The sequence below is a fragment of the Lissotriton vulgaris genome, chromosome 1_2 (assembly GCF_964263255.1).
Source record: "Lissotriton vulgaris chromosome 1_2, aLisVul1.2, whole genome shotgun sequence".
Lineage (NCBI taxonomy): Eukaryota > Metazoa > Chordata > Amphibia > Caudata > Salamandridae > Lissotriton > Lissotriton vulgaris.
Genome location: NC_141686.1, coordinates 237,262,003 through 237,550,360, shown reverse-complemented (window position 1 = coordinate 237,550,360; position 288,358 = coordinate 237,262,003). Strand labels below are relative to the sequence as shown.

The window sequence follows — 288,358 nt, the reverse complement described above, 5'->3', positions numbered from 1 at the left end:
GGTGCGTGTGTGTATGCAGTGTGTGTGTGCCTGTGTATGCGTGTGGCTGTGTATGTGCGCATGCGTGAGTGTGGCTGTGTGAGTGTGTTTGCGCACGGGAATATGAGAGGGGCACGACGAGGTGAAATCTGCGCTCGTGCCCCTCTCGTGTCTACATTCCCAAATACGGGCAACAATAGGTCTTGAGCAGACTCTGCTCGACCTAAAAAGTGGTATAAGTACCACGTCACGAACAATGAACAGGCCTAGGGCCTTGGGAATCGCTGGGCCTACACTGGAATAATGAAGGTTAGGTCATAGGAGGCCCACAGGATGCGGGTGCAGTGTCTATAGGCAACCCCGTTTACCAAACAAGTCAATGGTGCGTAAAAATCAGAAAGTTATAGATTTAGGAGACTTCCGACTGGACTACAACTTAGCCACTAAAAATTAGGACACTAGGGATGTAAATCACTACAGGGGCACTTGAGTACCCTCGTTACCTCACCCACAGGAAGCGGGTGCATAGGTGCCACAGTGCGTCGGGTTTCTTCGTGAAGTTCTATGGAGCCTGGAGGAAAAGATGCTGCAGGCTGCCAGGAGAGAAGAGTCCGGTTGGATCCAAGGGTGGATTGAAGATGTAGAGTACCTGAAAGCAGAGGGGACAGAGTCTAGGTCACTAGCCAGTGACCAGGATGGAACCAGGACGGACCCAGGCAATGTTGGGTTGCGATCAGGTGCTGTCAAATAGTTTGTCTCCGCAGCCACGTAGACCAGGAAGGATCGAGGATAACCAGCTGGTGAACACGAGCTGTCCTGAAAAGGCTCTTGCTGTCGGCGGTGTTGGTTCTTGAATCGGAGTCACCAAGCCTTGGCAAATGCAACCCGCGCAGGGCTCAAAGACGTCTTCTGGATCGGACCGGGAAGGTCAGATCGGTGGCTCCTTTTCAGGGGAGCTGGGGCCAGTCTGGAGCAATCAGACCAGCAGTGTAAATTTGAAGGTTCGTCGTCTCAGAGGCCACTAGCCAGCATGCAAGTGACCAGACAACGCGTCAAGCAGGAATAGTGCAAAAGGGCCCCATGCAGCACTCGGTGAGTGTGGAGAGGTGATCTTCGGTGCACAGGCTGCTCGGGGCTGGGGCTTCTCAAACCCCAATGCACAACTTTGAGGGTGCCTCGGGAGCTGCACGGGAAGCACTTTGCTGGTTTTCCAAGATGGCCGGTCCCACGTCTCACGTCGCCTCCATGGGTCTCAGCTTTGCTGGAACTGTGGATCGGGCTGTTGGAAGTCTGGGAGTCCAGGTCTTGTTGGTCTCTGTTGTTCGAGCTCCGGCGAGAGCAACGGCAAATAAAACCTTAGAGCGCTGATGGTGCCTGCTTGCACAGGGTGGCCACTCCTTGACCACAAGGGAGATTCTTCAGTCTTCTACGTTGAGTAGGATGTCGAAGGGTCCAGAGTTTTGTTTCAAAGTTTCAGTCAGGATGATCTGATGTGCATTGGCACAGCTCCTACCTTTATTCCAAATCAAGGGGCTGGATCACCTGCTAGGTCCCTCCTATGGGTGGGACCCAGGAAGGAGGTGATTATACCCCTTTCCCTTTGTCCAGTTTCGTGCCAGAGCTGGGGCTGGAGTGCCTCAGCACCGGTTTGAACAGGACTTTGCATGGGACACCTTGTGTGCCCCAGGCAGTGTCTAGTTTCATTCAGCCCTCCCTGCCCCAATCCACTATCTCCTGTCTGGGGTGGTGTAACATTTCCCTGTGACAGGAAACCTATTGTCCAGGCCGCCCCTGCTGGAGTTTGGGTCAGCAGCAGGAGGCCAGACTCGTGTCTGTGGCAGCAGCATCCATTTTGTGATGCTGAGGCTCTGCTTAGATTTAACCACATTTAAGGAAAGTAACATGTCTTCTCCCTCTAGAAGGGTGGAATGCTACCCCCGTCGCCAGTACTGGCGAGGGGGTAGTATTCCAAAGCATATGACACCTTACACAAAATATTTTGATAAAGCCAAACCATAGTTAGCAGTGAACCGCGAGGTTCATAATGCACTTAAGAGTATATGGTTAGGCAATATCCCAGAACAGCTATACGGACATGGTTCCAAAAGCTGCAGACAGGCTCAGTTCATGCTAGAGCACCATATCACATAAAATCAAGCACTCTGCCTCCAGGATTGTTAAAGCCTGCCATAGGAGTGACTTATAGGTGTATATGTGTCCAGATATAGGTTTAGACATAGGTATACTATATCTAAGCAAGGGGTGATTATACCACCTTGCCCCAGCTGAGTGATCAGCCAGTTGTGTCATTTTGGATAGGGAGCCAGGGGTGGCAAAAGATATGCTGCAGCCTCTGGTAGGCTTTGGATACAGCTATGCCCTGGGTACCTATAGTACACTGTACAGGGGCTGATAAGGTGACCCAAGATCCAATTGGAGATGTACCTAGGGTACATGGAGTCCTTTTTAAAGACAGAGCAGATAGCCTGGGGCCCTGATTAGCAGGATCCCAGGCCAACTAAGTCGAAAACCAGCTAAACACTAGGAAAAAACATCTGGGGTAACCATAGTCAGGTATCCACCTTCCTACATAACGCCCTCCCAAAACAAAAGGAGATAAGGTTATCCTTGACCAGGTAAGCCTATATTGCCTAAGTGGCCATATAAGGAGGTACCTGCACTAGCATGGTTACCCCCTGTCTCTTGGTCCACTAAGCAGTCCCTCACCCTAAGGGTATCAGAGGGTCTCCACCATAGGGAATCTCTACCTGTGGTGTGTTTTGGCAAAGTGAAAGGCTGGCGTGGGAATGGAGTATTGAAGTTAGGCTCCACTAATGTAGAGCTAAGCTTCCTCCAATCACTATCCACCATGAGTGCCTTTCTTTCCAGGACTGAGTTGAGCTGTGCTCTAAGGGTCAACCTCTGGCTGCCTACAGCTGGAGGCTGGGCCCCTTTTGTTGGCTTACTGGAGGGACAAGTCAGGTTTGGGGCCTTTGGGTCCCAGGTTTGGCTGTGCCCAACAGAATCCATCTGGGGGAGGATCCTAACTAAGTATAAGGGAGATCCCTCAGGAGATTTTGACTTTTTCACCTAGGTAGGGCTGCTAGCTGTGGTGCTCCTAATCTGCTGATGGGGAGGTTTTTGTAGACAGGGGCCATTTGGGGTCTACCACTGGCCTCCCTGACCTCCACAGCCCTGGGCTGACTGAGGCACGATAGAGAGGGGCAGGTTACCTGCTCCTGACTGGGTCCCACCTTGGAAGGGTCCACTGACATCAGGGGCTCTGCCAGGCTGGGCCCGACTACCTCTGGGGCAGTTTCTTCACAAGGGGTAAGATCAGTTCCCTGAGGAGGCTGATCCTTTCCTAAAGTCTGGTGGGGGGGGGGGATTTCTCTTCCTCCTCAATGCTCTTGGTTTGTGTGGAGTGATCCATAGTTTCAGGCTTTACAACACATGAATCTGTTTGAGTTTGGGCTCTGGCCATCCCAGCTCCACCAACCTTTTCAGGAAGGGACTCAGTTTGGGTTTGGGCTGTTACCATCACAGCCCTGTCTGCCTGTTCAGGGAAGGAATCTGCTTGAGATTGGGCTGAGACTGGCACAGCCCTCCTGGCCTGTTCAGGGGGGACATCTTGGATTGGGGCTGTGGCTATCACAGCCCCACTAACCTTTCCATGGAGATTTACCATTTTAGAATGGGTTTCTTGTTCCACCTCAGCCCAGGCTGAGATTTCTAGATCATTCCCCAGTAGACAATCTACAGGCAAGTTTGATGACACTGCCACTCTCTTGGGGCCAGTGACACCTCCCCAGCTGAGATTTACCACTGCCATGGGATGATCTTTCTGCACTCCATCAATGTTGGTCACCTGGTATGTGGCTCCAGGTAAAAGTTGCCTTGAGGGGACTAGACTCTCAGTCACCATAGTGATGCTAGCCCCTTTGTCTCTATAGGCCTCAACTTTTAGACCATTGATGAGGGGCTCCTGTCTGTACTTGCCCAAAGTGTTGGGACAAGCAGTGAAGTTGGCAAACCCCTTGCCATTTTCACAGACAAGAGTAGCTGTGGTAGGGGACCTGGTTAGGCCAGAGTCCACCTGAGTTCCCCAAGTAAACCCAGCCAAATTATTTGGGTCACTCCCACCACCTGGGGGATTACTACCAGTAGTAACAGGAGGTGTTGGAGTATTACTTGGAGGAATATGCTCCTTATTGCTGACCTTAGGGCAACTGCTGTCAGTCTTCCAGTGGCCAGGCTTTTTACAAGCATGGCAATAAGGTTTCTTTAGGGTAGAGGAAGTGCCTTGGGACCCACCCACATCCTTGGAGTTTTGGGGCCCTGGGGAAGTCTTATTTTTAGGTTTATCGCCACCTTTCTCTTGAGGCTTGGTAGACTCCTTCTGGTCATTGCCCTGATTTCTAGGCCTAATACTGGTTCTGACCCATTTGTCTACCCTCTTACCCAATTCTTGTAGAGAGGTCAGATCTGAGTCCACCAGGTGCTGGTGTAAAAGCTGGTTTGGATAATTACAAAGGTTCTGCTCCCTCATAATCAAATTATACAATCCTGTATAGTCATGTACTTTGCTGCCAAGCAATCAACCTTCCAGAGCCTTAGTAGCACAATCTACAAAATCAGTCCAGTCCTGAGTCTGTGTCTTCTGGGTATCTCTGAATATTAACCTGTACTGTTCAGTGGTTAAGCCCAACCCATCAATCAGAGCACTCTTCAGGACAGAGTAGTTCTTTGCATCCTCATGTCTAACAGTGAGGAGCTTGTCTTTCCCTTTTCCTGACAAGGAGAGACACAAGATTGCTGCCCACTGATCTTGGGGAACCTGCTGTACCATGCAGGCTCTCTCCAGAGCAGTCATCCATTTGTGGATGTCATCCCCATCTTTGTGGGGGGCACAATCTTACTCAGGTTTCTATGATCATAGGACCTGTCTTTATCCTTACGGATACTGCTGCCACCAGTGGAATCTAATCCACTTAATTTTTGCTCCCTTGCTAAAGCAAGTTTAGCTTGGGCCAGGGCTATCTCTTCTTTCTCAATCTGAAGTTGGACAGCTCTCATCCTAGCCTCATGTTCTCTTCTCTGGGGGGAAGTCATTCCCCTTTGAGATCCCCTGGAGGCATTAGAGTGGTCGGATTCCCTTGAAGGAGATCTGTCCCTTCTAGTGCCAGGGTAAAGTCTACTGTTAGGTCTGGAAAGGTTCAGCACCTCACCATCCCCATGTAGGCTTAAATTGTCTTCTGACTTGAACCTAGCCACCCCCCTGATTATCTGCGTCTTCATCTTCCTCTACCTCAACTTCTGGGGTATTGGACTCATCATCAGTGGGGGCTCCCTCTCCTGCCTTACCTGAAGGACCTGTCTCAGGATCCTTCTCAAGATCAGCTTTCTCTAGGATAGCTATTAGGATAGGGATGGTGGGGTTGTGACTCCTTTTCAGCCCCCTTGCAGTGCATAGGGCACTCAATTCTTTGAAGCTGAGTTTTTCATAACTGGATGGTGCCTTGGGAGGGTCACCCACAGGTAGAGAACTGGATGGTTCACCTGTGCCAGCCATGACTAGTGAGGTGAAGGTGGTGCACCTCCCTACATTATGTGTTTGCCTACTTGAACCTCTCTAGAGGTTGTAGTGAGGGTGTGCTAAGCCCTTTGGTCTACAACCAATAAGTTCAGTAGAACTTAAGTATGTTAAGCTTTGTTTTATATGTACCTAAGGTACTTGATATGATCTTTCAAATTATATTGTCAAAGATTACAATTGGTAAAACAAACAGCAAGCTCAAATTCCAACCGCTGCAAGCAATGTGAGAAGTTGGCCTGGTATATGATGATCACTAATTCCAGTGAGCACTTTGCACCAGTCCAAGCGACCCTTATGATGATTGGTTGTAAGTCAACCTTATAGACCAGCTATCCTAGGGCTAGCATGGATAAAAGCAGTCTTAGGCTAAACTCCAGAGGGCATGTGAAGCCAGCTGTTTTACCATATGCAATCCTTTAAATACCAAAGGAAAGGACAACACACAAGTTATATATTACAAAATTTATGTATTTATTTCTAGAATAATCCCCTATACTCTTTATGAGCACAGAAGCACAAGCGTTAAACAAAGAACTCAGTATAACATACAATAAGCTGCACAATTATGGATAGGCCGGGTGGCCATATATTAAAAAAGTGGCATAAGTACCACGTCACAAACAATGAACAGGCCTAGGGCCTTGGGAATCGCTGGGCCTACACTGGACTACCGAAGGTTAGGTCATAGGAGGCCCACAGGATGCGGGTGCAGTGTCTATAGGCAACCGCGTTTACCATACAAGTCAATGGTGCGTAAAAATCTGAAAGTTATAGGTTTAGGAGACTTTCGACTGGACTAGAACTTTGCCACTTGAAACTAGGACACTAGGGATGTAAATCACTACAGGGGCACAGGAGTACCCATGTTACCTCACCCACAGGAAGCGGGTGCAATGGTGCCAAAGTGCGTTGGGGTTCTTCGTGAAGTTCTATGAAGCCTAGAGGAAAAGATGCTGCAGGCGGCCAGGAGAGAAGAGCCTGGCCGGATTCAAAGGATGGATCGAAGATCTAGAGTACCTGAAAGCAGAGGGGACAGAGTCTAGGTCACTAGCCAGTGACCAGGATGGAACCAGGACAGAACAAGGCAATGTCGGGTTGCGATCAGGTGCTGTCAAGTAGTTTGTCTCCGCTGCCACATGGACCAGGAAGAATCGAGGATGACTAGGTGGTGAACACGAGCTTTCCCACAAAGGCTCTTGTTGTCGGCGGTGTTGGTTCTCGAATCGGAGTCACCAAGCCTTGGCAAACGCAACCCACACAGGACTCGAAGATGTCTTCTGGATCGGACCGGGAAGGTCAGATCGGAGGCTCCTTTTCAGGGGAGCTGGGGCCAGTCTGAAGCAACCAGAACAGCAGTGTAAATTTGAAGGTTCGTCGTCTCAGAGGCCACTAGCCAACAGGCAAGTGACTGGACAACGCGTCGAGCAGGAAAAGTGCAAAGGGCCCCACGCAGTACTCGATGAGGGTGGAGAGGTGATCTTCAGTGCACAGGCTGCTCAGGGCTGGGGCTTCTCAAACCCCAATGCACAGCTTCAAGGGTGCCTCGGGAGCTGCACGGGAAGCACTTTGCTGGCTTTCCAAGATGGCCCGTCCCACGTCTCACGTCGCCTCCACAGATCTCAGCTTTGCTGGGACTGTGGATCGGGCTGTTGGAACTCTGGGAGTCCAGGTCCTGTTGGTCTCTGTCATTTGAGCTCCGGCAGGAGCAACGGCAAAGAAAACCTTAGAGCGCTGATGGTGCCTGCTTGCACAGGGTGGCCACTCCATGACCAAAAGGGAGATTCTTCAGTCTTCTACGTTGAGTAGGATGTCGAAGGGTCCAGAGTTTCATTTCAACGTTTCAGTCGGGATGACCTGATGTGCATTGACACAGCTCCTACCTTTATTCCAAATCAAGGGGCTGGATCACCTGCTAGGTCCCTCCTATGGGTGGGACCCAGGAAGGCGGTGGTTACACCCCTTTCCCTTTGTCCAGTTTTGCACCAGAGCTGGGGCTGGGGTTCCCCAGCACGGGTTACAACTGGAATTTGCATGGGACACCTTGTGTGCCCCAGGCAGTGTCTAGTTTCATTCAGCCCTCCCTGCCCCAATCCACTATCTCCTGTCTGGGGGGTGTAACACCTCCCTGTGACAGGAAACCTATTGTCCAGGCCTCCCCTGCCGGAGTTTCGGTCAGCAGCAGGAGGCCAGACTCGTGTCTCTGGCAGCAGCATCCATTTTGTGATGCTGAGGCTCTGGTTAGATTTAACCGCATTTAAGGAAAGTAACTTGTCTTCTCCCTCTAGAAGGGTGGAATGCTACCCCCGTCGCCAGGACTGTCTCTTTTAACTGGTGGCTGTCGGACCCCTAAAGGAATGAGCGGACATGGGGATAAAAAAAGAACGATGAGCCCTAGGAAGAAGATCAATTTTCCAAAATGCAGCTTTTGTGGAGGATAAGACCTCCCCGACTCAGCCTTTATCACACACTGTGAGGAGAATGTTAGCAAATCTCAAATTGTCCACCAAGAGCCTCTAGAGCCGTAATGTTAAAAACAACTGAGAAAGAAATTGCGTTAAGCAAGAAACAAAAAAAGAAGAAGCTTAGTGTTCGAGGCATGTGGGCTGCTGAATTCATATTTGTGCATAGATCGCCGCCTACTGTTGGGTCCGGATGATTGCACATTGTTGTCCTGGAAGTGTCTTCGAAGTATCACTAGATAGGTGGCTCCTCCCTTAGACTACAGTGCGCATGGGCATCCTCTCCATGCTCAGATTGTTTTTTTCCGCCATTGGGTTCGGATGCACTTTCAAGCACTCCAAGTTCGGAAAACTTTTCAAAAGGCCAAAAGGCCTTCGGTTTCGTCTGTATTGTTTGCTATTTGAGCGTGGAGTGTGGGTAAAGCGTCCTGAGGCGGAAAGCCGAGACTTTTAAACTAAGCTATTTGCACGTTCTACTAGCGCTTTTTAAAACATTGTTTAAATCGTTGTATTGTTCCTTAATTTGTTTGCTGATTTTAATAGTTGAACAAATCCGAGTGCCCAAATTAGCGTTTGGTACTTACTGCCTGATGTGCCCCTGATCATTCCCATTGCAGCCGAGTAAGCGCTGCCGGGGTCTCCGCCATCTTGGGTGAGGGCAGGAGCAGGGCGAGCAGGCGAGTGCTCAGCCCCTCCCACCCTCCCGCCCTTCGCCATTACAAAAGACCCAGCAAGCACTCCCTCATTGATTGCTATTTGAGCGTGGAGTGTGGGTAAAGCGTCCTGAGGTGGATCTTTTAAACTAAGCTATTTGCACGTTCTACTAGCGCTTTTTTAAAACATTGTTTAAATCGTTGTATTGTACCTAAATTTGTTTGCTGATTTTAATAGTTGAACAAATCCGAGTGCCCAAATTAGCGTTTGGTACTTACTGCCTGATGTGCCCCTGATCAACCCCATTGCAGCCGAGTAAGCGCTGCCGGGGTCTCCGCCATCTTGGGTGAGGGCAGGAGCAGGGCGAGCAGGCGAGTGCTCAGCCCCTCCCACCCTCCCGCCCCTCGCCATTATAAAAGACCCAGCAAGCACTACCTCATTGATTGCTATTTGAGCGTGGAGTGTGGGTAAAGCGTCCTGAGGCGGAAAGCCGGGACTTTTAAACTAAGCTATTTGCACGTTCTACTAGCGCTTTTTAAAACATTATTTAAATCGTTGTATTGTACCTAAATTTGTTTGCTGATTTTAATAGTTGAACAAATCCGAGTGCCCAAATTAGCGTTTGGTACTTACTGCCTGATGTGTCCCTGATCATCCCCATTGCAGCCGAGTAAGCGCTGCCGGGGTCTCCGCCATCTTGGTTGAGGGCAGGAGCAGGGCGAGCAGGCGAGTGCTCAGCCCCTCCCACCCTCCCGCCCCTCGCCATTACAAAATGGAGCCACCACGCCGGAAGCGCATCGGACGGGCGCAGCGGGCGCGCCTAAGGCAAGCCTGTCTGCGCCCGTCCGCGACAGGCCGGGACCCGGGGCCATAATCCCTGTCCCACCCTCCAGCCATCCACGGCCATTGAGCAAACGCTCCATCTCTTATTCAGGGAACGAGCTAAGAAAACTAAACACCGCTGACTCTCAGACCCAAACATCATGTGCACAACTGGAACCCCTAAGCACCTTGGGACCAGTCAGCTGTTGGAACTGCCACTGGCTGAGCAACCCCTGGCACTGCCCCACCAACCTCTCTACCCTCGAAGTAACTCTAAAATGTATCTATCTTAACGTAAGGTCCCTCCCCAAACATGCAATTGAAGTATGGGACATTCTAGAAAATGATCAAACAGACCTAGCCTTCATTACGGAGACTTGGCTAGATAACCACAATACCCCGGATATTGCCACGGGCCACGGCCCTCCCAGACAACTACAAACTTCTCAACTTGAATAGGAAGAAAAAGAAGGGAGGGGGGGTAGCACTGCTGTTTAAAGATTCATTTTCTTGTAGACAAGAAGTGATCACTCAGGCCAGTACCCACGAGGTTATGGCATTTTCTTTATCCTCTAACACCACCATCCTATTTGGTGGAGCCGTCATCTACAACCCCCCGGGCTGTACCTCTGAATTCAACACTAATCTCTTGGCACAAGTTATGCCAATCTGCCTTCAGAACAAAAATATATTACTCCTAGGGGGCTTTAATATCCACTACGATGACAGTAATAACCCCCTCACTAAACAACTAACTGAAAATATGGAGATACTGCAGCTGTCCCAACCAACCCATCAGGCCGGACACACCCTCGACCTGATTTTCTCCAACATTAACCCTATCTCCATCTCAGGGATAAGACCACTACCATGGACAGACCACTCTTTGCTTGAATTTGATATTCAATTACCGGCTAAAAACACTAGGCCCTCCTATCAGACAGCAACCCACAAAAGAAGTTATGCTAACTTCAAGGTTGAAACTTTCAAGAAACACTTTGTACATCCCCCTACAGGAGAATTAAGTGTTGATGAAGCAACAGATAGACTGCAGGACCACATCGCAATGGCTCTCGAGCACTGCACTCGACAGTGTCGGAATCCCAAACCCAGGCGCACCATGTCAGAAAAGTGGTACGGCCAGGAACTGAAATCACTAAAAAGGAAATGGACCATGCTAGAACACAAATGGAGGTTAACAAAATCCCAAGAGACTAGTTCATTCTACAAAAAAGAACTGTCGCAATATACTAAAGCCATCAGGAAGGCAAAAAAGGACTACTTTTCTCATAGAATTCTAGAGAATAAAGACTCCTCTAAAGAGCTCTTTAAAATAGTTAATGAGCTATGTAGCCCGCCCAGTTTATCATCTAACCTGATTCCCTCGCAAATCAGTTGCGACAAAATGAACAACTTCTTTGGTGAAAAGATAGACAAGATCTACTCTTCCTTCCCCAACCCTGAGGCGAGCTCCCCGGTGGACCACGAGCCACCCACCTCCCAAGCCCACTGTACTAGCTTCGGCCCATTCTCTGAAGAGGAAGTGGGCAAAGCAATGCTCAAAATTAAATCTGGCTCCCCCTTGGACCCTTGCCCCCATCATATTTTCCGACAACTCATTCCTTTAATTTGCCCTGCAGTAACCCAAGTGCTGAATCACTCGCTAGAAGCGGCAGAATTTCCATCCAGCTGGAAGAACGCCACAGTCACCCCCCCTTCTAAAAAAAGCAGGCCTAGATATCAACAACCCGGCCAACTATAGACCCATTTCCCAACTTCCCTACTTGTCGAAAGTCCTGGAGAAACTGGTCAACAGGCAACTGGTCAGTTTTCTCGAAACGAATAACCTACTGGACATCACGCAAACAGGTTTTAGGGCAAACAACAGCACGGAAACAACTCTCCTGGCCGTGCTTGACAACATCAGAATGCATGTGGACCAGGGGAAAACAGTTGCCCTAATCCTGTTGGACCTCTCGGCGGCATTCGACACCGTCCCACACAAACTGCTCCTGGAGACCTTAGCATCTAGAGGCATTAGGGACAGAGCACTAGGATGGCTGCGGTCTTTCCTATCGGAAAGATCACAATCGGTGCACCTGGGCAAGTTCTCATCCCCTCGCCAGATCATCAAATAGGGGGTCCCGCAGGGGGCCTCGCTAAGCCCTACTCTGTTCAACGTTTTCGTGTCTTCCCTGGCTGGAATCGGCAGAAAATGGGGTGTTGAAATCTGTTCCTATGCGGATGACACCCAACTCACTGTAATCTTGGACGAGAAGAACAACCCCAAGGACAGGCTTCTAAACTGTCTCTCTGATTTGGCTGAATGGATGCACAAGCACTACCTTAAGCTAAATGCAGACAAATCAGAGATACTGCTGTTCGGAGGCCACACTCAACTGTGGAACGACACCTGGTGGCCCGAAGCCCTGGGTATCCCTCCTGCCCCGACATCAACAGCAAGGAATCTTGGAATAACTATTGACACCTCCCTCTCCATGAAAACTCATGTAGCCGCTATATGCGGTAAAGGCTTTGCAACTCTGAAGATGCTTAAAAGAGTCTTTCCATGGATTCCAATAGAGTGCAGAAGGATCCTAGTTCAGTCTCTCCTGATGAGTAGGCTGGACTATGGAAACTCCCTGTTCGTAGGCATGGCAGAGTACCTATTCACCAAACTCCAAATGGTGCAGAACGCAGCAGCCAAGGCTATCTGCATGAAAAGAAAATTCGACTCAGCCACAAATTGTCTGCGTGATCTACACTGGTTGCCAATGAAGCAAAGAGCAACTTTTAAAATGTTGTGCATCACTCATAGAGCACTGCACAAGACAGGCCCTCTCATCCTTAGAAACAGGATTCAGTTCTACACTCCCACCAGAAACCTCCGCTCACAAATCTCGGCACAAGCCAGTATTCCCGGGTAAAGAGAGCCAGGATGGGTGAACGAGCCTTTTCCCACATCGCTGCAAGGAAGTGGAACAAACTTCCCGTGGCCCTCCGACTCACAGAATGCCACTTGGCATTTAGGAAACAACTAAAAACCTTCCTTTTCCCCGATTCCGACTAAACCACCCAACTATGCCCACTGCAACCACACTTTAGCAATCTCAGCGCCGTGATATCCCTTTGGGATGATTGTTAGCGCTCTATAAGAAACCTAAATAAAAATAAATAAATAAATCTGTACCGATAACATTCTTTAGCTTTACTTTGCACTCCGGTCGTCGAATCGGGCCGCTAGGCCTTCTCGACGCCACATGGACCGACAGGGCAGGGCCGGACTGGCATTTGCGGGCACCGGGCATTTCCCCGGTGGGCTGGAGGGGTGGGGCCGGTTTTGTGGCCGCAGGGGGCCGCTTTTCTTACAGAGTGCCGGTTTTCTAGCGCCGCTGTAAAATCGTCCCTCTGTAAGAAAAGCGGTAGCAGTGCTTTGCGGGTAACAACCCCCTCCCCTCCCGTTACCAGGGCCGGTGGAGAAGCAACCTGCCAGGGCTGGCTGCTGGTCACAGGCCGGCCCTGTTGACCGACGGTCGATGGAACGAAGTCCATTCAAGTACTGCCCGCAGTGCAACTCGAAGTTCCCGCACACCGATAAACACCCAGTGTGCAACAAATGCTTGTCTCCAGATCACAATGAAGACAGTTGCCTAGCTTGTACCCAGTTCCGATCCAAAAAGACTATCCAGAATCGACGGGCGCAAAGGCAAGAAATGCAGAGGTCGCACCAGAGCACGAGAATATCTTCGATGACGAAGAAGAACAGGTTGACGCCGAAGTCTCGGATCAAGAGGAATATCAATTCTCCAAGCACGACTCTGACTATTACATCGATGACGAAGAAATCGTCGAGGTCGAAGAATACGACCTAGATATCGTAGCTGTCGAGGACGACTCCAATGGCGATGAGGGGCGAACCGTGAGTACACCGCCTCATATAGACACTACACCAATATCAGAGACTCAGGTCAAGGCATCGCCAACAGGCCTTAGCCAAGACCAATATACTGGTTCTACAGCCCCGCCATACCGCCCAGCTAAGAACATACAAAAAGAGCCATCTAAGACACGTTTTCCAAGGCCAGGCCCATCAAAACTGAAACTCATCGACACGACAGTCTTCGGACCGAACGTCGTTGAACCAAAGGTGATAAAGCCAAAGGGCGTCGAGCCGAAGGCTACCGATTCATCAACACCTTCGAAGCCAAAGGCCGTTGAATCGATATCGAAGTCAAAGGCCGTTGAATCGACCCCGAAGCCAAAGGCCGTCGAATCGACCTCGAAGCCAAAGCACGTCGACTCAAGCAAATCGGGTTCGACGGTCAAAAAAGGAAAAAAGGGCGTCGACGAACAAAAAAGGCCTACACCCAAGGCGGTCATCGAACCGAAACAGAAACCAAAATACCACACCAGATCGGTCGAGCCAAAGCCCATCGATCCGAAAAGGGGCATCGAGCCAAAACAGCCAACTCCAGACGCAACTCTAAAACCTAAACAGGTTACCGAACCAACGAAACTGCTCGGTCCGAAAGCCGTGGGGAAGCCAGTAAAACACGGCGGACCGACAAAACCTGTCGGCAAACCTCAAAAACCAATTACCGCACCGAAAGCGGTCAAACCGAGTAAAGGTATCGAACCGAAAAAGGACACCCCAAATTCCTATTCTTTTCCAACTTATCTGTCCTGCTATGCCTGCTACTCCATACACGCCACACTCACCTGCACACGCTGACTACAACCTAGACGAAGATCAGGACACAGAGGGGGGTTTTGGAGATATACAAACCTCATATGTAGACCCCAATACACAACCATGGGGGCATGGAGGTGAGCCAGACAATGAGGGGGCTCTACCCATTACAGACCCTACTGTATACCCAGCTAAGCCATCACCCACAGAAGACACAGTGGCTTTTAACTCATTAATAGACAGAGCTGAAACCTACCATAATGTAGACATGCATTCTGATGCTATAGAAGAGGACTTTCTATTTGACACACTGGCAACATCAGAAAGAAGTGTCAAAACACTCCCCATGTTAAAGGGCGTCCTAAAGCACACAAATGACATTTTCAAAGACACTGCTAGGGCACGTGTCATCAACCCTAGAATAGAAAAGAAGTATAGGGCTGCACCAGTAGACCCTACATACATTAGGGGACAACTGCCTTTGGACTCATTGGTAGTATCCAACGCACGAAAGCGTGCAAATTCACAAACAACTGGTGAGGCTCCTCCTCCTGACAAGGAGTCTAAGATTTTAGAAGCATCAGGCAAAAGGGTAGCAGCGCAAGCAGGAAACTCATGGAGAATAGCCAATACACAGGCCTTGCTGGCCAGGTATGACAGGGCACACTATGACACTTTAGAAGGACTTCTCCAACATTTACCCGAGGCTTATAAAGAGCAGGCAGATGAACTTATACAGGAGGGAAAGCTCATCACCAATGCCTCCATTAAGTGCGCTCTAGACGCGGCAGATACAGCTGCCAGATCTATTAACACAAGTGTGCTGCTTCGAAGGCACGCATGGCTTCACATATCTGGATTCAAAAACGAAGTACAGGCCACAATTCTTAACCAGCCTATAAATCCAGATTTTTTGTTTGGTCCAGCAGTTGACTCAATTCTGGACAAAATGAAAAAGGACAACGAAACAGCAAAGTCCATGGGAGCCCTTCAATCACAACAACACAGAGGCTCCTTTTGTTGCTCCAGTCATAGAGGAATGGCGCGGGGTAACACATCGCAGCAATCCTCCACTTACAAAACTAATACGCAATCCACATACAATAAAAACACGAACAGGGGTGGATACAGAGGAAATAACACAAAGGGCAGGGATCATGGAGGCAATGCTAATAGATCCTCCACTAACACCAAACAGTGACTCCTTGGCACTACCCCCAGACCATATAACAGCGGTCGGGGGAAGACTACAACAATTCCTGCCAGTCTGGTTAGACATCACTACAGACAGGTGGGTAAGGCAAATTATCCAACATGGCTATTGCCTAGAACTCATGACAACACCACCCAACATACCACCCGTACACCGTCCAATGACGCAGGAACATATAACATTACTGCAGCAAGAGGTCATCAGTATGCTACAAAAGGGGGCCATATAACCAGTCCCAATACAACATCAGGGAACAGGAGTATACTCACTATACTTCCTCATTCAATCAATCAATCAATCACGGCATTTGTAAAGCGCGCTACTCACCCGGGAGGGTCTCAAGGCGCTGGGGGGAGAGGGGTATGCTACTGCTCGAACAGCCAGGTCTTGAGCTGCTTCCTGAAGGAGAGATGGTCTTGGGTTCGTCGAAGGTGGGTGGGGAGGGAGTTCCAAGTCTTGGCTGCCAGGTAGGAGAAGGATCTTCCTCCGGCAGTGGCTCTGCGGATGCGTGGTACGGTGGCGAGGGCGTGGCTGGTCGATCGTAGCTGTCGGGTGGGCATGTAGAAGGTCATGCGGCCGTTGAGGTACTTGGGGCCCAGTTCGTGGAGAGCCTTGTGTGCGTGGGTGAGGAGTCTAAACATGATTCTCTTGCTGACGGGGAGCCAGTGCAGGTCTCTCAGGTGTCCGGTGATGTGGCTGTGTCGGGGGATGTCCAGGATGAGTCGTGCTGAGGCGTTCTGGATGCGTTGGAGTCTTTTTTGAAGTTTGGCTGTGGTTCCGGCGTAGAGGGTGTTCCCGTAGTCCAGTCGTCTGGTGACGAGTGCCTGGGTGACAGTCTTCCTGGTTTCAGTGGGGATCCATCTGAAGATCTTGCGGAGCATGCGCAGGGTGTTGAAGCACGAAGATGAGACGGCGTTGACTTGTCTGGTCATCGACAGGGAGGAGTCCAGGATGAAGCCCAGGTTGCGTGCGTGGTCTGTAGGTTTGGGAGCGGTGCCAAGGGCCGGGGGCCACCAGGAGTCGTCCCAGGCGGAGGGTGATGATCCCAGGATGAGGACTTCCGTCTTGTCTGAGCTCAGTTTAAGGCGGCTGTTCCTCATCCAGTCGGCGACGTCTTTCATCCCTTCGTGTAGGTTGGCTCTGGCGGTGGTGGGGTCATTGGTGAGGGAGAGGATCAGCTGGGTGTCGTCGGCGTAGGAGATGATGTTGAGGTTGTGTTGGCGTGCGATGGCTGCGAGGGGGCTCATGTAGACGTTGAAGAGGGTTGGACTGAGTGAAGATCCTTGTGGTACGCCGCAGATGACTTCGGTGGCCTCGGATCTGAATGGAGGGAGGCGGACTCTCTGGGTTCTTCCGGCGAGGAACGAGATGATTCACTCCAGTACTTTCTCTCGGATTCCGATGTTGCTGAGGCGCTTCACTAGGGTGCGGTGGCAGACAGTGTCGAACGCGGCAGAGAGGCCCGTTGTCGATCAGGGTTCTGATGTCGTCGGTGGCTGCGATTAGGGCGGTCTCGGTGCTGTGGTTGGCCCGAAACCCGGACAGCGAGGGGTCGAGGGATCCGTTCGTCTCGAGGAAGGCGGCAAGCTGCCTGTTGATGGTCTTTTCGATGACTTTGGCCGGAAAAGGAAGGAGCGAGATGGGACGGTAGTTCTTGAGGTCGGTGGGGTCCGCTGTTGGTTTCTTCAGGAGGGCGGTCAGCTTGGCGTGTTTCCAGCTCTCCGGGAAGGTGGCGGTGTGGAAGGAGGAGTTGATGATGTCTCGGAGATGGGGTGCGATGATGGCGTCAGCTTTGTTGAAGACGTGGTGTGGGCATGGCTCAGTTGGTGATTCGGAGTGGATGGAGTTCATCGTGCGGGTGGTGTCTTCGGTGCTGATCGGGGTCCAGTTGCAGAGGGTGGTGGTGGCGGGCGTTGGTTCGGTGGTAGGGTGCGTGGTCTGTGTGTCGAAGCTGTTGTGTATGTCGGCGATCTTGCGGTGGAAGAACGAGGCGAGTGAGTTGCAGAGGTCTTGCGAGGGAGTGATGTCGTTGTTTCCGGCACTGGGGTTGGAGAACTCTTTGACGATGCTGAAGAGTTCCTTGCTGTCGTGGACGTTGTTGTCTAGTCGTTCTTTGAGTGCCGTCTTCTTGGTGGTGCGGATCAGCTGATGGTGTTTGCGAGTGGCGCGCTTGAGGGCGGTCCTGTTGTCTGTGGTCTGGTCGAGCCGCCAGGCTTTCTCGAGGGTGCAGCAGTTCTTCTTGGATTCCTTGAGTTTGTTGGTGAACCAGGGGGTTTTCTTGCTGCCGGGTCTGCTGGTAGGGTTCTTTAGTGGTGCGAGGTCATCGGCGCAGGCGGTCAGCCACTTGGTGAGGTTGCTGGCTGCTTCATTGGGGTCCGTTGTGCTGGTGGGAGTGTTCTGGCTGACGGAGGCGGTGAGCTGCTCGGTGGTGATCTTGCTCCATCTTCGGCGGGGAACCTGTTGTGGGTGGTGGTGGGTCGTAGTTCTTCTGAAGCTGCTCCGAAAAAGGATGTTTCGCTCAGACCAATATTAGACCTCAGGCCCCTCAACATGTACATTTTGTCAGAGCATTTTCATATGCTCACTCTCCAACAAGTCTTACCGCTTCTTCAACAGGGAGACTTCCTAGCAACTATAGACCTCAAGGACGCATACTTTCATATACCAATACACCCTGCTCACAGAAAGTATCTAAGGTTTACAATTCAAGGACAACACTACCAGATCAAAGTCCTACCATTCGGTGTAACAACAGCTCCACGGGTGTTCACCAAATGCCTGGCAACAGTGGCAATCATTACAAATTCAAGAGCAATTTTAATTCATTGCCTACATCACTATCTCTATATAAGAGAATATATAGCTTGCCCAAAGCAAGCGTGCATAAGATAAAGAGTGTAAAGTGCTTAGTGAAAGGGATAGAAAATAGAAAAACATACAAATATATTTACAAATTTTTCAAAATACATCAGTTGTCACAATACAATTTTGTTTGTGTGGCCTGGTCTGTGTAATGAGTTCTATACACAATTTTCATTAAGTGGAGGCATTGCTTCCAAAAATTATATTGCACCAGAAAATCGTGTGACACAATCCAGGTAATCAGAAAGAGCGTCGACGTTTCGACTCTTCTTAGAGCCTAGAGGTAAGTTGAACCGTGGCTATGCGAGTCTTCATCAGGACTAGAACATTGGACAACCAAGAGAATAGTGTGAGCCCTGAAATGAAGTAAATATATACATCAGGCTGTTGCAATGGACTTGCGACCAATGATGATGTCGCAAACTGCTAGGGCAAGAACAATTATGGCTTACCCAATAGAGATGGTGAACCAAGTGGAATTCTTCACTCTGAGTCCCATGGTAACTGAATGATACCTAAAAACATAATAGGGTGGTCAATAGGAGATAGCGATGTTAGCGACCGTTTCCAGTCACTAACATCTTGGCACGCCCACTTTGCATGACAAACTAAATTAAGACAGACTTAAAACAGACTTAAGACAGAATCCTAACTTAAGTCTGTCTTAAGACAAAATCCTAACTACTGTGAATACCAAAAGTAGTAAGTTTAGGATTTTGTCTTAAGTTAGTTCTGTGAATCGACCCATGTGATTACTACAAGACAATGGCAGACTCTACCACTAATGGATGAAGCAAATAAAGCTCTAATTCAGTGACTACGAAAAACTCTACAGCAATATTATTAGGAATGTAATCAGTAGAGCTTCCCAGCCTCTTGCTTACTCTTGTTGTCAGTAGTTATAATGGTCTCCTTGTACCCCATTGGCAACTCTGGTGGCCTATAGCAGCAACATTCTCCACCCGACCTAGGTGATTGGTCAGTGCGTGCATATTTATATTGTATTAGCAGCCCGTCCCGACGTTGTCCGGGTATGAATTGCTGCCGGCCAGTAGTATATTGTTTCGCAGGATTTCATTCTGATAGCATTTCTTATCTGTGAAAACGCTCCGATTCACAGTGCACTGCTGATGCACTTAAGAGTGCGCGTTCAGTAGTGTGTGAACTCGAGTTTCCCTACTTTATTTTCCTTGCAATATTGTATAGCGCGAACTCGACAACATGGCATGAGCACAATTTACATTACAGGAGAACACATTGATTTGTGGTAGGCACGGGGAGACAAAGCGATTTGCCTGGAATCACAGGATGTTGAGCAGATGCCGAGATTCTAACGTAGCTCCCCATCTCTAAAGTTCGCAATTCTAGAACTTGTGGTGGGAGGTGTGTCTAAAAGTGTATGTGGGTGCTGGGCATCAATGAGAGAGACCTGTGCATTTTTCAAATTGGTGGTGAAAAAATATGAGTATGTTGCTGGAGATGTGAGCCGCCGTGCCACCAATGTACTTACGGGGGAGGGTAAACACCCATTATTCCGCAACTTTCTTTCCGCATACTGTGGTAAATAAATATTTACCGTCTGAATTTCTATGCAGTAAAGTTCAATAAAATAACTCAGTCGAAAATAAGAGGCAAAATCCGTGATATCTGAGTTTCAAAATGGGTTTTATTCCATAAAATGGAATGGTTCGAACCAGGGTATCATGTTCCTTTCACCATAAAGGATCAGGAAGGGATAGAGCATACTTTATTGACAGAATACAACTTTTATAGTTAATGCATATAATGGTGATGGATACAGAAGGCGTAACAGCTGAGAGAAACGAGATAAGAACACATGTGCGTAACAGAAAGGCGTGCACGAGGGCGTACACAGAGGTGTGTGCTAGAAACGTCACATGAAAGTGTCACAAGTGGGTGGATACATAGTGGAATCTTGCAGTGTCAGCAGAAATCTGTAGCAAGCATGACGTGTAACTGACGTAAGGCTGGAGGGTGCAGGGGACTTGACATTTAGCACTAGAGGAAAGAGACAGAAGTCTGGCATGTCAGATCGACTCGTTCCTAAATCATATCTAATATCTTGTGTTTGGGGAACTATATTATCTAGAAGGAAAAGGTCTCTCGGGCAGAGGCTACTCTATACTGACTATTAATGCGTGCATATGTGACTACGTGTCTGCGTGTAATGCGAGGGGCCATGGGCCTACCATGGTAACAGGAGCAATGAATTACTTGCATGGAGACAGAGAGGCCGGGCCCTTTGCTCTGCAGCCGGGGAAATGTTTATCTATTCTGCTAGACTGGAATGTGTTTTCGAGGAGCTGAGCTCGGCTATACTGATAACTTGAAGGCAAAATACTGTCTTTGGCAGGCAAGCAGGCCGAGCCGGGCACCGCTCGCCGCGCAGGGAGTAGGACAGAGGTCAGGGAGGCATCCCACGTTGCAGCTTTCAGGAGGCAGAGAACAGAAAGGGCTCGATGGCAGAAATCAGGGCCTAGCTCTGCAGGACTAGGAAAAACGTGAAAGTGCTCCATGAAAAGACGGTGGCAAGGCATACTTAGGAACTGAATTATCGATCCATTCATGGTGGATCTGAAAGAGGACATGTTAACGTTGGACGCAAATGTATTTGCTCCTTCATAGCAGGTCGAGGAGGGAAGTTACATGCACATTAAGCTCGTACATGGAGACGGTGGGGTTCACGTTAGGGGACACAATTGACTATAAAAATTTATATTACCCCATTCCCTCCTTGTCCCCTACGGACCCTTCATGATATATCAATCCTCATTAGTCCATCTACTTGTTCATATAACATCATTTGCTCTTCCTTTTTCAGGCGGGATTTAGAACGTGGACTGGGATGAGGAAAACATGATGTGGCGCACAAGCCGCAAATCGCCGGCCCACATTGTATACATAGGCAACAACTGAATACTATGAGAAGGGCTATTCCGAGGAAGGATAGGACTTTCCAACCCCAGGCTGATAACACACTCCAGAACCAACCGGACCAAGTCCAGGTACCTGGATTCTGGTGTATCTGACTTGCAATCTTATGGAGACGTGTTATGGCTTTATATACTGACGGTGCATTATTTGGAATGAAAACACAGCAGCTCGATCCGAGGACTTTACAGGCCCCGCCCCTATCGGCCAGGATGACGTCAAGGACGAGACGATTTTGAAGAACGACAAGTCTCATAGCAGACTGTTCCTCGGTCAAGTTACCTAGGGCGGAAGTAGTTTCATTCACTACTGCTTCGAGGGTTCTGGTTAAGTGACGTATAGATTTACTATTAAAGACAGCACCTAAATAGGGAAAGAAACCTTTGTTGAAATCTGTGTATCGTTCCCATGCCGTTTCAGTATAGTCGACAAGCGGGAGATCTCTTTTGGGTCTATGAACTAGATGGGAGTTTCTATGATAATCAGGTGGAGCTAGAAAAACAGGTGGCAGAAGGAATGCAATGTAACATGTCCCATCCCAATCTAGTGGCAAACGTATATAGGCTGTATGACCACAAATGAAATAGGAATGGCGGGTAGCTTTGAATGTAGACTTGCCTTTATCACTGAATTCGATCACAGTAGTACATTTACTATGACCTAGAGGTACTGAACCATTCTTTCTGACACATATTTCGCCTTTGACGGGTAATACTGACATAGAGGGTAAGTCTGGTCCTGTATCAGACTGGACATTCAGAATCATGAGGTTAAGTGTATAATTACCTAATCCATATACTTCATTTTCTAGATCGGTCCCTGTCCTTTGTGGAAGGCCCTCCTTGTTAGGGTAACATGCTTTATGCAGAACTGTGTTCAGATTTCCCCATATCCAACTGCCTTTGTAGACTATGGACGCAGAGTCTAAAGAATTTATTAAACTAAACCAGGCACCACAGGAACCATTATGTGTGAATGGATACGGGAAGAGAGGCAAGACTCCCTTGTATTTCTGATAGGGAGGAAGTCGGCCACATATCCAACAATTGGTAGCATTGCTGGTCTGATGAGAATGATGTAACATACTGATAAAAGTATTGTTGCGCAGCGCAAGCCGGTAAGACAACTCATGCGGGGGTAGTTCGCTGAAAGTATGCTCGACAGTGCTGTTTGGAAAGAAATGTGCATGTATGGAAATAGGGAAATACATGTGTAGCAGAAAACTTGCAGCAATAATCGTAAGACTCAGAAAAAACATAATCAATAATGTCACAATACAATGACTACGAAGAGATTTACAATATTCTCGTTTCTTGAGCTGTTTCTGTCTATCTCTCTCTCTATTGGGGTCTAACGGGTACATGTCAGAAACTGTCTAACCGATTCACCTATGGGAGGACTTAAACAATTAAACTGTCTGACTTGCTAGACCTCAACTTTGAACGATACTCCTGTTGAGGAGTTTTCTCTGCCAGTGGGAGTGTTGAATCAGTCTTTAGGATGGGGCCGGGCTGGGAGTCTAACGCTGGCTGCAGTCCATTATATTTTTTTATATGACTCGAGTGGAGCCAGCCTTTGCGGCCCTCCACCTTAACGGCTGTCCTTGTAGTCAGTAAAACAAGCTTCGCCTCTTGCCAGCGGGGCTCCAGCGGACTCTTCCTGTCGAAATTTTGCACAAAAACGAGGTCCCCCGGTGTAATCTCGTGCGGCTTCACCTCGGTATTGTCGGGAAAGGCTGCAGCTACCTGTGAACGACAAGATTGTAGTGCAGACATCAAGGAGGCAAGGCAATCTGTCAACATGTTACTATCAACATCTGTAATTTTTCGAGGCAGAGGCGTCCCCCACATATTCGGTGGCCTACCAAAGACCACCTCATACGGGGATAGCCCTGTTCTAGAGTGTGCAACCATTCTCATGTAAAACAATGCAACTGGCAAAGCGACTATCCAGTCTACCCCTTTCTCGGCACAGATCTTGGCAAGGCGTGTTTTCAGTGTCTGATTGTGGCGTTCCACGAGACCTGCTGCCTCGGGATGTCGGACGCAGTGGAATTTCCACTGATATCCTAGCAGGAGTGAAACCTGCTTCATTAATTCGGACGAGAATGGTTGGCCGTTATCTGAATACACGACACGAGGCAAACCGTACCGTGGGAAGAATTCACGAACCAACTGTTTGGCAGTGGTCGGAGCAGTGTAATCTGGGACTGGATATGCTTCTGTCCAACGGGAAAGCGCACAAACAACTACGAGGACATATTTGAATCCTCGACATCGTTCCATCTGGATATAATCCATCTGGAGGACTTCAAAAGGGTAATCGGGAGGATTGAATCCACCTTGCTCTACAGGGATGCTTTTACCTGGGTTGAACTGACAACAGATCATGCAAGTACGCACTTTCTGTTTTGCTGCTGCTCGTAAATGTTTATTGTACCAGAGATTCTGTAAACTGTCTAACGTGGCTTTTTCTCCCAGGTGTGCTGGGCTGTGTACAGTGTTGATCATAACTTGAACCATAGAGTCGGGGAGAAACCATGTGGCTTTTCCCTTCGTCATCCATCCCTGATCTGTCTGGATCCCTCCTAGTTCAGTCCATTTCTTTATTTCGTCTGGAGTAGCATGTGTCTGTATGTCAATTACCTCTAGTGCGGGATCCTTAACTGTCATGCAATGTGTCGGTGTCGGAACTATTGTCTTTGTCATGTCAGCTGCGTGTGTATGAGTCATAGCTGTGTGTTTTGCGGTTTGATCGGCCAGATCATTACCCTGGGAAATGGTATCTGTAACTTTAGTATGTGCCTTGCACTTCATGATAGCTATGGCTGATGGCAAATGTATTGCTTCCAATAATTCCTGAATGAGGGGACCATGTTGGATTTTGGCTCCGTGAGAGGTCAAGAAACCTCTTTCCTGCCAGAGTACACCGAAGTTGTGTACGACTCCAAATGCATAACGTGAATCTGTGTATATGTTAACATTCCTGTTTTTGGCTATTATACAGGCTCGGGTCAGAGCAATAAGCTCGGCAGCTTGAGCAGACAGTGTATCAATGCGGTGTGTTTCTTTGACTTCAGTTTCAGTGGTCACTGCATATGCGCCCACTAATTCGCCTGTGCTTGTTCTCATACATGAACCATCCACGTAAAGTGTCAGGTCTGGGTTAGTCAGTGCAACATCTGTCAAGTCTCGTCGGGGCTTTGTTACTGCATTAATGATCTCTATACAGTCATGTGGAGCTGGATCTGTAATGTTCGAAGGTAACAATGTGGCAGGATTGAGTATGTTACAGCGTCTGATTTCTATGTGTGGTTGGAACAATGTCGATTCATAACCTGTCAGTCGTGCTATAGTCAAGTGTTGAGTCTGTGTTCTGTTTAAAAGAACCTCCACAGAGTGCGGAACTTGTACTGTCAGAGGATGTCCTAACACTATGGAATCACTTTGTCGGATTGCTAAGGCTGTTGCTGCAACTGATTTTAAGCACGCAGGCAGAGCCTGGGCTACTGGGTCTAATGTACTCGAAAAATAAGCACACGGCTTATGAGAACCTGCTTGGTCTTGTGTGAGGACAGATAGAGCTGTACCATCACGTTCTGTAACAAAGAGTGTAAAAGGTTTGCTGTAACATGGTGTTGCTAAAACTGGTGCTTGACATAATGCTTTCTTTAATTCATCAAAAGCCTGTGTGTGTTCCTGAGTCCAAGGGAGGACAGTCGAAGTCGCTGCCTCCTGTGTTGTCAACTGTATAAGTGGCTTGGCTAGAAATGCGTACTGGGGAATCCATTGCCTGCAGTAAGAGGTGAGGCCAATGAAGGCCCGCACTTCCTTTTGTGTCGTGGGTTGCGGTAAGTGTGCAATTAACTCGATGCGGTCAGGTGTTAGCTGTCTCCCCCTCTTGGACAGCAAGTGCCCAAGGTACACCACTTGCTGAACACAGAATTGTAACTTTGAAGGGGACACCTTGTGTCCTTTGTCAGCTAAGAAATGCAAAACCGTCAGTGATGCATGTTCACATTCAGGTTCGCTACGAGCGGTGATCAGCAGATCATCGACGTACTGCAGCAGGGCAGTGTTAACTGGCATCTGAATACTGTCAAGTTGTCTTTTCAATGCTTGGCTGTAGATGCTGGGGCTTTCTGTGAATCCTTGAGGTGCGCGTGCAAATTTGAAGCTTCGGCCATTTAAACAGAAACCGAAAAGATATTGGCTCTCCGGATCAATGGGGACACTGAAGAAGGCGTTCTTGAGGTCAATTACAGTAAAGAACGTCGCCTCGGAATCAATAGCAGTCAATAAGGATGAGATGTCAGGGACCACAGGGTACTGTGGCACAATGCATTTATTTAATTCTCGCAGATCAATCACCAACCGATAAACTGGTGGTGCATTTGGGTCAGTACGTTTAAGAATCGGAATGATAGGGGAATTACATAGATTGGAGTCGGTTTCTACAACCACTCCCTGTGCAATGAGCTCTTCAATGATTTCCAGTAAAGCCACTACAGCATCGGGTGGTAACTTGTATTGTCGGATTCGGGGCAGTACAACTCCTGGCTTGAGTGTAACACGGTATGGTGTAATGTGCATACAACCTACATCAGTTGGGCCTTTCGCCCACAAATGTTCTGGTACATTTTTCAATCTGACATCAAAATCTCGTAACACATAGTGACCTTTGAAGTCACGTAAAAACAGTCTAACTCCTTCCGGAGAACAACATATTACAGCTCCTAGAGCCTTCAGTGTCTTGATACCTAACAAGTTTTCTGGACATGACTTCGTGAGTAGTAAGTCTGTAGTGCGTGACAATGGACCAACTGCTAGGGGAACAGGTTTCGATACTTCATTAACAATAGGCTGTCCTGAAAAACCAAGGGAAACATTCTGTGAGCCTGAGAGGGGTGCCCCTGGGACCTCATCGTGACTTATTGTTGTTCGACTTGCCCCTGTGTCAATCAGAAACTTTCTATCCTTTCCTAATACTTGACTATGTACATAAGGACCCTCTTGATCTACAGGTATTTCAATAAGAGGCAAGCCAACCTCCCTCTCTAGGCTGTTTCATGTGTATCGCTGATAATCGGGATAATCAGATTGTGCATACTGGTACATCTGTTGTGAAACTTGCTGTGTCGCGGCAATGGGCTGTGGACGTGGTACCGCTACTGTCTGTCCTGTCTGTTGTGGAGCAGGCATTGGCTGAACGTTCTGTGTCTGCTGAACTTGGTGTTGGACCTGGTCCTGTCTAGGCTGACGTGGTCTCTCTTTAGTTTTACCTGTGGCTATGTTGTGTTTCAGGACTGTACATTCATTTACATAGTGACCTGGCTGTTTACAATAGTTGCATGTCCCTTTAACGGGAGCTGCCGAATTATTAGACTGTGTCATGCCCCTTTTCTGACCGTCAGCTGGGACTGACTGAGCGACTAACATTTTCATTTTCGTATCTTTCATACGCCTCTGTTCATGGTCCTGTTCTTCTCTAATTCTTTTCTGGTGGTACTGTAACATTTGTAACATTTGGGATGGCGTATTTGCTTGCCATGTGCTTTCGACTTTATATACACGGTTCTTAACCTGTGGTAGGGAATTCTCGACTAATTTGGTTACAAAAAGGTGAGGGTATGACTCGCTACTTGGTTTCAGGCCACTATTAATAATAAAACATTTCTCGAATCTAGAATAAAAATCACTAGTGTCTTCATCGTGTTTCTGTTTACAGGCTGAGATTGCATCCCAGTTTTCCTTTTTCGTTGTCAATAATATTGGCAAAACTTGTACAATTAATCCTGGTAATGCTTTAGCTTTTGGCCCAAGGCCTAACCCTGGAGTACGTCCATTTTCCTCGTCTTCTACTTCGGTCCAATTAATCTTTTTATCTCCCACCTCCCATTCTTTCTCTTTGAGTTTCTCGTAAATGCCAGCAGGCAACAGTACTTTTAACATTTTCATAATATCTGAGTACGTGTAATCACCCATGAGTAGCATATCTTTAATTTCTCGGTGAAAACCTGCGGGGTCTTTATCGTGACAGGGTACTAGTTTCTTCATTTCTAGCAATTCTATTTTAGTTAAGGGGGTGTATACGAATACACGTTCTAAGGTCTGATCGTCTTTTCTGACCGGATGCACTTCCCGTAAGGGATTCTGTCTATCAAAGTAAAACATTTTTCTTTCTGAGGGTGGTGGAGCTGACATAAACTGTGGGTTCAGAAAAGTACTATACTTGTGTCTATGTTCTAGAATTTCTTTAATTAAATCAGTACCTAGGCCTCTCCATCTATTAGAGAGCAGTTCTATTAATATATCTGGTAAGGGACCTGGATCAGAATGTTGGCCTTTAAACAACGTAATGAGATGCTGAATCATGTATACACTAGCTAATTTTTGTTCATCAGGGGAAAGGTTCAAAAACGTCTGAGCTACTGCATCATCATTATATGTACTGGAATTATCAGCCCATTGTACGGCGGACCGGGCTAGTTCTTGTTCATCCATGGAATCGAGTACATGGTACCCCATTCGTTCCTGAAGTATTTTATCGGTGGCCTGAAACAAATGTTCAGGAGTCCTCGGATTTGACATGGCAGCGTGAAAAAGTCTCTTGCTTTCTGGACGTATCGGACGTATTGTATTATTAAAGGGTCTTCCCTTACCTACATATGCTACCATTTCTCTAGCTGGTAATTGCAATGTTTCTGCTGTGGTCTCTGGTTGTTCGTCCTCCTCCGAGGATTTATTTGCATCCAATTCTGCTTCCCTTTCAGCTTTCTCTTTTGCATGGAATATTACTATTTCTTTACGAATTTTCCTGTACATGCTCTCTATACTATTTTGTTTATCATGTTTTCCGTCTGAAATATTCTGACTCCATGTAGTTAGTACCTTCATCTCTTCTTTATTTACACCAGGCCGATCTCGTTCTCTTATGAAACAGTTTATGAGGAATCTTAATAGTAGACTTTGAATGTCTACTTTCTGATGCGCCATGGCCTCCTGAATACATTCCTGACCTTCCCCCGTCTGAACAAAATGATATATCCTGTCTAGGTTATCTGTCATTCCTGGAAACAGAACTAAAAAGTCTGCAGCACGTCTTATACGTATTGAAGCTAATAACATGCAACCATCTTTGCCTGGTATGGGGTCATATCTACAGGTTACAATAAGTTCTCTAAGCTTATCAGTTGTAATCGGTTTTGGAGTACGTTGCATTGCTAGTTCTCTAGTATTTAATCGATGTACTGGTGGCGGGGTATGGTAACCTCCTGATGCACCTCCTGAAGCAGAGGCTTGAGCATGATCTGTCGGTAGGGCCGTGTCAGGCCCAAAAGGATTAAGCGGATTAATAGGGAGTGCAGGAAGTGGTGGAGGATTATCAGGGGGTTGACGATCAGCGGGTGGTATACGTGCAGGCGGAACATTAGTATATTCGGGAGCTACGTCGTCTAAATAGGAAGAAAGGAATATGTCTTTTGCGGTCTTGTGACGTAATTTAGTCGGAACCAATGGAGGGGGCAGATCTTTTGGTATTTCCGGAGTGGCCTTAGGTAAACCCTCGGCCAAAAGAGGATACATACCATTCACAAGGGTGTTTCGTTGTCTGTCTACTTGCTCTGCTTTAACTCGTATTCCTTCTTCAACTAGCGCATTTTCTCGGGCTTTATCTGAATCTTCTCTATGTTTCTCTGCTTTTCTGAGTTCTTTCTCGGTACGTCTATGAGATTCTTTACGCCATAATTCTATAGCGTCTATCTGAGATTGTCTGGCCTTCTTTTTCCATAACGCTTCTTCTACTCTAATGATGCAATCTGCATCCCATGTCCCTGTAACGGGCCATCTGTATCTCTCGTCTAGGTTCTTAGTATAATCGGCCAATAAATCTAGATATAAGATGGCATCTAAGCCCAAACCCGTCTTGACCGGATGCATAGTAATGCACCCGTCTAGATGCGTCCCCAGCAACGGTACTCACCGGGAAGCACGGAACGGAAGGCCTCGGAAAACTCGTCTGGACTGGACCGGCCTGGACTCGACTCGGCTCGTGACGTCACAGGCACGTCGCAACTGGTGGGCCTCTAAACACCTCGGATCTTGCTCTCTTGGCTAGGCTTTGATCGGGATCCTCCGCACTCCTTACCGCCATGTCTGGGTGTCGATCGCAGTCTCAGTCACCTCCGTTGGCCAGAGGGAGATACAGGAAATCCTGCGGGTACGCGTAATTGTCCGTCTTGGCTGTGGCAGGGGGCTAGGTTTGCAACGCACCGCCGGCGCGTAAGGTGGGGGAGGGGTCCCTATTCGGGCGCCAAATTAATGTGGTAAATAAATATTTACCGTCTGAATTTCTATGCAGTAAAGTTCAATAAAATAACTCAGTCGAAAATAAGAGGCAAAATCCGTGATATCTGAGTTTCAAAATGGGTTTTATTCCATAAAATGGAATGGTTTGAACCAGGGTATCATGTTCCTTTCACCATAAAGGATCAGGAAGGGATAGAGCATACTTTATTGACAGAATACAACTTTTATAGTTAATGCATATAATGGTGATGGATACAGAAGGCGTAACAGCTGAGAGAAACGAGATAAGAACACATGTGCGTAACAGAAAGGCGTGCACGAGGGCGTACACAGAGGTGTGTGCTAGAAACGTCACATGAAAGTGTCACAAGTGGGTGGATACATAGTGGAATCTTGCAGTGTCAGCAGAAATCTGTAGCAAGGATGCGCGCGCAGCAGCATGACGTGTAACTGACGTGAGGCTGGAGGGTGCAGGGGACTTGACATTTAGCACTAGAGGAAAGAGACAGAAGTCTGGCATGTCAGATCGACTCGTTCCTAAATCATATCTAATATCTTGTGTTTGGGGAACTATATTATCTAGAAGGAAAAGGTCTCTCGGGCAGAGGCTACTCTATACTGACTATTAATGCGTGCATATGTGACTACGTGTCTGCGTGTAATGCGAGGGGCCATGGGCCTACCATGGTAACAGGAGCAATGAATTACTTGCATGGAGACAGAGAGGCCGGGCCCTTTGCTCTGCAGCCGGGGAAATGTTTATCTATTCTGCTAGACTGGAATGTGTTTTTGAGGAGCTGAGCTCGGCTATACTGATAACTTGAAGGCAAAATACTGTCTTTGGCAGGCAAGCAGGCCGAGCCGGGCACCGCTCGCCGCGCAGGGAGTAGGACAGAGGTCAGGGAGGCATCCCACGTTGCAGCTTTCAGGAGGCAGAGAACAGAAAGGGCTCGATGGCAGAAATCAGGGCCTAGCTCTGCAGGACTAGGAAAAACGTGAAAGTGCTCCATGAAAAGACGTTGGCAAGGCATACTTAGGAACTGAATTATCGATCCATTCATGGTGGATCTGAAAGAGGACATGTTAACGTTGGACACAAATGTATTTGCGTCTTCATAGCAGGTCGAGGAGGGAAGTTACATGCACATTAAGCTCGTACATGGAGACGGTGGGGTTCACGTTAGGGGACACAATTGACTATAAAAATTTATATTACCTCAATACCATCACTCCGCATACTTTCATTACGAAAGTACCATGACTCCGCAATGCCATTATAACGCGTGGCATTACATTTTATATGCTTTTACCACGCATACATTTACAACGAAATTCGTTGTAAATGCATGAATGATAAATCATGGTTTTTTTTTAAATGTTTGGATAAGGCAAGTATGGGTATAGGGGTATATGTTTTGGGGTACTGAGGTATATGTTTTGGGGTGTTTGGGTATTTTAAGGGTTCAGATATAGTTTTGGGTTCTGGGGTACAGGGGTATTTTTAGGGTTCAGGGCTGGGTTTGGGTTTTGGGGTATAGGGGTATTTTTAGGGTTCAGGGGTAGGTTTGGGTTTTGGGGTACAGGGGTATTTTAAGGGTTCATGGCTAGGTTTGGATTTTGGGGTACAGGGGTATTTTTAGGGTTCAGGGCTAGGTTTGGGTTTTGGGATACAGGGGTATTTTAGGGTTCTGGGCTAGGTTTGGGTTTTCGGGTACAGGGGTATTTTTAGGGTTCAGGGGTAGGTTTGGGTTTTGGGGTACAGGGGTATTTTAAGGGTTATGGGCTAGGTTTGGGTTTTGAGGTACAGTGGTATTTTAGGGTTCAGGGGTAGGTTTGGGTTTTGGGGTACAGGGGTATTTTTAGGGTTCAGGGGTAGGTTTGGGTTTTGAGGTACAGGGGTATTTATAGGGTTTAGGGATAGGTTTGGGTTTTGGGGTACAGGGTATATTTATAGGGTTAAGATGGGTTAGTGTTTAAGGGTGTTGGGGTATTTTATAGAGTAAGGGTGGGTTATGATTATGGGGTGCAGGGGTATTTAAAGTAGGGGTGGGCGGAATTGGCGCGAACTTGGTACAATCAATCCGCAATATTTCGTTCCGTCAGATTTCCGATTATTAAAACAGAAACCTCATATATTCAAGGTAAAATAACAAGTATTTCTACATGCTAAAATGCATATAGTCATTTCACAAAAGTGAAATTAGCTTCCAGCAAGCAGTGAGAGAGGTGATGATTTTGAGATCAAGCCCCTGCAAAGCATTATGGGACGAGATTAGCAGTGGGAAGTGAATATTATAGTATCCAAATAATCCTACAAAGAGCTGCAGTTCACCTCGTCGTCCCTAGTTGTCCCTGATGAGGCAAATGCAATAGCATTTAAAATATTATACATCAAGCTGCAGTTCACCTCGTGGTCCCTAGATGTCCCTGATGAGGCAAATGCAATAGCATTTAAAATATTACACATCAAGCTGCAGTTCACCTCGTCGTCCCTAGATGTCCCTGATGAGGCAAATGCAATAAGCATTTAAACTATTATACATCAAGCTGCAGTTCACCTCGCCGTCCCTAGATGTCCCTGATGACACAAATGCAATAGCATTTAAAATATTACACATCAAGCTGCAGTTCACCTCGCTGTCCCTAGATGTCCCTGATGAGGCAAATGCAATCGCATTTAAAATATTATACATCAAGCTGCAGTTCACCTCGTCGTCCCAAGATGTCCCTGATGAGTAAAAATCAAAAACATTGAAACCCTTTCATGAATGCTAAAAATTATGCTAATCTTATCCCATAATGCTTTGCAGGGCCTTTTAGTTGTATTTTTGCCCATAACTGTGCTTGGGGTGGTTCTAAGAGAATGGGACCACCACTGAATTACTATTTAAAGGGAGCAGGAATGTATAGAACCTGGGAAGAAAAAACAACACTCGTGAAGGAATGCCCCCAGCGATTGTCACGCCCCCAGCACACACCCACAGCACAATGCAGACACACCCACAAGGGACTACTTTGCTGGCACGGTTCTTTTACCTTTTAAATGTATATGGTGGGCGTCTGCATAGCCTATGTCCTTCTGCTGCAACTGCCCTTTCCAACGCTGTATTGGGTGTGTGGATTGGCGCTGTAGTTCCTGAGTTTACCTTGCCAAAAGGTGTCTGTTCTCTCTTTAGAATAGTAGTATAGACTAGCAGCCCGTCCCGACGTTGTCCGGGTATGAATTGCTGTCGGCCAGTAGTATATTGTTTTGTAGGACTTCGTTTTGATAGCATTTCTTATCTGTGACAGGCCTGTGAAACGCTCCGATTCACAGTGCACTGCTGATGCACTTAAGAGTGCGCGTTCAGTAGTGTGTGAACTCGAGTTTCCTTACTTTATTTTTCCTTGCAATATTACATAGCGCGAACTCGACAATGTGGCATGAGCACAATTTACATTACAGAAGAACACATTAATTTGTGGTAGGCACGGGGAGACAAAGCAATTTGCCTGGAATCACAGGATGTTGACCTGATGCCGAGATTCAAACGTTGCTCCCCAGCTCTAAAGTTCGCAATTTTAGAAATTGTGGCGGGAGGTGTGTCTAAAAGTGTATGTCGGTGCTGGCCATCAATGAGAGAGACCTGTGCATTTTTCAAATCGGTGTTGAAAAAATATGAGTATGTTGCTGGAGATGTGGGCCGCCGTGCCACCAATACACTTACCGGGGGAGGGTAAACACCCATTATTCTGCAACTTTCTTTCCGCAAACCATCACTCCGCATACTTTCATTATGAAAGTACCATGACTCCGCAAGGCCATTATAACGCATGGCATTACATGTTATCTGCTTTTACCATGCATACATTTACAATGAAATACGTTGTAAATGCATGAATGGTAAAAGCATGTTTTTTTTTCAAATGTTCGGATAAGATAAGTATAGGTATAGGGGTATATGTTTTGGGGTACTGAGGTATATGTTTTGGGGTGTTTGGGTATTTTAAGGGTTCAGATATAGTTTTGGGTTATGGGGTACAGGGTTAGTTTTAGCGTTTAGGGATAGGTATGGGTTTTAGGGTACAGGCGTATTTTTAAGGTTCAGGGCTAGGTTTGGGTTTTGGGGTATAGGGGTATTTTTAAGGTTCAGGGGTAGTTTTGGGCTTTGGGGTACAGGGGTATTTTAAGGGCTCAGGGCTAGGTTTGAGTTTGGGGTACAGGGGTATTTTTAGGGTTCAGGGCTAGGTTTGGGTTTTGGGGTACAGGGGTATTTTAGGGTTCAGGGGTAGGTTTGCGTTTTGGGGTACAGGGTTATTTTTATGGTTCAGGGCTAGTTTTGGGTTTTGGGGTGCAGGGGTATTTTTAGGGTTCAGGGGTAGGTTTGGGTTTTGGGGTACAGGGGTATTTTAAGGGTTCGGGCTAGGTTTGGGTTTTGGGGTACAGATGTATTTTTGGGTTAAGGGGTAGGTTTGGTTTTTGGGGTACAGGGGTATTTTTAGGATTTAGGTATAGGTTTGGGTTTTGGGGTACAGGGTATATTCATAGGGTTAGGATGGGTTAGTGTTTAAGGGTGTTTGGGTATTTAAAGGAGTAAGGGTGGGTTTTGATTATGGGGTGCAGAGGTATTTAAAGGGAGCAGGGTGAACACCCGGAGCTGGAATGTGCAGAACCTGGGAAAAAAACCAATGAAATATTTGACACGACGCGGGCCCCGCAGCCGCCCACACCCCCAGCACAGTATATGAGACATGGCATGAAGTGCAGATTGTATAAACAACAGATGATGGACAGAATGCAGAACAATCTCATACGTTCACCCCAATACAGAGATCTGGGCCAAAATCCATAATTATTTTGCACTCCACTCCTCCTCAGCCATGACCCTGTGCCTAAGAGAAACATTCTAGGCCCTTTAAACTGCTAAGCCATGTCTTTCCTGGATCTGACTCACACATGCAAGGACCAATTTCTGGCTATCAACCGTTTTAAATTAGGATAGCTTGACTCTAGTGGCGTGGAGAGCATGGCACTCACGTCTGAGCATACCCATCCCACTCGGGGTGACAAATGCAAAAACAACAGTTGATGGACAGAATGCAGAACAATGTCATACATTCACCCCAGTACAGAGATCTGGCCCTAAATCCATCGTTGTTTTGCACTCCACACCACCCCAGTTCAGACATGGCCATATGCAAATCAGCCTTGACCCTGTGCCTCATGGGAACAGACCAGCCCAAAGGGTGGAACATACCACATGCCCCCAGCATTTGTCACGCCCCCACAGCACAACGCAGACACGCCCACAAGGGACTACTTTGCTGTCACGGTTCTTTAACTTTTTAAATGTATATGGTGGGCGTCTGCATAGCCTATGTCCCTCTGCTGCAACTGCCCTTTCCAACGCTGTATTGGGTGTTGTGATTGGTATGTGGTTCCTGAGATTACCCGCCTCAAAGGTTTGGGCTCTCTCTTTATTATATTAGTATGGACTAGCAGCCCGTCCCGACGTTGTCCGGGTATGAATTGCTGCCGGCCAGTAGTATATTGTTTTGTAGGATTTCGTTTTGATAGCATTTCTTATCTGTGACAGGCCTGTGAAACGCTCCGATGCACAGTGCACTGCTGATGCACTTAAAAGTGGGCATTCAGTAGTGTATGAACTTGAGTTTCCTTACTTTATTTTTCCTTGCAATATTATTAGGCTGTTCGGAATTCGGTTAAAACCGAGTCTGCCCGATACTACCCTACTGACTGCAAATCAGCTGACCCGGTTTAAACCGAGTATCGCTGAATTTTTCACATTTGATTCACCACTTGGCCATTTACACCTTTTGGCCACTTGAGGGAGCCAAAGCGCATCTCATGAATTCTTCTCAGCGTGTCTGTTTTCCTTTCAGCATGTCTCATGGATTCTGCTCTGCCGGTCTATTTATTTGAAGTGCGCCAGCTCGTTAACTCAGGTGCTGTCCTAGGGCTTTTGTTCCTGTGCGAAAGCGCTTGCTTCGCAATACTTCTACATCACACAGCGCTGTTCCAGAAGTATGCCACAGTCTTCATACACTCAGGAATACGTCGCGCAGGGGTTCTAGATATGTTCTAGACACTATCTCTCTGATTATTTATGTGAGCAAGTACAGCGCTTTGGGGTGAACACACAAACTCCCTTACCCCAAAAGTGTTTCAACTCTCTTGAAGCTCCTTCACGTTTGAGTCACTAAATTTAGACTTTCACCCCTCAGCTGCGTCATGCTGCAGAGGCAGATCCATTTTAACTGCCTCTGCACACGCATGTACTTTGCCACTGACTCTGTGCTGTTCTGACTGAGGCTCCTCATCGCCAAGGCATTGGTAATTCCATGAAACATTTACCCCTCCTCCCGCTGTTCATGGCCTTCAAACACACTTACTTTCAGCGCCGTGCTCTTGAAACGGGCACTGCGCTTTGCATTCGGCGATAGTTCTGTGTAGTGGCAGTTTCTATAGTTGGGCGCCCTTAGTAATTTCACAGCTTTATGAATGGTAATTGCAAAAAGCAATTACCATCCATTTTGCTTTAAAAACAAAGCATACTGTGCAGATCGCCTCGTCAAAAAACAGACATCAGGCACCCGGGCATATTTCATAGGGGCGCATGCGCTTTTACGTCATGTTTTTGGCTGAAAATGAATTTAACTTAAGCAGTCTAGTATGGCCTGAAATTCTGCCAGCCCAGGCCAGCAGCACTTCGGAGTCCCCGGGACTGCCGAGTAATGACGTGTTAAAGCGTCACATTTTTTAAGCAGCCCTGGGCATGTACAGTGTCAGCCCTGTACTCCAGAGGCTGCCTTTCAGTCAATTAGAGCTGCCTCGTACAACCCCTCCCGTTCCCAAGTTCCACACAGTGATGACTTGGGAAAGGGAAGGGTTACAGCCTTTGCAAGAGGCCCTCCAAGCCGTGATACCCGTGAGGGCAGGTCAGAAGCGGTTTGTGGCACTCATTGGTGCATTAGGACACCACTCCCCTTAGCGTCTGCACCTCCATGGTGACGTGCTGCATGCCCGACCCCCACACCTTTAACAGAGTCCTTCCAATCCGCTCTGCAGGAAGTATGAACTTGTACTTTGACCAAGAACAGCTCTACCAAATATATTTACATTTAAACTACTGCACCACTTGTATATACATCTTTTTGCCAGTTCACCTCAGGCCTGACTAGCCGCAGCCTCTGCTATCCCAGGATTGTGACCCCATAAACAGCTCCTCAAGTCCATTTTAATTACGAGCATCTGCTCTTCCGGTATCCCGGCAGAAGAGACTTTCTTAAGAGAGTGTCTGTATCAGCCCACCCCCCACCCCCGTCGTGTGTGTCACCTCGGGCTGGCACAGCTTTGATGCCTTGCGTCTGTCTCATTGCAGCCACACCCGAATAGTTAACAGGTCTTTAAAAGACCATTTACTTGTAATTTAGGCTTTTGTTTTCACCCCTTGTTACAGCCACTGTCAGACTGGATGTACAGCGCCCCTTGCAATTCCAGCAGTGAAGCCCCCCTCCTCCCCTTCCTGAGCTCTCTTGCCACTGCCTGCAGTTCCGAGTGCTACGCCATGGCCGGGAGCCAAGAACCGAGCTCTAATAAATAAATATAAATGAATCTCGCTTGGGACCTAGGGGCATATTATCAACGGGGTTTATCTCCGCTTTTTTGGCTTTAAAAGCCAAGAAAGCGGAGATAAAATTATCTCCCTATTACCAAGCTGTCGCTAACACCAGTTAGTGACAGCTAATAGGAGATAGCGACCATCTTGGGCCCCGCTTTGCATGTCAGTGATATTTATCACTAATGACATGCAAAGTGGGCGTGCCAAGATGTTAGCGACTGGAAACAGTCGCTAACATCGCTATCTCCTATCACCAACTTATGGAGATATTCGCGCTAAGCGTGAATATCTCCAAAAGCTAACACCTGCCCTGAGCAGTTCTTAGCCATGTTATCCAATGGGAGGTGGATAACATGGCTAAGAGCATTTGCTCGATAATGCATGAATATCGCTGACTTTTCAGCGATATTCATGCATTGCGGCCGTTTTTTATCGCATTTGCGATAAACCTTGATAATAGCAAGGTTTATCTGCGATAAAAATCGCCGATGTGCGGCGATAATTTTTGTCTCTAAACAAGTTAGAGACAAAAATTATCGCTAGTTGTTGGTAATATGCCCCCTAGTGCTCTCCGTCGTGCTTCTGCTCGTGGTGGGGGCACAAACTACGAGGGATGTATCACCCTTCAACCAGATTTTTGAGTGGGGAGTTTAGGGGCAATTCCCACCACCAGATTTTTTAAGTGGCAAATGAAGAATAAACAAATCTTCTTCAGATCTTTGGGGACTGCACGACATCTTTGTTTAATTTTTTTTCTTCTTTTAATTGTGGTACTTAAGGTATTAAACTTCTACCAATATCGTTCAGTTATGTAAGCCAAGGGACCTAGCAATTTATTTATGCGATTTTATATAGCGCAGACTTTACCCGAAGGTGTCAGAGCGCTTCACAATAGGAACAGTAATGATACATGAGGAGAAAATTACTAGTGAACAAATTAGAAAAGCAAACGTTAAGTTACATGAATCAAAAGTGACAATAGTGAGCAACCAAAATACATGAGGTAGCAATCGGTACATTACAGGAGGAAATAGTGATATGTGTGCAGGTTACAAAAGCGAACAAAGTACAAGTAGAGGTATAATACTGCAATAAGCGATGGGGAATAAAGGTGCTATTTTATGTTAAAGCTAAAGCTGGAACGCCTGTTTTGAAAACAAAGTGTTTTTAGGAAAGTTTAGCTCCTGATCGCATATAGCTACAAGCATTGGCAAAGCCTCGTGCCATGTGTTGCAGTGTAACGGAAGGCCCATTGTAAAGGTTGAATGGTCACCTTTCTGTTGCTTATGGCTATGTTTGACTGTTAAACTTGGTACTAATGAGGTACAATCTATTCCCAGACAGTGTTAACAAGTGTTGAAATAGTGAAGCAATACTATCAGCAAATGTGCCGCATTATGCAGCATAGTTTACATTTTCTTGCTGCATAACTGTCAACCCTGCCACGTAATTTGGCACTCTTCTGCAGCATAATTGGCCCTCTCCTGCAGCATAATTGGCCCTCTTCTGCAGCATAATTGTTCCTCTTGTGCCGCATAATTCCAGTGCCCCATAACTACGTATCATTTTCCTTAGCTATTCACTTTGCGAGCACATTGAAATAATTTGGTGAAGGATCTGTGTTCTAAAAACCGAACTTCTCTGTGTGTAACATAAAACAATCTTGCTTTACATTTAATAGTAATATAGGCTGTATAAACAATTAGAGAAAGTAAACCGGTATTTTGGGTAACTCGTGGGAAGGTAGTCAGTGCATGGGAGTATGTATGTGTTCTTGAATATTTCATGTTTAAAAAAGTAAAACTTAACTGTAGAGCAGTATACAATTTCTGAATAAAAATTGAAAAAGCAATGATAAAAGCAAAGTTTTCCATAAACCCCGGTAAAACACGTTTCAGTTGTTTTTTATGGCGCGAAAATGAGTTAACACTGAAAAGCACTGTTTTTTTGAGGTATGGAAATCACTGGAAAACACTGAAAAAACACCACCAGAATTTACCAAAAATAGAAACTGAAAACAGGAAAGCCTAAATATTATATAGCGCAAACTCGACAACATGTCATGAGCACAATTTACATTACAGAAGAACACATTCATTTGTGGTAGGCACGGGGAGACAGAGCAATTTGCCTAGAATCACAGGATGTTGACCTGATGGCGAGATTCAAATGTAGCTCCCCAGGTCTAAAGTTCGCAATTCTAGAACTTGTGGCGGGAAGTGTGTCTAAAAGTGTATGTCGGTGCTGGCCATCAATGAGAGAGACCTGTGCATTTTTCAAATCGGTGGTGAAAAAATATGAGTATGTTGCTGGAGATGTGGTCCGCCGTGCCACCAATGTACTTACCGGGGGAGGGTAAACACCCATTATTCCGCAACTTTCTTTCCGCAGACCATCACTCCGCATACTTTCATTATGAAAGTACGATGACTCCGCAATGCTATTATAACGCAGGTCATTACATTTTATATGCTTTTACCACGCATACATTTACAACGAAAATTGTTGTAAATGCATGAATGGTAAAAGCATGTTTTTTAAAAATGTTTGGATAAGGCAAGTATGGGTATAGGTGTATATGTTTTGGGGGTACTGAGGTATATGTTTTGGGGTGTTTGGGTATTTTAATGGTTCAGATATAGTTTTGGGTTATGGGATACAGGGGTTTTTTTAGGGTTCAGGGCTAGGTTTGGGTTTTGGGGTATAGGGGTATTTTTAGGGTTCAGGGGTAGGTTTGGGTTTTGGGGTACAGGGGTATTTTAAGGGTTCAGGGCTAGGTTTGGGTTTTGGGGTACAGGGGTATTTTTAGGGTTCAGGGCTAGGTTTGGGTTTTGGGATACAGGGGTATTTTAGGGTTCTGGGCTAGGTTTGGGTTTTGGGGTACAGGGGTATTTATAGGGTTCAGGGGTAGGTTTGGTTTTTGGGGTACAGGGGTATTTTAGGGTTCAGGGGTAGGTTTGGGTTTTGGGGTACAGGGTTTTTAGGGTTCAGGGGTATGTTTAGGTTTTGAGGTAAAGGGGTATTTATAGGGTTCAGGGCTAGGTTTTGGTTTTGGGCTACAGGGGTATTTTTAGGGTTTAGGGATAGGTTTGGGTTTTGGGGTACATGGTATATATATAGGGTTAAGATGGGTTAGTGTTTAAGGGTGTTGGGGTATTTTATAGAGTAAGGGTGGGTTATGATTATGGGGTGCAGGGGTATTTAAAGTAGGGGTGGGCGGAATTGGCGCGAACTTGGTACAATAAATCCGCAATATTTCGTTCCGTCAGATTTCCAATTATTAAAACAGAAACCTCATATATTCAAGGTAAAATAACAAGTATTTCTACATGCTAAAATGCATATGGTCATTTCACAAAAGTGAAATTAGCTTCCAGCAAGCAGTGAGAGAGGTGATGATTTTGAGATCAAGCCCCTGCAAACCATTATGGGACGAGATTAGCAGTGGGAAGTGAATATTATAGTATCCAAATAATTCTACAAAGAGCTGCAGTTAACCTCGTTCTCCCCAGTTGTCCCCAAGAGGCAAATGCAATAGCATTTAAAATATTACACATCAAGCTGCAGTTCACCTCATGGTCCCTAGATGTCCCTGATGAGGCAAATGCAATAGCATTTAAAATATTACACATCAAGCTGCAGTTCACCTCATGTCCCTAGATGTCCCTGATGATGCAAATGCAATAGCATTTAAAATATTATACATCAAGCTGCAGTTTACCTCATGGCCCCTAGATGTCCCTGATGAGGCAAATGCAATAGCATTTAAAATATTACACATCAAGCTGCAGTTCACCTCATGTCCCTAGATGTCCCTGATGATGCAAATGCAATAGCATTTAAAATATATATCAAGCTGCAGTTCACCTCATGTCCCTAGATGTCCCTGATGATGCAAATGCAATAGCATTTAAAATATTATACATCAAGCTGCAGTTCACCTCGTCGTCCCAAGATGTCCCTGATGAGTAAAATTCAAAAACATTGAAACCCTTTCATGAATGCTAAAAATTATGCTAAGCTTATCCCATAATGCTTTGCAGGGCCATTTAGTTGTATTTTTGCCCATAACTATGCTTGGGGTGGTTCTAAGAGAATGGGACCTCCACTGAATTACTATTTAAAGGGAGCAGGAATGTATAGAACCTGGGAAGAAAAAACAACACTCGTGACGGAATGCCCCCAGCGATTGTCATGCCCCCAGTACACACCCACAGCACAATGCAGACACGCCCACAAGGGACTACTTTGCTGGCACGGTTCTTTTACATTTTAAATGTATATGGTGGGCGTCTGCATAGCCTATGTCCTTCTGCTGCAACTGCCCTTTCCAACGCTGTTTTGGGTGTTGTGATTGGTGCTGTGGTTCCCGAGTTTACCTGGCCAAAAGGTGCAAGTTCTCTCTTTATAATAGTACTAGCATCCCGTCCCGACGTTGTCCGGGTATGAATTGCTGCCGGGCAGAAGTATATTGTTTTGTAGGATTTCATTTTGATAGCATTTCTTATCTGTGACAGGCCTGTGAAATGCTCCAATTCACAGTGCACTGCTGATGCACTTAAGAGTGCGCGTTCCGTAGTGTGTGAACTCGAGTTTCCCTACTTTATTTTTCCTTGCAATATTATATAGCGCGAACTCGACAACATGGCAAGAGCACAATTTACATTACAGAAGAACACATTCATTTGTGGTAGGCACGGGGAGACAAAGCCATTTGCCTGGAATCACAGGATGTTGAGCTGATGCCGAGATTCGAACGTAGCTCCCCAGCTCTAAAGTTCGCAATTCTAGAACTTGTGGCTGGAGGTGTGTCTAAAAGTGTATGTCGGTGCTGCCCATCAATGAGAGAGACCTGTGCATTTTTCAAGTCGGTGGTGAAAAAATACGAGTATGTTGCTGGAGATGTGGGCCGCTGTGCCACCAATGTACATACCGGGGGAGGATAAACACCCATTATTCCGCAACTTTCTTTCCGCATACCATCACTCCGCATACTTTCATTCCGAAAGTACCATGACTGCGCAATGCCATTATAACGCATAGCATTACATTTCATATGCTTTCACCACGTAAATGCTTAAATGGTTAAAGCATGTTTTTTTAAATGTTTGGTTAAGATAAGTATAGGTACAGAAGTATATGTTTTGATGTGTTTGGGTATTATAAGGGTTCAGATGCTTTAAGTAGTAGTACTTAACTTGCAAAATAACTGCATAAAACTTCCTGTACACGACCAGATATGATAAACTAAGCTTCTCTATCTGTATATGCTAAAGTGCATATGGTTTAACAATGGTGAAACTAAAATATTGGCAAGCAGTGGGAGATGTGATGATTTTGGGATCCTCCTTAACCTAGGGAGAGTACCAAACAGATGCCTTGAAAACAAAAAAGCACATCTTATTGAACAATTTAGTTGTGGTCCCATCCTCTTAGGACAAACCCAAACACAGTTATTGGCAAAAAAACATTCCCAACCAAAGGCCCTGCAAAGCATTATGGAATGAAATTATCAGTGGGCAGTGAATATTATCTATACTACTATTATAAAGGAAGAACTTTGAACCTTTGAGGCGGGTAAACTCAGGAACCACAGCACCAATCACAACACCCAATACAGCGTTGGAAAGGGCAGTTGCAGCAGAAGGACATAGGCTATGCAGACGCACACCATATACATTTAAAAGGTAAAAGAACCGTGCCAGCAAAGTAGTCCCTTGTGGGCGTGTCTGCGTTGTGCTGTGGGGGCGTGACAAATGGGGGGGGGGCATGTGGTATGTTCCACCCTTTGGGCTGGTCTGTTCCCATGAGGCACAGGGTCAAGGCTGATTTGCATATGGCCATGTCTGAACTGGGGTGGTGTGGAGTGCAAAACAACGATGGATTTAGGGCCAGATCTCTGTACTGGGGTGAATGTATGACATTGTTCTGCATTCTGTCCATCAACTGTTGTTTTTGCATTTGTCACCCCGAGTGGTATGGGTATGCTCAGACGTGAGTGCCATGCTCTTCTCGCCAGTAGAGTCAAGCTATTCTAAGTGAAAACGGTTGATAGCCAGAAATTGGTTCTAGCATGTGTGAGTCAGCTCCAGGAAAGACATGGCTTAGCAGTTCAAAGGGCCTAGAATGTTTCTCTTAGGCACAGGGTCATGGCTGAGGAGGAGTGGAGTGCAAAAAAAAATGATGGATTTTGGCCCAGATCTCTGTATTGGGGTGAACGTATGAGATTGTTCTGCATTCTGTCCATCATCTGTTGTTTAAACAATCTGCAGTTCATGCCATGTCTCATATACCGTGCTGGGGGTGTGGGCGGCTGCGGGGCGCGCGTCGTGTCAAATATTTCATTGTTTTTTCTTCCCAGGTTCTGCACATTCCAGCTCCGGGTGTTCACCCTGCTCCCTTTAAATACCTCTGCACCCCATAATCAAAACCCACCCTTACTCCTTTAAATACCTCAACACCCTTAAACACTAACCCATCGTAACCCTATAAATATACCCTGTACCCCAAAACCCAAACCTATACCTAAATCCTAAAAATACCCCTGAACCCCAAAAACCAAACCTACCCCTGAACCCAAAAATACCTCTGTACTCCAAAACCCAAACCTAGCCCGAACCCTTAAAATACCCCTGTACCCCAAAACCCAAACCTACCCCTGAACCCTAAAAATACCCCTGCACCCCAAAACCCAAACCTAGCCCTGAACCATAAAAATAACCCTGTACCCCAAAACGCAAACCTACCCCTGAACCCTAAAATACCCCTGTACCCCAAAACCCAAACCTAGCCCTGAACCCTAAAAATACCCCTGTACCCCAAAACTCAAACCTAGCACTGAACCCTTAAAATACCCCTGTACCCCAAAGCCCAAAACTACCTCTGAACCTTAAAAATACCCCTATACCCCAAAACCCAAACCTAGCCCTGAACCCTAAAAATACGCCTGTACCCCAAAACCCATACCTATCCCTAAACGCTAAAACTACCCCTGTACCCCATAACCCAAAACTATATCTGAACCCTTAAAATACCCAAACACCCCAAAACATATACCTCAGTACCCCAAAACATATACCCCTATACCTATACTTACCTTATCCGAACATTTAAAAAAAACATGCTTTTACCATTCATGCATATACAACATATTTCATTGTAAATGTATGCATGGTAAAAGCATATAACATGTAATGCCATGCGTTATAATGGCCTTGCGGAGTCATGGTACTTTCATAATGAAAGTATGCGGAGTGATGGTCTGCGGAAAGAAAGTTGCAGAATAATGGGTGTTTACCCTCCCCCGGTAAGTGCATTGGTGGCACGGCGGCCCACATCTCCAGCAACATACTCATATTTTTTCAACACCGTTTGGAAAAATGCACAGGTCTCTCTCATTGATGGCCAGCACCGACATACACTTTTAGACAGACCTCCCGCCACAAGTTCTAAAATTGCGAACTTTAGAGCTGGGGAGCTAGGTTTGAATCTCGGCATCAGGTCAACATCCTGTGATTCCAGGCAAATTGCTTTGTCTCCCCGTGCCTACCACAAATTAATGTGTTCTTCTGTAATGTAAATTGTGCTCATGCCACATTGTCGAGTTCGCGCTATATAATATTGCAAGGAAAAATAAAGTAAGGAAACTCGAGTTCACACACTACTGAACGCGCACTCTTAAGTGCATCAGCAGTGCACTGTGAATCGGAGCGTTTCACAGGCCTGTCACAGATAAGAAATGCTATCAAAACGAAGTCCTACAAAACAATATACTACTGGCCGACAGCAATTCATACCCGGACAACGTCGGGACGGGCTGCTAGTATAGTATACAATAGCAAAAGAATTCTACAAAGAGCTGCAGTTCCACTGGTCGTCCCTAGATGTCCCTCACGAGTCAAATGCAAATGCTTGATGAAAGGGTTTCAATGGTTTTGCATTTGACTCGTGAGGGACATCTAGGGACGACCAGTGGAATTGCAGCTTAATGTAAGAATAATTTCAATGCTTTGCATTTGACTTGTGAGGGACATCTAGGGACGACCAGTGGAACTGCAGCTCTATGTAGAATTATTTTGATATTGGATACTATAATATTCACTGCCACGGCTAATCTTGTCCCATAATGCTTTGCAGGGCCTTTGGTTGGGATTGTTTTTTGCCAATAACTGTGCTTGGGGTGGTCCTAAAATGATGGGATCACCACTGAAGTTCAACAAAATGTGCTTTTTGTTTATGCTCTTTGTGTTCAAGGCATCTGCTTGCTGCTCCCCCTAGGTTAGGGGGGACCCCAAAATCATCAGCTCTCTCATTACCTAATATTTTCAATGTAATAGTTCTTTCTTGTGAATTGAGTATATGCTGTTAATCATGTAAAATTGCTTTTTCAAAACGTCTGAGAGTAATTTTCATCTAGATGCTATGCTATGCTACGTGACATGAGTTAAAAGCCCAGGGTTAGTTCAGATATAGTTTTGTGTTAGAGTTACAGGGATACCTTTAGAGTTTAGGGATAGTTATGGGTTTTGGGGTACTGGGGTATTTTTAGGGTTCTGGGCTAGGTTTGGGTTTTGGGGTATAGGGGTATTTTAAGGGTACAGGGGTATTTTAAGGGTTCAGGGCTAGGTTTGGGTTTTGGGGTACCAGGGTATTTTAAGGTTCAGGGGTAGGTTACGGTTTTGGGGTACAGGGTTATTTTTATGGTTCAGGGCTAGGTTTGGGTTTTCGGGTATAGGGGTATTTATAGGGTTCAGGGCTAGGTTTCAGTTTTGGGGTACAGGGGTATTTTAGGGTTCAGGGCTAGGTTTGGGTTTTGGGGTACAGGGGTATTTTTAGGGTTCAGGGCTAAGTTTGGGTTTTGGGGTATTTTTAGGGTTCAGGGCTAGGTTTGGGTTTTGGGGTACAGGGTATTTTTAGGGTTCAGGGGTAGGTTTGGGTTTTGAGGTACAGGGGTATTTATAGGGTTCAGGGCTAGGTTTGGGTTTTGGGGTACAGGGGTATTTTTAGGGTTTAGGGATAGGTTTGGCTTTTGGGGTACAGGGTATATTTATAGGGTTAAGATGGGTTAGTGTTTAAGGGTGTTGGGGTATTTTAAGGAGTAAGGGTGGCTTATGAATATGGGGTGCGGGGGTATTTAAAGGGAGCAGGGTGGACACCCGGAGGCATGAAGGACAAAACGTAAAAACAACAGTTGATGGACAGAATGCAAAACAATGTCATACATTTACCCCAGTACAGAGATCTGGGCCTAAATCCATTGGATTTTTGCACTCCACACCACCACAGTTCAGACATGACCATATTCAAATTAGCCTTGATCCTGAGCACAAGCTGCTAAGCCATGTCTTTCCTAGACCAGAATCAATCATCCTATAACTGATTACTGAATCCGCTGTCTTCCTCAGGATAACTTGACTCCAGTGGTGTGGAGAGCATGGAACTCACGTCTGAGCATCCCCATCCAAATCGGGGTGACAAATGCAAAAACAACAGTTGATGGACAGAATGCAGAACAATGTCATACATTCACCCCAGTACATAGATCTGGGCCTAAATCCATCGTTTTTTTGCACTCCACACCACCCCAGTTCAGACATGGTCATATGCAAATCAGCCTTGACCCTGTGCATCATGGGAACAGTCCAGCCCGAAGGGCGGAACGTACCACACGCCCCCAGCGTTTGTCACGCCCCCAGCACACGCCCACAGCACAATGCAGACATGCCCACAAGGGACTACTTTGCTGGCACGGTTCTTTTACCTTTTAAATGTATATGGTGGGAGTCTGCATAGCCTATGTCCTTCTGCTGCAACTGCCCTTTCCAACGCTGTATTGGGTGTGTGGATTGGCGCTGTAGTTCCCGAGTTTACCTTGCCAAAAGGTGTCTGTTCTCTCTTTATAATAGTAGTATAGACTAGCAGCCCGTCCTGACGTTGTCTGGGTATGAATTGCTGCCGGCCAGTAGTATATTGTTTCATAGGATTTCATTTTGATTGCATTTCTTATCTGTGACAGGCCTGTGAAACGCTGCGATTCACAGTGCACTGCTGATGCTCTTAAGAGTGCGCGTTCAGTAGTGTGTGAACTCGAGTTTCCCTACTTTATTTTCCTTGCAATATTATATAGCGCGAACTTGACAACATGGCATGAGCACAATTTACATTACAGAAGAACACATTGATTTGTGGTAGGCACGGGGAGACAAAGCGATTTGCCTGGAATCACAGGATGTTGAGCTGATGCCGAGATTCTAACGTAGCTGCCCATCTCTTAAGTTCGCATTTCTAGAACTTGTGGTGGGAGGTGTGTCTAAAAGTGAATGTCGGTGCTGGGCATCAATGTGAGAGACCTGTGCATTTTTCCAATTGGTGGTGAAAAAATATGAGTATGTTGCTGGAGATGTGGGCTGCCGTGCCACCAATGTACTTACGGGGGAGGGTAAACACCCATTATTCCGTAAATTTCTTTCCGCATACCATCACTCTGCATACTTTCATTACGAAAGTACCATGACTCCGCAATGCCATTATAACGCATGGCATTACATTTTATATGCTTTTACCACGCATACATTTACAACGAAATTCGTTGTAAATGCATGAATGGTAAAAGCATGTTTTTTAAAAATGTTTGGATAAGGCAAGTATGGGTATAGGGGTATATGTTTTGGGGTACTGAGGTATATGTTTTTGGGTGTTTGGGTGTTTTAATGGTTCAGATATAGTTTTGGGTTATGGGGTACAGGGGTATTTTTAGGGTTCAGGGCTAGGTTTGGGTGTTGGTGTATAGGGGTATTTTTAGGGTTCAGGGGTAGGTTTGGGTTTTGGGGTACAGGGGTATTTTAAGGGTTCAGGGCTAGGTTTGGGTTTTGGGGTACAGGGGTATTTTTAGGGTTCAGGGCTAGGTTTGGGTTTTGGGATACAGGGGATTTTTTCGGTTTCTGGGCTAGGTTTAGGTTTTGGGGTACAGGGGTATTTTTAGGGTTCAGGGGTAGGTTTGGGTTTTGGGGTACAGGGGTATTTTAAGGGTTATGGGCTAGGTTTGGGTTTTGGGGTACAGGGGTATTTTAGGGTTCAGGGGTAGGTTTGGGTTTTGGGGTACAGGGGTATTTTTAGGGTTCAGGGGTATGTTTGGGTTTCGAGGTACAGGGGTATTTATAGGGTTCAGGGCTAGGTTTTGGTTTTGGGGTACAGGGGTATTTTTAGGGTTTAGGGATAGGTTTGGGCTTTGTGGTACGGGGTATATTTATAGGGTTAAGATGGGTTAGTGTTTAAGGGTGTTGGGGTATTTTATAGAGTAAGGGTGGGTTACGATTATGGGGTGCAGGTGTATTTAAAGTAGGGGTGGGCGGAATTGGCTCAAACTTGGTACAATAAATCTGCAATATTTCGTTCCGTCAGACTTCCAATTATTAAAACAGAAACCTCATATATTCAAGGTAAAATAACAAGTATTTCTACATGCTAAAATGCATATAGTCATTTCACAAAAGTGAAATTAGCTTCCAGCAAGCAGTGAGAGAGGTGATGATTTTGAGATCAAGCCCCTGCAAACCATTATGGGACGAGATTAGCAGTGGGAAGTGAATATTATAGTATCCAAATAATTCTACAAAGAGCTGCAGTTCACCTCGTTCTCCCCAGTTGTCCCCAAGAGGCAAATGCAATCTCATTTAAAATATTATACATCAAGCTGCAGTTCACCTCATGGTCCCTAGATGTCCCCGATGAGGCAAATGCAATAGCATTTAAAATATTACACATCAAGCTGCAGTTCACCTCATTTCCCTAGATGTCCCTGATGATGCAAATGCAATAGCATTTAAAATATTATATATCAAGCTGCAGTTCACCTCGCCGTCCCTAGATGTCCCTGATGAGGCAAATGCAATCGCATTTAAAATGTTATACATCAAGCTGCAGTTCACCTCGTCGTCCCAAGATGTCCCTGATGAGTAAAATTCAAAAACATTGAAACCCTTTCATGAATGCTAAAACTTATGCTAAGCTTATCCCATAATGCTTTGCAGGGCCTTTTAGTTGTATTTTTGCCCATAACTGTGCTTGGGGTGGGGGGCGCTAGAGGGCGCCGGACAAGATGGCCGCACTTACGTGAGGCTCTGTTGAGACCTATTAACATTTGCCAATTTATCCTAACATTTCTTGTGCCTGCACCCTGAAAAGACGCCGAGTGAACCCCACTGCCAGCTGGGGTCGGATGCGATGCTTTTTTCCGGCGCCTGCGGCGACTTGGTGAGCCCCTGAGGATCGGGACGCTCTGAACCGCGTTCCCGCTGGTGCGGTCTGGCGACCTCGTGGAGGAGACGCTTTGCTGCCGTCTGACCTGAGAACGCTGTTGCCTCCTGCGTGAGCCGTCCCGGAGGTGTGGAGTCGGCGGACTGCGGAGGAGAGTCGGTGGCGCAGCACAACAGCGGAGAAGCACCGACGTAGCAGCGGAGCGGACTGAGACCGGCCTGCTGGCGCTGGTGAGTGGGGCGGGGCACTACGCAAGCCCGGGGCTGCGGAGGTGGCGCCGGGCATGGTTAGGCCGCGCCGCGCGAGCTAGGGCTAGCGGGGGAAGGGCGGATGAGCTGCGGTACGCGGAGATGGCGGAGCTGTGACCCAGTGGGGTGTCCTTATCGCCCTGGGCTGTAGCGGTGGAGCGTCCCATATACAGCGGAACGGCTGGGGCCCTGAGCTGCGCTGAGAGGCTGGAGACTTGAGCGGCAACCGCCATTTCCAGGGACTACTAACAGATCGGGAGACCTTGGCCTTATAGGGGACTCTTGCATAACGAAGCCCCAGTCTGCACGAACTATACACGCGGCAGTGGAGCTGTGCTGCGCTCCATTGGGCACTGTGCTGGCTGTAACGCATGTGGCTGCGAAGGGCCTGACATTGTGACGAGGTGCGCTTCGGCTTCCTCTAACGAAAGGCAGTTGGCCTGCCAGAGCCAGGCTGTGGTGCACGGAAAGCGGCTGGAAATAGCACTGGGCAGTGTACTGGGCCTGGCCTGTGAGCATAGCCTGAAATAGCCTCGGCTCTGCTTGGCATCTCTTCCTGGGCTGAATTAACCGCCACCATGGGCAGGACAGACAGGACTCAGCCGAAAATAACATTTGAAGCAAACAAAAAGACTGCGCACACATCTTCCCAGGCGCCTGCTGACCCGGATCAGGGGGGGGCTGTAGGGGGCGCCCCGAACTTGGAAACCACCCTGGTAGCCATGCAAAAGACCTTACAATCGATCGAAGGTACCATGGAGTCTGTCAACCACCGCCTCGATCAAATGGCGACGCAATTCGACCGCCAAAACGAGCGCATGGGGGAGGTGGAACAGAGAGTCTCTGCCACGGAAGATGGTCTGGCCACAGTCTCCTCTAAGGTGTTCAGCATGGAGAGAGTGTTGGCGGTCATACAGGCCAAGAACGAGGAGTTGGAAGGGAGGTCCAGAAGGAACAATGTAAGGGTCACGGGCCTGCCGGAATCCACAAATGTGGGTCGTATGGAAGACTTCATGGAACGTATGATTATTGATATATTCGGGGCTGATCACCTGTCCAAACTCTTTATAGTGGAGCGGGCCCATCGCTCTCTAGCCAAACGGCCTCCGCCTGGGGCAACACCGCGCCCGATAGTAGCCAGGATACTAAACTATAGGGACCGAGATACCATTCTTCGGCTTGCGAGGGAAAAAGGGACTATAGAATACCAAGGAAACAAACTTGAGTTTTACCCCGACTTCACCATGGCGGTGCAAACGGCTCGGAAAGAATTTGCCGCGGTGAAGCAGTTGCTGCGATCTGAGGACGTAGCATATGCCATGCTTTATCCGGCACGCCTGCGGATTGGGCCCCCTGCGGACAATAAGATCTTTTCCTCCCCAAAGTCGGCCATGGACTACGCCAAACAACTGAAAAGAAGAGCTAAAGGGCTGAGGGACCGTCGGGAAGACGACGATGGCGGGCAGGAAGAAGCCGCCTGAGCTGTAGATGTGCAATTGCCTGTGGAGGGGGACTTGCCGCTGGTCACTGCGATATGCCGCCTTCATTGTAGCTTGGGCTGTTATTGCTGCTGGGGCTCGGGGTCCAGTGGGATCTGCTTTGCCCTGCTCAGCGACTGAATATGTTGTAGGCTACGGAGCATACTAACTGATGGGGACACTGTGGATTGTGCAGCACTGACCCTTTATAGATCATTTCACCGGTGTGAGCATTGCTAGGCCGGGCCGAGGGCCACTAGCGTTGTGCGTTATGTGCATGGTTCGGCGGTGCGCATGCGGCGCCCACTTGCCTATGAGCTCTGGCCTATTTGCTGAGGGCCCGAGCTGGAGCAAATCTAAAAATGTGCTGGAGTTTACTCGATTATATGTTCCTTTTTTATTCACGAAATAGGATTGCAGGTATGGGGATGTACTTCTAAATGTTGGGTCTACGCTCTCGTCAATACCTGGCGTGAGTGGAGTGCCACTACGCCCCCCATGACGGGAGATCCCCACAAGCAGTTGTTGATATTGTTGGGGTTTGGGGTTGGGAGGACAAAGGGATTGCTTTGGCATTTTGGGCACGCTGAAGTGGGTGGTGGGATGGGGGTTGAGTTACTGGGGGATGTTGGGGGACTGTTCTTTTACCTGGTCAAGGAAGTGAGACCTATGTTGCTGTTCGACTATGATTGGAACTTCTGGTACTGGATTAGCCTTCGTAGTGGAGGGTATTACGTACTTTATGTGCTGATGGTGGCTGAGGATGGGCCTCTGAGATGTAAGCCGGGGAAAGCCTACTGCATTAGGGGTGGATTGCGGGACTGGTGTTATGGAGAGGGGGGGTAAGATTACATGCATTACTTGGAATGTGCGGGGACTCAATAGGCCGCAAAAAACTAGACAAATGCTTGCTTTTCTGAATAGACATGGCGTACAGGTTGCACTCCTTCAGGAAACGCACCTTCAGGGTAAGGCGGCCGAACAGGTGGGCAAACAATGGGCGGGGGTGAGACTGGCTACGAAATACTCTTCCTATGCTAGAGGGGTGATGATACTGATCAAGAGAAATGTTCCCTTTGAAATTGTGCATGAAGACATTGACCTGCATGGTAGATACATAATAGTACAGGGTAAATTGTGTGGCACACTGATAACTCTGCTCAATGTTTATGGACCAAATGTGGATGACCCTGAATTTTATGTGACTCTCTGGAACAAGCTATATTCACTTGCACCTTCGGCTATCATCTGTGGGGGGGATTGGAACGTCACTCTGGATTCAGACCTAGATAGGAAGCAAGATAGAGCTCCTGTGCGTAAGAAGGCAGTGGACGCGGTGTGCGAGGGCATGGATGGGTTGCGACTGCTGGATGTGTGGAGACTACGTAACCCGACTAAACGGGAAGGCACCTGCTACACCTCAGCGCATGATACATGGTCGCGACTAGACTACTGGCTAATGACGAGAGATGTCAGTGGTTGGGTGGTGAGTGTTGACCATCTGCCTCGTACCATCTCTGATCATGCGCCCGTCACACTGGTGCTGCAGCTCCCATCTCAGGTTCCCGCTCCTTTCACCTGGCGGCTTTCCTCTGGGGTGTTGACGGATCAGGTGTTGTCTGAGAGACTGAGGCAGATAATTGAGGAGTTTTTTACTAACAACGTGGGATCTGTAGACAAAATGGGTACGGTATGGGAGGCCTTCAAGGTGACGGTGAGGGGTGCGTGCATTGGGCTGAAGTCTGGGGTGCTCACGTCCATTAGGGGCTCCATGGCCAGGTTAGAAAGAGAGTTACTGATACTGGAGCGGCAACTAGAGGAGGGAGTGAATGGCACGGTTCTTGCTGACATACGAACGAAAGTGGACGAATATAACGATCTGGCTGAGCAGGAGGTTAAATTCCTCTCCAAGAAAGCCACAGCTAGGTATTATGGCGAAGGGGGCAGACCAGGCAAGGGTCTGGCGGATCGGATCAGGGAGCCATGGGCACGACACTGCACAGTGCAGGAAATTGTGGATCAGGGGAATGTGGTTACTAGCACAGAGGGTATACTGACCTGCTTCTCCAAACATTATGAGCAACTCTATGCGCATAGGGATACAGCAGATGAGGAAGAAGTGAATAGATATTTGGAAGATGTAGCCTTGGTGTGGCTATCTAGGGGGCAGCAGGAATTCCTTATGCATCACGTAACTGAGGCCGAATTCAGGGATGCGATAGCGGCCCTTCCTAGCGGTAAGGCGGCTGGTACGGATGGCTTACCCTCCGAATTCTATAAAACATATGCAGATTTACTGATCCCACAGCTGGCTCAGGTATTGGAGGAAGCGTTTGACTGTGGGCAATTGCCGGCAACCATGAGGGAGGCACTGCTGGTGGCACTACCTAAACCGGGGAAACCGCCTGACAAATGTGACTCATATCGCCCCCTTTCACTTATGAACACTGATGTGAAGATCATTGCAAAAGTCCTGGCAACACGCTTACGGTTGCTGCTGCCTGTCATGGTATTACCGGACCAATCAGGCTTCATCCCACTCAGATCCACTACACATAATTTAAGGACACTCTTTGCCGTACTGCACCTGCTTAAACCAGAACTGCCTGCAGCCGCGGTCATGCTGGACGCGGCTAAGGCCTTCGATTCGGTGGCATGGAAATACATGATGGCGGTCCTGCACCGGATGGGGGTACCGTTCTTTTTCACGTCACTAATCGCCCTCTTATATACTGCACCCACGGCAAGAGTCAGAGTCAACGGCCACGTATCCTCATCGTTCCCGATACAGAGGGGAACGAGACAGGGGTGCCCTCTGTCTCCGTTACTGTTTGCCATCATGATGGAACCCCTAGCCTGTATTTTGCGTCAACGATATGCTGAGGCTGCATTGAAATTCCCGCTCCGTGCTCTGGCGGTGTCAATGTACGCGGATGACATGGTCCTGTATGTGAGGGATCCGGCTCTCCACCTGGAGAACATCCTACGCGAATTCATTAAGTTTGGTCGACACTCTGGTCTCACTATAAATTGGGACAAATCTGTGATCATGCCGCTCACGGAGGCGACCCGACGGACCCAGTTGGAGTTCCCCCTGGAGTGGGCAACTGAGTTGGTTCGGTATCTGGGGGTCTGGGTGCACAGGGACTGCCAGGAGGTTATCCGGGCCAACTATGGTGTTGCCGTATCTAAACTAGAAGACCAAGTAGCGCGCTGGACTCGACTCCCGTTGACTCTAGCGGACCGAGTATCCTTAATTAAAATGGTGGTGTTGCCAAAATTTCTCTACCTTTTCACTAATATCCCTATCCTGTTGAAGTCGCATTTCTTTGCAAGGGTCAGATCGCTCCTGATAACTCTCACATGGGCTGGCAAGAAACCAAGAGTGACTTGGGAGGTGCTGACCAAACCGTATGCACTGGGAGGGTTCGCCCTGCCGGACATGAGGCTGTATTATCTCTGCGCGCAGGCGCATTTTGCGAGTTATTGGTTGAATGCTCCACCGTACACCCCACATGTGGCACTTGAGGCGAGTGCGGTTCTGCCGTATCCGCTGAGGGCCATGGTAGTTAATGAACACTCGGTTTTTGAGAAGGGAGAGATAGACACAGTGCGGATTACAGCGACAGCTTGGGAACACCTCGGTCGAAGAGCGGCCCGCCTGCCGTTATATGCACCGGCTATGCCGCTACTCTACCACTCTGATATTTCAGTAACCGGCGAGATAGGAGGGTTGCAAGTTCTGAGAGAAGCCGGATTGCAAACCATGGGGGACCTTTTTCCCGGGGCGTCGTTTCTCTCTTTGCAGGCCATGACGGCTGGATCGACTAACACGTGCATGCCTACTTTTATTTATGCCCGACTGCGGGCTGCGATAAAGGATCTGTATCCAACATACCCAGAGGAGCCTCCAACTCTCAGTGCATTGCAGTTACTTTATACAGCTAAGGACAGGGCTAAATTGGTCTCTAAACTGTACAAGGCTGCGCAGGAGGATGAGGGAGGGGGGGCGGAACTGGCAAGAGCGCGGTGGGATGGAAGTCTTCCTGACCCTCTTACTGATGACGAATGGAATGAGTGTTGCAACATGACGGGGGGATACGTGATAAATGGAAATTTCCGGCTCTTACATTATAAATTTCTGCATCAGTGGTACTACACACCGATTCAACTAGTGAGGTATGGGCTTCGCACTACTGCGAGTTGCGTGAGATGCGGTGCGGATGATGCTGACTTTATACATCTTGCCTGGGGCTGCCCGCGAGTGTATGACTTTTGGAAGGCGGTAACAGAGGGTCTGACGGTTATGACTTCAGTTGAGGTTCCACTTGATGTGCGGCTCTGCCTGTTGGGAATAGCCTCTGGGGTGGCAACACAATCGCGAAGACTAGTGGTACTGGCGCTCCAATTAGCCAAGAGAAGAGTTGCTATGGGATGGGGGGGAAGGAGGGCACCAGACGTGCAACTATGGCTGAAGGATATGGCTTACTGCAGAGACCAACTGCACTGTTATTATGAGGGTCTGCCGGAGAGGTCTCGCCCGCGAGACATATGGGCTCCATTTACGCTGTATGTAATGTCTCTGGAAGATTCAGATAGTGAAAGGAATACGATTGCTGAACTACTGGAACATGATCTTGTGTCGGATTGAATGTTGTTCGAAAGCGAAGAAGGTGGCTGCGCTGTGCAATGTGCTAGTGCTGTTGTGCTTCATGTGTACTGGACATTAGCTGTGATAGATTGCCCAGGCCAGATTGTCTTCTGATGCCCAACTGCGATCCAAGTGTACGCTGTGAGAATAGCGATAGGTTACCCGAGATGGCCTTGCACCCTGGGCCGTTTCCTGCAACAACTAAAACTTGAGCGTTGTGTATGTCCAATAGTAAGGCTCGCTAAGACCAGGAGTGGGTAGGGTTGGGGGGGTGTTGGGATTGTTAGTCTGTTGACTTTGTTCTACAAAATCAGAAAATGAGACCGAGATCACATGAGGGCTATACGGCTACATCATCGTATGCTCTGACCACTGCAATTGGAATATATATGGTGCCTACAGGAGCTCAGTCTGGGACTGCATTTGTACTAAAGATGTATATAACTGAGATCCAATGTGACTGTATGATGCACTGATTGCGGCCGGCCCTGCCAGGGGGTTGTAGGCACTCCGCTGTGTTTATTCAAAATGTGCAATAAAGGTCTACCAAAAAAAAAAAAAAAAAAAAAAAAAACTGTGCTTGGGGTGGTTCTAAGAGAATGGGACCTCCACTGAATTACTATTTAAAGGGAGCAGGAATGTATAGAACCTGGGAAGAAAAAACAACACTCGTGACGGAATGCCCCCAGCGATTGTCACGCCCCCAGCACACACCCACAGCACAATGCAGACACGCCCACAAGGGACTACTTTGCTGGAACGGTTCTTTTACATTTTAAATGTATATGGTGGGCGTCTGCATAGCCTATGTCCTTCTGCTGCAACTGCCCTTTCCAACGCTGTATTGGGTGTTGTGATTGGTGCTGTGGTTCCCGAGTTTACCTGGCCAAAAGGTGCAAGTTCTCTCTTTATAATAGTAGTATAGACTAGCAGCCCGTCCCGACGTTGTCCGGGTATGAATTGCTGTCGGCCAGTAGTATATTGTTTTGTAGGACTTTGTTTTTATAGCATTTCTTATCTGTGACAGGCCTGTGAAACGCTCCGATTCACAGTGCACTGCTGATGCACTTAAGAGTGCGCGTTCAGTAGTGTGTGAACTCGAGTTTCCTTACTTTATTTTTCCTTGCAATATTATATAGCGCGAACTCGACAATGTGGCATGAGCACAATTTACATTACAGAAGAACACATTAATTTGTGGTAGGCACGGGGAGACAAAGCAATTTGCCTGGAATCACAGGATGTTGACCTGATGCCGAGATTCAAACGTAGCTCCCCAGCTCTAAAGTTCGCTATTTTAGAACTTGTGGCGGGAGGTGTGTCTAAAAGTGTATGTCGGTGCTGGCCATCAATGAGAGAGACCTTGCATTTTTCAAATCGGTGTTGAAAAAATATGAGTATGTTGCTGGAGATGTGGGCCGCCGTGCCACCAATGCACTTACCGGGGGAGGGTAAACACCCATTATTCTGCAACTTTCTTACCGCAGACCATCACTCCGCATACTTTCATTATGAAAGTACCATGACTCCGCAAGGCCATTATAACGCATGGCATTACATGTTATATGCTTTTACCACGCATACATTTACAATGAAATTCGTTGTAAATGCATGAATGGTAAAAGCATGTTTTTTTTAAATGTTCGGATAAGGTAAGTATAGGTATAGGGGTATATGTTTTGGGGTACTGAGGTATATGTTTTGGGGTGTTTGGGTATTTTAAGGGTTCAGATATAGTTTTGGGTTATGGGGTACAGGGGTAGTTTTAGCGTTTAGGGATAGGTATGGGTTTTGGGGTACAGGCGTATTTTTAGGGTTCAGGGCTAGGTTTGGGTTTTGGGGTATAGGGGTATTTTTAAGGTTCAGGGGTAGTTTTGGGCTTTGGGGTACAGGTGTATTTTAAGGGTTCAGGGCTAGGTTTGAGTTTTGGGGTACAGGGGTACTTTTTAGGGTTCAGGGCTAGGTTTGGGTTTTGGGGTACAGGGGTATTTTAGGGTTCAGGGGTAGGTTTGCGTTTTGGGGTACAGGGTTATTTTTATGGTTCAGGGCTAGGTTTGGGTTTTGGGGTGCAGGGGTATTTTTAGGGTTCAGGGGTAGGTTTGGGTTTTGGGGTACAGGGTTATTTTAAGGGTTCGGGCTAAGTTTGGGTTTTGGGGTACAGAGGTATTTTTGGGTTCAGGGGTAGGTTTGGTTTTTGGGGTACAGGGGTATTTTTAGGATTTAGGTATAGGTTTGGGTTTTGGGGTACAGGGTATATTTATAGGGTTAAGATGGGTTAGTGTTTAAGGGTGTTGGGGTATTTAAAGGAGTAAGGGTGGGTTTTGATTATGGGGTGCAGAGGTATTTAAAGGGAGCAGGGTGAACACCCGGAGCTGGAATGTGCAGAACCTGGAGAGAAAAAACAATGAAACATTTGACACGACGCGCGCCCCGCAGCCGCCCACACCCCCAGCACGGTATATGAGACATGGCATGAAGTGCAGATTGTATAAACAACAGATGATGGACAGAATGCAGAACAATCTCATACGTTCACCCCAATACAGAGATCGGGGCCATAATCCATCATTTTTTTTGCACTCCACACCTCCTCAGCCATGACCCTGTGCCTAAGAGAAACATTCCAGGCCCTTTGAACTGCTAAGCCATGTCTTTCCTGGATCTGACTCACACATGCTAGGACCAATTTCTGGATATCAACCGTTTTCAATCAGGATAGCTTGACTCTAGTAGCATGGAGAGCATGGCACTCACGTCTGAGCATACCCAATCCCACTCGGGGTGACAAATGCAAAAACAACAGTTGATGGACAGAATGCAGAACAAAGTCATACATTCACCCCAGTACAGAGATCTGGGCCTAAATCCATCGTTGTTTTGCACTCCACACCACCCCAGTTCAGACATGGCCATATGCAAATCAGCCTTGACCCTGTGCCTCATGGGAACAGACCAGCCCAAAGGGTGGAACATACCACATGCCCCCAGCATTTGTCACGCCCCCACAGCACAACGCAGACACGCCCACAAGGGACTACTTTGCTGTCACGGTTCTTTAACTTTTTAAATGTATATGGTGGGCGTCTGCATAGCCTATGTCCTTCTGCTGCAACTGCCCTTTCCAACGCTGTATTGGGTGTTGTGATTGGTGCTGTGGTTCCTGAGATTACCCGCCTCAAAGGTTTGGGCTCTCTCTTTATTATATTAGTATGGACTAGCAGCCCGTCCCGACGTTGTACGGGTATGAATTGCTGCCGGCCAGTAGTATATTGTTTTGTAGGATTTCGTTTTGATAGCATTTCTTGTCTGTGACAGGCCTGTGAAACGCTCCGATTCACAGTGCACTGCTGATGCACTTAAGAGTGCGCGTTCAGTGGTGTGTGAACTCGAGTTTCCTTACTTTATTTTTCCTTGCAATATTATAAAGCGCGAACTCGACAACATGGCATGAGCACAATTTACATTACAGAAGAACACATTAATTTGTGGTAGGCACGGGGAGACAAAGCAATTTGCCTGGAATCACAGGATGTTGACCTGATGCCGAGATTCGAACGTAGCTCCCCAGCTCTAAAGTTCGGAATTCTAGAACTTGTGGCGGGAGGTGTGTCTAAAAGTGTATGTCGGTGCTGGCCATCAATGAGAGAGACCTGTGCATTTTTCAAATCGGTGGTGAAAAAATATGAGTATGTTGCTGGAGATGTGGGCCGCCGTGCCACCAATGCACTTACCGGGGGAGGGTAAACACCCATTATTCTGCAACTTTCTTTCCGCAGACCATCACTCCGCATACTTTCATTATGAAAGTACCATGACTCCGCAAGGCCATTATAACGCATGGCATTACATGTTATATGCTTTTACCACGCATACATTTACAATGAAATTCGTTGTAAATGCATGAATGGTAAAAGCATGTTTTTTTAAATGTTCGGATAAGGTAAGTATAGGTATAGGGGTATATGTTTTGGGGTACTGAGGTATATGTTTTGGGGTGTTTGGGTATTTTAAGGGTTCAGATATAGTTTTGGGTTATGGGGTACTGGGGTAGTTTTAGCGTTTAGGGATAGGTATGGGTTTTGGGGTAAAGGCGTATTTTTAGGGTTCAGGGCTAGGTTTGGGTTTTGGGGTATAGGGGTATTTTTAAGGTTCAGGGGTAGTTTTGGGCTTTGGGGTACAGGGGTATTTTAAGGGTTCAGGGCTAGGTTTGAGTTTTGGGGTACAGGGGTATTTTTAGGGTTCAGGGCTAGGTTTGGGTTTTGGGTTACAGGGGTATTTTAGGGTTCAGGGGTAGGTTTGCGTTTTGGGGTACAGGGTTATTTTTATGGTTCAGGGCTAGGTTTGGGATTTTGGGGTGCAGGGGTATTTTTAGGGTTCAGGGGTAGGTTTGGGTTTTGGGTTACAGGGGTATTTTAATGGTTCGGGCTAGGTTTGGGTTTTGGGGTACAGAGGTATTTTTGGGTTCAGGGGTAGGTTTGGTTTTTGGGGTACAGGAGTATTTTTAGGATTTACGCATAGGTTTGGGTTTTGGGGTACAGGGTATATTTATAGGGTTAAGATGGGTTAGTGTTTAAGGGTTTTGGGGTATTTAAAGGAGTAAGGGTGGGTTTTGATCATGGGGTGCAGAGGTATTTAAAGGGAGCAGGGTGAACACCCGGAGCTGGAATTTGAAGAACCTGGGAAGAAAAAACAATGAAATATTTGACACAACGCGCGCCCCGCAGCCGCCCGAACCCCCAGCACGGTATATAAGACATGGCATGAAGAGCATATTTTATAAACAACAGATGATGGACAGAATGCAGTACAATCTCTTACGTTCACCCCAATACAGAGATCTGGACCAAAATTCATCATTTTTTTTGCACTCCACACCTCCTCAGCCATGACCCTGTGCCTAAGAAAAACATTCCAGGCCCTTTGAATTGCTAAGCCATGTCTTTCCTGGATCTGACTCACACATGCTAGGAGCACTTTCTGGCTATCAACCGTTTTCAATCAGGATAGCTTGACTCTAGTGGCGTGGAGAGCATGGCACTCACGTCTGAGCATACCCATCCCACTCGGGGTGACAAATGCAAAAACAACAGTTGATGGACAGAATGCAGAACAATGTCATACATTCACCCCAGTACAGAGATCTGGCCCTAATTCCATCGTTGTTTTGCACTCCACACCACCCCAGTTCAGACATGGCCATATGCAAATCAGCCTTGACCCTGTGCCTCATGGGAACAGACCAGCGACAAAGGGTGGAACATACCACATGCCCCCAGCATTTGTCACGCCCCCACAGCACAACGCAGACACGCCCACAAGGGACTACTTTGCTGTCACGGTTCTTTAACTTTTTAAATGTATATGGTGGGCGTCTGCATAGCCTATGTCCTTCTGCTGCAACTGCCCTTTCCAACGCTGTATTGGGTGTTGTGATTGGTGCTGTGGTTCCTGAGATTACCCGCCTTAAAGGTTTGGGCTCTCTCTTTATTATATTAGTATGGAGTATAGAATAGACTAAAGTTTGCACGTCTTGTACTGGCTCAAGAAGTTGATATGCGTTTGATGAAGATGTGGAGTGACAGCGGAAGGCACTCACCATGATCACACTTTCTGTGGTACGTTGGAGCGTTGGCGTAGCTCTCACCATGCTGTTGGTGAGGCGGTCCAGGGCCGAGGCATTCGTATAGCCTCTGGGGTCACCAACAGTTTCTGTTTCTCTGCAGCAATAAAAAAAATGCCTCAAAGCTGTTCTCTATGGGATCTATTAGTATTTACCAAATTCTCACGCAGTGCTGCAGCCTTAAATGCTGCAGCCTTAAATGCTGCACTGCCTGAGAAGGAGAGAGCAGGACGGCCCCATATTTACAAAGATATGGCACTCCCCTCCCTTCTCCATAGCGTTGGTGCACAATCAGGCAGTTGTGCACCATGCACACACCCTTGCAAAATAGTGCTCAATAGTGCAAGGATGTCTGTGTGAGATTTTTAGTAGATAGGGTTTTGCGCTAAAACCCATGGCCGGTTGCTAGGGAACGCCCATGCACGCCACTAAGTACTTACAAGTGAAAAAAGAAATGTTGTGCTGGTAAGTTGGGGACACATTTATAAAGAAATCAAGAAGCTATTTAGCTGAGCTGCATGAAATGGCATTATACAACACATTCCGGTCTTTTTCTTGCACTGGGGCACAATGTGCTGCCTAGTGCCAACCCAGGCACCCTTACACCATGGTGCAAGAGTGGCTGCATTGTAATAAGGATTGCTTTTGTGCAGGAAGGGATACTTTGCTGCACAAAAACAATCCTCTTAGGCATTTTCCTCTTTCTATGTCTGCTGCAGAATGCGTAACAAGGAGAAATATCGTTATTTCTCCTCGTTACGCCTCACCAGAAATGATGTACCATTTTGATGTTTTAACAGCGTACCAGTAATGGCAAATGTGGGAATGCATCACATTCCATAATTAGATGCGTGGAGTACCCACGGTCCATCCATGAACCGCTGACCTGGGGCATGGTAACGCAATATGGCAATTTGCGCTGCGTTACTCTAGATTTATCAAACCACTCAGGGTCACGCAATAAATCTCACTATCTAGTTGCATTGCCGTTTTGACCCTTTGCGTGGCACATGGGCGATACAACTGAAAAATAAATATGCTCCCAACTTGTGAAAAAAAAGATTTCACATTGATTTGCGTCACTATTGGGACTCAAACACAGCGCAAAACTGTAGTAAATACACCCCTACATGTGGGAATCCACGTTGTCAAGGTTGAGTTCTACTCAGATGGTGGGGCTCGAAACCGGAGGCTTCCGAGTCCCAGCAGGGAAATAACTACATGCAATACCTCCTCATCTGTCTTCCTGTCCCCTTCCTCACACATAAGCAGTTCACCAGCTCCACAGAAACTATCACTTAGCTGAGGTCAAAATACTTCCCCCAATATGGCGCAGACAACCCAGCATGCATAAAGGGTGAAGTACCTCACAAGACTGACTGTTCTTTTCTTTCTGCACTGCAGACCAATGCTTAGCAAGGTCAAGAGGTAAGTTTTTGTTGCTCCATTATTTATTTATTCTTGTCTCCCTTAGAAGACTTGCGCTAGCAGGGCCTGATTCACAGTACTAACTTAAGTCAAAATCCTAAACTTACTTTTTTTGGTATTCACAGAAGTTAGGATTTTGTCTTAAGATAGACTTAAGACAGACTTAAGACAGACTTAAGACAGAATCCTGACTTAAGCCTGTCTTAAGTCTGTCTTAAGACAAAATCCTAACTTCTGTGAATACCAAAAGTAGTACGTTTAGGATTTTGCCTTAAGTTAGTTGTGTAAATCGGGCCCATGGTCTTCTTCTCCGGGGGCCGCACTGCCATGCGTAGCAGGAGCTGGTTCATTTATCGGGCACAGCGCTGAGCGTCCTTTTGCCCATGGCTTAATTTTCATTTAATGTGAGGCGCTTTGCTCCAGGCGGTCCCTGGATTTTTAGGCTCTTCGGCGGGGGGAGAGGCGGCGGGGGGGGTGGTTGTGTTGGTTAGCGTTTTTTTATCATTGCTGGAGCTTCCTGCATCTTCAGGCTCCCACAAGGTGTCTTGGGGTCATGATGGTTGGTTCCCTAGAAACAGGAGAAATGCAGGATGCGCCCATGTTGTCTTGAATTGCATGCTGGCACAATGGAGTCTGCCTCGAGTAGTTCTGTGGGGGCACCCACTGTGGATGCATTAGGACTATTGATAATTGTGGCAGTTGAGGATGCAGAGTGTCAGAGGGATCTGAATTCCATTGAGGACAATGGAAGACCCTGATGAGGAGAAAGGGAGGAGGGTCGTTTTGTGCAGCGAGCTGAGCTCTTTAACCTCTTTTCTCATGTCAGAGGTAATATGGGCTTTCCTGCTTCTGTGAAAAAGGAGTTGGAGGAAGATTTTTTCATTTTTTTAAATCCGCATCCTGTGTTTTTTGAGCAAGCAGAATGCTTGGAAGGTTTTCAGACAAATTCTCGCAATCCGTCGAGGTGGATAACCTGATGGCTTGCCTTGCTTCTCAGGGCATGGTGCTTTCAGATGACGCCCTTCTTTCTGATCTTGTGGATTAAAAGGTGGAGTAGCGGTGAAGAGGTTCTACGCTGCTACTAATTTCTCCAACAGGGCATTGGCCTTTACGACCTTTATGATTCAATCCTTATTTTAAAAAATTCACACTCTGGTGAAGCAGATGAGTGAGGATGTGAATTAAACTTCTTTGCTGGCTTTAATGGAACTCTAAGTCCGCTTTTTGTGTGACATTGTCTCTAACAATCTGTGTTCAGCAGCTGCAGCTTCAGGGGCTTCTATTGCTGTGCCTTGCCATATCTGGATGCAGGCATGGAAGACGGAGGCTATATAGAAGTCGGTCCTCTTGAAGTTATCTTAAGAGGGATTAAATGTGTTGGAAACACAACTTGAGGAGACGGTGAAGCAATCAGCAGAGAATAAGAAAATTAGGGCCATATTATCAAGAAAGGACGATACATTATCGCCGCTTTTATCAGCAGGAAACTGCCGCTAAAGTGACGATAATGGGCTTGATAATATGGCCTTGTGAATTCCCATAGCAGCCCAGGTTCTGATGTTAACCTGGGCTACTATGGGAATTCACAAGGCCATATTATCAAGCCCATTATCGTCGCTTTAGCTGCAGTTTCCTGCCAATAAAAGCGGCGATAATGTATCGCCCTTTCTTGATAATATGGCCCTTATTTCTCTGGTTCACCTTCCCTCAAGGGGCGGGGGGACTTTGGATATCGCTGTACATTCGTTTATCCTCAAGAGAGATTTATCCTCAGGAGAGAGGACCTAACTAGCCTTTTCAAAGCAGGGTTTGTGGGTGTGGGGGCCCTGAAGGAGACAAATCCCAGTCTCAGTCAGCTATTGTTTCAACCACATCTTTTCCATAGCAAGGGCAACGCAACTGAATGATAAATAGACCCCTAAATTGGGGGGAAAAAGATTTTGCATCAATTTGTGTCACACCTGTGACTCAAACATGCCACAAAAAGACCCCTAAAAGTGGGCTTCATCGTAATTTGTACTTGTCACCATGGTTGAGTTCTACTCAGATGGTGGGCAGGGGTGGCTCTAGGCTCATGGAGGCCCTGGGCAGGGAGCGTAGGTTGGGGGCCCCGGAAGAGGGGGTCCGGGCGGGGAGGAGCGAGGAGGCCAGTGAAGAGAGGGTGTCTGGGTGTTTGGAAGTGGAACAGAGCTGGAAGCCACCTAATCACTGACAGGGTCCGCCACGCAAATATTTATCCATCCTCAGAGGATTATTATATTAAGGATATATATTGGCGTGGTGGCCCCTGGGGTTTGGTGGCCCTGTGCAGGTGCACAGCTTGCACATGCCTAAGGCCGCCCCCAGGTGGGACTCACAAGTGGAGGCCTCCGAGTGCATGCAGGAAAATAACTAGACGCAAGCAGGATGAGCCAGCTTCCATTTATTCATCTGTTTCACAGAGCCCAGCACTGGAGTGCCTGGATGCATCTGTTGCTCTGAGGGCGGTGTAAATGTAAATGTAAATGTATTGGCATTTATATAGCGCACTACTTACCCGTAGGGTCCCAAGGCGCTTCGACCGCTGCGAAACCCTTCCTGGCTTCCCTGAGAGATGGTCCCTTAATGGGTATCTCCAGGGTGAGACCAGGCATCCCCGGCGGTCTGGTGGGGCCGTTAGTGAAGATGAGGCAAGCTAATGCCCAGAGTTGCCGAGTGTGATCGCTGATCAGAGTGGGCACCGAGGCGAGAGAATTATCGAGTCCGCTGACCCTGGTCCAGAAACCTGCCGCGCCGGGAATCAAACCCTGGTCCCGGGCCGTCCTCTGCTCTCGGGTCTGCCGCCTCTAACCAGTGAGCCACACTACTGTAGGGTTGTTCTTTGACTAGTATCTTACGGATTAGGCTGTTATTTTTATGCAAAACAAGTAAAGGAAAATAAAGGTAATCATAACAAACTGCTTTTGTTTCTCCTTCTTTTATATAAACTTTAAGGAACAAAAACAGGTTGGAAGAAACAAAATAGAATACTCCTAAAACACACTTAAAGAAAATAGGGGCGGAACGATAAATAAAAAAAATATATACATATTTCATATAATATGTTAAATTCCAGATTTTGGCCCTCCAAGAATTTCAAATTATGCCCAGAAAAGAGAGAGCGAGTCAGTTACATTACACGAGGTCACATCAGTTTTGAGGTAGATGGAGATGAACTGATTTGGCCAGAAGTACAGGAGGTTGAGCTGATGCTAGGAGCAGCAACAGAAATAGTTCCGGGAAACTCCGCAGCCATGTTGTCTGAGTTGAAGAACCGCTCGAGGTACTGAATGACAGCCCGATATTAACATGGTGGAACAGGATATCCGCTTACCCACAATCCTCTGTCCAATATATGCATACCCATAATCCTTTTCACTCCAATACCACTTGATCCTGTTCTTCATTCTCGAATTAATCTACACATTTATCTAGAGTGTATAGTTTCGGATGTCCGTATTGTTCTTTTGCAAATATTTGACGTTCATAAAATGTCAATAGGCATCGGCCCATCAATGCAGTAGTTTACAATTGATTTAAATTTGTTTGTATTTATAATTCTCTGTAATCTTTGTAAATGTCCACATATAGTCACGTTATCATTTGCATTTCGTATGGCGAATGAAAGCGTGAAGAAATGTGTCAATTTTTGGACGGTCTTTCGAGACCTACTTATCCGTTAACAAAAGCAAATCTAATGAGACTATATTGATTCTATGACTAAAATGTGACAGTTAATCCGGCAAAGGAGTTATTGGTAGCGTGTTTAATGTAACATCCCATTGTCGATGACTAGAGCACGGCGTCAGGTCCTTTGATTGTTCCTGTTACCCACAAATCTTTGCGCTGCAGAAGTGACAGGGTGTGAGCGGATGCAGTCTCGAACCTGGTTCCCCAGTTGACAGCTGTGGCCATGGTGCCATATCCTCTCATTTTGAGGATTGCAATCATTGTTGCTGTGGGTGTCCCACCCCAACACCCATTGCTTTATGACATTGCCCGAGATTTAAAAGCCAGGGGCAGCGTTAAAAACGAAGGCCAGGTAATACCTGGTGTTAGAATGGGGATACCACGAGAAATTATTGATTTCTAACAGGTTCTGGCATTTTCTTGTAATATCTCATTAGTCCCTGTCCAGAACAGTATAAATTTCACCTGGCTACAATGAGTCTAGGAGAAGGAGATGAGCAGAGAATTTGAAATATGTAGCAGCAAATCTGATGTAATTAAACAGAAGTTGAAGAAGAAAATAAGTCAGGGCAGCATGAATCAAAAATTTGCTAGCATTCGCGCCAAGAATTTTCAATTCTATTAAGGACACGGAGGCGAGGATTATGCTTCTCAATCTTTTCTGCAATAAACACAGCAGCCAATGAAAATGTATATTTTCATAAAAAACAGTAAAACAAACTACATTTCCCATGATACACATAAGTATATGCACGCCCCATAGTCCATAAGAACCCCTTGCGTGCTCCCATCCTCCTCTTTCTTTGAGGCGAACCAAGTCCAACAATAACTTGAATAAGATCATAACTCCTCCAACATGGAAGAAACAAGGTTTCAGGCCAAACATCCTGCCGTCCGACGTCGATCAGTCAGACTTCTTATCTGATCCTGAAAGAAAGGAAATAACACCACCGTAATCACTGCATAATTGGGTGGGCAATCTCATTACTGTAAACTAAGCCGGCGTCAGTTCTCGCTTCGCCTCCGTGTCCTTAATAGAATTGAAAATTCTTGGCGCGAATGCTAGCAAATTTTTTGATTCTATTACAGGACCGGAGGCTTCAGATTATGCTAGTTTAACGCTGAGTAAATACCACTGAAGTAATATCACCCACCGGCTTATAATAAAACGTTTTAAACGTTGACTCAGAAGACCAATCTGGACAACGCATAATGTCTTGGATATCAGATCCCAAACTATAAGATTTCGACGCCATAGCGCCTCTCACTGAATGAGCACCAAAGATCTGTGTATCAATACCCGCTTCTTGCATTATGAAGCGAAGCCATCTGGCAATCGTGGCAGCCACCACTGGTCTAAAAGGCTTTTGCAAAGGAATCAATAATTGTGAACAACCTTGAGGCCTCAAGGCCTTTGTACAATCTTCATATGCCTTTAAACATTGGACTAGGTGGGCGTGGCTAAGGCGGCTGACATGGCGGACGCAGCTTCGAAGAGCTCAGTCCCGCCGCTTAATTCATTCGACAGTTATCCTGCCTCCCCCCTCGCCTGTGCCCATCCCGCGGCAGTGAGGGGTAGCGGAAGGTGTCCGATAGGTGTGGCGTGATTATTGGCCGCATTGGTGTTGCAGATCGGGCGCAGTCGGCCCCGGAGGCGAAGCGGCCTGTACCGGCGGTTGGCGCAGGGACCTCAATTTTGAAGACAACTGAGGAGTGGGCGGGCAGACGGCGGACAGCAAAGCGAAACTGCGCAGCGGCCCGGCCCCATCCGAGACACTGATACCGGCGAGTGGCCGCTGGCGGAATACATCGTCGGGCCTGGCGCTGCACCTGGGGGAACGGACGGCTGCCGAGTGGCTGCGTCCGACGCGGCTTTGACCAACTGGCCGAGGGTGGCAGCGGAGACCCCGGGAGAGGCCTGGGCCCGGAGACGCAACCCCGGTGGTGAGTGTGCAATGGGGGCGCGCGGCGGCGGATGTGAGGAGTGGAGGGGACGATGTGGAGAACCCGGCGGTCAGGTCGGACCGCGGTGGACCAGGTCCCTGAGGCGCGAGTAAGCCGTCCTTGACCTGGGGTGCGCTGGTTGGCACCCAATTAGACATTACAGTGGCCTACAACTCAGCGGTTGAGTCGAGCCACGGCTTGCCCCCCCTTGGGGAGCCCCCTAATAGCAAAGCAGTAAACCTGGGCATTGGGTGCACAGGGCGGTGCGCCACCCACGACATCGGCCATAACTGATTGCGCAGAGCTGCCCGGGGCGGCGCAGGGCCTGGTGATTGCGCTGCCGTGCCCCGACCATGAGCTGGTGGAGCTGCATGGAGGTTTGGGGTGAGCCGTAGAGATCTCCGGGGTCCACAAAAACGCAGCGGAGGACGGCGCACCGGGCCGTGGATTGCCTGGCCGTTTAGGCCCGGAGCCAAACCGAGGGACTAACAGGTGGGCCTACCGGCGGGCGGCTGATGTAGGGTCCCTCAGGTCGAGACAGCAAAAATCTAGTGGGTTGCGAGAGGAACTTTCCTACCAGGCTGATCCCACTGGATGTGGACCATGACCAGAGGTGGAGGAAGCAGCGGAACCTCGAAACAAGGCACCCTCGAAAAAAATTTACCGGTGCGGGTGGAGCGGCCGGGGCCTCCGGAGGCCCTCTGCCCCAGGGGCCGGACAATGCTGCGCTCCTGGCGGCAATCACCCAATCTAGAGACACCCTAAATGCCAAGATAGGGGCAGTTGGAACTGATGTCACGCTGTTGCGCCAGGACTTACGAAACGCGGTAGCCCGCATCACCGAGGCTGAAACAAGGATCACCGGAGTGGAGGACGACGTGGAAATACTGAAGAAGAAAGTCGCCGCCATGGAAGGCATCCAGAAAAGCCTGGCGCTCTGGGCGGAGGATGCGAAGGGCGGGCCCGGCGCAACAACCTACGGTTCGTTGGCTTTCCGGAGGATTGTGAAAAGGGGAACATGGAGGCCTTTCTTACTCAATGGCTGGAGGGGTGGTTGCCGCCGGAGTCCCTTTCTCGCTGCTTTGTCATAGAGCGGGCGCACAGGGCACTTGCTCCGAAGCCGCCTGTTGGAGAGCGCCCACGGCCTGTAATAGCCAAACTGCTTAACTATCATGATCGGGACACTATTCTGAGGCAAGCTCGGTTGAAGGAACCCCTTATGTGCGACAACCATCGGATTCTGATATTCCTAGACTACACCAAGCTAGTACAGCGACAACGGCAATCCTTCACAGAGGCCAAGGCTCGCCTGAGGGGACTCAAAATCCAGTACGCCCTGCTTTACCCAGCCCGCCTGCAAGTGATTTATCAATCCCGGACCATGTTCTTCAATTCTCCGGAAGAAGTATTTGCATGGACTGACGAGACGGTTCGGGTTCGGCCGCACACTCCACCGGCTCGAGATTCTGATTCATCCTCCTCGAGGGCACCGCGGCAGACCAACCGACGCTCTCGTAGTAGGAGCAACTGGCGGTCCTGCTCCACCAAGAGGTCCCCCACCAAGAAGAGCGCTGCGGAGGAGACGGCTCCTCCGGACTCTCAGAAGGCAGATCCTTGAAAGGAGAAAGGACATGTGGTACCTAATTGCGTTGTGTTGCGGAGTGGGCTCTGCAGGCGACTGAGAGTGGCCCAGCCTGAGATGCTGGACGATTGCTGGAAGCACCGCTAACCTGTGATACAGACTTGACTAGCAGTTATGGGATGCGGGGTGGGAGACGGTGGGGGGGGGACGGCAAGGCGGACTATTGCCCCAGGGTAGCAGCAGTCCAGTCTTTCGCAGACATTAATTTCCCCCTGGTAGGGCTAGTTGGGGGTTGAGGGTGTGGTTGATGGGGATCCATTGGAGTGGGTGGCCGCTGACCTCCCGTTGGGGGTTGTGGCATTCCTACACCGCGACAGATACTTCAATGTTGTTGAGGTATAGGGGAGTGAGGAGGCCAGTTTTCCGGGAGTTGGGTTGGGGTTGGGTTCAGAGGTTGGGGGTGGGGGGACGCGTAAAGTTGGGGTCCACAGGGGCAGCTCGTTCACGCACGATGGTCCACCAGGTTCGATTCATGTCTTATGGACAATTGCACTCACCTACGCCAGGCGATTGCAGATCTCCCCGGTTGATGGCGGCTAGAGGTTCTGATTCCGAGCTCCCCGGGGTGCGCTGCGAATAGTGAGTTGGAATGTGAAGGGCATGCTAGATAAAATCAAAAGAGGCGCTGTGCTGCGACAGGGGAAAAAAGAGAAGGCTGATGTACTACTGTTGCAAGAGACTCATCTCCTTGGTACCAAGACCCTTAGTTTACAGCGCTATGGGTATCAACAGGTGTTCCATGCTGGTTTTGTCCGGGGATCCCGGGGTGTGGCGGTCATGATTCATCGCAGAGTGTCGTATGTCTACTCTACACAGTGGGTAGACGCCCAGGGCAGATACGTATTTGTTAAAGGAATGATTGGTGGAGAGCCAGTAGTCTTTGGTAGTGTGTATGCCCCCCCCGTTGCAATGGTCTTTGGTGGAAAAGCTGTTCACTCTCTGGGCTGAGATTCCGGACGCGCTGGCGGTGATTGGAGGCGATTGGAATGACGTTATGGATGGGACTGTAGATCCTTACAGGCCGAATGGTGGATAGCTGGTAGCTGCCCCTACGAGATTGAATGACATGGTGAGAGGCATGGGATGGACGGATGCATGGCGCTATCAGCACACACACAGTCGGGAATATACATATGTTTCGGCGGTCCATCAGCCCTTCTCACGGTTAGACTACTTGTTCGTTCCCAGCGCCAAGATAGGAAGAGTGGAATCAACGGCTATAATACCGCGTGGGCTTTCTGACCACTCCCCCATTACGATAGATATCCTTCTTGACAGGAGGCGGCAGCCTTTTCGATGGCGCCTCTCTACCTGGCACCTGCAACAGGACGACTACGAGTCCCATATGCGGGAGGCCATAGCTCACTACTGGGATGAAAATGAGAGGTCGGGATCGGACGTGGTGACCCTCTGGGAGGCCATGAAGCCTACACTCCGGGGAGTGGATATAGCCTGGTGCGCGAGGGCCCGTAGAGCGCGGGGAGAGGATCTAGAGAGGACGGCGGATCGTGTCCGCACTCTAGAGAGACAATGCACAGAGACGGGCTCGGAGGAGGACATACAACGGCTGCTGCAGGCGCCCGGGGTGTGCTGCTTCCCTACACCTTGAAGAGTCACGCCACATATGGCTTGCAACGCAGAGTAGAATTTACCAGTGGGGGGACAAATCTAGATCAATGTTGTATAGACTGTGCCAGGGCACGTTCCAAGCTCAGACGCTGCAGGCGCTGATAGATGAGATCGGGAATTCTTTATCCGATCCAAGGGTCATTGCCAACAGCTTTGCGCGCTATTATGCGGCACAATATACCACTAGAGATTCTCTCCCGGCGGAGGTGTAGACAAATTTCTAGCGGATCTTCCGCCACGGGGGATCTCCGATGAGGAGCGTGATCGTCTCGAGATTCCACTGTCCGCGGAGGAATTGGGATAGGCCCTTGGAGAACTAAACGCTGGGAAGGCCCCAGGGCCCAACGGATTCCTGTGCGAGTTTTTTCGGAAATATCATCTCCAATTAGGGACACATTTCAAGAAGGCATTAGATGCTGCTAGAGAGTTGGGTCATCTGCCGCCTGATTGGAGGCATGCTGAGATCGTGGTGTTCTGCAAACCGGGGAGATCACCGGATCGCCATGAATCGTATCGCCCTATCTCACTTCTGAATATTGAGGCGAAGATACTGGCGAAGGCGCTCGCTAACCGCCTCCTCCCATTGATTACCACCCTGGTCCACCCGGACCAGGCTGGCTTTATGCCACACAGGGCCACCAGACACAACATTAGGGGGCCACATAAGTGGCCTTGGAAATGATGCGAGCTACCGGCTCCCAGGCGGCGCTTTTGTTGGCCGATATTGATAGAGCCTTCGAATCGCTGAGCTGGGCTTACTTACAAGCGCTTCTACCTCGTCTAAATCTCGGACCGCATTTTCTCTCGTATATACGGCTGCAATATACTGATTTGATTGCGTCTTTGCGAGTGGCCGGTGCAATCTCGGATGCCTTCCCTATTGGGCGGGGTACCCGGCAGGGATGCTTTCTCTCGCCGTACCTATTCACTCTCGCGATGGAACCTCTCACGGCATGGGTGCGTACAGACACACAGATGAAGGGATTTGAATGGGAAGCTGGGCCGTCCGATAGAATTGCACTTTATGCAGACGACGTACTGTTTTTTCTTACAGATCTTAATAGGTCGGGCCCGAGAGTCCTTGATATCATGAGGGTGTTTGAAGAGGTTTCGGGGCTTAATCTAAACGTGAAGAAATCCATCTTGTGGACCCTGGGCAGCGGTGTGGCTCTTGGTAATTGGGCGTCCGCCCTACAGGAGGCGACAGGAAGTTTTAAGTATCTTGGGGTGTGCATAACAGACATCCCTGGAGTCTCGTGGGAGCGTAACATTGTTCCGATCTGGGACAGGGTCCGGTCGGATATGAAAACATGGTCCTGTATGCCCTTGAACTTGTATGGCCGCTCGGCCATCTTCAAGATGGTGGCCCTTCCTCGTCTGCTTTACCAACTGCAGAACCCCCCCTATCCTATCTCGCCACAGTGCTTTCGCCAAGTTAACTCGGCGCTGGGCCGCTTTCTTTGGGCGGGAGGTTGAGGTAATAAGAATTTTTATGGTCAAATGTGTCCCCTACTGTGTACCCCAACGGCTCCATGTACGTGCTTCAAGTACGTGTAATTTCCCTCCACAACCAGCTATGAAGACGCAAATACATTTGCGTCCAACGTTAACATGTCCTCTTTCAGATCCACCATGAATAGATCGATAATTCAGTTCCTAAGTATGCCGTGCCACCGTCTTTACATGGTGCACTTTCACGTTTTCCTGGCTCTGGCGAGCTAGGCCCTGATTTCTGCCATCGAGCCTTTTCTGTCTTCTGCCTCTGGAAGCTGCAGCCTGGATCTGCATCCTTGACCCTTACCTTACTCCCTGCGCGGGGAGCGGTGCCCGGCTCGGCCTGCTTGCCTGCCAAGACAGTATTCAGCCTTCAAGTTATCTGCTCCGCTCCTCGAAAATACATTCCTGTCTAGTGGTTTAGGTAAACATCTCCCCAGCTGCAGAGCAAAGGGCCCGGCCTTTCTGTCTCTTTCTGTCTCTGTGCAAGTAATTCATTGCTCCCGTTACCATGGTAGGCCCATGGCACCTCGCATTACACATAGACACATATGCACACACTAGCAGTCAGTATAGAATAGCCTCTACCCGAGAGACCTTTCCTTCTAGATAATACAGTTCCTCAAACACAAGATATCAGATATGATTTGGGTTTAGGTTGCTCTGACACGCCAGACTTCTGTCTCCCCTTATAGTGCTAAATATCAAGTCCCCTTCACCCTCCAGTTCCACGTCAATCACACGTCATGTTGCCTGCGCGTGCATCCAGCCATATATTTCTGCTGACACTGCAGGATTCCTCTATGAATCCACCCACCTGTGACACTTTCATGTGGCGTTTCTAGTACACACCTCCGTGTACGCCCTCGTGCATGCCTTCTGTTACGCACATGTGTTCTTATCTCGTTTCTTTCAGCTGTTACGCCTTCTGTATCCATCACCATTGTATGCATTGACTATATATATTGTGCACTGTTAATAAAGCATTGTCTATCCCTTCCTGAACCTTCGTGGTGATGGAACATGATACCATGGTTCGAACCATTCCATTATATGGAATAAAACCCTTATAAACTCAGACTCCACGGACTCTGCCTCTCATTTTGATTGAGCTATTTTATTGAACTTGTACCGCATAGAAATTCAGTATACGGTAAATATTTATTTACCACATAATTTGGCGCCCGAATAGGGACCCCTCCCCCACCTTACATGCCGGCGATGCGTCGCAGGCATTGCCCCCTGCCACAGCCGTGACGGATAACTACGCGTACCCGCAGGATTTCCTGTATCTCCCTCAGGCCTACGGAGGTGACGGAGACTGCGATCGACATCCAGACGAGGCGGTGAGGAGTGCGGAGGATCCCGACCAGAGCCCAGCCGAGAGAGCAAGGTCCGAGGTGTCTAGAGGCCCACCAGTTCCGAAGTACCTACGTCACGTGTCGAGTCGAGTCCAGTCCGGTCCCGTCCAGTGTCGAGTTTCCGAGGCCTTCCGTTCCGTGCTTCCCGGTGAGTACCGTTGCTGGGGACGCATCTAGACGGGTGCACTAATTTGTGTCCGGTCAAGACGGGTTTGGGTACACAGACCCGGTCTGCACTGTTTTAGCAGTGTATCTGTACTGTTTAGCAGTATATCCAGTATCCAGTTATCTAGTTATTGTTCGTTCTGAAATGTTTAAATGTGTTTTAAATGCCGTGGTATGAGTGATTGTTTGATCTTCATTACTGTGTTTATTGTATTAGTTGTGTCCAAGTTCGAGTAAGTATCAAGTATCAAGTATCGTGTTACAGAATGCCACTGTTTACTAAACTACGTCAGATAGGAACTAGGAAAGGGATACTCGAAGAAGCAGTTCCGATCCTACCCAGGGATACTCCTGGACATTTTATGTACCACAAGCACGGCTTAGATGCCATATTATATCTAGACTTGTGGGTGGATTATACGAAAGACTTAGCAGAGAATCAGAAATGGCCCGTTACAGGGACATGGGATGCCGAGTGCATCATGATAGTAGAGGAAGCGTTATGAAAAAAGAAAGCCAGACAGTCACAGAAAGATGCCATTGAACTATGGCGTAAAGAATCACATAGACGGACAGAGAAAGCACTCAGAAAGGTAGAGAAAGTAGAGAGGATTCCGAAAAAGCTAAAGAAAAAGAACTACTTGAAGAAGGACAGAGAGTCAGAACAGAACAACACGAAAGACAGAGCAACGCAATTATGACAGGACTGTATCCGGTCCTGGCCGAGGGCCTGCCCAAAGCAACCCCGGAAATACCGAAAGATCTGCCCCCTCCCTTGGTTCCGACTAAATTACGTCATAAGACTGCAGCAGACATTTTTCTTTCTTCCTATTTAGACGACGTAGCTCCCGCATATACCAATGTACCTGTACCACCCGCTGATCGTCTGCCCCCAGGTCCGCAACAGCAGACCCCTCCCGCACCACTTCCCGCACCTGTCATCACTTCCCCTATTGTTCATCCTGGTATTCATCCGCTTAATTCCTTTGGGCCTGGCGCTGCCCAGGGCCCGACTCCGTTACAAGTACCGACCCTACAGCCAGGTTATGCTCAGGCCTCCGCTTCAGGAGGTGCTACAGGAGGTTATCGCACCCCGCCACAGTTACATCGAGTGACCATGAGAGAGTTAGCAATGCAACGGACACCTAGAGCTGCCACAGCCGAACAGCTTAGAAAACAGCTTACAGATTGCAGATATGACACAGTGCCTGGAAAAGAAGGACCCATGATGCTAGCATCATTACGTTTAAGACGTGTTACAGATTATTTGATATTATTACCAGACATGCCAAAACATCTAGATGATATATATCATTTTATTAGAACAGGAGAGAGACCGGAGTGTGTTGGTGAAGCCATGTCACATCAGAAAGTTGAGACACAAGGTTTAATAATGCGATTTTTGGTTAATTTGTTGATAAGAGAACAAGACCAGCCCAGTTTCCCGCAAGAAGAGATGGAAAGATTGAACAGATGGAGTCAGAATATTGCCGAGGGTAAACATGATAGAGAGAAAAGTATACATGCTATGGTTAGAAAGATCCGTAAAGAAATAATAACGATTCATGCTCGACGAGAATCTGAAAACCTGTATGGGTCAGACGATAAAGAAACCTCAGAGGAGGAAGAACCAGAGAATGCAGCAGAAACTTTGCAAGAGGCAGGAGGCCTGGTAGCGTACGTAGGGAGAGAGAAACTACCTAGACAGTATCCTCTTGATAGGCCCTTAGACAGACCTATTCGTCTAGAAAACAAGAAACGATACCTTTGTCCAATACCCGAACGATGTACACTTGAGCATGTTTTCCAGGTTACTGATAAAGTACTGAAAGAGAGAGTAGGTTATCAAGAACTCAATACTTTACGTGATCAGGAACTAGCCCGGTCCGCAGTACAGTGGGCCGGGGATGACAGCATATATAAAGATGAATCAGTAGTGCAAACGTTTTTAAGTCTTACTCCAGAAGAACAGCGACTGGCTGGCATATACATGACCCAACACCTCATTATACAGTATGAAAACCAAGCATCTGATCCAGGTCCGTTATATAATATATTGCAAGATTTACTCATGAGAAGATGGAGAGGTCTAGGTACCGATTTAATTGAAATGATTTTAGAACAACGTCACAAGTACAGAACCTTCTTGACTCCACATCTTGTTTCCGTCCCACCCCCAGTCAGACACTCATATCACCTAGACAAACAGAATCCTTTACGAGAAGTACATCCAGTCAGGAAAGCCGATGACACCCTTGAACGTGTGTTTGTATACACGCCCATAACTAAAATGGAATTGTTAGAAATGAAGAAAATAGTGCCTAGTCATGATAAAGACCCAGCAGGTTTCCACCGTGAAATAAAAGACATGTTACTCATGGGAGATTACACCTATCCCGACATTATGAAAATATTGAAAGTATTATTGCCTGCCGGTATTTACGAGAAACTCAAGGAAAAAGAATGGGAGGTGGGAGACAAAAAGATTAATTGGGCTGCACTAGAAGCAGAAGAAACTGGCCGAACCCCAGGTTTAGGTCTTGGGGACCAAACTAAAGCACTACCAGGATTATTAGTACAAGTTCTCCCAAGGTTATTGGCAACCAAAAAGAAGGATTGGGATGCAATCTCAGCCTGCAAACAGAAACACGACGAAGACACTAGTGATTTCTATTCCCGATTTGAGAAATGTTTTATTATTAATAGTGGCCTGAAAACAAGTAGCGAGTCATACCCACATCTTTTTGTAAGCAAATTAGTCGAGAATTCCCTGCCCCAAGTTAAGAATCGTGTATTGAAAGTTGAGAGCACATGGCAAGCAAACACGCCTTCCCAAATGTTACAAATGTTACAGTACCACCAGAACAGAATTAGGGAGGAACATGATCACGAACAGAGACGTATGAAAGACACGAAAATGAAAATGCTAGTTGCTCAGTCAGTTCCAACTGACGGTCAGAAAAAGGGTATGACACAGTCCAATAATTCGGCAGCTCCTGTTAAAGGGACATGCAACTATTGCAAACAGCCAGGTCACTATGTAAATGATTGTGCAGTTCTGAAACACAATATAGCTACAGGTAAAACTAAAGAGAGACCGCGTCCTCCTAGACAGGACCAGGTCCAACAACACGTTCCACAGAATGTACAGCCTATGCAGATTCCACAACAGACCGTAGCGGTACCACAGCCACAACCGATTGCCGCAACACAACATGTAACACAACAGATGTACCAGTATGCACAGTCAGATTACCCAGATTACCAGCGATACACATGAAACAGCCTAGAGAGGGAGGTTGGCTTGCCTCTCATCGAGATTCCTGTAGATCAAGAGGGTCCTTATGTACATAGTCAAGTATTAGGAAAGGATAGAAAGTTTTTGATTGACACAGGGGCAAGCAGGACGACAATCAGTCACGACAAGGTTCCAGGGGCACCCCTCTCAGGCTCACAGAATGTTTCCCTTGGATTTTCAGGAAAGCCTATTGTTAATGAAGTATCGAAACCTGTACCCCTTGCAGTTGGTCCGTTGTCTCGCACTACAGATTTATTACTCACGAAATCGTGTCCAGAAAACTTGCTAGGTATCAAGACACTGAAAGCTCTAGGAGCTGTAATTTGTTGTTCTCCGGAAGGAGTAAGATTGTTTCTGCGTGACTTCAAGGGTCACTATGTGTTGAGAGATATTGATTCCAGATTACAGAATGTTCCTGCGCATTTATGGGCACAAGGCCCGACTGATGTAGGTTGTATGCACATTACACCATATCGAGTTACACTCAAGCAAGGTGTTATTTTACCCCGAATCCGACAATACAAGTTACCACCGGATGCTGTAGTGGCTTTACTGAAAATCATTGACGAGCTCATTGCACAAGGAGTGGTTGTAGAAACCGACTCGAATGTTTGTAATTCCCCTATCATTCCGATTCTTAAACGCACTGATCCGAATGCACCTCCAGTTTATCGATTAGTGATCGATTTACGAGAATTGAATAAATGCATTGTACCACAGTACCCTGTGGTTCCAGACATCTCTTCTTTATTGACAGCTATTGATTCAGAGGCCACGTTCTTTACAGTGATTGATCTGAAGAACGCCTTCTTTAGTGTCCCCATTGATCCGGAAAGCCAATATCTTTTCGGATTCTGTTTAAATGGCCGTAGCTTCAAATTTGCACGCGTACCTCAAGGATTCACAGAAAGCCCCAGCATCTATAGTCAAGCATTGAAAAGACAACTTGACAGTATTCACATGCCTGCTAACACTGCCCTACTCCAGTACGTCGATGATCTATTGATCACTGCCCGTAGTGAACCAGAATGTGAACAAGCATCACTGACAGTCTTATATTTTCTGGCTGACAAGGGACACAAAGTGTCTCCTTCGAAGCTGCAATTCTGTGTTCAGCAAGTGGTGTACCTTGGGCACTTGCTGTCCAAGAGGGGGAGACAGCTAACACCTGACCGCATCCAGTTAATTGTAAATATGTCACAACCCAAGACACAAAAGGAGATACGGGCCTTTATAGGCCTCACTTCTTACTGTAGACAATGGATCCCTCAGTACGCATTTCTAGCCAAGCCACTTATACAGTTGACAACCCAGGAGGCAGCGACATCGACTGTCCTCCCTTGGACTCAGGAACATACACAAGCTTTTGACGACTTAAAGAAAGCCTTATGTCAAGCACCTGTTTTAGCGACACCATGTTACAACAAGCCTTTTACTCTTTTTGTCACAGAACGCGAAGGTACTGCATTGTCAGTACTCACCCAGGATCAAGCAGGTTCACACAAACCGTGTGCTTATTTTTCTAGTACATTAGATCCAGTAGCCCAGGCTCTGCCTGCGTGCTTGAAATCAGTAGCAGCAACAGCTCTAGCAATTAGACAAAGTGATTCCATAGTGTTAGGACATCAATTGACAGTACAAGTTCCACATTCCGTGGAGGTTCTTTTAAACAGAACACAGACTCAGCACTTGACTATAGCACGACTGACAGGTTATGAATTGACATTGTTTCAGCCACACATAGAAATCAGACGTTGCAATACATTGAATCCTGCTACACTTCTGCCATTAAGTGAGACAGACCCTTTGGCACATGATTGTGTTGAAGTCATTACCATTACGACGAAACCCAGACAAGATTTGACAGATATCGCATTACCAGATCCAGACCTGACACTTTATGTGGATGGTTCGTGTATGAGAACAAGTACAGGAGAGCTAGTGGCCGCATATGCAGTAACAACTGAAACTGAAGTCATAGAAACACATCGTATAGATACCCTGTCAGCTCAAGCAGCAGAGCTCATCGCTCTGACCCAAGCCTGTATTCGAGCCAAGAATAAGAAAGTTAACGTATACACAGATTCCCGTTATGCCTTCGGAGTTGTACACGACTTCGGAGTTCTCTGGCAAGAGAGAGGTTTCTTAACTTACCACGGTGCCAAGATCCAGCATGGTCCCCTCATTCAAGCTCTGTTAGAAGCAAGACATTTGCCTACAGCCATAGCCATTATGAAGTGCAAAGCACATACGAATGTTACAGATACCATTTCCCAGGGTAACGACCTGGCAGATCGAACAGCCAAGCATACAGCTCAGACTCATACTCATACAACTGACTTGACAAAGACAGTAGTCCCGACACCGACACATTGCATGACAGTTAGGGATCCCGCCCTAGATGTAATTGACATACAGACACATGCTACACCAGATGAAATCAAGAAATGGACTGAACTAGGAGGGATCCAGACAGAACAGGGATGGATGACGAAGGGAAAAGCTACATGGTTTCTCCCCGACTCTATGGTTCAAGTTATCATTAACACAGTACATAGTCTTGCACATTTAGGAGAAAAAGCCATGTTAGACAGTATTCAAAACCTTTGGTACAATAAGCATTTACGAGCAGCAGCAAAACAGAAAGTGCGTACTTGCATGATCTGTTGTCAGTTCAACCCAGGTAAAGGCATTCCCGTAGAGCAAGGTGGATTTCATCCTCCCGATCACCCTTTTGAAGTCCTCCAGATGGATTATATCCAGATGGAACGTTGTCGAGGATTTAAGTATGTCCTCGTAGTTGTATGTGCACTTTCCCGTTGGACAGAAGCATATCCAGTCCCAGATTACACTGCTCCGACCACTGCCAAGCGGCTGGTACGTGAATTCTTCCCACGGTATGGTTTGCCCCGTATCGTGTACTCGGATAATGGTCAGCCATTCTCGTCCGAGCTCATGAAGCAGGTATCACTCTTGCTAGGTTACCAGTGGAAGTTCCACTGTGTCCGACATCCCGAGGCAGCAGGTCTCGTAGAGAGACACAATCAGACCCTGAAAACACGTCTCGCCAAAGTGTGTAAAGAGAAAGGCGTAAATTGGATAGTAGCTTTACCAGTTGCCCTTTTTTATATGAGAATGATAGCACATTCAAGAACAGGGCTATCCCCGTACGAGGTGGTCTTTGGCAGGCCACCGAATATGTGGGGGACGCCTCTGCCTCGTAAGATCACAGATGTTGACTGTAATATGCTGACAGATTACCTTGCTTCCTTGATGTCTGCACTACAATCATATCGTTCACAGGTAGCAGCAGCCTTTCCCGACAACACCGAGGTGAAGCCACACGAGATCGTCCCTGGAGACCTGGTGTTTATCCGGAATTTCGATAGGAGGAGTCCGCTGGAGCCCCGCTGGCAGGAGCCGAAGCTTGTTTTGTTAACAACAAGGACAGCTGTTAAGTTGGAGGGCCGCAAGGGCTGGCTCCACTCGAGTCACATCAAGAAATGCCATGGACTGCCGCCAAAAATAGACTCCCAGCCCTGCCCCATTCCAGAGACTGATACTAAACTCCCCCTGGTAGAGAAAACTCCTTCTCAGGAGTTCAGAATGCAGTTGAGGTCTAGCAAGTCAGACAGTTTAATTGTTTAAGTCCTCCCCTAGGTGAAGCGGTTAGACAGGTTCCTGATATGTACAAGTTAGACCCCGATAGAGAGAGAGATAGACAGAAACAGATCAAGAAACAAAAATATTGTAAATCTCTCCGTAGTCACTGCATTGTGACATTATTGATTATGTTTTTTCTGAGTCTTACGATTATTATTACAAGTTTATTGTTACACATGTACTTTCCTATTTCCGCACGTGCACATTCTTCCTCAAATGACACTGTCGAGCATACTTTCAGTGAATTGCCCCCGCACGAGTTATCTTACCGACTTGCGCTGCGCCACAATACTTTCATCAGTATGCTACATCATTCCCATCAGACCAGCAACGCTACCAATTGTTGGATATGTGGCCGACTCCCTCCCTATCAGAAGTATAAGGGAGTTCTGCCCCTCTTTCCGTATCCGTTCACACACAATGGTTCCTGTGGTGCATGGTTTAGTTTAATAAATTCCTTAAATTCTGATTCCATAGTTTACCAGGGCAATTGGGTATGGGGAAATCTGAACACAGTTATGCATAAAGCATGTTTCCCTGACAAGGAGGGTCTTCCACAACGGACAGGGACCGATCTAGAAAACGAAGTATATGGATTAGGTAATTTTACACTTAACCTCATGATTCTGAATGTCCAGTCCGATACAAAGCCAGACTTACCCGCTATGTCAGTATTACCAGTAAAGGGTGAATTATGTGTCAGAAAGAATGGTTCAGTACACCTAGGTCATAGTGAATGTACTACTGTGATCGAATTCAGTGATAAAGGCAAGTCTACATTCAAAGCTTCCCGCCATTCCTATTTCATTTGTGGTCATACAGCTTATATACGTTTACCTCTAGATTGGGATGGTACTTGTTACATTGCATTCCTTCTGCCACCTGTTTTCCTAGCCCCACCTGATTATCATAGGAACTCCCATCTAGTACACAATAGACCCAAGAGAGATCTCCCGATTGTCGACTATACTGAAACCGCATGGGAGCAATACACAGACTTCAATAAAGGTTTCTTTCCCTATTTAGGTACTGTCTCGAATAGTAAACTGATACGTAAATTAACCAGAACCCTTGAAGCAGTAGTGAATGAAACTACTTCCGCCCTAGGCAACCTAACAGAGGAACAGTCTGCTATGAGACTTGTTGTTCTTCAGAATCGTCTCATTCTTGACGTCATCCTGGCCGATAGGGGCGGAGCTTGTAGAGTCATCGGATCGAGTTGCTGTGTTTTCATTCCAGAAAACGCACCATCAGTATATAGAGCCATAACCCGTCTCCACAAGATTGCAAGTCAGATACACCAGAATCCAGGCACCTGGACTTGGTCCGGTTGGCTCTGGAGCGTGTTATCAGCCTGGGGATGGAAGGTCCTATCCTTCCTCGGAATAGCCCTTCTCATAGTATTCAGTTGTTGTCTATGTTTACAGTGTGGGCCAGCGATTTGCGGCTTGTGCGCCACATCATGTATTCCCCATCCAAGTTCACGTTCTAAATCCCGCCTGAAAAAAGAAGAGCAAATGATGTTACATGAACAAATAGATGGACTAATGAAGATTGATATATCATGAAGGGTCCGTAGGGGACAAGGAGGGAATGAGGTAATAAGAATTTTTATGGTCAAATGTGTCCCCTACTGTGTACCCCAACGGCTCCATGTACGTGCTTCAAGCCACAACCAGCTATGAAGACGCAAATACATTTGCGTCCAACGTTAACATGTCCTCTTTCAGATCCACCATGAATGGATCGATAATTCAGTTCCTAAGTATGCCGTGCCACCGTCTTTACATGGTGCACTTTCACGTTTTCCTGGCTCTGGCGAGCTAGGCCCTGATTTCTGCCATCGAGCCTTTTCTGTCTTCTGCCTCTGGAAGCTGCAGCCTGGATCTGCATCCATGACCCTTACCTTACTCCCTGCGCGGCGAGCGGTGCCCGGCTCGGCCTGCTTGCCTGCCAAGACAGTATTCAGCCTTCAAGTTATCTGCTCCGCTCCTCGAAAATACATTCCTGTCTAGTGGTTTAGGTAAACATCTCCCCAGCTGCAGAGCAAAGGGCCCGGCCTTTCTGTCTCTTTCTGTCTCTGTGCAAGTAATTCATTGCTCCCGTTACCATGGTAGGCCCATGGCCCCTCGCATTACACGTAGACACATATGCACGCACTAGCAGTCAGTATAGAATAGCCTCTACCCGAGAGACCTTTCCTTCTAGATAATACAGTTCCTCAAACACAAGATATCAGATATGATTTAGGTTTAGGTTGTTCTGACACGCCAGACTTCTGTCTCCCCTTATAGTGCTAAATATCAAGTCCCCTTCACCCTCCAGTTTCACGTCAATCACCCGTCATGTTGCCTGCGCGCGCATCCAGCCATATATTTCTGCTGACACTGCAGGATTCCTCTATGAATCCACCCACCTGTGACACTTTCATGTGACGTTTCTAGCACACACCTCCGTGTACGCCCTCGTGCACGCCTTCTGTTACGCACATGTGTTCTTATCTCGTTTCTTTCAGCTGTTACGCCTTCTGTATCCATCACCATTGTATGCATTGACTATATATATTGTGCACTGTTAATAAAGCATTGTCTATCCCTTCCTGAACCTTCGTGGTGATGGAACATGATACCATGGTTCGAACCATTCCATTATATGGAATAAAACCCTTATAAACTCAGACTCCACGGACTCTGCCTCTCATTTTGATTGAGCTATTTTATTGAACTTGTACCGCATAGAAATTCAGTATACGGTAAATATTTATTTACCACAAGGTGCTATTCGTGTGGCCCTCCGCACCTGTTTCCTCTCTACATACTGCGGTGGCCTGGCGTCATTGGACATCCTCTCCTACTATCAAGCATCCCATCTGTTGATACTCAACGAATGGTGGTATGGAGATCGGAGCGATCCGGCGTACGCTCTGGAGAGATATTTAATGGAACCGGATACTTTGCATACGTTACTGTACTCGGCGGGGAGGAGGATGAGGCTCCTGGTAGTTACGCAGGTTGTCTTCCAGGTCTGGCGTCGGGCACTTAGTCGTATAGGATGGTGGAACAGGCTGACTTAGGTGACCCCGCTGTGGCAGAACGGCCGCCTGCCGGCCTTGGCAACTTTGCAGGGGTTTCGCAGCTGGGACGCGATAGGAATCTCGGCGCTGGGGCATGTCATGAGGGGCACGACCCTTAAATCCTTTCAGGAGCTGAGCAATGAGTCCGATATGCCACATACCCAGTTCTTCAAATACCTGCAGTTTCGACATGCTATCTCCCCTGCCTTGGAGGGATTGGACTCCCTACCGGAATTTAGTCCGCTAGAAGCCAAATTATTTATGGGAGAACTGACAGAAAAGAAAATATCCCACATCTATCAATCACTGGTTATTCATTGCTCCCCCTCCCTGGACGGCTTGCGGTCTAATTGGGAGAGAGACGTCGGAGAAATTGATGAGGAGGGGTGGAGGGAGGCCCTCGCGGCCCCAAGGGAGGCGGCCATAGCAGTACGACTGCGCCTTATCCAATTTAAATACCTACACAGGGCTTACTACACGAGAGAGAGGCTGTGGCGAGCCGGACTGATTGCCTCCCCCGATTGTCTGAGGTGTGGCAGAGAGGTGGGCACGTTCCTTCATACAGTGTGGTCCTGTGGGGCACTGGAGAGGTATTGGGGGCGTGTATGGGACTGTTTGGATGAGGTACTGGGTTGGCAGCTCCCACGTACATCGCAGCTGGGCCTTCTACATGTCTTGGAGCAAGTGGGTGGCAACATATATAAAAGACACTCGTTATTCCTGGGTCTTACAGTGGCCAAGAGGGACGTGGCCGGCGCCTGGAAAGACCCTAGGGCTCTCCCGATAGAGGCATGGAAGCGGGGCTTGGACTATTATATGGGACTGGAACGTCCAGTGTTTGAGGCCCGTGGCTGCCCCAGAAAGCACTATAAAATTTGGAAGAGGTGGGCGGAATACAGGGGGCTGTGGCTGGAGCCGCTGCCGCAGCAGGATGTAACTGGAGACCAATTGTTCTGAGAACAGGGGTGAGGGTGAGAGTGTATTACCACTATTGTATAGACTGATTAGCTTAGATCCAGGTGACCATCGTGAACAGGGCTAGGGTGGGACCCGGGAGGGGGTAGTTTTACGGGGTTGGGGGGGTAAGGGTAGTTTAATGCCAATGCTTTTTCCTGCTTACTGTACTGATTGCTATACTTTGCTTCTTGATTATATGATCACAGTCCCTCCGGTGTTCGGAGTACTGTGGATGTCTTGCAATCGTATCTGAAATGACAATAAAATTTGGTTCTGAAAAAAAAAAACCTTGGACTACACATATTTTCTCATTTTCAGGGAATGCATTATAATCAATGTATCGTGACAATGTCTTAGTACGACCTGTAATAAAGAAAGAAACCCATTCTGGGGTAAACACTCTACCTGTAACGTCGAGTGCTCTCACATCCGAAGACCTCCTGCAAGATGATAGACAAGGCAACATGGCAAGTTTGGCCGACAACTGCTTCCTAGACAAGAGTGCGTTAGTAGGCCATCTGTTAAACAAAGAGATAACTAAAGAGACATCCCACAGACCCGTATATTTGGGTTTAGGGCATGGGCGTCCGGGGGGGGGGGGTGCAAGGAGGGGCGCTTGCCCCCCCTGGAGCTCCCATTCTTGTCCCCCTGCCAGGGCCTGCTCTGACCGGTGCCATCCCACCGGGTGCTGCCTTTCTGGGGGCGCCGTGTTTACAACTGAATTATGATTTTAAAAGCACCTGCTGCTGCGCGTTCCCTTCCTCCTGCAATTACGGGGCCTCACAAACATGTAAGATAACTCCTGTGATTAATGTTCTTCCTGGCCAGAGATCAGAGTTTTGTGTAGTTGAGGTTTTTGAATTATGTGAAGGGAGCACAGAGGGTTAATATGCCTACTGCAAAGAACGTGTACCAAGTAGATCACAAAGTGCATTTAATGTAAATAGATCAGCAGGTTATTGCTTTTAAAAGAGCCATCCTTTTGTTACTTGCAATTTATAACTTAAAATCCTAGGGCTTTCTTTATGAAGGTCTTGCGCTGCCGGTGCGTCACTTTTAAAATGGGGAAACGTGTACCAGTGGCGCAAGGCCTTCATAAATGAGGCCCCTAATTTAAAATAGTGAGGTATTAATTTTCATCATAGAAGTGCATACACTCTGCTAAGTATAGAACATAGATTAATGTTGCAACAAGGGTTAATTTGGGTAGAAATGGATTCTAATTAGTAAAGAAAACTCCCAACTATGCTGTTTCTTTTTCGACTCTGAGTTTGTGCTTCTCCACACCAAGCACTCCTGAACTATACTGCCTACCACTATGGATGACATGTGACTCCTACACTTTTAGGGGCACATGCATCAAGTGATTTTGGGATCGCAAATGGTGCGAATCGCAAAAAGGGGCTGTTTGCGATTCCAAAATCACTTTTTGGGATGCATCAACGCATAATTTAAGAAATCGCTATTTTTTGTGATTTCTTAAATTGGGATTGCATTTAAGGAATCGCAATTTGCGATTCCTTAAATGCAATGCGTGAAAGTTTTAAAAATAGCGAATTCGCAATTTGGGGTAGCAAATTACCATGAAGTTGAACTTCATGGTAATTTGCGAAAACTTTGAAAAATGCACATTTGTGCATTTTTCAAAGTTTCATGTTACGCACACACATGCCCTTAGGCCATGTGTGTGCGCAACATATGTGCATGGATCAATTTCAGGGGTGTATCAGGGTCTCCTGTTGACACCCTGGCACCCTTGAAATTGCATTCTCAATTTGCGATTCTCTAATTGAGAATCTCAAATTGAGAATGTCTTCCCATTCATTCCTATGGGCCTCCAGGCCCATAGGAATGAATGGGGAGGGATTCCTTAATTGTGATTCGCAATTTGCGAGTCGCAATGAAAGAATTTTAAGAAATCGCAATTTATTTAGCAATTTCTTCATGCATAGCCATTTGCGATTCCATATTAGCCATTCCTTATTTCTCGCTAATAAGGAATCGCAAATGGCATTGTTGATGCATGTGGGCCTTAGTCCTTTGGCTTATGTAACATTTCCTATAAACTGATTTACACAAGTATGATTGATGGTCTGTGTAATGTGTGTGTGATGTAAAGTGCTCTGACATACTTTAATGGTATGAGTAGCACTATATAACGAACTAGCAGCCCGTCCCGACGTTGTCCGGGTATGAATTGCTGTCGGCCAGTAGTATATTGTTTTGTAGGACTTTGTTTTGATATCATTTCTTATCTGTGACAGGTCTGTGAAACGCTCCGATTCACAGTGCACTGCTGATGCACTTAAGAGTGCGCGTTCAGTAGTGTGTGAACTCGAGTTTCCTTACTTTATTTTTCCTTGCAATATTATATATTGCGAACTCGACAATGTGGCATGAGTACAATTTACATTACAGAAGAACACATTAATTTGTGGTAGGCACGGGGAGACAAAGCAATTTGCCTGGAATCACAGGATATTGACCTGATGCCGAGATTCAAACGTAGCTCCCCAGCTCTAAAGTTCGCAATTTTAGAACTTGTGGCGGGAGGTGTGTCTAAAAGTGTATGTCGGTGCTGGCCATCAATGAGAGAGACCTTGCATTTTTCAAATCGGTGTTGAAAAAATATGAGTATGTTGCTGGAGATGTGGGCCGCCGTGCCACCAATGCACTTACCGGGGGAGGGTAAACACCCATTATTCTGCAACTTTCTTTCCGCAGACCATCACTCCGCATACTTTCATTATGAAAGTACCATGACTCCGCAAGGCCATTATAACGCATGGCATTACATGTTATATGCTTTTACCACGCATACATTTACAATGAAATTCGTTGTAAATGCATGAATGGTAAAAGCATGTTTTTTTTAAATGTTCGGATAAGGTAAGTATAGGTTTAGGGGTATATGTTTTGGGGTACTGAGGTATATGTTTTGGGGTGTTTGGGTATTTTAAGGGTTCAGATATAGTTTTGGGTTATGGGTTACAGGGGTAGTTTTAGCGTTTAGGGATAGGTATGGGTTTTGGGGTACAGGCGTATTTTTAGGGTTCAGGGCTAGGTTTGGGTTTTGGGGTATAGGGGTATTTTTAAGGTTCAGGGGTAGTTTTGGGTTTTGGGGTACAGGTGTATTTTAAGGGTTCAGGGCTAGGTTTGAGTTTTGGGGTACAGGGGTATTTTTAGGGTTCAGGGGTAGGTTTGGGTTTTGGGGTACAGGGGTATTTTAGGGTTCAGGGGTAGGTTTGCGTTTTGGGGTACAGGGTTATTTTTATGGTTCAGGGCTAGGTTTGGGTTTTGGGGTGCAGGGGTATTTTTAGGGTTCAGGGGTAGGTTTGGGTTTTGGGGTACAGGGTTATTTTAAGGGTTCGGGCTAGGTTTGGGTTTTGGGGTACAGAGGTATTTTTGGGTTCAGGGGTAGGTTTGGTTTTTGGGGTACAGAGGTATTTTTAGGATTTAGGTATTGGTTTGGGTTTTGGGGTACAGGGTATATTTATAGGGTTAAGATGGGTTAGTGTTTAAGGGTGTTGGGGTATTTAAAGGAGTAAGGGTGGGTTTTGATTATGGGGTGCAGAGGTATTTAAAGGGAGCAGGGTGAACACCCGGAGCTGGAATGTGCAGAACCTGGGAAGAAAAAACAATGAAATATTTGACACGACGCGCGCCCCGCAGCCGCCCACACCCCCAGCACGGTATATGAGACATGGTATGAAGTGCAGATTGTTTAAACAACAGATGATGGACAGAATGCAGAACAATCTCATACGTTCACCCCAATACAGAGATCTGGGCCAAAATCCATCATTTTTTTTGCATTCCACTTCTCCTCAGCCATGACCCTGTGCCTAAGAGAAACATTCTAGGCCCTTTGAACTGCTAAGCCATGTCTTTCCTGGAGCTGACTCACACATGCTAGGACCAATTTATGGCTATCAACCGTTTTCAATTAGGATAGCTTGACTCTAGTGGCGAGAAGAGCATGGCACTCACGTCTGAGCATACCCATCTCACTCGGGGTGACAAATGCAAAAACAACAGTAGATGGACAGAATGCAGAACAATGTCATACATTCACCCCAGTACAGAGATCTGGCCCTAAATCCATCGTTGTTTTGCACTCCACACCACCCCAGTTCAGACATGGCCATATGCAAATCAGCCTTGACCCTGTGCCTCATGGGAACAGACCAGCCCAAAAGGTGGAACATACCACATGCCCCCAGCATTTGTCACACCCCCACAGCACAACGCAGACACGCCCACAAGGGACTACTTTGCTGTCACGGTTCTTTAACTTTTTAAATGTATATTGTGGGCGTCTGCATAGCCTATGTCCTTCTGCTGCAACTGCCCTTTCCAACGCTGTATTGGGTGTTGTGATTGGTGCTGTGGTTCCTGAGATTACCCGCCTCAAAGGTTTGGGCTCTCTCTTTATTATATTAGTATGGATTCCATGCATCTGAGAGAGAGTGGTTATGGAGACTTGGTCACTGTTAAAGGTTGCTAGTGAGAGAATCCGTGGTGAAGGTGGTCATTGGGGCACTGGGTGCCACCAGCGCTAAAGCCTGGCCTGCCCCCTGTGGACGCCCATGCCACTATGCATTTCACATGGTGCTCCAGCCACTGTTCCTCTCCAACTCGCACTCTCTGTTCTAGTCTGAAGTTCCTCTGCATCCCAGGGCTCAGTAGTACAAGACGGGGGCTTCATTTTCCTGCACCTGTCCTTTGGCACTCTCTTCTAGGTGAACTCCTGTGCATCTCATTGTACTTCATTTAGTCAGAAGCGCCAGGAGACCTCGGACTTTATAGCGCGCTCTGACACAATAACAAGATTGAGGCAAAGTCTTTTCAAATAATTATTGAATTATAGTGATGGACTGCCTAGAACAGTTGCTGTTAAGTAATTTACTAAGCAGAAAGAATAGTCACATTTGAATAAAAGAGTATATTTTAACGTAGACACCGTTCTGACATAAAAAGGTGATATTTTGTGATATTTTGTGAGGGTATTTCTAAAGCGCAACGTTCGCTCCGGAGGGAGCATCTTGGCGCTGGACATCAATGGATGATTTTTGATTTAATGAATTGCATTTATCAAGAAAGATAGCACAAACAGAAAACAAATGGAAATTAAGTGTTAGACATAAGTCAGTACAGAGGGGGATATCCAGATGGGCTAGGAAGCGTGGATGCTAAGAGGAGAGGGGCTGAGTACATGTGTAGTCACCACGGTAGTCCAGAGCAGGGAGGAGGCGCAACGAGCAGGCATATGTAAGATGTATCCATGAGTAGAAATGATCATACAGCCCTTCCAAGTCTTACTCATTGAGGGTTAGAGCAACTCATTCTGGGCACTTGCCCGCATTGCCGCAACAATACTGATTCCTCATGCAAATCAGGGATGTATCTTTAAAAATAATTTTTGGGTCCCTTAACATTTTCTTACGCCCAATGGTATAGATAGCCAAACAGCAGAAAGTTTACATCCATGTGACTGAAAGGAAGGGCCACTGGAATTATGCAATTGTGCGGCGATTTTTGCATAATTGTATATTTTCTGCATTTGTTGCATAATCCAACATTTGCCGCATAATCTGCAGAGTTTAAGAAAAAAAATATTCTAGCTCAAACGGTTCAAAAGTTAGTAAAAACGCAGCAACACATGCTGCTGGGCAGTTGAAAGTCCTTTGCAAAGGTTGACTGAACAACTTTCTGTAGCTTGATGCTATATTTGGGTGTTTAACTAGTACTAATAATGTGCAACTAATGCCCAAACAGTGTTAACAAGTTTAAAGATGACAAAATGTAGTTATACTGTCACAAAATGTTCTACATAATTAGCTTTTTCTCGACGCATAATTCACTCAACCCTGCCGTTTTATGTGACCCTCCCTGCCTCATAATTACAGTGGCCCTGCTGTTAGGGTATCCCTACTGAGTGCCTCATATTGTACTCACAGCGTAGAGTGTGATTAGTGGAGTAAGGCTGGGCCTGTCTTACCCATGTGCTCTAGACAAAGTTCCTGTGGCTGCGCTTGTGTGTTGAATGTGGCCTCAGGGAGTTCAGACCTCTGTGAGGACCCTAGACAGTCAAAGTGAGGAAAGCACCTGGCTGCCGACGGCAGAGCCACTTTTCGCAGCTACCTCTCACCACTGGTGGGCCCCAAAACTAGGGCAGTTCCTTATACACACTTAAGGGTCTCCCAACCTGTGCACTAGAGTCTGAGCCCGCGCTGTCGTCAAAATGAGACGGTCAGAGAGAGTAAACAGTAAAACTAGGGGAGTCATCTGTTCACAGTTGTTCTTAATCACAGTAAAGCGTTGTAAATGGCCACAACACGGGTTTTTATTTTTGTATACATTTGACGCAGGCAGCCAACTAAATAGCCAGTAGGTGCTTAGAAGAATGTAGGGTCTAAATTTAGTGGTTGTGAGATTTGCATAATTGAGGACCCCTATTCCGAGATCCTTCCAATACATAGACCTTCTAGGCAGGGGGCACCACAGGTTGTAACTAACACCCCAAACCTCAGGACAGGAAGATATCCAGGATAGCACAGGTACTGGTCCAGTACCCGAAGTAAAGAGCAGCACAATGGACTACTTATTAAAACTGCGTTGGGGCCCTGAGAATAGGAAATGTTGTGCCTTGATCCCTGTCGAAAGCCTCTGTCAAGCTAGTCGGTTTGTAGCGCTTAATATTCAGCCTGTTCCTTCACTACTTGAAATGCCCTGGTTGGTAAATATGCACTCCTCAGGGCCTTCCTTGCTTCCACTGGCCCCTCTGCTGCCTTCTGCTTGTCGAATCCAACATTAAGTTAACCTAGAAGCGCAGCAGGTGCTTCAAGTACCTCAGGTCTGTGAGGGAACGAATCAGATGTTCCAGGGTCAGTGTCGCGCACAAAAACCATTTCCCAGTGTAGTTGGACACCGAGGAACCAGCTGATCACAACATGTAAAAAGGCTGTTGCATCCTGGAGGGCTGGTGGTTGTCGGGTCGAGGAGGGGATAGCTTTGCAGATAGAGGATGTGGGTGCACACAGCCCATATCATCCTTGTGGAAGGAATCCACCCTTTTTCTCTGGGAGAAACTTACAAGGACAAAAGCTGCATAACGTAAAACACAGATTTTTTAAAAATATTTTTCATTTTGTCGGACAAAACATATTAGTCTACTCCAGACAGTGAGGTACATGGGGGCAGTCAGAGTAACAATCAAAAAGGACTTCTTCTGCGCTGGAGTGACTGGTGACATAGTAAGTATCAATAGGGCACAGTACGAGAGGACCAGCATACTGTCTGTCAGTCACTGCCCTAATTTGCTGCTTATCATTTTATTCACTCTCAGGTGTGCATTAATGGGAGATTTATATATTTATAGTGTACTGGCGCGTGGTGCTTGCATCAGGAATTGCCTTTTGTTAAAGGTGTAAGTTGTACTTCCAGGTTTCGGCGGCAGTCGTCTGTCACTCTGTCCTTTGTTGTTTTCATGACACCGCTGGTTTCTCCGGCGGCTGCTGTTTGTTCGCAATGGGTCAGGTTCTTGGCTCTAGTGAAAGGCGCCCTTCGGCTGCTTTGTAGTGCTAAGAAGTGTACGTTTCTTCAGTGCACACCAGGCTCCCCGCAGTCCGTCTGCCTCTTGCTCTGGTGTTGTTTTTGTCCTCAGGCTGCTCCCCGCCTCTACTCACCTCTCTGAGAGCCAGTGCCCCCTTTGACAATCTCAACCTGCCACCCACCGCTTCCCCGCCTCTTCTCCCGGTTCACACCTTGGTGCTTTCACACTTAACGTCACCTCCAGCTCGCATTTTCGGAGAGGGCCCCGGGCTCCCTATCACCGACATGAGGAGGAGGAAGAGAGAGGGGGGACAGAGGAAGACTTGGAGTCGGGGAGATGGATACGGTGGGGGGTGAGAGTGAATGAAGAGGGGCGAGCGAAATAGAGAGAGCAGCAGTGGGGAAAGAGAGACCGAGAAGTAGGGAGGAAGGAAGATGAGAGAGCAAGTGGAGAGGGAGTGGGGGGTCTGGGTGAGGGAGAGCAGCTTCAGAGAAGTGAGACCTGTGTCTTAACTCCACCAGTGAAGACAGCGTGTCCAAAGGAGAAAGAACCAGGCCAGATAGAGCAGGCCCAGGCAGTGTGCACGGAGGCAGGCTCGGTGGGTCCGGAAGAGGGACAGGGCAGGCAGAACAGCTCCAGAGAAGGGCGAGTAGAACCGGACCAGGGCGAGCCGATCCGGACCAGCAGATTCTCCCTGAGCAGGGAGACGGCGCGATACCCAATCAGAATGTAGTGTTCAGTTTTTGGGGGGCCTGGGGGACAACTTTAGGGTTCAGGGTGGGTATGGGTTTTGGGGTGCCAGGGGGACAATTTTAGGGGTCAGGGCGGGTATGGGTTATAGGGTGCCAGGGGGTTAATTTTAGGGTTCAGGATGGGAATGGGTTTTGGAGTGCCAGGGGGACAATTAATGGGTCAGGGTGGGTATGGGTTATGGGTGCCAGGGGGGTAGTATTAGGGTTCAGGGCGGGTATGAGTTTTGGGGGGCAGGGGTAATTTTAGGGTTCAGGGTGGGTATGGGTTTCAGGGTGCTAAGGGGAATTTTAGGGTTCAGGGTGGGTATGGGTTTTGGGGTGCCAGGGGCATAATTTTAGGGTTCAGGGAGGGTATGAGTTTTTAGGGGGGTGGGGTAATTTTAGGGTTCAGGGTGGATATGGGTTTTGGGCTGCTAGTGGGTCATTTTAGGGACCAGTGAAGGTATGGATTTTGGGGAGCCACAAAAGAAAGATGGCTGTGGCACAACAACCCTATGGTGTATGAGATAATGTGGAGAAGTGTGGCTCACTGGTTAGAGGAGGCAGACCTGGAAGCAGAGGTCAGCCGGGACCAGGGTTCAATTCCCGGCTCGGCGCGGTCTTGAGTCCATAAATGTCCATGGACTCGACAATTCTCGCTCCGGTGACTACTTGATTCATGGGTTCACACTCTGCGACTCTGGGCAATAGCTTGCTTAATCTCCAAAACAGCCCCTCGCGGCGGGATGCCTGGCTTTCACCTTGGGGATTCCCTGCCGGGGTTATCTCACAGGGGAATACCAGGACGGGTTTCCTAAGCAAGCGCTTAGAAACCGCTTGGTGATTTGCGCTATATAAATTCCTGTACATTTACATTTACATAATATGTGGCCTGCTTCCTGCCCCCACATGGCTCCTCCTGCGCCCCGTGTTTCTTGTGCCCCACCTGGCACACATCATGTCAAAGGATGGTGATGACCTTAACATTTGCCCCCCCCTGGAATAATTTCTGCGGACGCCCATGGTTTAGGGGGATTAGCAACCCTAAACCCTTTCAGTAACTTGCAAGCCACCGTATGCATGCCTACCGGTTTTCCGTCTATCTGGGCATGCCCCGCAGAAATGGCTGAACGGAAATTATTCACTGACCGAAAAGCCAGACCGTCAGCTTCCTTCTCCGACAGGAAGTTCAACACGTGGGATAACTCTGCCCCCCTCGGGATCCATCTGTCTTCCCACGCACCAATCCACCCACTTCTTCCAGGCCGCGGAGTAACGCTTCCTGGTAGACAGTGCCCATGCCTGCTTGATGAATTCTGAAGTTTTGCTCGAAACTCCTGGCAGTTGCCCCTGTTCCCTGAAAGCCTCCATGCCATCAGCGTTAGCCTGCCTTCCAAGATCAACGGGTGCTGCTCCTGATGAGGGCCCTGCAACAGACACTCCGAGTCAGGCAGTAACCGGGGGCGATCACAGCTCCACTGCAACAATTTGGGGAACCAAGCTTGGGACGTCCACCACGGTGTCACCATGACTACTTCCGTCCGTTGTCTGATCACCTGTGTCATTACCCTGGGGATTAACAAGAACGGGGGAAAGGCATACTGAATCCCCTGCGACCGATCCTGAAGAAAGGCATCGGTTTGGGATAGTGTCACTTCACGAGTTTCTCCATGTTGGGGTGTTCTTTTTTCAGACATATATTGGGAACTAACTGTTTCATTTGACCCACTGCTACTTTTTTCTGTGTATTGATTAGTTAAGGGGACGTAGCAGTGAGTGGTCTTTAAACATCCCCTTGGGCCCTCCTCTCCCTGTTTGTATGTATGACCTGGGAATATTGCCTGAATCGATGAGGCCAACATTCCCACTACCCTGGCAATCGCCCTGAGTGTAACCGTCTGACTGTCCAATAACTTCACAATTTCCCTTTTCAAGTCCCTCAATTTCGCCTGTGGTAAACACAGTTGTGCCGCCTGGGAGTCTATCGTGAACCCCAGGAAGTCTATCACCTGTGTCGGTACCATCACCGACTTCTTCTGATTGATAACAAAACCTAAGCTTTGAAGCAGGGTCGTCGTCATGACCAAATGCTGCTGGAGCGTGGACTGTCTCTGTGCCAAGATCAAGATGTTGTCTAGGTAAATTATAAGTCTGACCCCTCTCTCTCTGAGGTGTGCCACCACTGGCTTCATCACCTTGGTGAAGCACCAGGGCACTGAGGAGAGCCCGAAAGGAAAAGCCAAATATTCGTAACACTGGCCTTTCCAGAGAAACTGCAGGAACCTGCGGTGTGGAGGGAAAATTGGTATGGACAGATATGCGTCTTTGAAGTCCAATCGGACCAACCAATCTCCCTCCTCCAACAAATCCGCTAACAGATGGATACCTTCCATTTTGAAATGGTTGTAAGTAAGGTACTTGTTGAAATCCTTGAGGTTGAGCACTAACCTTTTGCCACCCCCTTTCTTCTGAACAATAAAGACGTTTCTGCAGAACCCGCGAGGTCCGCCTAGGCATTGAACAATCGCTCGCTTCTGCAGCAAGTCTGCAAATTCTCCCTCTATGAAACTGCGATCTTGGTGGGAAAAAAGGAGAGTCGGTGGAGGAAACGCTTGTGTCGGATGAGAATAAAATTCCAACTGAAACCCTTGAACGGTCTGCAATACCCAAGCATCCTGAGTCAGGGCCTGCCACTGTGGAAGACAATGTTGTGTGCGACCCCCCAAAGGAAGTAGAGAGATATCTTGTACACTCACCTGCACTTTGCTGGGACTTGAAATTCGCCCTGTTGTTTCCCGATTGGAAACGAAATTTGTTGAAGCGTCTGCGGGACGGGTAAAAGGTACCTCCACGGGTGGAGTCCCACTCTCCTCTTCCGCGACCATAGTCGCCGCGCTTAGAACCTTGCTGAAAGCCTCGGCCTGACGAGCGGCCCCCGCCTCGCCTGGCCCTGTTGAAAACACCCTGGGCAAGGGCTCTTTTGATACCGCTCTGTGCTTTGTCCAGTGCGGTGAATGTCTCAACATATTTCGAAACATCCTTGACGAATCAGTCACCGAACAAGTGGCCACGAGTCAGCGGACCTGGCTCTGCCTCTGCCGACTCAGCCAGGTTACTGTCCATTCTAAGGAGCAAGGACTTGCGTCTCTCCGAGGAGATCGCACAGTTTACGTTGCCAACGCGCTGGGTCCAGCCTGCCAAAATGTCCGGGTCGACTGGTTTCGTCCCTTCGTTGGCCGCTAAAGCCATCTCTAGTATTTTCGCTAGGGGACCCACAACGTCGAGTATTTTATCTTGGCAACCTCGCCAAGCACGATCCAACCCACGTTTGGGATCTTTAGAGAATTTCTTCAGGAAGGTAAGCATTCTGGCATCGCTCTCCGGAGTCTCTGCCACGTTGTCTGGCAGTTCCGGACGTGGACACTCTGATTTTAAACGATTGCGGACTTCTCTAGAGAAACTTTTCCGCAGGTTTTCGTGGAGATAATCCGACATTGCAGGGGGCAGAATCCAGTCAGAGGACCGGGGATGCACAATGTCTGAGGGATCAAAGGTGAAAGGAGTGAAGACCTGCTCTGCCAAAGCTTTGGGTGCAACCATGGCCTTTTTAGGAGGAGGAGGTTTCTCCGAGGTATCAGTGTTAGTGTCCATGTTGGTGGTAGTCGTATCCGTATCCACCGGAGCAGCACGCTTAGCTTTCGCCTTCCCGCCTGTGTAGGCGTGTTCTGTCATACCTGTCGCTGGCAAGGTTGCCAGTGTCTGAGAATGTGGCCATTCTTTCTGGGTATTTGAGCTTGTGGCGGTAGATGAGGATTCTCCCGTCTTCGGTTTCTTCTTTTTGTCATACCCATGACGCTTAGCAAAGCCCTCTAGTTGTTTCCTAATAGGGCGTAGAGCCACAGCTAGGGCCTGCTGCACAGTTTGAGGGACTTTAGTCTCCATGGCTTTATTTACTGAAGCCTGGACCGAAGCATCTAAGGCTTCAACAATGTTGTCCTCTAAAACAGCCTCCTGCTGTCCATCACCAATTTCCTCCTCTCCTCCATAGTACTCCTCAGGGTCCTGGGCCCACTCTTCCATAATGATAAGGAGTAAAATAAATTCTCACACAGGGATAGCACCCTACTGTCCACAACCTGGAGGGGTAATGGGGGGGGGGTCAGCCCAAAGGACACTTATAAACTTGCCAACGTTACCCAAACCCCCTCAGCAAAGCTGTACTCAAAAGGTCAGTGACCTTGGCCCAAACAGTTCTTAGAGCGTGTGCACACTCTGCAGGCCTCTATTTTACAACCTGCTCTCCAGGCGATCCTACAGGGAGCCTGCCGGTGTGTAGAACGCACTGAAAATGCGTTCCAGTCTGCCTGGGAAATCCTGCCGAGACGCGCAGCCCAAACGCGACCAAAAACGCCCAAAAAATAGCCCAAATTGGTCGCGTTTGGGCGCGCGCGTCGGCTGTGAGCCACCCGGCCTGAGCGTGAGAGGGCGTATCAGGGAAGCCCAACCCGCGCTGAAGCGCTGCCGGTAACCGGGCCCTGAGTGTTGAAAGCGACCGTCTCCCTGCCGATCAGAGACCGTGTAATCGACGCGCTAGCCGTGCGAGCGTGAATAAATTAGCTTGAAGCTGGCGGAGAGCCGGCGGAGAGCCAGCGGCGGTCCGCTATGAAGCTCCTGAACACCATGGAGCGAGACCACAAGTTCCCCCAATATGCACCAACAAAATACGACATTACGAGGTAAATACCATCAGTAATTCATGCAATCAGGATATAAATCATGCAATCGAAAAAAAGCATATAATATATAAGCAATAAATAGAAAAACCCTGATGCAAAAGCAGAGTGAGGGGACCAGTAAATTAGGTGCACTTAACTCTTGCTGTGAGCAGCAAAGAAAGAGGATGATGGGAGCACGCAAGGGGTTCTTATGGACTATGGGGGCGTGCCTATACTCATGTGTATCATGGGAAATGTAGTTTGTTTTACTGTTTTTTATGAAAATATACATTTTCATTGGCTGCTGTGTTTATTGCAGTAAAGATTGAGAAGCATAATCTGAAGCCTCCGGTCCTGTAATAGAATCAGTTATTTTGATTGTTTGGGCCTGAACCCTTCCGGTCACAGCTATCCGCAGACCCACTGCTTGCGCCTTCCCGTTCTGAACAGACAAAGCACGTTGTTAATCCGAGCATACAGTGGCTCATACTGGCCTGCACTGAGCTATGGGAAATGACAGAGCACCCCATTGATCACGCTTCATTTTATTGGTACAAACCTTCAGATTGTCTGATAAAACAGTCTTTATAACTGCCCCATTTTATTGGCTTGCACAGCATTTTTGGGGGCACAGTCACGGAACAATGTGATACATACATGACTGAGAAAATGTCTTCAGACGTAAAGGCTTCAGTTTTGGTAAATCATGGGCATAATTTAGAATGAATAGAAGTATCTGCCCAGAATCCCCACTTTTTAGTGCTCCATATTGGGCCATTGTACTACAAATGGTGCAACGGCAGCAAAACTGCCAGTTACTAATGGCTGTCCCTATAAACAATGGGCAGATGCTGATGATGGTCCAGTGTGTCCCAATGAACTAGTTATACTAATTGTCACAATTTAACAGCAACTCAAGGGTTCCCGATATAATAAAGATGTTAGTTAAGGGTTTGCCTAACTATACACATGCCGGGCTCACTGACCAGACAAGGTGCCCGGATATTGCACTGACTGAAGAATATGGGGCCATATTATCAAGAAAGGGCGATACTGGGCTTGATAATATGCACTTGTGAATTGCCATAGAAGCCCAGGTTAACACCAGAACCTGGGCTTCTATGGGAATTCACAAGGGCATATTATCAAGCCCATTATCGCCACTTTAGCGGCAGTTTCCAGTAGATAAAACCAGCGATAATGTATCGCCCTTTCATGATGATATGGCCCATAGTCATGAATATAATTTTGAAGAATTGGCAGCATATTCCATTATCAATACTTCACCACTCAAACTGGGTTACGATGACAATCCTCTAAAAGTGATTTCATTATTTAGAGCCTCACTGGTGTCCCGAATCACTTTTTTGCACACCTCGGCCTCATTTCTGAATCTCGTTGCAGCACTTTTGCTCCACCGAATGTCCCTCTTTTGACGTCCCGGTCGCCAATGTGCCGCAGCATATTAACAAGGCTACAAAAAGCCACTTTACATGGCTTTTCATGGTCTTGTAGCTATGTGCCACTTTCACTCAGAACACAGCGTGAAAGAGGCGGTCCATGGGTGCTGCTGTGGGTGTTCTCAGGCAACACCCATGGAACCGGAAACATTCCCAGATTTACACAGCATCGAAAACCTGGGAATGCATCAAGCTCTAACACCACCCCAAGGGTGGCATTAGGGAGGCGCAACAAAGAGAAGTATTTTAATTTCACCTTGTTTTTCCCTTTTTCTATGTGTGCTGCATTCATTTTGCAGCACACATAAAAAGAGGAAATCCCCTGAAGTGATCAATTTTATGCAGGAAGGTGTGCCTTCCTTCACAAAATCAATCACCCTGCAACACAGGCACCCTTGCACCGTGGTGCAAGCGTGTCTGGGTTGGTGCCTGGCAGCCCATTGTGCACCGGTGCAGGGGAAAAGGAGAGGAATGCTCCGTATCTTATTGATACCGCGCATTCCTGCCTTTTGGTTCTGACACAGGGCAGCGCAGCAAGATTCCTTGTGGCGCTGCCCTGCGCAAAACTGTAGCATCCAGCTACAATGAACACGGACACATATCTTAGGTATCAACTAGAGCTTTATTCAGTATGTCATATCTGTTCCCTGTCCCTACTCTAACTAACCCCTTCCTGTCCTGTCCCCACCGCTTCCCCTCTTCCCACCTAGCTCCGCCCACCCCAGCTACTGGACTGCTAACTCCTTTACAAAAACCTCATTAATGAGGCCCTTAGTTTAGAGGTGTTGGGAATACGCTACGTGAACCTTTTGATTATAGCGTTTGGGACCTCTACCATTCACAGTTTTTACTACTGGGCAGCCTGAGGGAAGATGTTGCACAAATTACTGAGAAAAGATGCTCCTTTGCATCCTCTATGGCCCTAAGAATGAGTTACGTACACTGGGGGCACGGTACACTCATGTGCTACAAATCCGGTCCAATATCAAGTAATTAAAAAAATTATTCTGGTTGTAAACACACAATGAATTCTCAGTTCAGAGGGATTTTACGCATATGCTTACCATCCGTTTGCATAGGTGGTTAATGTATGTCTGGAACTCTAGGTGGGGGTAGTAGTGGATCTAAGGGGAAATTATTTTTTGGCAGAGAGGGCATTGTATACCCCTGTTAGAAAAAAAGTGAAATGAGGCTTGGCACCTGCTGCAGCCAAAGCACCACTTAATTTTTCTGGCTGGTTTTACAAAATGGAAAAATTGGGTCAGGTTCTCCTCTAATCAGAAAACCTGGGTAGGAAAAAATCTGGGGCCTCATTTATGAAGGCCTTGAGCCGCCGGTGCGTCACTTTTAACATGGGAAAAAGTGACGCACTGGTGGGGCAAGGCTTTCATAAATGAGGCCCCTGTTCTCTTGTACTCAGGGGCATATTTACAAGCATCTTTCACAACCACAACGTCACTTTTAGTGACGTTGTGGTGGTAATAGGGGCTTCAACTTTTTAACATGGCAGCGTTAAGATACTTAACGTAGCTTAACGCTTCTTTGTAAATAGGTCACGCTGTATTTAGTGTGAAAGGGTAAGGCAATGAGTGTTGCGGTGGGCGTTCCCCCGCAACACCCATCGATTTTAACGATGCCGCCTATTTACAAGGGCAGCTTAAATAGAAGGCAGTGCCAAACTTAAGGCCAGGGAAAACCTGGTCCTAAACAAGTGCATTATTTCGCCTCGTTTTTGCTGTTTCAATGTATGCATGTGTTCCAGTACACATTGAAACAGCAAATTGCCCACAATTGTTTATGTGCAGGAAGGTTCCATTCCTGCATATAAAAATCATTTTCTAAAATGTTGTTTTGCAACTTCTATGTGTGCTGCATTAACCCCTTCACTGCGGCGGCTATTCCGTCGCAGTGCTAAGGGGGCGGGGTGGAAATGTGGCAAGCGCATGCTGGTGACGGAACCGCTCCGTCACCAGCGTCGGTTGCGCTGTGCTTATGACGGAGCGGTTCCGTCATGGCCCCACCCACTCAATAGAATGCTCAGCACAGGCGCGGAATTCGCGCCGCGCAGGAGCATCGGGCGGGCCATGACGGAACCGCTCTGTCATCAGCACAGCGCCACCGCGGCTGATGACGGAGCGGTTCCGTCATCAGCAGGGGAGGGGTTAAACAGCACACATAGAAGTTACAAAACGGCATTTCTGCACATAAAAATCTTCCCCTCACGCAGACACCCTTGCACTTTGGTCCAAGGGGTGCTTGCGCTGACGCTAGGCTGCTAAGTTTAGCGCCAGAGCAGTGGGATGTGAAGGGATGCACCATATTTTTGTAAAGATGGTTTGAGCCCTGCATTTCTGAAGTGGCGGAGTGCGGTATTAAGCCAGGAAGACTAATGCCACACTCTCACTTTATCTTAAATATGCCCCTCAGTTTGGAGTGGAGTCCGTGAAGTGATTCTGCTCTAGCTGACTCGTAATTAGGGCAAATGCATGAACTAGTTTCATACCTTCCTGCTATTTTATCTGTTACCTTTTAGTTGTCCAAGATTACATCCCAGGCACAGTTTTAATGCAACCAAGAAGGTGCCTATGGTGCCTGGTTGGTTGGTTGGTGCTATTGGGAAATCCTGTGGTTGACCCTAACTCTGGTGTTGACTGTGATCATGTTTGCAGTTTGTGGCTTGACTATTCGATGAGTCCCAGTCTGGCTTGATTCTGTAATTTGTTTCTCCATAGCACCAAACGGCAAATCTCCAGTATTTATAGGTTTTAGAGATAGGTTTTAGAGACAGTCAATGCCAGAGGATGCACCACAGACACGATGTCCTACCATCTCTTTTTGAAATGCGCCTATGGCCTGGATCTGCTGAGGGCCCTATGCATGGAGCTTGGGGCCCTGATATCCATGACATGCATCATCGTGGACTCCATAGTGTTTGGTTGGTTTTCCAGGGATGCACACACTTAGAGACGTCAGGACTTCTGGATGCTCCTGTGCTGTTTTAAAGATGTTCTTCTGTTTTCCAGAAACCGTCTGGTACAAGGGAAGAATAAGACATGGACCTGGGCATGCCCTAAAATAAGCCACAAGCTCATGCCTTTGGCGGTGGGGTGTTCCTCAAGGCTCTATACTTGCACCCACATTGTTCAATCTCTATTTGGAACCACTGGGAAATCTCCTAAGTAAATCCGGGGTCCACTATCATCTCTACGCAGACGACTCTCAAATCTACCTCAAGGTTGCCTCCACTCATGATCTATCCGTCCTAAGCTCTACTCTGGACTCCATTCAAAACTGGATGTCAACACATCAACTGATTCGGAATCCCTCCAAAACTGAATTCCTCCTCCTCTCCTCCTCACTTTCTCTTCCCCCGGTTCAATCATTGATGGACCAGATGAATCTACTGAACAATAAACCTATTATTGTCGACAGCGCAAAATCCCTTGGTGTCATACTCGACACAAAACTCAATCTACTCTCCCACATTAATTCAATTGCAAAGTCTGCTAGATACCAACTGCGCCTTCTTTGGGGGATTTGTCGCTTCTTCCCGGAGCATGACCTTAAAACCCTGGTCCAATCGCTGGACCTCTCCAGACTGGACTACTGCAATTCTCTTCTTACTGGCCTCCCCAAATCCCACCTGTCCCCCCTTAAGTCTGTTTTCCATTCAGCAGCTTGTTTAATTCATGGGGCCAACAGAAGCGACCACATCACACCTATGTTATCCCCCCGCCGCTGGCTTCCCATCGAGGCAAGATCTATCTACAAGACTGCCTTCATTACCCATAAAGCCTTGCACTTCTCCTCTCCTCACTACCTGGCGAATAAACTGAAACTCTCTGGAGGCTCTGGTCTAGACCATCACGAAATGAGGAAAATCTACTGCTTGAACCTCCCACTTTCAAGAAGGAAAGATCGATGGCCCAATCCTTTTCAGGCAACGCAGTGAGAATCTGGAACTCACTCACTGCCTCAGCTCCGGACCACCACCTCCTCCCAGGCCTTCAAAACTGACCTCAAAGTTCTCCTCCTTCAAAGAATCTTCCAGAGTTAATTCATGCCCTCTCTATTATCTGAAGGAAGACCTTTTAGTATAGAAAATTTCTATTCTCCATGACTATGGAAGTGCCTTCCCAGTGTGTTCTTGTGGTTTGGGAGTCTGCCATTTATTGCAGTATTACCCTTTTACCTGTGTTTGGTACTCTTTTGTAGCATGCACACGTCACTTTTCTCTTGTAACACACAGTTTGCTACCTCTTACATTTTGTTTTCTTTCGATACTTGTACAAGTGCCACCATTGCCTAGGTAACGTTTGTTCTTGTGTTTGAGTGTCCTCCATTTATTGCAGTATTATACCTCTACTTGTACTTTGTACGCTTTTGTAACCTGCACACATATCACTTTTTCCTCCTGTAATGCACTGTTTACTTGTATTTTGTTTGCTCCCGATTGTCACTTTTGCCTCATGTAATGTATCGTTTGCTTGTGTAATTTGTTCACTTGTAATGTTCTCATGTATCAGTTCTGTTCCTATTGTGAAGAGCTCTGACACCTTCGGGTAAAGTCTGCGCTATATAAAAACGCATAAATAAATACAATAAAAAAATGTGTGTCTACACGGTAATCAATGGATAAGACAACACCAGGGGTGACAATGCTTGAGGACCCGAAAGAGTCTCCCTGCCCTGCTGGGGGAGTAGGCAGTCTGCTTCTCCCAACATGGCCATCTGTGGTTATTAGTCCTTTCTAGATAAAGGAGGAGGATGTGTTGCAAACTTATTTATTTATTTATTTTTGACATTTAATAGAGCGCAAACAATTGCCCGCAGGCGTCTCGGCGCTATACTATTGTAAACTCTCCTATGCTCGGCTTCTTGCTCTTAGAGGTTAAACAACCAGGTTTTCAGCTGCTTTCTGAATGACAGTAGATTTGGGCTAGATCAAATGGATTGGGGGAGCGTATTCCATAATTTCGGGGCAGCAACCAGAAAACGTCTGTCTCCCCAGGTGACCAGTTTAGTACGGGGTACCACCAGATCATTTAGTTTGGCTGAACGGAGAGATCGGGGGGGATTGTATAGAATGAGGTGATCTCTCAGAAATTGAGGGGCTTGTTGGTGCAATGATTTATAAACTATGCACAAGGTCTTAAATTTAATTCTGTTCCTGATGGGGAGCCAGTGACAGCTTCTCAAGGTATCAGCTATAGGTTTAAATCTAGGGATTCCCGAGAGAAGTCTAGCCGCTGCGTTCTGTACTGTCTGCATTTTCTTGATGACCCTGATTTGAGCATTGGCTAGCAAGCCGTTGCAATAATCTAATGCCGACAGGACTAGAGCGCTGACTAGTGTCTTGCCTACGCTTTTTGGGAGAAATGGGAGGACCTTTTTTACCAGCCGTAGTTTGTAAAATGCCGTAGAGGCCGTCTGGTTAGCATGAGCCATGAAATTCAAGTTGTCGTCAAAGATGACGCCTAGATTTCTCACCTTAGGGGTTGGTTTAGGCAAGGCTACAAAGGATGATGGCCACCAAACTGATGACCAATTAGGACTAAGATGACCGAATGTTACCACCTCGGTTTTTTCGGAGTTCAGTTTTAAACAGTTTGCTGACATCCATTGTCCGATGGCCAGCATACCTGCTTTAAAACTCTCCGCTACAGTTTCCCCATCATTTTTGACGGTAAGAATCAACTGAGTGTCGTCCGCATATGAGGTAAGGTTCATCCCATGGGCTTTGATGGTTTTAGCCAGGTCTGACACATAGATGTTAAATAGTGTCGGACTTAGGGATGAACCTTGAGGTACCCCACATGGCAAGGACAGTTCCGCTGACTCGAATCATCCTAGGGTAACTGCCTGTGATCTATCCGTCAAAAAAGACGCCAACAGATCCCTGGCTAGGCCTAGCACGCCCATTTTTTCAACACAGTCGACCAAGATCTTATGGTCGACCGTGTCGAAGGCAGCCGATAGGTCTAGAAGCACCAGCAGTGCTGAGCCTCCTTGATCACGGATTAATTTGATGTCGTCCGCCGCTTTGATTAGCGCCGTTTCTGTTTCATGAAACTTGCGGAATCCAAACTGGGTTTCATCGAGAAGATGGTATTGCTCGATAAATGCTGCGAGTTGGATGTTTATGGCTTTTTCTGCTACTTTGGCCAGAAAAGGGAGGTTGGCGATAGGCCTATAATTTTTTAACTCTGTTTTATCTAGGCCAGATTTTTTCAAAAGGGGCTTCAATAAAGTTTTTTTTAGAGGGATCGGATAAATTCCTGTGTAGAACATCAGATTGCAGATTTGGGTTATAACTGGGATCAAGGGGTCCATTATTGGGCGGAGAGTTTTCAAGGGGCAAGGATCCAGTGCTGAGCCCGATTTAATGGATTTGATGATATCCTGAACTTGATTTTCTGAAATTCCCACAAACTGTGGGAAGATATTATCGGTATGTGGCGTATTTATGTCATTAGTACTCTGATTGTCAGAGGAAGTGAACGCAGAAAAGATTTCATTCACTTTAGTGAAAAAGAAGGATGCTAATGAGTCACAGAAATTTTGTGAGGATGGGGGGTTCAGGTCAGGAGCATCTCCTGCGAGCTGCTTGGTTATCTCATAGAGCCTTTTGCTAGAGTTATTTGCGCTTTCAATTTGCTCCTTATAGTACTTTTTTTTGGCCTCCATGATCAAGGATTTGTACTGGGTTAAAAGCTCCTTATAGATGTGTTTGCTTTCATCATCATAGTTTTTCCTCCAATGCCTTTCTTTATTTCTACAGAGCTGTTTATGTTTTCTTAGTTCCTCAGTATACCAATATACCAATATACCAGTATACTTGTTCTCCTCCCAACATGGCCACCTGCTGTCATTACAGCTTCCTCTATGTTCCCACCTACTAAACCTCCCAGAATGCCTGTGTACATTCTAAGTTGTACTTGGAGGTTCCACACTTGTCTGTTGAGGGTCTGGTCAGCTGGTGAGGTGTGTTGCTCTGCTGTAACTTAATAAACTTAACTTATAACTACTAAGAAGTCTCCTGCTGTCTTCATCTACTTCTTTACAACACAGTCCCTGGAGGAAACACTAATCGTGTTTTCTCTTTTTCTCCTAACTCCAGCAACAAAATAGTGATCGGGGAGAGGAGCAGAGTGGTCCGAAGTATAGGTTGAATGTACTGGGGAGGAGATGGAACCTTGTGGGGTACCTTGCTACATGCTGACTGGATTTGAGATGGCATTCCCAATTCTTCAGTGAATTTATACTAGTTGGGTGTGGTTTGTGAGGTATTAGGTGAACCACTTAAGGACAACACCATCAATCCCCATTCATCGCGTCTGGGTGTTTAACAAATTCTGGTGGTTGCCTGTGTGAAGTGTAGAAAGAGAAGAGGTTGAGGAGCAGACATACACAGGAGTTACCAGTATTGATGATGAGGAGGGCATTTTCAATAATCTGCAGAATTACAGTCTCAGGGCCCGATTCACAGAATGAAGTTAAGACTCAATCCTAAACTTACTACTATTTTGGTATTCACAGAATGCACTTACTACTTTTGGCATTCACAGAATGAACTTACTACTTTTGGTATTCACAGAAGTTAGGATTTTGTCTTAAGTCTGTCTTAAGTTTGTCCTAAGACAAACTTAAGACAAAATCCTAACTTCTGTGAATACCAAAAGTAGTAAGTTCAGGTCTCTCTCATTGATGCCCAGCACCGACATACGCTTTTAGACACACCTCCCACCACAAGTTCTAGAACTGCGAACTTTAGAGATGGGGAGCTACGTTCGAATCTCGGCATGAGCTCAACATCCTGTGATTCCAGGCAAATCGCTTTGTCTCCCCGTGCCTACCACAAATGAATGTGTTCTTCTGTAATGTAAATTGTGCTCAGGCCATGTTGTCAAATTTGCGCTATATATTATTGCAAGGAAAATAAAGTAGGGAAACTCGAGTTCACACACTACTGAACGCGCACTCTTAAGTGCATCAGCAGTGCACTGTGAATCGGAGCGTTTCACAGGCCTGTCACAGATAAGAAATGCTATCAAAATGAAATCCTACGAAACAATATACTACTGGCCGGCAGCAATTCATACCCGGACAACGTCGGGACGGGCTGCTAGTACTGTATATGTGGATGCGCTTTACTGTCACATGCTTCAGTTATACTTACCTAGATACTGTTGAACTTATTTCTGTGTTCTATGTTATGGAATCTGGGGGCATATTATCAAGGGATTTATCTCCGCTTTTTTGGCTTTAAAAGCCAAGAAAGCGGAGATAAAATTATCTCCTTATCAGCAACAGGGTGCTAACACGCAAATTCGCATGTTAGCACCCATTTTCTCTACGCTTCCCCTTGCATCTCTAATGAGATGCAAACGGGGCGTTTCAGAGAAAAATAATAGGAGAAATGTTGTTAAGTGACATTTCTCCTATTATCAAGGATTTCGCTAACCCTGTTAGAGATAAAAAAAAGCAGCGCTAACCGCGGTTAGCACTGCTTTTTTTACACCTGGTATTTTCCTGACTTAGCCATGATATCCTATGGAAGGTGGATATCATGGCTAAGTTTGTGAGCCCCTATCATCAAGCTAACGCCAAACTTTGAGAGATTATCATTGGTTTTCCAGTGATAATCTCTCAATTGGCAGTTAGCGTGAGGATTTTTATCACTTCTGAGATAAACCTTGCTAATATCAAGTTATCTCTGCGATAATTTCCGGCGATGCTTAGCGTTAGAAAATTCATTGCTAAGCATCGTTAGCGTTAAATATCGCTTAACGTTGGTAATATGGCCCCTGGTGTTGTGGGCTTCCATCTTGCTTCATGAATAAACAATGGAGCAAACTTACAAGCCCCTATCGCCACAAGAACGTCACTTTTTCTGACATTGATGTGGCGATAGGGGCTCTGCCTTATTCACAAGGCAGCGTTAAGCCACTTAACATGGCATAACTCTGTCTCATGAATAAGGCCCTCTTTCACGCTATGCTTAGGATAAAAGGTGTGGGCAGTGGGTGTTGTGGTCGGCATTCCGACACAACACCCATTGATCTTGACACTGCCTCATAATTACAAGGGCAGTGTAAATACGAGGCAGTGCCAAAATTAAGACCAGGGAAAACTTGGTCTTAAACAAGCAAAACCAGGAGAAATGTTTAATTTTGCTGTTTCTATGTATTCGTGCTGCATTGTGCAGGACACAAAGAAACAGCAAAAGGCCATTGATTGTTTATATGCAGGAACATAAACAATCAATAAAATAAATTACGTTTTGAAACTCCTATGTGTGCTGCATTACGCAGCACACAGAAGTTTCAAAATGCCATTTGAGATTGTTTATGTGCAGAAAGGGATACCTCCCTGCACATGAAAAAATCTTCCCTTACAACGCAGGCACCCTTGCACTATGGTGCAAGGTTGTCTGTGTTGGAGCTAGGCAGGTAAAATTAGCACCAGCGGAGAAGGAAATTCAGGGCTTCCCAGTATCATTGTAAATATGGTGCAGCCCTGCGTTCTGGAAGTGGTGAAGCACGGCGTTAAGCCAAGGTGGCTAACTCTGCGCTCCGCACCTTCCTCGTGAATATGTCCCAATATTTATGACTTATCTTGCGGTTGTTCCTGACAGAAACGTAGGAATCAGCAGCGGAAGTGGTGGAACCTAAGTAGGTCATTGGGTATCCATAATTCTTTGTGCAACAGCTGCAAGTCTCTGATGCTTTTTGCATAACTGACAAGTTGTCAGATTGTTTATCTGTGACATTTCTGTGTTTTCCGTATGCTTATGTCTGACATTTTAGTGATGTGTGGCATTTTGAGTGACATTTTAATATGATCAGAAAATAATGTTTTTGCCCATGCAATAAAATAAGGGACAATTAGCTAGATTCATGAAGCATTTTTGCGGGCGCAAACGGTGCGAATCGCAGAATTCGGCCGTTTGCGCCCGCAAAAAAGGCATTTGTAATTCATCATTGGGTCATGTACTCGCAATTTGAGAAATCGCAAAAAAATGCGATTTTTCAAATTGCGATCGCATATAAGGAATCTCAATTTGAGATTCCTTAAATGCTATTCATTTATTGCTGCTATTTACCGCGAAGTCAGACTTCGTGGTAAATAGCGAAAACTGAGAAAAATGCACTTTTGTGCATTTTTCTCAGTTGTATGTTACACACACACATGTCCTTTGGACATGTGTGTGCCCAACATAAGTCTAAATTTACATTTCAGGGGTGCTACAGGATGTCCTGTGGACACCCCTTGCACCCTTGAAATCGCATCCTTATTTGCGATTAGCAAATTGCTAATCGCAATTAAGGAATAACTCCCCATTCATTCCTATGGGCCTAAAGGCCTAAAGGCCCATAGGAATGAATGGGGAGTTCGCAATTTATTTTGCAATTCCTACATGAATCCCGTTTTGCGAGTCTGTAATAGCGACTCCTTATTATTCGCTATTACAGACTCGCAAAACATGCCGATGATGAATCGGGCTGAATTTTACCAGATTGTGGCGCAGTGCAGCGAGTCACCCTGCTGCATTACATCACAGGGAAAGAGCAGGAATGCACTATATTTAATGCAATACGGTGTATTCCTGTTCTTTCCCACGCCCTGGTGCACAATGTACTGCCTAGTGCCAACGCAGGCACCCTTGCACCATGGTGCAAGCTTACCTGGGTTGCATGCAGGATTGTTTTTGTGTAGGAAGATACACCTTCCTGCACAAAAACAATCCGGTGGGGCATATTCTTCTTTCTTGCAGCACACATAGAAAGAGGAAGCAACGAGGAGCAATAAAGCTACTTCTCCTTGGTATGCCTCTGTTGGGAAGGTCTTTCTTTTTGTTGCATTCCCAGGTTAACCAGTTCTAGTAAATCTAGAAAATGCGTTTAAAACCATGGAAGTTGCATGGGAAAATCCATGCAAAGCCCATGGAACCTCTGGACAAGGTGAGAGGGCAGAGTAATGCAATGCAGCAATTTGCACTGTGCTGTGTTACTCCAGATTTAAGAAAACCACTCAGGGCCCGATTCACAGAACTAATTTAAGACAAAATCCTAAACTTACTACTTTTGGTATTCACAGAAGTTAGGATTTTGTCTTGAGTTTGTCTTAAGACAGACTTAAGTTAGGATTTTGTCTTAAGTCTGTCTTAAGTTTGTCTTAAGACAAACTTAAGACAAAATCCTAAATTCTGTGAATTCCAAAAGTAGTTTAGGATTTTGTCTTAAGTTAGTTTTGTGAATCGGCCCCTCAGAGTCATGCAGGTTGGCCTTGTGTGGCTTCATAAATCTGTTTTTTGAGTGGCTTCACACTTGTATCACGTTACGTGGTGCTAGTCTGACATAACAGGATTCAGAAAAGGGGGTGGTGATGAACAGAGTGTCTGAATTAAGCAGACCACTCTTACTCAGTCCAAAGATCAGGGCTTGATCCATCACCGTTTTTTAGCTCACTGCACCAATCCAGCTCAGAACCTGGCTACATGCAAATTAGTCTGTTCCTGTCCCAGTGCATGATGGGAACAGGGCAAACCAAACTACCAAGCCAATTCTTATACTGGGAAAGAAACAAGCTTCCGGGGACCGGTTTCTGGCATTTCAGCCGTCGTCGGCCCGGCTTGCTTGAATCCTGATGGTGCAATGAGCAAGGGACTCACATCTGAGTATACCCTTCCACGCTTATGGTGGACAAAATGATTCAGAAAAGGGGGTGGTGATGAACAGAGTGTCTGAATTAAGCAGACCACTCTTACCCAGTCCAAAGATCAGGGCTTGATCCATCACCGTTTTTAGCTCACTGCACCATCCCAGCTCAGAACCTGGCTACATGCAAATTAGTCTGTTCCTGCCCAGTGCATGATGGGAACAGGGCAAACCAAACTACCAAGCCAATTCTTATACTGGGAAAGAAACAAGCTTCCGGGGACCGGTTTCTGGCATTTCAGCCGTCGTCGGCCCGGCTTGCTTGAATCCTGATGGTGCAATGAGCAAGGGACTCACATCTGAGTATACCATTCCACGCTTATGGTGGACAAAATGATTCAGAAAAGGGGGTGGTGATGAACAGAGTGTCTGAATTAAGCAGACCACTCTTACCCAGTACTAAGAGAAGGGCTTGATCCATCACCGTTTTTTAGCTCACTGCACCATCCCAGCTCAGAACCTGGCTACATGCAAATTAGTCTGTTCCTGTCCCAGTGCATGATGGGAACAGGGCAAACCAAACTACCAAGCCAATTCTTATACTGGGAAAGAAACAAGCTTCCGGGGACCGGTTTCTGGCATTTCAGCCGTCGTCGGCCCGGCTTGCTTGAATCCTGATGGTGCAATGAGCAAGGGACTCACATCTGAGTATACCCTTCCACGCTTATGGTGGACAAAATGATTCAGAAAAGGGGGTGGTGATGAACAGAGTATCTGAATTAAGCAGACCACTCTTACCCGGTCCAAAGATCAGGGCTTGATCCATCACCGTTTTTTAGCTCACTGCACCATCCCAGCTCAGAACCTGGCTACATGCAAATTAGTCTGTTCCTGTCCCAGTGCATGATGGGAACAGGGCAAACCAAACTACCAAGCCAATTCCTATACTGGGAAAGAAACAAGCTTCCGGGGACCGGTTTCTGGCATTTCAGCCGTCGTCGGCCCGGCTTGCTTGAATCCTGATGGTGCAATGAGCAAGGGACTCACATCTGAGTATACCCTTCCACGCTTATGGTGGACAAAATGATTCAGAAAAGGGGGTGGTGATGAACAGAGTGTCTGAATTAAGCAGACCACTCTTACCCAGTCCAAAGATCAGGGCTTGATCCATCACCGTTTTTTAGCTCACTGCACCATCCCAGCTCAGAACCTGGCTACATGCAAATTAGTCTGTTCCTGTCCCAGTGCATGATGGGAACAGGGCAAACCAAACTACCAAGCCAATTCTTATACTGGGAAAGAAACAAGCTTCCGGGGACCGGTTTCTGGCATTTCAGCCGTCGTCGGCCCGGCTTGCTTGAATCCTGATGGTGCAATGAGCAAGGGACTCACATCTGAGTATACCCTTTCACGCTTGTCGTGGACAAAATGATTCAGAAAAGGGGGTGGTGATGAACAGAGTGTCTGAATTAAGCAGACCACTCTTACCCAGTCCAAAGATCAGGGCTTGATCCATCACCGTTTTTTAGCTCACTGCACCATCCCAGCTCAGAACCTGGCTACATGCAAATTAGTCTGTTCCTGTCCCAGTGCATGATGGGAACAGGGCAAACCAAGCTACCAAGCCAATTCTTATACTGGGAAAGAAACAAGCTTCCGGGGACCGGTTTCTGGCATTTCAGCCGTCGTCGGCCCGGCTTGCTTGAATCCTGATGGTGCAATGAGCAAGGGACTCACATCTGAGTATACCCTTCCACGCTTATGGTGGAAAAAATGATTCAGAAAAGGGGGTGGTGATGAACAGAGTGTCTGAATTAAGCAGACCACTCTTACCTAGTCCAAAGATCAGGGCTTGATCCATCACCGTTTTTTAGCTCACTGCACCATCCCAGCTCAGAACCTGGCTACATGCAAATTAGTCTGTTCCTGTCCCAGTGCATGATGAGAACAGGGCAAACCAAACTACCAAGCCAATTCTTATACTGGGAAAGAAACAAGCTTCCGGGGACCGGTTTCTGGCATTTCAGCCGTCGTCGGCACCGGCTTGCTTGAATCCTGATGGTGCAATGAGCAAGGGACTCACATCTGAGGATACCCTTCCACGCTTATGGTGGACAAAATGATTCAGAAAAGGGGGTGGTGATGAACAGAGTGTCTGAATTAAGCAGACCACTCTTACCCAGTCCAAAGATCAGGGCTTGATCCATCACCATATTTTAGCTAACTGCACCATCACAGCTCAGAACCTGGCTACATGCAAATTAGTCTGTTCCTGTCCAAGTACATGATGGGAACAGGGCAAACCAAACTACCCAGCCAATTCTTATACTGGGAAAGAAACAAGCTTCCGGGGACCGGTTTCTGGCATTTCAGCCGTCGTCGGCCCGGCTTGCTTGAATCCTGATGGTGCAATGAGCAAGGGACTCACATCTGAGTATACCCTTCCACGCTTATGGTGGACAAAATGATTCAGAAAAGGGGGTGGTGATGAACAGAGTGTCTGAATTAAGCAGACCACTCTTACCCAGTCCAAAGATCAGGGCTTGATCCATCACCGTTTTTAGCTCACTGCACCATCCCAGCTCAGAACCTGGCTACATGCAAATTAGTCTGTTCCTGCCCCAGTGCATGATGGGAACAGGGCAAACCAAACTACCAAGCCAATTCTTATACTGGGAAAGAAACAAGCTTCCGGGGACCGGTTTCTGGCATTTCAGCCGTCGTCGGCCCGGCTTGCTTGAATCCTGATGGTGCAATGAGCAAGGGACTCACATCTGAGTATACCCTTCCACGCTTATGGTGGACAAAATGATTCAGAAAAGGGGGTGGTGATGAACAGAGTGTCTGAATTAAGCAGACCACTCTTACCCAGTCCAAAGATCAGGGCTTGATCCATCACCATTTTTTGGCTCACTGCACCATCCCAGCTCAGAACCTGGCTACATGCAAATTAGTCTGTTCCTGTCCCAGTGCATGATGGGAACAGGGCAAACCAAATTACCAAGCCAATTCTTATGCTGGGAAAGAAACAAGCTTCCGGGGACCGGTTTCTGGCATTTCAGCCGTCGTCGGCCCGGCTTGCTTGAATCCTGATGGTGCAATGAGCAAGGGACTCACATCTGAGTATACCCTTCCACGCTTATGGTGGACAAAATGATTCAGAAAAGGGGGTGGTGATGAACAGAGTGTCTGAATTAAGCAGACCACTCTTACCCAGTCCAAAGATCAGGGCTTGATCCATCACCGTTTTTTGGCTCACTGCACCATCCCAGCTCAGAACCTGGCTACATGCAAATTAGTCTGTTCCTGTCCCAGTGCATGATGGGAACAGGGCAAACCAAACTACCAAGCCAATTCTTATACTGGGAAAGAAACAAGCTTCCGGGGACCGGTTTCTGGCATTTCAGCCATCGTCGGCCCGGCTTGCTTGAATCCTGATGGTGCAATGAGCAAGGGACTCACATCTGAGTATACCCTTCCACGCTTATGGTGGACAAAATGATTCAGAAAAGGGGGTGGTGATGAACAGAGTGTCTGAATTAAGCAGACCACTCTTACCCAGTCCAAAGATCAGGGCTTGATCCATCACCGTTTTTTAGCTCACTGCACCATCCCAGCTCAGAACCTGGCTACATGCAAATTAGTCTGTTCCTGTCCCAGTGCATGATGGGAACAGGGCAAACCAAACTACCAAGCCAATTCTTATACTGGGAAAGAAACAAGCTTCCGGGGACCGGTTTCTGGCATTTCAGCCGTCGTCGGCCCGGCTTGCTTGAATCCTGATGGTGCAATGAGCAAGGGACTCACATCTGAGTATACCCTTCCACGCTTATGGTGGACAAAATGATTCAGAAAAGGGGGTGGTGATGAACAGAGTGTCTGAATTAAGCAGACCACTCTTACCCAGTCCAAAGATCAGGGCTTGATCCATCACCGTTTTTTAGCTCACTGCACCATCCCAGCTCAGAACCTGGCTACATGCAAATTAGTCTGTTCCTGTCCCAGTGCATGATGGGAACAGGGCAAACCAAACTACCAAAGTGGTTATGAAAAGTGGCCATTCCTGGCTTGATAAATCTCACTTAGATTTTGCGTCGCCCATGCGCCTCCAAGGCGCCCAGTGTGACCCAAAACCTTGATAAATCTGGCCCTCAGTTGTTAAGCTACGGGGCTGTATTTTGTTTTTCACATTATTGGTGGGTAAACATCTTGTTTTGTCATGTGGTCATTGGGAATGGCAGTTAATTTGGAAAGCTTTGGTTTTCAGATAGAAATTTACCACGGATTTGCTTTACGTCCACCCCCAAAAAATGTTTTACGGTTAGGCCTCTTCCAAAACTTTATGGAATGACTAGGGAGAGCGGGAAGGGCAGAACTGAGGTTAATGAGATCATTTCACGGGTATTGTTTCAGTAGCTCATTATTCACAATAAATGAAAAACATATAAAAGAGCATATATATATATATATACTGAACTAGACAGAAAATACCACTCCCATTAATTGGGACCTTGTAAGCCCCTTACACTCCTGGGTCCCAAAGTAACTTGACATCTTGCACTAATGATAGATGTGCCCCTCAGTAGCAGATGATCCCCTCTGCCTCTTTTCCACCAGTCTTGGCAATGACTCTAGTCTTGAAACATACTTTCTTTCCCTTTCAGAATAAATGAGCCAGTCTCTTTGCAGCAAGGATGCTCTTAGCCCTAATGGTCTCCCTATGCCTCTATTACAAAGTTATGCTGCCATAATTGGGATGCAGTAGGCCATTCACACTTCTGGGCCCAGTGCAACTGCACCTGTTTCACCAATGAGAGCAACCGCCTTGCAAAGTGGGAAGTCTCCTCTGCCCCTTCTTAAACCCCCCATCATCACTTTTGCCACCTCCCCAAAGCCTAAAGCTAAGGTGTCTCCCCTGCTTTAATTTTGTCCTCTCTTGGTCCTTTGGTACGATGCCCAAAGCAACACTGCCACAGCAAGGTTGCGCTGGTCACTAATGCACGCATCCCATTTGTTTCTACAATCTCCCTACCAGTAACAAGATGTCCAAAATCATCAAAATAAATCGGAAAACACTTGCCCTGCTGAACATATTCGATGAACCACCGCTGTTTTCATACCGGAGAGTAAAATTCCTGTCGGACCACCTGGTTCACGCCATTACATGGCCCAAAACTAAAACACGGGATGAATCAGTAAGAGGCTTACTATGGGGTCTACGTTCTCTACACGGACACTACAAATGTCAAAGATGCACAGCTTGTCCCTCTTCTCTCAATACGAAATACTTCGAGTATGATAGACAGAAACACCTACTGAGATCTCTTACTAACTGTAGAACCCACAATGTGATCTACGCAATACGCTGTCCCTGCGATCTCCTATACATAGGACAGACTACACAAATGATCAAGGACAGAATCATCCAACACCGGAGTCGAATTAGATGTGGTGTGTTGACAGCCCCACTGGTCACACACTTACAAGAACGTAACCACAATGGACCCGATTCACAGAATGAACTTAGGACTCAATCCTAAACTTACTACTATTTTGGTATTCACATAATGCACTTACTACATTTGGCATTCACAGAATGAACTTACTACTTTTGGTATTCACAGAAGTTAGGATTTTGCCTTAAGTTTGTCTTAAGACAAACTTAAGACAGACTTAAGACAAAATCCTTGTCCTTCTTGTGCCCCACACACTGTTCAAATCACAGTGCGCAGAGGAGAAACAAAAATGAACAGCTTAAGGCAAGACCGCCCGTCCTGAGTCCCGGAGACGGTCAATGCCTGACTGAATTAACACAGTGCGGGGGCGGCGTGAATCACACGCTGATGTCACTAAAATCGCCTAAATGCCTGAGAGGGCAAGCGCTCCCTGAATAGAGATCAAGGAAACACAAATAAGACCGTGCAGCATTTCAACACTGCAAGGTCTCCTTAATGAAGTCCAGGTTCAGCAAATATCAGGAGCAGGAAGAAACTGGCTTTAAAATCCTAGGAGGAAACCAGCACTCGACCTCCAACGGGGAACACCATCCGCTAGCGCTGTTCCCTGGAAACACAAAGAAATGTTAGTTGGTCAAGCCCCGTGATCAAAATAGGGAGGGGCTTTATAGGCGGTTCCTGCCCTGGTACTCAGCTCTTTGTCCCTTGGCCTTCTGGGTCTTGTAGTTCTGGGTGTGCTTTACCCCACCATGAGGGGACAGACCCCCCGTAAACCCCTCTCTGGCTAGGATTGCGACAGAACCCCCTCTCGAGGACCGCCGTCTCTGCGGTTGTCCTGGTTTGCCGGGGTACCTGGTATGGAAATGTTCCAACAACCTTGGGCAGTACAGGTTGTTTACGGGTTCCCAGGTCTTCTCATCCACTCCATACTCTTCCCATCCACTAGGTATTGCACACGCCCGCTCACTAGCCTGGAATCTAGCAGTTCTCCGACCTCATATTCCTCCTTCCCGTCTATTTCAATAGGCAATGGTGCAGAGAGCAATTTCATACTGATGGGACAGGGTCGGAGAAAGGACACATGGAAAACAGGGTGTATGTTCCAGGATTGGGGTAAGGACAATCTTACAGCAACAGGGTTAATGATTTGCTCAATGCCGTAGGGCCCTACATACTTTGGAGCTAGTTTACCCACCCCTTTCAGATGTAAATTCTTTGTTGCTAACCATACCTTGTCTCCCACCTGATAAGCAGGTTCAGGGGTTCTTCGTTTATCAGCATACTGTTTTTGTGTAATCTGTGATGCCGCTAGCTGACATTTAGCTTCAATGAGCACTGCTCTAAGGTGTGTGTGGTGTTCTTGCATGGTGGGATGTTTTGAAACCACAGGCCATTCAAAGGGGAGCATGTTTGGATGGAACCCATACAGACAAAAGAATTGGGAACACCCCAATGTGGAATGTTCAGCATTGTTGTAGGCAAACGTTGCCATCCATATTAAGGGGTACCAGTCTACAGTGTTTTGGAGGGAAAAACAAAGTAGATATTGCTCAAGCGTTTGATTGAGTTGTTCCGCTTTTCCGTCCGCCTGGGGATGGTAACTGGTTGATAATCGAGCTTCTAATCCCATGGTGTTACATAGTGCCTTCCAAAATCGAGAGGTGAATTGGGAGCACCGGTCTTTTATGAGTACTCTGGATAGTCCATGTGCTTAAACCACATGCTGGAGGAAGACCACTGCCAGTTCAGCAGAAGTAGGCAGTCGTTTTAGAGGGATGAAATGTCCCATCTTTTTCAGGTGATCTATCACCACTAGGATGGTGGTGTACCCTTCGCACTGCAGCATCTCGACAATGAAGTCCATCGACACACTATGCCAAGGGAGCGAGGTATAGGTACAGGGCGTAACAATCCTACAGGTTTGGAATGGCTAGTCTTGCTCTGAGCACAAAATGCACAATTTTTTTAGTAGTCTTTGGTGTCATATCGGAGTTGTCACGGCGCACTCTAGGTGTCACAGAAGAACACTGCACCAATTTTCTCGTGATTCAACTCGTATTTCCCTTGGTGTTTTCGCTCCGTTCTCGAGCGGAAGTAGACAATTGCAGCCCCGTTGGACGAGTCATACTCAGACTCTTGCTGTGTTGTTTTCTGTGAGCTGTTTTTGGTTTCCTGATAGCATTAGGTTTAGCACGCCAGGTACTTTCCTTATTGAGGCTTTGTAACCCCGTTGGTTGAGCCTGGTATGGCTCTTGTGGGGTTGCATGAAGCAATTCTCTTTTGTTACAGCCCTCATTGTCAGAGGGGGCTTGCTGGCATCAACAGCTGCGCGGTCGCGCAGCTGCACTTATGATAACATTTCCTGCATTCTATCTTGATACATAGGGCCATATAATCAAGAAAGGGCGATACATTATCGCCGCTTTTATTGGTAGGAAACTGCTGCTAAAGCGGCGATAATGGGCTTGATAATATGGCCTTGTGAATTCCCATAGAAGCCGAGGTTAACACCAGAATCAGGGCTTCTATGGGAATTCACAAGGGCATATTATTAAGCCCATTATCGCTGCTTTAGCTGCAGTTTCTTGCCGATAATAGCGTCGATAATGTATCGCCCTTTCTTGATAATATGGCCCTTATGATGGAAATACAGCAAGGGCATTGGTGAGGTTCCTATGAGTGCAAAAACCACAGTTGATGGACAGAATGCAGAACAATGTCACACATTCACCCCAGTACAGAGATCTGGGCCTAAATCCATCGTTTTTTTGCACTCCACACCACCCCAGTTCAGACATGGCCATATACAAATCAGTCTGACCCTGTGCCTCATGGGAACAGTCCAGCCTTAACTGCCAAGCTATGCCTTCCCTGGATCGGAAATAAGCTTCAGAGGACCGGTTTCTGACATTCCAGCCGTCTTCAACCCAGCTTGCTTGAATCCAGTGGTGTGGAGAGCATACCCATCCCACTCAGGGTGACAAATGCAATAAACACAGTTGATGGACAGAATGCAGAATAATGTCATACATTCACCCCAGTACAGAGATCTGGGCAAAAATCCATCGTTTTTTTGCAATCCACACCACCCCAGTTCAGACATGGCCATATGCAAATCAGTCTAACCCAGTGCCTCATGGGAACAGTCCAGCCCGAACTGCCAGGCCATGCCTTCCCTGGACCGGAAACAAGCTTCCGAGGACCGGTTTCTGGCATTCCGACCGGTTTCTGGCATTCCAGCCACCTTCAGCCCACCCTGCTTGAATCCAGTGCTGTGGAGAGCATGGGACTCACGTCTGAGCATACCCATCCCACTCGGGGTGACAAATGCAAAAACCACAGTTGATGGACAGAATGCAGAACAATGTCATACATTCACCCCAGTACAGAGATCTGGGCCTAAATCCATCGTTTATTTGCACTCCACATCCCCCCAGTTCAGACATGGCCATATGCAAATCAGTCTGACCCTTCTGACTTGGCACTGTTGTTGTATATGTAGTAATGTTGTTCTTCTATCTTTAGATCAAGTAGAGGCAGTGGCGTAGCAGATTCTGTACCCTGGAATAAAGTACAGTTATTTTCTTTTACAGGTATTAAAGAAGGATAATTCAGTACGAAATATATATGTATGTTTTCTGTCACTCTAGAATTCACAGCAAGGGGTATTCATCTTTGTGTGTTTCTCGTTACAGATCTCCTTCCCAGCTGATACCTCCCTTTCCTTCTCTCACCTGATCTCTCGAAAGAGTCTGTGGCTTTAATCAGACCTTTGAGCTATCAGGAGGTGGACGCCATATAGCATTGTACGTCTCTGAGGATTACAGGACCTGACAGAATTAACAACCCACAAATTAATATCCTCCTGGACGTACGGTGCAATGGCCACCTTAGATTATGTTTTACCTGCATTAGCCCTAGTGCAGGTTGAGCTGAGTTCATCTAGGGCAGAAACAGCTACACTTCAAGCCCAAGTAGACAGGATCAGCATAACCCTTTTAATGTTGGGATTCCTCCGGGTTCCCAAATTCCGTCAATGGTAGTGGAAGTCTCCACTCCCATACCCTTAGCTACACCAGAAAGATAAAATGGGATAGTAGTAAGGTTCAGGTATTCCTCACACAAGTCCTACTACAATTTTCATGCAAACCTAAGGCATTTAGCACTAACCAGACTAGGGTAGCCTTCTTGGTGTCATATCTGGTTGGGGACACTGCACAATGGGTGGTACCTTTAGAAAAGAGGGATGATCCCTTAATGTATGATTGGGATTCATTCCTAGTGGAATTCGAAACAAATGTAATCGCCGGGCTGCTACTCTCTCGGCAGACCGGGGCTTGCTGGAATTGAGACAAGGAAACCAGGACTTGATATCCTATCTCCACGATTTCCGGCGTTTGGTAACAGAGACGGAATTACGACAAAATCCTAACTTAAGTCTGTCTTAAGTCTGTCTTAAGTTTGTCTTAAGACAAACTTAAGACAAAATCCTAACTTCTGTGAATACCAAAAGTAGTAAGTTCATTCTGTGAATACCAAAAGTAGTAAGTGTATTCTGTGAATGCCAAAAGTAGTAAGTGCATTCTGTGAACACCAAAATAGTAGTAAGTTTAGGATTGAGTCTTAAGTTCATTCTGTGAATCGGGCGCGGAGTGGCCAGAAGCTAAACAAGCGGCAATCTTTCATCAAGGACTGAGGGAAGAGATGAAAGATGTCTTGGCCTAAATTGATCCCCAGCCAGTCTCATGTGATGATATTATACAACTGAATGGACCCTTCGCCGAAAGTATCCGAGGGGTGAAAAAAAAAAGGTATCTGCGGCTACATCAGGTCAATCGACGGGAAATGATCGAGCTTGAAGATGGTGGAAGGGAACTCTTCAAGCCAGGTTTTCATCCCTTCCCTTGAAGTTAACTCTGTCTGCAAGAGGATTCATTTTTACATAGCTCTACGTCTAAAGGTACGAGAAGAATAGCATGTGGTGCAAGCTATGTTGGACTCAGGAGCAACTGGATGTTTCATGGATCAGCAGCAGGTCACAGCTTTGGGAATCATCTTCCAGGAGAAAGAAACTCCAGAAGCAGTATACGCGGTGGATGGGAGACTTTTGGATTCTGGTCTCATCCGATTCCATACAGGGGATTTAAGTACTTTGCTGGACCTGACCATTTGTAACAGCTGACTTTTAACATCATACAGGCTCCCCATTATGGGGTGATACTCGGATTACCATGGCTGAGAACTCACAACCCTCAAGTCGATTGGTAGGAGAAGGCCCTTCTGTTTTCCTCAGAATACTGCAAAACGCATTGTGCCTATGGGTAGCCATGCGCAATACAAATGTGTACTCATTCATTCATTCATTCACCTGAGGAGTTTCTGGAATATGCTGAAGTATTCAATGACAGTAAAGCGGAAATACTTCCCCCGCATTGGCCATACGATTGCCAGATTGACCTAGAACCTGGGGCCATCGTTCCAGCTGGAAGAGTGCATGCGCTTACGGAACCGGAATCAGCACACCTCCGCGAGTACTTGGATAAGTACCTGGAACTAGGATTCATACGGGATTCCAAGTCACCTGTGGCATCTCCTTTGTTTTTTATCCCAAAGGCCAGTGGAGAGCTCCGCCTCTGTGTGGACTATAGATCCCTAAACGCCATCACCATCAAGATCCGGTACCAGTTGCCCCTCATCAATGTACTATTGGAGCAGGTAAAAGGGGCTGTAATATACACGCGTTTGGATTTAAAAGGAGCGTATCACTTGGTATGCATGCGAAGCGGAGCCGAATGGAAGACGGAATTCAAAATGCATTTTCAATCAATCAATCAATTAAGAATTTGTAGAGTGCACTACTTACCCATGAGGGTCTCAAGGCGCTGGGGGGAAAATGGGGGGCGCTACTGGTCGAACAGCCAGGTCTTGAGTAGCCTCCTGAAGGTCAGCAAGTCTTGGGTCTGTCATAGGCCAAGTGGGAGGGTGTTCCAGGTCTTGGCGGCGAGGTGGGAGAAGGATCTGCCGCCAATGGTTGTTCTTCAGATGCGAGGGACAGTGGCAGGGGCGAGGTCAGTAGAACGGAGCTGGTGGTTGGGGATGTAGAAGAAGAGTCGCCTGTTGAGGTAGGCTGGGCCGGTATTGTGAAGTGCCTTGTGTGCGTGGATGAGGAGCTTTTGGGTTGTATGAATACCTGATAATGCCCTTCTGGTTGGGCAACGTTCTCGCAGCATTCCATTTTTCTCTTAATAATGTTCTGCGGGAGTACCTGGACAAATTTGTGGTGGTATACATAGATGATATTTTGATCTATTCATCTATTATAGAGAAACACCCTCAACATGTGAAAAACATCTTGAAAACCATACAGGAGCACAGGTTATATTGCAAGATCGGCAAGTGTGAGTTCGGAGTAACATCTGTCGAATTTCGGGGAGGGATGTTAACACCTGCTGGACAAAAAATTTCTGAGCGGAAGATAATCGCGGTAACAGAGTGGCCGCAACCTTTGAACATCCGTGACATCCAATGTTTTTTAGGATTTGCCAACTTTTACCGTTGGTTTATCGATCACTTCTCTGATTTAGCATCTCCCCTCACAAGTTTACTGCGTGAGAAGTCGAGCTTCCAGTGGACAGAGAAGGCCCAAGAGGGGTTTGAGGCCTTGAAACACGCATTTGTAACGGCTCTTGTCCTGACGTATGCAGACCCAGAACAACCCTACATAGTGGAAGTAGACACCTCTGACATGGCCGTAGGTGCGGTCCTTTCTCAACGCCACAAGGATACCGGTCTACTCCACCCGGTGGCGTTCATGTCCAGTAAGCTCAATACGGCAGAACGCAATTATGTGATTGCGGAGAAAGAGCTGCTTGCCATCAAAGAAGCCTTACTGGATTGGAGACATCTTTTGAAAGGGGCCCGAAACATTGTGACTGTGTACACGGACCATCGCAACCTCCAATTTATGACTGCAGCAAGACATCTTACCCCACAGCAGTTGCGGTGGATGTTGTTCTTTGCTGTGTTTAATTTTCGGGTAACATACAGACCAGGGAAGGACAACTGAAAGGCAGATGCCTTAACCCGTCAAACATCCTCCACAACGCAGATAGGGGAAGTTAAACAAGCCATTATCAATCCACAGCATCTGATTGGGGTTACCTTCACTGATATGTTTCTCAGGAGTGCGGTAAATAACATTCGCTCAGAGAAGTGGCAAGAATGGTTAAGGTACAACAAGGAATGGAAGACAGTTAAAGGGCTCCCTATGCGAGGAAGACAGCTGTTGTTACCTATTTTATCTCTACGCAAACCTGCCTTTGAATGGTGCCATTCTTTGCCCTGTGCAGGACGCAATGGTCTAGAAAAAAGCACTGAAAGAATCCAACGGCAATTCTGGTGGCCTTCATTAAAGGCTGATGTATCCACGTGGATCGAAGCTTGTACAACCTGCAGCCAAATGAAAACCATGCATGCTAGACAAGCCGGGCTCCTACGCCCTCTCCCTACTCCTGAACAGCCTTGGGCCAACATCTCTGTGGATTTTGTGGTAGGCATGCCCGTGGATAAGGGACATACCATCATAATGGTGGCGCTAGACTACCTCACTAAAATGGCACATTTCATTGCCTGCAAACAGATCCCTTCAGCATGTTGGCACATCTAATGCTGACACACATAGTCAGGTTACATGGATTGCCTAAGTACATAGTCTCGGACAGGGGTTCCCAAATCACTGCGAACGTTTGGAGGGTGTGGTGTTCTGGCCTGGGTATAGTTTCCAATACTTCAACGAGTTTCAACCCTCAGACTAACGGACAAACCGAAAGAGTTAACCAAACCCTCAAACAGTATCTTCGATGCTATGTAGACATCACCACGGAGGCTTGAGTGGATAAGTTATGGTTTGCCGAGGTAGCATATAACAGTTCAGTGCACAGCTCCACCAAGTTTTCCCCTTTTTTCTGCACATATTGGTTTCCATCCTAAGTTTACCCCCCTTCTTCTGCCGTTCCATGCTGCACAGGTACCCGAGGTACAGGAGCGGATAACCAACATCCAGAAAGTTTTGAGGGATGCGCAGAAAGAGCTAGGTGTGGCAAAGCTTAGATAGAAAACATATGCAGATAGAGGTAGACGCCCTGGTCCGGTGTATAAATAAGGGGTTTATGTCTGGTTATCTACCAAACATATCAGGTTTAAACGTTACAGCGTTTTTAATCCCAAATACATAGACCCTTACCGGATAGTGAAGCTGGTGAATCCAGTGGTTTTCAAACTAGCGTTGCAATCTTCCCTGCGCATACACCCTGCTTTTCATGTGTCACTTGTTAAACCCTCACAGGCCTCTGCCAAACAGGGACCTGACTCTGTTTTGATAAACAATGAAATGGAACATGAAGTGAGGGGGATCGTGGACTCCAAGATTTACCGGGGTAGGCTGTGGTACCTGGTTGTGTTGAAAGGGCATGGTAATAAGGAAGATTTCTGGGAACCGGCGTCTGGTGTACATGCTCACCGATACACAACCCTCTTTCACAAGAGGTTCACCTTGAAGCCTTGTCTCTGTCAGTGTTCTTCGTTAGAGGGATGTACTGTCACGGCGCACTCTAGGTGTCACAGATGAACACTGCCAAGACCCACAGCTCCGTGTAGGCGGAAGCTTTAGCAACAGAACTACACATCCCATGATGCCATGGGGACGTTCCATCCATGACGTCATACGCACACTGAAGCCAGGTTAAGTGCTTCCTGGAGTTGCCGACCGGTGCTGTTAATTCTTGGATTTTCCTTGCGTGGAGGCAGCATAAGCATTCAGTAGCGGTGCCTTTGCACCAATTTTCTCTTGATTCAACTCGTATTTCCCTTGGTCTTTTCGCTCCATTCTCGAGCGGAAGTATACAATTGCAGTCCCGTTGGACGAGTCATAATCAGACTCTTGCCAGGTTGTTTTCTGTGAGCTGTTTTGGTTTCCTGATAGCGCTAGGTTTAGTGTGCTAGGTACCTTCCTTGTAGAGGCTTTGTAACCCCGTTGGTTGAGCCTGGTACGGCTCTTACGGGGTTGCCTGAAGCAATTTTCTTTTGTTACAGCCCTCGATTTCGGAGGGGGCTTGCTGGCATCAACAGCTGCGCAGCTGCGCAGCTGGACTTATGATAATATTTCCTGTATTCTATCTTGATACATAGTTCCTTGGCCCGTATGATGGTAATGCAGCAAGGGCATTGGAGAGGTTCCTATGAGTGACAAGTGGTTTTCTTCTATGGAACTTGGAGATAAACATTCATTTCATTCATAAAGAGTCACTACCCTGAGTTGCATGTTGATTCTGCCTACTTAGTATTCTTTATTTGGACCAAGCATAATTGTGTCCGTGTTTGCTTGTTATCTTTCATAGCAGGGGCTGGTTGAGCTCCCCGGATGATAGCTCCTATTCCCTGTTCCATGCCACTAAGCGTCTCTAGGGGCCCGATTCACAGAATGAACTTAAGACTCAATCCTAAACTTACTACTATTTTGATATTCACAGAATGCACTTACTACTTTTGGCATTCACAGAATGAACTTACTACTTTTGGTATTCACAGAAGTTAGGATTTTGTCTTAAATTTGTCTTAAGACAAACTTAAGACAGACTTAAGACAGACTTAAGACCCACTTAAGACATACATAAGACAAAATCCTAACTTAAGGCTGTCTTAAGTCTGTTGTAAGTCTGTCTTAAGTTTGTCTTAAGACAAACTTAAGACAAAATCCTAACTTCTGTGAATACCAAAAGTAGTAAGTTCATTCTATGAATACCAAAAGTAGTAAGTGCATTCTGTGAATGCCAAAAGTAGTAAGTGTATTCTGTGAATACCAAAATAGCCGTAAGTTTAGGATTGAGTCTTAAGTTCATTCTGTGAATCGGGCCCTTTGTATGCAATGATACAAAAAATGACATACTAACTTCTGGCTTGGCACTGTTGTTGTATATGTAGTAATGTCGTTCTTCTATCTTTAGATCAAGTAGAGGCAGTGGCGTAGCAGATTCTATACCCTGGAATAAAGTACAGTTATTTTCCTTTACAGGTATTAAAGAAGGATAATACAGTATGAATTATATATATATTTTCTGTCACACTAGAACTCACAGCAAGGGGTATTTATCATTGTGTGTTTCTTGTTATAGATCTCCTTCCCTGCTGATCCCTCCCTTTCCTTCCCTCACCTGATCGCTTTAATATTTATTTGCAGCCTCTGGCCCGATTCACAGAATGAACTTAAAACTCAATCCTAAACTTACTACTATTTTGGTATTCACAGAATGCACTTACTACCTTTGGCATTCACAGAATGAACTTACTACTTTTGGTATTCACAGAAGTTACGATTTTGTCTTAAGTTTGTCTTAAGACAAACTTAAGACAGACTTAAGACAGACTTAAGACAAAATCCTAACTTCTGTGAATACCAAAAGTAGTAAGTTCATCTGTGAATGCCAAAAGTAGTAAGTGCATTCTGTGAATACCAAAATAGTAGTAAGTTTAGGATTAAGTCTTAAGTTCATTCTCTGAATCAGGCCCCCTGTGCATTAATGATGTATCCCAGGAAGGCAACCTCCTGGACGTGGAACAGGCACTTCTCCAGTTTTGTGTACAGCGAATGTTGTTGGAGTCTGTCTAAAACAGCCTTCACATGGTGAATGTGCTCTTGAGTGGTTGAGGAGTAGATGAGGATGTTGTTAATGTAGACAATGCAGAAGGTGTCCAACAAGCCCCTGAGAACCTCATCCATGAAGAACTGGAACGCTGCTGGGGCGTTGCACAGCCCGACGGGCATCACCTGGTACTCATAGAGCCCGAATTTGTTCCTGAAGGCTGATTTACACTTATCACCGGTTTGCACTCTTACCAAATGGTAAGCCCTATGGAGATCCAGTTTCGTGAAGATGTGTGCTCCTTTTAAATGATCCAACAACACCGATATTAAGGGCATGGGATAGCGATTCGTGATGGCGACTTTGTTGATCGCTCTGTAATCTATGCACGTCCGCAACTCATCGCAATCCTTCTTTGTTATAAAGAACAGAGGAGACGAGGCTGGTGATGTAGAATGTCCAATGAATAATATTGATGTCCACTCCTACTACCTGTGTATTGCCAAATTTGATGGTTGTTGCATGCTCCTCAGGGTGTATACTCCGTGGTACATGTAATAATTAGTTAGAAGCATGCCCCTCCATGGGGAACGTCCCCGAGTCACAGCGGTGCCCCCAGCTGGGGTTTAACAGTTTACTCCGTGTCTTGTTTATGTAATTTTCAAATGAAAGTTGTCCTCAATATGAGAGTTTTGGATGCATCGTTTTTATTTTTAGAGTTTGAGTTAAAATCCACTTAAAACACGTTTTATTTCATAATCCAATGCATTTCGGCTGTAAAAAGCCTTCATCAGGGAACTTATGTCTAGAAGCAAAAGCATACCTTCAATACACGAGGATAAATAAAGTTTGTCTAAATCATAATAATTTTCACATGGTGAACTGGTGAAGTAGTGTGCTCAGTGATCTGTGTGTGCGCGATATGATAACCGCCTAAAAAATAGATGTGAAAGAAGGTGGGCTTAGGGCTCCCGATATCGGATATCTACTCGGTTAAATGGTGGGCGATAAATAGTGAGGGTGTTATGGGATGGTATATACAAAAAGATGCCGGAGCCTGTGTCTAAATACTGTCAAATGATGGAATGATAAGTGTGCTCGTGCACGAAGAATCGGGTGTGGTTAACAGACGTGCTGAAAACAAAATGTCATGCCTTGCAGTGCATATCTATACAACGTTAACGTGATTACGGGATTTTTACTGTGCGTGTAGTAACTAGACGTCGGGTGTGGTTAATGGACGTGCTGCAAACAAAATTACATGCCTTGCAGTGCATATTAATACTACGTTAACATGATCGCCGGATTTCTACGGTGCGTGTAGTAACTAGACGTGGGTGCCATGCTTTCAACAAGTTGACTCCGGAGTGGGTCATATCATATCATATCATACCCATGTGTAAGTAAATATCGGCTCCATGAAAGAATGGTGAACATAGAGAAATGACTAATAACTCTTCTGATGTGTGTGCCATGTTGGAATGAGAAGTAAACCAGGGAATTCACATTAATAGAACTTGATACGGCGGTATCCTTTGTATCTAAACACGGAGGGCCCGATTCACAGAATCAACTTAAGACTCAATCCTAAACTTACTGCTATTTTGGTATTCACAGAATGCACTTCCTACTTTTGGCATTCACAGAATGAACTTACTACTTTTGGTATTCACAGAATGAACTTACTACTTTTGGTATTCACAGAAGTTAGGATTTTGTCTTAAGTTTGTCTTAAGACAAACTTTAGACAGACTTAAGTTAGGATTTTGTCTTAAGTCTGTCTTAAGTCTGTCTTAAGTTTCTCTTAAGACAAACTTAAAACAAAATCCTAACTTCTGTGAATATCAAAAGTAGTAAGTTCATTCTGTTAATGCCAAAAGTAGTAAGTGCATTCTGTGAATACCAAAATAGTTGTAAGTTTAGGATCGAGTCTTACGTTCATTCTGTGAATCAGGCCCAACGTAATCTAACGAGCAAATAGAAGGGTACATCATATATTATAGCCTTATAGCCCGCCATAGAGGGCTATACCGGCTATTAAAGGCCCTCTCCAGCGTTAAAGGCCCCGAGCCGAAGACGAGGGCCTTTAACAAGGGAGAGGGACTTTAATAGCGGTATAGCCCATCTAAGAAGGGCTATAAGGCTATTAGAACATTCTGTCCCTAGAGGGCAGAATGTTCTAACAAAAAAAACAAAGCCTTTTGGAAGCGTGAGGGGATTGGAATCCCCTCAGGTTTCCTGAAGCCTTTGTTCACAGTCAGAGCTGTGAACAAAGAAATATTGGAATGTTGGAGCTCCAGGCTTATCCCAGCCATTATAAGCCCGGAGAACTCCATTGTTTTCAATGGAGCTCCCAACATTCCAATGTTCTAATAAGCTATCCATGTTTACAATGAAAGGGTAAATCAAACATTAAGCTATCCATGGTTCCAATAATAGTTAATTATTGGGAGATATCGCAGAGACATATATACAAAGCTTTTTCTCATGAAATGTCAGAGTTATAGGTAACAACTATACTCCACTCTATCGTTCATCCCAACCGGTTTCAGTGTTTCCAGTCTATATATCCAGTAGTTATCTCTTTGCAACAGCAATTTATTATTGTCTTTGCCTTCCTCTTTCGATATTGCTTTTGATATATGCTCGTCGACCACAAAACAGACCTGACTCCCAACAAACAGACACTTTATGCTGTGGAAGTGAGACATCCACTAGACCAAGAGATGGGCAAAATAAACCTAGGACACCAAGGTTCTAATACCCACTGAACAGCCGCACAATTCAGGACAACCACAAGGGGCTAACCAACAACAAGACACAAATGAGCCTTTTTTAGAGGTAGCCCTACCAGAAAAAGTAGACCTCGGAGGGGTAAAAGAAAAAGATGCCCCAACACCAGGAGTACCACAGCAGGTGGGAAGAAGGACAAGAGCAAGAAGAACTAAACCAAGAAAATCTGGTGATTAACAGCTTTGTGACTCTTTAAACGACTTCTTCATAGATAAAATTGTCAATATAAAAAAGAATATTCAAAATCTCCCTGGAGGAGATCCTATGGAAGATATCTATTATAGCCTAGCCACTTTAGACACTTTACCTCCTATTGATGAGAAGATCTTCGCAGAACTTCTTAAGCGTGTCAAGTCGGGCTCGCCCCTTGATAGATGCCCCCCTCATATCTTGAAGGAGGTGTGTCTCGCTATTCCATCAGGAATTCTTCCTCTCCTGAATGAATCACTCAGACAGGGTACGGTTCCTGATAAATTAAAAATGCCACGGTGATCCCATTACTGAAAAAACCCGGAGCTGATCCCCAAGTTTTAGCCAACTATAGGCCCATCTCCCTTCTCCCTTTTTTCTCTAAACTCTTGGAGGCACATGTATCCAGGTGCCTTTCTAATTTTATAGAAGGTTCAGATTACTTAGAACCTAACTAAGCGGGATTCCGACCATCTCACTCAATGGAAACTGTCATCTTGGCCGTCCAGGACACGTTAACATCTAATGCCGATAAGGGTATTCATCAGGCCCTGGTGCTCCTTGACTTGTCGGCCGCGTTCGACACGGTTGACCACAATATCCTGATCAACCGTGTCGAGCAGGCCGGCCTCAAGGGCTCCGCATTGAACTGGATTGCCTCTTTCATTACTAATCGCACACAGTCAGTGAGACTAGGTGCTTTTACTGCCGCCAATACGCACTCATTCAAGTTGTGATTGCCCTTGTTCTCTCCCGGTTAGACTTTTCCAACAGTCTCTACTTGGGTCTTCCGATTGGCCTATTGAAACGTCTTCAGATGGTTCAAAACCAGGCGGCTAGGCTCATCTGGAAGCAACCTAAGTGGCAATCAATTAGAGCCGGGCTGGAAAAACTTCACTGGTTGCCAGTAGCCCAGTGTATTGCTTTTAAAGCAGGATGCATCACTTTCAGGGCGCTCCACGATAATGGCCCTATTTTCATCAGGCAGTCCATCACCAACTATACACCTCAACGCAACCTACGCTCTACACACCTAAGGCTTGCAAATGTATCTTCATTTAAGAAGAAGCGCCAGGGTGGCAGCTGCTTTCACCACCTGGCTGCTTCTTTCTGGAAAGCTCTTCCACTTTGTATCAGGCAGAGTAATGATCTTTTGACATTTCGAAAGTCTTTAAAAACGTGGCTCTTCCAACAGGCCTATGCTTAAGATCTGTGTCTAGTGTCATGAACCAACAGTGCCAAGGAACCCAAGGGTGTACGTGCGCTTAAGAAATTGTTATTAACATAACATAACATAACATTTCCGACGAACCCCTACAACTGATGGAATTGATGACATTACAAAAAGGAATGTCATATGTACCAACAACAAGGACAACCAAACTAGAGCTAGAAATCAGTCTATTCAAACTCATGAGGAAAATACGCCTTAGACACTTTTTGACAATGTACTACCAGAACAAGGACCTGAAGATCAACTACGAGGACTAACACCCCGTAGTGCATACATGGCACCAATCAGCCACAATTCTTTTGACACCTTCGAGAACTTGGTCAAAATGCAATTATCCAAAATTAATTTCTCTAAAATTACCTTGAATAACAACCTCATGCAAAAAGAAATGGGAATATTGAAAAAAATTGCTAACAGCCCCAAGATCACATGCCAGAAGGCGGACAAAGGCGGAGCGATAGTAATATTAAACACAACACACTATGAACGAGAGGTGGAAACACTTCTATTGGACACAACTATATACATGAGACTAGAAACTAACCCCACTGAACAATTTGCTGACCAATTGCGATTGATCATTAATAACGCATATGATAAGGGGGTGCCGCGGTAATGGAAAACGCCTCCTTTTAAGATGCTACTACCATGGTAGCTGCTAATCACGACGCTAGACACTGGGATATCGCGGTCTCAGTGTGGGAATCAAAAGTGCATGTGTGCTATGGTAACACTATGATCGTTACCACGCGCATGACAACTCGTGGCAGTGTGCTTGTTCGCGCATGCGCATATTGAAAACACAGCAAAGCAAAGCAGCCGTCCAATCACTAGACCAAGTGAATGTACTTGTCATCCCCAGATGGACTTTGGATGGCCCTCCACTGGCCTATTTTGTGTAGTGTGTTTGGCATTGCCCTTTACCGCTCCAGCTGCAGAACTCCACTGGATGTGCAATAAACTTCCAGGGACGCACTGCTGTGTCATGTCTTATATCATTCATGTATGAATGTGCAGATTAATTTCGGGACAGTGATTTCCCTTAAGTCAATAATGCTCATCTAGTGGGATGCCAGTCACAGTGAGCTACATTGCCTATTGTGTTCCAGGTGCCGTGGACACTACAACAGGGACACAAGCATTAGTTACTTCCTTGTCCGGACATGGAATGAACCACGCCCGGAGCCCCCGAGTCATTGCTGCAAGCCCTGTGCTGGTCCGGCGTACGCCAGGCCAGACCACAAAGCTTGCACTCCGAGGGGAGGCCCACATAGCTACCTGTCGCAGGCGTATTCTCTGGTGGTGTGCAGGTCACTGATCTAGTTGTCAGCAGGTCACGGCCATGTGACCATGCAAATATAAGGGTCCGACAACGTCACATTCTCCTCTGCCTGTGGTGACTGGATGAAGGACGCTCCACGGTTCACAATTATAAAGGGCCCATGAGTTGTTGCGCATATGGTTAGTGGCATTTGATGCCTTGCGGCCGTCATGGGCCTACCACCACGTGGCGCTGACTGGCGTTGCACAAGGTTAGTGACACCTGAAGCCTTGAGGCCATCACGGGCCTACCACCACATGGCGCTGACTGACTTTGCACAGGGTTAGTGGCACCGAAATAGCTGAGCGGGTGTGTAGCCTGAGTTGATGACGTGTGCACTGATGTGATCTCTGCCATTGATGACTCAGGACTCAGCGTCATGTGTGGGACCTGCTGGGCTGCGGGCCCACTTGCTGTGGACCATGCCATGGTGGCGAGACCGGGGCTTGGAGCTTGCACGGGCATGTGGTGTGCCTACTGGTGGACACAACAATGGCAGCCGGTGAATAGTGGGGCCTGTGTGCGCAGGGGTGGCGGTGTCTCTCTCTCTCCCTTCCTTTCCTTTCCTTCTCTCTCTCACTCTCTCTCTCTCCCTTCCCTTTCTCCCTCTCCCTTCCTTTCCTTTCCTTCCCTCTCTTTCTCTCTCTGGCTTACTTTCCTTCTCTGTTTCTTGCTACTTTGTTGTGTGCATGACACACGTCCTGATTTTGTGCTTTATTTTCCAGCCTGTGATGTCGAGATTGTGCATGACGGACCCAACAGGAGTCTTGGTGTTTTGTGTTGTATTTCAATAAAGTTTTTGGTTGTTACTACAGTGCTGTATGACTGTTTCTCGTTCTTCTGGCCACACATGTGTGCATTTATTTTGGCAATGTGTGTCATCATGCGTTTTTTGGGGCTCTTGTGTCGTACACGGTATGTGTATGTCTGGGGGGTTGGTCCGGGGGCATGGGGGTGGTGACGGGGGATGTTGTGGCCCTCGTTGGGATCGGAGCTGCATGATCATTGTCTCCAAGGCATCTGTGGGTCTTCAGGTGTGGCTCTAGGTTGGGCTCTCTTTCATGCTGCGGGTAGTTGTCCTGCTTAACACCAGCAAAAGGCAGGTATTAATTCCCTGCTACTACAGCGGCTTAACTCCTGATTTTGGTTCGCATCACAGATCTGGCAGTTTGTTGTGAAAGTGGTGTTGTGATTTTTTTGGGTGTTTTTGCACGGGAACGCCTAATACGTATCTCACTAGGGTTAGTTGGTAGTAAAATTTTGGGGCAGTTATTGCGGGAATACTGGCAATGTCTGCAGTTTGCACCAGCTTGTGAATGGCATTTAAATCTATCTCCACTTTTGATGCGTTACGGTGGAAATAAATCGGAGATAAGTCCTTGTGAATATCCCCCATAGTCTTTCCCCTCATTGCAGCAGCAACAACAAACAGTTCCTAGGGTTGTATGGCACTCTCTAGCTGGGTTTTAAACGTTGCAGGCCAGCTTGGGTAGGCAGTCTCATCCCCCAATGCTGCAGCAACTGTTTTCTTTTACTTGGCTTGTGGTGGTGGCAGCTTGTGGGGCTGCTTTGGGTACAGCTGCTGTCACTAGAGCTGGGGACGTGCATGCAGGAAAAACTATATGGATCTGCAGATACCTGCTTCTTTACCTTATCAGCCTTCGTGGTTCTGCCAGTTGCCTTCCTTTCCCACAGACGTTGCAGGTGCGGGGCTGGGAAAAGCCGGTGAGATTCTTTTGTTTCATGTCGGTGCTGGGTTTCACAAAACAGGAGCAGCTTGTGTGTATTTGAAGTGTTCAGTTTCTTTGTAAACAGTGTGATTTGTTTAGGTGCGGACCGGCACCTAACTACTAAGTGGCACTGCAGCCACCATTCCTGATCGACGGCCATGGACTCTCTCGGATACGGCGAGGCGCGCACTGCGATGATGGGCCACATAGTAAATGCAGCGCATCTGTGGTGGCGCAAGGGTAAACTTGTGTGACGCATCTTACCTGACGCATCCCTGCTGATTTGCAGGGATGCGCCAGTCATCATAAATCTGCCCCCCTATACTTTCAGTGCCAGAGTAAGTGGTCACGGTGAAGGACTTTAGATCGAAGGACAGGTAATTGGTCAGACTAGGTGACTGTCTCTTTTCTAGCCTCTCCTTATATTTTAACTGGAAAAGTGTGGAACTCTCGTCTTACTGTAGCAACCCTCAGTTTTCCCACTGTTGCTTCACATTTACGTACACTTGTTTTGCACAAAAACTGTTTCAGATTTGTCTACTGCAAGGTTTATTTTTGCTGTTGTCCCATACTGTCATTGGAAAGGAGTTTTTTGTTGTTGAATATCTTCAAGCAAGTACATAGGGGCAGATTTATGATGCCCTTGCGCCTCTTTGCACTGCATTTGCGTCACTTTATTTGACGCAACGGCGGCGCAAACAATGCACCCTATTTACAACGTTACGCATCTAGGAGATGCGTCACGTTGTAACGCCCTGCGCCATAAGGAGGCGTTCCTGCGCAGGGGGGGGGCGTTCCTGCGCAGGACCGCCTCCTGAAAGTGGCTGAGTGAAATCTATGAGATTTCACTCAGTCACTTTCAGGCCAATGCTGCGTCAAAACCCTGCGCCTGCTTGAAGCAGGCGTAGGTCTTGACGCAGCATTGTGAAGATGGGGCACCCCCGAGCCTTGCTGGAGCTGCGTCGCGCTTGCGACGCAACTCCAGCAATGCGCCAACTTTCCGGCACAGATGCGTCATGCATCTGTGCCGTTTTTGCACCATGGTGCGCCGCATTATAAATTCGGCCCACCATGGGTGGCGGAGCTGTGGCGCACTGTGGCACACATTAACTGGCGCATCCCTGGGGATGCACCAGTTAACATAAATCTGCCCCATAGAATGTTTAGCAGTGCCAAACAAATATTATCAAGAAAGGACGATACATTATCGCCGCTTTTATCGTCAGGAAACTGTCGCTAAAGCAGCGATAATGGGTTTGATAATAGGCCCTCGTGAATTCTCATAGCAGCCCAGGTTCTGGTGTTAACCTGGGCTTCTATGGGAATTTACAAGGGCATATCATCAAGCCCATTATCCCTGCTTTAGCGGCAGTTTCCTGCCGATAAAAGTGGCGATAATGTATCACCCTTGCTTGATAATATGGCCCTAAGGGAGTTATTAGCAAGAACCTCGTTAAAATTATCGCAGTTTTAGCTGCAGGAAACTGCAGCTAAAACGACGATAATGGGCTTGCTAATATGCGTTACAGAATTCCAATAGAAGCCCAGGTTAGATGTGCAGGCCATCTAACCTGGGCTTCTATTGGAATTCTATAACGCATATTAATAAGCCCATTATCGCCGTTTTAGCGGCACTTTCATGCCGCTAAAACGCCGATAATTTGCTACTATGCCCGAGGTTCTTTGTTTCTTTTATTCTTTTCCTCCTTTTTCTTTTATTCGTACAATTTCTTGTCCAGCCAACACGTGTTTCGTTGCCACAGTGGGAATATTAACCCGCCACTTTTTGATGACTCTAATGTCACTTGTCATAATCTGATTTCAAATGTGGTTATAATTTCAACCCACAAGGTATATCAGCGAAGATATTCATCCACTGACGGAACCAAAATATCTGTCTGTCGTCGTGTGTTTAGTTGCAAAATTCACAGTTGGCTTCAGGTATCAAATGTAAATGTACACGTATTTATATAGCGCAAATCACTGACCGAGGTCGGTATCTAAGCACTTGCTTAGGGAACCCGTCCTGGTATTCCCCTGTGAGATAACCACTACTGGGTATCCACAAGGTGAAAGCCTGGCATCCACTGCGAGGGGCTGTTGTGGATATTAAGCAAGTTATTGCCCAGAGTCGCAGTGTGTGAACCCGTGAGTCGAGAAGGCACCAGAGCGAGAATTATAGAGTTTGTGGAATTTTTGAGACCAAGACCCGCTGAGGCGGGGAATTGAACCCTGGCCCAGGGGTGATCCCAGCTTCCGGGTCTGGCGCCTCTAACCCCTGAGCCACACTTCTCCACATTAGTGCTTTAGGTAGTCTTGAAAATGTGTATTTATTTAAACAGGTGCCCAGTTAACCTCCTCCCACCATCTATATATTGAATAGAATTTAAATACATCCTTAAAATGTCTTCTGAAGACTACTTTTGCAAAATGTGAGTTTCGACTTTGGGCTGACACTGGTCTGCGTTGGGCTGAATTTGGGTTTATACTTGAGCGTCTTTGGGCTTGGGTTGGGTTTCAAAGTCTGGCAACGCTGACTGCTTCCTATGCAATAAACCTACCAGCTCTCTCCTGGCCCTGAGTCTTTCTTCAGCTCTTTGTCTACTGGGAGGCAACAACAGCCACAGTCAGAGGACATTGCAATAAGAACAGGGGCAGATGGTGCAGTTACACCGCCCCACCGAAAGGTGGCCTCGTGGGAGATTGAGCAGGACGGCGCAGTTACACCGAGAAGTGGCCTCACGGAAGATTGTGCACGGCAGGTGCAGTTACACTGCGCCGCCGACAGGTGTCCGGGAGGAGATGGGTGCAGGGCAGATGCAGTTACACGGCTCCACCGACAGGTGTCCTCTCGGGGAATAGAGCACGACGGGTGAAGTTACACCACATCGCCGACAGGTGTCCTCGCAGGTGATGGCGCAGGACTGCGCAGTTACACCGAGAAGTGTCCTCACGGGTTATGTCGCAGGACAACGGAGTTACACCGCGCCGCCGACAGGTGTCATAACAGGAGACAGCCCACGGCAGGTGCAGTTACACCGAGCAGCCGACAGGGGTCTTCTCGGGGGATGGAGCAGGACGGGTGCAGTTACACTATATCGCCGACAGGTGTCCTCACGGGCGTTGGCGCACAAAGTGCGCAGTTAAACCGAGCAGCCGACAGCTGTCCTCACAGATGGTGCACGACGGTGCAGTTACAATGAGCCGCCGACAGGTGTTCCCACAGGAGATGGCGAAGGACACCGCGTCGACGACAGGTCTTGCCTCACAGGAGATGGCGCACAACGGCTACAGTTATACATGAAAGTGCGCCGCTGTAACACCAGCCGCCGACAGGGTCCTCTCAGGAGATGGCGAACAACGGGAGATGTCCCAGATAAATACTACGAAAGGCGCATAGGCTGAATGTATAATCCTCGCCTGGGATTAAACACAACGCCCTGGCATAATAGACATTTTCTCTCTTGCTAGTACGAAGGTTTGGTGTCAAAGAACATTTCACTTTTTATTATTGAACTAGCTGCCCGTCCCGACGTTGTCCGGGTATGAATTGCTGCCGGCCAGTAGTATATTGTTTCGTAGGATTTTGTTTTATTAGCGTTTCTTATCTGTGACAGGCCTGTTCACAGTGCACTGCTGATGCACTTAAGAGTGGGCGTTCAGTAGTGTGTGAACTCGAGTTTCCTTACTTTATTTTTCCTTGCGATATTATATAGCGCGAACTCGACATGTTGCGGAAAACCATGTTGTAAAACAATCCCGCTTGGGTCTCCCTATTGTGTTGGTCAGCACTAATTTCAATCCATTCTGTACTGTATTTCGAATGTTTTTTCTTAAGATTGAGTATTACAATTGTCGTTTTTAATTGCTAAATTTTATACTCAAACATATCATTTGTGATGTTGTTTTTATATGTATGTATTGTGCTTTTATGATTTCAAAGAAAATCGAATAAAGCTTATATTACTTAAAAATATAGCGCGAACTCGACATGTCATGAGCACAATGTACATTACAGAAGAACACAATAATTTGTGGTAGGCACGGGGAGACAAAGCAATTTGCCTGGAATCACAGGATGTTGACATGATGGCGAGATTCAAACGTAGCTCCGCAGCTCTAAAGTTCGCAATTCTAGAACTTGTCGCGGGAGGTGTGTCTAAAAGTGTATATCGGTGCTGGCCATCAATGAGAGAGACCTGTGCATTTTTCAAATCGGTGGTGAAAAAATATGAGTATGTTGCTGGAGTTGCGGACCGCCGTGCCACCAATGCACTTACTGGGGGAGGGTAAACACCCATTATTCAGCAACTTTCTATCCACATACCATCACTCCGCATACTTTCATTATGAATGTACGATGACTCCGTAATGCCATCATAACGCATGACATTACATTTTATATGCTTTTACCATGCATACATTTACAATGAAATTCGTTGTAAATGCATGAATGGTAAAAGCATGTTTTTTTTAATGTTCGGATAAGGTAAGTATAGGTATAGGGGTATATGTTTTGGGGTGTTTGGGTATTTTAAGGGTTCAGATATAGTTTTGGGTTATGGGGTATAAGGGTAGTTTTAGCGTTTAGGGATAGGCATGGGTTTTGGGGTACAGGCATATTTTTAGGGTTCAGGGCTAGGTTTGGGTTTTGGGGTATAGGGGTATTTTTAGGGTTTAGGGGTAATTTTGGGTTTTGGGGTACAGTGGTATTTTAAGGGTTTAGGGCTAGGTTTGGGTTTTGGGGTACAGGGGTATTTTTAGGGTTCAGGGCTAGGTTTGGGTTTTGGGGTACAGGGGTATTTTAGGGTTCAGGGGTAGGTTTGGGTTTTGGGGTACAGGGTTATTTTAGGGTTCAGGGATAGGATTAGTTTTTGGGGTACAGGGGTATTTTTAGGATTTAGGTATAGGTTTGGGTTTTGGGGTATAGGGTATATTTATAGGGTTAAGATGGGTTAGTGTTTAAGGGTGTTGGGGTATTTTAAGGAGTAAGGGTGGGTTTGGATTATGGGGTGCAGGAGTATTTAAAGGGAGCAGGGTGAACACCCGGAGCTGGAATGTACAGAACCTGTGAAGAAAAAACAATGATATATTTGACACTACGCGCGCCCCGCACCCACACCCACACCCACACCCCCACCCCATCACACGATATGAGACATGGCATAAAGAGTAGAATGTATAAACAACAATTGATGGACAGAATGCAGAACAATGTCATACATTTACCCTAATAATACAGAGATCTGGGTCTAAATCCACCACTGTTTTTGCACTCCATACCACCTCAGCCTTGACACTGAACCTCATGGGAACCTTCCAGCCTAAGCTGCCAAGTCAAGTCTTTCCTGGACCAGACACAAGCACCCAAGGACCAATCTATGGCTATTAGCTGTTTTTAGCCAGAATAACTTGACTCCAGTGGAATGGAGAGCATGGGACTCACGTCTGAGCATACCCATCACACTCGGGGTGACAAAAACAACAGTTGATGGACCGAATGGTGAACAATGTCATACATTCACCCCAGTACAGAGGTCTGGGCCTAAATCCATCGTTTTTTTGCACTCCACATCACCCCAGTTCAGACATGGCCTTATGCAAATCAGCCTTGACCCTGTGCCTCATGGGAACAGTCCAGCCCGAAGGGCGGAACGTACCACACGCCCCCAGCATTTGTCACGCCCCCCCAGCACAAGCCCACAGCACAACGCAGACACGCCCACAAGGGACTACTTTGTTGGCACGGTTCTTTTACTTTTTAAATGTATATGGTGGGCGTCTGCATAGCCTATGTCCTTCTGCTGCAACTGCTCTTTCCAACGCTGTATTGGGTGTTGTGATTGGTGCTGTGGTTCCTGAGATTACCCGCCTCAAAGGTTTTTGGCTCTCTCTTTATTATATTAGTATGGATATCAACACTTACATTTGTACTTGATGATTGACCACTCTTTGGTCTACAAACATTCCTGCTTCAATCAATGCTTATCGCAAATGTACAGAGCTTCAATGAAGATTCCCCGATTAGAGAACTACTAGTTGATGAAAAGCTACAAATAAAACAGTTTTCCTTAGTAAAATAGTGCGAGTAATTTCAGATTTGAAAACAAGGAAAACATGCTTAATTGACCTTTAGAATTCTGTTTATAAGTTACAAAATTAGCATTTTTTATGTGGCATGATATACAGAAAAGATGAAAGCTTGAAAGATTGTGGGTATGAAAATTCTTCTATTACCTAGTGCAGGGTCCTTCAAGGAGCAGCTTGTGAGCTACTGATAGTTCTCCAGCTGCCTGTGAGTAGCTCGCTTGTGTGCAGCCCAAGCCTACTAAATTAGAAGCTTTTATTTGGTTGAATTAATATCTGTATATCAAAATTGAAAATTATGGGCCTGATTCACAGAACTAATTTAAGACAAAATCCTAAACTTACTACTTTTGGTATTCACAGAAGTTAGGATTTTGTCTTAAATTTGTCTTAAAACAGACTTAAGACAGATTTAAGACAAAATCCTAACTTAAGTCTGTCTTAAGTCTGTTTTAAGACACAATCCTAACTTCTGTGAATACCAAGGGCCCGATTCACGGAATGAATTTAAGACTCAATCCTAAACTTACTACTATTTTGGTATTCACAGAATGCACTTACTACTTTTGGTATTCACAGAATGAATTTACTACTTTTGGTATTCACAGAAGTTAGGATTTTGTCTTAAGTCTGTCTTAAATTTGTCTTAAGATAAACTTAAAACGAAATCCTAACTTCTGTGAATACCAAAAGTATTGGTGTTGAGATGTGGGGGTTCGAGAACATACCTGACTTAGTGAAATCTGACAATAAATTCCTGCGTGATCTGTGTCCCTTCCCTCTTCTACCCCGATAGGATTTTGTCTTAAATTTGTCTTAAGACAAATTTAAGACAGACTTAAGATAAAATCCTAACTTCTGTGAATGCCAAAAGTAGTAAGTTCATTCTGTGAATGCCAAAAGTAGTAAGTGCATTCTGTGAATAACAAAATAGTAGTAAGTTTAGGATTGAGTCTCAAGTTAATTCTGTGAATCGGGCCCAATATTAATTGTCAGGCGTCATTACGGGAAACAAAGGATTATTCATTGAAGAGTTGCAAGTTTAAATTGCCCCTTGGTATTCAAGTTAATCTCGAATCTCCCTGACCTGTTTTTTAGTTTCTTGTCTAATTGGATACTGTCTCTGTGGGGTTGGAGTAAACTTTAGTAGCATCACATGGTGGGTTGACTCTTCATCCCATCCAACATGGTTACGATATGTTGCAGGTGCAAGGGCTACCGCCCACACCTGTGCATATGTGTGTTTTAAGTGTGTTGGAACGAGATTGGAACAAGCTGGAAAAATTACAGTTCCTCCCTTTGGGCAATCCATAACAATAGCAGCCGGCCAAGTCAGCTAAAAGAATGTCATAGCGAAAAGTAAGGTTCTCCCAAAAGAGACCTTTAATTTTTCTGGACTTGTCCCCCTCCATTTGGAGTGTTATTTCATGTAACCTATGTGGTACAATAGTATAAGGTGTTTCCACTCAGCTTCGCTGTCATCAAAAATTCCATCAGGTTCTGGCGAGCTATTGTTACTTCTGCTGCACTGTCTAGCATCGTCAGAGCCCATTCCCCGTTCAGTAGTTGAGTCCTCAGAATTCTGGCAATGTCTGATCTTAAGACCTGCTACTTTCTTCTTTTTGAATTGATGTTTAGATTTTCTATTTTTTTCTTTTTTAGGTGCGTAGTCCGAAGTGTGTTGCGTCTACTGGACTTTGTACGCTCTTCCTGTCTATGTTCTGACCGCCTTCCCTCTCAGAGTTTTTTGATGAACCCTGAAAAGAACGAGAGGAACGTGTATCAGTGTCCTGATACCTGTCAGGTTTTCTAATATTATCCCTATTCCTATGGTTGTACCTCCTTACGAAGGGCTCCTGTTGAGGTGACCTACCTCTGGATTGAGATCTATTCTCTTTATTTTTTTGTTGTTTGTTATTTTCCAGTTTCTTCTTTGAAGAAGTAGGTGCTTGTTTGAAGGTATCCTTTTCGGGACCACCCATCAGTTGAGATTTTACTGGTCTAGCCCAAAACTATCTCTACCTAATTCTGCGTACGTTGTTTCAATAATTTTAGGTAAATGTGTCTCCTGTTGTAAAGGAGTAAAATCCCTCAGGCATTGGCGTATTGCCACTGCTGCTGCCTCCCCTTTAATGTTTGCTAATATTATAGCTGATACATGGGTAAAATTACCTAGTAATTTCATCCCTAAGTTCAAAGCAGGTTCTGACCCGTACTCATTCCGTATTTGTCTTAATACATCGGGTATTACCGCAAATGACAGGATACCATGAGTCCTGGCATATATGGCAGTGAAAACTGTACCCCAAGTGGTACAATCCTCTATCTGAGGATCTATTCCCATGGGAAAGCAGATTGTTCGCATTCTATGCTTTTCTTGTGGGCAAGTGTGTGGAAATACTGCCTCCAGCTGTGTTATTTGTTTAGCTATCCAGAAAGGCATTTGTTCACATTTAGTGGGCTTTTAGCCATCACTGCGTGTAACGTTTTTTGGATAATTTTAGTTGTTGATGTTTGAATCAGGCCTGTTGGTATAACAGTGGCTGGCTGAAGTGTTAGTGTTCTCATCACGAACTGTGTCATGTTTCTGTAAAGTCTTATTAGTTCTTTATAAAGTGTACATAAGTCTCCTACTGGCATTGTGTCAATGTCAGGATGTGGTGTATAGGCCGTTAGTACCAGCTCTACCAAGTGGACCGAGTCTTACTTTATTTCGTGTATGGAGGAGGGTGCCTTTAAACCAGTTTATATTCTCTTGGTAGGTGAGCGGAACTTCAATGTCCTCATACGGATAGCATTAGTTTGGTGTGTCATCTTCCATATAAAAATAGAATACATTTGTTTGTGCATCTGCAAGTAGGAATCTAACCCATGAGTAGAATACCTCTGTTCTATAGGATTCGTGTGCCTCAATCATGAATGTTACCGACCCACCCCTAGCTGCTGTTAAACCATATGCTGCTAGTTTTAGGGTGATGTCAATTCTAATATTTTCAGAAATTGTGGTTGGAATGCTATACACAGACTTGGTGGCACCACATCGAAGGGAGTAGAGAGACATCAAAAGTCCCATGAATATATGAACTCTTCCATCAGGATATCAAGACTCAGCTCCAAATGTGTGACCTACTTGACCAGTGTAGGCCGGAGTCAGCAGTGGAGTACGTCAATGAGAAAGGAGTAGTGTGGCCCTGTGCTGCGGTGGCCGTGATGATCGGAGGAGGCTGCCAAAGTCACAAGCCTCGGACTTGGAGCTTGCACCGCCACGTGGTGGGCCCTATTTGACATACGCCGATGTCAGCAGGCGAGCAGAGAGGCCTGGACGTGCAGGGGCGGGCAGGACGGGTTCAGGGACCAGCAGCCCCTGGAACAGCAGGCGCACAGGATCGCAGACAACACCGCTCACAGCGATGGTGTTGGCCCCATAGCTACATGCTTTTTATTCACACCCCTATGCTGGCCTGGCATCTGCTGGGCCAGCCCAGTCCGCTCACGCTTACAGGGACTGACGTCACAAGCTACATTTCCATGATCTTCCCCACTGGCTGGGGTGACATGGTTGCGTCCACTGTCCACTACATTCCAAACACCAGCAGTGTATGTCGACATGGATATGTGTGTGGTCTGCATACTGCAGTCTGGCCAGCACCTCCACGCCACACTTGTCATTGTATACATTCTCATTCATGGGTCAGTTGCCTCCTTCGCACATGCCTGGTTCCCACTTCTCCCCACAATCTGCTATTGCGTGGTTGAGGTGCCATGCCGTTGGTGGCTCATGTACATGGCTGGCCCAGGTTCCCACAGTAAGTTGTGCTGTCGTGTCTGGTGGGTGGGCATGCTGTTTGGCATTTTGTTTTTGTGTATGAGTTTGTAACATGTGCATTCCCAGTGTTGTGAGTTATATGATTGTGGAGTTGTTATTGTTATTGTTATTTTTGATTTGTAACGCGCCCAATCACCTGCAGGCCTCTAAGCGCTCAGTTGAGGTGTTTGGTGTGCTTATTTGGTACTTGCCAATGAGCAGTGCATTCCCGTGGGTGCCATCCTGGTAGCACTGGTTGATGTGGACTGTCTGTAGATGTAGGTATCATGCACACTGCCTGGGTAGTTTGGGGCAATGTTGGTGGAGATTCCCTTGTGGTCCACTATTGCCTGCACATTGATGGAATATGTGTGCCTTCTGTTGCGGCTATTGTGTGCAGTGTAGCCAGGGGGCACAAGTAGGACATGTGTGCAGTCAATTGCCCCCTAACACATGCAGGAGGCCAACTATAGCATAGACGCCTTGCTTGGTCTCTGGCTATTTGTGCGCCATGTGGGGGAAGTATAGGAAGTGGGGTACCAAGCTGATGATGTCATCCAAGACCTTTGTGAGGAACCTGGATTTGGATGGCTGTGAGATTCCTCTGACACCGATGGGCCACCCACAAAATGGAAAAAGACAGGGGGAAAAGAGCGATCTGGTCTCAATCACAGAACAAGGTTTCCTTATCTGCTAATATAAATTCAGAGCAATTTTTAGACATTTTACTCCCCCGGCTGGAATCTGTGTTCAGTGTGCTGTTTTTGGCCCCCATTTTTTTTTCACAGCTGGATGGAATTGAGGCAAAGCTGGAGTCCCTCTCTATGTCTGCACCTGGGTTACAAAATAGGCCTGGCCGTAGTTTGCGTAGTAGCACTACACGTAGCTTCACGTATTATACTTTGAACTACACGTACTATGCCTTGAAAACAAACAGCACATCTTATTGAACGATTTGGTGGTGGTCCCATCCTCTTAGGACCACCCCAAGCACAGTTATTGGCAAAAAAACAATCCGAACCAAAGGCCCTGCAAAGCATTATGGGATGAGATTAGCAGTGGGCAGTGATTATTATATAGGGGCATATTATCAAGAACTGCGATAAAATTATCGCCGCTTTTATCGGCAGGAAACTGCTGCTAAAAAGGCGATAATGGGCTTGATAATATGCCCTTGTGAAAGCCCAGGTTAACACCAGAACCTGGGCTTCTATGGGAATTCACAAGGGCATAATATCAAGCCCATTATCGCCGCTTTAGCGGCAATTTCCTGCCGATAAAAGCGGCGATAATGTATCGCCCTTTCTTGATAATATGGCACCTTGTTCTGAGAATTCCATTGCCACCGCACCAAGAAGCCAGACTCAAGTGATGTTTCTACACGCGTTGATGTATTCTGGTTCTTGATCTTTAAGATTCTCTGGTCCCTGAGCTAATGTTGTGAATGGGTGGTTTAGACCTGGTGGGTGCTCGGTTCGACAAGTGGTGGAACTGCTTTAAAAAATGTATACAGAGCAGGTGTATTTTCCCCATTTTGAGTGTGCAGATGGTGTTTGCTGAGGTCTTAAGCAAATTATATTACATCCGTTCAGGGGAGCAAATGTCATTGCCAAGGATGGGTGGGAGGGTTAGGTTGTTGGAACTGAACAATTGGGGGAACAAGTGTTGCATCTGCAGCACGGGGTACATCTTCTGTGATTGTTGCAGACAGGTGGCATTGCTGTGGTAGGTAGTCATGTGACGTTTGTTGGAGGGCTAGTACATGATGTCACCAAATAGGAGGGGATCGAATGACATTTGCTAAGACTTGGGGTATGGATGCTGCTAGATTGTGGGGGGTGGTTGCTATTGCTGCCATGGTTGCAGTTGAGGATCCTTTTAATGAAAGGAGAGCATGTTGGCATTGCTATGATTAGGGGTATTAGGTGGGATTGCCGAGATTGGGGTAGCATGTGGAATGTTTTGGTTGGGTGGCCGGTAGCATTATCGTAGTAGTAGTACTTGTATAGCACACTAATCCACCCATGAGGGTATCTCGGCGCTTGTACGCATTGATGTGGAGATTAAGCAAGCTATTGCCCAAAGTTGCAGAGTGGGACCCATGATTAGAATAGGCACCGAGGCGGGAATTATCAGGTCCGAGGAAATTGAGCCCAAGACCCACCGAGGCAGGAATTGAACCCTGGTCCCGGGCTAGACCTCTGCATCAGGGTCTGCCGCTCTAACCATTGAGCCACACTTCTCCATTCATTGTCAGAAACAAGTGATAATACCCAGGCAGCGGTCAGCGTAGTAATATGTAGTACGACACCCAGCCTCTGCAGGCAACTCTGAAATATCAGGAGAGATACTGTAAATGCTAGCAGTGAGAGATGCATGCACAGCCATTTTGTTGGATTTCTCATTGACCTTGTACATAATCGGCCCTGATTAACCAATAGTATGCTTAGCTAGGTTGGCGACGATCTGAGGGACATCTCTAATTTGGCTTGGTTTGCTCCTTGCAAAACTGCTTTGGGTGGAGTCGGGCCCCTTATGTTCAAAATCGAAATTACCTGTGGAGTTTCTCAAGTGTTGCCCGTCTGAGACACCCACCGCCACAATGACACGGGCACACTGGCCCAGTCTTTCAGACTTCAAACATAGCGTTTATATCCATGCAGATGATGCACAGCTCCATCTGAACCAATAATAGGTACCCTGGAGACTGGCACCTGGTGGCAGCTTGCCTGTTACCAGTCCTCTGATGAAAGTCTCACAATTGTACCTAATCCAAGCTACACAAGGGGTGTTCCAATCCTGCGTACAACCCTGAAGCAGTGTTCCCTCTAACCCGCGCGGCTGGGCGCCCGCGCACCTTTAAGGCACCGAGCGCGCAGTGCCTCTTGTGAAGCGCGCACACGTTCTGGCCGCCGCCCACTTTCACAACGCGAGCGGCGAAAAACAGCAATTTACTGGTTGCCTGAGGCCTTACAAATGCCCTCAATCAGCCCGCAGCCTCTCTCTATTCGGAAAAGCCACGCATCAATTCCAAAAGCATTACGTGTGCTTTACACGTCATGCTTTTGGACTTGCTGCATTTCTTTTCTAAATAGAGCGCAGCTGGGTGCTGATTGCGGGCCGTTGTGAAAATATTGCTGTTAATTGCAGCACATGAGAGTGCAGCAATTAACAGCAATATTTTCACAACGGCCCGCAATCAGCACCCAGCTGCGCTCTATTTAGAAAAGAAATGCAGCAAGTCCAAAAGCATGACGTGTAAAGCACACGTAATGCTTTTGGAATTGATGCGTGGCTTTTCCGAATAGAGAGAGGCTGCGGGCTGATTGAGGGCATTTGTAAAGTAGGGATGGCACTTGAGGGCAGCAAGGCCCGGTTCACCGGCCTGGAGCATCGGGGAGAGAGGGACTGAGGACCGATGGGGTAGCTAGGGGCGAGGGGGGCGGTCCGCCCCAGGCGGCACCATTTTTGAGGCGGCGCTGCACGGGAGACTTCTTAGGGGACTGGGCTCCGAGTTGCCAACTTTACAATCTAAACTGTATTGATTCGCCGGCCCCACAGTAGCGCGGTATGCTTTCACTTTCGTGAGTCCATGATGGGAAGGAGCTCTGCTGAACTGAGAATGAGCCTGATGTGGGAGGCCGGACCCAACAGGGAGAGGCGTGCTAGGCGGAAGGCATCGCGTGAAAAGCAGCTGCTCTCGAGCAGGCCGCAGTTGCATTTTCTTTTCAAGTAAGTGTGTGCCCAGCCCTGGTCCGGAGTTAGAGAGGGGCGTATCTTGCTGGCAATAAACAGTTCCAAATTATCTGTGCTCCCGGGTTTGGTTTGCATACCGACCTCCTCCAAGATCAAAGCGCGGTGCAGGGCTCGTTTATTATGAATTGTTTGTTGTGCCATTAGCCCCTGGAGTTTAGAAGGTGTGTGTGAATTTTTTCAAGGCATGGAGGAAGAAAGCCATCTATTCTATACAAAACATAAATCGCACTTGAAATGTCCGATTTTTCCACCAAAACGTCATGATGGCTCTGAGGATAATATTTTTCACTGAAGCTCGAGCCACAGTTTGTATGACCAGAGAAATGGAAATGAAACACACCACCACGCATGGAGAGGTGAATAATCGGGTAAAATCTACGAGGATGTGTGTGTGTGTTTTTTTAAATAGATGTGCACAGTTATATAGTGCTCTGTTAAGTACCATTTCAAGATTCAACTTTTTAATTTTTCTTGAATGTCAAAATAACTTTTTGAACTGTATAAATGTTGATCGAATTTTTTTCAACTTTCGCTCTGACTTACCCTAGCTTAGCAGGACTGCCTAGGAAATGCTGTTTGTTACTAAATCTGACTCTTAAAGGATCATTACAAACACGCCACACACATTAAGGGAACGTCTATGGCAGGCCAGGCTCTGACGGTCCTGGACCGGCAGCTCGTGCCGGTCTCCAACTCCTCTAGGTTAACGGCAGCTCACGCAGCAGGGGCTTTTAGGAGACAGAGGGAAAGAGGGAGAGAGAGCTGAGAGGGAAAACAGATCAAAGTGCGAGGGAGGGAGAATGGTGTGGCTAGAGAGAGACATAAGCGATCAGAAGAAGAAGAGAGAGGGGAGAGACAGAGAATGGATGGATAGAGATAGAGAGCAAAAGAAGGGAAGGAGCAGGGCTGGCTTGGACATTTTTGCCAGCCCTGCTCTGAGTGAGCTTCCAGCTCTAGCGGAGGTTCTTGAAATTTTAAAATCCATTAGGGATTTTTCAGGCTCCCCAGAGCACACAAGGAGCTATTTCACAAACCTTTTGTGGTTTGACCAAGTTAGGAGTGTCCCATCCCAAGTCCATCCATGGCTGCTCAGGCAATGATGGGGTGAAGTACGCCATTCCCATCTCTAACCCTGCCCCATCGGAGTCCATGCCTCATCTCTCGGACAGGCAAACCGAATTGCCCTGTCCAACATTGGCTTGCAGCCTGAGCCTGCCTGCCTGCCTACAGCCAGCCTTGCACTTCAAAGTCGCTGCCTGCAATGGTAAACCCAAAAGCACAAGGCCAGAACTAGTTAGTTATGGGAGCCCAATCTACTGCCTCTGAAGATGTCCAGGGTTTCATCAGCAGGCAACTGACATGCATACCTGGATGATGGTAAGACAATACGTTTATAATAAGTTGACAATAATTTGATAATCATGTGATGTGGATACATTCAGATAGTCATGATGGGTCACTCACATATTGAAGGATAGCCATTGATGAATAGGACATCAGCACACTTTGTAGCATTGCTGAGTGCATGCTCGAGGCAGAGACTCAAACTCTAAACGCTAGGCTATTTTCATGTTGTGCACAGTACAAGCTAATGTACAGACAGGTTGTAAATACGCTCCACACCAGGGTTGGATACAGTTAACACTTGGTGATTTGTATCATTTAATCAGTCTAGGTAAACTTGCTGGCGAGTGTCACTCATAGTCATTGAAATGTCACTCATCAGGTAGTATAAATGGTGCCGAAGCAGGAGCCCAGGCCCAAATTTACCGAAGGTAAATAAAAAAAGCACACCGCCTGCTTTTGAAGGACAGTTGCATCAGTGCAAGGCTTTTTAGTAAGGAGACTCCAGATTTATCACTGCTTGAGTTGAGAAGGGAGCGCGTTTTGTGTTTCCACAGACCTCTCCTTTATGAAGCCAAGTGTGTGAAGGTTTCCATAAAGGCGAAACAAGTCAAGTGAAATACATTATACATTACAGCGGTTGGAATCAGAACTGGGATGAGTGGGTGGCAGAGAGCAGAGTACTCAACTACGTGGAAACCAACCTGCAGAAGCAGAAGGGACTTCAAAAGGCTAATCAGGAGCAGTATGCAGAGAGGAAAATGAGAGGTGCAGCACCAAAGAAGGCCGGGGGTCCGTAGCAGAAACATGTGGAAGTAAAAACGAAGAAAAATAAACAGAAAACTCCAGGGGCTGGAGAAGGCAGTAGTACGAGTGAAGCACCTCAACCCCCACGTAAGAAGAGAGCTCGTGTAGACCCCAGCGTGGAAAATGAGGAAACGTTTATGGACAGAGTTGAAGTGAAAGTAAAGACTCCAGAGGAACTCAAACCGTGGCTGGTTGATGACTGGGGCTTGATAACTAGGCAAAAGCAGCTCTTCTATCCCTGCTAAAAAAGTGTTGATGCCATTTTGGAGGATTATGCAAATTACAAGAAATTGCGAGGCAACACAGATAACAAGGAGTATGCAGTGAACAAAGTGGTTGCTGGAATTAAGGAATACTTTAACGTGATGCTCGGCACACAGCTGCTGTACAAGTTTGTGAGGCCACGGTATGCAGAAATTCTGGCTGATCATCCAGATGCACAGATGCCACGCGTCTATAGAGCGCCTCACCTTTTAAGACTGTTTGTATTGGTGCAATGCTTGCCTACACACCTCTGGATGAGAAGAGTCTGGCTTTATTATTGAACTATTTGCATGCTTTTCTGAAGTACCTTGCAAAGAATGCGCTAGTATTGTTCCCAGCTTGGAGCGAGTGAGGTAAGAGGAGAGCAGCAGCAGATTCAGAGGGGTGGGTGGCTGAGTCTGTGGCCCATCCATGATAGCTGCCTAGGTTTCAGATTGCTGTGTGTGGCACTTTCAGAATTTCATTGTAATTATGAGTGACATTTTAACATCTAGAAGTCACACTTTCTCAGGGGCAAAAATTAAAATCCCTCATGTACGTGCATGTAACTTGCATGATCGAGGTACCTATTAGCAGCAATACTAAGTGTCTCTCGGACATCTTTCAAGTGCTCACCGGCCTTTTTCCCCATTCCCCCCCCAAGGGGTGGCAATCTAAGGGATAGCCCCGGGTGCCACAAGCTCTAGCTACGCCCCTGCTGAGGACCCCCGGTACCACAGCTGTGTTGAGGAGATGCATGGAGCAGTGACGCTGTGCTCGCTGGTCTCTCACATAATTTTTTTATGCTAGTAAGCCCTCGAGTGAAAAAGTAATGAGAGATACTTAGGAGTATATTTATGGAGGGGTTTTGAGTCTTGTTTGCACCACACAACATGGAGAAAAGAAATGCAGCAAGTTTTTATATAGTGCAAACTCAACCGAAAAAGTATTGCAGCGCTTTACATGATTTATTATTATAATATATTTTTTTGTATGCATGGGGAGATTAATTGGTTTGCCCAGAATCACAGGATTTTAGGCTGACCTGAGACTAAAAACCCATCTCCAAAATCGACAGCTCAATCATTAAGCCACAACCCCAACCACAAGAGCAGAAGCATTTTCATTAATATATACAACTTGATTCAAAAAACAACTATTGATAAAGCCAATTGTCTTGGCCAGGGCTCGAGTCGGGGTACCATGCGGGTGGACGGCATCCCCCCACTTATTTTGCCGGCAGCTCGATAACTGGAGCAAATGGAGCCACACATTCACTCTTTGGCCTCTCTGGGGTGAGATCGGAGCACATTCAGAACGCTGCTCACGCGCTGGCTTCTCTGATGCAACCGCATCCAAGGGGTGAGTGAGGGGAGGCAATGACAGAAGCAGCAAAATATCAGTAGGCTGGCACACTATATGTTGCACTCATTTATAGCTTAATTGTTTTGAAGCCACACCCTTAATTGCATTGGTTACACCCCTTTGTAAGATCCCCGAGAATTTTCATCCCACTCAAAGCCCTGGTCTACAAGCGCGGTCAGGTTCTTGGCTCACATAGCCTTGGTTGCAGCGCACAGAGACCTTACTCTGCCGCACACAGAGGAAAATAATTAGAGGGAACATTGCCCTGAAGATTGTGTTGATCTTCACAGTGATGATGCCATACCTGGGCTAGTTTCACATCATATGTGTTGGATGCCTCAATATATTCCTTGACAAACTGCAGAGAGATCCAAAGAAACCCTGGGGCACATTACCAAGGGGGGGCGAAAGGCAATTATCGCCGATTTAGCGGCCGAAAGGCGATAATTCTATCGCCCTATTAGCAAGCTGTCGCTAACTGATGTTAGCGACAGCTTTTAGGCGATAGCGAGCGGTTTGGGGCCCTCTTTGCATGTCAGCGATGTTTATCGCTAATGACATGCAAAGTGGGCGTACCCAACCAGTTAGCGACTGAAAGCAGTTGCTAACTATGCTATCGCTTATTAGCAAGGCAGGCGTAGCGTTGAAAATATTCGCGCTAAGAGCGAATATCTCCAAAAGCTAACACCTGCCCAGACCAGTTCTTAGCCATGTTATCCAATGGGAGGTGGAAAACATGGCTAAGAGCATTTTGTCGCTAATGCGTGAATATTGCTGTATTCTCAGCGATATTCACGCATTTCGCAGCTATCGCTGGATATTTTAGCACAATGGAGAAAAACGTTGCTAATAGCATGTTTTCTCCGCTAACATATCCAGCGATAGGCAGCGATAAAATCGTCGCTAAGCCTATTTAGCGATAAATATCGCTACTTGTTGGTAGTATGCCCCTATGTGTCCCCCACTCCCGAGCATCCTCTTTGACAGTGTCAGTACGATGCCCACATTGAAAACCACACCCAGTCATAACAAGCATTTGCAATGCAATAGGTCTCGCATTTATGCGAGTTTGATCTATTGGCATTGTAAATGACAATGCCTTTTATTTATGTTTTATTTTAAAGGCATTGTCATTTACAATGCTAAAAGCTTAAATTCTCACAAAAGCGAAACCTATTGCCTTGCAAATGCTTGTTATGTCTTGTTTAAATAATTGATGTTGATACATTTATTTTATTTTATCTTTGTGCTTTTATGGCTTTTATTAGCCGAATAATGAATCTTTGACTGACTGACTGTCCATGTCCTGTGACATAGGACACGTCTACATGCTGACTGTCATGTTTAGGCAGTAGATTTCTATGATAAGTAGCTTGGAAAGATTTTCACAGCTCTATGTTATTTACACTTAGAAAGTTATGTAGGTTGCGACTCTGCTAACATGTTTGACATTGATTCATACATTTGTCCTTTTGATATCTATGATGTCCTTGCTTGCCTACATGACATAAGCACCGCCTTTGATTTGCTCACTGAGGCCCCAATTCACAGAATGAACTTGAGACTCAATACTAAACTTACTACTATTTTGGCATTCACAGAATGCACTTACTACTTTTGGCATTCACAGAATGCACTTACTACTTTTGGTATTCACAGAATGAACTTACTACTTTTGGTATTCACAGAAGTTAGGATTGTGTCTTAAGTTTGTCTTAAGACAAACGTAAGACAGACTTAAGACATACTTAAGTTAGGATTTTGTCTTAAATCTGTCTTAAGTCTGTCTTAAGTCTGTCTTAAGTTTGTCTTAAGTTTGTCTTAAGTCTGTCTTAAGTCTGTCTTAAGTTTGTCTTAAGACAAACTTAAGACAAAATCCTAACTTCTGTGAAAAACAAAAGAAGTAAGTTCATTCTGTGAATGCCAAAAGTAGAAAGTGCATTCTGTGAATACCATAATAGTAGTAAGTTTAGGATTGAGCCTTAAGTTCATTCTGTGAATCGGGCACTTAATTTAGCGTGGCTATTTGCTCAGTACAGATTGTGAATTTCCAACGTGTGACATTGATAGTTATCTATATTTTTGACAAACAACAGTTAATGCTTTTTGGTGCTTTTTGTGGTGCAAGGTGACATGAATCAATGATCTTAGATTGACACATAGGTATGGCAATGTTTTTATATGGAACAAACTGATGTAGAATCAAGTTAATTTCTACAACAGACCTGGACGCAACAGTGTAGCATTTCCCATGTATGCATGTGAATTTGAATTGTAGGTGATTCAATACTTATATGCCTGGATTATGACATCATTGATGTGACAAGAGAACAATCAGGTTGGGCTCCTGAGTAAAGTGTGATACCTTACCCTGGTTGCATTTTATTCTATGTTAGTGTTAGACCTGTCTGCCTCTGGGGGTGTTCTAACCATTATTATTATTTTTGTCACCCTCAGCCTCCCAGTGTTTCTATTTTTTATGTTCACCAGGATTTTTCAGTGTTGTCAGGGGGCTAGGTGTTCCTTGATTATGTCGCCATCTTTCCCTTCATTGTCTGTGAGGCCTAGTCAAGCTCCTGGAAATCTAGGGACACTCAGAAACCTAAAATGGTGTCCACCAACTGCCATAACGGACATCTAAGGGTGGCAGACCCATAGGCTAGCATGAGGAAGGTTCCAGAACCAATTAGTAGCTTCCAGGGGTCTAAGACCAGCCTATAAAAGGCCAGTGACCAGCAGCCATTTTGTGACAGTATCAGAAGTGACCAGTGCGGAGGGAGGCGACTTGAGGAGGAGGATATCACACTAGTAGGGACAAGATCGACCTTTGGGCCGGCTGCTGCTCTACTGGGAAGTGACCCCTCGTAGGCTGACCAAACCCCACTGCCACAGCAACCAGATTAAGTGCCAGAGGACTCCGTGACAAGTACTACAGCCAAAGGTGACCATAACGGCTTGAAGACCGGCACTGAGGGCACAAGCGCGGTGGAAGTGAATCCGGACACCCTCTCAGTGATTTTCTGATCAGAAAAGGAATCAGGGGATAAAGAGTCAAAACTTTCATGACCGCAGCCCATAAGCAAGGGGTCCTCCCTGTGAGAGGAAGCGTCGGAACTAGCTGACGTCCCTACCTGAAGGAAGCGCCCTTTGCCGTGAGAGATCCCTGTCGCGGGATCGGAAGAGGAAGAAGAGCCCAGCTGATCTGTGTTGCCTTCCGGAGAGTCCCGAGGAAGCGTCGGAAGAGGCGGGGAGACTGCAGGAGGAGGCCGGACGTGGGCGGAGCCCTTCGCGACTGAGGGGAGCATCTTCAAAGATCCAGCGTCGGCTCGACGTGACGGTCTGAGGCAGCGGAGGCGGAGTAACAGTGCGAGGGAGAGACAGCGACCGCCGACACACTCACAATGCGGCACAAGTGGGCAGAGGAACCGAGTAACACCCAAGTAAGCGTGGGAGAGTGGTCGGGCGGGGAGGAGCGAACGAGTCCCTACCGTAACTTGCACCAAGTAGTGAACAGCCCGGGGACACTTGAGGAGTCAGCGAATTGCCTGAGTGACAATTTATTACGAGAAACAATTAACTGGAGACAATCCGCTCAGTGGGGGGGGGGTTATCCATCCGAGAAATAAACCACCCCTCACGGAGCCCGTGTGGGAGAGTGAACTGGGAGCTGAGGTGCTTCAGGGAAGCGGGAAGTAACGAGCGAGGTGGGGTTCACCAGAGGTCGCTGGGGGGACCAAAGGAGATTCACAGTGAGCCTCCAGAGTGATGGGGGGTATCTGAACCTGAAAGGCTCGCAGCACCTGGGGTTACTCTGTTGGGTCAAACAAAAAAAGGTCTCTGTTTCCAGATACCTAAGAGCCTGGCTAGATAGCAGTCAGCACACACTGGGGTTGACTGTGGGAATATGTTATTGTGTACAAAAAAGGAGAATTGCTCCTTTTTTAGGTGTCCCCTCACTCACCGGGGTTGCCCCACGGTGACATGCTTCATCATTGGGGCCATCCCAGTCCTCTACGGGCTGGGGCGTGCTGCGACTTGCGAAGTTACGTAGGAGCACTTTTTAAGACTATGTGTGGTGCATGTGTATTGTGGGGAGTGGACTATGTGATGTGTGTTAAAAATACCTGCCCAGTAGGTTTTCAATAAACTTTATTCTTGCCTCTAGGTGGTAATATTAAAAACGGGGTGGAAGGATAGGCTGGCCTAAACGTAATGTGTCCAGATGTACCTATCAACTCCTATAGTCGACATGTTTCGTGCATACCCCAAGCACTTCTTCGGGACTACACAGGGACCAGCCCTGTGTTCGCCACTCCTTAACTCTTCAATGAGATATTGAAAGTTTTAATTATTAAATTCGACTGCAGCAAACTCTATTAAGTGCATGCAATGATACCTACGTATTTAGTTCCAAAAACACAGGGTTCCTGAAAAATAAAAGACAACTTGAAAAGTCACGGGGTGAATACCCCCATATCTTATCACACATAGTTTGCAAGCAGAAAATGTGATGATTTCCTGTGATCTATAAACGGACATTTTGACCGTGGTTGTATTCATGCACAAAACGTGATTTATTTCGTGCATCATAACGTGATTAAAAAAGCACCTCTCTTTGTGACACACCCAAGCATTCATCTGTCATACACACTCATACATACATTTTCTGAGACCTAACTGGGCCCCATGGATTCGGAGGGGTTCGATATCCTAGCAACTCTGGTGAGAGAAAAGCGGAGTTTATAAGTAACAGAGCTGCGGGCCGATCTGCAATGGTAAATTGACCCATCGATGGTCATCGCGACCCCGTCTATCACTTACTTGTGCACCGGATACCTCCTACAATTAGGCACCTACTTGTGTCCCTCCGATCCGGATGTTATCGGACCGAGGGTTTCAGGTCCGTTTTAAAGGAAGTGCCGTTCGCGGTATGCTTGCGCTAGCGTGGCTACGCCCATACGGGAACTAGAGCGTGCAGTCTAGTATCCTGAATCATGACGTGTGGGCGGGTGGCGGCCATCTTGGGTGTACCGTTTCCGTAGTTGTAATATAAAATTGCTTTAAATAGGGTTATACGGAAACATTTACACATTAGGTCTAATTTTGGGTGTTCAGCATAGTTTTTGCCATATTATCAAGCCATTTATTTGCAAGTTTAATTTTTTAGCATAACCTCCTTAATAAAAAGGGGGGGCAAGGAGGGGGGGTTGGTTTCGGTAGACAGTAAATAAATCAGTTCTGCCCTCCTGATTATTTACATTCTTATACATACTAGAGGCTCCCAATAGTGACCCTCAGGAGTCAGATTAGACCATCATGATTCCTAAACTGTGTTGGGTCGGTGGTAATCCTTACACTGAGATCAATCAAACTATTTCATTACAGTTATGATTCAGTTATTTGCAAAAGACATCGTTCATTCAGGTGAACTGCCCCCAAGGGATATCATCATTTAGTCCCACTATGTGAGAGCGGAGTCTGAACACCCAACGTTGTTCTTTTTCAAGTAGTTTCTTTTCCATGTCAGCATGGGGCTGTTGGATTTCCAAAACTACCCAACGCATATCATTGGGCGTGTGTCCCTTTTCAAGAAAGTGTGTAGTCATTTTTGTGTTTGAGTGTTTGCACCTAAAGTTACTGCGGTGTTCCACCATTCTCGTACTGACCTTCCTAGTTGTCATTCCTATGTAGTGCAAATTGCACACACATGTGATCATGTATACGACCTCTGAAGTATTGCAATTTGAAAAGCTTTTCAGATCCCAGACAAGGCCTGTATTACATGTCACCTGTTTAGTGGTTTCAGTTAGGTGGCATACGCTACAGTTAGAACATGGGTGGTGACCCAGTGGCAATGGATGTAAACGTCGAATAGGACCTTCCATATTCCTTGGACGCGTGTGTACCACTAAATCTTTCAGATTTTTCCCTTTCCGGTGACTGAACATTGGTTGGGTGATGTTCAAACCTCCACTATTTAGCGTTTTCCAATGTTTTTTCACAATTTTTGTTACTTGCTGTGAGGCTACAGTGTAGGTAGTGATGCAGATAGGTCTTCTTTCAGAGGTATCTGTAGGTGGTTCTTTAGGTTTTGATTCCAGCAGTGCATCTCTGTTATTATTTGATGCTCTTTTTTTGGCTTTAGAGACAATCTTTTTTGGGTATTGTCTTTGGTATAGTTTCGTACACAGCTCTTTGGCCTGCACTTCGTAATCACATTTCTCAGAACAGTTTCTGCTTAACCTTAAAAACTGTCCAAAAGGCAGATTTTCCCGGAGTTGTCGTGGGTGGAAGCTTTGGAAGCTTAGTAGGCAGTTCCTTGATGTCGGTTTAAAATGTGTTGTGGTTGTCAGTATCCCTCTGTCAGCCTTGATGTTTAGATCCAGAAAGACTAGTTGTTCTCTGCTCATTGTAGAGGTGAATTTTAGAAAGGGGTCTTGTAAGTTTAGCCAGTCCAGGAAGGCCTTGGTGTCTTGTAATCCCACTCATTCTCAAATAGGATATCCTCTAGAATTTGTAGTGTCTGCATTCTTAAGACCACTTGTACAAAAAACAGAGACATACTTACAGGACACTAAATCAGTATTGTGCCTCATAAAAGATCTCACCTTTGACCCCTCCACACAGATATTGATCGGACTCGATGTGGAGAGCCTCTATACGAGCTTGCCCCACAGGGAGACACTACAAATTCTAGAGGATATCCTATTTGAGAATGAGTGGGATTACAAGACACCAAGGCATGTGGTGTTAGAATGCTGCCGCCTCGCATTGACCGAGAATTTCTTTCTCTTCCAACAAACAATATATAAACAGACCCATGGAACAAGCATGGGAAGTACATTCGCGCCGAGCGTGGCGGGACTGTATGTCCACTGGTTAGAGAAGAAGAAAATCCTGAGTACAGACAACCCCTACTCCACTAAGATCCAGATGTGGAGACGTTATATTGACGATGTCATCCTCATCTGGAATGGGAGTGAGCAGGTGGCAAATGCCTTCCTGGACTGGCTAAACTTACAAGACCCCTTTCTAAAATTCACCTCTACAATGAGCAGAGAACAACTAGTCTTTCTGGATCTAAACATCAAGGCTGAAAGAGGGATACTGACAACCACAACACATTTTAAACCGACATCAAGGAACTGCCTACTAAGCTTCCAAAGCTTCCACCCACGACAACTCCGGGAAAATCTGCCTTTTGGACAGTTTTTAAGGTTAAGGAGAAACTGTTCTGAGAAATGTGATTACGAAGTGCAGGCCAAAGAGCTGTGTACGAAACTATACCAAAGACAATACCCAAAAAAGATTGTCTCTAAAGCCAAAAAAAGAGCATCAAATAATAACAGAGATGCACTGATGGAATCAAAACCTAAAGAACCACCTACAGATACCTCTGAAAGAAGACCTATCTGCATCACTACCTACACTGTAGCCTCACAGCAAGTAACAAAAATTGTGAAAAAACATTGGAAAACGCTAAATAGTAGAGGTTTGAACATCACCCAACCAATGTTCAGTCACCGGAAAGGGAAAAATCTGAAAGATTTAGTGGTACACACGCGTCCAAGGAATATGGAAGGTCCTATTCGACGTTTACATCCATTGCCACTGGGTCACCACCCATGTTCTAACTGTAGCGTATGCCACCTAACTGAAACCACTAAACAGGTGACATGTAATACAGGCCTTGTCTGGGATCTGAAAAACTTTTCAAATTGCAATACTTCAGGGGTCGTATACATGATCACATGTGTGTGCAATTTGCACTACATAGGAATGACAACTAGGAAGGTCAGTACGAGAATGGTGGAACACCGCAGTAACTTTAGGTGCAAACACTCAAACACAAAAATGACTACACACTTTCTTGAAAAGGGACACACGCCCAATGATATGCGTTGGGTAGTTTTGGAAATCCAACAGCCACATGCTGACATGGAAAAGAAACTACTTGAAAAAGAACAACGTTGGGTGTTCAGACTCCGCTCTCACATAGTGGGACTAAATGACGATATCCCTTGGGGGCAGTTCACCTGAATGAACGATGCCTTTTGCAAATAACTGAATCATAACTGTAATGAAATACTTTGATTGATCTCAGTGTAAGGATTACCACCGACCCAACACAGTTTAGGAATCATGATGGTCTAATCTGACTCCTGAGGGTCACTATTGGGAGCCTCTAGTATGTATAAGAATGTAAATAATCAGGAGGGCAGAACTGATTTATTTACTGTCTACCGAAACCAACCCCCCCTCCTTGCCCCCCTTTTTATTAAGGAGGTTATGCTAAAAAATTAAACTTGCAAATAAATGGCTTGATAATATGGCAAAAACTATGCTGAACGCCCAAAATTAGACCTAATGTGTAAATGTTTCCGTATAACCCTATTTAAAGCAATTTTATATTACAACTACGGAAACGGTACACCCAAGATGGCCGCCACCCGCCCACACATCATGATTCAGGATACTAGACTGCACGCTCTAGTTCCCGTATGGGCGTAGCCACGCTAGCGCAAGCATACCGCGAACGGCACTTCCTTTAAAACGGACCTGAAACCCTCGGTCCGATAACATCCGGATCGGAGGGACACAAGTAGGTGCCTAATTGTAGGAGGTATCCGGTGCACAAGTAAGTGATAGACGGGGTCGCGATGACCATCGATGGGTCAATTTACCATTGCGGATCGGCCCGCAGCTCTGTTACTTATAAACTCTGCTTTTCTCTCACCAGAGTTGCTAGGATATCGAACCCCTCCGAATCCATGGGGCCCAGTTAGGTCTCAGAAAATGTATGTATGAGTGTGTATGACAGATGAATGCTTGGGTGTGTCACAAAGAGAGGTGCTTTTTTAATCACGCTATGATGCTTGAAATGAATCACGTTTTGTGCATGAATACAACCACGATCAAAATGTCCGTTTATAGATCACAGGAAATCATCACATTTTCTGCTTGCAAACTATGTGTGATAAGATATGGGGGTATTCACCCCGTGACTTTTCAAGTTGTCTTTTATTTTTCAGGAACCACGTGTTTTTGGAACTAAATACGTAGGTATCATTGCATGCACTTAATAGAGTTTGCTGCAGTCGAATTTAATAATTAAAACTTTCAATATCTCATTGAAGAGTTAAGGAGTGGCGAACACAGGGCTGTTCCCTGTGTAGTCCCGAAGAAGTGCTTGGGGTATGCACGAAACATGTCGACTATAGGAGTTGATAGGTACATCTGGACACATTACGTTTAGGCCAGCCTATCCTTCCACCCCGTTTTTAATATTACCACCTAGAGGCAAGAATAAAGTTTATTGAAAACCTACTGGGCAGGTATTTTTAACACACATCACATAGTCCACTCCCCACAATACACATGCACCACACATAGTCTTAAAAAGTGCTCCTACGTAACTTCGCAAGTCGCAGCACGCCCCAGCCTGTAGAGGACTGGGATGGCCCCAATGATGAAGCATGTCACCGTGGGGCAACCCCGGTGAGTGAGGGGACACCTAAAAAAGGAGCAATTCTCCTTTTTTGTACACAATAACATATTCCCACAGTCAACCCCAGTGTGTGCTGACTGCTATCTAGCCAGGCTCTTAGGTATCTGGAAACAGAGACCTTTTTTGTTTGACTTAATAATTGGAGGGCGAGCCTAGCTAAAGTTCCTCTAACTCCCTTTTCTTGTTGTTGTTTCTCTGTTGGGCCCAGTGGTTTGATAAGATTGTAGTGGGTTAAGCGCTACTCTTCAGAAAAGTAATATCTTGCTTGTCTCCTCCAGTTATTCAACTGATTGCACCACAGCCTAAGCGGGATTGTGTTGGAACTGTGCGGGGGACCTGAACCCGGCTAAATGTAATGTACCAGTTTGATTTACTGTAAGGAAGCCTGATTATTTATTGACATGAATAGAGAGGAAATGTAAGAATATTGCAACTTTAAATTGAAGGGAGATTTCAATGTAATCTCTGTATTTGGGGGGTAGAAGTATTGAATCTGCCAAATGAACTGTGCTTTGAACCAATAATTGAATGTGAAAAGGTTTAATGAACTAAAAGTGAAGCTCTGCTTAAAGAAACAAAAAGGAAGAGATACCAAAGAATTTTATAAAAGGAACCGGTATATTTCTAAATTGGTGTGGTGTCCTTTATTTTTAGTGGTAAGTCATTGGGTTACTGTGAGTGGGTCCTGTAAGTACTTCACCAAAGCCTTGGAGATTAGCTGTCCCCCTCTGTGCCAGGATACCCTATGTATTCTAGGATTCCCTAGGTCTAACATAATTGGTGTTTCAGCGGTGGGATTACGGATTTGTGCTTACACTCACTTAGTAGTAACGCAGTGCTTACCACGGGCCTACACCTGGAGTTTTCTCCAAGCGGTCTCCCAAATTTATATTTTGATTTTCCAAATTTACTCCTGGTGGTGGGTGGAGGTTGTCCTCAAATTACACTTCTTAGTTCACTCCTGAGTGCCCATTTGATCCCATACTTGAAAAATGGAATTGAACCTTGAGGAGATAGAGACCTACACTGTGGCCCAACTTAAAGAGTGGTGTCAACGACAGGGGGTGTTCTACAAGAAAGGTGCCAAGAAAAGCGAGTTACAGACAAGCTTGAGGGCATGGGTGGAAGCTCATATAGAGGAGGAACAGGACACAGAAGAGAGTGATCAAGACACTGTCCTTGGGGCAGGGCTGCTGTACCAAACTGAAGGGGGGAATCTACTGACAGGTCCCAGATCACTTTCAAGGGAGGGCAGCAGAGTCTCAGTGAGGAGCCTTACTGACGCCGAGCTAGAAGACAGGAGGGAAGAGAGGAGACTAAAATTGGATTTAGCTAGAATGGACATGGAGAGGGAGGACAGAAGGTTGGCCCACAAGCGAACAATAAAAGAGTTAGACCTTCAAGCCTTAACCTTAAGAACCTCCAATCCAAGTAATGGTGGCAGCGAAAACAAAGAGATCACCAGAGAACCCAGACCCTACTTACCCAAGGATGTCATTGCTAGCTACACTCCAGGTGATGATATTGCCAAGTGGCTAGCCGCCTATGAGGTCTCTTTAAGGGCCCATGGGATCTTGGAAACCCACTGGGGGGGGGTGGGCTGTATAAGTACATGCCACCTGCTGGCAGGGATACCTTGTTGGCCCTGGAGCAGGATGAGCAAACCCACTACCCTACAATGAAGGTGGCGCTGATAAGGAAGTTTGGACTAACTCCTGAGAAGTATAGGCAGAAATTCAGGAGTAGCCACAAACTAGGCACACAGAATTGGGTGGATTTTCTTGATTACGCCAGGAAAGCCTTGGAGGGTTGGGTGAAAGGCAGCGAGGTAGGGGACTATGAAGGTTTATATGACCTCATACTCAGGGAACACCTACTCGAGAAATGTTTTCCCGAGCTGCGTCAACACCTGGTGGACAGCAAGCTGACCAGCCCCAGGAAGCTTGCTGAGGAGGCGGACATCTGGGCTAGTACCCGGGTGTCCTCGAAGGGGACTGGAGGGGATTCCCAGAAGTCTGGACAGGGCACCCCCCAGAAGAAAGAGGGGGGAGATAATAAGAGGGAGTTCTCAAAAGGTCCACAAAATACTTCACAAGGAAGGGGCAGAGGATTCATCCCTAAGGTTAACCCACCCCGCAACCCTAATCCTGGCCAAAGTCAGCAGCCAAGGGTTGTTCATTGCTTCGAGTGTGGTGGTGTGGGACATTATAAAGGAGACGTGAGATGCCCAAAAAGACCACCCCCTCCCACTGGAGGAAAAGCCCCGGGAATAACTAGTGTAGTGCTTGGGGAGGAGATGCCTTTGGGTAACGGAGGGGAGCGGGCGGGTGTCACTTTAGTGTCCCTGGGTGATAAGGAGATGGTGCCAAAGACCCAATTGCCCTCCAATACTACCAAGTATGAGCAGTGGGTCACCATCAACGGCCGTAGAGGGGAGGCTCTGAGAGACACAGGAGCCAGTATGACTATGGTGAGGAGTCAACTGGTGTCACCAGAGCAGGTCATCCCAAATGTACTCCATCCCGCTGTGATGGCTGACGGCAGATTGGGCCACTATCCCGTGGCCGAGGTACCCCTTGAGTGGGGAGGGGTTGCAGGCTCACTTCGAGTTGCCGTAAGCCCTGCCGTGCCTGTTGATTGCCTGTTAGGAAATGATATGGAGCACAATGCTTGGAGGGGGGTGGAATACCAGACTCATTCTGAGATGCTGGGTATACCTGACTGGGCCTGTGTCAGCGCAAGGTCCGCGACTACCCGGAGGGGGAGTTCGCTTACGCTGGAGCCTGGAACAATGGCCCAGCCCGCTGCCAGAGAAGAGAAGGACAGAAGGCAGGAGGGACCTGCCTCGACATCTCTACCTCGTGAGATAGATAGGCCACCTGCGGAGGTGGATCTGGAGTCCACGGAGGAGGATGTTACTTCCTTGGAGAACCTACCCATCCCCGCTGAGTGGCATGTGGAGGGAGGTCCTTCCAGGGAGGAATTCTGCAAAGCTCAGAAGGAGTGTCCTACTCTTGAGGGGCTGCGGCAACAGGCCACAGCCCAGGCAGCAGGGAACATTGTAGGGAACTACCAGGTTTACTGGGAGGATGGACTCCTCTACAGTGAGCCCAAGGCACCCGGACATGGTTCATCCAGGGCCTTGGTGGTCCCTCAATGTTTTAGAGCCTTTCTTTTAGAACTGGCTCACGAGATACCCTTGGCAGGACACTTGGGACAGGACAAGACCTTTGCCCGGCTTGTCCCCCACTTTTACTGGCCTCGGATGAGAGTGGCGTCTGATACCTATTGTCGGACGTGTGTGTCTTGCCAAGCCAGTGGGAAAACAGGGGTGAAGCTAAAAGCTCCCCTGGAACCACTTCCTGTCATTAGCACTCCCTTTGAAAGGGTGGGCATCGACATTGTAGGGCCATTAGATCCACCAACTTCGGCTGGCCACAGGTTCATCCTGGTTCTAGTGGATCATGCCACACGGTACCCAGAGGCAATTCCTCTGAGGACCATCACTGCACCTGCAGTGGCAAGGGCCCTGATGGGGATCTTCACCCGAGTGGGTTTCCCCAAGGAGGTTGTGTCCGACAGGGGAACCAACTTCCTATCAGCTTATATGCGGGCTATGTGGAAGGAGTGTGGTGTTACCTATCGGTTTACCACTCCTTACCACCCACAGACCAATGGTCTTGTGGAAAGGTTTAATAAAACCTTGAAAGGCATGATAAGAAGTCTGCCTGAGAGCCTGCGGAGGAAATGGGACGTCCTCCTTCCCTGTCTCTTGTTTTCCTACAGGGAAGTGCCACAGAAGGGAGTGGGCTTCAGCCCCTTCGAACTTCTGTATGGGCACCCTGTAAGGGGTCCTCTCAGCCTGGTGAAGGATGGATGGGAAAAGACTCCCAGGAAGCTTCCCCAGGACGTGGTGAGCTACATGCTGGCCTTCCGGGGCCAAATGGCCAAGTTGTGGAAGCAAGCTTCTGACAACTTGGAAGCCAGCCAAGCAGTAATGAAGGAGTGGTATGACCACAATGCTCACCCAGTGGAACTGGAGCCTGGACAAAAAGTGTGGGTGATGGAGCCTGGAGAGCTAAATGCCCTCCAGGATCGTTGGACAGGCCCCTTTGAGGTATTGGAGAAAAAGGTAAGGCCACTTACTTGGTGGACCTTAAGACCCCGAGACAGCCCCACCGGGTGCTGCATGCCAATCGCCTCAAGCCACACCATGAGAGGCCCGAGGTTGTCTTAATGATGGTGACCGATGGAGCAGAGGAAGAGGAAAACGAACCTCTCCCTGATATTTTCTCGTCTCAAGAGAAGGATGGGTCGGTGGAGGGAGTGATTCTCTCACCATCCCTGACTCCTGAACAGCAGAGAGATTGCCGCCAAATCTTGGAGCAATTTTCTTCACTGTTCTCTCTTGTCCCGGGTAGGACCCACCTGTGTACCCATGATGTGGACACAGGAGACAGCCCACCTGTGAAGTCTAAGATCTACCGGCTGTCGGACAAGGTGAAGGCCAGCATCAAGGGAGAAGTCGCTAAGATGCTGGAGCTGGGAGTGATAGAACCTTCCAATAGCCCTTGGTCCAGTCCGGTGGTTTTGGTACCAAAAGCTGCCCCACCGGGCACCACACCGGAATTAAGATTCTGTGTGGATTACCGAGGACTAAATTCGGTAACAAAGACTGATGCTCATCCGATCCCCAGGGCGGATGAACTCATTGACCGGCTGGGAGCTGCCCAATATTTAAGTACCTTTGACCTTACTTCGGGGTACTGGCAGATCTCCCTTACTAATGGAGCGAAGGAAAGGTCAGCCTTCTCCACGCCTCAGGGACACTACCAGTTCTGTGTGATGCCCTTTGGGCTCAAGAACGCCCCTGCCACTTTTCAGCGGCTGGTGAACAAGGTCCTTTCTGGTATGGAAGCTTTTTCTGCTGCTTACCTGGACAACATTGCTGTCTTCAGTAGCAGCTGGGAGGACCATTTGCAACATTTGCAAGCTGTTCTTCAGGCCCTGCAACAGGCTGGCTTGACAATCAAGGCCAGCAAGTGTCAGATCGGGCAGGGGTCGGTGGTGTACCTAGGCCACTTGGTGGGCAGAGGGTCGGTGCAGCCCCTCCAGGCGAAGATTGAGGCTATCATGGCCTGGGAGCCCCCCAAGACTCAAACTGAGGTCCGAGCCTTCCTGGGCCTCACTGGATACTACCGTCGCTTCGTGAAGGGGTATGGCACCATTGTGGCACCCCTCACTGAACTTACCTCCAAGAAACAACCCCGACGGGTAGTCTGGACGGAGGCTTGCCAGCGAGCCTTCATGACATTAAAACAAGCATTGTGTACTGCTCCAATACTCAAGGCCCCTGATTTTTCAAGAGAATTCATTGTCCAAACAGATGCGTCAGAACATGGCATTGGGGCAGTGTTATCGCAACTAAATGATGAGGGCTTGGATCAACCCGTGGTTTTCCTGTCTAGGAGACTACTCCCCAGGGAACAGAGGTGGAGTACCATTGAGCGAGAAGCCTTTGCGGTGGTTTGGGCTCTGAAGAAGCTGTGTCCATACTTGTTTGGCTCGCACTTCCTGGTTCAGACCGACCACCGGCCCCTTCGTTGGCTGATGCAAATGAAGGGGGAGAATCCCAAGTTGTTAAGGTGGTCCATCTCCCTACAGGGAATGGACTTCCGGGTGGAACATCGGCCTGGAATGGACCCCGCTAACGCAGACGGTCTTTCTAGGTATTTCCGCCTTAGTGATGAGAACTCCCAAGGGATTGGGTAGCTCTCCCCACTTTCAGTTGGGGGGGACGCGTGTTAGACCTGTCTGCCTCAGGGGGTGTTCTAACCATTATTATTTATTTTTGTCACCCTCAGCCTCCCAACGTGTGACATGGATAGTTATCTATATTTTAACAAACAACAGTTAATGCTTTTTGGTGCTTTTTGTGGTGCAAGGTGTAATGAATCAATGATCTTAGATTGACACATAGGTATGGCAATGTTTTTATATGGAACAAACTGATGTAGAATCAAGTTAATTTCTACAACAGACCTGGACGCAACAGTGTAGCATTTCCCATGTATGCATGTGAATTTGAATTGTAGGTGATTCAATACTTATATGCCTGGATTATGACATCATTGATGTGACAAGAGAACAATCAGGTTGGGATCCTGGGTAAAGTGTGATACCTTACCCTGGTTGCATTTTATTCAATGTTAGTGTTAGACCTGTCTGCCTCTGGGGGTGTTCTAACCGGTATGCACCTGTTACAACGCATTTTTTACAACGCACTACCACTACAACGCAGGCATTACAACGCATACCATTACAACGCATAGCGCTGGGGGGCGCTCTAGGATAAGAGGTAAGTTTAATTTACTATCCAACACCTTCCCTAGGGTCCACGGGGACTGGAGTTAGAATAGTAAATTATACTTACCACTATCCAGCACCCCAAAGCGCTATGCGTTGTAATGGTATGCGTTGTGAATACCGCGTTGTAATGGTATGCGGAGTAAAAGTATGCGTTGTAACGTCATACATCCGTTCTAACCATTATTATTATTTTTGTCACCCTCAGCCTCCCAGTGTTTCTATTTTTTATGTTCACCAGGATTTTTCAGTGTTGTCAGGGGGCTAGGTGTTCCTTGATTATGTCGCCATCTTTCCCTTCATTGTCTGTGAGGCCTAGTCAAGCTCCTGGAAATCTAGGGACACTCAGAAACCTAAAATGGTGTCCACCAACTGCCATAACGGACATCTAAGGGTGGCAGACCCATAGGCTAGCATGAGGAAGGATCCAGAACCAACTAGTAGCTTCCAGGGGTCTGAGACCAGCCTATAAAAGGCCAGTGACCAGCAGCCATTTTGTGACAGTATCAGAAGTGACCAGTGCGGAGGGAGGCGACTTGAGGAGGAGGATATCACACTAGTAGGGACAAGATCGACCTTTGGGCCGGCTGCTGCTCTACTGGGAAGTGACCCCTCGTAGGCTGACCAAACCCCACTGCCACCGCAACCAGATTAAGTGCCAGAGGACTCCGTGACAAGTACTACAGCCAAAGGTGACCATAACGGCGTGAAGACCGGCACTGAGGGCACAAGCGCGGTGGAAGTGAATCCGGACACCCTCTCAGTGATTTTCTGATCAGAAAAGCAATCAGGGGTTAAAGAGTCAAAACTTTCATGACCGCAGCCCATAAGCAAGGGGTCCTCCCTGTGAGAGGAAGCGTCGGAACTAGCTGACGTCCCTACCTGAAGGAAGCGCCCTTTGCCGTGAGAGATCCCTGTCGCAGGATCGGAAGAGGAAGAAGAGCCCAGCTGATCTGTGTTGCCTTCCGGAGAGTCCCGAGGAAGCGTCGGAAGAAGCGGGGAGACTGCCGGAGGAGGCCGGACGTGGGCGGAGCCCTTCGCGACTGAGGGGAGCGTCTTCAAGGATCCAGCGTCGGCTCGACGTGACGGTCTGAGGCAGCGGAGGCGGAGTAACAGTGCGAGGGAGAGACAGCGACCGCCGACACACTCACAACGCGGCACAAGTGGGCAGAGGAACCGAGTAACACCCAAGTAAGCGTGGGAGAGTGGTCGGGCGGGGAGGAGCGAACGAGTCCTTACCGTAACTTGCACCAAGTAGTTGAACAGCCCGGGGACACTTGAGGAGTCAGCGAATTGCCCGAGTGACAATTTATTACGAGAAACAATTAACTGGAGACAATCCGCTCAGTGGGGGGGGGGGTTATCCATCCGAGAAATAAACCACCCCTCACGGAGCCCGTGTGGGAGAGTGAACTGGAAGCTGAGGTGCTTCAGGGAAGCGGGAAGTAACGAGCGAGGTGGGGTTCACCAGAGGTCGTTGGGGGGACCAAAGGAGATTCACAGTGAGCCTCCAGAGTGATGGGGGGTAACTGAACCTGAAAGGCTGGCAGCACCTGGGGTTACTCTGTTGAGCCCAGTGGTTTGATAAGATTGTAGTGGGTTAAGCGCTACTCTTCAGAAAAGTAATCTCTTGCTTGTCTCCTCCAGTTATTCAACTGCTTGCACCCCCAGCCTAAGCGGGATTGTGTTGAAACTGTGCGGGGGACCTGAACCCGGCTAAAGGTAAAGTACCAGTTTGATTTACTGTAAGGAAGCCTGATTATTTATTGACATGAATAGAGAGGAAGTGTAAGAATATTGCAACTTTAAATTGAAGGGAGATTTCAATGTAATCTCTGTATGTGGGGGGGTAGAAGTATTGAATCTGCCAAATGAACTGTGCTTTGAACCAATAATTGAATGTGAAAAGGTTTAATGAACTAAAAGTGAAGCTCTGCTTAAAGAAACAAAAAGGAAGAGATACCAAAGAATTTTATAAAAGGAACCAGTATTTTTCTAAATTGGTGTGGTGTCCTTTATTTTTAGTGGTAAGTCATTGGGTTACTGTGAGTGGGTCCTGTAAGTACTTCACCAAAGCCTTGGAGATTAGCTGTCCCCCTCTGTGCCAGGCTACCCTATGTAGTCTAGGATTCCCTAGGTCTAACAGTTAGTGATTGGTGTATGACATGCTTGGTAGCATATTGATAGACTTTGTGAGTTTTACATTGATGGATTCACATGAAAAAAGTAGCCAACTTGCGCCACAAAACTGGTCTATGTGGGTCGATAACTAAGTGTATGTTTGGACATAGACTGTACTTATGGCTGCGACAGGGAACAGCCATTACAACGCGGGTTTTACCACTCGTTGCTTTTACATCGCATGCATTACAACGCATGCAATGTTACAATGCGTGGTAAAACCACGCATACCATTACATTGCATGCGCTTTTACAATGCATGCGATGTAATGTGAAATGGCGGCGGCGGCGGCAGCGGCTATCTACATTGTTGTGAGGAAACTTGGGCTTTTTCCTCACAACGATGTGAAGCAAGCAGGAAGGAGGAAGCAGGATCCGACGGCGATGCTGGAGAGGAGAGAGGTAAGGGGGTTTGTGCATGGGATGGGAGTTACTTTTGTAGGGTTTAGGGTAGTTTAAATGTAGTGTGGTAATGTTTGTGTTGTGTGTGTTTTTTAAAAAACGTTTTATTGTGTGTTGTGGTGTTGTCGTGTTTGTTTAGTGTAGTGTATTAGGGAGGGTAGTGTAATGTTTATGTAGTGTAGTGATTTAGGCTTTAGGGTAGTGTAGTGTTGTAGTGTTTATTTATTGTAGTATATTAGGGTAGTGTAGGGGTGAGAGTAGTGTGGGTAGCGTAGTAGTGTTTTAGGGTTTAGGGTAGTGTAGGGGTGGGAGTAGTGTGGGTAGCGTAGTAGTGTTTTAGGGTTTAGGGTAGTGTAGGGCTGGGAGTAGTGTGGGTAGTGTAGCAGTGTTTTAGGATTTAGGGTAGTGTAGGGGTGGGAGTAGTGTGGGTAGTGTAGTAGTTATTTATGGTTTAGGGTAGTGTAGGGGTGGGAGAAGTGTGTTTAGCGTAGTAGTGTTTTAGGGTTTAGGGTAGTGTAGGGGTGGGAGTAGTTCGGGTAGTGTAGTAGTGTGGTAGTGTTTTTGTGTTGGGGTAGTGTAGGGGTGGGAGTAGTGTGGGTAGCGTAGTAGTGTTTTAGGGTTTAGGGTAGTGTAGGGGTGGGAGTAGTGTGGGTAGTGTAGAATGGTAGTGTTTTTGGGCTAGGGGTAGTGTAGGGGTGGGAGTAGTGTGGGTAGTGTAGTAGTTATTTAGGGTAGTGTAGGGGTGGGAGAAGTGTGGTTAGCGTAGTAGTGTTTTAGGGTTTAGGTTAGTGTAGGGGTGGGAGTAGTGTGGGTAGTGTAGTAGTGCTTTAGGGTTTAGGGTAGTGTAGAGATGGGAGTAGTGTGGATAGTGTAGAGTGGTAGTGTTTTTGGGTTAGGGGTAGTGTAGGGGTCATTGACATCGCGCAGTAATACCCGCGTTGTAATGGCATGCATGGTATTAGTATGCGATGTAATGACATAGATTCGGCTGAGACATATGTGTACTTTGTACTGTTGGTATCACATATTCAACCAGGTATTGACATATACATATGCAATGGCCCACACTTACATTGTATGGCCAAAATTATATTTATAATGACTTCTTCCAGTATTGCTCCAGATACTTTGGCCAACAAACAAGTTTACTGCCATGTGTGACACATTTACTGAAAAACACAGGGCCTTATTTATGTTTTTTTTGGTGTAGGGCAGCACAGCAGACTTGGTGCTGCGCTGCCCTACGGCAAAAGAAAAGGGCAGGAATACGCCGTATCTAATAGATACGGTGCATTCCTGTCCTTTTCCCCTGCGCCAGCGCACAAGGGGCTGCAGTGTGCCAATGCAGGCAACTTTACACCATGGTGCAAGGGTGCCTGCGTTGGGAGATGACAATGTTTGTGCAGGAAGGGAAACACAAGAAGCTTTTTCCTCTTTCTATGTGTGCTGCAGCACACATAGAAAGAGGAAAAACGAAGAGAAATAAAGATATTTCTCCTCGTTGTGCCTCCCTTACACCTCCCCTGGGGAGGGGAATGTTTTAGTGCTGCCTCAGCCTTACAATTTCTCATAAATTTGGGGCAGTGTCAAAAAGTCCCCAGCAACACCCTTGGAACACCCCTTTCACACAGTTTTCTGAGTGAAAGGGGCCCATGAAAGCCACGTAACATGGCTTCACGTGGCCTTATAAATATGCGAGTGACACATTGCACTTCCATAATGTCAAAAAAGTGATGTTCCGACGGTGCAAAAGTGCCACTAGGCATGAGGCCACACTTATTTTTGTGGAATTTGAACTAATACCGAGAGTAGGTACGCCATTGAACATACACTTATCTTACACTTAGCTAATATATACCCTCTGTACTCATACTTACTTTACTTGTGTACCACATGACTTGTGTATTGATAAGTTAACCAGTGCAGATTATGTGTTTCTGTCCACTCACATGTGAGATGACACAATACTTCTCAGAGTTGTTATTTTGCTGCTAACATTGCAGGATTAGTTAGGGAATGATACAATGGAGCATCGGGGCATATTACCAAGCAATAGCGATAATTATCGCTATTGCTTGGTTAGAGACAAAAATTTACCGCTGAGCTGCGGCGATAGTTACCGCAAATAAACCTTGGTATTACCAAGGTTTATCGCAAATGCGATAAAAATCGCCGCAATGCATGAATATCGCTGAAAAGTCAGCGATATTCATGCATTACCGAGCTAATGCTCTTAGCCATGTTATCCACCTCCCATTGGATAACATGGCTAAGAACTGCTCAGGGCAGGTGTTAGCTTTTGGAGATATTCGCGCTTAGCGCGAATATCTCCAAAAGTTGGTAATAGGAGATAGCGATGTTAGCGACTGTTTTCAGTCTCTAACATCTTGGCACGCCCACTTTGCATATCATTAGTGATAAATATCACTGACATGCAAAGTGGGGCCCAAGATGGTCGCTGTCTCCTACTAGCTGTTGCTAACTGGTGTTAGCGACAGCTAGGTAATAGGGAGATAATTTTATCTCTGCTTTCTTGGCTTTTAAAGCCAGAAAAGCGGAGATAAACCCCCTTGATAATATGCCCCATCCTTCTCTACATGTTGGAGTAAGTTATTCCCACAATATGCACATGACATGTGCTCCAGATTATTTATTTATTTATTTATTTTGCAACTTGTACCGCGCAAACTAAAACCCGAAGGTGTCAAGGCGCCTAACAAAAAAGATCAAAAGCGGGCAGTAATGCACTTACATGTACGCTTGAACAAAGAGGCGAGTTTTAAGGGCTGCTCTGAAAGTTTGGAGGGAGGGGAGGGACCTAAGTTCTAATGGAAGACAAACACAGAGAGGGCTATTATGTCATACCTTACATCGTCTTCGTATGATGTATATTTCTGATTTCTTTACCAATGAGCAGGCCATTCCCATATCTCCCATACTGGAACCGCTCATATATAATACTGTGGCAGAAGAGGAAGACATCATATGCACTCCCTGGATATTTGACCAGTACATCGATAAACATTCCCTGATGATCAACTATGGCCTGGATTGAATATGTGTGCTTCTAGTTTCTACAGAGGTGGGATGTTGCAGCAGGGGGATCCTACAGTGGTGTAGAGTCCTTGCTTGGGGTCCAGTTGTTGTTGTTGAGCTTCGAGGAAGAAGAGGTACTGGGGTGTGAGTTTGATTATAGCATCCAATACAGAGGAGACAAACGCAGAAAATGCTCTCTGTGAGATTCCAACCAACCAGGAAGGAAGCCTTTCACACTCCTGGGCCCCAGTGCCAGTGACGGCTTCCTCTGAACAGGGGTGGCGGAGGGGGTTAGAAGAACAAATAAGTACCTTCTCCGCTGCCGCAGTTCGCCTCTACTCGTACTTGCTCTTCTGCTGCCCCAGAAGCACCTGGGTTTCTGGAATTTGCCAACCAATCACGACGCTGCAGGATCAGCGTCATGATTGGTCTGAGCATCCTGTTTGGATGCATATGCAGTGCCTGGGGAGGCTGAGTATGTTATCCACAGGACTGTGCTACACAGCCCAATGGAGAGAGCATGACAAGTGCTCATGACAGTTTGGCCGGGCATACAGGGTTGGTCAAAGCGTCATTGCGCACTTATGAGTGGGCAAACCACTCCTGCTCCCTCTGATGTGGGGAGCCCAGTCCCGCTCCACCCGACCTAGCTGGAGTCTTAAGAAAAATAACATGATAATAACTGCTAGTTATTATCATTTTATTTTTCTTTTGCACTGCTCAAATGAGCAGTGGGGCAATGCTCCTCTGCCTTAGTGGAGGAGCCGCCACTGCCTAGTGCAACTGCACCTGCCTCATCAATAAGAGCTACTGCCTGGAAAAGTGTGAAGTCTCGTCTGCACCTTGTTAACCCCCCCCCTCCATAGCTTCTTTTTGCCACCACTCAGAAGCCTACAGCTGAGGTGGCCCATCTGCTTCAATTTTCCCATCTCTTGGTCCGTTGGTGCGATGCCCAAAGTGACACTGCCACAGCGAGGGTGCGCTGAGCCCAAATACAAGCAGAGAATGGTTGTAAAAGAGACATAATAGGGGTTTAGTTTGTCCCTCATACTCCTGGGCCTGGTGCCACTGCAGCCAGAAGCACCAATGATACCTGCTCCTCTGCCCATTCCACTGGTAAGGTAAGGTAAGGTAATATTTATTTTTGCTTGATTAATTAAAATCTTTGCAAATACATAATAAAAAACATTTCCCTTGTACACAAATTATTGAGCTTAAAAACAACATTAAAAGGATCATCAACAGAATATTCCCAGTTTGTGCAATTGGCTGTTTTGTAAGACAATACACATAAATTCTTATACTTCAAATAGTGCTGATCTGGCAATAACTACTATTGATTTACATGCCGCATGACACAGCATAACCAAGTCTATTGTTCACACTATTGGGCATTAATATTTTAAAATGCTAGTGCAACTTAAGGAAGGTATTTAGTTCATTTTACATATAAAAAGCATTTTATTAACCTTTAGGCAATAAATAAAAGTGCTGATAGAACTGTAAAATGTTATTATTCATTTCTGATTTTTGGCGACTCCCTTCTGTTGCCCTTGTACTCTTATTTTTAACATACTTCAAATAACGACAAATTTTTGAGTCTCATGGTTACCGTCTCAAAGAATTTTGTAAGCCGACAGTTAAGCTAAATGTCAAAAGGGTTGAAGTAAAGCTTTACTGTCTGCCTACCGGACCGGGTGCCTTAATACCTGAAAAAGGGACGTAACAAGGTGCATCTTATGTCCTTTGAGTTGGGGGAGTTACAGATTACTTCATGGGTACTCATATTACGGCCCGTGGGCCACCAGCGCTCCGGCAAGCCTTCCTGTGCGGGCCGCGGACCTTGCAGACATGGTACCTGTGTAATTTGTTTTTTAAGTGTCTGCAAACACCGCCGGTTGCTGCTCTATGGGGGCGGGCAATTCCATGGATAGTCAGAGTGGAGATGCAGGGGCACTAAGAAGAGGTCAAATACAACAAGGCCTCATTAACAAATAAATGGTCTTTTAAAGACCTGTGAAGTACTCGGGTGACTGGTGCCAAAGGGGGGCTTTGATCTGACTGCTCGGGTGAGAGTCAGAATTAAAGTCAGCGACAGATGTGACCCCTGACCCAGTGGTGGGACACAAACCCCGCAAAGCAGAAAATTTAGAGAGAAAACGAGCGGGCTTTTACATCACACAGGGAGAGAGCGGAGTGGGGGGGCTGTCTCTGGGCTGGTGACAGGGACGTGTAGACACAGTACGTGTGCACTGACCGAGGCACAGAGACAGATAGACTTCAAATTTCAAGTTTTTCAACCTGACCTCTGTGCACTGTTACCCTATAGAGCAATTGCTATAAGTGCTTCAGAATTTAACTTTTCAACATTCAAGCTAATAAATTCAAGACCATGTAATATGACAATAACCAAACAATAAAACCATATCAAACAAAGGTGAATGTCCTTGTTACATATACAAGTTTCATTTGTTCAAATCACATATCAATTTCTTTTGTAGAATTTTATGCTTTTCATCACAACGTTTTCTTACAAGAGAACCGCCCAATGAATTTCAGGCCCCATTGGCCCTTCTTCGGGGGATAATCTGTGAACAATGTAAACAATATACTCATAAGGTGCAGAACTAATGTACAGGTTAAGCAGCCTTTAAAAAAGTATACACCAAGAACCATTGTGTTGTCAAGTTCAAACTTCAAAATAAAGCCATCCAAAACGAAACAAGAGAATAGATGAAGATAGAGGACAGACCTGTGGACAGACTGAAGCCAAACACTAGGGGGCAGATTTGCAAGCCACGTACACCACTTTTGCGCCACCACGGTGTAAGCCAGCGCCATGCTGTGGGGTATTTAGAACGTGACGCATCTAGGGAGATGCGTCACTTTGTAAAGCCCTGCCTCACATGAAACCTGCGTTTCATGTGGGCATTTGGAGCAGAGGTGAGGCATTCAGCGCAGGAACGCCTCGCAAAAGTGGCTGAATGAAATCTACAAGATTTCACTCAGTCACTTTTCCGACCCCGCTGCGTCAAAACCTTGCGCCTGCTTGAAGCAGGCGTAAGGCTTGATGCACCATGTTGGACATGGGCAGGGTTGGAACTGTGCTGGAGTTGCGTCGCGCCAGCAACGCAACTCCAGCACTGGGCCAACCTTACCCCGGCAGATGTGACACGCATCTATTTATCCTTGTGCCATGATGTGCCGCATTGTAAATGCGGCACATCTGTGGTGGCGCAAGGGTAAACTTGCATGACGCATCTTTCCTGGCGCATCCCTGCTCATTTGCAGGTATGCGCCAGGAAATGTAAATCTGCCCCTAAGTGTAAATGCATCGGAAAACTGGCTCCTATAGAAGTATAGACAGCGTGCCAGCCCCTGTAGCATGCCTGGACTTCAATTTTCTTTAAAATATAGTAACCAGTTAGTATCTAAAACATAGGAGTGCTCCTTTATATTCATCTTTATTCACAGATAGTGACAGAAACAGACAGATAGAGAGGGATAGACAGAGACAGACAGGGACGGACTGACAGATAGAGACAGGCAGAGACAAGTAGAGGCAGAGACAGATAGAAACATAGACAGATTGAGGTAGGGGCAGACAGAGCTAGACAGAGGCAGAGGCAGGGACAGACTGACAGAGGCAGACACAGATAAAGGCAGAGGCAGATAGAGGCAGGGTCAGACAGAGCTAGATAGAGGCAGAGACAGGGACAGACTGACAGAGGCAGAGACCGATAGAGGCAGAGGCAGAGACAGATAGAGGTAGAGACAGACAGAGGTATGTATGTATGTATGTATGTGGTCTTGTAAAGCGCACTGCTGCCCTGAGGCGTCGTGGCGCTGTAGACCGCTGGGGAACCCGTCCTGGCTATCCCTGTGAGGTGGTCCCTACTGGGTATCTCCAAGGTGAAACCAGGCATCCCAGGCGAATGTGGGGGGCCGTTGTAGTGATGAGGCAAGCTAATGCCCAGAGTTGCCGAGTGTGATTCCTGGTTAGAGTAGGCACCGAAGCGAGAATTATCGAGTCCGCTGACCCTGGTCCACGACCCTGCCGCGTCGGGAATTGAACCCTAGTCCCGGGCCGTTCTCTGCTTTCGGGTCTGCCGCCTCTAACCAGTAATTGCAAAAACAACAAGTGATGGACTGAATGTGGATCAATGTCACACACTCCCCCAGTCAAAAGATCTGGGCCCAAATCCATCGTTTTTTTGCACTCCACACCACCCTGGGTTAGACAATGGCGATATGCAAATCAGCTCTGGCCCTGTTGCCCCATGGGAACAGTCCAGTCCGAACTACAAAAGCCATGTCCTTCCCAGAACGGAATCAAGCATCCGAGGACCGGACCGGTTTCGAGGTAACACCTCTCATCAGCCCGGCTAGCTTGACTCCAAGTGGTGTGGAGTGCCTGGGACCCACGTCTGGGCATCCCCAGCGCACTTAGGGCGGCAATTGCAAAAACAACAAGTGATGGACTGAATGTGGATCAATGTCACACACTCCCCCAGTCAAAAGATCTGGGCCCAAATCCATCGTTTTTTTGCACTCCACACCACCCTGGGTTAGACAATGGCGATATGCAAATCAGCTCTGACCCTGTTGCCCCATGGGAACAGTCCAGTCCGAACTACAAAAGCCATGTCCTTCCCAGAACGGAATCAAGCATCCGAGGACCGGACCGGTTTCGAGGTAACACCTCTCATCAGCCCGGCTAGCTTGACTCCAAGTGGTGTGGAGTGCCTGGGACCCACGTCTGGGCATCCCCAGCGCACTTAGGGCGGCAATTGCAAAAACAACAAGTGATGGACTGAATGTGGATCAATGTCACACACTCCCCCAGTCAAAAGATCTGGGCCCAAATCCATCGTTTTTTTGCACTCCACACCACCCTGGGTTAGACAATGGCGATATGCCAATCAGCTCTGACCCTGTTGCCCCATGGGAACAGTCCAGTCCGAACTACAAAAGCCATGTCCTTCCCAGAACGGAATCAAGCATCCGAGGACCGGACCGGTTTCGAGGTAACACCTCTCATCAGCCCGGCTAGCTTGACTCCAAGTGGTGTGGAGTGCCTGGGACCCACGTCTGGGCATCCCCAGCGCACTTAGGGCGGCAATTGCAAAAACAACAAGTGATGGACTGAATGTGGATCAATGTCACACACTCCCCCAGTCAAAGGATCTGGGCCCAAATCCATCGTTTTTTTGCACTCCACACCACCCTGGGTTAGACAATGGCGATATGCAAATCAGCTCTGACCCTGTTGCCCCATGGGAACAGTCCAGTCCGAACTACAAAAGCCATGTCCTTCCCAGAACGGAATCAAGCATCCGAGGACCGGACCGGTTTCGAGGTAACACCTCTCATCAGCCCGGCTAGCTTGACTCCAAGTGGTGTGGAGTGCCTGGGACCCACGTCTGGGCATCCCCAGCGCACTTAGGGCGGCAATTGCAAAAACAACAAGTGATGGACTGAATGTGGATCAATGTCACACACTCCCCCAGTCAAAAGATCTGGGCCCAAATCCATCGTTTTTTTGCACTCCACACCACCCTAACGATGGATTAGGACCCAGATCTTTTGACTGGGTTGAATGTGTGACATTGATCCTCATTCGGTCCATCATCTGTTGTTTTTGCAATTCCGCCTCTAACCAGTAAGCCACACCATAGAGAGCGATAGAGACAGAGAGACAGACAGAGAGAGACAGAGCTAGAGACAAAGATAGAGGCAGACACAGATAGAGGCAGAGACAGATAGAGACAGACATAGACAAATAGAGGCAGAGACAGACAGAGATAGAGACAGAGACACGGCCAGAGAGATGGAGAGGGAGACAGAGGGAGGGAGACACCGATAGACAGAGACAAGGACAGACAGAGACAGTGACAGACAGGGACAGAGACAGACAGGGACAGATACAGACAGGGACAGAGACAGACAGAGGCAGAAACAGAGATAGAGAGGCAGAGAGACAGAGGGAAGGAGACAGAGAGGGAGACAGAGGGAGACAGAGGGAGGGTGACAGAGGGAGGGAGAGGGAGGGAGACGGAGAGAGAGGGCAACAGAGGGAGACAGAGAGAGAGAGAGAGGGAAACAGAGGGAGACAGAGAGAGGGAGACAAAGAGAGAGGGAGACAGAGAGAGGGGGAGGCAGAAGGAGGGAGTCAGGGAAGACAGAGGGGGGGAGAGGGAGACAGAAGGAGGGAGACAGACAGAGGGAGACAGATAGAGGGAGAGAGAGGGAGGGAGACAGAGACAGACAGAGGGAGACAGAAAGAGACAGAGAGCGAGGAAGACAGAGTGGGAGACAGCGAGAGAGGGAGACAGAGGGAGACAGAGAGAGGGAGACAGACAGAGGGAGACAGAGGGAGGGAGACAGATAGACAGAGACAGACAGAGGGAGACATAGGGAGGGAGACAGAGAGAGAGAGATAGAGAGAGAGAGAGATGTGGCTCAGTAGACAAAGGCATCCGCTGCAGGGGCCTGTGTTCAACCTCATGGTCATAGTTTTTTTTTGCTCTAGCCCTGCCCCCCACCCCCACTGACCCGGCCACCACCAGTGCAGCCCTCGGCCACAAACCACACTGTAAATTTGGCCCCTGAGAGAAAGTTTGTGAGTACCCATGTATTACATGAATAATGTCCTCCATCCTGCTTCCACATAAACAGCAAGTCCGTGTACCTCCTCTCTTAGTCCTTTCCTATGGTGGGAGGTGAGGAATAATTGCAATTACCCCAAATCGCAGCTTTAGAAAAATTTCCTTCGTTCTTATTTTGACTCCTGCACTCAAGTAGGCTTGGGGTTTGAGCCTTGCGTAATCACTGAGCACTATCCAGCCATGTGCCTTTTTAGTAAGAATTGCTTTGTCTTCTAAAACAGATAACATGGCCTCCTTTGCCCATTCCACTGGGCCATCATACCTAGGCCTTCGGCCCAAAGCAGCCAGTCTGCGTCTTTAAGTAAAAAAAAGGGTGAAACACCCACATCTCCACCCCTTGGAGCCTGGTATCTGTTTTCTGCACAGTAAGGGTGATCTGGACCCCAATGTTTACAAGGAAAATGCACCTTTGTGCTAGTAACACATCCATAATTAGGGTGCAGCACCCTCACACCATAACCCAATGCGAACGCACTTGATGCGCTAATGAGCCAGCATTTTTCACCGCCTTCTTTAGGGCATCTTCTGAGGAAGTAGGGAAGGTGTCTTGATCCATTTGTATAAGGAAAAACTAGAACCCACATAGCGTCCACTTCTCTGAGCCACCTCCTTGATGTTAGCCACGGATTTCACTCCTTTCTACTGGGCTATTTCCATGAGGCCCCAGGTGGCCAGATGAACAGGTTCACTGCCACTCCCTCCACTCACTTGAAAGGACATCTGCATGTAAACAGAAGCTGAAATTGGCAGTTTGTTTGAGGACTGTAGTGATTATGTGTTTTTAATTTTACAGAAACAGTTCCCATAACTTTTGGTAAAAACAACCTCCCTGAATTGTTAATGGAACTTGGAGGTACCTCTGAGTAAGAGTGAAAGGAGGGGGTCTAAAGTGCTTTAATATACAGAGTCACATGAAGCATCATGATGACAAAGATCTTTTGTTTTTGAGAGGTTGTGCAAGTATGCTGAGTTTTGGAACACGTTTTTTTGATAGACTTGTAAAATGTCTGCACTAGGGACAGTCTTGTTATCTATTACGAATACTAGCAGCCCGTCCCGACCTTGTCCGGGAGCAATCAGGCTTAAGGGCCCCCCGCCGCCCCGACATTGTCCGTGGGTCCCCCGGAGTAGCAGCCCATCCCGACCTTGGCTTCAAGGCCCCCGCCCGCTCCGACATTGTCCGTATGTCCCCCGGAGCCTTACCTCATCTGCCCCACCTCCCCGCGCTCCTGAGTTCACCGGTCTGCCGCTCCTCGCCGCTCCTCCCCTCTCCTCCCCGCCTGTCCGCCGCTCCTCTCCGCTCCTCCCAGCCTGTCCACCGCTCCTCATCCCTCCTCCCCACCTCTCCACCGCTCCCCCCCGCGCTCATGTCCGCCGCTCCTCCTCGCGCTCCTGGACGTCGCTCCTCCCCGCGCTCCTGATGTCAACACGCACGTCGCGGCCGGCGCTACTTCCATGGGACTACTTTTTTTTTTCTCGTACATTTTTTAAATAACGGATATTTTTAAAATGTTTATAGCCTATGTCCATCTGCACACCCTGACAATTTCAACGATGTATCGGGTGTGTGGATTGGCGATGTGGTTCCCGAGTTTACCCGCCTCAAATCCTCAAAGTTCTTCCTTTATAATAGTAGTATAGATTTCTTTCCTATTTTATTTCTCTCTCCTCTTCATCTTTAATATTAAATCCTTTCATTTCCACATACTCTTCATGTTACTTAGGTTGATGGTGAGGTGTCCTTTTCTTCTTTTCCTTGGACCCTCGTCGCCAATGAAAAGTTCTCAATAAACATACAAAGATGAGAGAAGTTGTTCAGAGGTTTATTCATTGACACCCCATCCATCAGCTACCTCAGGATTAACTGACTCTTGAAGAACATCCATATCCACAGCATTCTAGGTTCCACAGAACCTTCACAAATGTAGAAGATAGAGAGAGGACACTAAACACAGTGCACCAGCACAAGGAGAGAGCAGAAATGCTCCAAATATTTGTAAATGTGGAACATTTCTGCTCTCTCCCTCTGCGTTGCTTGCTGCCTTGGTTTGTGTGAAAGATTAGCAAATCTGCCTACTGTGAAGGAAAACAGGAGAAGTTCTGGTTTTCTTTCTGTCGATTTATTTGTAGTCCAAAGCACCCACGACCGGAGCCATCCAGTCACCGAGGATCCAACCACCGTCCGGCGTTGCTAGGATTCTCGGCAACCTGGTGGCAACGCTTGAGAATGTAGGAGGGAACATAAGGAACAATAGCAATGACTACGGGCCCGATTCACAGAACTAATTTAAGTCAAAATCCTAACTTCTGTGAATACCAAAAGTAGTATGTTTATGATTTTGTCTTAAGTTAGTTCTGTGAATCGGGCCCCATGAGTCTCGTGGAAGGACGTGACTCATGGTGAAACATAAGGTAATAGCACTGAAAAATAAGGTAAAAACATTACAGATATATGATGGCATTACAACAGTGCCACTAAGCGTATTGCTCCTAGGCTTTTAGGGGCAGATTTACAAGAACCGTGTGCCACTTTTGCGTCGTTTTCCCATGTTAAAAATGACGCAAAAGTGGCGCAGTGGTCTTGTAAATCTGCCCCTTAGTACTTTCTCCCTATGTGAGTGATTTTCAGTGATTACATGGTTGAAGATGCATGGCCTGGTTAGGCCAGGGCTCACTGGGGCGTTTAATTTGAGGCACTGGTTGCTAGTGGGGTCCACTGGCGCTCATTTTAGGGACTGGCATATATCATCAAACTTTCATCCAGAGCAAAATAGAGAAAACCAGAGCAAAATACTAAAGAGCTAATATTGGTGAAAATGAAAGGGAGTCGAACTAATTTACAATAAACAAAAACAAAGATAGTCATACAATTCTTTCCGCCAGATTCATCATTCTCCCGTTTTGCGAGGCCCTAATAGCGAATCATAGCGATTCGCTATTAAGGACTCGCAAAACGGGATTCATGTAGGAATCGCAATATTTTTTGCGATTCCTACACATTCTTTATTTGCGATTAGCAAATTGCTAATCGCAAATAAGGAAAAACTCCCCATGCATTCCTATGGGCCAAAAGGCCCATAGGAATGAATGGTGAGTATTCCTTATTTGCGATTAGCAATTTGCTAATCGCAAATAAGATAGCGATTTGAAGGGTGTCAGGGGTGTCCAAAGGACACCCTGTAGCACCCCTCAAATGATCTGTGACACAGGTGTTGCACACACACATGTCCAAAGGACATGTGTGTGTGTAACATGCAACTCAGAAAAATGCATTTAAATGCATTTTTCTGAGTTTTCGCAATTTACCGCGAGGTCTGACCTCGCGGTAAATTGCGCCTAGAAATAGCGAAATCGCGAATTGAAATAGGATGTTGAATAGCATTTAAGGAATCTCAAATAGAGATTCCTTAAATGTCATTTCCTCGCACATTTGCGACATCGCAATTAGCGAGCGATTTTTGCTTTTGGGATGCTGAATTCCAAAAGCAAAAATCGCACCCGCAAAGGGCCGGATTCTCAGAATCCGGCCCTTTGCGAGCCGATTTAGCCTTCATGAATAAGGCTGTATGATCCCCCACTCTCGCTGCACAAATACACACACCAACACTCAAGAGACTTTATGACGCTATTGTTGAATTTAACATTATACTGTCAAAATGGATTGCTTGCAAGAAGAGATACAAACAATCCTTCAAGAATTCCCAACGGTTCGCAGGCCCCTCACTGCCACCCGAGGTGCAAGTGATTAAGCCCTATGCACTCCAGCCATCTTATTTCACTGTATTAACACTTTCCGTATGTTAAGTGAAAAATATATACCCTGGAAAAATAGAGCGACTAACAAAACAAGTTTAGTAAGCAGATACACTTATTATAAAACACATGCGCTTTTATGAAAATGAAAGTCTACAGAAAATAAATGGTGAAAATCTAGTAAATGCATTCTAGGTATGCAGACATAGCCCAAAGGATTGTGGGTATGACGATTAAAAGGCTATGAGACCCACCGTTGCTCAATGGAGAAGGCGTGATCTGGTAACCCTCCTCCCCTCCCCCCACATCTAAACATAAACATTGGACTCGGATGTGGCCTCTGTTCCCGCACCAGGGTCTAGGATCCCGCTCCTTTGATCTGAGCTCAGGCGCACGTGCGGCTGCTGAGGCCAAGCTCCCGGTCCAGGATCCTACGCCTCTGTGGAAGTGGATGGCAAATAACGTACACAAGCTGCAGTCCCACTGACAGCCGACAGAGGGCCTACTGCTGCACCCTCAAAACACAACAAATGTACCATTCATTTGGTGATGATGCAGATATCGGCAGGACACGCAGTTATATCCAAAGTAGATTCATGTTTGTACGGAAACAGATCCCACATGTAGTGTCCTGCTGGACACGTTCTAGTCTTTTTGCAAATCTGAATGGAGCGTGAATGGTGTGCTGTAATACTGTTTGGTTTAGCACCATCTCCTCGCATCGTGGACAATGTTAACACCCACATCTTGCCCCTCTGACAATGTAAACGCCCACATCTTTTCAAAGGTTAACGCCTAACGCCCACACGGAACTACTTTACCACTGAGGGAGCCCCCCCTTTTTAATGTATATGGTGTCCATATATATAGCCTATGTCCATCTCCTGGACCTCCCCTTTCCAACGCTGTATTGGGTGCTGTGATTGGTGGTGTACTTTTCGAGTTTACCCGCCTCAAAGGACACAGTTCTCTCTTTATAATAGTAGTACTAGCAGCCCGTCCCGACGTTGTCCGGGTATGAATTGCTGCCGGTGAGTAGTATATTGTTTCGTAGGATTTCATTTTGATAGCATTTCTTATCTGTGACAGGCCTGTGAAATACTCTGATTCACAGTGCACTGCTGATGCACTTAAGAGTGCGCGTTCAGTAGTGTGTGAACTCGAGTTTCCCTACTTTATTTTCCTTGCAATATTATATAGCGCGAACTCGACAACATGGCATGAGCACAATTTACTATACAGAAGAACACATTGATTTGTGGTAGGCACGGGGAGACAAAGCGATTTGCCTGGAATCACAGGATGTTGAGCTGATGCTGAGATTCTAACGTAGCTCCCCATCTCTAAAGTTCGCAATTCTAGAACTTGTGGTGGGAGGTGTGTCTAAAAGTGTATGTCGGTGCTGGGCATCAATGAGAGAGACCTGTGCATTTTTCCAATTGGTGGTGAAAAAATATGAGTATGTTGCTGGAGATGTGGGCCGCCGTGCCACCAATGTACTTACGGGGGAGGGTAAACACCCATTATTCCGCAAATTTCTTTCCGCATATCATCACTCTGCATACTTTCATTACGAAAGTACCATGATTTCGCAATGCCATTATAACGCATGGCATTACATTTTATATGCTTTTACCACGCATACATTTACAATGAAATTCGTTGTAAATGCATGAATGGTAAAAGCATGTTTTTTAAAAATGTTTGGATAAGGCAAATATGGGTATAGGGGTATATGTTTTGGGGTACGGAGGTATATGTTTTGGGGTGTTTGGGTATTTTAATGGTTCAGATATAGTTTTGGGTTATGGGGTACAGGGGTATTTTTAGGGTTCAGGGGTAAGTTTGGGTTTTGGGGTACAGGGGTATTTTAAGGTTCTTGGCTAGGTTTGGGTTTTGGGGTACACGGGTATTTTTAGGGTTCAGGGCTAGGTTTGGGTTTTGGGATACAGGGGTATTTTAAGGTTCTGGGCTAGGTTTGGGTTTTGGGGTACAGGGGTATTTTTAGGGTTCAGGGGTAAGTTTGGGTTTTGGGGTACAGGGGTATTTAAGGGTTATGGGCTAGGTTTGGGTTTTGGGGTACAGGGGTATTTTAGGGTTCAGGGGTAGGTTTGGGTTTTGGGGTACAGGGGTATTTTTAGAGTTCAGGGGTATGTTTGGGGTTTGAGGTACAGGGGTATTTATAGGGTTCAGGGCTAGGTTTTGGTTTTGGGGTACAGGGGTATTTTCAGGGTTTAGGGAGAGGTTTGGGTTTTGGGGTACAGGGTATATTTATAGGGTTAAGATGGCTTAGTGTTTAAGGGTGTTGGGGTATTTTATAGAGTAAGGGTGGGTTATGATTATGGGGTACAGGGGTATTTAAAGTAGGGGTGGGCGGAGTTGGCGCGAACTTGGTACAATAAATCCGCAATATTTCGTTCCGTCAGATTTCCAATTATTAAAACAGAAACCTCATATATTCAAGGTAAAATAACAAGTATTTCTACATGCTAAAATGCATATAGTCATTTCACAAAAGTGAAATTAGCTTCCAGCAAGCAGTGAGAGAGGTGATGATTTTGAGATCAAGCCCCTGCAAACCATTATGGGACGAGATTAGCAGTGGGAAGTGAATAATATAGTATCCAAATAATTCTACAAAGAGTTGCAGTTCACCTCGTTCTCCCCAGTTGTCCCCAAGAGGCAAATGCAATAGCATTTAAAATATTATACATCAAGCTGCAGTTCACCTCATGGTCCCTAGATGTCCCTGATGAGGCAAATGCAATAGCATTTAAAATATTACACATCAAGCTGCAGTTCACCTCATGTCCCTAGATGTCCCTGATGATGCAAATGCAATAGCATTTAAAATATTATATATCAAGCTGCAGTTCACCTCGCTGTCCCTAGATGTCCCTGATGAGGCAAATGCAATCGCATTTAAAATATTATACATCAAGCTGCAGTTCCCCTCGTTGTCCCAAGATGTCCCTGATGAGTAAAATTCAAAAACATTGAAACCCTTCATGAATGCTAAAAATGATGCTAAGCTTATCCCATAATGCTTTGCAGGGCCTTTTAGTTGTATTTTTGCCCATAACTGTGCTTGGGGTGGTTCTAAGAGAATGGGACCACCACTGAATTACTATTTAAAGGGAGCAGGAATGTATAGAACCTGGGAAGAAAAAACAACACTCGTGACGGAATGCCCCCAGCGATTGTCACGCCCCCAGCACACACCCACAGCACAATGCAGACACGCCCACAAGGGACTACTTTGCTGGCACGCTTCTTTTACATTTTAAATGTATATGGTGGGCCTCTGCATAGCCTATGTCCTTCTGCTGCAACTGCCCTTTCCAACGCTGTATTGGGTGTTGTGATTCATGATGTGGTTCCCGAGTTTACCTGGCCAAAAGGTGCAAGTTCTCTTTTTATAATAGTAGTATAGATAGATGTCGTCTTTCAAAGCACTTGTTTTATCATATACACTGAATCACTGTGCCGCAGTCTGTCTTATACTGTGTATAATACAATTTTCAAAAAGAATGACTTACACATTCACAGTGCTTTCTGTTACATGCTGGGACATCATAGCACTACTATAAATACCCACATCACTATTCTGCTCTGTGTTAACTAGGATTTAATTCTGTAAATATCTGGTCTCACAAATAGACATTTGCAGTGATCACAATAACTAATTGACGTTTCATAATGTGAAAGAGTGCATTTTCCACTAATTCATTTTGGGCCCGATTCACAGAATGAATTTAAGACTCAATCCTAAACTTACTACTATTTTGGTATTCACAGAATGCACTTACTACTTTTGGTATTCACAGAATGAACCTACTACTTTTGGTATTCACAGAAGTTAGGATGTTGTCTTAAGTTTGTCTTAAGGCAAACTTAAGACAAAATCCTAACTTCTGTGAATACCAAAAGTAGTACGTTTATGATTTTGTCTTAAGTTAATTCTGTGAATCGGGCCCTATGATATGTGTCCATACCTACACAGTGAAGGAGGAGATTTTCAGAGCGGCGCGTGCCATGCAACTTCTCCACTTCAGGGACCATACTCCGCAGCTCTTCCAGGATTTGGCAGCTAGCACACTACAGAAGAAAAAAGATTTTCGCCCAATCACAAATCATCTATGCTCACAGAACATTTCTTATGCTTGGGCCATCCATTTTGCCTCATTTTCTGGCTTAAAGGGAAGCTCATACAGGTCTCTTCCATTTCTGAAGCCTGCAGAGTATTGAAATTGTCCCCCGATGAGCTGCCCTCCCCTCCGGATGCTGCGGTGCAGGGTTCACAAAGATCTCGACATTTTGGTCCTCGAAAGTCCCGGACCGCTGACCACCTTTGCCCTGATCCGGTTACCATCCTCAAGTAAAGCTCTGCTGTTATTCTAACCCTGTCGGGCGCAGATGGGTATTCCCTGGACGCTAATGACTGAGGATAATGTGTCTTGGGGTTTACACCACTTTTTGGGCCTGGTGGGAGCGGACGGGATGTTTTTTTCCCCGGTGGAGATGATCCTTACTTCTTTGGCAGTCTCCTTGGAATACTGCTCAACATTCACGTTGGACTATGTGCTGTTCTGTTGTTTTGGGTTTGTTTGTTTTGTTGTTTTGGGGGTGGGTCCTCCCTTTGGTGAGCTTTTTAGTCATGTACGCTGAGATCTGTTTTATCTGCCTTTTCTATAGCGCCTACCGGTCCTTTCCTTATTGATGGTAGTCCAGATTGTTAGTTATAATGTCAAGGGCCTTAACAATCCAACTAAGAGGAAGGCTGTGCTATCTTTACTTCAGAACATGCGGGAAGATGTGTGCCTACTCCAAGAAACTCACCTCCTCCACAGTGACAAACATCGCATGCAACACAGGGCGTTCCCGGTGCAATTTTGGTCCTCAGGAAAACGGAAAACAGGAGGGGTGGCCATCTTATGCTCCACGCATTTTAGAGGCTTGGTAGTGGGTACAGTCGCAGAGATACCGGGGAGATTGTTTAGAGTACGACTCTGTGCACCACTATCACAATAGCCTCCATCTACTCTCCCAATGAACACCAAGAGGAATTCCTGCTTCGCGCGCTGGCCGAAGTGCGGTGTACACCTGACACTCTGCTGGTGATAGGTGGGGACCTGACCTTGTTTATGGATGCACAGGTAGATCGCTCTTGCTCGAGGATAAGCGGCGCTGGTGCCCTATCAGGGGCGGAGAGGGCTTGGTTGGACGAATGTGGGCTTAGAGATGCTTGGCGATGTTTGCACCCTGATGGAAGGGACTATACGTTCTACTCCGCAGCTCATAAGACGTACGCTAGACTGGATCACTTCCTTGTCACTCGAGTGGCGTAGAACTGCATTCAGGCCTCCTCTATAGAAGCTTGATCCCTTTCGAACCACGCTCATATCTCCCTCACGCTACGCCTTCCACACACACACTCGTCCTCCCCTCATTGGCGCTTGAGGGACTCACTCTTGAGATCCCCGTCTGTGGTGGAGGGTCTCCGCAGTACCCTGACAGATTATCTGCAGCTCAACGACAATGGCTCCTCTCCCCTGGCATCTGATTGGGAGGCACTTAAGTTAGTTGCACGGGGGGCTCTTATCTCTAGGGCGGCCTACGATAATAGCATTAGGCGTGAGAAACGTTAAAAACTCGAAGGCCGGGTGTGGGAACTCGAAGCCATTCACAAGCGCACAGGGGCCCCTCATATCTGGCACCAGTTAGAGAGGGAGCGGCAACAACTGAAGCGCTTGGACCTGGATAGGGCCAAATATGCGGTACTACGACTGAAACATAAGTATTATGTCGGTTCTAATAGGGGAGGCCGCATGCTGGCACACTGTCTCCGTTGCCAACAGCAGCCTCAGGTAGTGAAGGTGTTCCGAGGAGCCCATGGGTCAGAGGCGATGGAGGATCTTGCTATAGCCGCGGCCTTCTGGGCATTTTATGCAGGCTATAGATGAGTCCTCAGGCCTTCTTGATCCTCTTGAGTACTTATGGGGTGCAGCTGTAACCCCCCTCCCAAGGGGGGAAGCAAAAGGACTGGTGGCTCACATTCGTATAGAAGAGGTGATATAAGCCATAGCTCGTTTGAAACCTCTGAAAGTGCTTGGCCCGGATGGATTTAGTGCCCTTTTTTATAAAACATTTTGTACGGAATTGGCACCAGTGCCTACCGGCTTTTTCAACTCTTTTTTGGACACGGGCACTCTCACGACCTCTATGCTACAGGCCACGATCTCTGTTATTCCCAAATCAGGGAAAGATCCAGCGCTTGGCAGTTCCGACCGCCCCATTTCCCTGCTAAATATTGATGCAAAACCTTTTTCAAGCGTCTTAGCCCATAGGCTTACCCCTCTTATGCCCGGCTTGATAGACCCGGATCAGTCGTGTTTCATTCCGGGGAGGCAGTGTGGGGATAACACAAAGAGGATCTGCCATTTAATTGATAAGGTGCACAGGTCGAGGGAAGAGGCGCTACTGCTGGCGGTAGACGCAGAGAAAGTCTTCGATCATGTGCACTGGCCGTACCTATTTGCCAGGTTAGAACATTTTTGTATGGGGCCCAAGTTCCGTAAGTGGGTGGCTAGTATCAATAATGCCCTCTCCGCGCAAGTCAGGGTAAATGGTGTACTTTCTGAAAGCTTTAGGGTGGAGACTGGAGGGCACCAGACAGGGTTGTCCGCTCTCCCCTTTGCTTTTTGCTTTATATATGGAGCCCTTTGCTCAGCGGCTTCGGGACAACCCGCAGGCGCACGGGATTTCATTCGGTGCCGATCGCCACCTTATCAGCCTCTACCCTCACAATGTTATTTTTTCATTGACTTCCATGCCGACTGTAGTGTCAGCCCAGCAGGCCTTCAGCCAGGTCTCTGGTTTTAAAATAAACTTACAAAAATCGCAAGTACTGAATCTCACTGTGGGGCCCTCTGCGGTGGCAGACTTGAAGGCCCACTTTGATTTGACTGGGTGACGGAGGGCATTAAATATCTTGGACTGACTCTGCACTCTAGCTTGGAGAGGACTGCAGAAGCAAATTACTCCTCCCTACTCTCTCACATTAGAAAAGACCTTGATCACTGGAAACAGCTACCCCTGTCTTGGCTCGGCAGATTGGCCGCGATAAAAATGAATGCTCTACCCGGGCTCTCTTTGTATTTCAGACTCTTCCCTTGCAGCCTCCACCGAATGCACTCATGCGTATTCAGACGGAGATTGAGCGCTTTATCTGGGGACCTATTTCACCCAGGATGCATAAGACCTTACTACGACGCCCTAAGAAGGATGGGGTGTTGGCCTTACCTAATATCATTCATTATTACCAAGCCTCGATTTTGTGATACCTTGTGGAGTGGAACCATCCCATGATGGAGAAATACTGGGTATTTATGGATCAGTCAGCGCTTGCATGGGGTCTTTACTCCTCACCTGTCACTCACCCTACCATGTTGGCATGGGATAAGGTGTCTCAGCGTACCAATCGTACCACTTTCCCCTCCCCATGTCTCCCATCTTTTCGAATCCCGATTTTCCTCTGGGCAGGGACAAGGGTGTAGGCTCACGCTGGGTGGAGGGAGGGTGTAAGCGGGTAGGGCAGCTGTTTGATTTGGATGGCCATATCCCTTTTCAGGAACTCCGAGAGGACTATCACTTAACAGACCCAGATGTTTTTCTCCACACCCAAATGTGCAACTGGACATCGGGCCCCCGGGTGCAGCCCCTGGTCAGTAGGCCGTTGTTTTCATTTGAGAAGTGGCTCTTCCTGAAAAAGGACGACCGCAGGCTTATTTCAGAGTTCTACGCCTTTCTCATGCTTGGGTCAAAGGGATCCAGTTCTGCTGTTAAACACACATAAGGGGAGAGAGCCAAATTATTTATACTCCAATACCCCAGACCCCCAAAAAGGACTATGTTCACAACAACAGTGGGTATAAAGAGTTCTTCAATATAAGCAAAGGGAAATTCCCAATTTGGAAAAAACTGCCCTCACTCACATACCAAAGTATGTGACATGCTTCATCATAGGGCCTGCTACAAACGCCCTGGTGTAGCCACATCCAGGGCGGAGCATTAGGGAGGGGAAAAAATAATAAATTTCCATGTTACAAGACATACAACATAATACGTAAATACGTACAACGAGTAACATACATAAGTGATACCGTGTATAGAGGAACACCTCGTGGATCAAATGTGCGACACAAATAAGTGCAGTAAGGACGTGTGTTAAAACTGATTAGGGGTGCCAAAAGAAAGAATTACTTTATTAGAACCAATTATGGTACCCTTATCAGGATTAAAAGAAAAGAAAGGATGGGAAAATGCCTTTTTGAGAAAATGAGGTTTCTCAAGGCTTCCCTCCTACCACTGCTCGAGTCAACATGTTTGTGCCCCGAAAGGTCACCCTGGTCTTCTTCAGGACTGTCGCAGTAGGATCCACCGGTTACTCGTGTCTTAATTAGATTCTTGGGTAGCCCAGCTAGGTGTAGGTCACTAGGATCCGTACTCTGCTGGGTATGTCTCTAAATCACTGGAGGAAGTGTCCCCATATGAATCATGGGAAAACATTCACTAGGGAAGAGTAGAGAGAAAAGAAAATAGGTGAGAGTGAGTACTCATCCCCCACAACACAAGGTTTAATCTAAAGAAATCTCTCTTTTGTCCTGAGTATTAGTAATATGCTCAGACTAGTCTCCACTATATAGCAATTCAAAGCAGGGTTCCTCTCATACTCATTAGAACTTTCATACAAGGGAGGTGGTCATAATCAACCACTCACAGTATATACGTCGATAATAATTTACGAGGTATGATACTTCGCAACAAATAGTGACACATTCACACCACCATAACCCAACACCGATACTCCCTACATCCACAACCAACCTATCCAAATGCTCCCTACAATTAGAGCAAGTCATGAGACTTATTTCAAGATAAAAATAAAAATTAAACAAAGAGTTTAGAGTTCCCATATACGATGATTCGATTCTCTAGGTAAACCCACCAAGTTTATACAAGTCAAAAACTCGAACTGATGGCCGCCTGGGTTTTTTTTTGCCTATGAACACAATCTGCATGATGTAAAAAGACAGTAAGAGTCAGATGACTCGCAGTAGTTAATTGCTCCTTTGTGGTGGCTTTGCGAAATTTAGTAAAGTGCCGTGGCATGAAGCATCCCACCTGCTGCTCTTACCGTTCAGTACGGCAATTCCCGCCAGAACATACTCGGGCTCCGAACCACTGCGTAGTAGAAGGACACGGTGTTCCTGGCTCCGTTTATCCAATGCGCCAAGTCGCTGCAAGATGACGTCGTCACCGAGGCGACGTCAACATGATGGGCCGCGTAGGCCTCCGGGAGTTGTAGTTCCCTATAGCCCGTTCTCACTCACGCTATGCACACAATTAATAATGACGGTCTCGACCAGGTAACTCATATGTGTAAAGTCTGTATTGCTTGCGGAACTGCCCCGTTTTCGCGGGAATGTATTCCGATGTATGTCTACCTTCCTCGCCCCTTATCAAAGAACATGGGTGCGGCCAATCCCCGGCATTCACGTAGAGTCAGCACAAGCAAGCAAAAGGTGCTCAACCCCCATGGGACTCGAGAGAGCACACACCCACAGGCATTGACAGACCCCCATGAGGAGTGGATGGGCACACCCAACGTGAATACGGCCCCAGAGAGGCTTGCGTACATAGTGCCCACAGGTGAGAGATAATGTCAGCAAATCGGAAGCAGAAAGCATAACTGCATTGGCAAGTGTTATGTCGTGTATACGCCCCGCAAGTAACAAACAGAGGAAAAAGACGTACTTAGAGAAGGAAAGGAAGATAACATATATCCACCATCACAATTTTGTCGGACCTTAGCAGTACCCTGAGAACTAATAATAAGAGGTCATATAGCGCTCACTGCCCATCCATGCTTGCTAATGTTGTGTAATTTATGATATAACAGCTTAGTGTATTTGAGCAGTCGAGTGTAGCAAGCCCGATAGGTCAGGGAATTCAGACTTACAGAGTACTCAAGAGCATACCTCACTGACTCCTTTATGATAGGAGGACCCAGGGACCCTGTCATTATGCTGGATGATACATCTGTAGAAATGGTCTTATATTGTGTCGTCCAGTACCCCCACAAAAAATGATAAATAAATGATTGTGATTTCATGGGAGTGTATACAAGAGTAGTGAAAGAATCATGGACCAGCTAGAATAGAAACGTCATTCTGAAGATGATAGTTTTCATAGTTGTCTCCCTAGTGTTTGCCACTGGATCTCATCATTTAACCCCACTACATGGCTTTTCAAGCGGTAGACCCAACGTTGTTCTCGTTGTAATAGTACTCTCTGGTCTTCTAGATGGTGTCTACTGGGTTTTATCTTCTCAATCACAGTCCATCTGATGTCTTCGATGCTGTGTCCTTGTTCAACGAAGTGTGACGTCAGTTTAGTGTTAGTTTTGCCGCATCTGATGGTGCTGCGGTGTTCTGTGATCCTTACTCGCACTTTTCTACTGGTCATCCCTACATACAATTTTTGGCAGGGGCAGGTCAGGAGATAAATCACTCCCTGGGAATTGCAATTAGTGTGTGATCTCTGTTCCCAGGGAGTGGGAAGTCCTAGGTCAATAGTGATGGAACTGCTCGTCAAATGACAGACACTACATGAGCCACAACGAGTATGACCAGTCACTGTAGGTAGGCCTGTTGCTGTAAGATTCTCTCTCACTCCTCCTGGGTCCCTAGGTTTAGTGTGTATCAGGAGGTCCCTAAGGTTTTCACTCCGTCTGAAGGAAAAAAGGGGTGTCTCGATCTTCATCCCCCCTGTGTTCAGAATCTTCCAGTTTTTTAAAACCAACTTTCTAATATGTTGGGATGCCGTATTGAATGTAGAAACAAACACAGGTTTCTTTGTCTGGGGCCTCCTGTTAATAGACAAAAGGGTTTCCCGATTTGCGTTGAGTGCTCTCTTCTTAGCTTTCTTTATGACTATGCCTCTGTTGTAGTTTTGGAATTGCTTATATTGAAGAATCCAGTTCTGCTGGACAGAAGTGGTGGGAGATAGATTGGCCGCACCTTGACAGACAAGGATGGGAGGACATTTTCTACAGATCACATTATTATGCACACTCAATGGGGCACACAGAAACTGCATATAAAATAGTTTCCTATTGGTATTACACCCCGGCTTGGCTTGCTAAGTGGAACTCCCGGAAAGATGGACTCTGCTGGCGTGGCTGTGGGAGTCCTGGGACCCTTCTTCACCTGCTATGGAACTGCCCCAAACTAACACGATATTGGGACACTATCCTCGATGAGACTGATCGAGCCTTTGAAACTACTATTCCGAGGTTTCCCGCTTACCATACTAGGACTTCCCAATGGCTTTGACCTTCCCCTGCGTTCAAGCAGATCGCCCTCGCCTTGAATGCCACACACCGGGTTATCCTGTCTGCCTGGAAGACTGACAGGATCCCCGACCATTCCCAGTGGCTGCTCCAGTTGTGGTCCCTTTTAGGTATGGAGCGTTTATCCATGGCCTTATTAGGGGACAAATCTGAATATTCTAAGATCTGGGCTCCTTTCATAGCGATTTTGTCTTTTGAATTCGGGAATTAACTTGTCCTGCCTATTTATTTGTTCTAAAATTGATTCCTGAGTATGTGGCAGCGGAGCAGGGCAACCGCCCCTAATGTATCTGCCCTTTGTTCAGGGGATTTGTTATTCTCTTTGCAGCCACACTTGTGTAGGCTTTAGCTCGAGCGAAGCTCACCATGGGGGAGGGAGGGTGAAGGGGCATAGGTTTAGGTGTTTAGATGTTTAGTTAGTTTGCGTATAACTCTTTTCCCCCTTTTTCCCCTTTGGTTTTTCTTATCCCTTAAAGGTAGTCATACTTGCTTTACAGGTGCCATGGAGTGTTTTTTGCAAAAAAACGGAGTTTGGTCCTGGGACAGAGGGTCAACTGGACCGTAATCAAGTGAAACAAAAACAATATTGGCCCTCAGGATAATTTTCTCTCACTACTTATGAGAATACAAACAAGGGAAGAAAACCTATTGTTTGTATGGGTTATTTTATTTAAACCCTTTTGGCAATTTTTAAATCATTTTGAAAAACATTTCAAGGTTGAGAAAAACACTACTTACAAACATTTACACTATTTACAACTAACATACATACAATTCTATACATAACACAATACATATATATACAGATGAATCCACAGTTATAAACAAGCTTCTTTTACAAGAGAAAAGCAACAATTTTGTACACACAAATAATCAATCTCTGTGAAATTTCAACTCATCAGAAAGCCCAACCAGGGTCAAAACAACAGGAAAAGGCAACAGAAAGATCAATTTGGACTCGGCAATCAGTTAAAGTTGACAAATAACTGCTAGCTTTACTAAATCAAAGGTGCCTATTCGCCGCTGTGCCGACGCGTTTCAAATCTGGAAGGAATCACAGATTCTCTTCAGGGCTCTGTTAGTGTGGCATTCTACAAAAAAGAAAGGAAGCTTGTTTTAGCCACTATTTACAAGGATTGAGGGCCCCCCACCAAACAGGGCAAGAAGTCACAGGATTTACCTTTTCATATGGATAACGCGGTCCCGCGGTCCAATTATTCAAAAAGGGGCTTTTTATTCTGCAGGAGTTCTGTTAAAAAGATTATGTGAAAGGGATTCAGTACCAGGCCACTCAGAGACATACAGGTAAAGGGTTCCACACCTCAAAAGCACACAAGTCGTACCTTAGGTTGTAAAAACCGGGGGCGCCACTATTTCTTTTCTCAAAAATGAATCCTCCGCTGTGTGCTCATTTGCGCTGCCGCCTGGGAAGCAAAGAACATGAGCTAAGCTTACTGGATAACGATTCACTCTGCAAGCCAGTTGCAAGGGTACAATTGCCTAAAAAGTAACGTACCTGGGAGTCCTAGTGAGGGGCAGGGGATGTTCGACCGGTCCCAGCGGACCCTTGTTGGTGGGCGGGGATTGCCTCCGCGATGTGTCAAACAGCGTGCTTCAATCGCGCTTCTATCTGGAATAATTATATTGAATTATTAAACGCTAAGAAGCCGTTTTTCTTTCATAATGCAGGAGACACGCTTGCACTCACCTCACTATCCAACCATGGACCAGGAAATGCGAACTCATTGGTGGAAAACCACCATGTGAGGTTGCTACATCATAGCAAATCCGCCGCTCGGCATTGTGGGCTTTGTAGTTTAACAGGTAAGCACTTCGAATTTATAGGCGGGAAATCTCTGATAAAGAGTTGAGCCCCGTTTGGGTACTATTAAACTTGAGTATCAAATACGCTTCTTTTTTCAAAAGCATTTGGTCACTATTTGCACTCAAGTTAGTTTGGTTTAAATTGAACAGCACAGTCCACTTGAACTCGTTTTCCCCATGATTGTGATCAATGAAGTGTTGGACAAGGGGCACTGTGAGCACTCTGTTCTTGATGCGTGACCTATGTTGGGTCATGCGTGTATTGGCCTGTTGATTTGTCTTGCCTATGTAAATTTTAGGACAAGGACACATGATGGCGTAAACCACATTTTTGGTTCTGCAGTTGATAAAATTCGAGTGGGTCCACGTTGTGGTCGTGTGGCAGAAAATTTTCCCTTCAATGGTTGTGTCGCAAGCGACACAATTCCCACATCTGTGGTGACCCTCGATTGGTTTAAGTCCCCATTTGGACAATAAGTCGCTTTTTGGTTTTGGTATTCTAACATCTGCGCGAACTAATTGCTGGTCAATATTCTGGTTTTTTTTAAAAGCAAATATTGGACGGGGGAATGGCATTTCGAGTTCTTCTAACAAGTGCCAGTGTTTCAGAACCATCTGTCTAATTTTGTGAGTTTCTGCACAAAATGTGGTGACGCAAACTAAACTTTCAAGTTCACGTTTCTTTCTTGTCTCAAAGAGACATTCTCTCGGTGTATAACGTGCCCTCTTGAATGAATGTTTAAGTAATTTTCTGGGGTAGCCCCGTTCCACCAATTCATCACAAAAATGTTGGCCATATTGCTCAAACTGTTCAATTTCTGAACAATTTCTCCGAATTCGGAGGAGTTGTCCATAGGGCAAGTTCGCCTTCAAGTTTCTCGGATGCGAACTGCCATAGTGAAGGATGGTATTTTTATCCGTTTTCTTCCTAAATAGTGATGATTTCAAAATGCCTCCCACATTACTCATTTCAACATCAAGAAAGGTCATTTTGACATTACTTGAGTCAAGTGAGAATTGTATGTCATGATGTCTCGAATTTATCCAATGGTGAAAGTTACTCAAGTCGGCGCGGCTCCCCTGCCACAGGAGCCACACGTCGTCGATGTAACGATACCAATGCAGTATATTTTGTAAATAGGGGTTGTTTGTCTCTATGAATCTTTTTTCATATTCGGCCATGTAAAGTACGGCCATTTCAGGAGCATAAGGGCACCCCATCGCGGTGCCCTTATGGAGTGTTTTTTGGGCACCTTTAGTTAGGCATGGATGGTGCCCTAGATCGGGCATTGCTTTTATCTTTACGCTGTTCTGCTTGCCACTTTTTTCCAAGTTGTCTTACGGGGCCGGCCCAGGATGGGTTGTAGGCGGCATGCTGTGTTCTATAAAGATATGATTGTTGGTTGGCCCATGTACTATGCCCTCTATTGCAAGTTTGCAACTTCGCCAGCCCACAGGGTTGTAGGCGCTAATGCTCTGTATGCTATTTGCCGTGTGTATTACCAAAAAAAAACAATTTAATTCTAAAAATAGGACAAAAGCATCATAATCTCAACAACCAAGGACCCTAAGTTTCCAGAAACCAAATCAGCATAAGCCATAGTGCCCAAACCCTGCATACATTCGTCGACATAAAAAACCAGTGCAACAAATCCTTCAATGCATTCTGCAAACCTAAACTAAATGTCTTTGAATTGCACAATCTATCACAATTTAATTCTAAAAATAGGACAAAAGCATCATAATCTCAACAACCAAGGACCCTAAGTTTCCAGAAACCAAATCAGCATAAGCCATAGTGCCCAAACCCTGCATACATTCGTCGACATAAAAAACCAGTGCAACAAATCCTTCAATGCATTCTGCAAACCTAAACTAAATGTCTTTGAATTGCACAATCTATCACAATGCATCACCCAACTTGAAATGTCAAGGGGTGTTAAGCCCAACACCCTCTGGGTAAGGCTCATTGCAATGAAATATCTCAAATTGTTATTACACGCATTTCTATTTAAACTGCTATCCCAACGGGATTTGCATTGATTGCATTTTTTTGCCGTAAGTGGGAGCATTGGGCGTAGCTGTGGTGAGGGGGAAACATCCTTTACCCCACAGTCACTACAACAGCCAACCTTTACAACACAGGCACTACCCTGACTGAGACATTACCACGCGTTACTTTGTAATACAAGTTGGTACCACGACTTGCTGTAGAGGGTGCATTGCTGGACTGGTGTTGGATTTCTAATTCTCAGACCTTCCCTACTGTTGCATAAACTGGAGTTGGAATAGTAATCTATACTATTCCAAAGTCCAGCGCCCATTAAAGTAAATCGTTGTAATTACTTAGGTGGTAAAGTAAAATGTGGTAATGCCGTAGTTGGGGTAGCACCTGCATTGTAAAGGCATGCGGGGTAAATGCATGCGGGATTCCGTCATACAAACGTGGTGTGGTGGTCAAGCGCGGGAATGTCCACCCAGTGCCTAAAGTCATCCAGCATCAGAGGGCAATAATGCTTCTGTTGATCTGAGGTAGGTGTAGGTTTGCCATCTGGCCAGTGTTTTACCTGACAGGGGTTGAAAGGAGAGAAGTACATACCAGATGGGTAGCTACTTCTTTTTCAATGTAATTTATGTACATCTGAATGGAGCTGCAACAGGCTATGCCTACATCACCATTCAACCATCACCACAATGCCCTTCCATTATCACGTTCTATCTTCCCCTCCCTAGAATACTATCCTGATACCACAAGCCTTCCCCCATAAAACCGCAGCCATAAAATACTAACACCTATATACACACTACACATAGAACAATTCAACATTTAAATGCAAGACAAATAAATGCAATACAGAGATTACCCCAATTGATAATCAGCAAAATACACCAGACACGTCCTCATTCTGAATATATGATTTTTCCACGATTACAAGTTCCACGCATGGCATTACCACGCGAAATTTACATCGCAAGTGGCTTTACCACGCTGGAATTTACAACGAAGGATTATACCACGCGTAGAAACGTCTTACCTGCACGTCTTTCTCCAGCAGCCCTTACTTCCATCCACCATGGAAACAAGCGTCAAAACAAGTCTTCCAAAATAAAAAAAGGACTGCTTTTTTTACGTACCCTGCACGTCTTTGGGGGAGGCTCTTTCCTTTTACTTCATAAATACTAAAGAGCGTTTTTTTTAATTTATGTAACTCGCTCCATAATTGTTGTTATTTTTGGGGGGGGAGACCCCCCCAACCCCCCAGCCCCCCCCCCCTCCCCCAGCACGACTGGACGGAATACCACGTCTCCCCCAACCCACGCTGAACGTACTTGCGTGGTAAAGACTGTCGTGGAAGGCACCCACGTTGAAAAAACGTTTGCGTGGTAAGTGTACCGTGGTAAACGTTATGCGTGGGGATGCCTTCGTAGTAAATGATGTTTCCCCTCATTCTTTCACGACATTGCACAGCAATATAATACAATTGCCCGTCGTTATTCCCTTCCTTCCACTACACTCCTCCACAACTCCTTCTCTATCAAAACATACCCACTACACTCATCTTCCCTACCACTATCCCTACTAGACAAACCCATATCCTCCTGAACATTGCATAAACGTATCCGACACAAATTCCACTTTCTACCATCCTCTAACTCCACAGCACGGATGTATGATGATACAACGCATGCATTTACCATGCATACCATTACAACGCATTTTTCACAATGCAAAGACTATTACAACGACTGTTTTCACAACGCATACCATTACAACGCAAAATAAACAGATGAACTTAAAAGTGCCATTACAACGCAAATTAATACTACGCATACCATTACAATGCAAAAAAATAATAATATTTTTTTAATTATAGTAAAATAACTCCTGGCACGGTATGCAGGAAAATAGAGGTTTTGGGTGGGTAAGTGCATTAAAATGTGGGTCGAAACTGCACATAATTTATAAAATTAGTATCCTATTTTAAAAATAAAACTTGGGTATTATTTTTAATACTCGAGTATTATTCGATTATTCAATTTTTTTAAAGAAATCAACATTTATGTTAAGCAAAAATTTCAGACAATAACAAAAATAATAAATACATTAACATGTCATGATATTACATACATTTCGAAAAAAACTACCAAACTAATTGTAAGCGGGCCACCATTTTATGTCCTTGGCTCAAACAAAAGTCCTACACAATTTTTCATGACTAGAAATACAGCCTCGACAACACAAAATAAAGGAGATAACACTGTTGAACCCAATAAACCGGCAATATCATAAACGAAAATCAAAATATATGTTTTCACATAAAACGAACAAGGAAAAAAGCAGTAACAAAATGAATATTTTTACGAAAATAGTGGTGTGACCCAAAAAAAGGTACCATTCCACAGCACCTAATACAACATCCTTCCCCATCCCCGTACTCACAACTCTTCTGTAAATTGTAGATCACCCACACTCAGATCACTTTCACCAGAGACAACATCCTCATATTTAAAAGCAACTTTCCACTCACTCACATCCTCCCCTGGATCAACCACGTTACTACTAGGCTATCGAGACAACCCAGCAGCAATCAAATTATTCTTCCCTGGAATGTATTCAATCTCAAACTAAAACATTTGCAACTTCCAATCTGGCGTCAAGTTCTTCCCCTCCTCAGGTCTCAAAATATTTACCAATAGCTTTTGATCCATACAAATCTTAAATTTCCTCCCCCATACATACAACTTGAACTATTCAGCCGTCCACATTGCCGCAAGTAACTCTTTTTCAGTCACTGAGTAATTGTGATCAGATTGTGTTAAGGTACGAGAAGCATAAGCCACAATCCACGTCCTTTGTGAAAATATAGGGCATATTACCAACGTTTAGCGATATTTACCGCTAACAATGTTTAGCAACGAATTTTTTAACGCTAAGCATCGCCGAATATTATCGCAGAGATAACTTGCTATTAGCAAGATTTATCTCAAAAGTGATAAAAATCCTCACGCTAACTGCCAATTGAGAGATTATCGCTGGAAAACCAACGATAATCTCTCAAAGTTTGGCGTTAGCTTGATGATAGGGGCTCACAAACTTAGCCATGATATCCACCTTCCATAGGATATCATGGCTAAGTCAGGAAAATACCAGGTGTAAAAAAAGCAGTGCTAACTGCAGTTAGCGCTGCTTTTTTTATCACTAACAGGGTTAGCGAAATCCTTGATAATAGGAGAAATGTCGCTTAACAACATTTCTCCTATTATTTTTCTCTGGAACGCCCCCTTTGCATCTCATTAGAGAAAAAGGGTGCTAACTTGCGAATTTGCGTGTTAGCACCCTGTTGCTGATAGGGAGATAATTTTATCTCCGCTTTCTTGGCTTTTAAAGCCAAAAAAGCGGAGATAAATCCCTTGATAATATGCCCCATAGTTCCAGTAACATAATTGCTCGCATCTACAGACAACTCGCAATCTTCCTTCCTCACTAATGACCTCAGGCATGGAGCTACAGAAATTTCCTTTTTCACTCCCTCAAAACATGCAACTTGCTCCTTCACCCATACATTTTTTTTAACAATGCTCTCAACTATTCAAATTTAGATGCTAACGGCCAGATTCATCAAAGTAAAATCGGCTCGCAAAGGGCCAGATTCTGAGAATCTGACCCTTTGCGAGCGCTAATATTGCATTTGGGATTCATCATCCCAAATGCAAAAATCGCAATTACAGAACTCACTAATGTCAGATAATAGACAAATGTTTGCTAGAGAATTGTGCAGTACTTAGCTAGCTAGCATTCAGATCATAATTTATATGTAAGAAACAATATACTTTCTTCTTTGATTCTACGATGTTAAACACACGTGATTTCATCATAGCTATATTATATAACTGGATGTTTCTATTGACTAGGAATTAGCCTTTATCAAGTAGCTCTTATTATTGGATAAGAGAAGATGCAATCTATTTTTGATGTACCAAGCAGGAATACAGTACCATAAATGTAAGTTGTTTTCTGTGTATTCATGAACGCCATATCGAGGCTGAGATTAATTGTCTGCTATTTAAACGTGTGTTTAACATCGTAGAATCAAAGAAGAAAGTATATTGTTTCTTACATATAAATTAAGATCTGAATGCTAGCTAGAAATGTTGGTCTTTTAAGAAAATGTATGTGATGGAATATTTACTAGTGATCTGATATATGTCTTTCTTGTAAATGTATTTCCAGAGTTATCACCAGTGACTCCTGAGGAAGGCGTTCTTTCAGCCGAAACGCGCGTCGAGTTTTAAATATATTTTTTCAGCACTTTATTATGACAACCCTGTATGAACTGTTTTAATTGTAATGTCTATGATTTATATGTTATGTATCTATTGTTGATATAACCTGTTTATGTTGTTTTTTAAATTATATTTTTATCTTATCATATAGTTTGACTTTTGTGGAGTCTCTATATGATTTTTATCCATGCTAATTAAACATATAATTTTAATATAAATTCACATTCGATTGTTCTTTCCACCACTGAGTCTAGACAAATTGCTCACTAACCTTGCTGATGGCCTAGGAACTTTTTTTCCACATTGTCAGCAGACACAACACTATTGGAGTGACATATATTACATACTGCACTCGCTGTTGTAGGTGGATTTGCAGCCGGAGGCTCGAAGATGTATATTAAACGTCTGGGAACCTACGGATCTAAATACCTACAGTACACAATGGGTCACATTGTCGTTTATGATTGCGAAACGTAACATCGCGCAGAAGTGGGGGGGTGCTCAACCGCCCCAGGTGCGCAAGTGGAAGGAAGACCTAGACTGGTGCATGCTTAGGGAGAACTCAGTCTTTATAGCTCTTTATAGATGCCCCACGAAATGGGCAAAGGTATGGGGGGCTTGGAACCGGTGCAGAGGAGACATCTGTCACCCGCCTAGTGGTCAGTCTGGGGTGGATACTGCGGTATCCCCTTGATACAGAGCTTGACGTTGTTCCGCGAAAGAGTTAAGACCTGGCTCTTTCCTAAAGTCTGAAAATCCTGTTTCTTCTCAGTGACAGGGTTTTTCTTCTGTAATTCTCCCTTCTCATTCTTTAACAGTCCTCTCCTGGCTCTTTGCCATTTTTCCAGCGCCAGGATGCCCGCAGGGTTGCAGTGTGGTCTATAAATGTCAAACTAAATAAATACATCTGCTTAATATAAGGATTGCAATAATATGTGTATACTGTGTAACGTAAATGTCTTTAAGGTGGTAACCTGTGTGTAACTGCTTGATGAGCTTTGTTGAAATGTTATTAAAAAGAAATATAAAGAAAAAAGAATAGTGTATGTGTTGATGGTGGAGGAGTGTGGAATCTTGACGGTCTCTTTCTTCAGGGGATAGCTCATGTCTTCTGATAAACATTCTCCAAACTTTATTGGGATGTTCCAGGAGATGAATGTTTCAGTAATTCTTGCAGTGATGGGTTTTTGAATGGTACAAGTATGGCTTTATCTAATGGCGATTCCAGATGTGTGAGATCAAGACAACCACCTGTAAGATTGAAAGAATTTGGCCTTATGTACACATGAGGGTGGCATGCCCGTGTCACGCATGTGCTATGATAACCATAAAGTGTTATTGTTTGAAGTAGACACAAGCATGATCTGTGTTACACACTTGTGTCTATTTTCATATGATACACAACAGGTACTGGGCACACGTATAGTAAGTGGTTCTGATACCACAACAGTAAAAGACAAGATCGATTGACACCGGTAATATGGCAAATACACCATGTTAGCTTTATGTAGATTTTTCTTCAGATTTTACAACGCCAGCCGACACTTGTTTCATCAACAGGGCGATACCTGTGACTCATCAGGGATGAATTAGCGTGGTTCAGAATCAAATGACCGTTGATACTTTCAACCCAGTCGGCGGTATTAGTGGGTCGTAAGTACGAGGCAAGCAATAATCAAAAAAGCAGTAGGGTAATTCTGCATTGCGGCCACCTCAGAGTGACGGGTCACGGCGGAGCTGCTGGTGCAGGTGACCCACCTGCACCAGCTCACTCTGAGGTCGCCACAACGCAGACGTACCCAACTGCTTTTCCCCTTTTGATTATTGCTTGCCTCGTACTTATGACCCCCTAATACCTCCGACTGGGTTGGAAGTATCTGCCGGTCATTTGATTCTGAACCACGCTAATTCAGCCCTGATGAGTCACAGGTATCGCCCTGTTAATGAAACAAGTGTCGGCTGGCGTAAAATCTGAAGAAAAATCTACATAAAGCTACGTGTCGTTTTTACCATATTACCGGTGTCAATCGATATTGTCTTTTACTGTTGTGGTATCAGAACCACTTACTATATGTGTGCCCAGTACCTGTTGTGTATTTGTATGGTGCCAAGACCTCTCCCGCCTAGCTCCTCTAAGAGGGTTTCAGGGCTCCCCTCTAAGTTGGCAGCACCGTCATACGACCATATCCTTCACCCCCAACTACAAACTGCAAAGCTTGAAGCGCCCCAGTCCTGCTAATCACAAAACCCATAACTGACGACAAACTATTTTCATATGATGCTCGGGTGGTTGGAAGAATTGCGAGGGCGCGAGAAGCATCTTATGAATCCGGGGGGAAGGTATATGTAGTGGGGGGTATGACGTTTGCAGCATTTGCATTCAAGACTAACTTCTGTCAACCTTTTCGATATTGGGCTTACACTTACCGGAGTTTGTCGTTCCTGGAGTCCTCCAAAATCCTACAGTGTCCTTGCGGCTGACTCCCCAGGGTCATCTCATACAGGTTATAGTACTGCACTTTAGCTGCCGACTGCAATGTTTTTTTTTTCAAAGGTATGTTTATTGTTTTAGCCAGAAACATGCGACAACCCGGCACATCTTCCCACGCAGGGGGGAGCAATCAAACCAAAGCCAAAGTACAATAGGTTGGAACAGGCCCGAACCCCAACTGAACGAAGACCCCTGGCTTACAAGACAGCTCTCTAAGAGTTACAGCTTCTGACAGAAACGGGGTTTGCCATGCAACCAGACATATGAAGAAGATAGGTTACAAAACCTCAGGGCGTCTGCACTCTAGACGTCAGGTAGAGTGTCCTACATTCCTAAGGCAGAAGGCGACATCCGCCTCATTGTGAAACGTGAGTCGGAGTGTCTCCCCGCGTAGCTCTTCTTGCGGGCATTGTCGTAAGAGAAATAATAAAGAAAGAAAAAAAACAAAAAAACAAAAATGAGATCAAATACAAAACCCACCCCCCTCTTCCCATACCCCTCCCCCCACCCCAGTGGTGGCAGCTCGCATAAATCGTAGGTCAAACTCACATACTGTCAAGGATTCAGAGCTGGAAAAGGTGGAGGGCTCTAACACTAGCAGGGCAAACTGCAGACGGGAGGCCTCTGGAGAGGAAACCGACCATGGGGCCCCACCGAAACTCAAAGTTCTTGAAATCATCCCTAAAAATGTCCGCCATGCGCTCTAGACTCAATAGCTTCCATAACCGAGAATGCCAGAGGGAAATGGCCGGTGCCTCTCTCTTCTTCCACGCCGCCGCCAAGGTGAGCTTGGCTGCCCCAATGCTAAGCCACATAATATTCTTATCAGCCTTAGTCTGATGTTCCAAGGTCGGATCACGGAGGCCTAGAAGGGTAGTGGCCATTGACGTGGGTGGGGATGGGGTAACCCAGCATCTCTTTAATGTGGGCTAGAATTTCCTCCCAAAATGGCCGGATAATGGGGCAGTCCCACCAAATATGTTGGAAATCCCCTAAGAACCCACACCCCATCCAACACCTATCGGAGGTACCGGGAAAAATCTGCTTCAACTTGGTCGGGTATAGATACCAATCCATCATGGTCTTCAAGTGTGCCTCCCTAAGTTCCAAGGAGTGGTTAAACTTTGCAATATCTGACCATAAATGCACCCACTCCTCGTCCGTCGTATACTGTTGAAGGACTCCCTCCCACATAGACATGTATCGGGTCTAGGGGAAATTGCCGTGGAGAGTAAGAACCTGTATATGAAGGAGATAACACCCTTCATCGAGGAGGTCTTGGTGAGAAATGCCTCAAATTTCGTGAGGGGACGTGTAGCTGCTTCCCGCACCTGAGGGGAAAGTGCCCAGTGGAGTAGTTGTGCGTGATGGTACCTTTCAGTTTCCCCAACCCCATAGTCCCGCTTACAATTTTCGAAAGTGAGTGGGTCGAACTTGTGGAAAAGATGTGTTAATGTGTTAATGCAAGGCAACCTCTCTCCTTCCGTGCCGCAAAGGGACCCTCTCCCATCACTGGGGAGAAAGCAGGATTGAAGTGTAATGGTGTAAATGGAAAGGGAAAGGTGGTCCACCTATCAGCTTTGGATACCGAGTCCCAAACTTTTAAAGTAGGGCGGGTGGGGGTGCTGATATACATATTCCTAGGTCTGTCGCATTTGGGCCGTCATACCAAATCCCAGATTGTCCTACCCGCAACACTTCTATCCATATGCAGCCAATATTTTTCGGATTCCAACTGCGTCCACTCCACCAACACCCGAAGTTGTGCTGCTTCATAGTATAGATGAATATCTTGGAGCCCCACACCTCCCTCTCTCCTTGGTCGGCGCAGAATAGAGAAGGAAAATCAAGCCCGTCCACCCTGCCAGATAAAGCGCAATATCATAGATTTCATTCGCCGGAAAAAGTCCCCGTCTAGCTCGATGGGAAGGGCTTGATACATGTACAACCGTTTAGGAAGAAGGGACATTTTGACAGCGTGGATCCACCCCAGCCAGGATATAAACTTCGGCTTCCATCGAGCAAGATCGGCTTGGATCTTAGCCAGAATCGGGGGAAAGTTGGCCGAATACAGTTTCCCCAACGTGGAAGTTAGGTGAACCCCCAAAAATTGAATGGAAGACTCTGCCCATGGAAGAGGTGTGAGTGCCTTGAGCCTAAGTACTTCAGAATGTGGGAGAGTGAGATTAAGGACGTATGACTTGTGTAGGTTAATTTTAAAACCTGCCACTGCTTCCAAACGCCCCAGTTCCTCCTGCACAGATGGAAGGGAGTGAGCCGGCTCAGAGAGGGAGTGAAGGACATCGTCCGCGAATAGAGTAATTTTGGGCTATTCTCCAGTGAAGGGCAGGCCCCGGATATCGGAATTGGCTCTAATCGCCAGCGCCAAGGGTTCTATGCTTAAGGCGAAAAGCAGAGGCGATAAGGGTCACCCCTGCCTAGTGCCCCTTGAGTGCTCAAAAAAAGAGGAGTGGTGCCTGTTTACCGCGAGCCTAGACCTGGAGAACAGATAGTTAGCATGGATCATAGATAAGAATTTAGTGGAAAAGCCAAGGGCTGTCAGTGTCTGAAATAGAAAGCCCTAATCCACCCTATCAAATGCCTTTTCGGCATCGAGCCCTACTAGGACCGCCAGGATTTTAAACGTATTGGCCTTCTCAATCAGATGCACTACACGCCTAGTGTTATCATGGGTCTAGCGAACTTTGATGAATCCAGATTGGTCTGGATGAATGAGCGGCGGCATCAGATGATTGAGCCGTTTTGCGATTATGGAGGAGTATAGCTTCGCATCTAGATTTAGGAGGGCAATTGGCCTGCAGGAGGCACACCTACTAAGGTCTTTCCCGGGTTTGAGTATAATTGAAATCAGGGCCTCAGCCATAGTTCCCGAAGTCTCGCCATCGTCAGCCATACGATTAAATAAACGCACTAAATATTGACTGAGTTCAGAGGAGAAGGTCTTACAGAATATAGCTGTGTACCCATCCGTCCCAGGAGCCTTATGGGGTTTCAAAGCATTAATGGCAGCCACCACGTCCTCCCTAGTGAAAGGGGGAGAAAGCATTTCATTCCATTCTGCCGAGACCTGGGGCAGTGGCAAGGTCCATAGGTACTCGCGTTGCTCAGATGGGTCAAGAGAATCTCCCGAATACAGAGGGGCAGATTTACAAGCCCCTTGCGCCTCTTTTACGCCGCCGTTGCGTCACTTTTGTGACGCAGCGGCAGCGCAAAAGATGCGCCATGGTGCGGTGTATTTACAACATGACGCATCTGGGAGATGCCTCACGTTGCAAAGCCCTGCCCATAAGGAGGCGTTCCTGCGCCGGGGGGGTGTTCCTGCGCAGGAACGCCTACTAAAAGTGGCTGAGTGAAATCTACAAGATTTCACTCAGTCACGTTTAGGCCAATGCTGCATCAAAACCCTGCGCCTGCTTAAAGCAGGCGGAAGGCTTGACACAGCATTGGACAGATACGGCCCGAGAGCATTGCTGGAGTTGCGTCGCGCTTGCGACGCAACTCCAGCAAGGCGTCACCTTTACAGCACAGATGCGTCACTCATCTGTGCCGTTTTTGCCCCATGGTGCGCCGCATTGTAAATGCGGTGCACCATGGATGGCGAAGCTGCAGCGCCCAATAACTGGCGCATCCCTAGGGATGCGCCAGTTATTGTATATCTGCCCCAGAGTCTTATAGAAGGCTCCGAAGAGCTCACCCTTGACTTCGTCCCTGTGTGTGATTTCCCCCAAGGAGTCCTGGATCACCCTACATTTTCCCGCTCTCTCTTGTCTCGCAGTTGCCTGGCAAGATGTTTACCGACCTTGTTACCCTGAGAATACGAAAGATGCCTCAATTTCATGTATTCATTTAGTATATTCTGCCCTGTTATTTTAGGGCACCCGAAGTTTGCCTCTAACTGCCGTCAGGTTGCGTTGTACTTGTCTAGGGGTTCGCCTTGTGGGCTTTCTCGAGAGTGGACAGCTCCTCCTCCAGTTGCTCCCTCTCCCGTCCATGTTGGTTATTGAGGGCGGCATTTAGAGCTAGACACTGCCCTCGAAAAAACGCTTTAAAAGCGTCCCATGTGTTGTAAACTGATGTGTCCCCCGGGTCATTAAGGGAGAAAAATTCAGTGATAGCCCCCCTCAGAGTATCGCAAGAGGTTTTGTCCCGGGCCAGGGATGCTGGAAAGTACCATCTAGGAGTGGCCTGACCTCTCATGCCCCAGTTAAGGCAAATCGAGAACAAGCTATGATCAGAAATGGACAGCGGGAAGATCTTGGCCTCACGAAGATCTCCCCGAAGGGACTGGCTAAGAAAAATGTAGTCTAATCGGGAGTAGGACCGATGAACGTGGGGGAAAAATGTGTAGTCTCGAGATTGGGGGTACAGAGCCCGCCAAGTATCTAAAAGGCCTAGGTCGTGAATCTTGAAATGCAAGAGCGTCCCACGATTTAACCACCAGGGTGGTAAAAGGAGTGCTAGTGGTGCCAGGCTTCTTGTTATTTAGCAATACCAATCACACAGATATAAGCAGAACAGGAAATCAATTCACTGGACATAGGCCAACCCTAATGGACACTTATCAAGAAAAACAACAAAACAGATTATACCAATGTAGCATACATATTACTTATATTCAGTCTAAGCTAGAGAAAAAAACAGGAAAATTGTTTTTGGAAAAATATATATCATTTGTGTATTTATTCGAGTATACAAAATTATCACAATTGTAACAAATGGTTTAAAAAATATGCATACAGTATATTATACATTTGATTAAAAACATATAAAATCACAAAAATGAGCAAAACCAATTTACACAATATGAGTTAAAAAATATTCGCAAGAACAGGGGTCGACGCGGCGTTTCGGTTAACCCCTTCCATGCTGGTGACGAACCCCAGCCGTCATGCACTACGGTGCTCGTGTGCTGATGACGGCTGGGGTTCGTCATGGCCCGCCCGTGTTCGTCCGGCGGCCGCACACGGGAAAAATCGCGACCGCACGGAAGGGGTTAAGGAAAGACAATTAACAACCTTCTTCAGGACCAAGTTCTAGAAGGAAACAGACAATTACTTTTTTGTGTTTACAGGTTTTTACAGACAAAGCATATTACCAAAAAACAATTCCTGTTGGCTAACCCTCTACGACATTTAACAATAATTGGATGGTTGGCACTAGTCAAAAACTGATTATAGTTGACTCTATTGGTATTGTCAAAACACATCACCTTTTATTGAGAGCACCGTTAGTGAATCCCAGAATTTATTTATGGGGAAGCATTTACGATAGTGACATAATCCGTCATATCTAACAGACACTTAAATTACCTGTATTTTGTTAATGGCTTCCAGATCTATCTTAGAAGGCCAGGGGCCGGTTATGAAATCCGGGTAATGACTGTACTGTATATTCTCAATGCTTTTGATATAGCATACGCAGTATTAATGTCTGAAAATGATAATAGGATATGAATCAATATATTATATGCTCTATTTGTCTTAGCATTAATAATGTTCATGACGGGCATCTACCTTGTACTTGTGTTAGGGAGGTTCACGCTCTGGTAGTAGGAGCCACCAATATTGATTTTCAATTTGGCTGTAAGTCAATACACATCTATTACCATTTTACCTTTAAAGGAGTAATTCCCAATTGTCATGGAGAGAACTGTTGTCCGCACTTACCCAGGTTTTGGTAACTGGCAAATTCATAATATCACGAGCTTTTCAATTGGCTTGTGTTGCGGTTTTGGCGTTCATGTAATGGCGGGGATTCTCCTGCCTCTGTTGATGTAAGGGGTGGAACTTTTGTTAAAATTGATGGTCGTTTATTAATTAGAAATTGTAGTTTCACATAGGGTATCTGATCTCTACCTCTTTGCTACTTCAATACACACATTCATGGTGCATTGTTTATAGAATATTAGTAATGTGAAGCCTATAGATAATTCAATCTTCATGTTGAGGCACAGCGATGCATTTACACCAATTAATCTAAGGGACGGTTTCTCAGATCTGTTTAACTTGATCCTCTCTGTTTCGAATTTATTGGTTCCGCCTCAAATCTGGTCATGGGTCTTACTGTTGTATTCAGTATGGCACGCTTTACAATAATTCATGCCTGATGCGCTTTAAATAACTTAAAATTATGGGGTACGTGACAAGTCTTATGGCTTGTTGTATTATCAAAAGGGAGTAGGATCCCAAGTGCGAGTCTTTCGGCGTGTATTGTTAGTCAGAACATTATGGTTTTTTTTTTAACTATTTATAGTGAGTATAACTGCTTTAGAGTGATTCGTGGCTGATACACTTCAACTATCTTAAGATGGCGAGTCTAATAACTTGTACTTTGCCAAATGCAAGTGGGTTACCAAATGGCAGGACTTTTTGCTTTTGGGATACAAAGAGCGAGGCTCTATTAAGCGCAGTACAGGTGTAAAACCAGACGGGCTCTGTTAAGCGCGAAACGGGTAATAGAGGTGCCGGTCGAGCTCGGCTTACCTGGGAATCGGAATTCGGCCTCCCTGCTCCTACTCCATCAGCGTCCCATGGATTCTGCAAAGATTGAAAGTAAGGAGTGGACGCGGGTTTGGGCCTTTTTATGATCCAGCGCTCCTGATTGGGCGGCCAGTCATCCGCACGCTGATTGGTTGGATGGGTGTCACCTGACACCTCGTTTGTTTACAAACAAGCATATTTGGTGTGTTATATAGCGTCATTGCCACTGTATAACCTACTTAGCACGTCGGGTATTGTATCGCCTTTTAAGGGTATTTTACGGTAACTCAGGACAGTTAATGATAAATAATTACATGTTTTCGAAGCACAATGGTGATATATAAATGGAACACGAGATTCTACATATTCTCGCGTACCAGAAAGGAAACTATCGGTTATCTGGTGCTAAAGTGCCCTTCTCTAGCCTCCGTGCATAATGTGGTTGTATCTTATCAAAAAATTGTATGGAGCGCTCGGGGACAATAGAGATCGATGGTAAGATAGTTATATGTCTATGCTCCTAGAAATAAGTACTAGAATGTTATTAGGTGATTAAGCATTACACATGCACGGGGTGACATACTTAAGTGGCCACCTAAAGTAAAGTGCTATTACGTGTATATCGAGGACTATGGATTTTAATTGTTTATAATCTTTGAATCATGTAGTGCATATATATACTCCTATATTATTGGAACCTTACTATAGGTGCCAATACCTTATCTTAGCTAATCCTGGTTATTCATCATCTCTACTTTTCATGGAGTTCTTTTCCCAGTCTTCTCTGCTATTGAGTCCGACGCGAACACTATTGCACTTGGACATATAGAATTGTTCGCGTCTTTTTCTTTTTTGGGTCAGGTTTCCGCCTCTTGTGCTAAGGCTTACATGCTCAAGGCAGCACCAGCGAAGATCACTAATCTCATGCTTTGCTGTCTTCCAGTGTTCAGTCAGAGGGGTCCCTATCTTGTTGGTGCGAAGAGCTGATCTATGCTCATTCAATCGTATCCGGACCTCTCTGGAAGTTTCCCCAATGTAAATAAGTTTACAGGGGCAGCTGATCAGGTAGATTACATTACTTGTCCGACAGTTCATGAAACTAGTCGGTTTAAGTACTACATCTTTAATGGTAATAGTATTCCCTCGGATAATATTTTTACAGTTACTGCAACCTGAGCACGGGAAAGTGCCCGTTGGCATTGGTGCATTGTCAATACAGGGCTGGTTAACTCTTTTAGTTTCCCTGTACGTATGTACCAAACTGTTTCGGATTGTTCTGTTCCTCCTATAGGAGAACATAGGTTTGGGCAGTCTGTTGTGGTGTTTATCGTTAACCAGATGCCAATTTCTGTTTATGATATTTTTCAGTTTGTTGCTAATTGGGTTATAATTGGTAACAAAGATTATAGGCTGTGTAGTAGGCTCTTTCTTCTCTTTGGGCTGGAATAGATTGTCGCGATTATAATATTTAGCGCGCTTATAAGAGTGTCTTATGAGTCGTTTAGGATATCCACGTTCTAAGAATTTAGTTTTCAGAGCACTGGCATGTTTTTCAAAGTCCTGGGATGTGGTGCAATTTCTCTTAAGTCTCAGAAATTGACCAAATGGAATATTGTTAACTTGACTAGGGGGATGGTTACTTTTGTGATGAAGCATAGTGTTTCTGTCAGTCGGTTTTGTGAAAAGTTCTACGTTTAGGGTTCCATTAGAGTGTTTGATAATAAGGTCAAGAAATTCACACCTATTGTTGTCTATGTGGGAGGTGAACTTGACATTATTGTCACCAAGATTAAGCCATATGATGAACTCTCTTAGTGTCTCTATAGGGCCCGTCCAGATGAAAAAGACGTCGTCTATGTAACGAGACCAGCCCGAGATGTTTTCATAGAACGGTGATACTGTATTGTAAATATGATGTTCTTCAAAGTTTGATACATACAGACAGGCCAGACTGGGGGCACAGGTGGCCCCCATGCTGGTCCCTTTAGTCTATCTAAACAGTTGTTTGTTGAATAAGAACAGATTGTTTTTCAATACCACAGAGATGCGGTCTATAATGAACTATTCATGAGCTGTAAGGTCCCTATCCTCGTTATTTAGCATAGATGTGATAACTTTAATTGTTGCATTCTGGGGTATATTAGTATATAGTGCTTCTATGTCTAGCGTGACAAGAAACTGAGAATGGGGATCGAAAGCTAGACCTTCTATTTTCTGGATGATGTCTGTTGTGTCCTTAATGTATGCTCTTTGGGTGGTGACCAGGGGTTGCAGAAAGATGTCTACATATTTACTGAGTGGTTCCGTGAGGGACCCAATGCTGGAGACAATAGGCCTCATTGGGGGGTTCAGTATATCCTTATGGACTTTCGGAAGTCCATAAAGGGCTGGGATAATAGGATCTTGATTATGGAAGAAAGAAAATTCCTCTTCGCAGATTATATCGTCATCTCTAGCTTGTTTCAAAAGAGTAGCAATAGATAATTTCAAGGATGTCCATTCATCCATGTGTGCTATCATGTAATGTTCCTTATTCTCTAGTAGACTCAGCATTCTATTGTTATAGTCGGGGGTGTCCATCACCACGATGCCACCCCCCTTGTCTGCCGGTTTAATGGTCAGTTCGATGTTGTTCTGTAGTGTCTGTAATGCTAATGCCTCATCTTTGTTGAGGTTGTGACTAATCCAGTGTTTTTGTTTCAATAAATCGTCCACGCTCTTATCTACGCTTCGCTCGAAGGCTTCTATATCTTTAGGGATCATATTAATACTGGGAGTCCAAACTGACTTGTTTTTGAGGCCTGATTTATTGTGGCTGGGATGCTTTTCTTTTCCCTCAAAGAACATAGCTAACCTAATTTTCCTAAAAAAAACTTTGGAGATCTCTCTCCAAAGAATATCTATCAATGTTAGATGAAACTGCGTATCCTAAGCCTTTTTCTAACAAAGTAATTTGTTGGTTGGTAAGCGTATGTTTTGAAAGGTTAATGATTGGTGCTTTGTTGTGGCTGGCTAGTCCCAATGTTTCTGGCTCCGTGTGTTTGGACGTCGTAGGAATTGGGGTGTTGTATTGTAGTTCCCTCGTCCTTTGCCCCTCCCTTTCGGGGGACCAAAGTTTTGTTGGCGCTGTTCCAAAAAAGGAAGACTGTTGGAGTTGGACGTATTAGGGGTTTCTCTGTCTTTAGTATTTCTACTATCATTCTGTTGCTCTCCCTCTGAGTCGGAGCTTGTATACGAGGTATCAAAAAACCTTACTTTTTTCTGAAAAGTACGTGGTTGGTTCTGCCACGGTCTACGTTGTGGATTGTTCTCCCTGCTTCTCTCATAGAAGTCTTTCTGTAGGTACGGATAGACATATTCGGGATTGTAATTAGAAATGTCTTTGCGTAGTTTATTGCTTTTCTTATTGGCTAAGTAGTCAGAATAACTAGAGACATCCTTCTCTATTTCTTCTAGTTTTTGCTTTGCTTCTAGAAGTACTGTGCTGTTAATTAGTTTGGTTTCCATGTCTTCTATTTCTTTACGCTCAACCACTAGTACCTCCTGAGCAGTCTCTATAATTAGGAGAATCCAATCGCGACTACAGCGATTTGCCACCAATGTCCAGTTCTCTATGAATTTTCTGTTATTTATGAAGATGCCGGGTTCATTTACTACTTGAAGACCTTTGGGAATCACTCCTTTCTTGCAGTATTCTACTAGGAATTCTGCATGTAGTTCAGCCCTGACTACCTTCTTTTTTAAATTCCATAGGGCACGCCACTGCTCTTCGTCTGATTTATCAAGGCGGACTGTGGAGATGTTTTTCACTGAGGGACCATTGATTATCTTATTAAAGTGATCTTCCGTGTAGCTAAGTACTTTTATACCTTCCATATGTCCTACTATTTAAGCCTTTTAGGGAGTTGTTGGAAAACACAAATAGGGAAAGGAAGAGATGTAAATGGTGTGTATGTGAGTATGTGTGTCTGAAACGTGCCTCCTCAGCTAACCAGCTGGGTATAAATCATAAAAAGTAAAAGGAGGCCCCCTTATCTGTCAAGTTTGGGACAGGGGAGTAATATTGAAATGCAAGAGCGTTCCACGATTTAACCACCAGGGTGGTAAAAGGAGTACTAGTGGTGCCAGGCTTCTTGGTATTTAGCAATACCAATCACACAGATATAAGCAGAACAGGAAATCAATTCACTGGACATAGGCCAACCCTAATGGACACTTATCAAGAAAAACAACAAAACAGATTATACCAATGTAGCATACATATTACTTATATTCAGTCTAAGCTAGAGAAAAAAACAGGAATGTTGTTTTTGGAAAAATATATATCATTTGTGTATTTATTCGAGTATACAAAATTATCACAATTGTAACAAATGGTTTAAAAAATATGCATACAGTATATTATACATTTGATTAAAAACATATAAAATCACTAAAATGAGCAAAACCAATTTACACAATATGAGTTAAAAAATATTCGCAAGAACAGGGGTCGACGCGGCGTTTCGGTTAAGGAAAGACAATTAACAACCTTCTTCAGGACCAAGTTCTAGAAGGAAACAGAAAATTACTTTTTTGTGTTTACAGGTTTTTACAGACAAAGCATATTACCAAAAAACAATTCCTGTTGGCTAACCCTCTACGACATTTAACAATAATTGGATGGTTGGCACTAGTAAAAAACTGATTATAGTTGACTCTATTGGTATTGTCAAAACACATCACCTTTTATTGAGAGCACCGTTAGTGAATCCCAGAATTTATTCGTGGGGAAGCATTTACGATAGTGACATAATCCGTCATATCTAACAGACACTTAAGTTACCTGTATTTTGTTAATGGCTTTCAGATCTATCTTAGAAGGCCAGGGGCCGGTTATGAAATCCGGGTAATGACTGTACTGTATATTCTCAATGCTTTTGATATAGCATACGCAGTATTAATGTCTGAAAATGATAATAGGACATGAATCAATATATTATATGCTCTATTTGTCTTAGCATTAATAATGTTCATGACGGGCATCTACCTAGTACTAGTGTTAGGGAGGTTCACGCTCTGGTAGTAGGAGCCACCGATATTGATTTTCAATTTGGCTGTAATTCAATACACATCTATTACCATTTTACCTTTAAAGGAGTAATTCCCAATTGTCATGGAGAGAACTGTTGTCCGCACTTACCCAGGTTTTGGTAACTGGCAAATTCATAATATCACGAGCTTTTCGACCATCAATTTTAACAAAAGTTCCACCCCTTACATCAACAGAGGCAGGAGAATCCCGGCCATTACATGAACGCCAAAACCGCAACACAAGCCAATTGAAAAGCTCGTGATATTATGAATTTGCCAGTTACCAAAACCTGGGTAAGTGCGGACAACAGTTCTCTCCATGACAATTGGGAATTACTCCTTTAAAGGTAAAATGGTAATAGATGTGTATTGACTTACAGCCAAATTGAAAATCAATATCGGTGGCTCCTACTACCAGAGCGTGAACCTCCCTAACACAAGTACAAGGTAGATGCCCGTCATGAACATTATTAATACTAAGACAAATAGAGCATATAATATATTGATTCATATCCTATTATCATTTTCAGACATTAATACTGCGTATGCTATATCAAAAGCATTGAGAATATACAGTACAGTCATTACCCGGATTTCATAACCGGCCCCTGGCCTTCTAAGATAGATCTGGAAGCCATTAACAAAATACAGGTAACTTAAGTGTCTGTTAGATATGACGGATTATGTCACTATCGTAAATGCTTCCCCATAAATAAATTCTGGGATTCACTAACGGTGCTCTCAATAAAAGGTGATGTGTTTTGACAATACCAATAGAGTCAACTATAATCAGTTTTTGACTAGTGCCAACCATCCAATTATTGTTAAATGTCGTAGAGGGTTAGCCAACAGGAATTGTTTTTTGGTAATATGCTTTGTCTGTAAAAACCTGTAAACACAAAAAAGTAATTGTCTGTTTCCTTCTAGAACTTGGTCCTGAAGAAGGTTGTTAATTGTCTTTCCTTAACCAAAACGCCGCGTCGACCCCTGTTCTTGCGAATATTTTTTAACTCATATTGTGTAAATTGGTTTTGCTCATTTTTGTGATTTTATATGTTTTTAATCAAATGTGTAATATACTGTATGCATATTTTTTAAACCATTTGTTACAATTGTGATAATTTTGTATACTCGAATAAATACACAAATGATATATATTTTTCCAAAAACAATTTTCCTGTTTTTTTCTCTAGCTTAGACTGAATATAAGTAATATGTATGCTACATTGGTATAATCTGTTTTGTTGTTTTTCTTGATAAGTGTCCATTAGGGTTGGCCTATGTCCAGTGAATTGATTTCCTGTTCTGCTTATATCTGTGTGATTGGTATTGCTAAATAACAAGAAGCCTGGCACCACTAGTACTCCTTTTACCACCCTGGTGGTTAAATCGTGGGACGCTCTTGCATTTCAATATTACTCCCCTGTCACAAACTTGACAGATAAGGGGGCCTCCTTTTACTTTTTATGATTTATACCCAGCCGGTTAGCTGAGGAGGCACGTTTCAGACACACATACTCACATACACACCATTTACATCTCTTCCTTTCCTTATTTGTGTTTTCCAACAACTCCCTAAAAGGCTTAAATAGTAGGACATATGGAAGGTATAAAAGTACTTAGCTACACGGAAGATCACTTTAATAAGATAATCAATGGTCCCTCAGTGAAAAACATCTCCACAGTCCGCCTTGATAAATCAGACGAAGAGCAGTGGCGTGCCCTATGGAATTTAAAAAAGAAGGTAGTCAGGGCTGAACTACATGCAGAATTCCTAGTAGAATACTGCAAGAAAGGAGTGATTCCCAAAGGTCTTCAAGTAGTAAATGAAACCGGCATCTTCATAAATAACAGAAAATTCATAGAGAACTGGACATTGGTGGCAAATCGCTGTAGTCGCGATTGGATTCTCCTAATTATAGAGACTGCTCAGGAGGTACTAGTGGTTGAGCGTAAAGAAATAGAAGACATGGAAACCAAACTAATTAACAGCACAGTACTTCTAGAAGCAAAGCAAAAACTAGAAGAAATAGAGAAGGATGTCTCTAGTTATTCTGACTACTTAGCCAATAAGAAAAGCAATAAACTACGCAAAGACATTTCTAATTACAATCCCGAATATGTCTATCCGTACCTACAGAAAGACTTCTATGAGAGAAGCAGGGAGAACAATCCACAACGTAGACCGTGGCAGAACCAACCACGTACTTTTCAGAAAAAAGTAAGGTTTTTTGATACCTCGTATACAAGCTCCGACTCGGAGGGAGAGCAACAGAATGATAGTAGAAATACTAAAGACAGAGAAACCCCTAATACGTCCAACTCCAACAGTCTTCCTTTTTTGGAACAGCGCCAACAAAACTTTGGTCCCCCGAAAGGGAGGGGCAAAGGACGAGGGAACTACAATACAACACCCCAATTCCTACGACGTCCAAACACACGGAGCCAGAAACATTGGGACTAGCCAGCCACAACAAAGCACCAATCATTAACCTTTCAAAACATACGCTTACCAACCAACAAATTACTTTGTTAGAAAAAGGCTTAGGATACGCAGTTTCATCTAACATTGATAGATATTCTTTGGAGAGAGATCTCCAAAGTTTTTTTAGGAAAATTAGGTTAGCTATGTTCTTTGAGGGAAAAGAAAAGCATCCCAGCCACAATAAATCAGGCCTCAAAAACAAGTCCGTTTGGACTCCCAGTATTAATATGATCCCTAAAGATATAGAAGCCTTCGAGCGAAGCTTAGATAAGAGCGTGGACGATTTATTGAAACAAAAACACTGGATTAGTCACAACCTCAGCAAAGATGAGGCATTAGCATTACAGACACTACAGAACAACATCGAACTGACCATTAAACCGGCAGACAAGGGGGGTGGCATCGTGGTGATGGACACCCCCGACTATAACAATAGAATGCTGAGTCTACTAGCGAATAAGGAACATTACATGATAGCACACATGGATGAATGGACATCCTTGAAATTATCTATTGCTACTCTTTTGAAACAAGCTAGAGATGACGATATAATCTGCGAAGAGGAATTTTCTTTCCTCCATAATCAAGATCCTATTATCCCAGCCCTTTATGGACTTCCGAAAGTCCATAAGGATATACTGAACCCCCCAATGAGGCCTATTGTCTCCAGCATTGGGTCCCTCACGGAACCACTCAGTAAATATGCAGACGTCTTTCTGCAACCCCTGGTCACCACCCGAAGAGCATACATTAAGGACACAACAGACATCATCCAGAAAATAGAAGGTCTAGCTTTCGATCCCCATTCTCAGTTTCTTGTCACGCTAGACATAGAAGCACTATATACTAATATACCCCAGAATGCAACAATTAAAGTTATCACATCTATGCTAAATAACGAGGATAGGGACCTTACAGCTCATGAACAGTTCATTATAGACTGCATCTCTGTGGTATTGAAAAACAATCTGTTCTTATTCAACAAACAACTGTTTAGACAGACTAAGGGGACCAGCATGGGGGCCACCTGTGCCCCCAGTCTGGCCTGTCTGTATGTATCAAACTTTGAAGAACATCATATTTACAATACAGTATCACCGTTCAATGAAAACATCTCGGGCTGGTCTTGTTACATAGACGACGTCTTTTTCATCTGGACGGGCCCTATAGAGACACTAAGAGAGTTCATCATATGGCTTAATCTTGGTGACAATAATCTCAAGTTCACCTCCCACATAGACAACAATAGGTGTGAATTTCTTGACCTTATTATCAAACACTCTAATGGAACCCTAAACGTAGAACTTTTCACAAAACCGACTGACAGAAACACTATGCTTCATCACAAAAGTAACCATCCCCCTAGTCAAGTTAACAATATTCCATTTGGTCAATTTCTGAGACTTAAGAGAAATTGCACCACATCCAAGGACTTTGAAAAACATGCCAGTGCTCTGAAAACTAAATTCTTAGAACGTGGATATCCTAAACGACTCATAAGACACTCTTATAAGCGCGCTAAATATTATAATCGCGACAATCTATTCCAGCCCAAAGAGAAGAAAGAGCCTACTACACAGCCTATAATCTTTGTTACCAATTATAACCCAATTAGCAACAAACTGACAAATATCATAAACAGAAATTGGCATCTGGTTAACGATAAACACCACAACAGACTGCCCAAACCTGTGTTCTCCTACAGGAGGAACAGAACAATCCGAAACAGTTTGGTACATACGTACAGGGAAACTAAAAGAGTTAACCAGCCCTGTATTGACAATGCACCAATGCCAACGGGCACTTTCCCGTGCTCAGGTTGCAGTAACTGTAAAAATATTATCCGAGGGAATACTATTACCATTAAAGATGTAGTACTTAAACCGACTAGTTTCATGAACTGTCAGACAAGTAATGTAATCTACCTGATCAGCTGCCCCTGTAAACTTATTTACATTGGGGAAACTTCCAGAGCGGTCCGGATACGATTGAATGAGCATAGATCAGCTCTTCGCACCAACAAGATAGGGGCCCCTCTGACTGAACACTGGAAGACAGCAAAGCATGAGATTAGTGATCTTCGCTGGTGCTGCCTCGAGCATGTAAGCCTTAGCACAAGAGGCGGAAACCTGACCCAAAAAAGAAAAAGACGCGAACAATTCTATATGTCCAAGTGCAATAGTGTTCGCGTCGGACTCAATAGCAGAGAAGACTGGGAAAAGATAATCTAACTCCATGAAAAGTAGAGATGATGAATAACCAGGATTAGCTAAGATAAGGTATTGACACCTATAGTAAGGTTCCAATAATATAGGAGTATATATATGCACTACATGATTCAAAGATTATAAACAATTAAAATCCATAGTCCTCGATATACATGTAATAGCACTTTACTTTAGGTGGCCACTTAAGTATGTCACCCCGTGCATGTGTAATGCTTAATCACCTAATTACATTCTAGTACTTATTTCTAAGAGCATAGACATATAACTATCTTACCATCGATCTCTATTGTCCCCGAGCGCTCCATACAATTTTTTGATAAGATACAACCACATTATGCACGGAGGCTAGAGAAGGGCACTTTAGCACCAGATAACCGATAGTTTCCTTTCCGGTACGCGAGAATATGTAGAATCTCGTGTTCCATTTATATATCACCATTGTGCTTCGAAAACATGTAATTATTTATCATTAATTGTCCTGAGTTACCGTAAAATACCCTTAAAAGGCGATACAATACCCCACGTGCTAAGTAGGTTATACAGTGGCAATGACGCTATATAACGCGCCAAATATGCTTGTTTGTAAACAAACGAGGTGTCAGGTGACACCCATCCAACCAATCAGCGTGCGGATGACTGGCCGCCCAATCAGGAGCGCTGGATCAGAAAAAGGCCCAAACCCGCGTCCACTCCTTACTTTCAATCTTTGCAGAATCCATGGGACGCTGATGGAGTAGGAGCAGGGAGGCCGAATTCCGATTCCCAGGTAAGCCGAGCACGACCAGCCCCTCTATTACCCGTTTCGCGCTTAACAGAGCCCGTCTGGTTTTACACCTGTACTGCGCTTAATAGAGCCTCGCTCTTTGTATCCCAAAAGCAAAAAGTCCTGCCATTTGGTAACCCACTTGCATTTGGCAAAGCACAAGTTATTAGACTCTCCATCTTAAGATAGTTGAAGTGTATCAGCCACGAATCACTCTAAAGCAGTTACACTCACTATAAATAGTTTTTAAAAAAACCATAATGTTCTGACTAACAATACACGCCGAAAGACTCGCACTTGGGATCCTACTCCCTTTTGATAATACAACAAGCCATAAGACTTGTCACGTACCCCATAATTTTAAGTTATTTAAAGCGCATCAGGCATGAATTATTGTAAAACGTGCCATCTATACTACTATTATAAAGAGAGAACTTGCACCTTTTGGCCAGGTAAACTCGGGAACCACAGCACCAATCACAACACCCAATACAGCGTTGGAAAGGGCAGTTGCAGCAGAAGGACATAGGCTATGCAGACGCCCACCATATACATTTAAAATGTAAAAGAACCGTGCCAGCAAAGTAGTCCCTTGTGGGCGTGTCTGCATTGTGCTGTGGGTGTGTGCTGGGGGGCGTGACAATAGCTGGGGGCATTCCGTCACCAGTGTTGTTTTTCTTTCCCAGGTTCTATACATTCCTGCTCGCTTTAAATAGTAATTCAGTGGAGGTCCCATTCTCTTAGAACCACCCCAAGCACAGTTAGGGGCAAAAATACAACTAAAAGGCCCTGCAAAGCATTATGGGATAAGCTTAGCATAATTTTTAGCATTCATGAAAGGGTTTCAATGTTTTTGAATTTTACTCATCGGGGACATCTTGGGACGACGAGGTGAACTGCAGCTTGATGTATAATATTTTAATTGCTATTGCATTTGCCTCATCAGGGACATCTAGGGACGGTGAGGCGAACTGCAGCTTGATATATAATATTTAAAATGCTATTGCATTTGCATCATCAGGGACATCTAGGGACCATGAGGTGAACTGCAGCTTGATGTATAATATTTTAAATGCTATTGCATTTGCCTCTTAGGGACAACTGGGGAGAACGAGGTGAACTGCAGCTCTTTGTAGAATTATTTGGATACTATAATATTCACTTCCCACTGCTAATCTCGTCCCATAATGGTTTGCAGGGGCTTGATCTCAAAATCATCACCTCTCTCACTGCTTGCTGGAAGCTAATTTCACTTTTGTGAAATGACTATATGCATTTTAGCATGTAGAAATACTTGTTGTTTTACCTTGAATATATGAGGTTTCTGTTTTAATAATTGGAAATCTGACGGAACGAAATATTGCGGATTTATTGTACCAAGTCCGCGCCAATTCCGCCCACCCCTACTTTAAATACCCCTGCACCCCATAATCATAACCCACCCTTACTCTATAAAATACCCCAACACCCTTAAACACTAACCCATCTTGACCCTATAAATCTACCCTGTACCCCAAAACCCAAACCTATCCCTAAACCCTAAAAATACCCCTGCACTCCAAAACCAAAACTCAGCCCTGAACCCTATAAATACCCCTGTACCTCAAAACCCAAACATACCCCTGAACCCTAAAAATACCCCTGTACCCCAAAGCCCAAACCTAACCCTGAACCCTAAAATACCCCTGTACCCCAAAACCCAAACCTAGCCCATAACCCCTAAAATACCCCTGTACCCCAAAACCCAAACCTACCCCTGAACCCTAAAAATACCCCTGTACCCCAAAACCCAAACCTTGCCCACAACCCTAAAATACCCCTGTATCCCAAAACCCAAACCTAGCCCTGAACCCTAAAAATACCCCTGTACCCCAAAACCCAAACCTAACCCTGAACCCTTAAAATACCCCTGTACTCCAAAACCCAAACCTACCCCTGAACCCTAAAAATACCCCTATTCCCCAAAACCCAAACCTAGCCCTGAACCCTAAAAATACCCCTGTACCCCATAACCCAAAACTATATCTGAACCATTAAAATACCCAAACACCCCAAAACATATACCTCAGTACCCCAAAACATATACCCCTATACCCATACTTGCCTTATCCAATTTTTTTTTTATAACATGCTTTTACCATTCATGCATTTACAACGAACATCGTTGTAAATGTATGCGTGGTAAAAGCATATAAAATGTAATGCCATGCGTTATAATGGCATTGCGAAGTTATGGTACTTTCGTAATGAAAGTATGCAGAGTGATGGTATGCGGAAAGAAATTTGCGGAATAATGGGTGTTTACCCTCCCCCGTAAGTACATTGGTGGCACGGCGGCCCACATCTCCAGCAACATACTCATATTTTTTCACCACCAATTGGAAAAATGCACAGGTCTCTCTCATTGATGCCCAGCACCGACATACACTTTTAGACACACCTCCCACCACAAGTTCTAGAATTGCGAACTTTAGAGATGGGGAGCTACGTTAGAATCTCGGCATCAGCTCAACATCCTGTGATTCCAGGCAAATCGCTTTGTCTCCCCGTGCCTACCACAAATCAATGTGTTCTTCTGTAATGTAAATTGTGCTCATGCCATGTTGTCGAGTTTGCGCTATATAATATTGCAAGGAAAATAAAGTAAGGAAACTCGAGTTCACACACTACTGAACGCGCACTCTTAAGTGCATCAGCAGTGCACTGTGAATCGGAGCGTTTCACAGGCCTGTCACAGATAAGAAATGCTTTCAAAATGAAATCCTACAAAACAATATACTACTGGTCGGCAGCAATTCATACCCGGACAATGTCGGGATGGGCTACTAGTATTTTATATAGCGCGAATTCGACCCAAAGGTATTGGAGTGCTTTACATGATCCCCGGTTCCGTTTACACATCAAGGCACAGGGAGATGAAGTAATTTGCCCAGAATCACAGTACGTGGACGTGTCATGATGCTCGAACCCGACCGACCACATCCTCTAATTGTTGTAATAACTGGAACCATGCATGAACAGATGCTCCCGTCAGCAGAACACTCTACGTACGAGAAATGAATTGAGTTCAGGCTTCTTGCACCGACCATAAATTATCAAGTACAAGTTAATCATCACGCATCGTTTCGGAGCTCTATTTTATCAACAATTTAACGAATCTCTGACTCGCAGAGACCCTTCAAAAATTTTCTGTGTAACACCTTCATCACTATCACACGAAGTACAGTGACAGAAAGCAATAAATCAGAGGCTTTCTATGCCAGTCTTGTACAGAGCATAGTAGAAGAAGGTTAGTAACACAACTTATATCACTCGGATATTATGGTCGTTTATTCGCACCTTATTATTACATCATTAAATATAACAAAATGAAGGTAGCAATAATAACATAAGTTATTCTTAAAGAACGAATGTATTCAGACGAGAATAAAACCATTGCTGTTTCTTCGCAAAGGATTCTGGGCATGCAAAGTTCTAGAAGGATTGTGGTTCCTGCAGACGTCATTTCCTGCACCGATTTCCTATAATGGACCTAGCCTTCTTGTTGATTGGCTGCATAAAGGGCGGTCCCTCTCTTTTTTCTTTTTTTTTGATGAATTGTTTTGTTACTGCAAAAAAAGGATTCATCCGGGAATTAGGGGCTGGCAGAATAAACAGGAAGTGTAAAAACATTATCTGCTGACCCACAAATCTTTGCGCAGTATATGAATATCATTTGTTATAGAAATAAAGAGTCGTTTTCGTGAACATAAACATTTGGAGTGCTCTGAGCCTATTATTTAAGGCTAATTCAAATAAGTTAGAATCTCGCCCTAATATAGTTATGTTTTGATAATTATTTGATCTTTACTGTGTATCTCTGCCAAGCACCGAACGCATTGTGGCTGCTTACGTAGGTCGCGCTTGACGCTGGGTGACAGTGTTCCATTACTTTAAAGACAGAATCTAATGGTGGGCATTTTTACTGGGTAGAAATGTCTCACACGTTAATGAAAATCAGATTTTAGAGACGTTTCGATTCGAAACCGTGGATTGTGAAGCACTCAGTTTTGTCACTAGGGGCCAGCCTTTTGACATGTTGTGACAAACGCTGGGCTCCTGCGGTGTAAATCTCTTTCTTGCACGTCTTATTTGCTAAATTGCCAGTTTGGAAGCGTAATGCAGATAAACTGTCGGAGCCGAGGTGACTAGATGTCCCTGGTTCTGGGCAGATAAAGATTAAAATGTACCTTTGGACGTATCAACCTGTTGTGTGTCTACTCTAATTCTAATATAATTATTTCAGCCAAGGGCCATAAAAGTTTCACAGTAATATCATCTTTCAAAATACAATCTATACTACTATTATAAAGAGAGAACTTGCACCTTTTGGCCAGGTAAACTCGGGAACCGCAGCACCAATCACAACACCCAATACAGCGTTGGAAAGGGCAGTTGCAGCAGAAGGACATAGGCTATGCAGACGCCCACCATATACATTTAAAATGTAAAAGAACCGTGCCAGCAAAGTAGTCCCTTGTGGGCGTGTCTGCATTGTGCTGTGGGTGTGTGCTGGGGGGCGTGACAATCGCTGGGGGCATTCCGTCACCAGTGTTGTTTTTCTTTCCCAGGTTCTATACATTCCTGCTCCCTTTAAATAGTAATTCAGTGGAGGTCCCATTCTCTTAGAACCACCCCAAGCACAGTTATGGGCAAAAATACAACTAAAAGGCCCTGCAAAGCATTATGGGATAAGCTTAGCATACTTTTTAGCATTCATGAAAGGGTTTCAATGTTTTTGAATTTTACTCATCAGGGACATCTTGGGATGACGAGGTGAACTGCAGCTTGATGCATAATATTTTAATTGCTATTGCATTTGCCTCATCAGGGACATCTAGGGACGGCGAGGCGAACTGCAGCTTGATATATAATATTTAAAATGCTATTGCATTTGCCTCATCAGGGACATCTAGGGACCATGAGGTGAACTGCAGCTTGATGTATAATATTTTAAATGCTATTGCATTTGCCTCTTGGGGACAACTGGGGAGAACGAGGTGAACTGCAGCTCTTTGTAGAATTATTTGGATACTATAATATTCACTTCCCACTGCTAATCTCGTCCCATAATGGTTTGCAGGGGCTTGATCTCAAAATCATCACCTCTCTCACTGCTTGCTGGAAGCTAATTTCACTTTTGTGAAATGACTATATGCATTTTAGCATGTAGAAATACTTGTTATTTTACCTTGAATATATGAGGTTTCTGTTTTAATAATTGGAAATCTGACGGAACGAAATATTGCGGATTTATTGTACCAAGTCCGCGCCAATTCCGCCCACCCCTACTTTAAATACCCCTGCACCCCATAATCATAACCCACCCTTACTCTATAAAATACCCCAACACCCTTAAACACTAACCCATCTTGACCCTATAAATCTACCCTGTACCCCAAAACCCAAACCTATCCCTAAACCCTAAAAATACCCCTGCACCCCAAAACCAAAACTCAGCCCTGAACCCTATAAATACCCCTGTACCTCAAAACCCAAACATACCCCTGAACCCTAAAAATACCCCTGTACCCCAAAGCCCAAACCTAACCCTGAACCCTAAAATACCCCTGTACCCCAAAACCCAAACCTAGCCCATAACCCTTAAAATACCCCTGTACCCCAAAACCCAAACCTACCCCTGAACCCTAAAAATACCCCTGTACCCCAAAACCCAAACCTTGCCCACAACCCTAAAATACCCCTGTATCCCAAAACCCAAACCTAGCCCTGAACCCTAAAAATACCCCTCTACCCCAAAACTCAAACCTAGCCCTGAACCCTTAAAATACCCCTGTACTCCAAAACCCAAACCTACCCCTGAACCCTAAAAATACCCCTATACCCCAAAACCCAAACCTAGCCCTGAACCCTAAAAATACCCCTGTACCCCATAACCCAAAACTATATCTGAACCATTAAAATACCCAAACACCCCGAAACATATACCTCAGTACCCCAAAACATATACCCCTATACCCATACTTGCCTTATCCAATTTTTTTTTAAAAACATGCTTTTACCATTCATGCATTTACAACGAATATCGTTGTAAATGTATGCGTGGTAAAAGCATATAAAATGTAATGCCATGCGTTATAATGGCATTGCGGAGTTATGGTACTTTCGTAATGAAAGTATGCAGAGTGATGGTATGCGGAAAGAAATTTGCGGAATAATGGGTGTTTACCCTCCCCCGTAAGTACATTGGTGGCACGGCGGCCCACATCTCCAGCAACATACTCATATTTTTTCACCACCAATTGGAAAAATGCACAGGTCTCTCTCATTGATGCCCAGCACCGACATACACTTTTAGACACACCTCCCACCAAAAGTTCTAGAATTGCGAACTTTAGAGATGGGGAGCTACGTTAGAATCTCGGCATCAGCTCAACATCCTGTGATTCCAGGCAAATCGCTTTGTCTCCCCGGGCCTACCACAAATCAATGTGTTCTTCTGTAATGTAAATTGTGCTCATGCCATGTTGTCGAGTTCGCGCTATATAATATTGCAAGGAAAATAAAGTAGGGAAACTAGAGTTCACACACTACTGAACGTGCACTCTTAAGTGCATCAGCAGTGCACTGTGAATCGGAGCGTTTCACAGGCCTGTCACAGATAAGAAATGCTTTCAAAATGAAATCCTACAAAACAATATACTACTGGTCTGCAGCAATTCATGCCCGGACAACGTCGGGATGGGCTACTAGTACTGATAACAACAGTAAGACCCATGACCAGATTTGAGGCGGATACAATAAATTCGAAACAGAGAGGATCAAGTTAAAAAGATCTGAGAAATCGTGCCTTAGAATAATTGGTGTAAATGCATCGCTGTGCCTCAACATGAAGATTGAATTATCTATAGGCTTCACATTACTAATATTCTATAAACAATGCACCGTGAATGTGTGTATTGAAGTAGCAAAGAGGTAGAGATCAGATACCCTATGTGAAACTACAATTTATAATTAATAAACGACCATCAATTTTAACAAAAGTTCCACCCCTTACATCAACAGAGGCAGGAGAATCCCCGCCATTACATGAACGCCAAAACCGCGACACAAGCCAATTGAAAAGCTCGTGATATTATGAATTTGCCAGTTACCAAAACCTGGGTAAGTGCGGACAACAGTTCTCTCCATGACAATTGGGAATTACTCCTTTAAAGGTAAAATGGTAATAGATGTGTATTGACTTACAGCCAAATTGAAAATCAATATCGGTGGCTCCTACTACCAGAGCGTGAACCTCCCTAACACAAGTACAAGGTAGATGCCTGTCATGAACATTATTAATGCTAAGACAAATAGAGCATATAATATATTGATTCATATCCTATTATTCATTTTCAGACATTAATACTGCGTATGCTATATCAAAAGCATTGAGAATATACAGTACAGTCATTACCCGGATTTCATAACCGGCCCCTGGCCTTCTAAGACAGATCTGGAAGCGATTAACAAAATACAGGTAACTTAAGTGTCTGTTAGATATGACGGATTATGTCACTATCGTAAATGCTTCCCCATAAATAAATTCTGGCATTCACTAACGGTGCTCTCAATAAAAGGTGATGTGTTTTGACAATACCAATAGAGTCAACTATAATCAGTTTTTGACTAGTGCCAACCATCCAATTATTGTTAAATGTCGTAGATGGTTAGCCAACAGGAATTGTTTTTTGGTAATATGCTTTGTCTGTAAAAACCTGTAAACACAAAAAAGTAATTGTCTGTTTCCTTCTAGAACTTGGTCCTGAAGAAGGTTGTTAATTGTCTTTCCTTAACCGAAACGCCGTGTCGACCCCTGTTCTTGCGAATATTTTTTAACTCATATTGTGTAAATTGGTTTTGCTCATTTTTGTGATTTTATATGTTTTTAATCAAATGTATAATATACTGTATGCATATTTTTTAAACCATTTGTTACAATTGTGATAATTTTGTATACTCGAATAAATACACAAATGATATATATTTTTCCAAAAACAATTTTCCTGTTTTTTTCTCTAGCTTAGACTGAATATAAGTAATATGTATGCTACATTGGTATAATCTGTTTTGTTGTTTTTCTTGATGTGTCCATTAGGGTTGGCCTATGTCCAGTGAATTGATTTCCTGTTCTGCTCATATCTGTGTGATTGGTATTGCTAAATAACAAGAAGCCTGGAACCACTAGTACTCCTTTTACCACCCTGGTGGTTAAATCGTGGGACGCTCTTACATTACAATATTACTCCCCTGTCCCAAACTTGACAGATAAGGGGGCCTCCTTTTACTTTTTATGATCTAGGTCGTGAATCTCCTGTTGTGTGTTCTGAGAAAATGAGTCCATGTCTGATCGTTGTGGGTGAGTGCTATCGAGATCTTTCTGCCACACCAAATAAAAGTCCCTCATGAGGATCAACGGCCCCTCAGCAAAGTCTGTAATTTTCCCCAGGAGAACTTGGAGGAACCCGGTCCGGCAAGTGTTAGGAACATACACCACTATAAAGGTACACATTTTCCCCCTCAGTCAGCCCTTCACCATAACCCTGCATCCATCTTTGTCACTCTCTACCCCCAAAGGTTAAAATTGCAAGGCTGAGCGGAACATAAGGGCCACCCCCCTGTGCTTCGTTGAGGCAGAGGACCTATAAATGAGCGGGAACTGTTTGTGCTTGAGACGCACGTCCTCCGTTTTAACGAGGTGGGTCTCTTGGAGGCCAACTATATCCAGTTGGTGATCTATGACATATTTCCAAAGCTTTTGGCGCTTCTGGGGAGAAATTAGCCCCTTGATGTTCCATGTCCCAATAGTAAGCGGCAACAGAGATAGAGGCAGAGTCGCTGCGCTTTAAGAAGCTCCCTTCCCCTCCCAACCCGGGGGGCTACCGTGTAGCTATCCACCCTGACATCCCTCCTCCCCAAACCTCCTGCTGTGCTCTGAATTCGTACAAACCTCACATTCCTCCCCCCTGTCGTGGAATTACCCCCCTGCCATTCCTCACCCTTCCATGCTTCATCCTCCCAATTGCAGACCCCAGATCAGAACCTTGCTGCAAACAAACAAAATATTGCCACCCCCACTGTCCCTCCCAACCCACCCCTCAACCCCTACAAAAACCCAAGAAAGAAGAAAAAAGAACGAAGATCTAGAACCAATGTTCAGTCGCATCGTAGGGCGAATACGCCCCCACAAGGACTAGGGGAGACAACAGGTCCGCAACTCACCTCGGCAAGAACATAATACGGAATCATCAAGTTATTTAGGCTGCTCAATGTCAATTGACCCCCGGCTTTGCAGCCAAAACACAGGACCATACATAAAGACCATTGCTGCTGTTGCACTGGCCATTTCAAAATTGAAGTCGTCTTATCACCCCCCAACGGAGAAAAGATATGGCTCAGGGCCTCTACTGAGAGTTCTATTAACAACATAAGTCCCCAGAGTCATAACAGCAGTCCTCGCCATCTCCACTAAAGAGCTACAACCAGACAACCTTGGGGGGGGGGAGGGGGGTTGCCAGTAGCATTGGAAATACTTCGTCTCACCTCCGTCGAGGCTCCTGACTCCAGGAGATCTTCCAGTCCCGAATTCAGTGGCCCGGAACCCAGCAAAACCTCCGCAGGGGGGCAGGCAGAGTCACATCGATGGGGCGTCCCTCGACCGGTGTCAGCGTCGCCCTCTTCTCAAGCTCGGCATCCAGGATGAAGTGGAAGCCGCACCCTTTGCAGGGTCACCAGACGCTTCAGAAGAAGTACCCCCATCTTCCAACGGGAGGCCCAAAAGATTCAGCCCATCCTGCAAGTCGGTGATGTGGCGCCTCTTGTTGCGTTATTCGAAACTCAGACCGAAAGGGGACGCCCATCGGTATCTGATACCGTCCTCCTGGAGTTTGGTGGTGATAGGTCTCATCGTCTGCCTGCGCACCAGCATGGATGGGGCAACGTCTTGGAAGATGGTGCAAGAGAAGTTCTGGAGGGAGATAGAATCCTTCACCCTGGCCACCTGCAAAACCGCCTCCTTAGTTTTATAGGAGTGGAACTTCGCCAGCAAATCACGAGGCCTCTTCCAATCGCCCTTTTGCAGAGGGCCCACTGTGTGAACTCTGTCCAGCTTTATCTTAAGTGTCTGAGGGCTCAGGATTTCCGCAAATAGACCCTCCATAAAGGCTTCTAAGTCCGGCCCTTCTGCGCCTTCCTCAAGATCCCTGACCCGAATATTCTCCCGTTGTGCACGGTTTTCAAGGTCCTCGGCCTTAAGTTGCGTCTGCTGTAGTTGTTCCTTAAGGGATTGGATGTCGACCCGGCATTCCTCAACCGTTTGCTTGTGTTCCTGGTGTTGTGTCTCTAGGTCCAGAACTCTGGTGCCCACCGAATCTACGTCTTGTTGAAGAGAGGCCAGACGTTCCGATAGGTCTGTGCGTAGTTGATCTATAGATGGTTTAATGTCCTGGCCAAGCTCAGAGCGGAGCTCGGATTTAAAGTCTTTAAACATGGACAGTAGACACGCTTACGTGAGGGCCATGGTCGCCTTGTCGGTGCCTCCCCTAAGAGCTGGCCGATTGTTAGCGGTAGCGAGAAAATCCGACACCTTGCCTGTCCCCTTGTTCGTGCCTTTCTTCTGCGGCATAGGGAGGGGGCCCCTCACGGCCCAGCCGGCCCAGGTCGAGCAGGTTCAACCCCTACGATACTAAGTGTAGGCTCAGGAGCAGGCTGTTCGTCAGTGCTCAGTACACCTGTAGGAGTCAACGGCGGTCAAACCTCCACCACCCCAGGTAACTCACCATTGGGGTGGGCGTCCGTTCAAGGGCTATGCACCCCGCACTCGACCGCTGGAAACTTGAGGGAAGCAGAGATAATATGTGGCCCATAGTGGCAGGGACTCCCCAGCGCAGAACCGGGAGGTCAGCAGTATATTCCCCTGGGGACCAACCACCGCAGTGTCTTGCGTGCGTGGCGTCAGCCGGCATAGAGAGACCCTCTGGCCCCCATCGCTGCTCATCACATTACGCCACTTCCCCACGTCCGCGGCTCCAAAGTGTTGTCCTCAAGCAGGGGAGAGTCTTCAGGAACCCTCGGTGTCTCAGGAGGCCTCCCGGGCCGCCATCTTAAGGTCAGGCAGAAGGAGAGCTCACCTCACCGGAGTCTCAGCCAGGGGTCTAAATCGCCGCAGTAGAGCCGGGACTCAACCTCATTGCCTCCGCTGCTTCGGAGTCCCCGGCATGTCTTCGCTGGCGCCTCTGTCACCGCAGAACAGTGCGATCTCGCAGCCCTTCAAGGCCGATCGCCGGCCACCATTTTGTCCTCGGGGCCTCCCGCCGTCTCTGAAATCGGCGCGTGGGGACCCCCGAGACCCCGGAGAACTGCCAAAAATGCCGTCGGTGCCTCAATTCATCAGCCGCCCGGGGATATGCCGTGGGGATGAATCCGCACAGGAGCGCCGGCAAAAACGCTCGCCCGGTAGCACGCGGACCGGGAGCAGAAGCAGGTCACGTCTGCTCAGCCATCTTGCCCGGCCACGCCCCACTGGCAATGTTTTTTCATACATACTACACACTATCTGGCATCATTTCACACAGATTATAGGGCTGCACACTTCCTGCTCCACAAGGTCATCTCATTACCAGTGATATTACTTTACCCTTCTTTTTGTAAGAGTGAATTTAGATTTAATAAAAATGAACATTACACAGCATTATGAACATTTCCACACTGAAACAAAAGCTGCATTTTATAGAATCGTTTCTTTGTGCTTTGTAAACTAGGCCCTAATATCTTCTTTGTTTTCAATGGAGCCATATTTTAATTTCTCCTGCTGACATCATGCTCAATAAAATGTGCACTGAAGCTTTATGATGACATGCAGCTCTTGATGAGCCTTGAAGGAAGTTGACTTCAGTGGCATAGCTAGATCTATGGCCACCCATAGCGGCCCCTGCATTTGCCGCCTGTGTGTAAAATAGGCCTGTCCGTAGTTTGCGTAGCAGTACTACACTTCACTGAGTGCGTAGCTGATGACACTGTGTACTTGTCTGCACTGTGAAAAATTGCTTTGTTTTGAAAACCTTTATTGTGTGTTATAAAGGCACATATACAGGAAAAATACATTTTTTTACAATATGATCATGAGTTACAGATCAAAGTTCAGAAGTTCATTGCTCCTAGATATAAATTATGTTGTCATAAAAAACCTATATAAGTGCCAATCCTTAGTCTCCGGTGGCAGGGGTCATGTACAACAGAGAAACCATCAAGAATTTCAAGTAACCCATTCTTTCCATTTAGGCACTTGCTATGTGGCCAAAGCATGTTCATCCCCCAAAAGTACACGATCTGCAGCCACATAAGTGTTTAATTTTACGAGGCAAAGAGTTATTATTATTTATCTATACTACTATTATAAAGGAAGAACTTTGAACCTTTGAGGCGGGTAAACTCAGGAACCACAGCACCAATCACAACACCCAATACAGCGTTGGAAAGGGCAGTTGCAGCAGAAGGACATAGGCTATGCAGACGCACACCATATACATTTAAAAGGTAAAAGAACCGTGCCATCAAAGTAGTCCCTTGTGGGCGTGTCTGCGTTGTGCTGTGGGGGCGTGACAAATGGGGGGGGGGGGGCATGTGGTATGTTCCACCCTTTGGGCTGGTCTGTTCCCATGAGGCACAGGGTCAAGGCTGATTTGCATATGGCCATGTCTGAACTGGGGTGGTGTGGAGTGCAAAACAACGATGGATTTAGGGCCAGATCTCTGTACTGGGGTGAATGTATGACATTGTTCTGCATTCTGTCCATCAACTGTTGTTTTTGCATTTGTCACCCCGAGTGGGATGGGTATGCTCAGACGTGAGTGCCATGCTCTTCTCGCCACTAGAGTCAAGCTATTCTAATTGAATACGGTTGATAGCCAGAAATTGATCCTAGCATGTGTGAGTCAGCTCCAGGAAAGACATGGCTTAGCAGTTCAAAGGGTCTAGAATGTTTCTCTTAGGCACAGGGTCATGGCTGAGGAGGAGTGGAGTGCAAAAAAAATGATGGATTTTGGCCCAGATCTCTGTATTGGGGTGAACGTATGAGATTGTGCTGCATTCTGTCCATCATCTGTTGTGTAAACAATCTGCACTTCATGCCATGTCTCATATACCGTGCTGGGGGTGTGGGCGGCTGCGGGGCGCGCGTTGTGTCAAATATTTCATTGTTTTTTCTTCCCAGGTTCTGCACATTCCAGCTCCGGGTGTTCACCCTGCTCCCTTTAAATACCTCTGCACCCCATAATCAAAACCCACCCTTACTCCTTTAAATACCCCAACACCCTTAAACACTAACCCATCATAACCCTATAAATATACCCTGTACCCCAAAACCCAAACCTATACCTAAATCCCAAAAATACCCCTGTACCCCAAAAACCAAACCTACCCCTGAACCCAAAAATACCTCTGTACTCCAAAACCCAAACCTAGACCGACCCTTAAAATACCCCTGTACCCCAAAACCCAAACCTACCCTGAACCCTAAAAATACCCCTGCACCCCAAAACCCAAACCTAGCCCTGAACCCTAAAAATAACCCTGTACCCCAAAACGCAAACCTACCCCTGAACCCTAAAATACCCCTGTACCCCAAAACTCAAACCTAGCCCTGAACCCTTAAAATACCCCTGTACCCCAAAGCCCAAAACTACCCCTGAACCTTAAAAATACCCCTATACCCCAAAACCCAAACCTAGCCCTGAACCCTAAAAATACGCCTGTACCCCAAAACCCATACCTATCCCTAAACGCTAAAACTACCCCTGTACCCCAAAACCCAAAACTATATCTGAACCCTTAAAATACCCAAACACCCCAAAACATATACCTCAGTACCCCAAAACATATACCCCTATACCTATACTTACCTTATCCGAACATTTAAAAAAAACATGCTTTTACCATTCATGCATTTACAACGTATTTCATTGTAAATGTATGCATGGTAAAAGCATATAACATGTAATGCCATGCGTTATAATGGCCTTGCGGAGTCATGGTACTTTCATAATGAAAGTATGCGGAGTGATGGTCTGCGGAAAGAAAGTTGCAGAATAATGGGTGTTTACCCTCCCCCGGTAAGTGCATTGGTGGCACGGCGGCCCACATCTCCAGCAACATACTCATATTTTTTCAACACCGATTGGAAAAATGCACAGGTCTCTCTCATTGATGGCCAGCACCGACATACACTTTTAGACACACCTCCCGCCACAAGTTCTAAAATTGCGAACTTTAGAGCTGGGGAGCTACGTTTGAATCTCGGCATCAGGTCAACATCCTGTGATTCCAGGCAAATTGCTTTGTCTCCCCGTGCCTACCACAAATTAATGTGTTCTTCTGTAATGTAAATTGTGCTCATGCCACATTGTCGAGTTCGTGCTATATAATATTGCAAGGAAAAATAAAGTAAGGAAACTCGAGTTCACACACTACTGAACGCGCACTCTTAAGTGCATCAGCAGTGCACTGTGAATCGGAGCGTTTCACTGGCCTGTCACAGATAAGAAATGCTATCAAAACGAAGTCCTACAAAACAATATACTACTGGCCGACAGCAATTCATACCCGGACAACGTCGGGACGGGCTGCTAGTAGATTTATACAGCGCATAGCTGCCCCAGCAACGGGGCGTTCCAGAGCTACCCAGGAGACCGATGCCAAGTACCACTCCAGCAAACCCCAGCAGTTAAACCGGGAAAAGCCAGGTCTTTAAAGCTTTACGAAAGTTTGAGTGATTCTGAAGTCCTCTAATAGACAGCGGGAGGAAGTTCCAAAGATAAGCCGCCTGGACCGTAAACGATCGACCGCCAGTCCTGGCTCTTTGAAAACGGGGGTCGCACACCAACCCCAAATTGGCGGAACGAAGGGGACGATTCGGGGTGTACTGAACCAGCAGATCCGCTAAGATCGGCGGGCCTTGTTGTGACAAAATGTTATATGCTACGCACAAGGACTTAAACTTTATTCTTTTGGCTATTGGTAGCCAATGAAGTTTAGATAAAGAATCAGATACCAAACAAAACTTGGGCAGTGCTAACAAAGCTCGGAACGCGGCATTCTGAATTCTTTGAAGGCGTAAGATACAGGATTTATTAGCTCCTAAGTAAAGGGAGTTGTCGTAATCCAACCTGGCTAAAATTGTAGCCTGTAGGATAGTTTGGTGGATTTTTGGTTCGAAGTATCCAAGTAGGGGTTTTGACCCCCGCAAGAGACCAAAGCAGAACCCGGCCATAACTTTAGATTGAGTGTTCAAGGAAAGATCCCTATCAATCCAAAAACCAAGGTTCTTGACCACCTCTTTGGGCGGTGGCGCTGGTTTAAGTTTGTCTGGTCACCACTGTTCCAACCACAGCATACTGTCTCTCCCTAACAGAAGAATTTCCTGAAAAGTTCTGCCTTCCAAAAAAGAGAGAAACCAGACCAGGGCCTGTCCCCTGGCCCCAATATCCTGCAGCCTACATAGCAGGATGTCATGGGAAACAGTGTCAAAAGCGACACTTAAATCCAACAGAATAAAGGTCGCAGAGTCCCTGACATTAGGCTGCCCCGGATATCCTCAGTCACGGCCAGCAGCGCCGACTCGGTGCTGTGGCAGGGGCGGAAAACAGTTTGTGAGAGATCAAGAATATTGTCCACTCAACAAATTCAGCCAAAACTGTTTTTATATACGATTCAGTAGCTTTTGCTAAAAAAGAGAGTTGAGAAATCGGGCGAAAGTTGCCCGGGTCTGACGGTTCCAGGGACGTTTTTTTAACAAAGGAACAACTCTTGCGTGTTTCCATGTTGTCGGCAATGATGCAGAGGTCAGTGACAGATTAATCAATTCCCCAACCGCTGGTAAAATTGGGATGGAAACAAGATGAAGTGGTTAGGTCTCAGAGGATCAGCAGGGGAACCAGATTTAATTTAAAAAGAAGAGATTCCGTCTCAGAGAGTGAAAGCAAAGGAAAGGAACAGCACTAGTTCAGGAGTAACCAACTTATCCTCTGTCCCCGCTATCCACTTGTTATTAGCTCTGGCTGGGAGGGAGCAAGTGGTTGGAAGATTATTATAAATGGTCTCCACCTTACGCAGAAAGAAGCCTGCAAGTTCATCACACTGAGCATTGGAGGAGACTGGAGAATCCGCATTCATATTAGAATGTTGCATCTTTCTGAGAAGGGAGAAGATCATTTTAGGAGGATTCTTAGTCTCCGTAATTTGAGCAGCAATGTATTCAGCTCTAGCTTTCCGAATCAACCTATGATAGATCTTAATTGAATCGCAATATTTATTTTTTGCTTCCAAATCATAGGCATGCCTCCATGAACGCTCCAATTGTTTACACACTTTTTTTGCTTTCACCAAGGTTTCATTGAACCAAGGATTAGATGGGCCTTCTTTCTTCTTTGAACTAAGTTTTGCAGGGATGCTAATATCCAACGTTGGGTCAGCCAATCCTGGAAAAGAGCATCCGCTGCCTCAATATTAGGAGGAAACTGTGGTTTCGAAATTGCCAGCTAGTCTGACAATTGACTAACATCCAGTTTATACCAGGGACGCTTCATCACAGGGCGGGGACAATGAGGAGCGAGTTTCCCTGGCAACTGAAAAGAAGAGGGGACCAAAAAGTGATCTGTCCAGACCAAGGGAACCGGAGAAGAGACCGTAATAGAGCCCACATTAGAGAAAATAGGGTCCAACAGGTGACCAGCCACATGGGTACAATCCGTCACATGTTGTATTAATTGACACGCCTCCAGATCGGCTAGGAAACAGGCAATGTCCGATTTGCCGCTATCTTCCAAGTGAAGATTTAAATCACCCAGGATGGTAAAGTTTGCAGCTTTACAAGCAAATGAAACAACCCTGTTCACTAAGGCTTCCCTAAATACATTGGATGGCCCGGGCAGGCGATAGATAAGCAGCCCGGAAGCCGTAAAATTATGATTAAAGGTGATTTTTTTAAAAGCACTTTCACATTCAGGGATATCCTCCTTCCTAAAAGTACATGAGAAAGACTCCTTAAGGATTAGAGCAATACCTCCACCATGCTTAATAGGTCTATTAAGTTGATACATACTATAGCCTGAAGGAAGAGCCAACCAGCGTTCTGCGCCAGAGTCCTGTGTTAACCAGGTCTCAGACAAGAAAATTCCAGCTGGCGATTCATCTATGAGTAGCTCAAATATCTCCGCCTGGTGTTTTACCAAAGATCGGCAATTTACACTAAAGAACCTTAGCTTAGTTGGGCCCAAAGGGGGGATACCACTCCCAGCAGTTTTATAGTTGAAAGAACATGGAGGCATATTACCAAGCAATAGCGATAATAATCGCTATTGCTTGGTTAGAGACAAAAATTTACAGCTGAGCTGCGGCGATTTTTATCGCAGATAAAGCTTGGTATTACCAAGGTTTATCGCAAATGCGATAAAAAACGGCCGCAATGCATGAATATCGCTGAAAAGTCAGCGATATTCATGCATTACTGAGCTAATGCTCTTAGCCATGTTATCCACCTCCCATTGGATAACATGGCTAAGAACTGCTCAGGGCAGGTGTTAGCTTTTGGAGATATTCGCGCTTAACGCAAATATCTCCAAAAGTTGGTAATAGGAGATAGCGATGTTAGCGACTGTTTCCAGTCTCTAACATCTTGGCACGCCCACTTTGCATGTCATTAGTGATAAATATCACTGACATGCAAAGTGGGGCCCAAGATGGTCGCTATCTCCTACTAGCTGTCGCTAACTGGTGTTAGCGACAGCTAGGTAATAGGGAGATAATTTTATCTCCGCTTTTTTGGCTTTTAAAGCCAAAAAAGCGGAGATAAACCCCCTTGATAATATGCCCCATTGTTCGCACAAAAAAGAGTCGTTCAGAGGAGACCAAGTTCTGCACGTTTTCGAATCATAAGGCTTATGCAAATAGAACAGAAGGGGGCATATTATCAAGAGGGTTTATCTCCGCTTTTTTGGCTTTAAAAGCCAAGAAAGCGGAGATAAAATTATCTCCCTATTACCAAGCTGTCGCTAACACCAGTTAGCGACAGCTAGTAGGAGATAGCGACCATCTTGGGCCCCACTTTGCATGTCAGTGATATTTATCACTAATGAGATGCAAAGTGGGCGTGCCAAGATGTTAGCGACTGAAAACAGTTGCTAACATCGCTATCTCCTATTATCAACTTTTGGAGATATTCGCGCTAAGCGGGAATATCTCCAAAAGCTAACACCTGCCCTGAGCAGTTCTTAGCCATGTTATCCAATGGGAGGTGGATAACATGGCTAAGAGCATTTGCTCGATAATGCATGAATATCGCTGACTTTTCAGCGATATTCATGCATTTCGGCCGTTTTTTATCGCATTTGCGATAAACCTTGTTAATAGCAAGGTTTATCTGCGATAAAAATCGCCGATGTGCGGCGATAATTTTTGTCTCTAAACAAGTTAGAGACAAAAATTATCGCTAGTTGTTGGTAATATGCCCCAAGGTTCCTTGCTTCCCAAAGGGATTCTTTTCCACAGTAATAAGTCTCCAGGCTGTCGGATAGCGGGAAGTAGGCAATGTCCAGCCATACAAGATAGTCTCAAAAGTCAGAGTGGAAATGTTTGCAATGTGAAGCAAGAAAGGCTGAAGCAATGTTCAGAAGTCTTTTGCATACTGGCAACCCCAAAGCAAATGATACACGGTCTCGTCAATCGCACAGGTTGGTCTTGGGCACTTTGCGGAGGGAGCGAGTCCTCTACGATGCTGAAATGTCTTTACAAGGAGGCATCCATGGGCACTCATTCAGGCGATGTCCTTGTGGCTGTGACCAATTATCTCTGTGTCCCACCATACGCCAAACCGCACATGAGTGCTTTTCTGAAAGGGACCCTATAATGACTGGTTTTTCTCTACAAAATAAAGCATTTTTAAAGCGTTTAGAGTCTTTACAAATGTCTCTTGTAACATCAGTTAAGTCTATTGTGCGCAGAAATGTCTGTAAGGCCACATAGAAAGGAGGAACAGTTTGAGCCAGTGGCCGCAAATTGGAAGGGGTAAAAAGTTCAAACGTTTGCAACATAGTACCTGTAAAATAACGAGTAAAACAGCTAGCAGTGGTTGAAACATCTTCTTCTGTTCTGGAAATAGTATGACTAAATAATTTAGAATACAAAAAAGTCTTGAGATCTGGAAGATCGTTCCCCCCATTTCTCCAATGCTTACAGATTTTTTCTCTACTTAATTTTTCCATTTTGGACCCCCATAAAAAGGTAAAAAGCACTTTTGCACATTTCAGCGACACCTGTGGGGAGGGAGGAAAAATCATCGCAGAGTAAAGTAGTAATGGAAAAAAATACAGCTTTAATAACTAACTAGCAGCCCGTCCCGACGTTGTCCGGGTATGAAATAGAATGTGTGTAATGTGTGTATTTGGCAAGGGCAATTTATTTTAAAATCTTGCGGTAGACAACATTTTTTGTTTAATTAGAATAGGGACGGAGAAGGCCAAGCTGCAGCCCTGGTTGATGTTAGCACGTGTAATTGGTGTAGTTATCCGCCGCCTGAGCCCGGCTACAGCCATGGTTGATGTTAGCAAGCGCGTGTAATGTCGTTGAATGAGAGAGTTATCAGCCGCGGGTAAATCCGTTTAATGAGAGAGTTGAGTGACAGCGAGTAGGAGACGATCTTCTGATTAATGTACGACCCACATGGCATGAAGGGTGGAACGTAGCACATGCCCCCAGCATTTCGCACACCCCCAGCGTGCCCCTTGATGCGGCGCAATTGCGTTCACATGGCAATGAAGGCCGGACACACGCCCCCAGCGTTTCTCACGACCCCAGCGTGTCACGCCCCCAATGTGTCATGCCCCCAGCGTGCCCCTTGATGCTGCACAGCAACGTAATTGGCGCTTGTATGTACGACTCACATGGCATGAAGGGCAGACACATGCCCCCAGCGTTTGTCACGCCCCAGCACACGCCCACAACCCACGATGTGATGGCTGTACCACACGCCCCCAGCGTTAGTCACGCCCCCCAACCCACGCCCACAGCACGATACAGACACGCTCACAAGGGACTAGTGGAGAAGTGTGGCTCAGGGGTTAGAGGCGGCAGACCCGGAAGCTGAGATCGGCCCTGGACCAGGGTTCAATTTCGCCTCGGCGGGTCTTGGGCTCAAAAATTCCACGGACTCGACAATTCTCGCTCCGGTGCCTACTCGACTCACGGGTTCACACTCTGCGACTCTGGGCAATAGCTTGCTTAATCTCCACAACGGCCCCTCGCGGTGGGATGCCTGGCTTTCACCTTGTGGATACCCTGTCGGATTTATCTCACAAGGTAATACCAGGACGGGTTCCCTAAGCAAGCGCTTAGATACCAGGTCGGTGATTTGCGCTATATAAATACATGTACATTTACATTTACATTTACTACTTTGCTGGCACTGTTCTTTTACCTTTTAAATGTATAGAGGAGTTGGCCTAACGGCTAAGGCGCTCGACCTGGGGAGTCTTGGTAACGACGCCAAGCATCCTGTGATTCTGGGCAAATCTCCCCGTGCCTAACAAAAATTAATGTGTGTCCTCATGTAACGTAACTGGTGCTATGTAAAGCGCTCTGATACCTGATTCAGTTCGGGTCAAGTTCGCGCTATATAAAAGTCTGCAAAAAAAAATGTAAAATATGGTGGCCGAATGCATAGCCTATGTCCTTCTGCTGCAACTGCCCTTTCCAACGCTGTATTGGGTGTTGTGATTGGTGCTGTGGTTACTGAGATTACTCTCCTCAAAGGTTTGGGCTCTCTCTTTATAATATTAGTATGGATATGGATACTTTGCCTTCCAATGTGAGTTTATGTGTAGACCACATAGATATTTTTTTACTATTTTATCATGCAGTATTGCCCAGTTCTTTTGAATATGGCCTTGTGACGCAAAATAAAGGCCCAAAATCTTCGTAGGTTCAGTGGTGGTAGTCACAGGCAGATTTGCCAACCGTTTTCAAGGGCCAGCTGTTACACACACACTTTTTTCCATATTGAGTGCAAGACCTGAAACAGGTGAAAATAATGAAGCTTGCAAAAGAGCTCTGCGTGCTGATGCTGCAGTGGTGCATAGGACTGTAACATCGTTCATGTATGCTACTACTTTGGCCTGTGTGGCTGAACCACCGGGTACAAATGCCCCCCTAATTACCTTGTAACTTCGCAATTTACACAAGAACGGTTCCAAAGCGCACACAAAAATTGCGGGAGACAAAGGGCAGCCTTGTCATACCCCCTTATGTATCTGAAAGGCCTCGGCATGAAAACCATTGATACTCACTTTGCTGCTTGCTTGTTTGTATAATATATGTAACATTTGCATGATATTGGGGGGTACCCGCAAATGGGACAACACTGCAAAAAGGAAATCATGTGAAACACTATTGAATGCTTTGCAAAAATCCAAACTCAATATTCCCAAAGGGATGTTTCTGTCCAGATTGTAATGTAGAACATCTCGAATGATCGTAAGACTGTGAACAATAGTACGGCCCCTTATTGCACATGTTTGGTCTTGGTGGATACTAGTACGCAGTACAGAGCAGAACCTGCGTTCTAACATTTTGGATACCAGCTTGTAATCCATGTTCAGCAAAGAAATAAGGCCCAATTCTGAAGAGATGTTTCATCTCCTTTCTTACAAAGGAGGGTGATGAGTCCTGTGGAAAAATCTGTGGTAAATGTATCATGCTCAAAACTATGTACAATCATGTCCATAAAATCTTTACAAAGCACACCCCAAAACTTTTTATGAACTCCCACGGTAACCCATCCAAACCAGGACTAGAGTCCCGGGGTGCAGCTCCCAAAGCTGTGAGAAAGTCTTCTCCATCAAAAGGTTCCCCCAAAAACTTTATTTGTTCATCAGTAAGACGTTCCGGAAGTGCTTCGCAGTATAACTCTATGTCTTCTTTGGAAGGAGGAGTGCTTGGAGAGGCATATAACGCTGAATAGAAGTTGTAGGCCACTTGTTTGCATTGTTCAACCCCAGTCACTCTATCACCTTTGTCATTTAAAAGCATAGTGAGTAGTTCATGAGATGTTGCTGCTTTGCGAAAAAAGAATGCTGTACACGTTTCATCTTCTTGATAATGTTTCACCCTGGAATGAAAAATTGTAGTTTTGCTTTTCTTTGTAAGCCATGCATTAATTGCTGTTTCAAGTGATCTGATGTCGTCTTTTACATCTTTCCCAGCATAACCCAATTATTGGAATAAAAAAGTATTTTTTGTAACTTAAGAAAATCTTGCCACTCTAACTTGTGCAATACCTGTCCCTGTTTTTGGAAGAAAATCCGTGTTTGGTGTTTAACCCAGTGCCACCATTGATAAGGTGTGGGGAAGGTACTTTTGCGAGCTGCCCATTTACCATAACATTTGACGTATTTATCACAAATCTCTTCTTGTTCCAATAATGCACAATTAGGTTTCCATTTGCCTGGACTCCTTTGAGGTCTGGCAGGAACAGAGAGCGACGTGGACACCAAGTGATGATCTGAAAAGGAAACAGGAGTGACCGTGCCATGTTGTGCACACAATAGCTTAGATGCAAATATATAATCAATATGCGATTTGGCTCCTCCATGGTCTGCTACCCGTGTAAAACCTGTCCCTGGTGGAGAACATTTCCTGTGGGTATTATATAGGCCTAGGTCATAAATGAGTGCTTTTAAAAGTTTTGGGGTTACATCCATAGTGTACTCAGGGTGTACCCCTTGCCTGTCTTTACTATGGGTGATGCAATTAAAGTCTCCAACCAACAGTAATGGTGTTGAACCTGTTAAAAGAGGCGTGATTAGTGAAAACAAATTCTAATGTTCAGTTTTTTTGGCTGGAGCATAAACTACACATATCTTTAAAGGGATTCCATCCATATGTACGGACAGCAGAACAGCTCTCCCTGGAGATAGAATTTTCTCTTCCATTATCTGCCAATGCTTATTTTGAAAACGGATAACAACCCCGTCATTCTTATTGCCCCCGCCTGACCATGCAGAGGGTCCTGTTTGCCACAAGGATTGGTAAGAAAAATAGTTGGGTTTAAAACCAAGGTGACATTCTTGTAAGCAAATGACATCAGCTTGGACATTTTCACAATAATGAAGGATCATATGTTGCCGTAAATCTCCACGCATACCTCTAACATTGCAAGTGGCAATTGTTACCGCCATTAGTATAGTAAGTAAAACAGCCATGTTACAAGTCTTGTGATTCAGGCACTACAGCAGGAGGAGCACATGCAAACTGTGAAGCTGTGTCTTGGTCGACACCTTCAAATGAAGCCTGTGAAAGCAAAGCCTGTTAGGTGAAACCTCCAAATCAATAACCGGACTATCTTGCTCTTCCATAACCTGAGCAACATTGTTGATACCCTTTCTCTGAGTCTGAGAATTTAAGTAGGGGATCAAACCTCCCCCTTCTTGTTTGGCGGTCCAAGGAGGATGTGCGCCGCCTTGTATTTACTTTGTGAATTGGGCCCACGGCTTGTTTAAAACCTTTATGCTTTTTTGAGTTATAAGTGGCCCACCCACTATGTTCCATGTCACTAGAGACCACCACAGCTTAGGCTAAAGAGGCGGCTGTGTCTTCCGCTACTTTGCGCAAATCCCTGAATGTGCCAGCCACACTGGATTCGTGACCTGTAGGAGGAATAATGGAGTTAGATAGATTCATAGAATCACTGGAGGAAGGCTCTGCAGAGAGGCTCAGATTTGGAACATTAACACAAGGAGTAGATGAGTCACGTAGCTTTGCCTCCTCACGGCGTGCACGTTTTTCCAGGATAACCTGCTTCATTTGCTCTGCCTCAATTCTATCTTTCTCTGCTTGTTCAAATTCTTTCCCGATTTGCTCAGGGTCAGGCTCTTCAGGTTGGGAAGAAGGAACAGCCGCTATCTCACAGTCCTCTTCCTCCTCCCCCTCAGGCACACTACACTTGCGGATCTCCATACCTTTAAATATACCCAAAATGTCTGAATCAGTGACTTCAGCCTGTGCCGATGTCGATGGCTCAGCAGAGGATGGAGCAGGGGCAGAGGTACAGAGAGGGGTGGTATGAGAAGATTGTCCATGCGAACCAGCAGCTGATGCATATGAAAACTGACTTTTGGGACATGCCTTAAAGAGATGATCAAGGCTAACACACAGATTGCATTTTTTTGGGGACACAATACTCCTGCAGCTTGTGATCCATTCCCCCACAGTTTCTACAAACCAAGCCTGAGCACTGTTCTTTTGCGGGCCCAAATTGCTGACACAATCTGCCCTTGTTAGCGCCTAGTGCAAAAGTCTGTGGAGGGTGAGCCAAGCCTCGCACTCTAGTAACATCTTCTTTAAAAGTCACTACATATTTTCTTTTGCCATTCCAAATGCCACAGATGTTCTTAATTTTCTGACCCCCTCTGATAGTAGCTCAATATCTCTGCAAAAACACTTCAATGAGGCGAGGGTCAGTGTAGGGATTATACATGTGCACTACAAGCGTAACTTCCATGGGCGCAAACATAGGCATAAACATGAGTCCCTGCAAAGTCCCACAATCACGACATGCCTGTGCATTATGCAAAAAACCTTGGCAAATGGAATCACTAGCAAATGTAATGTCAAAAATTCCTCTATTTGAAAAGTCTTGCACACATTCTATGGCACGTTCTGCAATCTCACATTCCTTCTTAATGACATCCTCAATATATCACATTCCTTCTTAATGACATCCTCAATAATAAACACGTTATGTCTTAAGGAAGAGGCAGCTACCACTTCAATTCTATAATGTAAGCAGAAGTCAAAAGCAAAAAAATACAAATCCCCAAAAAGTTCTCTGCCTAACCTCCTGGGTAGGGAAAAATGCTTGCAAAGACAGTTGCCTGTGTGCACTTCTGTAGGCAACACCCAGGCGCAGACCATCAAGGATCAGAACTCAGCTCTAAACATTCATAAACTAACCAAGCAGTACACTTGCTCTGAATCAAAAAGCTATAAGGCATGTAAAATAAAAGAGAAACTGACAATTAAGTAAGCAGTGAGAGAGGTGATGATTTTGGGATCCTCCCTAACCTAGGGGAAGAACCAAGCAGATGCCCTGAAAACAAAAAGCACATCTTTTTGAACAATTCGGTGGAGTCCCATCCTCGTAGGACCACTCCAAGCACAGTTATTGGCAAAAATACAATCCCAACCAAAGGCCCTGCAAAGCATTATGGGACAAGATTAGCAGTCAGCAGTGAATATTATAGCATCCAATATCAAAATAAGTCTACAAAGAGCTGCAGTTATACTAGTCGTTACTAGATGTCCCTCACAAGGGTTAGCATATGGGTCGTGCTATACACAAAGCATCCCTAAGGACCTCTTCCCTAAGACTTCTTCCTGATTAAGTGATCATACTTTCCCTATAGCAAGTTCACATTGGCTCACAACCATTTTAAACTCCTTAGCTGCTAGGCCGTTAGTGGTGGAAAGGTCTGGAATCTGTGTGGATTCACAAAAGTCCACCCACCCCACATTCCCCAAAGTCTTCCAAGAAAAATGGTACCTCACTTGTGTGGGTAGGCATAGTACCCGTCACAGGAAACGGCCCAAAACGCAACTTGGACACACCACATTTTACAGTGAAAACTGAAACTATTTTGCAAAGTGCCTAGCTGTAGATTTTTAACCCTAGCTCTGCCGGCACCTAGGGAAACCTAGCAAACCTATACATTTGCTAAAACTAGACACCCTGGGGAATCCAGGATGTGGTGACTTGTCTGGCTCTCAATAGGTTCTGTTACCCAGAATCCCTTGCAAACCTCAAAATTTGTCCATACAAAAACATTTTCCTCACATTTCTGTGGTTGAAAGTTCAGGAATCTGCGTGGATCCACAAACTTCCACCTAGCCTGCATTTCCCAAAGTCTTCTGAGAAAAATGGCACCTCACTTGTGTGGGTGGGTCAATTACCCGCGACAGGCAAGGGCCCAAAACCTATTGAGGCGACTTGAAAATTACCTATCACAAAACAACCTGGTTTTGCAAGGGGGGATCCCATGAGTTTTTGGCTCCGGGCTCGGGGCCTTCTTGGGAAACCTATCAAACCCACACATTTCTGAAAATTAGACACCCTGGGGAGTCCAGCAAGGTATTGCTTACATGGGTCCCTGTAAGTAAGTGGCTCTATATATACTGGACCAAAGTAAAGTACAGTGTGTATAGAGTCCCCAATCCCCAGAGGTAAGACAGAGGTTAAAGCCAGATCTGACCTTACTCTCTAAAGTGGTAGCTTGGTCGAGCAGTAAGGCAGTATCAGAGGACAGTGCAAAGCATTTGTTGTACACACTCAGTCAGCAAAAGGTTTCACACAATCAATAACTTAACTCTAGGCCAATTGTTGCGAACAAAGAAAAACTGAGACAGGAGGGAGTACCGGACCGCACACGGCCTGGCAGAGGAGAGAGCAGTGCAGTGAGGTGGCTGCGCTACGCCACGGCTCCGACCTTTTCTGTGTAACGAACCGCCGGAGCGCCATCAACGCCGAGGCTGCCTGACTTCAACATGGCGCCCGGTGCGGACGCAGATTGATGCCCCCTGAGCAGTGGGACCGGGGTTGAGCATAGAGGTACGCCAGTGACCACTGGGGCTACTGTGTGGGGACCTTGGCTCTAAATCTGCTTGGCGCCGCCAGAGGTAGGGCCCGGGCTCATCGTGAATCGCTGGGGTGCACATGCTGACACCTCCTGAATAACAATCCATGCCGTTTCAACTCACTGCTTGCCTGCCTGACTTTAACATGACGGCCAGCATGTAAAATCGGCGCCCCGGTCTGTTTCACTTGGACTCGAGGCCCCACGCCTACCTCTTACCAGGTGCTGCTCTAGAGGGGATAATAAATTGCTGCTCTCTCTTAATCCTGGTGCGGATTCACCGAAGTGCCACAATTGTCTTTACCACCATCTATGCGACGCCTGTGTAAGCCCCTAGCCACAAAACGGCACCCATTCCGCTTCATCATGGATAACCTATGCATATCCCGGACACCTGCAACACCCCGCACGCAAAAAACCACTCCAGCCTGCACAATGGGGAAATCAAAAATCATGCAGAACCTGACTGAACCTGAGACGGCACCGGAGAATCAGCCGAGTACCTGCACATTGGCTAAGCTGGCAACTATAGCTCACCAGATCCATGAGAACTTTTCACGGGACTACCGTCCCCCTACCCCTCCTCGCTCTACTCCTCCCCGCTTTCCTGCCACTGACCTCTGCCATCACCAGTCCTGGCCCCAGTCCCCACAATGCTTATCTCCTCGCTCTACTCCTCTCCACTTTCCTGCTAACGACATCTGCCTTCACCTGTCCTGGCCCTTAGCCGCCATCCTGTTTACCTGAGAATTTTCCCTCGCCATTTGAGATCTAGCTATTCTGCCTGAAGTCCGATGGAGCTACCTGGTTTAGCTATAGGGGAGACAGGTCGCTGATCCCCTTCTTGGACGTAACCTACCCAGTCGGTCTTTAGCCAGACTTCCTTTCGTCTCTCCTGTCACACCTTCCCGCACCCTCCCCCTATTTTTGTCTCTCCTTCTCTCCTCTCTCAATGGACTGAGACTGAACTATTTTGTCTAATGCCTGATGGAGCTACCTGGTTTAGTTACAGGGGAGATGGGCCGTGGAATCCCTCCTTGGTCGTCACCTACCCAGACGGCCCTTAGACAGACTTCATTTCGTCTCTCTTTGTTGTCTCTTCCCCTATCCCCCCTTTCTCTACTTCCATGCCCCCTCCCCTCTACCCTCCATCTATTTTGCCCTCCACGTCTCTTTAAATATTTTTCCCACTGAGACCGAGCTATTTGGCCAATGCCCGGTGGAGCTACCTGATAGCTATAGAGGAGATGGGTTTTGGGGCTTCCCCTCGACCGTCACCTACCCAGCCGGACCTGGGACAGACTTTCCTTTCGTCTCTCTGCCGCTTCTCCCTCCCACCCCTTTACCCTTACCACTTCCCCTCTACACCTCAATTATCTCGTCTCCTATGCTCTTGTTATTGTTTGTCTAGCAACTGATGTAAATTGAACTGATTTAATCTTGTAATATAATTTTTGTGGAACTTCATGTAGAGCGCTCTGATACCTCCAGGTCTAGCCAGCGCTATATAAAACTCTTGAATTAATAATAAATAAATAAATAAATAAACATTGAGCTCAATGGGTTTTTCCTACATAAATGCAGTTGATTACTTTAAGGATTACTTTTCTAACCACAGGACAAGATTCTGGATTCAGTCCTGGGACCTAAGCTGTAAACAGTTAAGTAAAAGTTTTTTTTTACAGTTGTAATTTTTTAAGAATATAAATGTATTTTCAAAGTTGACACTTAGAAACTTTTCAGTGAAAAACAGACAGTGTTATCCTATGGAAGGAAATTCAAGTCACAGGTAAAGTAGGTTCTCGTTACTTTTGTAATCCGGTACTGGACTCCTAGGTTCAGTACTGGGACCTCTACCTAAGACAGGTAAGTATTTACGTTTTAGTATTTGGCATGATTTTTTTTTTTGAAAAATATTTTTATTTGCGGAAACACAGAGGCACAGGTCATCAAAGCCTCTCAGGTAGATCGAGGGCAAGATTGGCTACATGCCACATTCAAGGTAAAACACAGCCCTATGGGCCCACATTCCGGAGGCTGGGCGGCGTAGAATCAGAGCATGTCTCAAGTAATCATAGCCGTACATGAACAGTATGCCGACATCGTGATATCCGCTGATTTTTATATATACACATTCTCTTCTATGTCCTCCATGTAATCCTACTCCTATCTCTCTGGATAGATATGCTTTTCAATAAACACAATTTCAACAAAAAACGACAAGAACAACCCCCCGTGCCTGGCATCAGTAATAAAGCATGCGGAAAAGTCAGGCCATCCATGTGGGGCCCGAAAGGCGCAGGCATCACATCTAGAAACAGACATTCGGGAATCAAAGCAAATCGCAGATATATACACAGGGAACATTAGTGCGCGTTGAGCAGGGCATTACCCCGGACCAGGGCCCACCAACCCGTCTCTCTCCCCATTCCCCTCGGAACCAGATTCCCTAGGGGTGAACAATTCGGCACTGGTGGCATCTGAATCATCATCCGTCAACCCCTCTGCACACATCATCCTCCAGGCAAGCAGGTCATCCTGGAGCTTCCCATCACGGCGTGTGCGCTGCATATGCGTCTCCTCAGCTAGGGACCACTCTCTAGCATCTCTCAGCCAGAGGGACAACTCGGGAGCTCTCTGCCCCATCCAGGGGATGGCCACACGCCGTCTTGCCAACACTAGCAACATTTGGTATGATTTTTAAAGAATATTTGTAGTTTGCAAAAATCGACACAAAGAAATTTCACAGTCAATGGTTTCCTATGGAAGAAAATGCAGGTAACTGGTAAGTAAAGTTAAGATCACTTTTGCTGGTCAGTACTGGGCTACAAGGTACATTACAGTACTGGCTTCTCTCCTGATCACAGGTGAGTATTTCGGAATTTGGAATTCGTTATTCAGCTGATTTTAAATGAATATTTTAAAGTTTCAAAACTCCACACTTAAAAGAAATTTCAGTTCAAACCAGTCAATGTTATCCTATGGAAGGAAAATGAGTTATCGGCTTTTAGGTAAGTATTCAACTGGTAGAGTTAAGGTTCTGGGCATAGACTCAGGGGTCTCCCAGGGTCGGAAAGGTACAGTAGTTACACCCTCAGTGGCACTGGGGCAGCCAGGTGCAGAGAGAGTAGGCCCAATGCAATCCAATGTAGGGTAGGGGGCCTTTCGTTGGTGGCTGCAAGCAAGCAGGCCACACGGCTGTGGGAGTTGAGCTCCTGGTCACTTACTCAGGGCAAGTGGAGAAGTACTCGGGTAGCTGGGTGCAGGGTGCTTTTGAGCCTGTTGGCCGCTCACTGTTATCCAATGGGAAAGTTAAAAAGTGAACGAAGGCTGCAGGGTCGGGGACGGAGATTATTCAGGTGCGACCACCATTTTGAGAGGCAAGTTGGGATCTTGGAGAAGAGGTAGGTACCCCAAAGGCGGGCACAGGGGGCTGCAGGGTGCAGGGGTGTCTTTTGGGGTTGGGAAATCTTACCTTCGGCTGGTCGCGGTGGGGGGGTCCCTGGTTCTGAGGCTGCAGGCGTCGTCTGGTTTGTTGAGGAGGGTCTTTGGGCACTGGACTTTGGGTCCCAGTTGCTGAGGGGACGACTTCGTGGTCTTGATTCACTCCAGCACAGGCCAGGCTTGGTGATTGCAGAGTGTGCAGGGTTCGCGGTTCCGGGCTGATGCCAGGGCTTGTTACTTGCTTTGAGCAGTACCACTGCTCGTGGAAGACCCAGGTAGTCAGAGTCACAAGGCAGTCAGGTCCTCCGGGGTTTTTGAGTTTGCTGACCCCTGGAGCAGGTTCAAGGGTCGACAGGCCGGTACTGCTGGGGCCAAATCAGGTGGTGTCTTCCTCTTTTTAGAGGCTGCACATCAGGTCTTCTTGTTTCTTGTTCGTCTTTCTTGTTTCAGAATCTGTATCTCTGGAAGGAAGGTTCAAGGTGCCCCTAAATACTAAATTTAGGGGTGTTACAGGTAGGGTAAGGGCAGGGACCAATAGGTCCCTGTCCTAGGGTGGGTACACCCCCTAGCCTGCTCCTCTCCTGTGGGAGGGGGGCATGAGCCTAGCTGTGATTGGGCAGGGCTCCCCATCTTCAAGATGGCTGGAGCCCGAGGTCGTGCTTCACCTCGCCTCTCCCACCTGAGGGGTAGAGTTGGCACAGGCTGGCACAACCCCCTTCCTGACATAGGGTTTCACACCAGTCTTCCCGCCAGAGTGGGGGTCAGAACTGGTGGGGGCCAGTTGCTGAGTACAGCAAGTGGTCTGGAGAAGCTCACAGAGGCGGAATACCTTTGAAGCTTCCATTGCCCATCCTGAGGGAGGAGGCTTGGCATCTCTTCCCAGGATGTGCATTGTTGCAGGCCCAGGAGAGCAGGGCTGTCCCCCCAGGGGTCCAGCAACATGTCTGCTGGGTGACAGCATAGGCAGCCTCTCAGACAAGACGTGGATTGTAGGTTACGTTTCACGGGGCATCTCTAAGATGCCCTCTGTAGTGCATTTTACACTAAATCCTACACTGGCATCAGTGTGGGTTTAATGTGCTGAGCAGTTTGATATCAAACTTGTCAGTCTTTGGTATAGCCATTATGGTGCTGTGGAGTTCGTAATGACAACCTCCCAGCACCATATACTCTTAATGGCATCACTGCACTTACAGTGCCCAGGAATGGCTCTGGGTACTGTTGGGGCACAGGGCTCATGCACCTGTGCCCACATCACTGGCATAGGACACCCAGATAGAGGGGTGGCTGATGTATGCCAGGGCAGTGGGTTTGTGGGCAGGGCACACAGGGATGTGTGCCATGTCGACTCTTTGTTTAGTTCTGCACCAGGACACTCAGCCTGCAAAGGCAGTGTGTGTGTGTCAGGGTACAGGGCCCGTAAGGGTGGCACAATAAGTGCTGCAGCCCTTAGGGGTCTTCTCTGGTCACAATGCCCTGGGTACCCTGGGTACCATGTACCAGGGGCTGACATGTGGCCAGAGATGCCAATTGGGTTTAGGCTTTAGTACAGTTTTTAGGGAAGGAACACAGGCCCTGCGTTCCTTATTGGCAGGGACCCAGGGCACACCAAGGAAACGTGCATCAGGTATCAGGCAAAAAGTGGGGGGGTACTACAACAGAAACTCACTTTCTCACAGTCCCCCAACATTTTCCTACCCAGAATCCCCCGCAAATCTCACATTTTGATGAAAAAATTACTTTTTTCTCAAATTTCTGTGTGGGAAAGTTCTGAAATCTACGTGGATCCACTAATTTCCTACTACCTAGTGTTCCTCCAGGTCTCCCAATAAATATGGTACCTCACTTGTGTGGGTGGGTCAAGTACCTGCGACAGGCAAGGGCCCAAAAGGTATTGAGGAGACATCAAAATGACCTATAACAAAACAACCCGGTTTTGCAAAGGAAGTCTTCTGGGTTTTTGGCCCCAGGCTCGGTGGCCTTCTTGGGAAACCTATCAAACCTACACATTTCTGAAAACTAGACACCCGGGGGAGGCCAGCAAGCAAGATATGGCTTGGGTGGGTCTCCCAACATTTCCCTACCCAGAATCCCCTGCAAACCTCATATTTTGCTGAACAAAATCACATTATTTTTTCAAATTTCTGTGTGGAAAAGTTCTGGAATCTGCGTGCCTCCACAAATTTCCTCCTACACAGCATTCCCCCAGGTCTCCCAATAAAAATGGCACCTCACTTGCGTGGGTGGGCCAAGGACCCGCGACAGACAAGGGCCCAAAACCTATTGAGGTGACATCAAAATTACCTATCACAAACCAACATGGTTTTGGTTGGGGGGTCCCAGGAGTTTTTGACCCTGGGCTCGGCAGCCCTCTAGGGAAACCTACCTAACCCACACATTTCTGGAAACTAGACACCCGTCACAAATGTCCAACCCCACAGCGTTCCCCTTAGTGTCCTTAGTAAAATTATACCTCACTTATGTGGGTGTCAAAAGCAGAATTGGCTAAAAACGTATTTAAAAAAAATAGTGCTTGGAATTCTCGGTGCTATACTCTAAATCCTTATGTTTTGGGCTCTTCCTAGCCACAGGCTTTTGGCCCACCCACACAAATGAGGTATCATTTTACTCGGGAGAACAAGAAGAACACTGGGTAGGAGGGCATTTGTGCCGGCAAGGTCATTCCACACAAAAATATGTGGAAAATGTTTTTTCAGCTAAATGTGAGGTTTGCATGGCATCTGTGTAGGAAAACGTTGGGGGATCCACGCAAGCCATACCTCATTGGACTCCCCCGGGTATCTAGTTTTCAGAAATGTTCGGGTTTTGTACTTTCCCAAGATGGCCACCGAGCCCGGGGCCAAAATCTCAGGTGCCCCCCAAACCAGGCAGTTTTGCTATAGGTCATTTTGAAGTCTCTACAATATGATTTGGGCCAGTTCCTGTTGCAGCCACTATGCCTACCCACACAAGTGAGGTACCAATTTTATTGAGAGACCTGGGGGAACGCTGGGTGGGAGGAAATGTGTGGATCCACGCAGATTCCAGAACTTTCCCACACAGAAATTTGAGAAAAAAGTGATTTCTTCGGCAGAATTTGAGGTTTGCAGGGGATTCTGGGTAGGGGAATGATGGGGTACTCATGCAAGCCAAACCTTGCTAAACTCCCCAGGGTGTCTAGTTTCCAGAAATGTATGGGTTAGGTAGGTTTCCCTAGATTTCTGCCGAGCCCCAGGCCAAAAACTCATCGGACCCCCATGCAAAACCAGGTTGGTTTGTGATAGGTAATTCTGATGTCGCCTCAATAGGTTTGGGGCACTTGCTTGTCGCGGGTCCTTGACCCCAACACTGGGTGGGAGGAAATTTGTGGATCCACATAGATTCCAGAGCTTTTCTCCACCTAAATGTGAGAAAAAAGGTGAATTTTTCGGAAAAATTTGAGGTTTTCAGGGGATTCTGGGTAATAGAATGATGGGGGATGTGAGAAGTTGGCCTGACATATGCTGTCCACTATTCTAGTGGGCACTTTGTAACAGTCCAAACAACCCCTTATTGATGGTAGGTTAAAGACAACGTTATAGAAATCTATCCTAATGGTGGCTGTGGAGAGCAGCCTTCAGGCTAAGTCTTGAAGGAATGTAAAGCAGCTTGTTTTACCAATCTATAATCTCATGTAATGACCAAATGAAAGGAGAACCACAGCAGGTATATATATAAAATATATGTATTTAATCAAAACACATCCCTCTAGTCTCTTTGTGAGGCTAGAAGCAAAAGTACATACAGTAAACGTATTTAGCACATAGTAAATTAGCACAGTATACGTTTAGCCCTAGAGGCGTCACAAACCATATACTAAGAAAGTGGTATAAGAACCACGAGGGACATAGAGGCAAGGCCTAGAGCCTGTAGAACCACTGGGGCAACCAGGAACCACCCAAGGTTGTGAAGCAAGAGGCCCACGGGCGACGCATGCAGTGTCTAACCACAGCCTCAAATCACCATTGACTTCTATGGAGAAAGTTGCAATTAGATTTTTAAAGATTAGGGACACTTAGGAGTGGACTTGGAGCAAACCCCTTTAGAACTAGACAGTTCGAGAGTCAAGACCCACGGGAGCACTGAAGTACTCGTGTTACCTCACCCAGGAAAGCCGGGTGCATAGGTATCTTTTCGTGTCGGGTTTCGTCTTCGTTTTCTATTGTGAGCTGCGGAAAAGTGCTGCAGGTGTCCAAGTGGAAAGTGTCCGGATGGATCCAAGGGTGGATCGAAGATCCGAAGAACCTGAAAGCAGAGGAGACAGAGTTTGGGTCACTAGCCAGTGACTAGGAAGGCGATGAGCAGATGCCCACGATGTTGGGTGATTTCAGGTGCAGGAGGTGAAGCTTGACTCTTCAGGCACAAGGACCAGGAGGCGTTGATGACAACCAGGAGCTGGATTCGAGCTGTCCCACATGGGGTGTGTCGAGTGCTGTGGTGTCGTAAACCGGATTGTACCCAACATGCCTTGGCAACAGCAACCAATGCAGCATACAATGATTGGCTTCGGAGCAGACCAGCAAGGTCTGAGGGACTCACCCTTTGGAGGGAAGTCAGGGCATGTCTGGAGCAACCAGGGAAGCCCAAGAAACAAAAAAGTTACCTTCATGGGGACCCGCCAGTCGACGGACAAGGGATCGCGAAGGAGCCTGAAGCTGAAATGCTAGAAGCGGGCCCACAGAACACTCGCGGAGTGTAGGCCCACAATCTTCAGTGCAGATGGTGCTCAGGGCTTGGACTACGAGTAGCCCAATGCAGAACTTCGGGAAAGCTCGGGAAGTAGGTGCACTAGCAAATGTACACGGTGTCCAGGAGTTCCGGTTCTACGTCTCTCGTGTTGGCTGCGGGTCTCAGCTTTGCTGTGATCTCGTGTTGGCCCCAGAGATGTCTGGAAGTCTGGGTCCTGTGTCGCAAATCCTTTGGGATCCGGCGGGAGCCTTGGAAATGCAGACCAGCAAGATGCTTCTTTGGTGCCTGTTTGAACAGGGGAATCACTCCTTGACGCCAAGGGAGATTCTTCCATCTTCCAGCCGATATAGAATGTCGAAGGTCCAGGATATATGTTGCAGGGTTTCGTCCAGGGTAATCTAAAGTCCTAAGGACTGAGGGGCAGATTTACAATAACTGGCCCATCCCTGCATATCAGCAGGGATGCGCCAGTTATTGTGCGCCATGGCTCCGCCACCATGGATACACCCTGGGGCAAAAACGGACAGATGCGTGACGCATCTTTGCCGTAAAGGCGGCGCATTGCTGGAGTTGCGTCGCGAGCGCAACGCAGCTCCAGGAAGGCTCTGGGGTGCCCCTTTTTCACAATGCAGCGTCAATCCTTTCGCCTGCTTCAAGCAGGCGCAGGGTTTTGACGCAGTATGGGTGCAAAAGTGACTGAGTAAAGTCTTGTAGATTTCACTCAGCCACTTATAGGAGGCGTTCCTACGGCGGAACGCCCCCCCCCCCCCCCCGCGCAGGACGCCTACTTCTGGCACAGGGCTTTACAACGGGACGCATCTCCCAGATGCGTCACGTTGTAAATACCTTGCAGCATGGCGCTGCTTTTGCGCCGCCGCAGCGTCACAAAAGTGACGCAACAGCAGCGTAAAAGAGGCGCAAGGGGCTTGAGAATCTTCCCCTTGGTTCCTATACTTATACTAAGTTTAGGGGTTGGACTAACTCTAGGGTCCCACCTATGGGAGGACCCAGGGTAGGGGTGGTTACACCTCTTTACTTTGTCCAGTTTCGTGCCAGAGCAGGGCCTGAGTGCCCCTGCAACCGGTTTGAACTGGGTTATGCACAGGGCCACCAAGTGTGCCCCCAGCACTGTCTGAAAAGCATTCACTGAATGCACCCGCCCAGCTCCAATACACTAAACCTGTCTGGGGAGGTGGTTACACCTCCCTCTGATAGGAAACCTATTGTCTAGGCCTCCCCTGCCGGAGTTTCGTCCAGCAGCAGGAGGTCAGACTCCTGTCTGTGGCTGTAGCATCCATTTTGTGATGCTGGGGCTCTTTTAAAGTATTACCGGTCAGGAAAGTGTGTACATGTCTTCTGCCTCTAGAAGGATGGAATTCTACCCCCGCCGCCAGAACTGGCGGGGGGGGGGGTAGGATTCCAAAGTTTTTGACACCAAACACAACATGTTTTGATGCAGCCATTTCAAAGTTAGCATTTACCAAGAGATTATAATGCACTAAAGAGTATATGGTATGGCTGTATCACAGAACAGCATCAGAGGATGGATTCCGAAAGCTGCAGAGGGGCTAAGCTCATGCTTAGGCACCCTCTCACACAAAACCAAGCACTTTGCCTTCAGGATTGTTAAGGCCTGTCATAGGAGTGATTTATAGGATTATATGTGTCTGTCATGAAAGGTAGATATAGGTAGCCTATATCTCAGTAAGGGGTGCAAGCACCACCTTACCAAGGCTGCAGTAGCAGACCTGTGGTGCCATTTTGGAAGGCTTCCCAGGGGTGGCATAATACATGATTCAGCCCCTGGTAGGCCTCTGGGGTACCTATGCCCATAGTACCTAAGGTACCATATACTAGGGACTCACAAGGGTAACTCAGTAACCAATCTGGAGTGTACCTGAAGTACATGCAATCAATTTAGAGAGGAAGCAGCTAGGCATTTGGTCCTGGTTAGCAGGGCCCCAGCCAGACTAAAGTCGAAAAGCAGTGGAACACCAGCAAAAAGTGGGGGTGACCATAGTAAGTAGATCCTACTCTCCTACAGTCGCCTCAATAGGTTTTGGGCCCTTGCCTATCGTGGGTCCTTGACCCACCCTCGCAAGTGAGGTTCCATTTTTATCGGAAGACCTGGGGGAACGCTGGGTGGGAGGAAATTTGTGGATCCACGCAGATTCCAGAACTTTCCACCACAGAAATGTGAGGAAAATGTTTTTTGAAAACTTTTTAGGTTTGCAAGGGATTCTGGGTACCAGAACCTGGTAGTAGGCAGTCAAGTCACCCCATCCTGGATTCCCCTGGGAGTCTAGTTTTTAAAAATGTATAGGTTTGCTAGGTTTCCCTAGGTGCTGGCAGAGCTATGGTTCAAAAGCTACAGCTAGGCACTTAGAGAAAAAAGTGTCATTTTTCACTGCGAAATTGAGGTGTGTCCACGTTGCATTTTGCGCCGTTTCCTGTCGTGGGCACTAGGCCGACCCACACAGGTGAGGTACCATTTTTCTAGGGAGACTTTGGGAAATGCGGGGTGGGTGGAAATTTGTGGATCCATGCAGATTCCAGAACTTTCCTGCCACAGAAATGTGGGGAAAATTTTTTTTTTTTTTTTGTTTAGGTTTCCAAGGGATTCTGGGTAACAGAACCTGGTAGGAGGCAGTCAAGTCACCACATCCTGGATTCCCCTGGGTATCTAGTTTTCAAAAATATATATGTTTGCTAGGTTTCCCTAGGTGCTGGCAGAGCTATGGTTAAAAAACTACAATTAGGCACTTTGCCAAAAAAGTGTAATTTTTCCCTGCGAAATTGAGGTGTGTCCACGTTGCGTTTTGCGCCGTTTCCTGTCACGGACACTAGGCCGATACACACAAGTGATGTACCATTTTTGCTGGAAGACTATGGGGAACAGGGGGTGGCTGGAAATTTGTGGATCCACACAGATTCCAGAATTTTCCATCACAGAAATGTGGGGCAAATGTGTTTTTTCTGGACAACTTTTTAGGTTTGCAAAGGATTCTGGGTAACAGAACCTGGTGGGAGGCAGTCAAGTCACCCCATCCTTGATTTCCCTGGGTGTCCAGTTTTCTAAAATGTAGAGGTTTGCTAGGTTTACCTAGGTGCCAGCAGAGCTAGGGTTCAAAAACTACAGCTAGGCACTTTGCCAAAAAATTGTCATTTTTCACTTCGAAATTGAGGTGTGTCCACGTTGCGTTTTGCGCTGTTTCCTGCCGCGGGCACTAGGCTGACCCACACAAGTGAGGTACCATTTTTCTAGGAAGACTTTGGGAAACAGGGGTATGGCTTTGCACGGGGGGGCCTAGCAGCGAAGGAGTTAAAAGAAAAGAGAAAACAAAATATTGGTGAAAAGGAAAACACGTATCTCATGATATCTCAAAATTTGTGTTCTTTTTAGTCAGGAACTCTGCACAGAATTTAAAACATAATCAGGAAGTGTCAAATGTAAATAGAAACATTTAGGGGCATATTTACAAGCCCCGATCGCCACCACAGGAGAAGTGTGGCTCACTGGTTAGAGGAGGCAGACCCTGATGCAGAGGTCAGACCCGGGACCAGGGTTCAATTCCCGACGCGGCAGGGTCTTGAGCTCAAAAATGTCCACGGACTCGATAATTCTCGCCTCGGTGCCTACTCGAATCATGGGTTGACACTCTGCAACTCTGGGCAATAGCTTGCTTAATCTCCACTATGGCCCCACCACGATGGGATGCCTGGTCTTCACCTTGGGGATGCCCAGTAGGGGTTATCTCGCAGGGAAAGCCAGGACGGGTTCCCAAAGCAAGCGCTAAGAGACCTGTCGGTGATTTGGCGCTATATAAATCAAAATTAACATAACATAACTTTCCATGATGTGGTGGCAATATGGGCTTGCCTTATTTACAAGGCAGTGTTAGGCCACTTGATTAGACTTAATGCTGCCTTGTAAATAAGGCACCCTTTCACACTAAACTTAGGGGCATATTCTCAAGAACTTGTGATAACTATTGCAAAAGTTACTTAACGCAACTAGCAACATCGCAGTCTATCGCTGGAAATTTACGCCATGTTAACCTAGTATTCACAACACAGCGGTACCATGCAATAGTCTCCAGATAACGTGTCAACTGACTACGTTAAAATCAACGCCAGGCTGCAAATATGCGAAACACGAATGCAAAAAAAGCTGCGAAGAGGCCAATCGCGATACAAAAATCGGCGAAAATCAGCTACAGGCCTGCAATTCACAGGCGTCCGGCGGGAACTATCACAATAAAAGTAGAAAAAAACAGACAAACAAATGCCGAACAACAGCGAAGCACAATGGACGTTGCCGGAGCAAGTACGGAGGAGAACCAGAACCCCACAAGCCCCCCAGAGGAACAGCCTGGGACTTTGGGGTCAGGGAAATGCAAGGGCAAGAAGAGTAGGAAGAAGCAGTTCAGTCCACAGGAAAACAGGATCCTGATAACAGAGGTGGTAGAACACCATCACCAACTGTTCGTCACCTCCACTGTCTCATTGGCAACAAAAAATAGACTATGGCAGTCCATTGTGGACAAGGTGAATGCAGTCGGAGTGCTGAAGAGGTCAATGTACAAGGTCTGGAATTATGTCAAGCGCAAAACCAAGCTGAAACTCCCCAACAACCGGAAGGCAGCAATGTAGACTGGAGGTGGGAGCCCAGCACCACAGGAGGAGCTGAGGACATGGAGGAAATGGTGTCCCAGTCATTAGTGGGGAGACGATGGCAGGAGTTGGGGGCCCGGACACAACAGCAACAGGGTGAGTAACGAACCAGGACTGGGGTGACGGGGAGATATGGACACAATGGCACACATGCACAATTAAGTAGAGTACATCTGCGGACAAACCATGCCCCAGACCCCCATCTCCGACCAAGAGACCAATGTACCGAAGTATGCAACATCTCACCACTGTACAAGTACAGAAGTAACAGGCACACCACACAAAAGAAATAAGGAGCAGCAAAATAAGAGCACCAGGGGTGACTCCCCCAAAATGCAGCACACACACATCACATGCAGCGCACATCACCATTGACAACGATGTGACACAATCCGCAAAACACCTACAACAAAACACAGGACACAACTTGTGCCCCTTGGGTGCAGACACTGGCCAACCACAGTTGGCATTGCAGGGAAATGTGAGTTGATACTGTACAAGTACAACCACACACATGTCTGTTGTCGAAATGTCCACTGTCCCCCATCAAATAGGCGGCTCCTCCCAAACAGCCACAATGTACCCAGTCATGCTGCCTGTATGAAAACATGTACAATGCGACAACATACATGTAGACACATTGTTAAACTACCTATCCCCTTCACATTGCAGAGGGAGAATCAACACCTCCTGCAGAGCAGCCCGACCCTCTCTTCTCTTATGATGAAGAGGACCACCACAGCTTTGACGCTGACGCCCTCCAACTGCTCATGGACAGCCTATGCAGCACCCTTCCAGGAGCTGGGCAGCCCAACTGCTATGAGGAGACCCCACCCCCTGCACAGACCACACAGCAAACAGCACCCACCACCACGGCTGCCTCCCAGGACCCCCACAAAGAACACATGGCCTTCCAATGCCATGTTTTGGGATGCCAGGAGAATACTGCTGAACAGGTACGGTTGGGCTTTGACTGCATGGCAGACAAACTAGATGCCGTACGTGGGTGTCTAAGTCCCATCAGGGACCACTAACAGACACCCACAGTCCGCTCCATGTTCTCCAACGGACCATAGCTGACATCGCTAGAGCCCTGATTCAGAGATTAGAACAACTGTCCAGTCAGAGTGGGTCTAGCGATGTCACACGGGGGGGTAACATGCCTAGGTTGATGGAGACCATGAAGCGGGTGAATGCGGAGCGAGCTGCTGCCATGGCTGCACACCAGCGAGAGGTAGCTGGGTCCCTCAATCACCTCTGGACCATCCTCATGGCATTGCTGCCACAAGGCCTGGCGCTGATGCATGCTGCTGCTACCATTCCATCCACATCTCTCTCCGCCCCCTGAAGTGTCAGTGCCACATAGTGATGGAGAATGAACACCACCACACACACGTGAGGCACATAAAACAGCAGAGACCGAAGATGCGGATGATTCTGCCCTTGTGGTAAGAAGGAAGCAGTGGCATGCATCTCCACCATTGGGTCAGCTTCAACTTGGTACTGCCCTCTGCATCATCATCTTCCACTGTCCCCGGATGCACTCTGCAACACTCTTAGACCACGACATGGACTACCATATGCTGTTTGATCGCCAATGACAGCAATCAGACTGTGGACTGAACTCTTCCTCTTCCTTTGGACTTGTCATTCCCTGAAGGACCCTGGCTGGCCCTCCACGGGCCAACATCGTCATGTGGGGTTTGCATGGCCCTGTACTGCTCCAGATGCAACACTCAACTGAATGTGCATTAAAAATTCATATTCACACAGATGGTCATGCTTATGGTCTTTCAGTGTGGAAGTATGGATGAACCCAGGTTCACTGGACTCCTCTTACGTCCATGTGGCTTATGTCGTAGAACAGGGGTCACAGGGTGACACATTGAGGAATGCGGTCCGGGTGGCGCTAACACAACAACAGGGACACATGCATGAGTTACTTCCTTGTCCATCCCAGTACGGAACCACGGCCCAGACTCATTTACAAATCCTTTCGCTGGACTGGCATACGCCAGGCCAGCCCACTCCGCTTAATCTCACAAGGGGGGACAGCAATGCTACATGTTCCATGTCTTCCCTGTAGTGATCTGTTTTCAGCATGCCAGAGCCACTCCCTCATGGCTGGTTTATACCCACACCCATCCAGCACACGTGTCACAGGACATGTGACCCTGCCCGTAAAAAGGGCCGGGCGCACGTGGTCGACACCTTTTCCATTCTCTATTTGGGTGCATCCGTTTGGTGTTAATGTGGGCATGAGGGCCTCGGGTCCTGCAACATCACATTCCCCAGGACCGAAGGTGATCTGTTGACATCTGCAACACGATACCCAATCATACAGGGTCCATGACTTTAGGGCACAGACTTAGTGGCACCGGATACATTGCGGCTGGCACAGGCACACCGCCACGGGACGGTGACTTTGGGTGCACTGAGGTAGGGGCACCTTAAGTGCTAAGCAAGTTTGCAGCCTGCGATGATGTCCTGTCCCGGCAGTCCGAACTGCTCAGGATTTGTGTACCCTGCCTGAGAGCAGTGTGGGACAGGGCCAGTGGGCAGCGTGGGCCTACCGCCACGTGGCGTTGCCTTGCGGTTCACAGAGTTAGTGGCACCTATAGGGCTGAGCGGGTGTGCAGCCTGGGATGACAACGGTTGCACTGGTATGTCCTCTGCCATGGTGAAATCAAGACCCAAATCAAATGTGAGACCTGGTGGCCTATAGAGCGGGGCTGTCTGATGTGGAGGGGCCATGTCCGCGAGCCCCGGGCATGTGACTTGCAGCGGCACGTGGTGGGCCCTTATTGCTTCACGCCAAGGGCGGAAGGTGAGCAGTGAGGCATGGGTACACAGGGGCGGGCATGCCGCGCTGGGCGACGGGGGACTGGGGTGCATCTGCCTGGGGACAGGCGATGAAGTCTTGTACTTTGCCATTCATGTATCTGGACTTGTTTTCAGATGACGGATCTGTTTCAGATGTGTGACCCCGTGAACTGCACTACATGCCGGCACATGGTTGGAGACACACCGGTGGCAGCAGGTGAGCAGTGTGGCCTGGGGGCGCATTGTCAGCACTCTCTCTCTCTGTCCATCTTTTATGTTGTCTGTGTTTTGCTCCCCCTCTATGTCCGTCTTTCTCTCGCTCTCGCCCTCTCTTTCTCTCTCACCTTCACTCTCTATCTGTCCTTTGATGTGTGCAAGACACACCTTACCATCATGATTTTTTTTGTCTTGCAGGCTGAGACCTACGTATTGTCCCAAGGGGAGCCGCCATGTGTCTTTATTTCTGTTCTGTGTTTCAATGAATACATTTTCATTTGTTACATCGAAGGTGAATGTGTGATGCTCATATTTGTGATGACCGGGCATGTCAGCAAATGTGATTGCGCAAAATCAGGAGGATTATTTGGTACTTGATTCAGTGTTGTTGATGTGGCATGTCTTTGGCCGGGGGGTGTCTGGGAAGGGGGATCCTGGGGGTGGTAGCAGTGGGTGATGAGGCCCCGTTGGGGCTCTGAGCTGCATGATCAGTAGTTCCATGGCATCTAATGTCCTTCAGGTGTTGGTCTGGGCTTGGATCCCGTGCTGATTGTGGTTCGACTTTGCACCAGGTCGGAGCAGGTGTTAATTTCCTGCAGCTAAAGCGCCTTATCGCCTATTTTGTGGTCTTGTCGCCGATCTGGCTGGTCGTTGAAAATGTTGCGGAGTGATATTTTCGTGGCTTTTTGCACGGGAACACTTACTCTGCATCTTCTTAGAGATAGTTGCGGGGTCATCTGTGGTGATGTTTTTTGCGGCTGCTATCGTGGGTAAACTGGTGTTATGAGCTGTTAACACCCGCTTGTGAATAGGGTGATTTATTTATCGCAACTTTGGCTGCGATAAAATGCTGTTAACTCTGCAATAACTCCTTGAGAATATGCCCCTTAGCGTGAAAGGGGAGGGCAATGGGTGTTGCAGTGGGCGTTCCATCGCAACACATATTGATTTAGACGCTGCCACATATTTACAATCAATCAATCAAGACATTTGTAAAGTACGCTACTCACCAGTGAGGGTCTCAAGGCGCTGGGGGTTACTGCTACTGCTCGAACAGCCAGGTCTTGAGTAGCCATCTGAAGGTTAGTAGGTCTTCGGTCTGCCACATTAGGATGGGGAGGGTGTTCCAGGACTTGGCGACGAGGTGGGAGAATGATCTGCCACCAGTGGTTGCTCTCCGGATGCGGGGAACGGTGGCGAGGGCGAGGTCGGCTGATCGGAGCTGGCGGTTCGGGGTGTAGAAGCTAAGTTGTTTGTGGAGGTATGCTTGTCCGGTGTTGTGGAGTGCTTTGTGTGTGTGTGGGTGAGGACCTTGAAGGTGATACTCTTGTTGATGGGAAGCCAGTGCAGGGTTCTGAGGTGGGGTGTGATGTCGCGGATCAGGCATGCAGAGGTGTTGTGTATGCGTTGGGGTCATTTCAGCAGTTTGGCCGGGTCTCCCGTGTAGAGGGCCTTTCAGTTGTCCAGTCTGCTGCTCACGAGGGCCTGGGTGACCGTTCCTCTAGTGTCAGTGGGGATCCACCTGTAGATCTTTCGGAGCATGCAGAGGGTGTTGAAACAGGAGGATGAGATGGCGTTGACTTGCTTGGTCATGAAGAGTGTTGAATTGAGGATGAATCCCAGGTTGCGTGCGTGGTCGGTGGGTGTTGGTGCTGCTCCCAGGGCGGTCGGCTATCAGGAGTCGTCCCAGACAGAAGGGGTGGAACCGAGGGTGAGGACCTCCGTCTTGCCCGAGTTCAGCTTCAGACGGCTGTTCTTCATCCATTCGGCGACGGCTTTCATTCCTTCGTGGAGGTTGGTTTTTGCGGTGAGAGGGTCCTTGGTGAGTGAGAGGATCAGTGTGTCATCGGCGTAACAGATGATTTTGATGTTGTGCAGTCTGGCGACATGGACGAGTGGGCCATATTGATGTTAAACAACGTCGGGCTGAAGGAGGATCCTTGGGGTATGCCACAGATGATCTTGGTGGCTTTGGATCGGAAGGGAGGGAGGGTGACACGCTGTGTTCTGCCAGAGAGGAAGGAGGTGGTCCAGTCCAGTGCTTTGCCTCGGATTCCTGCGTTGTGCAGGCGGGTGCGGAGGGTGTGGTGGCAGATGGTGTCAAAAGTGGCTGATAGGTCCAGGAGGATGAGGGCTGCGGTCTCACCGTTGTCCAGCAGGGCCCTAATGTCACCGGTGGCGGCGATGAGGGCCGTTTCGGTGCTGTAGTTGCTGCGGAACCCAGACTGGGACAGGTCAGGATGTTGTTCTCCTCGAGGTAGCGGGTCAGATGTTTGTTGACATTTTTCTCAATGAACATTGCCGTGAACGGGAGCAGGTAGATGGGCCGGACGTTCTTGAGGTCCTTCGGATCTGCTTTGGATTTCTTGAGCAGGGCGTTGATCTCGGGGTGCTTTCAGCTCTCCGGGAAGGTCGCGTTTTGAAGGAGATGTTGATGGCTTTGCAGAAGTGGGGTGCGATGGTGGCACTGGCTTTGTTGAAGATGTGGTAATGGCACAGGTCTGATGGGGAGCCGGAGTGAATGGAGCTCATGATTTTGAAGGTGTCGTCATCGTTGATGTTGGTCCAGGTGAGTAGGGGGTAACCGTGGGTGGTGGCCGTGGGGTCTGAGGTGTCGTTGGCTGCCATGGTGGACTGGTTATCGAAGCTGTCATGGATGTCTGCGATCTTGCGGTGGAAGAAGGAGGCCAGGGAGTTGCCCAGGTCTTGCGAAGGTGGGATGTCGTAATATGGGGCAGCGCCATAATTAATACCAGGGAAAACCCGGTCTTACTCTGGCGCAACTAATGTTTAATTTCTCCTCATTTTTGCTGTATCCATGTGTGCTGTGTTGCACAGCACACATGGAAACAACAAAACGCCGATGATTGTTTATGTGCAGGAAGGTGTCCCTTCCTTCCCATAAACAATCCTTTAAAAAAAATTATGTTTTGCAACTTCTTTGTGTGTTGCATTAAGCAGCACACATAGAAGTTACAAAACACCATTTAAAGATTGTTTATATTCAGGAAGGGACACTACACATAAACTATTACCCCAATCAACGCAGGCACCCTTGCAGCTGACGCAGGCACCTTTACAATATGCTGCAAGGGTGCCTGCATTGGTCCTAGACAGCTAAATTTAGCACCAGGGCAGGGGGAAAAACATAGGGCTGCACCAAATTCGTGTAAATATGGTGCAGCCTGCGTTTCTAAAGAGACGGTGCGTGTCGTTTGCCATCTAGGATTAACGACATGCTTCGCCACTTTCTTTGTAATATGCCCCTTAATTTCAACAGTTTTTTCGCCAGTTGCTCATATGCAGATTTATGGGCCTCCAGCAGAAGTGTCAAACAAAGTACACCTCTGCCTCGGGCACCTGTTGAGTGAGTGCAGTAGATGGGTCATCCCCTAGTGACATGAAACCCTCTGTGTGTCAAAGCGTGCACTTCACGCAGTAAGTGGCATGCAGAAGATAAAGCAAAATTGACCCTTGAAATCTGCTTCTCATCCATATACCCTAAAAATATTTTTATGCTGTGTTTTTACAGATAAATGAGAGGGGTGAGAAGCAACAGGGTGCAGAGGGAGGGTGTTTGCGAGGGGAAGCAGCACAAGAGGGAGAGAGCTAATAAACAAAAAATCTCTCATGGAGAGCTGAACGAAAAAGAGTAGCTCTCTTTGTGAGCAGTGGAAGGATGCAAGTCGGTCAATCAAAAGGATGGTAAAGAGGATATGGTCTAAGGGAGGGAAACACATGAAAGGGAAAGCTAGTCATCAAATAAAAAGCAAGCAAATGAGAGTGACAATAAAGTCACCTAACTGTAAGCAATGAGCCAGCTGTAAGCCCACTGTAGGGTCCCAATAGATCCTTCACAAGCACACAGCTTGTGGTGCCTGGGAGGCTTGATCTAAAAATGAAAGAGCTTTAAAGTGATAGCTCAGTGGATTTTACATCGTCTGCAGTGCATGTAAGAATGAGAACTACGGCAGGACCAAACCTGCCATTTATAAAGCGGGTGAAGACGGGCAGGAGTCACTACGTGAAATACCACGTTACGCCTCCTGCAACCTTTGTATCCTAGAGCAGTCAGGAGGCACGAGAAAGTGTGACCCAAAAACACCAAATGAAAACTTAATAGAGTGATAGTACAGCCATTTCACAATGACACTTGGGGGCATATTTATGAGCTCCTATGCATAGCTCTTGCACCACGCAACATGTAGCAAGAGGAATGTAAATGAGATTTATGAAGCCACAAAAGGCCACCATGGTGCAAGGATGCCTGCTTTGGTGATAGGCTTCTGAAATAGCACCAGCGCAAGGTAAAAGGAGAGGAGTGCACCATATTAGATAGATACAGCACATTCCTGCCTCTTCCCTGTGGCAAGACAGTGCAGCAGGGTGACTGCTGCCCTGCGCCACAAAAGCCATCAATATGCCCCTTGATATTAAATTGCAGGCACGCTTGCTGATTGGGGTTATGTTTATGTGCATAGGTAAACAATCTTTAACCCTTTGGGTGCTCATGACAGCTCGCCACACCCCGACAGAAGCAGGTGGCGCACGGGCTTTACAATGCGACGCATCACCCAGATGCGTCACGTTGTAAGTACCCCGCACCATGGCGCAGGATTTGCGCCGCTGCTGTGTCACAAACGTGACACACCGGCGGCGTAAATGAGGCGCAAGGGGCTTGTAAATTTGCCCCAACATATCTGACTCAGGTATAGTGTGACACAGGGCTTTAAAACGTGACGCATCTCCCTAGATGCGTCACGTTGTAAGTAGGGCAAAATTGTTTGCACCACCGTTGTCTCACAAAAAGTGACGCAATGGCGGCGCAAAGTGGCACAAGGGGCTTGTAAATCTGCCCCAACATATTTAACAGTCAAGCACACCTGAAGAAGCCATACAGAAGTTATGACAGTAGTTTATTTGTTTTATTAAGAAGCTCTTTAAGTTTATATTCAAAACACATTAAACTCTAACATTACATTGAATTCTATGGCAGGACGGAGCAACGATTATGCTTTCTCTATTTCTTTACTGAAGATACAGCAGCCAATCAGTACACAGTAAAGAAGAAAACTACAATACCCATGAGTACACAGTCAGTATTAATAGGGTCACAGAGGTCATAACTTCCTCTTTCTTTGCTGCTTCGCAGCCAGTTAAGTGCCTTTATTCCTATTACTATTAATTGCCTTACTGCTATTAATGTGAATTTGTTGACCGCTTTGTGCGCTTGTGTTTGCTTTGTGCCTTTCACTTTCAGCGCGTTCCTTCTGGCCGCTTGTTCGCTGTGTTCGACTTCTACTGCGGTTTTGTTGGCGGTTATTTATTTATTTTTTCCCTTCGGCTTCTCGGCCGCTGGTTCTGAGAGCGTGTGTTTTGCCTCTCGTTACGGACGCACTGTGTCGCGTCCTTTGTTTCTGTGGAGCGGGAGACTGGGAGCTGGAGAGACGCGCGTGTGTCGCGCGTCCCTCCTATCGGCGGCACGCTGTTCGTGCATGTGCGACAGCGTTTGTTTATTTCTTGTGACGACGCGCATTCTGTGAGCGCTCGTCTCCGAAGAAGGAATTCCAAGTATTTCCAGGAAAGTGCCCGGTATTTCTCTGCCGCTTGAGCTCCATTACGCCCCTTTTTGTAAATAAATCGAAGGGGTTGTATAAATTATTGCATAGGCTCTGCCTAGAGTGTTCAGTGCAAGCCCTCCCTCCACATATATATAATTTTATTTAATTTGTCTGGTTTTCCAGATTTTTGGCTTGCATTAGGGGTACTACTCCCCCAAATTCGGCTTTGGCCATTTCAGTAATTTGAATTCTTGAATTTATTCCTGTGGGCACTGCTGGGCCGACGTTGTCGCCATGGCTGATTTCTATGATGAAGAGGGTTATGACTATTATAATAAGGAGGAGCCTGCCTCCATGGATGTCTTCATGGGGCAAGCATTGTTCCAAGCGATTGCGCCTTTGAAATGGCATTTATCAGAGTATGCTGCGCAGCAGGGCTGGTTACCTCCTTCATCTGAGCGCTCTAAAAAGTCGCCAAAAAACCCCCATCATTCGGACTTTGCGAAATTGGCATAGACTTTATCTTCTGCTCCTGCATCTAAAAAACGTCCTGCTCCTGCTCGTGACATTCCTTCCTCGGATTCCAACGGATCTTCTTCCTCCACTTCTTCCTCGGAGCCTGGGAGGCTGCCTCCTTCCAAAAAGGCTAGAAAGGAACATTTTGTGGATGCCCCTTCAACACCACAAGTACTGACTTTTGACCCGTCGGATATTGTTCATCCGAACTCCTCCTCTTGGCTACCCTCTCCTGAGGTGGAGGTTTATGTCCAGGACCACATTCGCTCCTCTTTTGAGAAGGATGTGCGGGCGCGTTTGCGCTCTGAGTGTCCACGACCAGATCTCCCCAATAAGCTTGCTGTCACTCCTGAGGTGGATCCAACCATGATCACCTACATGAAAAGGTACTCGAAGGATCCCAGTAAAGGTCTGGATCGTTCTTCGCGTTCATGTCAAGATAAACTTTTAGATCTGTTGGGGCCTCTCACTAAGATTCTTGATCTGGCTTACCGAGCAAAGGAGTCTGGAGCTATGATTGGCCCCAACGAACTGGTGGGGTGGTCCCAGAGCGCAGTTTGCATTTTAGGTAATACGAATTGCGCCTTGTCTTCAGAACGCCGTCGTTCTATTCTCATGAAGCTGGACCCCAGGCTGACTGATTTGGCGTCTTTGGAATCGGGTTCCCAGGCGCAGGGCTTGCTTTTTGGAGCTCCTTTTCTTAAGGAGTTGACGAAATTTGTCTCAACGTTCAGTGGATTGGATAAGGCCCAGGCCAATCTTCGTAGAGCCTTTCGTCCCCTTTTTGGAAGGGCCGGACGAAGGGGACGTTCGTCCGGCCGTGGCGCGGATCAGGCCTCTCAGCGAGGCAATAAGTCCCAGAGAGGTAATCAATCGTACTCCAACACCAAGTCCAGTTTCTACCCCTCCAAGAAGGGCAGAGGTAACTACGGCAAAGGTAGCTACACCGGTGTATGTATGTATGTATGTATTTATAATCTTTTATAGCGCGTATCTGTCACCCCACGGGTATCCTGGCGCTTTGACTGATGAAAAATCCTGCCATACATCCTACTGGAATTTGGGATTAAGAAGATGCAGTCCTAGGAAAAAGATGTGTTTTTAGGAGTTTCTTGAAAGAGAAAAAGTCTTGCATACTTCTCAATCCTAACGGAATAGTATTCCATAATCTGGCTGCCGTAAAGCTGAAAGATCGTCCGCCCAACCGAGCTCTCAAGACTTTAGGCACCACCGCAAGATGAGCGGAAGCCGAGCGAAGGGATCTCGGCGGAGTGTACCAGTGAAACATATTCTGAAATGGTACTGGGCCATGTCCGTGGAGGGCCTTGAATACAATACATACAGATTTAAAATCGATCCGTTGAAGGATCGGTAGCCAATGAAGGTCTCTTAATGCCTGGGATGAGGAGTCATAGCGGCGGCGAGCAAGCGCCAGTTTGGCTGCAAGATTTTGCACCCGTTGCAATTTTCCTATCAAGGTGGCTGGTGCTCCAAGAAATAGGGCATTGCAGTAATCCAGACGGCTTACGATAATGCTCCTCACCACTTCTGGCCTGCTGTCCTTAGGAAGCATCGGGAGGACCTTCCTCAACATGCGAAAAGGAGCCCAAGGAGCCCAAGGAGGATGTCAGGTGAGCATGATTCTCGCTTCCAATGTGGTTTTGGGGGGCAGAGTGCAATCTTTTCTCCACAATTGGCAATTGCTCTCGAACGATGCCTGGGTGCTGGAGAGGGTACGGGGGTACAGGATAGAGTTTTACACTCGCCCTCGCCAGCATCTCCGCCTCAACCTCTTGTTTTTTCCTAACAAGATCAGAAGTTTATCTCCGCAGAGATCGCCTCCCTTCTGGCCAAAGGGGCCATCGTGTCCACGACTCCTCACCCCGAGGCTTCGTCAGCAAGTTTTTCTTGTCAAGAAAAAAGGGGGTGGGTCTCGCCTGGTTCTCAATTTAAAAGATTTCAACGGCGGAGAGGTATACCGCCATTTCAAGATGGAGCGGTACAAAAGGGGGTGGTGATGGACGGAGCATCTGAATCAATCAAACACTCACACCCAGTCAAAAGATCTGGGTTTAATCCATCACCGTTCTTTAGCCCACTCTGCCACCCCAGTTCAGACATGCCCATATGCAAATCAGTCTGACCCTGTGCCTCATGGGAACAGTCCAGCCCGAACTGCCAAGCCATGTCTTCCCTGGACCGGAAACAAACTTCCGAGGACTGGTTTCTGGCATTCCAGCCGTCTTCAGCCCGGCTTGCTTGAATCCAGTGGCAAAGTGAGCAAGGGACTCACGTCTGAGCATACCCTGCCACACTTATGGTGGCCAAAAGCAGTACAAAAGGGGGTGAAGATGGACGAAGCATCTGAATCAATCAAACACTCACACCCAGTCAAAAGATCTGGGTTTAATCCATCACCGTTCTTTAGCCCACTCTGCCACCCCAGTTCAGACATGCCCATATGCAAATCAGTCTGACCCTGTGCCTCATGGGAACAGTCCAGCCCGAACTGCCAAGCCATGTCTTCCCTGGACCGGAAACAAGCTTCCGAGGACCGGTTTCTGGCATTCCAGCCGTCTTCAGCCCGGCTTGCTTGAATCCAGTGGCAAAGTGAGCAAGGGACTCACGTCTGAGCATACCCTGCCACACTTATGGTGGCCAAAAGCGGTACAAAAGGGGGTGGTGATGGACGGAGCATCTGAATCAATCAAACACTCACACCCAGTCAAAAGATCTGGGTTTAATCCATCACCGTTCTTTAGCCCACTCTGCCACCCCAGTTCAGACATGCCCATATGCAAATCAGTCTGACCCTGTGCCTCATGGGAACAGTCCAGCCCGAACTGCCAAGCCATGTCTTCCCTGGACCGGAAACAAGCTTCCGAGGACCGGTTTCTGGCATTCCAGCCGTCTTCAGCCCGGCTTGCTTGAATCCAGTGGCAAAGTGAGCAAGGGACTCACGTCTGAGCATACCCTGCCACACTTATGGTGGCCAAAAGTGGTACAAAAGGGGGTGGTGATGGACGGAGCATCTGAATCAATCAAACACTCACACCCAGTCAAAAGATCTGGGTTTAATCCATCACCGTTCTTTAGCCCACTCTGCCACCCCAGTTCAGACATGCCCATATGCAAATCAGTCTGACCCTGTGCCTCATGGGAACAGTGCAGCCCGAACTGCCAAGCCATGTCTTCCCTGGACCGGAAACAAGCTTCCGAGGACCGGTTTCTGGCATTCCAGCCGTCTTCAGCCCGGCTTGCTTGAATCCAGTGGCAAAGTGAGCAAGGGACTCACGTCTAAGCATACCCTGCCACACTTATGGTGGCCAAAAGCGGTACAAAAGGGGGTGGCTTTTGACTGGGGTGAATGTGTGACATTGATCCACATTCGGTCCATCACCTGTTTTGTTTGCAATTGCCGCCCTAAGTGCGCTGGGGATGCCCAGACGTGGGTCCCAGGCACTCCACACCACTTGGAGTCAAGCTAGCCGGGCTGATGAGAGGTGTTACCTCGAAACCGGTCCGGTCCTTGGATGCTTGATTCCGTTCTGGGAAGGACATGGCTTTTGTAGTTCGGACTGGACTGTTCCCATGGGGCACCAGGGTCAGAGCTGATTTGTATATCGCCATTGTCTAACCCAGGGTGGTGTGGAGTGCAAAAAAATGATGGATTTGGGCCCAGATCTTTTGACTGGGGTGAATGTGTGACATTGATCCACATTCGGTCCATCACCTGTTTTGTTTGCAATTGCCGCCCTAAGTGCGCTGGGGATGCCCAGACGTGGGTCCCAGGCACTCCACACCACTTGGAGTCAAGCTAGCCGGGCTGATGAGAGGTGTTACCTCGAAACCGGTCCGGTCCTCGGATGCTTGATTCAGTTCTGGGAAGGACATGGTTTTTGTAGTTCGGACTGGACTGTTCCCATGGGGCACCAGGGTCAGAGCTGATTTGTATATCGCCATTGTCTAACCCAGGGTGGTGTGGAGTGCAAAAAAATGATGAATTTGGGCCCAGATCTTTTGACTGGGGTGAATGTGTGACATTGATCCACATTCGGTCCATCACCTGTTTTGTTTGCAATTGCCGCCCTAAGTGCGCTGGGAATGCCCAGACGTGGGTCCCAGGCACTCCACACCACTTGGAGTCAAGCTAGCCGGGCTGATGAGAGGTGTTACCTCGAAACCGGTCCGGTCCTCGGATGCTTGATTCCGTTCTGGGAAGGACATGGCTTTTGTAGTTCGGACTGGACTGTTCCCATGGGGCACCAGGGTCAGAGCTGATTTGCATATCGCCATTGTCTAACCCAGAGTGGTGTGGAGTGCAAAAAAATGATGGATTTGGGCCCAGATCTTTTGACTGGGGTGAATGTGTGACATTGATCCACATTCGGTCCATCACCTGTTTTGTTTGCAATTACCGCCCTAAGTGCGCTGGGGATGCCCAGACGTGGGTCCCAGGCACTCCACACCACTTGGAGTCAAGCTAGCCGGGCTGATGAGAGGTGTTACCTCGAAACGGGTCCGGTCCTCGGATGCTTGATTCCGTTCTGGGAAGGACATGGCTTTTGTAGTACGGACTGGACTGTTCCCATGGGGCACCAGGGTCAGAGCTGATTTGCATATCGCCATTGTCTAACCCAGGGTGGTGTGGAGTGCAAAAAAATGATGGATTTGGGCCCAGATCTTTTGACTGGGGTGAATGTGTGACATTGATCCACATTCGGTCCATCACCTGTTTTGTTTGCAATTGCCGCCCTAAGTGCGCTGGGGATGCCCAGACGTGGGTCCCAGGCACTCCACACCACTTGGAGTCAAGCTAGCCGGGCTGATGAGAGGTGTTACCTCGAAACCGGTCCGGTCCTCGGATGCTTGATTCAGTTCTGGGAAGGACATGGCTTTTGTAGTTCAGACTGGACTGTTCCCATGGGGCACCAGGGTCAGAGCTGATTTGCATATCGCCATTGTCTAACCCAGGGTGGTGTGGAGTACAAAAAAATGATGGATTTGGGCCCAGATCATTTGACTGGGGTGAATGTGTGACATTGATCCACATTCGGTCCATCACCTGTTTTGTTTGCAATTTCAAGATGGAGGGCATCCATCTTCTACGGGACCTGCTTCAGGAAGGGGACTGGATAGTTCGTCTAGATCTCAAAGATGCTTATCTCTCGGTGCCAATTTATGCCCCTCATCGCCGTTATCTTCAATTTCAGTGGCTGTGCAATTGGTACGAGTACAAGGTCCTTCCTTTCAGCCTTTCATCAGATCTGTGGTGTTTCACGAAGCTTCTTCGCCCTGTGATGGAATCTCTGAGATCTCGCGAAGTTCGTCTCATAGTTTATCTGGACGATGTCCTTCTCTTGGCGCAGTGTCCGCACCTTCTTCGTATTCATTTACAATGGTCCATAGATCTTTTACAATCTTTGGGTTTCCTGGTGAACCCTCTGAAATCTGACTTTTCTCCATCTCAATCGATGGATTTCCTGGGCTTTCGGATAGACTCTGTCTCCTGGCAACTTCTTCTGCCCGGGCAGAAGATCAGGTCCATCAAGAGGGACTTACGAATGTTTCTGGCCATTCAGACTGTTTCCTTGCGCTCCGTGGCTCGCATTGTGGGCCTCCTGTCCTCTTCGATCCAGGCGATCTTCCCGGGGCCGCTGCATTATCGAGCGCTTCAGCGTCTCAAGATCAGACATCTTCAGAAGGGTCTGAGTTATTCCGATCATGTTCCCCTTTCGGAGGATGCACGAGCGGAGATGTTGTGGTGGCTGGATCACATGGAGGCATGGAATGGCCGAGCGCTGTTCGGGAAGACTCCCGATGTTGTCGAGTCCGATGCCAGCCTCTGGGGTTGGGGGGCCAGGTGCGGTTCAGTGACGACGGGGGGTCGCTGGTCTCCGGAGGAACTGTCCTTGCACATCAATTGCCTGGAACTTCTGGCGGGTTCTTTCGCAATTCGGTGTCTGTCCCCTCAACAGGCGAATTGCTGCATTCTTCTCAGAATGGACAATGTCTCTGCAGTTCGTTATGTGAACAAACTGGGGGGTCCAAATCCCACCTTTTGTCAGAGATTGCAAAGGACTTTTGGCAATTGTGTCTGCAACGCAGGATCACAGTTATTGCAGAATATCTGCCGGGTTCTTGCAATCAGATTGCGGATTGGAACTCTCGCCATCTTCGCGACTTCAGCGATTTGAGGCTTCATCCTCAGGTCTTTCGGAGGTTGACTCACATTTGGGGGTCTTGTCAGCTGGACCTGTTTGCCTCCCGTCTCAACGCCCAGCTTCCCCAATTTTTCAGCTGGCGTCCGGATCCGGAGGCCCTGGCGACGGATGTGTTTCTCCAGCCTTGTCCTCCTCTCCTGTGCTACGCGTTTCCTCCATTCATTATGATTCCCCGGGTTCTGGCCCGGGCGTGTCAGTTCTCTTCGGAACTTGTTCTAATCACCCCTCTCTGGAGGGCCCAGCCGTGGTTTCCAGTTCTTCTGGAGATGAGCTGCTCGGCGCCGCTCCTTCTTCCGCACAGGTGGAACCTGCTTTTAGATCCTCTTCGCAATCCTCACCCTCTGGTGTTGTTGGGCCAGCTCCCGTTGGTGACTTGGAGGATTTCGGGGGACGCTGGCAAGTCCCTGGCTTATCGGGAGACGCTACCCGATTTATCAATGAGGCTTGGGCCCCCAACACACGCAAGCGTTATGCGTCTAGTTGGAAACGCTGGTGTGCTTGGTGCTCACAACGGTCGGTGGATCCCGTAACAGCAGATCTCGCTTTGATTTGCAATTTCTTGGCTTCTATGGCATCTTCTGGTCTGGCTTACTGGACTGTGAATAACTTTCGTTCTGCCATTTCAGCAGGTCATCTTCCTATTGATGGCAAACCAGCGGGAAAACATCCCTTGATTTCTAAACTGCTCAAAGGCATTAGGATGGTTAAACCTCCTTGTCCCAAGTACATTGCTTTGTGGGATATGTCTGTTGTACTGCGTTTTCTTTCTTCTTAGCCTTCCAATTCCTTCTTGACCCGTAAACAACTTTCAGCCAAGCTGACTATGCTATTGTGTTTGATATCCTGCAAACGGGTTTCTGATGTGCGGGCTTTGGACCTCACTGGTCGCACGTTCTCTCCTGAGGGCGTCACTTTTGTTATTTCTAAACGGACGAAATGTAATACCTCCTCCGTTTCTTATCCTTCTTTTCCTCACAATCCTCAATTGTGTGTGGTCCAGTGTATCAAGGATTACGAGGTAAGCACTGCATCTTTTCGACATGATTTGCAGGGTCAGCTTCTTATTGCATTGCAAAAGCCTTTCAATCCTGTTACTCCTGCTACGCTAGCACGTTGGTTACGTTGGCTCATGCAGGAAGCGGGCATTGATACTTCCCTGTTTGGTGCTCATTCCGCAAGAGGTGCTATGGCTTCAAAAGCTTATTCTATGGGTGCCAGTCTTCATGACATCATGAGGGCTGCGGATTGGTCCTCTGAATCTGTGTTCAAGACTTTTTACTTTAAACCAATTGTTGATGTTGCATCTGTTGTGGTGGATAAGCTTTAAACAAGCATAATCGGAGGCTCCGTCCTGCCATAGAATTAAAAATTTGCTAACATTCGTGCCAAGAATTTTCAATTCTATTAAGGACAGGAGGCGAGGATTATCCCACCCTAGTTATTCTGATTGATACTTGCATTGTTCTATACAGTTATGATATACCTTGTTTCTGTCTTTATGATGCTATGTTTTCTGTAATGTATCCCGCCCTCTCATGGTTTTTTCCTTCATTGAGTTGTGGGTGTAGATATTACAACCATGTTTTGTTATTTCAGGTTCCGACCTTAAATGAGCATTGGATCCGGCGTCTTCGGTTGCTGGTTTGGTTCGTCCCTCTGGTCCTTGGATTTGCCTGTTTTCTTGACCTGTGGATGACCTGCGGCCAGATGTTCTTCATGGATCCTTGGTTTTTTCTTCTACGTTTTTGACTTTCATTATGACTTACCTGATATTGACAAAGAAAGAGGAAGTTATGACCTCTGTGACCCTATTTATACTGACTGTGTACTCAAGGGTATTGTAATTTTCTTTACTGTGTACTGATTGGCTGCTGTATCTTCAGTAAAGAAATAGAGAAAGCATAATCCTCGCCTCCTGTCCTTAATAGAATTGAAAATTCTTGGCACGAATGTTAGCAAATTTTTAATTCACAACTTTGACAGAACAGATCAAAATGAACACAATATTTTTTTTTCTTTAATTGAAGTCCATTTACTTCAAAATCATTCCCTTTTGTCATATAAAATGTAGAATGCATGCAAAAAAATGTAGCACACATTCAAATATGCGTTTAAATGCACAAAAAGTGTCATCTGTTTGAACAAAGGGCAGGTCCTGGTTCACAATATTAGGATGTGAGTGCATTTACCTCAGCAGATGGTATTTGATAGTGTGGACACTCTGCAAGTATGGCCAGTTTCCGGCATCGCCAGTTTCCAGTAGCTCTTATAAAATGTTTTTTTATTTGCAACTCCCATAGCTCAAACTATCACTAATGCGCGACCTATTGCATTTGCAAATGCTTGTTTCCTTGAGCATCACCGTTAGAATAGCACTTCCTGTGCAACGTGACAGCTCCAAACGCAAAACATCCGCCTGCCCATAATGCAATGCACATATGGCAAACCCTTCTCGTCAAACAAAATAATTTACACTTCGCCTTGATTAGACTTTAATTTAGTGATTTATGCTACACGATATACACACTTCCGACTATATTAATCGGTTTGAAGGCTCTGTGCGACCTCGGTCTAACATCGAAAGAATATGTAATTGAAGTAGTTTAAACTAAAGTAGAGCTATTCACCACATCTAGGACAATTCGGTTTTGAAGTTCTTAGATTCAGTTCGACTTTGTGTGCCGGCTGAAGAAAAGAATTTTCAATTTTTGGAAGACCTTTCCAAACTAAAAGGTCTGCATTACTGTATTAAAGAAAACGATATACTGTACTCAGGTATAATTGGAAGGAAGATGTTAAATTGAACATGGGTACTTATCGAAAGCTTGAGCAGAGCTTTGTGGGGAGTCGCGCTGTGCTGTAAGTCTCCCTCGTAATGTGATACAGCTGGGGCGCGCGCGCGCATACACAGACATTTAATGAGTTGTCAGCCAGCTCCCGAGTATTTCACAGGTATTTAAGACTGTTGTGTCAAATGATGATAGACTCCGGTGAAGTGGTGGTATAAGTAGTTTATTAAGATAATATATAGGTAAAGTCCCACAGGGGAATACAGCATAACGGACTGACCAGGTCAAAAGGTAACGGCGTCTGACCTGTCAGTTCGTGTGACATCACACTTATAGTTTACGAAGATTCTACGGTGAATCATAGTGAAGTGTGGGGGGAATAACTACAAGGGAAAACAGACTAATAGGGTTTCCATAAGTAAATCACAAGTATGAATGATCAGAGAAATAAAACTAAGTTACAATACACAACAAAAGCTTTGTTGTTTTTTTCACTCCTACTTAGAGCCCCTGTAGCTCCACTCTTCCTATTGCTGGAAGAATTAGCCCCCGCCAAATTTTTATCAGCTCCCCCGCCATCCAAACAACAAATCAACCCCTTCCCCCCTCCCCTCCCCCGAGATTTGGCTCTAGTTGTGCCTCTGCCAGTTTATTTGATTTTTTTTTATTTTATTTAATGCGATTTTATGTAGCGCGAACATCACCCGAAGGTGTCAGAGCGCTTTACATAAGAATCAGTTGTGATACATAAGGATTTAGGATTACATGCGTTACATAAAAGATACAAACAGAAAAAAAAATGCAAATGTACAAGTTAAAAAGTCACACAAGGAAGAGATATAAACAGAAAAAATTGCAAATGTACAAGTAGTAAAGTCACTCAAGGAAGGGATACGAATGGATAAGAGTCACATAGGAATGGTAGAGAGAACAAAGGTCTACCGCATATACTAGTGATTAGAGTTATCTCTATATACATATACTAGCAGCCCGTCCCGACGTTGTCCGGTTATGAATTGCTGCCGGCCAGTAGTATATTGTTTCGTAGGATTTCGTTTTGATATTCTCATCTGTGACAGGCCTGTGAAATGCTCCAATTCACAGTGCGCTGCTGATGCACTTAAGAGTGCGCGTTCAATAGTGTTTGAACTCGAGTTTCCATACTTAATTTTCCTTGCAATATTATATAGCGCAAACTCGACAACATGGCATGAGCACAATTTACATTACATTCATTTGTGGTAGGCACGGGGAGACAAAGCGATTTGTCTGGAATCACAGGATGTTGAGCTGATGCCGAGATTCGAACGTAGCTCCCCAGCTCTAAAGTTCGTAATTCTAGAACTTGTGGTGGGAGGTGTGTCTAAAAGTGTATGTCGGTGCTGGGCATCAATGAGAGAGACCTGTGCATTTTTCCAATCGGTGGTGAAAAAATATGAGTATGTTGCTGGAGATGTGGGCCGCCGTGCCACCAATGTACTTACGGGGGAGGGTAAACACCCATTATTCCGCAACTTTCTTTCCGCATACCATCACTCCGCATACTTTCATTACGAAAGTTCCATGACTCCGCAATGCCATTATAACGCGTGGCATTACATTTTATATGCTTTCACCACGCATACATTTACAACGAAATTCGTTGTAAATGCATGAATGATAAAAGCATGTTTTTTTAAATGTTTGGATAAGGCAAGTATGGGTATAGGAGTATATGTCTTAGGGTACTGAGGTATATGTTTTGGGGTGTTTGGGTATTTTAAGGGTTCAGATATAGTTTTGGGTTCTGGGGTGCAGGGATATTTTTAGGGTTCAGGGCTAGGTTTGGGTTTTGGGGTAAAGGGGTATTTTTAGGGTTCAGGGGTAGGTTTGGGTTTTGGGGTACAGGGGGTATTTTAAGGGTTCAGGGCTAGGTCTGGGTTTTGGGGTACAGGGGTATTTTAGGGTTCTGGGCTAGGTTTGGGTTTTGGGGTACAGGGGTATTTTTAGGGTTCAGGGGTAGGTTTGGGTTTTGGTGTACAGGTGTATTTTAAGGGTTATGGGCTAGGTTTGGGTTTTGGGGTACAGTGGTAGTTTAGGGTTCAGGGGTAGGTTTGGGTTTTGGGGTACAGGGGTATTTTTAGGGTTCAGGGGTAGGTTTGGGTTTTGAGGTACAGGGGTATTTATAGGGTTTAGGGATAGGTTTGGGTTTTGGGGTACAGGGTATATTTATAGGGTTAAGATGGGTTAGTGTTTAAGGGTGTTGGGGTATTTTATAGAGTAAGGGTGGGTTATGATTATGGGGTGCAGGGGTATTTAAAGTAGTGGTGGGCGGAATTGACGCAAACTTGGTACAATAAATCCGCAATATTTCGTTCCGTCAGATTTCCAATTATTAAAACAGAAACCTCATATATTCAAGGTAAAATAACAAGTATTTCTACATGCTAAAATGCATATAGTCATTTCACAAAAGTGAAATTAGCTTCCAGCAAGCAGTAAGAGAGGTGATGATTTTGAGATCAAGCCCCTGCAAAGCATAATGGGACGAGATTAGCAGTGGTAAGTGAATACTATAGTATCCAAATAATTCTACAAAGAGCTGCAGTTCACCTCGTCGTCCCCAGTTGTCCCTGATGAGGCAAATGCAATAGCATTTAAAATATTACACATCAAGCTGCAGTTTACCTCTTCGTCCCTAGATGTCCCTGATGAGGCAAATGCAATAGCATTTAAAATATTATACATCAAGCTGCAGTTCACCTCGCTGTCCCTAGATGTCCCTGATGAGGCAAATGCAATAGCATTTAAAATATTATACATCAAGCTGCAGTTCACCTCGTCATCCCAAGATGTCCCTGATGAGTAAAATAAAAAAATATTGAAACCCTTTCATGAATGCTAAAAAGTATGCTAATCTTATCCCATAATGCTTTGCAGGGCCTTTTAGTTGTATTTTTGCCCATAACTGTGCTTGGGGTGGTTCTAAGAGAATGGGACCCCCACTGAATTGCTATTTAAAGGGAGCAGGAATGTATAGAACCTGTGAAGAAAAAACAACACTCGTGAAGGAATGCCCCCAGCGATTGTCACGCCCCCAGCACAAACCCACAGCACAATGCAGACACGCCCACAAGGGACTACTTTGCTGGCATGGTTCTTTTACCTTTTAAATGTATATGGTGGGCGTCTGCATAGCTTATGTCCTTCTGCTGCAACTGCCCTTTCCAAAGCTCTATTGGGTGTTGTGATTGGTGCTGTGGTTCCTGAGATTACCGCCTCAAAGGTTTGGGCTCTCTCTTTATTATATTAGTATGGATAGATAGATATATACACAAATAGTAGATTTTCTCAGGTCAATACCCAAAAAAAAACCAGGAGAGCAGAGTTCCATTAAGTGGAGTCGAAGGGGGCACGCAGTCACAGCACCAAGGGAGGGTGGGAGGGATATACGTGTATGGAGAAAAGGCAAATCAGAGGATCGTCAAGGGGAAAACGAGGGAAAAGGGTAAAGGTTGTTGTAAAGAATAATCGTAATCGGTATTCATAGATTATACTTTATTAATGACATAACCCCGATTCATTGAGGAGACGCGGACGCAGCCGCCGACCAGCTCCCACCACCCGAACTGCCCCCAACTACCTTCCACACATCAGGAATCCCCACCACAGTTTGAACCATAACACATTAGGCAGAGCGAGGATGCACGAGCACAAGAACACAGCTGTGCAGTGCTCGAGCCTAGGAGTGCAAGAAACAGGTTCCTGGCTCGAACACAGCCGTGCAGTGCTCGAGCCAAGAAGCGCGAGGAACAGGTTCCTGGCTCGAGACACAACACTTCTCCCCCCTTTACAATAACAAACAAAATAACAAACAAAACATACCAGGTTCAAAACCCAAGACTCTTCTCCATCCTTTACAATAAAAAAATAAGATAAAAAGATTTCTCCATGCTATACACCCCTTTTAGATTGTACCAATCAGTTATGTCCCTGTCAACATGTTACTGCATTGTGTAAATACACTAAAATAAGTGCGAAAGATCTTGAAGAAAACTATTCATAACACCCTTACACAATAACTAATTTGTCATCGTACTCATCACGTACATAAGAAACCAAAACGTCACCAATATCTTGCTCCCCGCCATAATAATCTTCATCGCATTCATCTACAATACACGATACCCTTTTATTATTTCTACAAGCCCTAGCAAAATGACCGGTCATTTTGCAATAGGCACATGTTTGACCTAAGCCAGGGCATCTTCTGTCATTGGCCAGATGTGTTGAACTCCCACAACGAAAACAATCCCCCTTATTCTCAAAGGTTGAGCCGTCGCTGGTCACTCTTGTTACACCTTTCTCCTTACTCTGGTCAAAATTTCTCTTGGATTGAACAGGTGTTCTAACAATTTTAATAATTTCATCACCCTTCCCACCATTGGCTTTATTTACTACCGTTTTAGGACACCTTGATGTTAATTCAGCTTTGCCAATAATTGCTGAAATTTCTCTAAGACTGGCATCACCATTTACCCACCACTTATCCTGCAAACCACTATTGTTGCAATGCATCACAAGTTGATCGCGTATCAATTCCTCCTCAATAGTGCCAAAATTACAAGACAAGGCGAGTCTTTTGAGTGAAGCAATATAATCCTCTATTTTCTCATTAGACTCTTGCTTCCTATGATAAAAATTGAATCTATGTACTGCCTTACATACAGTAGGTGCAAAGTAAGCATTGAGATCATTTATAGCTTGTGCAAAGACATTACTATCGCTTCCTCCAACATTTTTTTTCTCAATTCTGTTGTAAACTCTCAACCCCCCTGGTCCACGACAATGCAAAAGTATTTTCTTCTTCCTTTCTGGAGTCTACTCCTTACTTTCCAACGTTTCCAAATAATTTAGCAAATAATCCCTCCATTCCTCCCATCTCTGACTCGAAACTTCCCCATCTCTTATCAAAAATGCCTGTGGCGCTGGTAAATTCATTGTAGTAGTTGCCATCCTTGATAACAGAAAGAATAAATGCAACAATTCCTTTTTAAAGAAAAATTAAACCATTGCATCAGTTTGTGCACACTTGAATCAATTTTTACCTATGAGCAATGAGGATGCTCCTTAATTTCTAAAATGTTCACAATATTACACTAATAATACATAATAATTTGATTTAGCACCAGAGGATTTATAGCATGTGCATCACTGGTGAATAATGATACACTCGCAATCTATACTACTATTATAAAGAGAGAACTTGCACCTTTTGACCAGGTAAACTCGGGAGCCACAGCACCAATCACAACACCCAATACAGCGTTGGAAAGGGCAGTTGCAGCAGAAGGACATAGGCTATGCAGACGCCCACCATATACATTTAAAAGGTAAAAGAACCATGCCAGCAAAGTAGTCCCTTGTGGGCGTGTCTGCATTGTGCTGTGGATGTGTGCTGGGGGCGTGACAATCGCTGGTGGCATTCCGTCACGAGTGTTGTTTTTTCTTCCCAGGTTCTATACATTCCTGCTCCCTTTAAATAGTAATTCAGTGGAGGTCCCATTCTCTTAGAACCACCCCAAGCACAGTTATGGGCAAAAATACAACTAAAAGGCCCTGCAAAGCATTATTGGATAAGCTTAGCATAATTATTATCATTCATGAAAGGGTTTCAATGTTTTGGAATTTTACTCATCAGGGACATCTTGGGACGACGAGGTGAACTGCAGCGTGATGTATACTATTTTAAATGCTATTGCATTTGCCTCATCAGGGACATCTAGGGACGGCGAGGTGAACTGCAGCTTGATCCATACTCTATACTACTATTATAAAGAGAGAACTGTCAGCCTGATTCATCAAGGTACCGTTTTGCGAGTCTCTAATAGAGAATCATAAGGAATCGCTATTAGAGACTTGCAAAACGGTATTCATGTAGGAATCGCAAAATAAAATGCGATTCCTACAAATTCCTTATTTGCAATTAGCAAATTGCTAATCGCAAATAAGGAAAAAACTCCCCAATCATTCCTATGGGCCAAAAGGCCCATAGGAATGAATGGGGAGTATTCCTTATTTGCGATTAGCAATTTGCTAATCGCAAATAAGATAGCGATTTGAAGGGTGCCAGGGGTGTCCAAAGGACACCCTGTAGCACCCCTTAAATGCACATTTGAACAGGTGTTGCGCACACACATGTCCAAAGGACATGTGTGTGTGTAACATGCAAAAGAAAAAAATGCACTAAAGTGCTTTTTACTCTTTTTTTGCAATTTACCACCAAGTCAGACTTGGAGGTAAATTGCGACCAAATATTGAGATTTTGCATTTTCTAATTGGTTGATGAATTGGATTTAAGGAATCTCTATTAGAGATTCCTTAAATCCAATTCCTCGCAAATATGCAATTTCTTAAATAGAGACTATTGCTTTTGGGATGATGAATCCCAAAAGCAAAAATTGCACTTGCAAAGGGCCAGATTCTCAGAATCTGGCCCTTTGCGAGCGCAATTATGCTTGATGAATCAGGCTGTGTGTCCTTTGAGCCAGGTAACCTCGAAAAGTGCACCACCAATCCAAACACCCAAGACATATTTGAAAACCTCAGGGCAAGCAGAAGGACTTAGGCTATATAAAAATAAAAAATATATGCTGTTTAAAAAATTTAGAAATAAAAATAAAGTAGTGCCTTGCAATTAGCGCCGGCCGCCATGACTGCGTGATGACATCGGGAGCGCGGGGAGGAGCAGCGTTCAGGAGCAACAGGAAGAGCAGAGGACATCAGCCCGGGGAGGAGTGGCGAGCGGTGGTCAAGCGGTAAGGAGCAGCGAGAAGCGGAGGAGCGGTAAAATCAGCAGCGCGGGGAGGAGCGGCGGGTGAGGTAAGTGAAGCAGCCAAGAGCCGCAGGTGCGCACCGAGGGACGGGCGGGAGCCATGAGTGCACACAAGCCCAAAATGCTGCCCCCAGCCCCCTTCTGCCCCGGGCAACGCCGGCGGGTGAGGTAAGTGAAGCAGCCAAGAGCCGTGGGTGCGCACAGAGGGACAGGCGGAGGGAC

The 288,358-nt window shown here is 46.3% G+C and overlaps 1 pseudogene; it reads left to right on the top strand.

Moving 5' to 3' along the window:
• The first annotated feature begins 150,683 nt into the window (after positions 1-150,683).
• LOC147736409 (mortality factor 4-like protein 1 pseudogene) lies at positions 150,684-151,665 on the top strand (annotated as a pseudogene).
• The last annotated feature ends 136,693 nt before the right edge of the window (positions 151,666-288,358 follow it).